The sequence below is a fragment of the Moschus berezovskii genome, chromosome 12, assembly GCF_049115385.1.
Source record: "Moschus berezovskii isolate FMDL1 chromosome 12, NW_MosBer_1.0, whole genome shotgun sequence".
In the NCBI taxonomy this organism is placed as follows: Eukaryota; Metazoa; Chordata; class Mammalia; order Artiodactyla; family Moschidae; genus Moschus; species Moschus berezovskii.
Genome location: NC_142471.1, coordinates 58,488,207 through 58,776,564, shown reverse-complemented (window position 1 = coordinate 58,776,564; position 288,358 = coordinate 58,488,207). Strand labels below are relative to the sequence as shown.

Sequence of the window (288,358 nt, the reverse complement as noted above, 5' to 3'; positions counted from 1 at the left end):
TCAAACTGTGGTGTTGGAGAAGACTCTTGAGAGTCCCTTGGACAGCAAGGAGATCCAACTAGTATATCCTAAAGGAAATCAGTCCTGAATATTCATTGGAAGGACTTATGCTGAAACTGAAACTCCAATACTTTGGCTACCTGATGCAAAGAACTGACTCATTTGAAAAGACCCTGATGCTGGGTAAGATTGAGGGCAGGAGGAGAAGGGGAAGACAGAGGATGAGATGGTTGAATGGCACCACCGACTCAATGGACATGAGTTTGAGTAAGCTCCAGGAGTTGGTGATGGACAGGGAGGCCTGGTGTGCTACAGTTTATGGGGTTGGAAAGAGTCGGACATGACTGAGGGACTGAACTGAACTTAACATTCTTTGGCGTTGCCCTTCTATGGAATTGGAATGAAAATTGACCTTTTCCAGTCCTGTGGCCACTGCTGAGTTTTCCAAATTTGCTGGCACATTGAGTGCAGCACTTTCACAGCATCATCTTTTAGAATTTGAAATAGCTCAGCCTGAATTCTATCACTTCCTCTAGATTTGTTTGTAGAAATGTTTCCTACAGCCTACTTGTCTTCACACTTCAGGATGTCTGGGTTATTAAGACTTTTTTTTGTATAGTTCTTCTGTGTATTCTTGCCACCTCTTTTTAATCTCTTCTGCTTCTTCTAGGTCCTTGCCATTTCTGTCCTTTATTGAGCCCATCTTTGCATGAAATGTTCCCTTGGTAGCTCTAATTTTCTTGAAGAGATCTCTAGTCTTTCCCATTCTGTTGTTTTCCTCTATTTCTTTGGATTGTTCACTTAAGAAAGCTTTCTTATCTCCCCTTTCTATTCTTTGGAACTCTGCATTCAGATGGGTATCTCTTTCCTTTTCTCCTTTGCCTTTCACTTCTCTTTTCTCAGTTTTGTAAGGCCTCCTCAGACAACCATTTTGCCTTTTTTCATTTCTTTTTCTTGGGTACTGTTTTGGTCACTGCCTCCTGTACAGTGTTACAAACCTCTATCCATTGTTCTTCAGGTACTCTATCAGATTTAATCCCTTGAATCTATTCATCACCTCCACTGTATAATCATAAGGGATTTGATTTAGGTCATACTTGAATGGCCTAGTGGTTTTCCCAGTTTTCTTCAATTTAAGCCAAAATTTTGCAATAAGGAGCTCATGATCTGAGCCACAGTCAGCTCCCGGTTTTGTTTTTGCTGATTGTATAGAGCTTCTCCATCTTCAACTTCAAAGAATAAAATCAATCTGACTGCAGTATTGACCATCTGGTGATGTCCATGTGTAGTCTCTTGTGTTGTTGGAAGAGGGTGTTTGCTATAACCAGTGTTTTCTATTGGCAAAACTCTGTTAGCCTTTGCCCTGCTTCATTTTGTAATCCAAGGCCAAACTCACCTGTTACTTCAGTTATCTCTTGACTTCCTACTTTTGATTTCCAATCCCCTATGATGAAAAGGACATCTTTTTTTTGGTGTTAGTTCTAGAAGTTCTTTAGGTCTTCGTAGTATGTGTGTGCGTGTGCTAAGTAGCTTCAGTCATGTCCGACTCTTTGTGACGCTATGGACTGTAGCCCGCCAGTCGCCTCTGTCCAAGGGGTTCTTCAGGCAAGAATACTGGAGTGGGTTGCCATGCCGTCTTCCAGGGGATCTCCCCAACCCAGGAATCGAACGCACATCTCTTATGTCTCCTGCATTGGCAGGCAGGTTCTTTACCACTAGCAATACCTGGGAAGCCCCCTTCATAGTGTTCAGTTCAGTCGCTCAGTCGTGTCTGACTCTCCGCGACCCCATGAATCACAGCACGCCAGGCCTCCCTATCCATCACCAACTCCCAGAGTACACTCAAACTCATGTCCACAGAGTCGGTGATGCCATCCAGTGTACTATGGTTCTATTTCCTTTCTTTTACAACTTCTGGTTATCTCTGGCATTAATTACCTGATTCTTAACTGCTTGTGCTGTGCTTAGTTGTTCCTTTGTGTCTGCCTCTTTGTGACCCCATGGACTGTAGCCCACCAGGCTCTTCTGTCCATGAGGATTCTCCAGGCAAGAACACTGGAGTGGGTTGCCATGCCCTCCATCAGGTCTTAATTGATTAATTTTCTCTATATCAATTGCTAGTGTTTCCCACTTGCTCTAACAGCTTCTTAGTACAGTTTCGCACATTATAAAGCGCATGAGATAGCCTCATGTTGGTTTTGTTGTTGTTTTAAAAGGAACCTCTCTTCTGGAGCATCTGTGATTTGCAGCTTTCACTCTTTAGAATGTTTCACTCACTGCTGCCATTTTGGGGTTTTCCTTTACCATCAACCAGAGTATTTCTCCAGAGAAGGCAATGGCAGCCCACTCCAGTGTTCTTGCCTGGAGGATCCCAGGGACGGCGGAGCCTGGTGGGCTGCTGTCTATGGGGTCACACAGAGTCGGACACGACTGAAGCGACTTGGCAGCAGCAGCAGCAGCAGCAGAGTATTTCTCTCACCTCTCCTGTGTATTGCTGCTCCTGCTAAGTCACTTTAGTCGTGTCCGACTCTTCGCAACCTCATGGACTGCAACCTACCAGGCTCCTCTGTCCCTGGGATTTTCTAGGCAAGAGTACTGGAGTGGGGTGCCATTTCCTTCTCCACTCCTGTGTGTTAGGTGCTAGGAAATTTCAAATCTTGTATAATCCTCTTCCTTAATTTATTTTGTTGTTTTGACTTTGTAGGAACTAGCAGCTTCCTGAGAAAGAATGTATCATAAATAAATTAATTTTGTTTAGATTGCACATATCTAAAGTTTTTATTTCATCTTCTTGCTTAGTTGCTTAGCAGGATATAGAATTTTAGGTTGGAAATAATTTTCATTTAAGACTTTTGGATGTATTTCTCTATTGTATTTCAGTCTCCAGGGTTGACGTTGAGAAGCCCCAAACCATTCTAATTCTATATTCTTTGGACACTTTCTTTAGCTCTGTATTGTGAGAATGTCTGTTTTTAAAAAACAATGTTATTGAAGTGTGATTGTGCAATGAGCTGCAAAACTGTGAAATTTGAGTTACTACTTCTTACATTCATGACACTATCACAATAAAGAATATAGCTATTTGGATATATCAGTTTGCAATATGCAGTTTCCTCATGCCCCTGAATAATTTCTTATTTCGGTCTCTCTTTGCAACCCCTCTCCCATGACCCATCCCCAGAAAACCACTTTTCTGCTTCCTATCAATCTATTTTGCATTTTTTAGAATTTTCTACAAATGTATTAAAATATGTATGTATTAATACTTTTTTTGCTTGTTTTCTTTCACTTAGCATAATTATTCAAAGCTCCTTATATTCTTACATGTGTCAATATTTCATTTTTTATTACTGGTAAGCAATTTATTGTGTACAGCTAATTTATACAGAAATGCAAATGAGCTAGAAATAGTTTTTTTCTCACAGGTCAATAAGAAGAAGCAACTCAGTAAAAATAAGCATAAGATTTGGCTACTTCACAGAAGAAGATATATGAATAAGCCAATAAGCACATGAAAACATGCTCAGTGTCTTCCATGGTGAGGGAAAAGGAAGTTATAATGATCATAAGATCCTCTTACAAATGCCCTAGGATAACTATTATTAATAAAACTGACAATAGCAAATGTTGGTGAGAATCAAGAGCAACTGGAATTTCATATATTACTGGTGGGAGTGTAAAATGACACAAACTTTTTGGGAAACACTTTGGCAGTCTTTTATTAAGTTATTCATACACTTACTAGCAATTTTTCTCGTAAGTATTTATCCAAGATAATTGAAAGCATATATCTACCCAGACTTGTATACGTTTGTTTGAGCAGCTTTATTCAAACTAGCCAAAAACAGGAAATAATCCAAATGTTTATAAAAAAGTGAATGGATAAACAAATTATGATATATTCATATCACAGAATTCTTTTCAGCAATAAAAAAGAACAAGCATTGATACATACAAAAACACAGATGAATCTCAAAAACTTAAGCTGATCTAAAGAAACCAGGAACAAGAGTCTATCCTGTATATTCCATTTATATGAAATTCTAGAGCAAACGTAATTAAGCTCTATTGATAGAAAACAGGTCCTTGGTTGCCTGGGGCAGGATAAAGAGTAGATGATTGCTAAAAGGCATAAAGGAAATGTTGGGAGACAGTGAAAATGTTTAGCATCTGTCTTGACTGGGATGGAAGTTATAAAAATATATGTTTATCAGATCATGTTGACTTGCATCATATAATATGGGTGCAGTTTATGTTACAGAAATATCTCAGTGACTTGATTTAAATGACTTATAATTGGCATGTCACCGTATTGTGGGTTGCTGCCACATGGCATTTCTACTCTTAGACCCACATCACCCAGAAATCCAGACAGAGGTAAAGGGATAACAATGTGGCAAAGGAAAAGAGAGAAAAAAAAAAGAAAAACTAAAGCTTATAGTTTCTAAGTGCTTGCTTGTTACCTTAAAAATATGTTTGATAATTTTTGAAAGTTAGAAAATAAATGCTGGATAGTGAAGGGGAAATTTATTCAGGTGAATATATGAAAACTCAGTCTGGAAATAGAACCTTAGCATTCTATTCTGGCATGTGCCATCATATACAAAGTAATAAATATGTGGATTTTCTAAGAATTAGAAGACATCTAAATGCATTCAACACTAAAACTCTGCTGAATAGAGTTGACTCTTTGATGACTCACCAAGCCTGTCATCCCCAGGCCCAACATTTATAAACATTGTGCTGGCAAACAGCTTAGAAATTGGTATCAGAGATTAATGTTTCATGTTTATAGAATATGAAATACATGGGAATTTAATGCAGTAGTGTTTAAAAGAAGACTTTTAGAAGTGTAAAGGAATGAGTCTAATGTAGGAGATCTCAGGAATGACAGGGGAGAGTGAGGTAAGCACAATTTTCATCATCCTTGGTACCATGTAACCCCTAGAAAGTTTTTTCCTTCCTAATTTCCTGCAGAAGTGGCCTAAAGCTATTCTCCTTGGCTGACAAGTTGAAATAAACAATTTATATTTTCTTGGAAAGACCCAGTTTTTTTCTTTCATGATTTTACTTTTTAAAATTTTTTATTGGAGTATAGTTGCTTAACAATGTTAATTTCTGCTGTACAGCAAAGTGAATCAGCTATATGTATACATAATATCCCCTCTTTTCTGGATTTCCTTCCAATTTAGGTCACCACAGAGCACTAAGTAGAGTCCCCTGTCCTACACAGCAGGTTCTCACTATTGTATACATAGTATACAATATCTATTGTATAGATATTATACTATTGTTATCTATTGTATACATAGTATACATAGTTATCTATTGTATACATAGTAGTATATATATATATATGCCAATCTCAATCTCCCAGTTCATCCCTCTCCCCCATTTCCCCCTTTGTGTCCAAATGTTTGTCCTCTCTGTGTCTCTATTTCTGCTTTGCAAACAAGTTCATCTATAGCATTTTTCTAGATTCTGTGTATATGCATTAATATACAATATTTGATTTTCTTTTCTTGACCTACTTCACTCTGTATGACAGTCTCTAGGACCATCCATATCTCTGCAAATGGCACAATTTCATTCCTTTTTATGACTGAGTAATATTCCATTGTATACATGTACTACATCTTCTTTATTCATTTCTTGGTTGTTGGACATTTAGGTTGCTTTCTTGTCCTGGCTATTGTAAATACTGCTACAATGAACATTGCGGTGCATGTATCTCTTGCAATTATTGTTTTTTCCCAGTATATGCCCAGGAGTGGGATCGCTGGGTCATATGATAGTTCTATTTTAACTTTTTAAGGACTCTCCATACTGTTCTCCATAGTGACTGTATCTATTTACATTCTCACCAACTGTGTGGGAGGGTTCTTTTTTCCCACACCCTCTCCAGCATTTACTGTTTCTAGATTTTTTAATGATGGGCATTTGGACCAGTATGAGGTCATATCTCATTGTAGTTTTGGTTTGCATTTCTCTAATAATTAGTGACGGTAAGCATCTTTTCATGTGTTTGTTGGCCATCTGTATGTCTTCTTTGAAGAAATGTCTATTTAACTCTTCAAAAACCCATTTTTTTCTTTGAGTTGCTTTTTTTTTTTTTGTATTGAACTTCGTGAGCTGTTTGTTTATTTTGACAAAGGAGATTAATCTTTTGTCAGTTTCTTTATTTGCAAATATTTTCTCCCATTCTGAGGGTTGTCTTTTCATCTCATTTATGGTTTCCTTTGCCCTGCAAAAGCTTTCAAGTTTAATTAGGTCCTATATGTTTATTTCTGTTTTTATTTTCATTACTCTAGGAAGTGGATCAAAACAGACCTTGCTGTGATTTAGGGTGTTCTGTCTATGTTTTCTTCTGAGAGTTTTACCTGACCTTACATTTAGGTCTTTAATCCATTTTGAGTTTATTTTTGTATGTGGTGTTAGGTAGTCTTCTAATTTGATTCTTTTACACATAGTTGTCCAGGTGTTCCAGCAGTCTTTTCTCCATTATATATTCTTGAATATTGAAGAGACTGTCTTCAATTGAAGACACTTATTGAAGAGACTGTCTTTTCTCCATTGTATATTCTTGCCTCCTTTGTCATAGATTATGTAATCAGAGGTGTATGGATTTATTTCCAGGTGGAAAGAACCAATTATTTAAAGAGGTCTTGGATTTTACTTGTTACCACTAAATAAAGGAGGAAATCTTACAAATGAAAAGAGTTGAGACAAATCAATCAATTAAAATGTATCATTTCAGTTCAGTTCAGTCATTCAGTCGTGTTAGACTCTTTGCAACCCCATGAATCACAGCACGTTAGGCCTCCCTGTTCATCACCAACTCCCGGAGTTCACTCAAACTCATGTCCATCGAGTCAGTGATGCCATCCAGCCATCTCATTCTCTGTCATCCCCTTCTCCGGCCCCCAATCCCTCCCAGTATCAGTCTTTTCCAGTGAGTCAACTCTTCACATGAGGTGGCCAAAGTATTGGAGTTTCAGCTTTAGCATCAGTCCTTCCAATGAACACCCAGGACTGTTTTCCTTTAGGATGGACTGGTTGGATCTCCTTGCAGTCCAAGAGACTCTCAAGAGTCTTCAACATCACGGTTCAAAAGCATCAATTCTTCTGCACTCAGCTTTCTTCACAGTCCAACTCTCACATCCATACATGACCACTGGAAAAACCATAGCCTTGACTAGACGGACCTTGATTGGCAAAGTAATGTCTCTGCTTTTTACTATGCTATCCAGGTTGGTCATAACCTTCCTTCCAAGGAGTAAGCGTATTTTAATTTCATGGCTGCAGTCAGCATCCGCAGTGATTTTGGAGCCCACAAAAATAAAGTCTGACACTGTTTCCACTGTTTTTCCACCTATTTCCCATGACATGATGGGCCCAGATGCCATGATCTTACTTTTCTGAATGTTGAGCTTCAAGCCAACTTTTTCACTCTCCTCTTTCACTCCTCTTTCACTTTCATCAAGACCAGGAGCTGACTGTGGCCCAGATCGTGAACTCCTTATTGCCAAATTCAGACTTAAATTGAAGAAAGTAGGGAAAACCACTAGACCATTTAGATATGACCTAAATCAAATCCCTTATGATTATACAGTGGAAGTGAAGAATAGATTTAAGGGACTAGATCTGATGAACTATGGATGGAGGGAGGTTCGTGACATTGTACAGGAGATAGGAATCAAGACCATCTCCAAGAAAGAGAAATGTAAAAAAGCAAAATGGCTGTCTGAGGAGGCCTTACAAATAGCTGTGAAAAGAAGAGAAGCAAAAAGCAAAGGAGAAAGGGAAAGATATACCCATTTGAATGCAGAGTTCCAAAGAATAGCAAGGAGAGATAAGAAAGCCTACCTCAGCAATCAATGCAAAGAAATAGAGGAAAACAATAGAATAGGAAAGACTAAAGATCTCTTCAAGAAAATTAGAGATACCAAGGGAACATTTCATGCAAAGATGGGCTCAATAAAGAATAGAAATGGTAGGGACCTAACAGAAGCAAAAGATATTAAGAAGAGGTGGCAAGAATACACAGAAGAACTGTACAAAAAAGATCTTCATGACCAAGATAATCACGATGGTGTGATCACTTATCTAGAGCCAGACATCCTGGAATGTGAAGTCAAGTGGGCCTTAGGAAGCATCACTATGAACAAAGCTAGTGGAGGTGATGGAATTCCAGTTGAGGTATTTCAAATCCTGAAAGATGATGCTGTGAAAGTGCTGCACTCAATATGCCAGCAAATTTGGAAAACTCAGCAGTGGCCACAGGACTGGAAAAGGTCAGTCTTCATCCCAATCCCAAAGAAAGGCAATGCCAAAGAATGCTCAAACTACCGCACAATTGCACTCATCTCACATGCTAGTAAAGTCATGCTCAAAATTCTCCAAGTCAGGCTTCAGCAATATGTTAACCCTGAAATTCCAGATGTTCAAGCAGGTTTTAGAAAAGGCAGAGGAACCAGAGATCAAATTGCCAACATCTGCTGGATCATGGAGAAAGCAGGTGAGTTCCAGGAAAACATCTATTTCTGCTTCATTGACTATGGCAAAGCCTTTGACAGTGTGGATCACAATAAACTATGGAAAATTTTGAAAGAGATGGGCATACCAGACCACCTGACCTGCCTCTTGAGAAACCTGTATGCAGGTCAGGAAGCAACAGTTTGAAGTGGACATGGAACAACAGACTGGTTCGAAATAGGAAAAGGAGTACGTCAAGGCTGTATATTGTCACCCTGCTTATTTAACTTATATGCAGAGTACATCATGAGAAATGCTGAGATGGATGAAGCAAAAGCTGGAATCAAGATTGCCGGAAGAAATATCAATAACCTCAGATATGCAGATGACATCACCCTTATGGCAGAAAGTGAAGAAGAACTAAAAAGCCTCTTAATGAAAGTGAAAGAGGAGAGTGAAAAAGTTGGCTTAAAGCTCAACATTCAGAAAACTAAGATCATGGCATCCGGTCCCATCACTTCATGCCAAATAAATGGAGAAACAGTGGAAACAGTGGCTGACTTTATTTTTCTGGGCTCCAAAATCACTGCAGATGGTGACTGCAGCCATGAAATTAAAAGACGCTTCCTCTTTGGAAGGATAGTTATGACCCACCTAGACATCATATTAAAAAGCAGAGACATTACTTTGCCAACCAAGGTCTGTCTAGTCAAGGCTATGGTTTTTCCAGTGGTCATGTATGGATGTGAGAGTTGGACTGTGAAGAAAGCTGATTGCCGAAGAATTGATGCTTTTGAACTGTGGTGTTGAAGAAGACTCTTGAGAGTCTCTTGGACTGCAAGGAGATCCAACCAGTCCATCCTAAAGGAAATCAGTCCTGGGTGCTCATTGGAAGGACTGATGTTGAAGTTGAAACTCCAATACTTTGGCCACCTGATGTGAAGAACTGACTCATTTGAAAAGACCCTAATGCTGGGAAGGATTGAGGGCAGTAGGATAAGGGAATGACAGAGGATGAGATGGTTGGATGGCATTACCAACTCAGTGGACATGAGTTTGAGTAAACTCTGGGAGTTGGTGATGGACACGGAGGCCTGGCATGCTGCAGTCCCTGGGTTCGCAAAGAGTTGGACATGACTGAGCGACTGAACTGAACGAAAAGCAAGCAAAAATTGTGAGACATTTGGGGAAATGTGGTTACTCACTGGGTATTGAATGGTATAAAGAAATCATTGTTAACATTTTTTAAGTGTGATGATTTAATTTTGGTTCTGTTTTTAGAAACAGCTTTTATATACAAACTGACTTACCTTGGATTAAATGATAAAATTTCTGGCATTTGCCACTAGATAATATAGGTGAAGAGAGCTAGACAACTTTGACTTAGTATCAGATTCTTAAAGGAAAATTGCTCATAGAGTTAATTAATATGAGTGAATCTGAAAGTTTACTTCCATGTGATTCTCTGGGTAACAGCTTTGGAGTTTCCTCTTCCAGCATTTGAAGCACACTCTTAAAGAAGTCCACAAGAACAGGATCAGGAGACCACATGGTTTTTTACATTTTAGTTTGGGAATTGTCCTATACCAGCTCCCTTGCTCTCTGTCCATGACTTTTACACCTTTCATCTTACTTGGCTTTCACTGGTTCCCTCCCTTTCTCTGATGCTGACTCTAGATGCAGGATCTGGTTAAGCCCCGGCACTTCCTTGGCATGCCATTTCCAGTGTGGACTCTTCATGTTTACATAAACCATGGCCTTAGACAAGTGGCACCATAACCCTCACCTTTGCCAGGCTTATGGGTGAAACACTTTGCAAGGAGCTCCCAAAGACCTGTCTGTTTGAGGATGTAGAAGAGTCTTATATAATTAAACAGTTTTCACAACTGATCATCAGACTTGGAAGAGAAAAGTGTTAAATTATGGGTACATTACACTTCCACCAAAGAACTGGATGAGCAATATTACTGATCTCACAGGAAAAAATATCTTGGAAAATGCTAATTAATTTCACTTTCCTCTTACACTTTGTATTTCATCAGAAGGCTCTAAATTGTTATTCTTTAAACCACAGTTTAAGCAATGTGATATTTTCCAAATTGTGGGTCATTTCCCTTTAATGGGGTATGAAGTTAATTTCATGGGCAGCAAAAAGCAGTTTGAATAGTCTAGACTAGTTTAGAATGAAGTGGAATAGAATAAATATGTTAAAGTGAATCACACATAGTATGTACATACTAAGTGACACATAGTAAGTTGCTTCAGTGGTGTCTGACTCTCTTGTGATCCCATGGAATGTAGCCTGCGAGGCTCCTTTGTCCACGGGATTCTCCAGGCAAGAATACTCTAGTGGTTGCCATGCCTTCCTCCAGGGGATCTTCCCAACCTAGGAAATGAACCGATATCTTCCATGTCTCCTGCATTGGCAGGCAGGTTCTTTACCACTAGCATCATATGGGAAGCCCACACAGTAAGAGTGAATATATTTCTTACAGAATTTTTAGTTTTGCATGTTTGTGTATATGTGTGTGCTGTGTCACAATGTTATAAACAATTTCTTAACTGTGGTCATTGTCCCAAAAGCTTGAAAACCCCTACATAATGCATTTGTGCATATAATACCTGAATAACAAAAAGACTCAAGGGGAGAAAATAAGAACTCAATGAAAATTTCTTTCCAACCAAATCCCCGTTACTAATCACTTGAATCAGAGAACTAAAACTTGACTATGCCAACCAGTCAGAAACTAGGAGTAACCTGGCAGAAGGAACATGCTAGAGGAGCCACACGATGAGTTGTTCTTCTCGGGTGGGTGGCTTAGCTTGCTGTTTATCTGTTGATCTTTTTTAAAGGCCCTGTGCATTTGTGTTACTTGGTAACTGCCATTTCTAGACTCAAATATGTCTGTCTCTGGCTGCAGTTATATTAGCTGACAGTAAGAGGATGAGCAAGGTGTGGAACTTGGCTTGATCTGCTGCAGCCCAAATGAACATCCCTGCGCCAACCTCCCCCATCCCCCTAATGCATGCATCACCGCTGCCATTTAGGTCATGGTAAGAACAAGGTAAAGTGACATTAGTCACCAAACTATAGATTCAACCTGTAACATCCAAGGCTCCAACAAGTTTGGCTATATGCCCAGGCCATATTCGGCCAAAGAATGCCCACCCTTTGAAATCCCAGCAGGCATACAAATACCAATTCTTGTCTATTCTTGCAGCCCTGGGGCAGAGAAAATAGTAACTCACTTGCCAATTTTTTTTGTATAAAACTTTCAATAAGAACTTCATAATGCCTACACACCTGAACATTTAAAGTTCAAATCCTCTACAAGTTTGTGGCACTAACAGCCTGTCATTGTTCTTTGAGAGCCATCATGGAATGAATGTGCATGTTTTTATCCCATGCTAGAATGCATCCTAATGAGGAACACAACTAATGAAGGGGTGATTCTCCAGACAAAAAGGCACTTGGAGAAGGGATTATTCAGCCAAAAAATCTCTCTCAGATGACATGATCCTTTGGAGAATGAAATGTTCAAATTCTGACTGAGGGGTTCAGGAAGAAATGATCCTCCGGTCTGAAAAGGGGAGTAGGAAGGGGAACACAGGTGCAGCAATGACAGGGATTGTGAAAATGTCTCTATTGGGTGGTTTCACAGTGTGATCTAGCCCATGGTGGGTCCCTGGGTGTGAATGAAGCCAGGCCTACCACACTGAAAGCACAAGGGCAGGGCCCTTGGCTTGGCTCCCTGAGCAGCCATCAGTGATTCATCTGGAGGAACAGCTGGGGCTCCCAGCAGAAGGGAGCGGGTGCAGTAACCGGGTTTGCAGGACCACAGAGATCCACAGCTCTAACTCAGCTCTGACGCAGACCAGGGCCAGGCCAAGTTGCCCTTTCCCAGAGAACAGAGTCTGCTCAGGTTCCTGTTCCTGCCTCGTTGTAGATTTCAAATAAGGTAACAAAAGTGGCATCTGGAACCTTTCCTGGCACGTCTCCTTCCCCTCTGCCAGACCTCGTTCTCCATTTATTCTCTCTTGGCTCCTTTCCCGCAGTTAGGAGTCTGGCACTGGTGTGAAACTGGCCTGCACTCAAATCCAGCCTCCCCAGTTGTTTGCTATGTGGCTTGAAGAAAATTATCAAACTTGCCTAAGACTCAGTATCCTCAGCAAGAAAATGCAGAGAGAACTCTTGCCTTACAGGGTTGCATGGAGATTGAGAAAATGTGAAACATGTGGCAAACATTAGTACTCAAAGTCAGGGTTTCTCAGCCTCAGCATTTCTGATATTTTGGCCAAATAATTCTTTGTTGTGGGGATTGTCCTGTGCATTTTAGGATGTTTATGAGTATCCTTGATCTCTGCAAACTAGATGCCAGTGGTACTCACTCTCTGCTTGACTGGGACTTGCAGTTTACCTGTCTCTATCTCTGTCTCCCTCAGGAAAATAAAACTGCCTCTTGCTGAGTAGCCCAGGTGGCAAAGAACTAAGGCCTCCAGTAAATAGCCAGCAAGCAACTGAGGCCAGCTTGCAGCCAGGTTAGTGAACTTGGAAGACACTTCCCCCCAGTTGAGTTGCCTGCAGCCCTGGACGATACCTTGATTGTAACCTTGTGAGTCACACTGAACTAGATGCACCCAGCTGAGCCACGCCCAGATTCCTGCCCTACAGAAATGGTACTAAGTACTGTTCTTCGAAGCTGCTAAGTTTTTTGACAATTTATCATTCTCACAAACTAAGACAAAGACCAATAATGTATTAAATAATGTATCAGGTGCTGAATTGGGCAGCAGATGAGTGAGATGGAGTCTTTGCTCACAAAGGGTGGCAGAGGTGGCCCACAGGGGCAGATCCTAAGGTTTCTGTGGCTTTCCTTTTCTTTCCCTCCATTTTTCTTTTCCTTTTCCTGTCCACATTTTCACCCATGACATTAGTCTATCCCACAGGTATCACATGGCTGACCTTAATGTTTAGTTCTTTGACTTATTCAAACATCTTAGAATTAATTCTCTCTTTACCTGTTTGGAGGGTTGGGGTTTACCCTTTAAAACTCATTAAAATCACAATGAGATATCAAATGGCAGTTATCAAAAAGACAGGAAGTAAAAAATATTGGCAAGGATGTAGAGGGAAGGGAAACGTTGTGCACTGTTGGTGAAAATGTAACTTGGTACAACCACTAGGAAAATGGTATGGAGGTTCCTAAAAAATAGAACTACGCTGTGATCCAGTATTTCACTTCCGAGTATTACATTGAAGAAAACACTAAATAAAAAAAATAATTCATATACCTCCACATTTTGGAACGAAAAGAGTAGAACTCACCTTAGCGATGGTTGAAACCAGGACTAGAGCATCATCAGTGATCATTCTTGTGGTCTCTCATCTCAGTCTCTGCAAGTGGGATTCATCCTTCCACACTGAGTCCTCTGTGCGTCAGGAGATGTGACCACCAGGAGCTCCCGACTCTGAACCTTACAGCTTTGTGACCAGAGAGGAAAGGGGCATCATTCTTCTGGCTTGAAAATTCCCAGAAAATGTTTCTGATTGGTTTAATCTGCTGATCAATCACTCTAGCCAGGGGCATGAGGTATTAGGATAAACTCAGCTGGAGTCACATGCTCAAACTGTTGCTAGAAAAAAGTGTTTGTTACTAGAAAAAGCAGAGAAAAGGATGATGGGCAGCCAAGAACAAAAGGCATCTATCAGTTTAAAAAAAATCCAGGAAGGATCATAAGATGCATCCGTCCATTCCGTTCTGTCGCTCAGTCGTGTCCGACTCTTTGCGACCACGTGGACTGTAGCCCAGGCTTCTCTGTCCATGGGATTCTCCAGGCAAGAATACTGGAATGGGTTACCATTTCCTTCATTCTCTAATTTGTTTTAATCAGTAAACTATGCAAAGAAAGAGAGGAAAACAACAGAATAGGAAAAACAAGAGATCTCTTCAACAAAATTAGAGATATCAAGGAAACATTTCATGCAAAGATGGGCTCGATAAAGGACAGAAATGGTATGGACCTAACAGAAGCAGAAGATATTAAGAAGAGGTGGCAAGAATACACAGAAGAACTGTACAAAAAAGATCTTCATGACCAAGATAATCAGGATGGCGTGATCACTCACCTGGAGCCAGACATCTTGGAATGTGAAGTCAAGTGTGCCTTAGAGAGCATCACTACGAACAAAGCTAGTGGAGGTGATGGAATTCCAATTGAGCTCTTTCAAATCCTGAAAGATGATGCTGTGAAAGTGCTGCACTCAATATGCCAGCAAATTTGGAAAACTCAGCAGTGGCCACAGGACTGGAAAAGGTCAGTCTTCATCCCGATCTCAAAGAAAGGCAATGCCAAAGAATGCTCAAACTACCGCACAATTGCATTCATCTCACATGCTAGTAAAGTCATGCTCAAAATTCTCCAAGTCAGGCTTCAGCAATATGTGAACTGTGGACTTCCAGATGTTCAAGCAGGTTTTAGAAAAGGCAGAGGAACCAGAGACCAAATTGCCAACATCTGCTGGATCATGGAGAAAGCAAGAGAGTTCCAGAAAAACATCTATTTCTGCTTCATTGACTATGGCAAAGCCTTTGACTGTGTGGATCACAATAAACTGTGGAAAATTCTGAAATAGTTGGGCATATCAGACCACCTGACCTGCCTCTTGAGAAACCTGTATGCAGGTCAGGAAGCAACAGTTAGAACTGGACATGGAACAACAGACTGGTTCCAAATAGGAAAAGGAGTACGTCAAGGCTGTATATTGTCACCCTGCTTATTTAACTTATATGCAGAGTACATCATGAGGAATGCTGGACTGGAAGAAGCACGAGCTGGAATCAAGATTGCCGGGAGAAATATCAATAACCTCAGATATGCAGATGACACCACCCTTATGGCAGAAAGTGAAGAACTAAAGAGCCTCTTAATGAAAGTGAAAGAGGAGAGTGAAAAAGTTGGCTTAAAGCTCAACATTCAGAAAACTAAGATCATGGCATCCGCTCCCATCACTTCATGCCAAATAATTGGGGAAACAGTGGAAACAGTGGCTGACTTTATTATTTTGGGCTCCAAAATCACTGCAGATGGTGATTGCAGCCATGAAATTAAAAGATGCTTACTCCTTGGAAGGAAAGTTATGACCAACCTAGATAGCATAGTAAAAAGCAGAGACATTACTTTGACAACCAAGGTCCATTTAGTCAAGGCTATGGTTTTTCCCGTGGTCATGTATGGATGTGAGAGTTGGACTATAAAGAAAGCTGATCGCCAAAGAATTGATGCTTTGAACTGTGGTGCTGGAGAAGACTCTTGAGAGTCCCTTGGACTGCAAGGAGATCCAACCAGTACACTCTAAAGGAGATCAATCCTGGGTGTTCATTGGAAGGACTGATGCTAAAGCTGAAACTGCAATACTTTGGCCACCTCATGTGAAGTGTTGACTCACTGGAAAAGAGTCTGATGCTGGGAGGGATTGGGGACAGGAGGAGATAGGGACGACAGAGAATGAGATGGCTGAATGGCATCACCGACTCGATGGACATGAGTTTGAGTGAACTCTGGGAGTTGGTGATGGACAGGGAGGCCTGGCGTGCTGTGATTTATGGGGTCGCAAAGAGTCGGACACGACTGAGCGACTGAACTGAACTGATATATTGTGGACTTCTTTCCATATCAATATATATTATGATCAGTTTACTAGACCATACATACTCAATTGGACAGAAATGCGAAACTGTTTTCATTTTCTCTCCGGTCATTTATTTTAGTCATACTCCACATAATCTCCCTTTCTGACCCTTCAGTTCAGTTCAGTTGCTCAGTTGTGTCCGACTCTTTGTGACCCCATGGACTGCAGCATGCCAGGCATCTCTGTCCATCACCAACTCCTGGAACCTGCTCAAACTCATGTTCATTGAGTTGGTGATTCCATCCAACCATCTCATCCTCAGTTGTCCCCTTCTCCCACCTTCAGTCTTTCCCAGCATCAGGGTCTTTTCCAATGAGTCTATTCTTCACATCACATGGCCGAAGTATTGGAGCTTCAGCTTTAGCATCAGTCCTTCCAATGAATATTCAGGGTTGATTTCCGTTAGGATTGACTGGTTGGATTTCCCTCAGTCCAAGGGACTCTCAAGAGTCTTCTCCAGCACCACAGTTTGAAAAAATCAGTTCCTCAGCATTCAGCCTTCCTTATGGTCCAACTCTCACATCCATACATGACCACTGGAAAAACCATAGCTTTGATTAGATGGACCTTTGTCAGCAAAGTAATGTCTCTGCTTTTTAATATGCTGTCTAGGTTGGTCATAGCTTTCCTTCTAAGGAGCAAAGCCTCTTTTAATTTCATGGCTGCAATCACTGTCTGCAGAGATTTTGGAGCCCACGAAAATAAAGTCTGTCACTGTTTCCATTGTTTCCTATCTATTTGCCACGAAGTGATGGGTCTGAATGCCATGAACCAAGTTTTTTGAATGCTGAGTTTAAGCCAGCTTTTTCACTCTCCTCTTTCACTTTCATCAAGAAGCTCTTTAGTTCGTCTTCACTTTCTGCCATAAGGGTGGTATCATCTACATATCTGAGGTTATTGATATTTCTCCCAGGTTGTGCTTCTTCCATCTCAGCATTCTGCACAATGGACGCTGCATATAAGTTAAATAAGCAGGGTGGCAACATACAGCCTTGTCTTACTCCTTCCCCAATTTGGAACCAGTCTGTTGTTCCATGTCCAGTTCTAATTATTGCTTCTTGACCTGCACACAGGCTTCTCAGGAGGCAGGTAAGGTGGTCTGGTATTACCATCTTCTTAAGAATTTCGCACAGTTTGTTATAATCCACACAGTCAAAGTCTTTGGCACAGTCAGTAAAGCAGAGGTAAATGTTTTTCTGGACCACTCTTGCTTTTTTTGTGATCCAACAGATGTTGGCAGTTTGGTCTCTGGCTGTGCCTTTTCTAAATCCAGCTTGAATTCTGGAAGTTCTTGGTTCATGTAATGTTGAAGCCTCACTTGGAGAATTTTGAGCATTGCTTTACTAGCGTGTGAGATGACTGCAATTGTGCAGTAGTTTGAACATTCTTTGGCATTGCCTCTCTTTGGAATTGAAATGAAAACTGACCTTTCCCAGTCCTGTGGTCACTGCTGAGTTTTCCAAGCTTGCTGGCATATTGAGTGCAGCACTTTAACAGCATCATCTTTTAGGATTTGAAATAGCTTAACTGGAATTCATCACCTCCACTAGCTTTGTTCGTAGTGATGCTTCTTAAGGCCCAGTTGACTTCACACCCTGGATATCTGGGTCTAGGTGAGTGATCACACCCTTCCAGTTATCTGGGTTAGTGGTTATTCTGACCCTTCAGTTTCAGTTCAGTTCAGTCTCTCAGTAGTGACCGACTCTTTGCAGCCCCATGAATCACAGCACGCCAGGCCTCCCTGTCCATCACCAACTCTCGGAGTTCACTCAAACTCATGTCCATTGAGTCAGTGATGCCATCCAGCCATCTCATTCTCTGTCGTCCCTGTCTCTTCCCACCCCCAATCCCTCCTAGCATCAGACTCTTTTCCAGTGAGTCAACTCGTCACATGAGGTGGCCAGAGTATTGGAGTTTCAGCTTTAGCATCAGTCCTTCCAATGAACACCCAGGATTGATCTCCTTTAGAATGGACTGGTTGGATTTCCTTGAAGTCCAAGGGACTCTCGAGAGTCTTCTCCAGCACCACAGTTCAAAAGCATCAATTCTGACCCTTAGTCTTGGCAAAACTCATAGCTTTCTGGTCAGTTTTTTTATTATTAAAATGGCTTGTCCTCTCAAGAGTTGTTTAAACCTAAATCTCATATCCAGTTTAATATTCATTCTGTCCCTCAAATCTGCCAGTGTGGGGCAGGCTTCCATCAAGCAATTTGGAGTGAAGAAGGGAGTGGGTTACTGTTTCACTTTTTCTGTTCTCTCTCTTCTATGGTTGGAGTGTGAAGTGTATTCTATTCATCTTAGTTTTTGATTGAATAACAGACAAGTGTGTCCTATTCATGTTAGTTTTTTGTTGAATTTGAATCCCCCCAAATTCATATGTTGAAGCCCTAACCCCTGATACATCAGAATGTGCCTGTATTTGGAGATAAGGCCTTACAAAAGAGGTGATTAAGTTGAATGAGGCCATTAGGGTGGCCCATATCCAATCTGACTGGTGTCCTTGTAAAAAGAGAAAATTTAAATATACTGACACCAAGAACTCCCATGCACAGAGGGACAACCATGTAAAATCAGGAAAACCAGCCCTGTGGTTGGGGTGTTGAGATGGTGGTTGCTGTACTCTAAAGGCTGCCTTTCGAGGGACACGTGTTCATGAACACACATGTGTGGCTTCTTCAGGGGGAATCACAGGAAGTTCTCAGGACACAGTTCTTTGGCGTGGTAAATATGCTTTTCCCAATTCCCTCTTGATGCCCACCCAGGACAGTTTACACTACAGTCTCTTGTTTGCAAGGGGTCTCCCTCCTGGTGACCGATTCACTCAGGGAGGGACCCAGCAGGGTGTCTGGAGCCTGGCTACATTCCAGGGTCATTTCAATCTCAGGAAGCTGGCATAGCCTTGTCACACCCAAACGTGGGCGGGCAGACTGCTCCCTACGTCCTCTTTGCCCAGATATCTGTTTCCTTTTATTCGCTGCTCAAGCAGACATCTCAGAGGACACCTGAACAGTTCCACTGAATAAGTACGTATCTGAGCAGGAGGACCTCCCTTCTTACCTGAACTTCTAATCTTTGCATGTTTCCTCTTATTAATTCTTTTGAGAGAGTCTCCCTCCTGAGGAAAGAAAGGGAAACCATAACCCTCCCCACTAAGCTGACATCTCAAGACTGAAAATTCTCTTTGAACTTTGTTTCCTAAATCTATACATGTGTTTGGAAGGAAAGTTATGACCAACCTAGATAGTATATTTAAAAGCAGAGACATTACTTTGCCAACAAAGGTCCATCTAGTCAAGGCTATGGTTTTTCCCATGCTCATGTATGGATGTGAGAGTTGGACTGTGAAGAAAGCTGATCGCCGAAGAATTGATGCTTTTGAACTGTGGTGCTGGAGAAGACTCTTGAGAGTCCCTTGGACTTCAAGGAGATCCAACCATTCCATTCTAAAAGAGATCGATCCTGGGTGTTCATTGGAAGGACTGATGCTAAAGCTGAAACTCCAATACTTTGGCCACCTCGTGGGACGAGTTGAGTCACTGGAAAAGACTCTGATGCTGGGAAGGATTGGGGGCGGGAGGAGAAGGGGACGACAGAGAATGAGATGGCTGGATAGCATCACTGACTCGATGGACATGAGTTTGAGTGAACTCCGGGAGTTGGTAATGGACAGGGAGGCCTGGCGTGCTGTGATTCATGGGGTTGCAAAGAGTCGGTCACAACTGAGCGACTGAACTGAACTGAACTGAATTGATACACTTAATAGCTGGGTAGCTGAGCCAATTCAACTGTTTCTTACCTGCCCTGGAGAGACACCTTGCCCCCAGCTGCTGTAGGCTCCCTTTAGAATGTGGGTTATTTTCTCAATCTCCAGTCAATTCTGAGACAGTCTTGGTAGAAGTCAGTTTACTTGAAACCTGTTTTAATGACTTACAGAATATGAAAACAATGTGATTTAACTAGTCTTCTCCAGGTAAACATTTGGATAAGGTCCAGGTTCTTGTTATTGCTTCAATAACGTACTATTTGGGAGAACGTCTGAATGTTTGTATGTGTGTGCTTATGCATAGATGTTTCACAGGCTAAATTCCCAACTTTAAAACTGCTGAGTCAAAATAGATGAAAATAACTTAAAAAGTTATTCTGTGCGTTATCATAAACTTTTTCAGTTCAGTTCAGTCACTCAGTCCTCTTTGTAACACCATGGACTGTAGCACACCAGGCCTCCCTGTCCATCACCAACTCCCGGAGCTTACTCAAACTCATGTCCATCGAGTCAGTGATGCCGTTCAACCATCTCATCCTCTGTCGTCCTCTTCTCCTCCTACCCTCAATCTTTCCCACCATCAGGATATTTTCCAATGAGTCAGTTCTTCACATCAGGTGGCCAAAGTATTGGAATTTCAGCTTCAGCATCAGTCCTTCCAATGAATATGAAATATCATAAACTTTTTACATTATCATAAAATAAAGATTTCTTAATTTTGGTGTAGAGTCCTATGACTTTTAATACATACCTAGGTTCTTTTAGTCTCCACTACAATCAAGATACAGATCGGTCCATCACCCCAAACACTTTGTCATGCTGTCTCTTTATTTTGCACTCTTCCTCCCACCCCCGACCCCTGATAACAACTCATTTGTTCCAGCATAATTTTAAATGGTAATAATCTTCTACTTGTTCAGTTTGATTGATTGACAAAGTAATGAGTGCTCTGTCATAAACAGGTTCAAGACATTAGTAGCTAGGTCTGCTAACTAAGATCATGTTTCCATGTAATTAATTCTAATGAGAAGATAAACTATTTAACTTTTTTCAAAAGCATTTAAATAGAATCATTTTTAAAATACTCTGGGCCTCAAGAAATGTAAGCCTTACTAGCACAAAATGTTCTGTCATTATATATAATTCCATGTGTTTTTAGAAATATTTATGAACTAAATAATAGATTGTAAGATAAGTACAATTTAAATAAGAATAATATATATATTTCCCAACTGAAGACCTAGAATATTACAGTACCTTTATATACAATGCCTTGTGTTTCCATCCATTAAGCCATTCTTCTTTCCTAGGGCTGAGGGTGGCCCTTCAAACCAAAATTCTTTGAATATTGTTTAAGTATTATTTTGGAAAGGGGATAGAATTTTTCTCTTTATATTGACAACTGAAATTTCACTGTGGTAAATAGGATGATGGCTCCCCAAAGATGTTTACAGCCTAACCCCTGAGACATGTGAAAAAAGGGTCTTTGCAGGTGTGATTAACTTAGGACCAGAGATGGGGAGATTATCCTGGTCTATTCAGGGAAGGGTCCAATGTAATCACAAAAGATCCTTGTAAGAAGTCAGGAGGGTCAATGTCAGGAAAGGAAATGTCAAGATAGAAACAGAGATTGGAGTGATACAAGGAGGGGATCATGAGCTAAGAAATGCAGGAGCCTATAGAAACTAGAAAAGTCATGAAGATAACAAGTTGTTGTTAAGTCAGTAAATTTGTGGTAATTTGTTATAGCAGTTATAGGAAAGTAACCGTGGTCATGTATGGATGTGAGAGTTGGACTGTGAAGAAAGCTGATCGCTGAAGAATTGATGCTTTTGAACTGTGGAGTTGGAGAAGACTCTTGAGAGTCCCTTGTACTGCAAGGAGATCCAACCAGTCCATTCTAAAGGAGATCAGTCCTGGGTGTTCATTGGAAGGACTGATGCTAAAGCTGAAACTGCAATACTTTGGCCACCTCATGCGATGAGCTGACTCACTGGAAAAGACTCTGATTCTGGGAAAGGTTGGGGGCGGGAGGAGAAGGGGACGACAGAGAATGAGATGGCTGGATGGCATCACCAACTCTGTGGATATGAGTTTGAGTGAACTCCGGGAGTTGGTGACGGACAGGGAGGCCTGGCGTGCTGTGATTCATGGGGTCGCAGAGAGTCGGACACGACTGAGCGACTGAACTGAACTGAACTGAACTGAATACACTTTATTTAAAAACTTTATCAAATACTCTAAATATAATATGATACCTAAATGTTTTTATTTAATACAGTTTCAAACTTTCCCAAAAGTCAAAAGAATAGTCTAAGAAACACCTGTATTCCCTTTATATGGATTCAGCAATTGTTAATATTTTGCTCCATTTGTTTTATTATTTGCTCTGACTTTCTATTTTTTAATTTGAAAGCACCTTTCAGATATTATGACCCCGTCCCCATACATTCTCTAGCATGTGTTTCCTAAAAGCAGGGACTTCTCTTACGTAATCATGTAACAATGATCAAAATCACAAGCTATAACTTTGATGTAATCAAAGTTGGGCTTCCCTGGTGGCTCAGATGGTAAAGCATCTGCCTGCAATGTGGGAGACCGGGGTTCGATCGCTGGGTCAGGAAGATCCCCTGGAGAAGGAAATGGCAACCCACTCCAGTACTCTTGCCTGGAAAATTCCATGGACGGAGGCGGCTGATTGGCTACAGCCCATTGGGTCACGAAGAGTCAGACATGACTGAGTGACTTCACTGTTGATGTAATACTTTAACCTAAAATTCATATTTAAATTTCCCCCATTGGTGCCAGTAATGCTTTTTATAGTCATTTATCTCCCCCTAGTCTAGAATCCAATCTAGGGGCACACATTGCATTTAGTTGTCTTGTCTCTTGAGTTTCTTGTAACTGGGAACAGTTTGTTCATCTTCCCTTGTGTTTCATGTTCTTGACAATTGTGGAGTCAGTCTTCCCAGGTGGCTCAGTAGAAAGAATCCAGCTGTCAGTGCAGGAGACACAGGTTCAATGCCTGGGTCAGGAAGATCCCCTGGAATAGGAAATGGCAACCCACTCCAGTATCCTTGCCTAAAAAATTCCATAGACAGAGGAGCCTGACGGGCTACAGTCCATGGGGTCACAAAGAGGTAGACACAACTGAGCAACTAAGCACAGATGCACAGGCTAGGTATCTTTTAGGATTTCTTTTTTCTTTAACTTTTTCTCACATTTCTTCATGATTTAATTCAGACTATGCATTTTCAGCAAGAATACCAGAGGTGTGATGTGGTTGTCCTTCTCCGTGTCTCACAACAGGCACACAAAAGTCAGCTTGTTCCGTGGTTGGCAGTGCTAATCATCTGGGCAGTTACTATGTCCCTGCTGTGTAATTAATAAGTAATTTGTGGGCAAGTACTTTGAGATTACCATCTCAACCAAAAAAACTGTAGCATTGACTCTAGCCTTCCCTGTTTCTATTTTTTAACTCCCTTCTCCAGACATTGAGAAACCTGGCTTCCATGTCTAATATGATATTTCCATGATCTAATATGATATTCAAATAGGCTCAGCTATTTAAAATGGTCTTTAGTGTCACTATTTTCCATTGCTTACAATTCATAGTCATTCACTATCTCTAAAAATAGAGAGAATTTATGTGCTTACAATTGCAAAATCTTATTCAAATTATCTTTAAAGTTTGTTGTTGTTTTTTTTGGACTTTCATGCTGCCAAAACATTTCCCACTTTTCTGTTATTTTCATTTTTATCTTGTGATTATTCCAGTGGAGGAAGAGATGTCTTATTGGAATATGTATAAAGAGTTTATAATTTAGATGATAAACCTTTCTTTAGTGTAAGACTTTCAGCTGACCTATGAAAGATCTTGGCATTGGTGGCATAGCTATGGTTATTCAAGTTCCAGAGAATACCATGAAGCAGCCAACATAGATGGGCCTCTTGGGTGGTAAATGTTTCTCTTTTTTCCACATGAGGGCACTTATGACTCTCGTGGGAAACCCGAGTTACTGATACAGACTTCAGGTGGGTTCTAGGCATGTCTAAATGACTCAGTAATGACTGCCTCAGGTAGCTAACCGACCTGTACTTTCTTCCAATACAAGGTCAGGTTGGGCCAGCCTTAGGAAGACTTTATTTCTGAAGGATTATCTAAACTTGTGGATAGTTTTCCATTTCTTGGAAATGAGAAATTTAAAATCAGAACCCATATTTGCTAAACTAGCTTGACTTACTCAAGGCCAAAAGAGTCAGGGAAGAGATGGTCATGATGAAAATCAGACGATGAAGAGTCCCTCTACTGTGGGAAGAATGGTACTGCTTCAAGCATACTATGGAGGAGAGGAGAGCCGAGGGGCACTATCAGTGCACCATGAACCCAAGGGTTGGCAATAGTTGGTAGAACTACCACATCTCCAATATGTCATGACATGGGGAAATGTTTAGGAAATAATGCTAAGAGAAGAAAAGCAGGCTGACTGGCTGAGTACCAAAAGCACCATCAGTAATTAGGAGGCACATAAGTTTGGGTCAGCAACCCTGTCTACCTCCCAGTACACTGTAGCCTGTGGGCATGGGCCTGTAGTCCTTGTGTGAGTCCAGAACTCAAGATCTGGGCACTGTTCTTGCTTTTGACCACGGTGGTCAAGTGTGCTCCCAGCTTGGTTTCTGCCATGTGCTCTCAACACTGACTTCCTTAGTAGCCACTGTAGGCCCCAGAAGCCTCACACTCCAGCTGCTGACTAGGATATCAGATGTGTTCTCAGGTCGTCTGGGGTTTGCCCTTCCTCCAGGAGACATCCAGGGACAGTAAGTTTTATTCTCCCTGTGGAAGGAAAACTTCTCAATCAACGAGATCACCTTGGGTCTCATCCAGCATGGGTCCCCATCACCAGTCCAAGGAATGGTCACACTCTAGAACTTTACTGGCATCTAGGACCCAGGAACTGATCTCAGCATGCCTCCATTGGCTTCGTGCTACCTGGATTTTGACTTCTCGGCCAAATCGGTTATATAAAGAGGATTCAGCTCTAGCCCACTTCTGAGTAACAGACATTATCATCTATGCTTGGCAAAAACGAAAGCGTGAAATGTGAGTCAGTTGTTTTATTCTACTTCCTAGTGGAGAGAGACAGTTTCTAATCCCGTGTGAATCGAGTCATTCAGGAAGAAACCCAATCCCAGAGAATTATTCAGATGTGATGGCGGTGGCTCTTAATTAGCCACAGGTTGACTCAGGGAGTGGGGGACCTGACACAGCACAATTGCTGCAGCACACCTGCTCATGGCCATCACCCCAGACTGGCCTCTTGCTCAGTCTCCAACACGTGTACTTCTCCCTTTAGCAAATGATCACAATTATCATCACCACCTATTTAAGTGTAGCACAACCAGGTTTTGACGTTACATCCGTCCCACCCCAACACACAGGCTGTCTTCTAAGGAAGTGGGTTCCAACCATCAGGAAGGCATGTTCTTTGCTGGATGCTGAGATGCAGCCAGTGAGCACGGCTGGAGGGAGACTCAGCAGAGCTAAGTTGCTCACCATGATGGGGTTTGGGGGTAGAGGAGGGGAAGATTAAAACAAAAGTTCCAGGGGAACAACCAGGAAGAACAGACACAAGACAGCCAGGTCTAGAACTGCTCCAGCAAAGGGTGAGGAAGAATCCAAGTTGGAGATCAGATACCTACGAAGAGAATTTGGAGTATTTCACTGAGGTGTGTGATAATGGAAACCAAACTCCTTCCTCTATCCCCCATGCAGAATGTTAGTCAGCACCTATGTTCATTGTTGCTTTTGGTGTAAGGCAGAGTGTCTACTTATTGGAGAGAAGAGAGATGCTATGTCTTGCATCAGGGTTAGCAGGAGATCAACAGAAAGGTAGCTCACAGGATCAGCCACATTGAAGTTACTAGTGTAATCACAGTATTTATTTAATACCTAAATCTATCCCCCATCTCCCCACCTAATCCACGAACTGCATGAGAATAGGAATTGTGCCTCTTGTTAGCATGTCCCCATTCCCTGCCACAATGTTGGCACATAATATTGGTTTTTTTTTTTTTTTTTTGAACAGAGGAAAATTTATGCGTCGAACCTGGACTGGTCACTTATGATAATATACATGCTACAATTCCATTCTCTCCAATCATTCCACCTTCACCCTCTCCCACAGAGTCCCAAAGACTGTTCTAAATGCCTATGTCTCTTTTGCAGTCTCTTATACAGGGTTATTCCATCATTCAGTTGTGTCCAACTCTTTGCAGTCCCATGAACTGCAGCACACCAGGCTTTTCTGTCCTTTATTGTCTCCCAGATTTTACTCAAATTCATGTCCGTTGATTCCGTGATGCTATCTAATCACTTCATCCTCTGCCCCACCCCCTTCTCCTCCTGCCTTCAAGCTTTCCCAGCATCAGGGTTTTTTCCCAAAAAGTTGACTGTTCCCATCTGGTGGCCAAAGTATTGGAGCTTTAGCAACAGTCCTTCCCATGAATATTCAGGGTTGATTTCCTTTAGGATTGACTGGCTTGATCTTGCTGTCCAAGGGATTGTCAAGAGTCTTCTGTTCAGTTCAGTTCAGTTCAGTCGCTCAGTCGTGTCCGACTCTCCACGACCCCATGAATCACAGCACGCCAGGCCTCCCTGTCCATCACCAACTCCCGGAGTTCACTCAAACTCATGTCCACAGAGTCGGTGATGCCATCCAGCCATCTCATTCTCGGTCGTCCCCTTCTCCTCCCACCCCCAACCTTTCCCAGCATCAGAGTCTTTTCCAGTGAGTCAACTCATCGCATGAGGTGGCCAAAGTATTGCAGTTTCAGCTTCAGCATCAGTCCTTCCAATGAACATCCAGGATCGATCTCCCTTAGAATGGACTGGTTGGATCTCCTTGAGGAACAAGGGACTCTCAAGAGTCTTCTCCAACATCACAGTTCAAAAGCATCAATTCTTCGGCGATCAGCTTTCTTCACAGTCCAACTCTCACATCCATACATGACCACGGGAAAAACCATAGCTAGACGGACCTTTGTTGGCAAAGTAACGTCTCTGCTTTTTAATATATTATCAAGGTTGGTCATAACTTTCCTTCCAAGGAGTAAGCGTCTTTTAATTTCATGGCTGCAATCAGCATCTGCAGTGATTTTGGAGCCCCAAAAAATAAAGTCTGACACTGTTTCCACTGTTTTTCCATCTATTTCCCATGAAGTGATGGGACCAGATGCCATGATCTTTGTTTTCTGAATGTTGAGCTTCAAGCCAACCTTTTCACTCTCCTCTTTCACTTTCATCAAGAGGCTTTTTAGTTCCTCTTCACTTTCTGCCATAAGGGTAGTGAAAGTGCTGCACTCAATATGCCAGCAAATTTGGAAAACTCAGCAGTGGCCACAGGACTGGAAAAAGTCAGTCTTCATTCCAATCCCAAAGAAAGGCAATGCCAAAGAATGCTCAAACTACCGCACAATTGCACTCATCTCACACGCTAGTAAAGTCATGCTCAAAATTCTCCAAGCCAGGCTTCAGCAATATGTGAACCGTGAACTCCCAGATGTTCAAGCAGGTTTTAGAAAAGGCAGAGGCACCAGAGATCAAATTGCCAACATTCACTGGATCATGGAGAAAGCAAGAGAGTTCCAGAAGAGCATCTATTTCTGCTTCATTGATTATGCCAAAGCCTTTGACTGTGTGGATCACAAGAAACTGTGGAACATTCTGAAAGAGACGGGAATACCAGACCACCTGACCTGCCTCTTGAGAAACCTGTATGCAGGTCAGGAAGCAACAGTCAGAACTGTACATGGAACAACAGACTGGTTCCAAATAGGAAAAGGAGTACGTCAAGGCTGTATATTGTCACCCTGCTTATTTAACTTATATGCAGAGTACATCATGAGGAACGCTGGGCCGGAAGAAGCACAAGCTGGAATCAAGATTGCTGGGAGAAATATCAAGAGTCTTCTCCAGCACCACAATTGGAAAGCATCAATTCTTTGGTGCTCAGTCTTCTTTGTGGTCCAGCTCTCACATCTGTACATGACTAGTGGATAAACCATAGCTTTGACTATATGGAACTTTGTTGGCAAAGTGATGTCTATGCTTTTTAATATGCTGTCTGGATTTGTCATAACTTTCCTTCCAAGGAGTAAACATTTTCTAATTTCATAGTTGCAGGCACCATCTGCAGTGATTTTGGAGCCCAAGAAAATAAAATTTGTGGATGTCCAAATATATGTTGGATGAATACAAAAATGAATGACTCTACTTGGTGGCTCCATACAACTTCTGGTTCCCAGATGAACAGTGATCTAGAAGACAGTATTTGTTTATCCCTTTGCCCAGAGTCTGAAGGACACAAGAGAAAGCTGATGATTTGGAGGGTGATGGGTCCAGCAGCAGTAGCAGCAGCTTTTAGGGCATTCTTTTTAAAAAGACACTCTTTGGCTCTAACGACATGGTACTATTGGCTGACAACAGAGCTGGAAATAATGACGCTCCATATGCATGAAATAATACAGGACATGAAGTTCCCCTGCTTTATTTGCAGTGGAGAAAGCCAGTCTGATTTCACTAGGTATTAAAGTCACAACAGTGCTATGGGATTTTACATGCTGATTTATAAGGAAAAAGAAAGAAAAGCTCTGTGTGAAGAATTACAAACGTTCTTTCCCTGTTTACCCTCTGAGTACTTTGATTGCGAGAAGGAATTGAACTCTCCATTGTACTCAAACGTGATACTTAGAAATATAAAGTATATGTAGTTGCAATAACCTTCAATGTTTTCCCTTAGGCTAAAATGAAACTTCGGAGAAGGCAATGGCAACCCACTCCAGTACTCTTACCTGGAAAATCCTATGGACGGAGGAGTCTGGTGGGCTGCAGTCCATGGGATCGCTAAGAGGTGGACACGACTGAGCGACTTCACTTTTACTTTTCACTTTTATGCATTGGAGAAGGAAATGGCAACCCACTCAGTGTTCTTGCCTGGAGAATCCCAGGGACGGGGGAGCCTGGTGGGTTGCCATCTATGCGGTCGCACAGAATCAGACACGACTGAAGCAACTTAGCTGCAGCAGCAGCAAAATGAAACTTATTAAATTGAGAAGGGAAGTGTCCCGGGCCTGCAATGTGTCACTAGAAGAGGGTGGTATTTTGAATCAGAAGATGTGGGTTGAAGGCCCAGCTCAACCACTCACCAGCTCTGTGAGCTTGGAGCAGTAAAATGAATGAAAGCTCAGGTTTCAGTTTACTCATCTGTAAAATAGGGATACTACTATGATGTGTGTACATGTATGTGACATTTTGGTGAAATCATTTTAATGTAGCTGCTTTGGCTTAGCCATTCTCATGTGACCTAAAAAATAACAAATCCTTTACCCTTTCAGTTCAGTTCAGTCACTCTGTCATGTCCGACTCTTTGCCACCCCATGGAATGCAGCATGCCAGGCCTCCCTGGCCATCACCAACTCTTGGAGTTTACTCAAACTCTTGTCCATTCAGTCGGTGATGCCATCCAACTGTCTCATCTTCTGTCGTCCTCTTCTCCTCCCACCTTGAATCTTTCCCAACATCAGGGTCTTTTCAAATGAGTCAGTTCTTTGCCTCAGGTGGCCAGAGTATTGTAGTTTCAGCTTTAGCATCAGTCCTTCCAATGAATATTCAGGACTGATTTCCTTTGGGATGGACTGGTTGGACCTTTACTCTTTAGACTTTTAAAAAAATTTGAAGCAACATGTATATGAGAATCCTTATTCCATTCCTGTATCCCATTCCAAGCCTGGCCCAGAGTGGAAAGTTAGGTGTCAAAGACGAATTAATAGCCAGTGACAGTTACTATATGTAGAACTTTATAATTAAGGGGGAAAAAAGATAACCATTTCTGGAAAAAAAGAATTGCTATTTATTACAAAAAACAACTGGAGTGGTGGCATAATTTGTGTCGGGATAGATATTTTGCTTAGGGAATTATATAGCAGGTCACTTTGGGAGTGGGCTTGGTCTGAAAGGTGGGAGAAACAGATACACAGAGTAAGAAGGCTGAATTTCTCTGCAAAATAAATTAAGGAAAGTGTGGGGTGTCTCGGGGCAAACTAGCAGAGGGAAGGCAAATGTCTCAGGTCAGTGAAAGAAGGCAAAAGTGAGGGGAGAGACCCAAGGTGATGGCAAGGTCAGTCCTGAGGAGGAGCCCCTGTGACAGAGAAGGACAGTGCGGTCTTGGGTTGTTCCAACTCTTCTTAGGTTTCTTACCTAAGTTCTCAGTTTCAGAGAGCAATTAATAAAAGGTAAATTTTAACTCAATAAAACCAGCAACATCTGAAATGTGGGAAGATGAAAAAAATGAGCTATAACAGCATTCCTAACTAACAATATTTCTTCCCATTTGCAGTTTTGCTACTGCGTGTCTAGGTATGACTTCATTTATCCTTATTTGGGACACTATACTTCATAATTCTGAGGACATATGTCTTTAATTCTGAAAAACCTTCTCAGATTTGATCTTTTTCAAATTCCCTCTCGTATCTTGGTTCTTTCTGCTTTGTCTTTCTAGAACTCCTCTTTGGCAGTGTTGAACTTTAGCTGAGATTGTGTAGTTCCAGAAAGCAGGAATAGTTAAGAAATCCCCTCAATTCTTCTGTGTTCTGGAAAAGCTGACGTCAAAGGACCAACCTGCCCTTGTATCTTCTGCTATAAAACCCATTTCTTTCCTTCCTTATGGGCTCCTGAAAGACTCTCCGTGATTCTCTTGTTTACTTGACTTGGCAGGATCCCAAGTCCCATTCTTTTTCACGGAGACAGGCCTCGTCAATGAACACTCATCTACTGTGATAGCCTATTTAACATCGTCTCCTTAATTTTCTGGTTCACTTTGTCTTTGATACATTAAAGACATATAGGATTAACCTTCTTATTCATTTCTCCATATTTCTCCTCCTGTTTCATACCTTCCCCCTCTTTATCCCTCTGTGATGCTTTGCATATAATTGGCTAACATCTATACACTAGTTCACTAATTCTCTGTTCAGTGCCTATCTTATAAACAGGTTTTCGTTTCTAAAAGTTCTAATTTCTCTCTCTCCCTCTCTGCCTGTTTTTTTCCACATCCTATCATGTTCTTTCATTATTATGTAATTATTTTCAACATACTTTTTTATTGGCCACATTGTGCTCCATGCGGGATCTTAGTTCCCTGACCAGAAATCAAACCCATGCCCTCTGCTTTGGAAGACAGAGTCTTAACCACTGGACCACTAGGGAAGTCCCAACATACTTCTGTTGTAGTCTTATGAATGGCTCTTCTTTCTTCAGTCCTTAAAAATGCTGCTTCTCCTGATGGTTGCATCTGCCCATTCTCCCTCACAGTCATCACTTCCTTGTATAGTGTGTAGTGTTCTCATTGTGACATCATCTCAGTGTCTTTTTCCCCCCAAAGTGGTGACTGCTGTGGGCTCTGAACTGTAGAAGTATTCTTACAAAACTAGTTGAGTTTGCTTCTGCTTCAGTCCTGGTGGAAGAAAGTGAAAGTAGTAGTCGTTAAGTCCTGCTGAACTCTTCGTGACTCCACGGACTGTAGCTTGCCAGGCTCCTATGTTCATTGAATTCTCCAGGCAAGAATGCTGGAGTGGGTTGCCATTCCAAGGGATCTTCTCTACCCAGGGATCAAACCCAGATCTCCTGCATTGCAGGCAGATTCTTTACTGTCTGAGCCACCAGGGAAGCCCTTAATTGCAGCAGTTTCACTAATGTTAGCATTAGTTTATCACGTTGGTTTCTTCTAATATAAGGATAGCTAAATGTTGAGCCTTATATCCTTACAGCTTTGATTCTTCATAAGTTATGTACATTTTTTTCCACCCAGACCTCTGATTACTTTCAGGATCTATTGGCAAGACTACTGGGTGGGGATTTTTCTACCCCATATTCATGGATGGGGTTCAGTTCAGTTCAGTCGCTCAGTCGTGTCCGACTCTCCGCGACCCCATGAATCACAGCGTGCCAGGCCTCCCTGTCCATCACCAACTCCCGGAGTACACTCAAACTCATGTCCACAGAGTCGGTGATACCATCCAGCCATCTCATTCTCCGTCGTCCCCTTCTCCTCCCGGCCCCAACCTTTCCCAGAATCAGAGTCTTTTCCAGTGAGTCAACTCGTCGCATGAGGTGGCCAAAGTATTGCAGTTTCAGCTTTAGCATCAGTCCCTCCAATGAACATCCAGGATTGATCTCCTTTAGAATGGACTGGTTGGATCTCCTTGCAGTATAACGGACTCTCAAGAGTCTTCTCCAACACCACAGTTCAAAAGCATCGATTCTTCGGCGATCAGCTTTTTTCACAGTCCAACTCTCACATCCATACATGACCACGGGAAAAACCATTGCCTTGACTAGATGGACCTTGGTTGGCAAAGTAATGTCTCTGCTTTTTAATATACTATCTAGGTTGGTCATAACTTTCCTTCCAAGGAGCAAGCGTCTTTTAATTTCATGTCTGCAATCAGCATCTGCAGTGATTTTGGAGCCCAAAAAAATAAAGTCTGACACTGTTTCCACTGTTTTTCCATCTATTTCCCATGAAGTGATGGGACCAGATGCCATGATCTTTGTTTTCTGAATGTTGACCTTCAAGCCAACCTTTTCACTCTCCTCTTTCACTTTCATCAAGAGGCTTTTGAGTTCCTCTTCACTTTCTGCCATAAGGGTAGTGTCATCTGCATATCTGAGGTTATTGATATTTCTCCCAGCAATCTTGATTCCAGCTTGTGCTTCTTCCAGCCCAGCGTTCCTCATGATGTACTCTGCATATAAGTTAAATAAGCAAGGTGACAATATACAACCTTGACGTACACCTTTTCCTATTTGGAACCAGTCTGTTGTTCCATGTCCAGTTCTAACTGTTGCTTCCTGACCTGCATACAGGTTTCTCAAGAGGCAGGTCAGGTGGTCTGGTATTCCCATCTCTTTCAGAATGTTCCACAGTTTCCTGTGATCCACACAGTCAAAGGCTTTGGCATAGTCAATGAAGCAGAAATAGATGTTTTTCTGGAACTCTCTTGCTTTCTCCATGATCCAGCGGATGTTGGCAATTTGATCTCTGGTGCCTTTGCCTTTTCTAAAACCTGCTTGAACATCTGGGAGTTCACGGTTTACATATTGCTGAAGCCTGGCTTGGAGAATTTTGAGCATGACTTTACTAGCGTGTGAGATGAGTGCAATTGTGCGGTAGTTTGAGCATTCTTTGGCATTGCCTTTCTTTGGGATTGGAATGAAGACTGACCTCTTCCAGTCCTGTGGCCAGCGCTGAGTTTTCCAAATCTGCTGGCATACTGAGTGCAGCACTTTCACAGCATCATCTTTCAAGACTTGAAATAGCTCAACTGGAATTCCATCACCTCCACTAGCTTTGTTAGTAGTGATGCTTTCTAAGGCCCACTTGACTTCACATTCCAAGATGTCTGGCTCTAGGTCAGTGATCACGTTATCGTGACTATCTTGGTCGTGAAGATCTTTTTTATACAGTTCTTCTGTGTATTCCTGCCACCTCTTCTTAATATTCTGCTTCTGTTAGGTCCATACCATTTCTGTCCTTTATCGAGCCCATCTTTGCATGAAATGTTCCCTTGGAATCTCTAATTTTCTTGAAGAGGTCTCTTGTTTTTCCTATTCTGTTGTTTTCCTCTATTTCTTTGCATTGATCACTGAGGAAGTCTTTCTTATCTCTCCTTGCTATTCTTTGGAACTCTGCATTCAGATGCTTATATCTTTCCTTTTCTCCTTTGCTTTTCGCCTCTCTTCTTTTCACAGCTATTTGTAAGGCCTCCTCAGACAGCCATTTCGCTCTTCTGCATTTCTTTTCCATGGGGATGGTCTTGGTCCCTGTCTCCTGTACAATGTCACGAACCTCCGTCCAGAGTTCATCAGGCACTCTATCAATCAGATCTAGTCCCTTAAATCTATTTCTCACTTCCACTGTATAATCATAAGGGATTTGATTAAGGTCATATCTGAATGGTCTAGTGGTTTTCCCTACTTTCTTCAATTTAAGTCTGAATTTCGCAATAAGGAGTTCATGATCTGAGCCACAGTCAGCTCCTGGTCTTGTTTTCGCTAACTGTATACAGCTTCTCCATCTTTGGTTGCAAAGAATATAATCAATCTGATTTCGGTGTTGACCATCTGGTGATGTCCATGTGTAGAGTCTTCTCTTGTGTTGTTGGAAGAGGGTGTTTGCTATGACCAGTGCATTCTCTTGACAAAACTCTATTAGCCTTTGCCCTGCTTCATTCCGTGCTCCAAGAACAAATTTGCCAGTTACTCCAGGTGTTTCCTGACTTCCTACTTTTGCATTCCAGTCCCCTATAATGAAAAGGACATCTTTTTTGGGTGTTAGTTCTAAAAGGTCTTGTAGGTCTTCATAGAACCGATTAACTTCAGCTTCTTCAGCATTACTGGTTGGGGCATAGGCCTGGATTACTGTAATATTGAATGGTTTGCCTTGGAAACGAACAGAAATCATTCTGTCGTTTTTAAGATTGCATCCAAGTACTGCATTTTGGACTCTTTTGTTGACCATGATGGCTACTCCATTTCTTATAAGGGTTTCCTGCCCACAGTAGTAGATATAATGGTCATCCGAGTTAAATTCACCCATTCCAGTCCATTTTAATTCACTGATTCCTAGAATGTCGACGTTCACTCTTGCCATCTCCCGTTTGACCACTTCCAATTTGCCTTGATTCATGGACCTAACATTCCAGGTTCCTATGCAATATTGCTCTTTACAGCACCGGACCTTGCTTCTATCACTGGTCACATCCACAGCTGGGTATTGGTTTTGCTTTTGCTCCTGTTCCATCCCTTTATTCCTTCTAGTTATTTCTCCACTGAGCTCCAGTAGCATACTGGGCACCTACCGACCTGGGGAATTCCTCATTCAGTATCCTATCATTTTGCCCTTTGTTACTGTTCATGGGGTTCTCAAGGCAAGTATACTGAAGTGGTTTGCCATTCCCTTCTCCAGTGGACCACATTTGGCTGTGGTCCATGTGATCAGATCGACTAGTTTCCTGTGATTATGATTTCAGTGTGTCTGCCCTCTGACGCCCCCTAGCAATACCTACCGTCTTATTTGGGTTTCTCTTACCTTGGTCGTGGAAAATCTCTTCACAGCCGCTCCAGCAAAGTGCAGCTGCTGTACTTTACCTTGGACGAGGGGTATCTCCTCAAGGCCGCCCCTCCTGACCTTGAACGCGGAGTAGCTCCTCTCGGCCCTCCTGCGCCCGTGCAGCCACCGCCTGTTGGAAGTGGGGTAGCTCCTCTAGGCCTCCGGCCCTTGCCTCAGGCGTGGGGCAGCTCCTCACGGCCCCACCTCTTTGTGTGGTTCGTTGCGCCGGGGCCGGCGTCTCTCGCGTCGCGTCTGCGCCGCCGGGGCCGGCGTCTCTCGCGTCGCGTCTGCGCCGCCGGGGCCGGCGTCTCTCGCGTCGCGTCTGCGCCGCCGGGGCCGGCGTCTCTCGCGTCGCGTCTGCGCCGCCGGGGCCGGCGTCTCTCGCGTCGCGTCTGCGCCGCCGGGGCCGGCGTCTCTCGCGTCGCGTCTGCGCCGCCGGGGCCGGCGTCTCTCGCGTCGCGTCTGCGCCGCCGGGGCCGGCGTCTCTCGCGTCGCGTCTGCGCCGCCGGGGCCGGCGTCTCTCGCGTCGCGTCTGCGCCGCCGGGGCCGGCGTCTCTCGCGTCGCGTCTGCGCCGCCGGGGCCGGCGTCTCTCGCGTCGCGTCTGCGCCGCCGGGGCCGGCGTCTCTCGCGTCGCGTCTGCGCCGCCGGGGCCGGCGTCTCTCGCGTCGCGTCTGCGCCGCCGGGGCCGGCGTCTCTCGCGTCGCGTCTGCGCCGCCGGGGCCGCTTTTCAAAACTCTCAGCCTTTTTGGCTAGAGGCCTCTTCATGTGATCTTCCTATATACGTAGGTTTTTTTAAATGATCTCTCAATAAAAACACACAAAACTCAGTCTGTTACTCTCAGGCTTAATTTGTCAATAGTCTTCTGTGGATCACTATAAAATTTCGACATTTCTCCTGTTATCATAATATGGGTATGTGTCATGAAGATACCTTAATTTCCAGTTCTGATTTCCAGTATAATCCTTCTCCTGTTAACTGAGTTTTGGGAGATGTTGCCCCCGTTGGAGACAGCGGTGCTGAGACCAAACTCAAATTTTCTAAGGGTAAACAGTGGAGGAAGAACCTCCATAGGGGGAGGAAACTTTGAACTTTATAATTAAAGTCTCCAAAAGCTCCCCTTCCCTTTGTTAATTTCTACTGCTACTACCATGTTGGCTGTGTGGACACACACCCTTCACTTAAGACAGGGAAGAAAAACAGTCAGGGACAAAATGAGACAAGGAATGAAGTTATTACAAGAATGCATGGGGCTTCCCTGGTGGTCCAATGGCTAAGACTCTTTGCTCCCAGTGCAGGGGGCCTGGGTTCAATCCCCGGTCAGGAAACTAGATCCCACTTTAAGTAAAGTACATCTCAAATATTGAATGATTATTACTCATTTATCTATAATTCAAATATAGCTGAGAATTCTGGGTTTTTGTTTTGCAAGATGTATGGATGTGAGAGTTGGACTGTGAAGAAAGCTGATCGCCGAAGAATTGATGCTTTTGAACTGTGGTGCTGGAGAAGACTCTTGAGAGTCCCTTGGACTGCAAGGAGATCCAACCAGTCCATTCTAAAGGAGATCAATCCTGGGTGTTCATTGGAAGGACTGATGCTAAAGCTGAAACTCCAATACTTTGTCCACTTCATGTGACGAGTTGACTCACTGGAAAAGAGTCTGATGCTGGGAAGGATTGGGGGTGGGAGGAGAAGGGGACGACAGAGAATGAGATGGCTGGATGGCATCACTGACTCGATGGACATGAGTTTGAGTGAACTCCGGGAGTTGGTGATGGACAGGGAGGCCTGGCGTGCTGCAGTTCATGGGGTCACAAAGAGTCAGACATGACTGACTGACTGAACTGAACTGAAATCTTGCAAAACTACCCAATAAACAATACAAATTCTGGCACTGCAAGAAACAGGAAAGCCTTCCCCGCTGATCCGGCTGGCCTTTGGTAAGGTTCTTAGAGCAGGTCTCAGTTATTAGTTGAAGTCATGATGAAGGTAAGAGAGTCACTGATTGCAAATTGGAGTGCAGGTGAGTTTCCGGTGATGGGGAAGAGGAGGAATAATGTGAACCAGAGAGAATTATCTGGGAAGTTTTCAGTTCTATTTTAAAATTTTCTGTGCTACTCAGTTATCTTACAAGTATGTATTCCTTTGAAAAAGAATTAAAATTAAAAAAAATTAAAGTTTGTATTAAAGTAATATATGCGAAAAGTACACCAGTTATTGGTTTATAGTTCAGTATATTCTCACAAGTGAATTTTTGAGTTTATGTGAAATAAAACTATGTTAATGTATTTAAAAGATTCAACATGGAGCAGCTAGACTTTGAAAGCCTATTTCTCCCACCTTTTCCAGGATCCTTACCTCCTCTTAGAGACCTAGATGCCTCCCCAGTTCGCAGGATTTTGCTCATCTAAATCACTGAAGTATTTATTTTTGGACCATTTTATATCAATTGTCAAATCCTCATTTGAATCATGATCTATTTTGATACAGAGGTGTGCTCCGTCTTCTCAGTGTTACCACAGGCTTCTTGTTGTAGGAGCCATTTGTGTTCATCTTTACACTCCCAGTCCCTAGCATTGTGCTCAATAGTTCAATGAGTTTTAAATGATAATGGTGATGACTGGCATTGATGGATAGTATATAGAATTAGCTCCTTAGGTAGCTCTTGGATAGTCCAAGTTTGATTCGAGTTGAGTCAAACAGAGAGAATTTTCCCTTAGTTTCTTTGAGCCCTAGGATTGTTTCTGTTCTAATAGGACATGAGGCAAAGCCATGGGTTTGGCTGTCCATATAATAATTCCTCCATTGTTTCCAATGCCAGTCTCCCATATTCCTGAGCCTATTGTGGGAAAATTGTTTCTGATGGAGTAATAATGCAATTTCAAAATACTTGAGGCTCATTTAGAAAGCATTGTATCCAGAGAACCAAAAGCTGTCGACCAGCTGAACCTTTGGATAATGATCGTTACAGACCTGTTGTTTGATTTTCAAAGATGTATTGTTGCCTTTAAGACTTAGCCAAAAAATCAATACAATTGGAAACAATTCTAGTTGGCTTTCTCACCACAGCATCCCCATTCCTTTGGAAGATAAACAGCCCTAAGAAAAATGCATTAAAATTTTTCACCTTCAAGTTTTCAAAAGGATTCTTCAGTTCTGTTTTCATACAAACTCACCCAAAGTTTTATTCTATATTTAAAATTTCAGATCCTATATTCGAATTGGCATAAAGACTATCAGGAATTGGGTTATCTCCATACTCCTCAGTTATTTTGGATTATTAATTGATATCAGGGGTTTACCCTAACCCTGATTATATATTAATAAGGTATCTTCAGAATAGAGCTCGGAAGAAACTCAAGGATAGGCTATTTTCATCACAGCAACACAGAGACTATTTTGCTGTTGTTCATAATCCATTATACGATTCCTGGAAAGGAGCAATTTTCTTTCACAGAGCTACTTGTCTTGACATACCTCTCTAATCAGATTTATTTTATAAATCTTAGAGACCTTTACTTCTAGTGATAAGAAAGAATGTTTTCTATAGAGTTCTACTGTTGGTTAAACTCCTCAACTCCTGTTGAAACCAAATAGGTTTTCTGAAAACCTTGAAAAATTGACAGAAGTTATATTTGTTTGAATCTTTTCAAGAGCAACAATTCTTTCTACATATTCTCACAACCTCAGGAGTCAGGCTGCTTGGATCCAAGTACACCTCTGAAACTTATCAGCTCCATGTCCTTTTGGTGAGCTACTTAATTTCTTTTGTTTCCTCTTCTATTAAACAGGGATTATAATAGAACCAACTTCATAGGATGTGATGAGGATTAAAGGAAATAATGAAAGTAACATACTTAGCACTTTGCATGGCACTTAACCCAGTAAAGGCTCAACAGATGAAACTGTTGCTTTCACCGTATTTGGCTTCTTGTTCAAATCCATGGAGTTTTTAAAATTTCAGAGAAATTCTACAGTTACAGAGAATTGTTATCAAATTCATTAAACCTCTGCCCTCAGAAACACTCATATTTCTGTTAAGGCCTTACTCTTTCACCAAATAATTTGCAGTTGTTTCTTCTCACTGGTATCCCACAAATCAGATCATCCCCTTCTCCATTTCTGACAACCAAATATGGCAAAACTCTTCAGACAGAAAACTGGAGAGAGGACGTAAAAGGGAATGATACCAAAATAAACTAAATAATCTTTGTCCTGTTTCCAAGTATTTCTGGCAACTCAAGGCTAGTGTTAATACCGTTGAACTGAGTGTGTTCAGAGGTACTGGGAAATGAAAACTCGATGTTTTCACAATGAGTTGAAATTTTCATCTTCATAGGCTATATACACGTTAAACACTATGACTTTAGGGTGAGCTGCTGGTACTCTCCCAAGATTAGCCTTCGTGTTAAAAGAGGCTAAGAAGTTATTGTAAAGGCTTTTTTATCTAGGTCGATTCCAGGCAAGATACAACCTGGGGGTGTATAAAAGTGTTCTGAGGCAGGGAGCAGAGAGCAAGTCTTTCTATGACCACAGAAGTTAAATGTGCCAACTAATAATCACTAATAATAACTAATAAGCACCCCTGGAAAATTATCCCAAACAAATACGTGACGGGGCTTATGTCATATGGCCCAGCAGGCATGTGAAGTCTGTCAAGTCCTAGGACAGTTATCCTAGATGAAGAAACCAATGGCACAACTGCAGCTCTGAATAGTCATATTTCTCAAGCAATGAGCAGTGTTGTCCATGTTGTCCTATCATATAAAATTTTGAGAATTCAGTGGATTTGTTGGCTGTGACCAATGAAAACTTCTGGATTTATTGTCAGGAGGCAAATCAAAATGTGCAAAAATGCTATCCACAAATGGGCAGTGAACCACATGTACCACTGTACTTGCTGGCCCTGGGTGATTTATCTATTAGTAAGTTTGAGAGAACTGAGTATCACCCAGGGCCAGCAAGTACTTTTTCTTGATTCCAGCTTGAGCTTCATCCAGTCTGGCATTTTGCATGATGTGCGCTGCATATAAATTAAATAAACAGGGTGACAATATACAGCCTTGACATACTCCTTTCCCAATTTTGAACCAGTTAGTCGTTCCATGTCCAGTACTAACCTCTGCTTCTTGACCTGCATACAGGTTTCCCAGGAAACAGGAAAAGTAGTCTGGCATTCCCATCTCTGTAAGAGTTTTCCATAGTTTGTTGTGATCCACACAGTCAAAGGCTTTAGCATAGGCAGTGAGGCAGAAGTAGATGTTTTTCTGGAATTCCCTGGCATTTTCTATGATCCAGTGGATGTTGGCAATTTGATCTCTGATTCCTCTGCCTTTTCTAAATCCAGCTTGAATGTCTAGTTCTCAGTTCATGTGCTGTTGAAGCCTGGCTTGGAGAACTTTGAGCATGACCTTGCTAGGGTGTGAGATGAGTGCAACAGACATTTAATGAGTGCCAGTAAGGGGTAGCAGAGCTGGATTTTAAGCCCACAGCCTTGTGATTCTGTTCTCATTCTCTTTCTACTCTAGAGTGGTTTCTAAAAAAATTTTTAGGGTCAAATATGAAGTGAGGTCAATATGTGAAACAGAAAAAAGAGGAGACGTTCTGGTTGTGATGTGTGTGTGTGTGTGAGGGGGACTGAGAGCTACACTCACCTCACCCCCTGCCCCACACAGCTCCATTCTCTGTGGTAGCCTCTTGGGGTGACTTTTCAGAGCACAGTTTGCACAGCATGGCCTCCCTGGATGACTCAGAGAGCTCTGTGACAAGGTTGCTCAAGTTGGGGTGCTGCCAAGAAGTGGGTTACCATTCTCGGTTGTCAGTCCCAGGGACAGACACTGGGAGCTGCCCCCGAGCAGGAGTAATTCCTGGGAGCTAGATCCCGGTCTCATGTGCTCTTTGCCTTGGGCTGCCCTGGTCCTGGCCTGCCAGACTGGCAGACGGATCTACGATGACAGCTCAGCTCTATTTGATCTGTCCCTCAGGCCAGGCTGGGCCAATCCTTCCCAAACAAGGGGAATGCTGAGGAGATGAACAGAAAAGGCCAGAAAGGAAGGGCACAGACTCAGGAAGCCTCCTCCTCAGCTGCACGTGGATGGGACATGTTTCTGTCAGGAAAGGAAACAAAGCAAGGAAAAACAAATTGTCACATGCACTTCTTTCCTTTTGTGCAACTGAAAGGTCTAATTTACAAATCCTGCAAGCCCTCCTGATTGGGGGAAATTTGGCTATATGGAAAGGTTTCCTACTGTTGCCTTGGCTGGAGAGAATATTTATAAGTTTGGACTAATTGTTGGAGATTAGTCATGGGGATGTTGTATGGGGTGAAGTCAGCATGGTGGCCCTATATGGGGGCATCACAAGATTTTCTGTGGATGTTTTTTCCCTTCATTTCCTTTTAGAGGAGAATGATTTCTGAGCCTTTCCAGTACTTTCTAGAAGCCTCTAGTCATTATCCTTCTGACTCTCCTTTTAGAGGAGTTTTGCATTTCTTACCTTAATTAATTAGAGACTGCTTCCTTTCCAGAAGTCGTTTGTGATTTTTAATTCACATTTTGTTGGATTCTCCATGCATAAACTCTGGATGTTTTTATTTATGGACTGAGACACTCACTGAGAAGTGATGGACTTATATGTCCTTGTGTTTGCTTGGTCTAAAAATGGGCAGAGGTCTCAACTGGCCCCTTCAGGAATATAGAAGAAAAATTCAAGGATTTTCTGTAGTATTAATCCACAGAGGCAATTGAACTAGTTCTTATTAACGTGTAATAAGTCGTACCCCAAAATTAGGAGTTTAAAATAGCTTTTTCATTTTGCTCATGAGTTTGTGAGTCATTTAGAAACAGTTCCAGTGATCCTCTCTGAGGACTTTCATGTGGTGTTGTCAAATGTCCGCTGGGGCTGAAATTGTCCAAAGCGCAACTGGGCTGGATGTCCAGGGTGACTCACACACACGGCTGGCAGCTGATGCTGGCTGTTGACTGAAAACCCAGCTGGGACCGACCAGAAGCCTTTATGTGTCCCAGGTAGTCAGACTTATGTGTAGGCTGGTGCAGACTTCCCACAGTGAGGCTCCTAAGAGAACCAGGTGGAGGCAGCATGGCATTCTCTGACTTAGCCTCTGAAGGTACACCATGTCATTTCTCCTGCATTCTTTTGGTTATAGGTGAGGCATTCAGATAGACCCAAGTTCAAGGGGAAGGAACACAGACCACATGCCTTAATGAGAAGAGTGTCAAGGAATTTTCATTTGCTATACACACTCTCCAGAATGACTGAGTCCAAAGAGAATTAGACTACTGTTGTCTTTCACTGATTTTCAAATCTGAAAAGATGATGCTGTTAAAGTGCTGCACTCAATATGTCAGCAAATTTGGAAAACTAAGTAGTGGCCACAGGACTGGGAAAGGTCAGTTTTCATCCCAATCCCAAAGAAAGGCAATGCCAAAGAATGTTCAAACTATCATACAATTGCACTCATTTCACATGCTAGCAAGATTATGCTCAAGATACTTCAAGCTAGACTTCAGCAGTACGTGAACCAAGAACTTTCAGATGTACAAAGAGATTTAGAAAAGGCGGAGGAACCAGAGATGAAATTGCCAACATAAGCTGGGTCATAGAAAAAGCAAGGTAATTCCAGAAAATAGCCTACTTCTGTTTCATTGACTACGATAAAGCCGTTGACTCTGTGGATCACAACAAACCGTGGAAAATTCTTGAAGAGACGGGAATACCAGACTACTTTACCTGTTTCCTGAGAAACATGTATGCAGGACAAGAAGCAACAGTTAGAACTAGACATGGAACACTGGACTGATTCAAAATTGGGAAAGTAGTATATCAAGGCTATATATTGTCATCCTGCTTATTTAAGTTATATGCAGAGTAAATCATACAAAGTACTGGACTGGATGACTCACAAGCTGGAATCAAGATTCCTGGGAGAAATATCAACAACCTCAGGCAGATGACACCACTTTAATGGCAGAAAATGAAGAGGAACTGAAGAGCCTTTTGATGAAGGTGAAAGGAGAGTGAAAAAGCTGGCTTAAAACTCAACATTCAAGACACTAATGTCATGGCATCCGGTCCCATCACTTCATGGCAAATAGATGGGGAAAAAATGGAAACAGTGTCAGATTTCATTTTCTTGGGCTCCAAAATCAATGGGGATTGTAGCCATGAAATTAAAAGATGCTTGCTCCTTGGAAGAAAATCTATGACAAACCTAGACAGTGTATTAAAAAGCAGACACATCACTTTGCTGACAAAGGTCCATATAGTCAAAGTTATGGTTTTTCTAGTAGTCATGTAAGGATGTGAGAGTTGTACCATAAAGAAGGCTGAGTGCTGAAGAATTAATGCTTTCAAATTGTGGTGCTATAAGGCTCTTGAGAGTTCCTTATACTGCATGGAGATCAAACCAGTGAATCCTAAAGGAAATCAACCCTCAATATTCACTGGCAGGTCTGATGCTGAAGTTGAAACTCCAATACTTTGACTACTTGATGTGAAGAGCCGACTCATTGGAAAAGACCCTAATGCTGGGAAATATTGAAGGCGGGAGGAGAAGGGGATGACAGAGGATGAGATGGTTGGATGGCGTCACTGACTTAACGGAAATGAATTTGAGCAAACTCCAGGAGATGGTGAAGGACAGGGAAGCCTGGCATGCTGTGTCCATGGGGTCACCAAGAGTCAGACACGACTTAGCAACTGAACAACAAATACTGAATTTTCTCTCTTTTCCTTTCTCTGTCTTATGCTAAGGAAAGAAATTTTATATAGTTTTTCCTTTTTACCTTTAAATTGTCACAGAGAAGAAGATCTCTGCTGTTTATTCATTTATTCTTCCTTAACTTGATACATGTTTCTTATGTGCTTGGTTCTACACTGGAAGCTAGGACTGCAAAAGGGGGCCCTGCCCTCATGGAACTCATGATATGGCAAAACTAGAAAGAGATTTTTAGTGATTCTGCAGCCATATGTATGCAACTTGCAATAGTAATGACTATACTAGTGGTAAGAATAGTGTTATGGGAATTAAGAGGCAGCTGTTATTTCTGAGGCCAGAGGAAGAACGAAGGAGAGGCAGAATTTAAGGAGCCTCATTGGGGCCAATCATTCCTGTAGTTTCAGGGTTGGACCATACAGGTATCTGGCTCAGAATCAGATATTTGGGGTGGAGGAAGAAAAGTGTAGATAAGAGATTCATTCTAGAATTTTTAACTTTCGACTCTGCCAGAGCTCTACCTGGGAGGGAGTAGATGTTGAGAGACACTATTTGACAAGAAAAGTAAGATTCAAAGTCTCGTCATAGAGACCCTATGGACTGTAGCCCTGAAGAGAAACAGGCTCCTCTGCTTATGGGATGCTCCAGGCAAGAATACTGGAGCCGGTTGCCATATCCCCCTTCAGGGGGTCTTCCCAAGCCAGGGATCAAACTTGTGTCTCTTCTGTCTCCTGCATTGGCAGGCAATTTCTTTACCACTGGCACCACCTTGGAAGCCCAAATGAAATGACAAATGATGTCATGTAAAGAAACACCTGGTTTCTCCATGTCTGTTTCCTCTCTGCTTTGTAGTTAACCTGCAAGCAACTCCATATGACCAGTGAAATGTCCAAAGTCAATGCTGTCCAAGCTACTGAGTGGGCCTGTCTCGTTTCATTCATTCATTTTCAGTGTTTTCTGAGTACCTACCATGTGCCAGAAACATGCTAACCACAGGGATGGATTGGTGAACATAACACACAGTGTCAACCTCATTTTTGGAACCATGGTTCTATTTTGGTCAAATGTGCCAAATTTGCATAAAGGGAGTTGATCAACATTCAACTCAAAACCAAATAGGAGTATTTACATTTAGAAAGGAAATCAATTTAGTTTAAGTAACATCAGAACATGTCACACCCAGGCATAGTGAGAATTAGACCACTAGAACCACATGGTGAGTCCTGGGATGCTTGTGTTGATGCTTCCCAGTCCCATGGGATCCAGTGTGTTTTGCCTGTTTGTGTGGCAGGTTGTCAGGTTGGAATGCTAGTTTTGAACAAAGAGTACAAAGTTCAGAAGGCTCAGTGGTGCAGCAGCACTAATCTTTCTTCCGGGGTCATGGAGGAAACTCAATTGGCATTAGTGGAACACTGATGTAGACAATTTTTTAAAACAAAAATTAGCTGGGACTGTTCCTAATGAACAGAACTTCCTGTCATGTTTTATAAATGTGGGAAATCTCAGTGAACAAAGAAACCCTCAATGTTACACTCCCCTCTGTACCTCAGCGGTGACCATGGGGGCCAGGAGGCAAGGGAGTTCCTCCCAGAAAGCAAACCCAGGGACCTAGATTGGCCGGGTTGTGGAAATGGCTCATGCAGTTCCTGTCCTGTGGGAAATACTGTGTACTGGGGGCCAGTGGTGACAGTCACTTTTCTGGGTGGGAGTTTTGTGGGATTCATCTTGCTTCTTCGTGATGAGACTTTGGGTTGTTTACACTCAATCCAAAAGTTGAGTTGTTTTCACTCGCAGATGGGCTATGTGTGCATTTTGTGTAAGTATGAGCATGTTTTGAACAATGAGTGGAACATGGGGCATGCTTGGATGTGGGAAAGCAAAAGAGGTGGCCTTGGATGATGACAGTTGGGCAGCTGTGAGCCCCACAATCCTACTTCTCTTCCTCTCCAGAAGAGTCATTGTTTTGTTTTAAGGTGACTCAGGCAAGGGGCTTCTATTTCTAATTTTAGGAGTAAACACTGTTGTTATGTGTGAAGTATGGTAATCCCATTCCTTTCACTCTTGGTTGGCTTCACCGATGGGTTTGAGTTTAATTCTGGCTGATGAAGAGTGTGAGGTTCTGAGGGAGGGAGAGGAGTTGAGAGAGAGCATGCAAGAGCTCCTTTTGCAGCTGTGACTGTGAACGTGTGAATGTGAAAGTCACTCAGTCTAGTCTGACTCTTTGCGACCCCAAGGGGCATAGACCACCAAGCTCCTCAGTCCATGGGATTTTTCCAGCAAGAACACCGGAGTGGATTGCCATTCCCTTCTCCAGGGGAACTTCCTGACCCAGGGATCCAACCTGGGCCTCCTGAATTGCAGGCAGATTCTTCACTGTCTATGCCACCAGGAAAGCCCTCTTTAGCAGCTGGAAGCTGTTATTTCTTCATTTGTCTCTTGGAATGACCTCAGCCACCTTGTATCTGTAGGGTGCCCTCCTGTGGACAGTCTGATACAGAAAGAACCTAGCTCCGTGTTGTTGTCATTGGACCAGTTTAACAGAGCTCCATACTTCTTGTGATGGAAAATAAGAAATTCTTCTTATTTGTTAAACCAATTGTTAACTGGGGTTAGTAATGATTTGCATTCTAATTCCCATGAAGCTTAAAGAAGGAAACCTACAGGTGTTGACAGAAATTATATTCAGAATCTGTATCTCAGGCTGGGGAGAAAAGGTCTGACAGAAGAGCCCTGTGGATAAATTACTGTTTGCCTGCTTGGTAAAAATTAAAAGGATGGTGTTGTCTTCCAGAAATTATGATAAAAATTGAAGTACAGGGTTATTTGTCTTTTGAGTCACTGAAGGCTATCTGCTGAAATAAACAATATGCTGTCTGATTAGGATTTTTGGAAGGGTCACTTTTGAGAAAAGCTGTCTCTGCTTACTGAACAAGGAACTGTTGTTTTTTGTCCTTTGTAAGAAGGAAGCAGCCTGGGTGTCCTCCTTCGAGCTGAACAGTATAATAATCTTGGTGAAACTCCCAGCATCCGAGGAGGAATTTCTCTCTTCTGCAAAGGTCCAGGCAGTTTGCCTGAATTATATCTTTCACTATCAGGATCGATAGATCATCAGGAAAACAGACAGCTCCTTCTGTTGGGTCCTTAGTACTGAGTTCCAGCCTAACTTTACTTCAGTGAAAGTAAGATTTAAAATACAAAGCTGTGGATACACCTCTGCAATGAGAATGAACCACAGCCATATGCAGTAGTGTGGACATGTCTCACGAAAGAGGAAAAAAGCCAAACACAAAAGAGAAGGTGCTGTATGATGTCTTCAAGTATAAAACCAAGCAAAACTAATCTCTGATGTCAGAAGTCAGAAGAGTGCCTGTCCTGAGGTGGGGGATGTGTCCCTGGCAGAGGGGACATGAAGCGGCTGTGGGAAATGTTCTCATTCTACTTTTTAAATTTAAAATTTTATTGAAATACAGTTGATTTACAATGTTGTATTAATTTTTCATAGTTATACGCATATATGTTCTTTTTCATATGATTTCCTATTATGGTTTATCATAGGATATTAAAAGATATCTCATTCTTGATCTGGGAGTTGGTTATATCCATGTATATATTTTCTGAAAAGTCATGATTTATTAGTGTTTGGATTTGTATGTGTGTTACAATTCAACCCAAGTTTTGTTAAAATAAAAAAAATTACAAAACTGACCCTTGGAGGATATCTACTGAAATTCACATGTTTAAGAAAGGCACAAGGCACCAGAAAATGAGAAGTTAGAGTAATTGTTTCATTTCTCTTGTGTATTCATTTTAATCACCCGAAAGCTGTTCAAACACCTGTTCTGGTCAGGGCTGTGGTTACAAGTGACAGACCAGAATTCCAAGTAGTTCATCTCAATTGAGAATGGGGTTGAGTGACAAAATGTAAGGAAATATTTTTAGAAAAACCAAGCCTGGGAAAGAGCAGGGAGGCACACGTGTCTCATATGTGGGTGAATGCTCAAGTCCCTTAGTCGTGTCTGACTTTTTGCAACACCATGGGATGTAGCCTGCCAGGCTCATCTGTCCATGGGATTTCCCAGGCAAGAATATTGGAGTGGGTTGCCATTGTCTTCTCCAGGGGATCTTCTCCACCCAGGGATCGAACCTGCATCTTCTACATTGGCAGGCAGTCTTTACCATGGAGTCACCTGGGAAGCCCCAAGTTGGTCTCAGGAATAACCTGGTTCTCAAAGAGCATGAGGACCCTCTGCCTCGCCTCTGCTGCCCTGTTGACATGTAGTCAACTCTCTTCTCTTTCCTTACAGAAAAAGAAGGCCAGAAACATGCCTACACTTTGTTCTGTGTACGTTCAGCTTTAGTCACCAGGGGGAGACTCTCAGTGTGAAATTTAAAAAATCCCAAGCAAGGAAGTACATAAGCCCCACTTGGGATAAGTTAACTGTGGTTAGGCTCGTGGGTCATGTAAGAAAAAGCCATTAAAAAGAATACATTTGAACCAGTTCTAATGAGGTGGATGAAACTAGAGCCTATTATACAGAGTGAAGTAAGCCAGAAAGAAAAACACCAATACAATATACTAACGCATATATATGGAATTTAGAAAGATGGAAATGATAACCCTGTATACGAGACAGCAAAAGAGACACAGATGTATAAAACACTCTTTGGGACTCTGTGGGAGAGGGTGAGGGTGGGATGGTTTGGGAGAATGGCATTGAAACATGTATGTTGTCATATGTGAAACGAATCGCCAGTTCAGGGTTGATGCATGTTACAGGATGCTCGGGGCTGGTATGCGGGGATGACCCAGAGGGAGGATAAGGGGAGGAGGGAGGTGGGAGGGGGGTTCGGGAGGGGGTACTCATGTACACCCGGGGCGGATTCATGTCAATGTATGGCAAAAAAAACCAATATAATATTATAAAATAATTAGCCTCCAATAAAAATTAAAAAAAAAAAGAAACAAACATATATGTATATATCTAATTCCATGAGAAGCACAAGTAAGATGGGTGACAATTTCTAGAAAAAGAAGTGTGGTTGAGTGTTGGGCAGACAATCCTATACGTCTTCAAAGTAACCACTAGGCTACTGTTTTCATAGTAAAATGGAGTTTCTATCGAGAAGAACTAAGAAATATAGAATTAGTTATTGAATATTCAAATAGCATTGTATGTTTGCAAATATTTTCCTTTCTTCCCAGCAACTTTGTTGGAGAGGCTAGCACAGGCTGGATGTGGTTGTGATTTTCTTGTTGGCATTGCTGGATTTTTAGGATTTCCAGGCATCAGAGTCTCTCCTATGTGTCAAAAGTGGAGACAGAGTGGACATGATGCATGATCCCTGAAGAATGGCTGCAAAGAGTGTCCTGGGAAATCATTCAGCCAACATTTCTGAGGCGTTGTTTGTGCAGGTGGTGAGGGTATGAATATTCAAGACCCAGATTTTTCCTCCGGTTTCTTCCTCATCTAACTAGAAGCTGTTTGAAGTCTGCCATCATTTCAACCTACTTATACAAACCCTAACATTTAAGAACAGTTGCTTGTCTCAGAATTAGCTAAGAAATGTTTCCCAAAGTCTCCAGTACACCCTTTGCATGTTAAAATATCTCATGCAGGCATGTGATTACAAAGATTGGGGGTCAGACAGACGTGGCTGTAAGTCCTGGCTCTGCACCTGCTGTCACTAGCAATGTATTCACTCCTGCTAAACCTGTTTCCTCAAGTTCAAAATGGGAATAATAGTAGAATATACATCATAAGTTGTTTTGAGGATTACGTATGAGAATCAAGTAAGATTAAGAGGATTGACACTGCCTGCACTTGGCCAGGCCCATAGAAAGTGCTCAACTGATATTCGCTGTCAAGTACTCTTAGTTTTGCTATAAACCTCTGTTTCTCTGAAGCCCCGGGATCCTGCCAACTTGTTTGTGTGTGTCCGTGTCTGTTAGATCACACACTCCTTAGGGCAGGGCTGAGGCTTATCTATCCTTCCAATGGGCTCAGCAATAGCCTGATGCCTCAGTAAACATGTGCAATAAATGTTTGTTGAACTGAATGTGTGTGTGTGTGTGTGTGACATTTAATGATCCTTGGCTCATTAGTTCCCTCAAGAACCCAGTAGATCTGTGGAAAGATTTGGTGGGCAAATGAAGGCAGAGTCACCCAAGCTCTTCCACCTCAAGCTACACAGGTATCTGCACCTTGAACCTACCACAGGAACCTGGCACTTCTTTTTATGGGCTTACCTGGTTGCTGGAGGTGATGGTAATGGTGGTAGTGGAACTTGTGGAGATGAGCCCATCAAGAGTACTGGGTGTCTTTAACTTGAGCCTCGATCATTCGAATCCCCTCGAGGGTCTGGTAAAACACAGATTCCTGGGCCCCAACTCAGTAGCCCTGGGCCTGGGAATGTGCACTTCTAGCAAGTTTCCAGGTGGCACTGTTGTTGCTGGACCAGGAGCACATTTTGAGCACTACGGGGTTACTAGAGCTCTGCTTCTCAGGCCTGGCTTCACATTGGAATCCCCTGGAAGCACTAGCTGCTGCTACTGCTACTGCTGCTAAGTCACTTCAGTCGTGTCCGACTCTGTGTGACTCCATAGACAGAAGCCCACCAGGCTTCCCCGTCCCTGGGATTCTCCAAGCAAGAACACTGGAGTGGGTTGCCATTTCCTTCTCCAATGTGTGAAAGTGAAAAGTGAAAGTGAAGGCGCTCAGTCGTGTCCGACCCTTAGCTACCCCACGGACTGCAGCCTACCAGGCTCCTCCATCCATGGGATTTTCTAGGCAAGAGTACTGGAGTGGCTTGCCATTGCCTTCTAGCAGAGGCAGTTAAATCAGAATCTCTGGGCAGTGGCTCCCAGGCTGCATTTCAGCCCTCTGGGTGATTCCAGTGTGTGTCCAATGCTCATCACCACTGTGGTACATCAATCAAAGCAAATGGAAAAGTCAGGGGTTGAAATAGGGACTTGGAGAAAGATTTAGACCTGTGGTGTATAAACCAAAATTCCACATAATCAGCTCGTGTGTTTGTGCATGCTCAGTTGTGTCCGACTCTTTGCTATTCCATGGACTGTAGTCCACCAGGCTCCTCTGTCCATGGATTTTCCAGGCAAGAATGCTAGAATGGGTTGCCATTTCCTCCTTCAGGGGATCCTCCCTGACCCATGACTCGAACCCGCATCTCCTGTGGCTCCTGCTTTGGCAGGTGGGTTCTTCACCACTGAGCCTCCTGGGAAGCCCCTTGTGATCAGTACTGACTCTCAAATAGCAAAAGAAGCCCCCACAGCTCTGTGGTGGCTTGGGTGTTAAAAGCCAGGGAACTGTTCAGTTAGGCAGCTTCCAAAATATGCTGGGCATGTACAGCTGTGGAGGAAGCTATGGATGAAGACCCTTTGGCATAATTGGGGAACTCCTGTGTTGGCTGCGGTTACCACTGACCAGCAGAGACGGAGCTCTGGCTGGGCCCAGGGTGTGTCTTCCAGACTCTTCTGAAGCAGGGACAGCCTGAGTGCACAGACCTAAAAGTATTGGCCTGGTGTTCTGTGAAATCCCTGTAGAAACCGGGTTTTCTAGACGCAGTCTGAAAATCTAGCAATGCTGTTGTTTGTTCAGTTTTTTTTCCTCTTTTCCTGTGGTTAATTTTCCAAACATACGTTTTTGATGAAAATGTGTCTCCTGTTGATTAATAGCCTGCATTTAGGGAGCACTTACATTTGTTGAGGTACTTTTCATGCATTAATTAGCTCTTGTAAAAGCCTGGGAATTAGGTACTCTTATTATTCCAGTTTTACAGGAAATCAAAGCACCAACCGGTTAAGGCATGTGCCCAAGATCACCTGTTTAGCAAGTAGCAAAACCCAGATTCCAATGCAGATTCTGGCTCCAGAGGCTTTTAGCATTCCAGTAGTTCTCACAGTGGTGTGGCCTGGGGATCGCTGGGGTCTTAGAGACCCCTACAGGGAGTCTATGAGACCAAAGCTATTTCATAATAAGACTAAGATGATAGTAGACTTCAGTCTCATTTTTTCACAGAGGAATTTTCTGGAGAATATACGATGGGTGATGAGATCATGGGTACTTGTATATTCTCGTGTTCTCAATTTTTCTGTATTTAAGTTTCTAATATGATAAATATTGATAGATACAACCCACATAAAAAAAAAGACCTTGGAGTTCTCAGTACTTTTAAGAGCTGTTGTGGGGTCCTGAGGGCAAAGCTTGAGAGCCGGTACTACCTCTGTGATGAATGACATTGTAGGCAGGAAGTGCCTACCTGGAGGGGCTTTGGATACCTTCCAGCCCAGCTCCATCATTTTCCAGATTTCACGTGGCTTGCCAAGAGGCCACACAAGAGGCAACACCAGAACTAGCACTGGGCCAGTCTCTATACTTTCTGAATCTGTTGAAACAGAAACAGGCATATTAAAAAATTAAGAGTTTATTTGAGCAAACGGTTTGAATCAGGCAACATCCAATCTAGCAGACAGAAAGCTCCAAGAAGCTGTTAAAATATGAAAGAATTTCATATGCAGAAGGGAGCAGGACCAAGGAAATTACAGTAGGCAAAAAAAGTGGGTTGTTATCTCAAGGTTCAGTTCATTTCAGTTCAGTCACTCAGTCGTGTCCGACTCTTTGCGACCCCATGAATCACAGCACGCCAGGCCTCCCTGTCCATCAACACTCTTTTAATGGGTGGCAGGGGTCTGTCAGACAGACAGATCTGGTGAAGTCCTGATTGACTGGTATAAGAATCCATTTCTGGCAGAGCCAGAACTATAGTGAAGTCTCAGTTTATGTGGGGCTTAGCACAAGTGACTCCATTTTGTGAACAGTGCCAAACGATGGGCTTGACACAAGGAGCCTATGCCAGTCCTTTCTCACAGGTGTTCCCACATTCCCAGAGCGTGCTTGGCACCCCGCTTCTGCTTTCTGAGCACACTCTCACATTGAAGCTGAACCCCTGGCAGTTTTGGAATCATCACCCTCATGTTCACTGTGCTCACACGGAGCACTTCTTCAGAGTAACTGTTCTTTTCTCAGAACATTTCAAATGGAATAATCACACATCAGTCAGCATGGAGTAGCGATCAGCAATCAGCTCCCTATTCATCCCAGCTGGTGACCCAGGGGCTCCTGGTGCCCTGAGAAGGCAGCCGTGGGACAGGGACCCTGAGTGGGAGGCCTGGCTGCATGATTACCTGCAGTAAACAGCCTGTCAGAGTTCTTCCTTCAGAGGATGCAGATCCCCGAGAGATCACTGGGATGAGGGTTCTCCTTTCCAAAGCAGAGAAGGCTGGCAGAGTTAAAGCAGGAAGGAGAGAGCCTCAGTGGTAGAAGGTGGAGGTGCTTACTTATCTTGGGTGCAGTTAATGAGAAGGATTTTGGAATGCTCCTGTAAGTTGTAAACACATCATTCTTGCACGCCCCACCTCTAAAGGTGGGGAGTTGCATCATCTTCACTCTAAAGGTCCATCCATCTACTTCCTCCCAACCTGCACCCCCCGCCCCCCTCCCCCAAAGGCAACAGAACTATTGCGGGATGATGGCACCCTCTGGAGGCCAGTATGGGGAACTGTGGTCTTGACAACCACCTCTGACCCTCATCTTCCGGGGACTAGTGCCCAGGTCAGATCCCTTGCCTGGTCTGTGTCTCCCTGAATATATCACACTTACACGTACACACGCTCGTCCATATATGGGTGCACATCAATCACTAAGCACCCGAGGCACGCATAACTCTTCTTAATCCCTTAAATCATCTCAACTCTCAACCGGTTATCTCAGGGGAAAATATCATTTCTTTTCCCTCTATCCATTCCATTCGTGATGCCCAAATTTAAGTCTAATCACATCTGACAAGACTCACGGGGATGTTAGTGAAGTGGCTCTACTAAGAAAAAGAAATGCCTCTGGCTTTGAAGTGAAACTGAGTAAAGACAAGAAGATCCTGCAGGGCTCGATCTGGGTGCCGGACTCCCAGGCAGACTGCATAGCCATCTAAGTAGAGAGACTGAGGATTTCCTTGGCCATGGGACCTGAAGGGCTGGAATGGGGACATTATGGGGAAAACCAGGACAATTGATTTCCCTACTCTCAGCACTGGGGGTGGTCCAGGGCCGTTGTTCTCCTGGGAGCTTTCTCCTTCATGTGATCAGGAGGATTAGAAAAACTCTGAGAGACAAAAGGGCAGAAAAGTAGCTCTTACTAGTTACTGGCATTTGGGAGGCACTGATGCTCTCACAGACATTTAGGAATGTGTAGACGATATGTTGTTCAGTCGCTCAATCATGTCTGACTCTTTGTGACCCCATGGACTGCAGCACACCAGGCTTTCCTGTCCTTCATCATCTCCCAAAGCTTGCTCAAACTTAAGTTCATTGAGTCGGTGATGTCATCCAACCATTTCATCTTCTGTCATCCCCTTCTCCTCCTGACTTCAATCTTTCCCAGCATCACGGTCTTTTCTAACGAGTCGGCTCTTTAACATCAGGTGGTCAAAGTATTGGAGCCAATATCCAAGGAATATTCAGGACTGATTTCCTTTAGGATTGACTGGTTTGATTTCCTTGCAGTCCAAGGGACTCTCAAGAGTCTTCTCCAGCATCAGAGTTTGAAAGAATCAATTCTTCGGCGCTCAGCTTTTTTATAGTTCAACTCTCACATCCATACATGACTACTGGAAAAACCATAGCTTTGACTAGACAGACCTTTGTCAGCAAAGTGATATCTCTGCTTTTTCATATGCTGTCTAGGTTTGTCATAGCTTTTCTTCCAAGAGCAAGCATCTTTTAGTTTCTGCAGTCACCATCCGAAGGGATTCTGGAGCCTAAGAAAATAAAGTCGCTTCCCCATCTATTTGCCATGAAGTGATGGGACTGAATGACAGCTTTTTCACTCTTCTCTTTCACCCTCATCAAGAGGTTCTTTAGTTCCTTTTTCTTTTCTTCCATAAGGGTGGTGTCAACTGCATATCTGAGGTTGTTGATATTTCTCTCGGCAATCTTGATTCCAGCTTGTGCTTCATCCAGCCTGGCATTTCACCTGATGTACTCTGCATATATGTTTAAGCAGGGTGACAATATACAGCCTTGAAGTACTTTTCCAATTTGCACCAGTCCATTGTTCCATGTCCAGTTCTAACTGTTGCTTCTTGACCTGCATACAGGCTTCTCAGGAGACAGGTAAAGTGGTCTGGCATTCCCATCTCTTTAAGAATTGTCCAGTTAGTTGAGATCCACACAAAGGATTCAGCAGAGTCAACGAAACAGTAGTAGATGTTTCTCTGGAATTCTCTTGCTTTTTCTATGATCCAATGGATGTTGGCAATTTGATCTCTGGTTCCTCTGATTTTCTAAATCCAGCTTGTACATCTGGATGTTCTCAGTTCACATACTGTTGAAGCCTAACTTGAAGGATTTTGAGAATTACCTTGCTAGTATGTGAAATGAGTGCAATTGTCTGGTAGTTTGAACCTTGTTTGGCACTGCCCTTCTTGGGATTGGAATGAAAACTGACCTTTGTGGCCACAGCTGAGTTTTCCAAATTTGTTGGCATATTGAGCACAGCACTTTCACAGCATCATCTTTTAGGATTTGAAACAGCTCAGCCAGAATTCCATCACCTCCACTAACTTTGTTCATAGTAACGCTTCCTAAGGCCCGGTTGACTTCACACTCCAGGATGTCTGGCTCTAGTTGAGTCCCCACACCATCGTGGTTATCAGGGTTATTAAGACCTTTTTTGTATAGTTCTGTGTATTTTTGCCACCTCTTCTCAGTGTCTTCTGCTTCTGTTAGGTCCTTGCCATTTCTGTCCTTTATCAAGCCCATCTTTGCATGAAATGTTCCCTTGGTATCTCTCATTTTCTTGAAGAGATCTCTGATCCTTCCCATTCTATTATTTTCCTCTGTTTCTTTGCATTGTTCACTTCACTTCGTATCTCTCCTTGCTATTCTTTGGAGCTCTGCATTCAGATGGGTATATTTTTTCCTTCCTCCTTTGCCTTTCGCTTCTCCTCTTTTCTCAGCTATTTGTAAGGCCTCCTCAGACAGCCACTTTGCCCTGTTGCATTTCTTCTTCTTGGGGATAGTTTTGGTCACTGCCAATGTACTGAGTTAGATTTCATGCTTGCCTCCACTGATTCCGCTTTTTAAAATTCCTTAAATAACATAACAGCAATCTAGGATTTTTGCCAAAGAAACGTCAATTTTCATTTATATATATTTTATGTAATTTCTTATTACCTGAAACAGCTTGTGCTTCTCATAAGAGCTAAAAAGTAATGAAAAGTAATGGCTATCTTTTTTAAAAGAGTGAGATATAGTTGACATAGAATATAACAGTTTCAAGTGTACAAGATAATGATTCCATATCTGTATGTAGTCTGAAATGGTCACTATAATAAATCTGATTAACACATATCACCACACGTTGTTATAAGTTTTTTTCATAACAAAACAATTGTTATGAAATTTGATGGGATGAGAAAAGTAATGAGAACTTTTACGGTCTACATTCTTAGCAATTTTCAAATTGCTAAGATTTGAAATTTTCAAATACAACAAATTTACAAATTTTCAAATACATCAGAGTATTACTTACTAGTCATCATGTACATTACTTCCCCAGGAATTTTAAATTTTATAACTGGAAGTTTGTACCTTTTGACCACTTTCACATATTTTTCCCATTCCCAACTCCCCATGTCTGGCAACAACCAATCTCTTCTCTGCATCTATGAGTTCCAGGTTTTATTGGTTTTGTTTGTTTTTATGGTTTCCACATATAAGTTAAAGCATACAGTATTTGTTTTCTCTGTCTGGTGTATTTCATTAGCATAATGTCCTCAAGGTCAATGTATGCTGTTGCAAATAGTAAGCTTTCCTTCATTTTATAAGCAAATAATATTTCATTGTGTGGGCTTCCAAGGTGGCGTTAGTGGTAAAGAGTCCACCTGCCAATGTAGGAGATGTAAGAGATGGGGGTTTGATCCGTGGGTTGGGAAGATCCCCTGGAGTAGTGGCACCCCACTCTGGTCTTCTTGCCTGGAAAATTCAAGGTTTTTTTGTGGTTCCATATAAATTTTAGGATTATTTGTTCTAGTTCTGTGGAAAAAATGGGGGTATTTTTATAGGAATTGTATAAAATCTATAGATTGCTTTGGGTACTATGGACATTTTGAAAGTAAGATTCTTCCGATCCAAGAACACAAAATATTTCCCCATTTCTTTATATGATTTACAGATTCCTTCATCAGTGTTTTATAGATTTTGGAGGATAAGTCTTTCACCTCCTTGATTAAGTTTATCCATAGGTATTTTACTCTTTTAGATGCAATTGTAAATGGGGTTGTTCTCATAATTTCTCTTTCTGATGGTTCATTGTCAGTATAAAGAAAGGCAACAGGTTTCTGTATATTAATCTTTTATCCTCGCAAATTTATAGTATTAATTTATTAACTCAAATAGGTTTGTTTTTTTTTTTTGATGGAGACTTTAGGATTTTCTATATATAGTATCATATTATCTGCAAATAGTGACAAATTTACTTCCCTTTCAATTCAGATGCCTTTTACTTCTTGTCTGATTGGCTAGGACTTCCAATACTATTTTAAAAAGAAGTGGCAAGAGTGGGCATTCTTGTCTTGTTCCTGATCTTACAGGAAAATCCTTCAACATTTCCCTCTATGTTAGCTCTGGGTTTGTCATAAATGGCCTTTGTTATGTTGAGATATGTTCCCTCTACACCCACTTTGATGACAGTTTTTATTATGAATGAGTGTTGAATTTTGTCTAATGCTTTTCTGGTATCTATTAAGACTATCTTTTCATTTTTTTTTTTTAATGGCTTCCCTGGTAGCTCTGATGGTTGAGAGTTTGCCCGCAATGCTAGAGACCCAGGTTCAATGCCTGGGTTGGGAATATACCCTGGAGAAGGACATGGCAACCCACTCCAATATTCTTGCCTGGAGAATCCCATGGACGGAAGAGCCTGGTGAGTTACAGCCCATGGGGCCGCAAAGATTCAGACACAGCTGAATGACTGATACTTTGATTTTTATCCTTCCTCTTGTTAATGTGGTGTATCACATTGATTTGTAAAAATCAAACCATCCTTGTGTCCCTGGAATAAATCCCACTTGATCATTGTGTATAATTCTTTTTATATATTATTGAATTTGGTTTGCTAATATTTTATTGAGAATTTTTACACCTATAGTCATCAGAGATATTATTGGCTTAGAATTTTCTCTTTTTTGTAGTATCTTTGTCTGGTTTTGGTATTAAGGTAATGGTGGCCTTGTAGAATGAATTTGGGAGCATTTCAACCTCTTCAATTTTGGAATAGTTTGAGAAGGATAGGTGTTAGCTCTTCTTTACATGTTTGGTAGAATTTCTCTGTAAAACTGTCTGGTTTTGGATTTTTGTTTGCTGAAAACTTTTTTTTTAAATTTTTTATTGGAGGCTAATTATTTTACAATATTATATTGGTTGGTTTTGGCATACATTGACATGAATCCACCCCGGGTGTACATGAAAACTTTTTTTAAACTACAAATTCAGTTTCACTGCTAGTGCTCAATAGTTTCAGATTGTCTGTTTACTCCTGATTCTGTTTGTAAGGTTGTATATTTTGAATCATGTGGTAGTTCTATTTTTAATCTTTTTAGAAGCCTTCATATTATTTTCCATAGTGACTGCATCAATTTGTATTCTCACCAACATTGTACAAGTGTTCCCTTTTTTCCACATCCTAGTCAACACTTGATATTTCTTGTCATTTTGATCATAAGTGAGTGAAGTCGCTCAGTCGTGTCTGACTCTTTGCAACCCCACGGACTGTAGCCTACCAGGCTTCTCCATCCATGGGATTCTCCAGGTAAGAATACTGGAGTGGGTTACCATTTCCTTCTCCAGGGGATCTTTCCAACCCAGGGATCAAAGCCAGGTCTCCTGCATTGGAGGCAGATGCTTTAACCTCTGAGCCACCAGTGTGAGGTGATATCTCATTGTGGTTTTGATTTGCATTTTTCTGATGATCAATACTGCTGCTGCTGCTGCTACTAAATCACTTCAGTCGTGTCCGACCCTGTGCAACCCCGTAGACAGCAGCCCACCAGGCTCCTCTGTCCCTGGGATTCTCCAGGCAAGAACACTGGAGTGGGTTGCCATTTCCTTCTCCAATGCATGAGAGTGAAAAGTGAAAGTGAAGTTGCTCAGTCATGTCTGACTCTTTGCGACCCCATGGACTGTAGGTTACCAGGCTCCTCCATCCATGGGATTTTTCAGGCAAAAGTACTGGAGTGGGTTGCCATTTCCTTCTCCAATCAATGATGCTAAGTACTTTTCATATACCCGTTTCCTGTTTGCCATCTATAAGTCTTCTTTGGAAAACAGACATTAACATCCTCTGCCTTTTTTTTTTTAAGTTTTTTAATTGGATTATTATTATTATTGCTATTTTTTTGCTCTTGAGTTATATGAGTTATTTTTGTATTTTAGATACTAACCCCTTATCAGATACTGCTTTGCAAGTGTTTTTTCCCATTTAGCAGTCTGCCTTTGCATTCTAGTCGTGATTTTCTTTGCTATGCAGAAGCTTTCAGTTTACTGTAGTCCTACTTGTTTATTTTTCCTTTTGTTGTCTTTGTTCTTGCTGTCAAATCCAAAAAATTATCACCAAGATTGATGTCAAGTTGCTTACTGTCTGTGTTTTCTTCTATGAGTTTTATGGTTTCAGGTCTTACATTCAAGTCTTTTATCCATTTCAAGTCTTTCATCCATTTCGAGCTAAGTTTTGTGTATGGTGTAAGATAGTGGTCCATTTTCATTCTTTTGCATGTAACTGTCTAATTTTCCCACCACCATTTATTGAAGAGACTGTCTCTTCACCATCCTTGGCTTATAATTGTCTATTCTTGAATACACAATCCACATTATATATTCATTGTATATTCTTTATCTTAAATTAATTGACATGTAAGCATGAGTTTATTTCTGTGCTTTCTATACTGTTCGATTGATCTATGCATCTGTTTTGATGACTATATCTTTGTAATATAGTTTGAAATCAGAAAGTGTGGTGCCTCCAACCTTTTTCTTAAAATTGTTTTGACTATTTGGGAACTTTCATTTTTCCACGAACATTTCAGGATTGTCTGTTCTATTTCTGTAAAAGAAAAAAAATGTCACTGGAATTTTGATAGAAATTGCATCAAATATGTAGATTGGGTTAATTACTACCTTTTACTGAGCACTTTTATGTACTCCTCTGAGTAACATTGTCTTTTCATTATATCCACCTGATTTAAAAAAAAAAGAAAGGAAAGTGAGACTTATAGAGAGGCAGGTGAGTTGCCCAAATGGCATGTGGCAGAGAAAGATTTGCACCCAGGTCTCTTAACCACAAATACTGGATTTGTTTTGCGTATGGTCTCCTACCTTATCAAAATACATCACTCAACATTTTTATAAACATCTCCCTCCATTTCAATAATTTTCCACAGTCTGTAATTTATCCCTCTCCAGTTTCTTTCCTGTGACTTTGAATTTTGTTCTCTGATAAAGTTCAAATGTTCCCTTTAAATTTCCCAGTCTGCCAGTAGAGATCAGATTCAATCTGCCATCATATCTTGAGCTGATTTTCATGGAGAACCATTGGAGAGAAGCCACAAATGCCCACCAACCCTCATGGGGAGGGAAATGACTTCCTAAGGAAGATCTCAAGAGACCTGTGGGGCAATGTTAGCCACAGCACTTGGAGAAAACTATTGATTGTATCTCTTCTGAATTCACTTTTTAGCCCTTTTTGTATTTCCTGATTCTTAAAAGAAATTCAAACAATACAGAACAGAATGAAGAAAAAAGTGAAAATTTCTCTCGCTGGACCTAAAATCATAGGCCTTATTTTATTATCCTGTAAATATTCCCCTTAATCACATCTTTTTGTACTTCTAAGATGTATTCTTATAAACTTATTTTTTTCTAAAGAATATTTTACTTTCACCTACATGGGTGAGATCACATCCAGCGAGATCTCAAGCTACTGCCGCAGAAAAAGACACTGGAAAGACAGCAGATTTCTACTTCCTGAGTAAGGATCACAGGTATCAGATAATCAGATATTAAGTTGGAAGTTCTTTAGGCAATTAGCACTTTATTTCCATTAGCTTCCAGTAATTAAATTAGCAAATTATTCCCTCCTCCTACCTTTCAGTAGGGATCAAGCGTGTCTACATTCTTCCATTAAGACTTCATTGAATATCTTTCTGGTTGACCATAGCCAGACTATGTACCTCTTCAATAGCCCATTTTATTTTTTTTAATTTTGTTTATTGATTTTTTACTTTTGGCCATGCTGGGTTCTTGCTGCTGCACATAGGCTTTGTCTAGTTGCAGTGCTTGGGCTTCTCACTGTGGTGGCTTCTCTGGTGGAGCATGGACTCTAGAGCATGCAGGCTTCAGAAATTGTGGCATATGGGCTTAGTGGCTTAGTTGCCCTGAGGCATGTGGAATCAATCTTTCTGGACCAAAGATCAAACCTATGTCTCCTGCATTGACAAATTCTTAATTGCTAGAGGAGTCCTAACCTGTTGCTATAAGAAGGAAAAAATCAAAACCTAAAACTTGTAGATTATATAAGGTTAATGTGCAAGAAATAAGCATTCCCAGAACCATTAAGTTTAGGTGATAATGGACAAACATACTCCCTTCTTCCCTTCCTCCATTGCCCAAAGGCAGAAAGCCCTAAGTTTGGGGTTCTTTGGCTTTGGCTTGACTTGTTTCTCTCTCTGCACCATGGCTTCTCAATTTTAGGAGTATTGACATGAAGAGGAGAAACCGCCTCCGTTTCCTTGAGATCATGGATCTCCTTTTCACTGGAATGTGTTGGTTCTGCAGTAAAGCAAGAGGGAAGTTAAAAAGAAAGAGGGACCATAAAATATATTTCAGTGTGTATTTTTGCAAATATTTTCCTAAGCTATAATCTGTTTTACTTTTGTGGTTTTAATTTCCTTAACCAGTTAAAACTATTTGGTGGTTAAACAGCTGTGACCTTTCCACTACTCAACATGTGATGTGATGACATATTCTTCCTTCTGCTATTCATTGTGTTCCTTTTTAGCTCTGATTTTTTGAGTGAATGAACTTTATTTCATTTTCAAGGTTTCTCTGAAAATCACCAAGTTTTTGTCATTTGAAGCTTTATCACTTGAACACAGGGATTCCTAGGTGGTGCTAGTGGTAAAGAACCCGCCTGCCAATGCGTGAGACCTAAGAAACTCTGGTTCACTCCCCCAGTTGGGAAGATCTCCTAGAGAAGGGCATGGCAACCCACTCCAGTATTCATGCCTGGAGAATCCGCATGGACAGAGGAGCCTGGCAGGCTACAGTCCATAGGGTGGTAAAGAGTCGGACATGACTGAAGTGACTTAGCACAGCACAGTACTTGAACACTGAGCCTTCCAGGCTTTTCTACCCTCATTAGTAGGGGGTTTTGTGGGTTTTCAATTTATTTGCCATGAGAACCAACGATGTGGTGTGTGCGTGTTCAGTCACTAAGTCGTGTCTGACTCTTTGCAACCCCATGGACTGTGTAGCCTGCCAGGCTCCTCTGTCCATGGAATTTTCAGGCAAGAATACTGGAGTGGGTGGCCATTTCTTCCTCCAGGGATCTTCCCAACCCAGGGATCAAACCTGTGTCTCCTGCATTGGCAGGTGTGTTCTTTAGCACTGTGCCACCTGGGAAGTCCCATGAGGAGAAGAGGCCAACTTTAATTCAGGGCCTGTGTGCTCAGTTGCTTCAGTCGTGTCCAACTCTTTGTGGCCCTTTGGACTGTGGTTCACCTGGCTCCTCTGTCCATGGGATTCTCCAGGCAAGAATGACGTGGATACAGAAAATTTCAGATTCCTAAGTACCCAACCTATTTCCAAGATAAGGACATACAGCAGCAGGAGATGTGGAATACTTCTTTTGTTAATTTTGTTAAAATGTCACTTTCTTTTAAAAAATAGATTCATTAAAATATTAAATATTTTTATTATTAAAATATTAAAAATATGCATTGAGTACTTACTGTATCAGGCACAGTTTTAGGCACAGGGGATCTGTCAACAAGAAAATATGGAATAAGTTCCTTACCATGTAAAATTCACATCCTAGTGAGGGGGACAGATAGTAACCAAACAAGTAAATATGTCACCTATGTTGTTAGAGTTTTAAAGTTAGAAATATAACATGCTTTTTTCACAAGTTTAGATAATGCAGAGGAGTATAAAGCAAGAAAAGAGATTGCCTTCTCAAGGTCCCTCCAACTCTTTGCTCACAAATTACCAGTATTACAATTTAATGTGTATTCTTTCAGGTTTTTTTGTTTTTTTTAATCATGGTTGTACAAACATATGGGCTTCCCAGGCGGTGCTAGTATGAAAGAACTCGCCTGCCAATACAGGAGACAGACTCAGGTTTGATCTCTGACTTAGGAAGATCCCCTGGAGGAGGGCATGGCAACCCACTGCAGTATTCTTGCCTGGAGAATCCCATGGACAGTGGAGCCTGGTGGGCTATAGTTCATAGGGTCGCAAAGAGGCAGACACGACTGAAGCGACTTAGCATGCATGCATGTGTACAAACATATATATTTGTTTTAGAAAAAGGATCATAATGTACATACTGTGTTTCAACTTTTCCCCTTTTAAATTAAGATATGCAAAGCTTATCCGAAGATGTAGCTCTATTACATTATTTTCAGTGTCATGCCTATGGGTTTATTAATCCATTTCTCTATTTGTGATCATTTATATTGTTTCTATTTTCTCACCATTATAAAAATGTTGCAGCAAATATTCTTTTGTATTATATCGCTTGCAGTGATAATATTTCTGTGTATCATAATTCCTTCAGCTGGGCTGTCTGAGCAAACCACTTACATATTATTAGATTGATTTTTCTGACAGTGAAGTCATTTGGAAGTCACATAGGAGTGAAAAAAGGAAGGATTGGTGAAGAGTCATAAAAACAAAATAGCAGAAAAGTAACTCTTGGTGAAGAGTGTGAACAGAACAAGATTGGAGTATAATTGACCACAGAATGTAACTAACTATCCAAACTCTTTGTCAGCCCTCTCATGAATTCCCCATAAATCCCACAATTGGCCAGGTTATCTGATCTGAGCACCATGAAGTAAGTATCAGATGGTTCTCATTTGGTGCTTTGTTCTCAGTCAGACTATGTTTTATGGACGCCCAATCAGTTCAGTTCAGTTAAGTCGCTCAGTCATGTCCTACTCTTTGCGACCCCATGAATCACAGCACGCCAGGCCTCACTGTCCATCACCAACTCCTGGAGTTCACTCAAACTCATGTCCATCAAGTCGGTGATGCCATCCAGCCATTTCATCCTCTGTCGTCCCCTTCTCCTCCCACCCCCAATCCCTCCCAGCATCAGAGTCTTTTCCAGTGAGTCAACTCGTCACATGAGGTGGCCAAAGTATTGGAGTTTCATAGGCACTGTCAAATTCAAACCACCAAATGTGTATTGAGTTCTTCCATACATTACATTACACGGGATTTGTTGAATTCAGTCATCCAATAAATGTTCCTGGAGTGCCTGCAATGTGTCAAGCACTGTGCTGGGCCTCTTCCATTACGTTCCGTCGCTCAGTCATGTCCGACTCTTTGCGACCCCGTGGACTGTAGCCTACCAGGCTTCTCCGTCCATGGGATTCTCCAGGCAAGAATACTGGAGTGGGTTACCTTTTCCTTCTCCAGGGGATCTTCCCGACCCAGGGATCGAACCCGGGTCTCCCGCATTGGGGGCAGATGCTTTAAGCTCTGAGCCACCAGGGAAGCTGGGCCTCTTTGGGGAGGGCTAACCTAGTCATGGAGGTCAGGAAAGATTTCCCTCAAAGGTCTCCTGAGTGGGCAGGGTTAGTCCATTAGGTAATTATGACTAAGTTGAGTGAAGGGTTTCTTGGAGTTACTTACCAGGAGGCATAAGCAAAGACTCAGTAATGGGGACAAACCAGCAAGGATAAGGGGCAGAAGAAAGCCAAGTGGGTCTGGATGGAATTTGCATATCATGACTGTGATATAGTGATTTATAATAAGAAACATGTATTTGGCCTTTATCCCCACAAAGCTCCTAAAACCCTTGGAATTTCCTAAGTGATAAATATGATAAAGGTGTTTTGTTGTTTATAACAACCCCCCTTGAATCACACTTGAGTTTATGTTGATGAGGTGACTTGGAAAGCATCTAAGGATGGGAATGGGTCACCAGGGGAACCAACCTTGTGATTAGGGGGTTGGAACTTTCAGTTCTTTCTGACCTCCAGGGAGAAGAGAAGGGCTAGAGGTTGAATTGATCACCAGTGGGCAGCAGTTTAATCAATAATGCCTCTATGATGAAACCTCCATAGAAACTGTGAAGTATGAGGTTCAGAGAGCTTCATGGTGGTGCCCTTCTCCTATACTCTGCCCTGTGCATCTCTTCTATCTGGTTGTTCCTGAGTTTTATCTTTTTATAATAAATTGGCAATCTAATAAGTAAAATATTTCTCTGAGTCTTGTGTGTTACTCTGGCAAGTTAATCAAACCCAGAAAGGGGGACTGTGGAACCTCCAATCTACAGCCAGTCAGTCAGAAGCACAGGTGATGACTATCCCCAGATAGATAGTATCAGAGTTTAGTTGAATGGTGGACATCCAGCTGGTGCCCCAGGGAATACCACCCACATTGCAGTTGGGTGCAGAATTATTAATGACCAAGCATCAGGCAAGGTGAGGCTGGAGAGCCCACAGAGCCCAGAACATGAAACTCCTCATAGATCATGTTAAGGATTTTGATTTATCCTAAGAACAACAGGAAGCCTTTAAAAGGCTCTGAGCAAGGGAGAGAAGCTGTGGAAGGCAAGAGGATGTGGTGACATAATCAGATTTGCAATTTGAAAATGCTGTTCTGAAAACAGCATGGAGTATAGACGTAGAGGTGGGAGTATGGTGAAAGCCTTTGCTGGGGACCAGATAAAAAGGTTTTGTAGGCTTCCTGTTAAGAGAACACAGAAATGTATGGATATTTTAAACTCACCACTAGGGTGGTGGTAGATTAAATGTAGGGTTCATGAAAAGATATTAGGAGGGAGGGAGACAGAGATTAGGAAGAGGATTGTGTCCAGCATGAACCTAGTTTTTAGATATGAACAACTGCATAGATGGTGAACCACTCATTGAGGCTGGGAACACTGGGAAAGAGTGTTTGGGGAGGGAGTATCTTAAATTCTGCTTTGAGAATGTTTAGTATGAGATGTCTTTGAAGCAGCCAAGGAGGGCTTCCAAGTGTGCAAGTGGCTATTTGGCTCAGGAGCTCAAAGGAGTGGTGTGGCTTGGAGAGATCAATCTGAATAGATGTCGTCTTTGAAGGTCTCAGAACAGGTGTGGTCTTTGAAGCCCAGGTGAGATCTCCCAGGAAAGAGAGTGTGGAGTAGGGAGGGGAGAGACCCCAGGGCCACATCTGGAGGGCTGTCCACGGTAAAAGATGCAACGGAAGAGGGAGGCACTTGCATGACCTTGACAGTAAATGCCTCCTTAAATTTGCACACTAAACATTTCACTTGCCTCCACCTAGTCCCTTCCCTGCTGGCCAGAGTGGAATAATGTGAATCTGGAGTCACATCATGAAAGCCAGGGAATTTTTTTTTTTTTTTAAAGAAGTGATGGTCATTGTTGTTGAATTCTGCTAAGGGGATAGACAAGTTGGGTATGGAATAAACTATTTGGATTGATCTGTGTCCTGTGGGAGAGAGAGTGATGGATACGCTGAAGTTCACCTCCTCTGGGTCCGTCACTGTTTTATAGATCTACGCCTCATGCTTTGTTCTTTCTTCACTCTTCCAGGCTGAACAGTCCTGATGGCTTACACCCCTCTCTCTAGAGCAGTCTCCAACCAGTCTCTCACCTTGGTATTCTATATTTCCTTTTGTGAGAAGGGCTCTTCACTTAATTTGTCACAAAAACACCGCTACTGCTGTTGAATTTGCTCAATATTTCTCAGTAGCTGACAAGTCTGCACTGTGTGTAGTGCTCTCCTTTTCAGAATAACAAATACCAGGAAGATCCCTTTGCATGAATGACCCAGAACAGTGATAAGCACATAGAAGATGCACAATTGTTGCTTATTAGAAGTTATGGTGGTTAAAGGCATAGGGTCTGGAATATCACAGACCTGGGTTCAAATCACAGCTCTGATTACTAGCTATGTGACTTCAAGCAAATCACTTAACCTCTCTGAGCCCCATCTATGAAATGAGGACTGTAGCCAGACCTCATAAGTTTATTATAAGGGAGATAATGCATTATGAGGATTAATGAAATAAATGAGGTCCAGGATCCCCGATCATCTGAACCCACTTGGAACACACCTGAGCCCAGAATGGAGACTGACTTGTCAGGATTCTTAGGGAGACAGGGCCTCCCCACATCATTGCACCCGAGCAGAAGCAAGGGAAAGGGTATAGCTGTCTGTTTGCCTGGACACTCACTTGGGGATGATCTGGGGTTTGTGACTTTAACCAGGTAGCACCCTCTTGTCTAGTTTTCCAGGACAGGGACCGTGACCCTCCATGGCCCCTCCCTCCAGCATCCTGTGGCCTAAGAGCCTCAGTTAGATGGTGTGTTCCTCTTTCCTAATTCTTGTTCACTCAATTGGGTATTGAATTTTTCAAAAAGTTTCTTAAAAAACCAAAAAAAGGGGAAACATGTCTTGTGTTTTGGAGCTCGCGTATGCAGGGTCTCTTAAGTCAGGTCTAGGGCAGGGGCCCCTCTTGCACACGTCTAGGGGTAGCGGCGGTCCTAAAGGCATTTCTCCACTAAGGTCTGTACCTGAGGTTTCATAGGACAAAATGGTCACTGCCTATGTTATTCACTGAGATTTCTCTTTTCTCCTCGAGCACCACCATGAGCCAGACCACAGAGAGCTGAGCCACACAGACTGGCTTGTGTGCTCAGGGAGCTCGCCACCTGGCTGGGAAGACAGATACTGCACACGCGATCACAGTGCAGAGAGGGCGGCAAGCAGGAGGAGGTCCAGGGTGGAGCAGCCACGCAGGACCAGAGAGAGGAAGCAACTGCCCGAGGTCACACAGCTGGGGAGTGAGGTGCTCCACGGTCGGACTTCTGGATCTCTGCTCTTTTTACCATCATCCTCCACATAACCAGGCTGCTTCAGATGGAAACCTCCGAGATGCTCTTCCATGAGCACATGTCTAACAACCAGACACACTGTCCTTGGGCCATTTCCCTCTCCCTTCTTGATCAGCCCCAATGGGAAAACTTCCCAGAACACTCCCCCCACCCACCTCCCCGCTCCAGCAGCTGGTCACCCAACTGCTTTCTGGCGGGGATTATGAGGAACCAAGGCAATAGGATGCTGGGAGGTTGAACTGACCAGCCCAGAACAACTGGGCACCAAGTGCATAGGTGGGCGGCTGAGCCCCATGCATTGTAGGAGCTACAGTGTCTGATGCTTGTTTCACTTACTCCTTCCCTGGCCCTGGCTGGGTCACACTGTCCTTACTCAGAGAATCAGTGGTTGAATTGGACTCTGGTGGTTCAGACAGGACTTCGCTTGCCCTCCCTTCAGCCTAGTTCCCAAGTCCAGTTGTCTTGGAAGCCTAGCCTGGGCTGGTGCCAGGGCCTCAGTCCCTCTGCCTGGGTTGGATGCTGCAAGGCAGGGTGCAGGCAGGTCTCCATTTCCTGGCATTGTCAGGAGCTGTGTTGTGGCTGAAGGCTGAGTGCCATCTTGCCTCTGGTGACCTGGGAGAGAGCCAATGGGACGAAAGGCAGAGAGAGGAGTCCACACAGACTCAGTGATAATAAACTGCCCAGGCTTCTGGTCACCTGGTGAGCTCTCCTTTTACATTTTCCAAGAAATACTACAGGAGTTAAGGAGGGAGCATTTATGGCATGAGCTGAGCTGCGCGCACCCTTCCTCAAGGCAGACAGGTGCAGGGTATTGACCCTTCCACCCAAGTCTCATGGGGATGGGACCCCAACAGCCTTCAGCAGGAAGGCTTGACATGAGAGACTGTGGCTATGATGACTCTTAACTGTAGTCGACACAACCAGAAGAATCTCGAGGGCCAAGGTTCTCAGCCTGGAGGCATCAGGGCAGGCAGAGGGAGAGAGGAGCTTCTGGGCTGACAAGAATCACAGATGTGTCTTTGACTGTGGATCACTGTTGCATGACCTGCAGGGACCCTGTGAAGGATCTGCAGTAGGAACATCCGTTGGGAGCGGAAGAGAAATCTCCTGCAGTAAGAGGCTGTGGGCAGTAGCACTGGTATAGAAGGTCAGGGGTACCAGGAATAGCCCACTGAAATAGGCATGGCTCCTGGTGAGGTGAGTGATGGTTGAAGGATTCAGAGGGGACCCTCTGAAGAACCCAGAAAGAGTTCTGGGAAAGGGGGATTTAGACATCAGTCAGGTCCAGATTGCTGGGAGCTGGTGTGCAAGCTGCTCTGCTGTTCTCAGATTTCTTCTTCCCTACCACGTATCAAAACCAGGGAGAACACATCAGGATAGGAGGACCATTATCCTCCATTTTTGGAAAGTATGTAACCCTCTACTGGGCCCTAGTTAGGAGCAGGGAAGAAGTATAACCTTGGAATAAGTAGTTATTGATCATTATACTGAACTGGACTTTCTGAGTTCTGAATTGAGACTGTGCTTTGTGATTTAGAGTGTGCTGAGAAAGTCCTGGGGTTGCTGATGTTCTCATCCAGGCATGTTAATTACATCTCGTGAGTTCTGTTGGTTTAATTAGGGTTAGGGTTAGATCCCTGATAGCTCAGTTGGTAAAGAATCCACCTGCAATGCAGGAGACCCTGGTTCGATTCCTGGGTCAGGAAGATCCACTGGAGAAGGGATAGGCTACCCACTACAGTATTCTTGGACTTCGCTTGTGGCTCAGCTGGTAAAGAATATGCCTGCAATGTGGCAGGCCTGGGTTCAATCCCTGGGTTGGGAAGATTCCCTGGAGAAGGGAAAGGCTACCCACTCCAGTATTCTGACCCGGAGAATTCCACAGACTGTAGTCCATGGGGTCGCAAAGAGTCAGACACGACTGAACGACTTTCACTTTCTGGCTTCCCAAGTGGCGCCGTGGTACAGAGTCCACCTGCCAATGCTGGAGACGCAAAAAACGCTGGTTTGATCCCTGGATTGGGACGATCCTCTGGGGTAGGAAATGGCAACCTGTTCCAGTATTCTTTCCTGGACAATCCCATGGACAGAGGAGCCTGGCTGACTAGTCTATGGGGCTGCAAAGAGTCAGACGTGACTGAGGGACGCACACTTTCAGTTAATCAGTGGGAGAGCCCTACCTGGAATCCAAGGTGGTATTGCTGGGCCCGTCCCAGGACAAGGGTGTGTGAAGGGTAACGGGGAAGAAGCAAGGACCACCTCTGGGTGGGGGGAGAAGAGCACTGCCAAAGGATAATATCCCACGTCCTGAGCAGGTGCTGGGGCTGGGCCTCTGGTGGGGAGCACGGGCCTGGCCAGGCAAGATGTGTGCTCAGCAGAGCAGCAGCCGGCTCCGTGGGAACCCTGCTTAAAGGTCTTCAGGATCCTTTCTCCCACCCAAACATCTCCTCCCTGCTCCTGCTCTCCTCCTGTCTTCAGTTTGGGTTTTCTAAGGTAGTGCTGGGAGTTCAGTGGCTGCTCCCCTCAGTTTCGTGGCGTCTTCCCACCCACTTGGTCTGAGTTCCCCACCCCCATCTAGAACTTCACCCATCCTAAAAACCTAGGTTTCATTAAAAGTAGGCTCACTGCAGCCGGGGTGGGGGTGATGTATGTGAAGAAACCCACTTCTCTCCATCTTGAGGTCTGCCTCTTTGGTCTGGGACCCTGCCACCTTTTTTTACCTGGGCTACTGTGATAGGATTTTAGCCTGTTCCCTTGTTTATTCTAGCACCTACCTCTTTACCAGCTATTCTCCACAGAACTTCCAGGGTGGTCATTTAAACATTTAAACAAGATGATGTCAAGTGCCTGTGTAAAACCCTCCCATCAAGCTCAGAATTAAAATAGAAGCTTTTAAATGGGACTTAAAAGTATCTAGGTGACCCAGCCCCTTACCGCCTTCTGCAGAATTCTCCCCCACTGCTTGCCACCTCGTCAGGTGGTTGCAGGTGGCCAGGCAGCAAGGGGTCTCTCTTTTTAGTGTTCTCAGGAGTACTCTTTCCTTGCCACCCCAGCTCCTCTCTCATCTCCACTTAATGCCAGTTTCTTAGAAAGGTCTGGACCTTCTGTTCTCTGTCACAGAAGTTATTTTCTTTGGCCCACTTACCACTCTCGTTATCATGTATTTCTCGTCTTTGTTTAATGTGTGTCTCTTTCCCATACTGGCCGCTCAGTTAGCTGCTCAGCTCACCACTTGGATCCCCAGAGGCTCGGGCAGCGCCTGGTATACAGTGGATCCTCAGAATGATGTGTTGACCACAATCATCTTAGGTTACACACTGGCTGCCGAGTATTTATCCTCTGTGTGATCTATCCTGGAGCGGCCAGGAGGGCCTGAGTGTAAGCTGCTCTATAGCTCTCAGCTCTCAGATGCGAAGAGTCAGGGGCCCTGAGAATAGACTCACCTTTGGAAATAGGTCCATGGTGAAGACCTAAATACATCTCTGGTGACTGTGAGTGATTTAGATCACTTTCGAATCATTAAAATTGGACTAATAATGCCTATCTCACAGGTCTGTTCTTTTTTTAGTTGATTGGAAAATTCCATGGACAGAGAAGCCTGGCGGGTGGCTACAATCCATGGGTTTGCAAAGAGCTGGACATGACTTTCACTTTTTTGATTTACAATGTTGTGTTCATTTCTGCATAGAGCAAAGTTATGCATATAAATACATATACATATAAACTGAGTTACATGTATATATTCATTTAAAAATTATTTATTGATAGTGAGGTATTAGTCAATATTGTTGTTGTTTAGTCACTTGTGTCCAACTCTTTGTGACCCCCATGGACTATAGCCTGCCAGGCTCATCTGTTCATGAGATTTCCCAGGCAAGAACCTACTGGAATAGGTTGCCATTTCCTTCTCCAGGGGATCGTCTCAACCCAAAGGTCAAACCCAGGTCTCCTGCTTTGCAGGTGGATTCTTTACTACTGAGCCACCTGGGAAGTCCCATATATTCATTTTTATATTATTTTCCATTATGGTTTATCACAGGATATTAAATATAGTTCCCTGGGCTATACAGCAGTGTTAGAGAAAGGGGGATCACTTCCAGGGCCCAAGAGTGGGCTCTTGTCTAACACTTGGAAATGAATTGTCTGAGGCGGCACATGTGCTGACAAAGCAAGAGACGTTATTGGGAAGGGGTGCCTGGGGAGAACATCAGGGTAAGGAACCCAGGAGAACTACTCTGCCATATGGCTTGAAGTCTTGGGTTTTATAGTGATGGGATTTCTGGGTTGTCTCTGGCTAATCATTCTGACTCAGGGTCCTTCCTGGTGGCACGTGCATTACTCAGTCAAGATAGATTCCAGTGAGAAGGATTCTGGGAGGTTGGTAGGACATATGAACTAGAGCCTCCTCTCCCCTTTTGACCTTTCCCAAATCCTTCCAGTTGGAGGTAGATTGTTGGTTGCAAGTTCTTTACTAGGCCCTCCATTGTAAGATACTCACGCAAGGAGCTACTGTCTTGCCCAGCCAGGATGGGCGGTTTTGGGCGGTTGTTCCCATAATAGTAGGACCTTGTTGTTTATCCATCTCATATATATTAATAGTAGTTTGCCTCTGCTAATCCCAAACTCCCAATCCTTCCCTCCAGACCCTCTTCCCCCTTGACAAACACAAGTCTGTTCTCTGAGTCTGTTTCTATTTTGTTCATTTGTCTCGTATTTTATTGGGGCTTCCTAGGTGGCGCTAGTGGTAAACAATTTGCCTGCCAATGCAAGAGACGATTAGAGATGCTGGTTTAATCCCTGGATTGGGAAGGTCTCCTGGTGGAGGAAAAAGTCACCTACCTCAGTGTTCTTGCTTGGAGAATCCCATGGACTGAGGAGTCTGGCAGGTTACAGCCCATGGAATTTCAAAGATTTGTGTCATATTACTAGATTCCACATATAAGTATTCTTAGTATGATGATCTCTAGGTCAATCCATGTTGCTGTAAATGCCTTATTTCATTCTTTTTTACGGCTGAGTAATATTTCATCGAGTGTGTGTGTCACATCTTCTTTATCCATTCATCTTTTGATGGACATTTAGGTTGTTAACATGTCTTCATTATTGTAAATATTGCTGCCATGAAGATAAGAGTGTATATATCTCTTTGAAGTCTAATTTTGTCTGGGTATCTGACCAGGAGTAGTATTGCTGGATCATAAGGCAACTCAATTTTTCATTTTTTGAGGAACCTCCATACTGTTTTCCATAGTGGCTGCACCAACTCACATTCCTACAAAAAGTCTAAGAGGGTTCCATTTTCTCCACACCCTCTCCAGCATTTAGTATTTGTAGACTTTAAGAATGGCCATTCTGGCTGGTGAGGTGGTATCTTACTGTTGTTTTGATTTACATTTTGCTAATAATTAGCAATGTTGAGCATCTTTGCATGTTCCTACTGGCCATCTATGTATCTTCTTTGGAGAAATGTCTGTTTAGGTCTTCTGCCCACTTTTCAACTGGGTTGGTATTTTGTTGTTGTTATTGTATGAACTGTTTGTGTATTTTGGAAATTAAGACCTCATCAGTGGCATCATTTGCAAATATTTTCTCCCCACCTGTAGGTTGTCTTTTCATTTGTTCTGGTTTCCTTTGCGGTGAAAAAGCTTGTAAGTTTGATGCGGTCCCATGTGTTTGTTTTTGCTTTTATCTCAGATTGTTCTGATGGTTAAATAGGTGAGAGTCAGAGAAGGGAGATCTTTAAAAAGTGTAAAGTACCTACCACGTGGCAAACCCTCTGCTGCATCCTTTATGTATTAGTACATTCAGTGGGAGTAAGTTTTATGAATGACCATGTGATTGGAATAGCTCTAGCTAAGCCAGATTTGAGTTACTTGTTGGCAGTTTAGCTCCCGGCAAGTCAGGGAGAACACTGGGTAAACTGCCTTGCAATCCGTGGATGATCAGAGGGAGATGGCAAATGGCTGTGCTTTGTTGTTTTTTGTTGTTTCCGTTGGCATTGCTCTGACACTTCCTGTGGTCTCCTGTTCCTCCACAAATCTGTGGGGTAGGGACCTTAGAAAGTGTTGTCTTCAAAGAGGTGATTAAAGTTGATGAGGTCGTAAGAGTGGCGTCCTAACCCAATATGACTGTTCTCTTTATAAGAAGAGAAATGATACCAGGAAATCTTTGGGGAGTGGTTGGAGACTTGTCAGCTTTGCTTCTGCCTTCTGAAACCTAAACTGTTTCACTTCATTGGTTTTACGGGTGGCAGTTACTATGCAAATGTCGTGAGGGTAAGGATATACCACAATGACTGTGGACATCCTTCTTGACACTCATAACGTAATGGGAGGACAATAAAACATCATTTCTGTGGTTGCAACCAAAGTGCTAAGTGGTACAGAAGTAGGAGAAAGTTCAGCTCAGCCTGCTGGAATTGAGATCTGAGTTGGGTTTGCTAAGAGCAGGGCTTTAGTGGTGGAAGGTGTGGGGTGATCATTTGCTATTTCTTCTTTTGGGGCATGCTTCTCCATTTGATGGTAATCCTGGCACCCAAATCGCACAGCAGGGGCTTGAGTGTCAAGCAGAATTATTCATGGCTTCCAGCAAAATATTGTCTGCAAATTCCTCAGTTTCCAGACAAACAGGTCTGGCTCCCTACCTTTTCAGGCCCAGCTGGGGTGCAGACTCCTCCATACCTCTTCAAACTGGTGAAAAGATCAGAGCTGAGCCTGTGTTGACAAAGCACTAAAGACCACCGGGTAAAGTGACCCTTTTCTCAAGTGGTGGCGTGGCAGACTGGTTAGCAGGTCACAGAATGGTTTTCCTCTTTTCTTTGGGCACGTCTTTTGGCCCTCCCTTCCCTGAGGCCTTCCCCTATTCCAGCCCCTGACCTGGGATAAAAGTATTAGGGGCTACATTTTGAGCACTTCCTACACACAGTCCTCACAAATTCTTTCCTATTCTGCACCAGCTCCGAGGAGGGTGATGCTCAACATAGTGAAAGGAGTTTTGCTCAGAAGGTGCTGCTTTCCTACCCCACTGAATGAATGCCTGGGGTCTCCTGACAGCTCCATGGTATCACTAATCTAAGACAAAGCTTCAGGCACTTTTGTCTTAGGGCAGACATATGGGGCAGAGGTATGAATCATTGCAACCTTCTAACTAATGTCTTACTTTAGCCCATCTAATTCCCCAGGCGAGGTATTTTAATAATAAAACAAGGCTTTATCTAATGAGCTGAAGAGAGCAGTCTGTTGTTCAAATCATTTGGACTTTTCTTTGGTACTCAATTACTTTTTAATCTGGAAGTTTTTGAAAAATACAAACTCCCAGGTACTGTTGTTTTCTCCAAAGCCCCAGATGTGTCTAGTTAGCAGCTTTGTTTAAAGACAACTGGACTGTGTGATGATCTTTTATCTGGTTTGTTTCACTTTTTTCTATTTCATATTTAGAGCTCTCATTTAATTTAGTTTGTTTTCCAATTTCTCCATCTTTTTGTTGTTCTTTCTCAGGCCTTTATCAAGTATAGTAGAAAAGTTTTTGTATCTATAAATACAAATAGGTGGCTCAGATGGTTCAGAATCTGCCTGCAGTGAGGTAGACCTGGGTTTGATCCCTGGGTCAGGAAATCCCCTGGAGAAGGAAATGGCTACCCACTCCAGGTTTCTTGTTTGCATAATTCCATGGACAGAGGAGCATGGTGGGCTACAAAGAATGGGACACAACGCAGAGAGTGGGACACAACTGAGTGACTAACATTTTTTAATATAAATAGTATGTATATTACATGTTTTGGAAAATGTATGAATTATTTGCCTAACTAAAAAATTTAGACATTTTGATTACACTCGATTATGCATAGAATGCTAGATTTCTAATTTATATTCACTCAAAACTTTAATATAGTTCCATTTATTTTAGTATTATTGCTAAACAGTAGTAATCTAATCTAGTATTACTAGTAATCTAGTATTACCCCTAAAAGTCTAGAAAGCTTATTATCTTTGTGATTAAAAAAATATTGAATGAGGCTTGAAACCTCTAATCCAATTCTGAATATATAAAGAAACACTATGTTGTAAAAAAAGAAAAAAAAAAGACAGGAAATCAACATGTGATGTTATTAACTGCAAATTTTGTTCAAATTTCACAAAACTTTATGCTAGCGTCCATTATTTGATAACTTATTCAAGATTCCACATTGTACTTAGTTCCATTGAGCAGCTTTAACTGCAACAACTTCTGATAAATTCTCTTTTCATTTTTATTGTTTACAAATATTTTCTAATTTACCTTGTATGGCTCCTATAGTGGACACTTAATTTCCAAATACACGGGGTTTTCTAAGTATCTTTGATATTAACTTCTCATTTAAATGTTTTCTTCTCTGTAGTCACCCTCTGTTTTTTTCAGTCTTTTAACTTTACTGAAGCTTTCAATGGCTAAGTCAAAGATCTCTTGGTAAATGTCACACTGCACTTGAATATGTGTGGGTTGTTTTCAAATATCTTTTGGTATTGATTTCTAACATAATTCCACAGTGATGAGAACAGACTCTATATGATTTCAATACCTTTAGACCACTTTAGACCATGAAAGTTTGGCACCTTATTTTATGTCCCTGGATATGTTCCAGTGTCTCCTGGTCTGTAGATTATGGGAACTTGAATGGAATTTGCATACTACTTACTGTTGTGTGAAAATAGTAGTATTATTCGAGGGCCAGTCTGCCATCTCTAAAGTAAACAAACATTTTCTAGAGATTTTTTATCTCAAATATTCAACAAATGTTCATAAAATTTGCTGCAATAATACTTAATGAAACTTTTAAATGAAGGTTATGATCTGCAACTACTGATATGAAGGCTGACAGACAACAAATTATGCAATCAAGTTTTTAATAACAAAGATACTATTTTTAACATGGTCAAATATACTTGGCTAAGTCCAGATTTTAAAAAACAAAAGTATCTAGCCCAACAGTACAACCATACAGTTTTGTACAGAACATTCCATAGATCAACAGAAAATACATTTGAGCACAAAAATAAAAAATATTTAAAGAGAATCTCTAAGCAGCATTTCTGCAAAACAGACATATAGTACTGATTAAATATCTACAAGTGCTTTCCCTTTACAAAAATACATATATTCTTAATAGACTAAGTCATTAACAATGACCTGGTAATCTTTCACTTCAATTTGAATGATTTATAAGCTAAATCTTACAACCACAAAAAGGTTTTTATTTGTATTAAGATGTTACCACTTTTGACAAAAAGAAAGCTTAAAATATTTCATATTTCAAAGGAAAATTAGCAACAGACCTGTACAATATAGTCTATGATGGTTTAATTTAATGTGAGGGCTACTCTGTTAAGAACTGGTGCTTGCTGTTGTGCTGCCAGAAACAGGAAACGCAGCAGAACACTGGTGCTCCCCCCACAAGCTCTTGTCGCCAACCACAGCTTCATAAGGACACTTGGGCCCCTATCCCCATTCAAAAAAAATATAGCAAAAGAAAACCGCCCCTAAACAATGTTAGGCTGATCCCATTCCATTTCTAATGTGCAGAACTCCTGCTATGCTGTACTGATGTGAAGTCCACGTACACATAATCTATTCACTATCTCTGCACTGCCCAGAAATATTTAATCTTCAGTTTATACTAGATTGGTTTCTTATTCCATGAAGCTCTGAAAAATGGAAGAAAACTGGACCCAGTATTTAATGTTTCACTTGATTCTAAAGATAATTAAAATGCATTTCTGAATAATGTCTCAAGTTTTGAATCCTAGAAAAAGGGGCATAGCAAGTATACACACATTTTAAATTATTTTTCATTTCATAACTTTTCTAAAAAGGAAGTGCTCAAGCATTTTAATTGTATTTGAAAATATAGTCAGGATAGCAAATAAACACACTACTTGTGAAAACTATATTACATTAGGAAGAGAATCACTTTTAAATTATTGGGAAAATGGTACTGCTTTAAGAAAAAACTATGAAAACCCTGTGATGTAATATTTAAGTATTTTTAATGAACTTTCAATCTGAACTTTTTTCAACAAAATACTACTGAACTAAGTGTATCAAGTAAATCCAGAGTTAGTTGGTTATTTTGTGCTTTCAGAGGGTTTCAGTTTTAGCATGTTTTTCAATTTTTATAAACCAGATCTGTCAGACAGGTTATATTCCTTATTGCAGGGAAAGGGGTGTATCTTAAAATGATAGCATTTCATATTTTTATGTTTCCAACCCATAAAATTAAAGCTATGGCAAACTCCTTTTTTGTAATGCCCACAACCAGTATCTACATCTCACTGGCATAAAGTATAGCCTGCTGGAAAATTCCTATGGTACACCAGAGTATGTAATGAGTACATCCATCTTTACCCTATCCCAGGAGGTTTACCAAGTGGCCTGTCAGGAAGACTTCATTAGTGTGGGCTTTACTTGAGGTGGCCCACAGCACGGGCTCCCCAAAATATCGGTGGCTTAACCTGATGTACATGCTCTTCATCTGGGGCCCGTCTTGCCGAATTTGGCAGTATGGTTAAATTCTAAAAACAAAGTAACTGCTGAGAAACAAGACAAAGAGTTACTTAAAAAAAAACACAAAAAAACCCCCACAGGCCTTTAGGAAAATTTTTGCTTTTGGATACAGAAAAAGCATTTACTTATGTGAATCCAAGTGAATATACTGTTTTCTACACAAGCAAGCATGTCAGCACTTTTACCAAAGTCTGTCTTTAATAAAATTTCTCATATTACTAAGAACCCAGGAACTAAATAAGCATAATTTTAGTCCATATCACCTCCATGGGATAAAAAGCTTCTCAAATTAGAATTTAAAAATCTCAATTTCAATTTTCTCTCCAAACCATGTATTTCTCCCATTTTTCATCCAGAGGGAGGCTACTGGTTGTGTTAATCTCTTTTTCACCTTTGAGAATTTCCTAAGATCTGTCATATGGTGCTGGAAAAACAACAAACATGGCTGAAAGGAAGTATGTTCTGATTATTGCAAGAAAAACCTGCATTTGATTGATCTTACCATGAAAATTAAGTTTAAAGTCTTTCTTTGGTGATATTTTAGCAACTACTCAAGGTTATTGCCTAATTATATAAAAGTAAATTGCAGTCTAAAAATTTCCAACCTCCAAACAGTTAAAACTGTCTCTCTAACATGGTTATTAACACTAAAATGTCTTTGGTGATATCTATTTTCTTATGAAAATCTTTCAAAAAGAGATTACTCTAACTTACAAGAGCCTATTTAGATATAAAACCATTGATAAGAGACAGGGACAGAAAACTCAAAACTTATGCAGTAAATCTAAAACAGAAATGCACTTTAGCAATGAGGCACTTTCTCTTAAATAGTTCAATAAAGCTAAACAGTTCACAATATTATATAACATACTTTTCCCCTTAAAGAATCATTTTAATTTAGGTTACATATAGTTGAGCAAACTCATTACATTTATAAAATGTAGCATATTAATATGGGACAGACTTTTAATGAATAAAGAAATAATATACTTTTCTAAAAGCATCACCCAAGGTACCTGGACCCCAGACTGAATGACCTAATATCACCTCATCAGTGAACCTTTTTTTTTTTTTTTAGAAATACTTAAAAGCATTTTGTTAACCTGGAGAAAAAGAAAGGGCCATATTTGGATTTTTCTATTAACTAAAGTGATTACTTCAGTTAAACAGATGTCTTATAATGCACAGGCCTTCTTTAGATCCAAGGTCCCTTGACCCTTTGACATCTATGATATCTAAAGCAGAGATAACTGATTACAAAATCTTTTATGGAAGTAAAGTTCTTTCAGTTTGTTGCTTAGGAAACAAAGAGATTAAAGAAAAGCTTAGTTTTATTCTCCAATTTTGCAGATTCAGATGATTATTCATATACGCTATTTGTATAAAGAGTTAATTTTATTAGCACCCCAAGTTTGTAAAACTGACCACCTATGTTATTTTTGCCTGTGTATTTTTTCTATATCTGGTTTCTTACAAATTTCACAACCTGACTCAGGGGATAATTAACTAGGGATTAGTGTATTACTAGACATGAAAGCAGTCCCATACTTAAAAACCATAGTTGAATATATGAAGAAGTCTGTGGTTCAAACAGTAAAACCACATTATTCAGGACCATCATAAAATGTGTACCTTTCCCCATATAACAGATGCCCTTCTTTATGCAAGGGTTTTCACATGTTTTGGCACATTCCACTGCATTTCAATAAAAACGTTAATACAGTAACATTAAATAAAGGAATTCTATATAAAACTATTCTCAATTCCATAATTACTTCCTATATATTTCCTTGGAAAATAGAGACATTACATAAGATGAGGCAACAGGCCAAATTCAAAGAGATCATGTATATAACACTCATTTAAGGCTGTAAGTTTTGGCTGGGGACCCAAAAACATCCAGGTCTCATTTGTGGTTTTTAAAATGCACTCTCAATTCATTTTGAGTTAATTAAAAATCAACTTCCATAAGTAATCACTGACCTAGATGTGACAAATTTATAAGAAATCTAAAAATGCCTTAGAGATGTCAGGGAACTGGATTTCACAGCACAGCAAAATAATTTCTGTTGCTGGAGAGTAATTCAGTTTTTGGTTTAGTGTAATGGTCTGTTCCAACCATTTTTAAAGAGTTAAAAAAAATCTGCCTTTTAAATTCTGTTTGTGAGCCCTTCCAAGCACAAACACAATTTAACAAAATGAAATTTAAAAAAATATTGCCATGACCTTTTCCACAAAAGTCAGGCCAAAAACAACAGAACACGTTAGACTTTTTGACTTGAAACAAAGATATACGGAAAAGATAATTATGACGTTTCAGCCTTTTATATTGTGAAATGCATCAAGATTTAGCTGTATTTTGTGTTTCTTAGAGTCATACACTTTTATTTCTAAGAAGGATTTTGAGATTTAGAAGGCATTAGCTTATGATACATTTTACTGGAAAATACAGTATAAAAGCTATGTGTGTAACACACAGATTGTGCTCATGTCAGATTTCTAAAACAAGTATTTTTCCTAACTTTTAAGATTATTTCCTAAGTTTCAGAGGTTTACTTTGTTTCAAAGCAATTAGTCAAACTTAATTTCCAAAGCTTATGAGAAACAGTGTAGATTTTAAGAGGTTTAAAATGAAGTTCTTATATAATTTAAGGTAACAAGACTTTTGTTGACTTGCAGACTCATCTCAAAAGGAATGGAAGACTTAACAAAACTGCAAAACCAAGGACATTATCATAGTTCTGACCTTAAAGAACTTATTTATAAAACAATAATCCCAGTTCCCCCTAATTACTACAGGATCTAAAATGAAACATTCTCAAACCATTAATTCTGGTTAGCATATTTATCTATGACACAGTATTTGTTCTATTTTATGCATAAGGTTGGAAATGTGACAGGTTACTTAACAGTTTTAATCTACAATTGCTTTGAGATTTTTGAAATCCATAAAATAGCTAATGTTACCTGCTCTAAAAACCCTAGTGTTTAAAATCATCATAACATTCTGCATGCCACACTGACACACACCTAAGGCCAACTGAAAAAGGGAAACAATGTACTTCTTAGATTAAGAACCACAACATCATGATGCACACAGCAACGGGGGCTACACAATGGCAATGGCGTCTCATGAAGCAGCACCCGCACGTTGTAAGGCATTATGAAAGACTAACCTCACTGAAACATGGGTTTTATTAGAAGTGAATGTGATCAGCTGCCAACATTTCAAATGGTTATGAATCTCACTTCACTCTCCAAGGAGTCATGTACATTTTCTGGAAGGCGAACAGGCCCTCCTTGTGCGACTGGTAGACTACACAGACAGATGACCCCAAATGCCTACAGTTATAATGTGCTCTAATGTACAGAACAATTGGAATTCTTCCCAAAAGGACTTGCACACTCAAGAGTGAACTATTTTGCACACAAAAACCTTACTGCAAACAGGACAGTGGCTCAAAGGCCATTTCTCTAAATATATTTCCCATACAAAATTATTTCAAGATATAATAATTATTAGTTCCTTGTACAGTACTCTATTTAAACAAGAATTAATCAAATAGTAAGTATGTGAAAACTGCAACACCACAAAGATTGAGCCATATTACTAGTGTAATCAAACATTAGAACAATCTTGGAACAGGCAAGCAAAATATTCAGAAGGCTAGGTCATGGCCGCACACCTACTGATTTCAACCATGACTTGTATTGTACACTGGGAGACGGCACAGATACCTTATGCAGATGATTCAGTAGCAGAATGGCACTTGGTTTGCTCTTAATAGAAACAACATAAATGCAACTGACAATTTAGAGACAGACAATGGCCTTATTCACATGCTGAAATCTGGCTGTGTCCCTCTAGTCCACACACCTTTCACTGTGCAATCTGTCGATGAGTAAACACATAGTGCAGGATTCATTCAGTGGGATCTAGGCCCCTTGGTCTAACCAAAATCAATTCTTGGTCGATACTGCAATACCATGGGGTATGACTATAAAATAAAAACAGATGATGAGTAAGACTGTGTTGATATAAAAACAATACAGATTATACATAAAAGACTTTTAAAAATGTGCAGTTATGGTTTACAATAGTTCTTGGGAATAGTGATTATGACAATTACGACTAATTATCATTATATTTTTAAACTATTATATTCTAGAGACAGTCAACTTTTCCATAATTTGCAACAAAGGTCAAGTTCAAAAGACTGTGGATGTCATAGTGGCTGCATATGTGAATAGTACTACTGTTAGTACTTAGGGCAACGCAGGAGTTGTGAGGACAGAACACTCTCGCTGCTGGGGGGCATGCACTCATTCACCTGTGGCTCTGTACAAGACCAGCCTGCAGGCTGGACTCCATCAGAGCTGTTCTGTGTGAGTCCACCGAATCACAAATTAACAGACCTTCTGCTATGACGGTAAAGAATCTGCCAGCAATGCGGGAAATCTGGGTTTGATCCCTGGGTCAGGAAGATCCCCTGTAGAAGGGAATGGCTACCCACTCCAGTATTCTTGCCTGGAGAATCCCACAGACAGAGGAGCCTGGTGGGCTATAGTCCATGGGGTCGCATGGAGTGGGACATGACTGAGCAACTGACACACGCACACGCTATGAATCTAGGAAGCTGGGTTACTGTTCACAAATCACACACTTTAAGTAAGTTTGACATTTTTTTATTTTTAGCATTTAAAATTTAATGGTCCTTTAAAAAATACTGAAAAACAAGTCACTAGTTGTTAGAGGAAACATTTAGGTTACCGCCTTTCAACAATTGATCCTACTGAATATTTGGACTTGACTATCATGAAATTGAGTGGTTCAGACTATCCTTCAGCTTGCTCCACACAGGGAAGCTATCAACATGTAGCCCCGGAGAGGGGACAGCTTTCTGCGGGAAAAGCCACACCACCACTTTTGTGTCCTTTTTGCCCTCTGTTTTGCCCTATCATGTAGAATTCAAACATCACAAAGTCACAAAGGGTCTGAAGAACCAATGGTTTTTCCTTTTCTGAAAGCTGCGGACTCCCCTTTTTAAAATGAAATTTCCAGGAGCTACTTTTATGGAACCAAGAAAGGCTGAGATGGCCACTGGCTTGTTTCCCCCTTGTCTCCTTGTAGGTGAATGCAAAAATCCTGTGAGAAAACTGTTTCCTTTCCTATAGATGAAAGGGGTGGACTGAGATTCTATGGTATAAATCTATTTTGGTTAAATTCTGGTTACTTGCTTTTATTTTACACTTTATTCTGGTCCCTCTGAATCAGAATATCTGTGAGTAGACACTGAAATCTATTTTAGAAAACTCCCTGGGTTTTCTGAAGTTCAGCCAGATGTAGAGACTGCTACCTAGAATCTTACTACCCTAACCTGACTTCTTCCCATTCTACCCAACTCATCCCACAGCTTGTCTCTCATTACAATAACCTTTCTAGCTTTGCTTTCCATTCCTGACTCTGTTAAATCTGTACACTTTCTGCAAAGTAAGTCACTCATTCAAAAATCCATTATCATGCATAGAAGAATTCATCACCAATTCTACTAGGATGAAGGAAAAGAGGGAAGTAAACTGGCTTGGTCATCAGTAGTTGGAATTTTTTTGGTTTTTGTTTGTATATATGAAAATATTCCTTATTTATGGTATTTTTGCATGTACTTTTTAAAATGTGTGGGACATTTGCCATGTATTTTTCAGTATTAGTAGTCAACTTGGTTTGTCTGTTTTTTTTTTTTCCCTTTTACATGTAAACACATTGAGAAAGTTCATCTTTACTCTGAGATTGGTTACTTGGCTACGTTTTCTTCTTGATCTTTGATGGTCTCATTTTTAATGTGCATCATTTTAGCCAGGAGAAACACATATAATGTGAGGTATGGACTGAATTCCCCACCCCCCCCCCCATCACTAGTAGTCTCAGAACAGTTAACTGAAAACAAACCCTACAAGATCACATCCCACCCCAACATCTACACCCCAGGTTTCCTAATTCCCCAGTTAACTTCTGTCTTTGCTCCAGGCCCCTTGGCCACCTTGCAGCCCTCCAACCGCCAGACATGACCTTGCCTCTAGATCTCTGTCCATCCTCAGCCTGAAAAGCTCTACCCCAGAGATACACACAGCTATTACTCCTACTTCTTTTTGGTCAAAAATCACCACCTCAACGTGGTCTTCTCTTAGTTATCGCATTTAAAATATTCTATTTATCTACTTCAATTTTTCTTCTAATACAATAAATTTTACTCATTTTTCATCTGTTACCATCATTAGAGTATAGGCTGCATGAAGGAAACAAATTTTTTTCACTTTTACTTCTGTGTTCCCAGGGCCTAAAAGATTGCCCAGTGCATAATTAAGTGCTCAGTAAATATTTGTTAATGAAACTTGGTACCTGCCATTAATTTGAAATACTCTTTATAGATTCATACATACTAGAGTGAGTTCCTGAGCTCTGCTTTTTATCCATGTGTCTATGTTTAAGTTAGTACCCGATTTTAATTATTTCAGCTTTAAAATACATTTCAGTATGTGGCCATGCATATGCCCTGTGATCACTCACTTAAAAATGTGACTGACCAGAAGTGCCAAATTATATTTCCTGGTGAACTTGAGAATGACTGACTTTGTCAAGTTAAACAAGAATCTGGTTAAAAAAAAAAAATGTGTTTGAAATTATATTAAACTTCATAATTATAAGAAGAACTGACCACTACATTTAAATTCATTGTGTATGCTGTACTGTGATTACATATGAGAATGTCTTTAATCTTAGGGAACATATATGCTGAAGTACTTTGTGGTCAACTGTCATGATATGTGCAATTTAATTTCAAATGGCTCCATAAAGAAATAAGAGATATATTTATAAAAAGATTAATAAGATCAGGAGAAGAAAAGAGAAAGAAAGGAAAAGAAGGGGCAAAAAATGTAGCAAAATGTTAACTGATAAATCTAAAAGTTAAGGATATTTCTTTATGTCAGCTTGTCTTGAAAAATTTTCAAAATAAGCTTGTAAGAAAAATGTGAATCTTACCAAATGCCCTTTTAATATCTACTGACATTTATTTTACTTAATATATATAATTCCTCCACCCAGCATTAAGCTATTCTTTGATTTCTGATAAAAATACTATTTGGCCTTGGTTTACTCTTGGGTTACTCTTCTTGTAGCATATTATTTTAGTATTTAGTATATTAATATCTTTGTTATGTTCAAAATGAGACTTGATACTTGTGTTCTAATTGGAGGTTCTCTATCAGTTTTTGCCTTCATGATTATGTTACATCTGTAAAATGAATTTGGTAAAATTCCATCTTTTTCAATTACTTAAAATTAACAATTTAGGATGGGAATGATCTATTCCCTGAAAATTTGAGAGAATCTGACCATTCAAAGTAGTTTTATATTTAGGTATCCTTTGAAGAAGTAATTCTTTAATATTGTTCTATGTCTTTCAAAACTTAGTGATTTACATTTTCTTTCTTCTTGGGTGAATACTGGTTCACTAGAGTTTTTCCTACAAAACAATTTCACCAAATTTTCACAAAATTAAAAGATTTAATCATGTAAAGCTACACATAAAAATTTTCTTATAATAAAAGTGATACTTTTTTCCTTGAAATTTTCTAGTTGATTTTTGGCTAAACATGTATCCTATTAATTACAAGTTCAACTTTCTGACCAAACTATACTCCATAATGAAGTGGTGCAGAAAAAAAAGTAAATGTGTGTGGATTTTTGAAAACTTGGCCTTACTCTAGTTTCCTAAAACTTTAGATCAGAGTTTAAGAATATCTTTATTTCTCAGGAAATAAACAGACATCAGGGCCGAGAATAAAAGCAAAAAGCCACATATGTACGAGTTATAACTGAAGGCCAGGAACACCACAATTCATCCCCAAATCAGCTGTGAAGTTAAAATCAGCTATAGCATCTACACACATTTCACCAGTTCAGTTAAATTACTCACTCACCCCCCCAACCCTCAATTACATAAGGATAAGGATGATTGCTTTTTTTTTCTCTAAATGATTTTCTCTTGGCCTTTATAATTGCTAAATTTGCTTACTCCATTACTAAACACCCAGGACTTAACCAGTGTGTATTAAGAAACACACATTTTAAGGAGTGTGGGAATTTGCACTATCACAGAACTGACAATGAGACTGCGGGAAATTCTAGATAAATTGCTAATTTAACACGTTCGATCTGAAATGGTTCTTTCAATACTTAACATATATTTATTTGTCCTAACCCTAAAATAGCAACAGCAGAGGTAAATTTGCTAGTTAAGGTTGTATGTAATTATAATTCTCCCTTCTTGGCACCAAGAATATAATGATGAAGACTAATTAAAGACTATATTTTTAATAAATACTATGACTAAAACATGGATTAAGGCTGATCCTAGATCATCTCTGTACTCAACAGTAATCCTTACTATATTAGACACTTCGTCTCTTCTGTTTTCCAAATTTTTAAGATGCAGTTTTATTAGATAAACTTTCCTCAGAGGCATGTTCACTTTCTCAGTGCATTACTAAATCCGCTCACTATCATTCGTGCTAAGAGGTAACTCAGTACAGTCCTTAGGACAGGTCCAGTAAGCAAGCTCACAACTGCATTTATCTATTGCTGTTATTTAGCCTTACCTAATCTGGCATTTTTTTCTTTCACTTGTGGGGAAATAAACAATGAAAAAAAAACAAAACCACACACAAATAAGTGTTAAGTACAGAGCAGAGATTCAATATGGAGCAGAGATTTCTTGCAGGCTGAAGCTGGTAGTTATTAAAACTGACGGATGCATAAATAATGGCTTTAACATTTATAATTTAATTTTTAGTTTGGTAAAATTAAATAGATAATTCAAGAGAACTAAAATAAGTGGAAACTTTGGGGACATAAGTTGAAAAGATGAAGTTTTGTAGCTTAAATAGGTCTGAGTTTCGCCAAGTGACGTGTCTTGGGACCTTGCGTTTGGGGTGAAAGCAGTCACCTTTGTGGCGTGCAGGCGTCATTAGGGTCATATGTACAGTCGTGAGTGCCTCTTACCTGATACAAAGGGCCATCCTGAGAGCAGACTTGCGAAGCTGAGCAGTTCAGACACCGAAACTGCGGAGGAGATGAACTCATCAGATAAGAGGCATCCACAACTGGATACATATTTAAAATATTTTAATGTCAAACATGAGGCAACAGGATTAATTTTAAGTAAACACTTTCCAAAATATGGCAGTTGTTTTTGGAAAAAGACTTTAATAACTTAAGTGACTGGTAAATTTTAGCGTGAAATAATTTTAGTCTCTAAATATGAATTTTGTTAACATTCTGCAAATATTTACCAAAATGGTGACCTATCTTATCCATCTCTTCTTCAAATACTAAATTCATGAGAAAACCCTTGCCTTCTCAATCCAGGAGAGGTGCCTTCTTTCTTCCATCTTTTCCTGTGATTAATCTCTCCTAGATCTCTTCTTCAACCACTGTTTAAGAGTCTCAGAGCTCTGCAAGTGGGCAGGGAACTTGTCCCTGCCTGTAGGGGATCCATTTTCTGCTTAAGATTAGGTTCTTTATGTTCCTCACATTAGACTCTTGGTCTCCATAACTATTTTAATAGCATTTGACTGTGTGCTCCCTGAGTCTGATCTTATTCATATTTGCAATCTTAATAGCTAAGGGGCAGAACTGGCACACAGCAGACACTCAAAAAAAGGTTTATGAGTAAACCAATGAATGAGTATGTTTTTAAACTAGTGAATAGAGTTAATTCTAAATCCACTGTCTTTTAACAGTTTGTGTATGTGTTAGTCGCTCAGTTGTGTCTGACTCTTTGCGACTCCATGGACTGTAGCCCATCAGGCTCCTCTGTGTCCATGGGATTTTCCAGGCAAGGATACTGGAGTATGGGTTGCCATTTCCTCCTCCAGGGGATCTTCCCGACCTAGGGATTGAACCTGGGTCTCCTAAAATATAGGCGGATGCTTTAACCGTCTGAGCAACTAGCCATTCATATTTAAAAAGTCATTGTCAAATCTTGATTTTTCAATATTATGTTGAACACTTATTAAGCATAAATATTTGAACTATAATGGGATTATGAAATATAAAAACATACACTTTATAAAATTTTACATATATGAATTAAACATTGCATGACTCTTCAAAATGAAAATATAGATAACAATATTTCCTTTAGAAGTTAGTCTCTGAATTTTTGGACAGGGCTCATCAACTCTGTTAAGACTCGCCCTGCACTGCTCTCTTTGACAACCTTCCTCCCCTCCTCTGGCCCATCGGGCTTTGCCTAACTATGCAAACAAGTCCCAGACAGCATTTAACAAGGAAGGAGTTGGGTGAGAAGAGCTAAGATTCACTAAGTGGTATTTTTTCTTATTAATCTATTTGGTATCAGTTAAGTTAGACGTTTGTTTTTCCTAAAATTGCTTGGTAATGCAAAGAAAGCACAGCAAGACAAACATGGTGGAATAACTTTAGGTAGGGGCTGGCAGGGGTTGCTGGAAGCCATAAAAGCAACCAGGATTATCTGGGAAAGGGGGAGTTCTGAGAGTAGGTACTCAACCTACCCAAGGAAAGGGAAGCAGGAAGAACATGAGTTCATGGGGAAAGCTGAGGCTGAAGAGACAGAGAGATTAAGAGTACGTGTGCAGGCAGAAGCCCAAGTGTAGGAGTATAGAATTAAAGTAATAATGAAAGCAAACATACCTAAGTTATCAATAATATGACATTTATTATGTCAGGCACCGTGCTAAGTACCTTATTAAATAATATTTCATTCGTTCTTACTAAAATTTTTTTAAGATCGGCATTATTACTCCAAGTTTAAGGATCAAAAAACCGAGGCAAACTATGCAGCACAGTACAACTGGGAGGAAACAGTTGCAACAAACAATGGAGATGAATATCCAGATACATAAGGAACTCCTAGAAGTCAGTAAGAAACACACAAACTTCATAATGGAAAAAAGGGGCAATGGATTTGGAAAGAAACTTCACACAAGAAACACAAAAGTGAAAATATGCAGTGCTGGTGAGGGTGTCAGAAAATGGGCACTCACACATTACTGGTATTATTATAAACTGTGAAAACGTTTTTAGAGAACAATTTATCAGTATCTATAAAAATTTAAAACATGCACATTCTGCTGTAAATCCACACCTGGAACTTAGCCAACGAATATGCTTCCACATGTGCAAAAAGATGTATGTACTGGAATACAGCATGTCTGTAATGTCAATTTGAAAAATGTCCACCAAATGAGTACTAATCAAATTATGCTATAGCTGCACAAATGGAATACTAACAATTTGTTACAAAGAATTACTTTAAAATTTACTGATTCTCCACAAGGCATAACAGCACATGAGAAAAAGAAGCTGCAAAACAATACATATGATCCCATTTATGTTTTTAAAAATGTGATGAAAACACTGCATGGACATTTTAAGCAGAATACAGGTATTAGTATAGATGTGGAAACCACAGAGTAAACCAATGGTCATACATCATGTCTCCTAAAATCTTATTACTCAAGTGTTAGTTGCTTTCAGTTGGGTCTGACTCTGTGTGACCCTATGGACTATAGCCCACCAGGCTCCTCTGTCCATTCCAGGCAAGAATACTGGAGTGGGTAGCCAGTCCCTTCTCCAGGGGATCTTCCCAACCCAGGGATCGAACCTGGATCTCCCACATTGCAGGTAGATTCTTTACTGTCTGAGCCACCAGGGAAGCCCAGAAGATGTGTCAGAAGTGGGACACACTTCTGAAAGGATGGTCCAAAGATGAGATGCACAGGCAACCCCTGGGAGCTTTTAGAAATGCAGAATTTTTGTCTTTACTCTAGAACTACTGAATCAGAATCTATATTTTACCAAGATCCCCAATTGTTTTGTGATTTGCATCCAAGTTTGAGAAGCAACAGTTTTAAAAAAGTCCATTTTCTCCCACTAATAAGCAAAAGAGGAACACTGATCTTGAGGCACAAATATTGTTATGAACTGAAAAATTTCTAGGACTTAGCTAAGTCTGACCAGATATGCAATTCCTAAAGACAAAAGTTTTTCAAAAACGCAACATGATGGAGACAAGGATCCAGAAAGAGCGGAGAGGACAGTAAACCGGCTGAGCCTGAAGTGGACCGGCCCCAGGACAAAGGTGGGGAGTGGCCCAGATGCTGTGTGGTACAGGCAGAGATGTCCTGCTCTTGAGGAGTGGAGGCAAATTGACTGCCAGAGGTTCTCCCAGGAGTCTTAGCAAGAGGACACGGGGAAGAGGTGATGTGAATATGGCATCAATACAGTATACTAACGCATATATATGGAATTTAGAAAGATGGTAACCTTAACCCTGTATACGAGACTGCAAAAGAGACATAGGTATATAGAACAGTCTTTGGGACTCTGTGGGAGAAGGTGAAGGTGGGATGATTGGGGAGAACGGCATTGTAGCATGTATGTTATCATATGTGAAATGAATCACCAGTCCAGGTTCAACGCATGATACAGGATACTTGGGGCTGGTGCACAGGGATGACCTGGAGGCAGGATATGGGGAAGAGGGAGGTGGGAGGGGGGTTCAGGAGGGGGAACACATGTACACCCGGGGTGGATTTGTGTCAATGTATGGCAAAACCAACCAATATGTTAATGTAAGGTAATTTGCCTCCAATAAAATAAATTAAAAAAAAAAAAAAGAATATGGGGTCACCTTGCCAAAGGCCCAGAAGGTCAGAGGTGGTGTCCAACGTGGAAAGGGAAGAAAACCACAGACTTTACTCCGACAGAAGAGGAGTGTAGAACTTTAGAGAGCACCCCACAGCACCAAACTGAATGAAAGACTGCAAATGCCAGCCCAGTCAACCTAGAAGTTTAATCCACTGCCAATCACAATCCCATTCTCAAGCTCACCTAAATAAATGGGGAAAACTAGCTAATACAATTAAGAAAATAATAATAAAGAGCTTTGAACCTAACAAATACTGACAGACATCATAAAATAACATAGAAGGCCCAACTAGTTTCCTTATAAGTTAATTTGAACTTTATTTAAATATATCCCAAACAGACAACTGAAGAGTTTTAGGTAGAGATGTCATGTGATCAGACTTTTATAAAAGCTATAATGTGAAATGCTGGTGTAGGATAAGTCCTGCTCAGAAGGACAAAACAGCATCCTGAAACATAAATGGATATCACATCTGCATGTGTACACGTATCTCTAGATACATATGCAGTGATAATGGTGACATCTCGAAACAATGAGGCGCAAATAGTGAATCATTTGATAAATTGTATTTCTGCCAAAAAAATTTCTTAGAATAAATCGAGAGTCTTAGCCTCATTGTAGGTGTTTACGTAAATGAACAAATCCTGAGTAGATGAAAATGTTTAACAGAAAAAAGTACAAGAAGTAAGTGAAAGAACCATAAATTGGTCATTAGTTTATGAAATAACACCAATGCCAGCCCAAGACAGAGCCAGTTAGCAATGCCAGTAGGTAGAGTAACATGAGCTTTTCAGACAATCTGGTGTCTTGCTGGCAGTGAAGGGCAGAGATGGGAAGCGATGTGACTGCAATAAATATGCTGGAAGGGGCTTAATCAAGAAAAAACTGTTTTATTGCTAATTTGTACATTCATCCCAACTGTCAGAATTTATCAATTATAATACCTCGTAATTAAGAACATGAGCAAAATTTAAAAATTAACAGAAAACGAATGCGAAACAGAACAAAATGACCTTTAGGCTGTATCTGCATAACTATTACCTTATAACAGACACAACTTTCATTCAATTTACTCTTCAAACAAAGACTGAGTATCTGTACAAGGCACTGCTTTAGGTGCTGGAGACTCAGTGAACAAATAATCACTCTGCCCTCAGATTACAGCTGACTTGGGAACAAACAATAAACACACTAAGAGGCATACTATGGAAAATGGTGAGGCAAGGAAGGGGATTAAGAGTGTCAGACTGGGACTACTGAAAAGGCGACGCAGAAGCACAGTTCTCTGAGTGAAGGGGTAAAGGGGACAAGGTAGGTAGATAATGGGGAAGCAAGGGCAAGCCTGGCACATTAGAGGAAACCAAACACAGAGGCCACTGAAGCCAAAGGGCAGGAGCAAAGGGAGAGATGAAAGGATGGAGGAAAACCTGGGTGGGATCCGCTCTGTACAGGTCCTTGGAAGGGCTTCAGCTTGTATCTAAATGCCATTAGATGTCACTGGAGAATTTAGAGCATGGAAACAACATGTTCTAATTTGCTTCTGTGCTGGGTGAAGATGGACGGAGGCACAGGTGGTAGCCACAGGAGAAGCCTGGAGCCCAGGTAAGAGACTTCACAGAAATTCTGGAGAAGAGTGATGGTGGCTTGGACCAGACTGAGGACCTGATAAGATGCAACTGAATTTTGATTATTGTATTTTGATGGCAGGGTTCAAAGAATTTGCTAAGGATGGAGAAACTAATCAGGACAGACTTCAGGGATTTTGGTCTGAGAAACCAGAAAAATGAAAATCTTGGAGCTGCTGAGACTGTGAAGCTGAGGGAGAAACAGGTTTAGAGGGGAACAAACAAAAACCAGAGTTGTCATGCTAAAAAAAATGAAACGGGCTACTTACTGCTGTACCAAATATCAAGTGGGGTATCTTTTTTTCTATTTGTTGATTTAGTTTCTACCTGAATAAAAATCTTAAGATACTAAAACCAATTTTTAATAAAATATGCTTTACACAATCAGGGGATTGAAACTATTCAGAAATGTGTAATCAGAAGCATACTTGTAGTAAAGACTGAATACACTTTATTAATGACAATTTCTATGAATCAGCTCTTTGGAGCTTGGCCATTAGAATAACTGGCAGTGTGGGTGACCTTTGGGAAGGGACCTCGAGAAGGACGAGTGCCAGGAGAGGTCCTGCCATAGATGACTAGTTACATCTCTCTAACCTGAAGGCAAACCTATTTATAATGATGATTTCAAGCACTGACACATACTGAAGTGCCCCATGATCAAAGAAAGCTAAAATTATACCAATATGGTATTACTATTATGTGTAATATCACCATATTTAGGCCCCAGGAGGGCTGGTCAAGAGAGAACTGACTACCCTTGCAATCTGCACTGGGTCCCTGGAACATTTTGGTTAGAAAGAATTAATGAGGGTGATATATGTACAACCATTCAAAAATATATAAAATGTCACAGAGAGGCAAGCATTAATTTACCAAAGACAGGAAAAAAATAAAAAGGAGCCCTAGAGAGGTTTCATGAGTTCCTTAAGGCACACAATCAGTTGGTGGCAGGACAAGAACATAATTTATTTCTCCTGGTCATGAGAACTGAGCCTCACAAGGAAGGAATCATCATCCCAGTGGGATGCAAATTGAAAAAAGTGCTACTTAAGAAGTTACATGCTTCATTATTGTGTCATATCAAGATAATTCTTCTGGAAAAAAGTTCCACAAATGTTTACATTCAATGTAAATATATTTTTGAACCACTGTAATTGTGTGAGGCTACAGTTCTTAATTTTGTGTTTTTATAATTACTACTGCTACAAATTAGCCTTGCAACCCTTAGCCCTTCAGATTTCCCTAGTATCGACGTTACATATAACTCAGGTAAAGATACACTGGAACATTCAAATTAACCCTAATCAAAGATATAGTTCAAAATACCAACTCCTTTGGGGTTTAAAAAAAAAACGTTCTTAGGTTTCTTCTTTTACTCATTTCTCTAATATTTCCTGGGGCCTCAGGCACAATAATCTAAATCTGGTATCAGAAACCACTGCAAACTCACTTACCCTTTGGTCCAATCTTATATTTTCAATATAAAGGAGGTACCTGAAAAAAAGAATATCTAGATTCTACCCTACCTGTTCTCTCTACCACAAACAAAAATATCTTAACCATTAAACATACTAGTCAGGGCAAAACTTAGAAGTTTCCATATTTTATTGGGGTTTAAAAAAAATTTAAGTGCCATCTCCTCCACTCTAAGTAGAGTTCTGAACATATTCAGATCAGTGTTTTAAACTCACCTTAAACATAACAAAACCACATTTAACACAGACCTTGGGTCTTATTCTTGGGATCAACTATTATGCAGTCACTGAGGAACCAGTTTCTTCTCTTTCCCTAGTTTTTGTTTTTTTTAAAGTGTCTCAGTAACTGTTAAATTTGATTAACATAATGATAAAAAACTAATTATACACATAGGTAAATATAAAAGCAATTTACGTTTTCGCCTCTTAGTCGCCATCTTGTCATGTAGATGAACTCCATAGTATGATCCTTCCCCATAATTTCACCATTGCACAGCACATCCAACTTTAAAAAGAATAGTTACAGATCCATTAACATAAGTAACTCTCAATTCATAAGAGAGTTTTTCACATTTTTTTCAAAGTTCAAATAAGATTCAAACAGTTGTATCAAAATAGAAGTAGTATCCATTATTTGAAAAGATGCAAATGATAACCCTGTATACGAGACAGCAAAAGAGACGCAGATGTATAAAACAGTCTTTGGGACTCTGTGGGAGAGGGTGAGGGTGGGATGGTTTGGGAGAATGGCATTGAAACATGTATGTTGTCATATGTGAAATGAATCGCCAGTTCAGGGTCGATGCATGTTACAGGATGCTCAGGGCTGGTATGTGGGGATGACCCAGAGGGAGGATGGGGGGAGGAGGGAGGTGGGAGGGGGGTCCGGGAGGGGGAACTCATGTACACCCGGGGGGGATTCATGTCAATGTATGGCAAAACCAACCAATATAATATTGTAAAATAATTAGCCTCCAATAAAAATTTAAAAACAAAAATAAATAAAAAAAAGAAAAGAATACTGGATCTTTCTATTAAAAGCAAAGGCTCACCTCGTAGGTATTAACAATTCATAATGAGTAACACGAACCACTGTCTGTCTTGTCCCACACACCTCTATCTCAAGTCCAGCCATACTTGTGAAATGCAACGTGAACTTTCTTAGTCTCTGTGCATCCTCTGCAGTTTTAGACATATTTCTGTGGCTGCCTCTTACTGAATGAGAAGAAACTGTGGAAACCTCACAGTTCCTCCTGTCCCATTTACCTTATGAATTCATCTCTCATTTGACGGAGCTGCTTTCATTAGTTTGCATCTGCAGAGGGTAAATGAATGGCTGGGGATACGTGATCTGGGGGGCCTTCGAGGCATTCAAGTTGACAGAACAGTAAGGACCAGACCACAAGTCTGAATCTCCCAGGGCTCTCCCTTTCTGCTTTGCTTGGTTGGTGACTTGCATAATATTGGGTTGGCTAAAAAGTTCACTCAGGTTTTTCTGTAACATCTTACAGAAAAACCCAAAGGAACTTTTTAAGGATTTTAAAGAATTATTTAAACAGAGACTAGAGTTTTGAACTTTATGTATAAAATGAGTGTAATTCCAATTGTACTAGATAGATGCTAAATTATATTTTTTGATGACTTATGGTGACATAAATGGACCCGCATAATGTTTTCCAGAAACCACTTTATTTTTAAAAGAACAAAACAGATAATTCTGTTTTCTTTATCTTGACTGTAAAATCCATAAGCAAAGAGGTTCAGGGGTTTACTTAGGATGCAATTACAATCAGGTACACTGTTTCTATTGCTGCTGCTGCTGCTGCGTCACTTCAGTAGTGTCCGACTCTGTGTGACCCCATAGACAGAAGCCCGCCAGGCTCCCCTGTCCCTGGGATTCTCCAGGCAAGAACACTGGAGTGGGTTGCCATTTCCCTCTCCAATGTGTGAAAGTGAAAAGTGAAAGTGAAGTCGCTCAGTCGTGTCCGACCCTTAGCGACCCCACGGACTGCAGCCTACCAGGCTGCTCCATCCATGGGATTTTCTAGGCAAGAGTACTGGAGTGGCTTGCCATTGCCTTCTCCGATATATTATTGTCATTTAAAAACCAAACAAACCATCCTGCCCGAAATACCAATGCTGTTATAGAAGCTTCAGCTGTTAGGTATTTCATTAAATTACTGGCCTACTTGTAGGGCAGCAAAATAAGGGGTGGGGGAAGAGTAAATACTACTAAAATCATACATAAAGTTCTTAGCATTGGGATAGAAAAAAAGCTGTCTGTGGAGTCAGTCTCTTCCCCTTCCATCCTTTTCCATAAAGAAATGTAGTAAGGGCCAGCACTAGGACTGCAGGAGAGTAACAATTCTCTCAGTTCTAATAACTTCCTGAAAGCTAGAAAATAACTCTGTGAGTCACACCTGAAAGTAAGGAAATAAAACTGCAAGTGGTATTTTACAAGAAGAGAATAAAGAGCAAAACCAAATTACAAAGTTTCATTTTCTATTTCACTGTGGTTATATCTATAAGTTGCTTTTATCTTTTACTTTTTATCAAGTACATGTGGCTTTGATTAATGTTCACCATTTTTTCCCCAATGTAAAAGTTGCTATCTCTGGAAATTTTTTTTGACATTTATAGGACCAGACATATAAGAATTAATCCTTAATCCATAAATTAATTAGTCATTTGTAAGACATTTTAAAATAAGTTCAGGTTCAGAGGCTTCCTCAAAATACAGACTTAATACCTGGCAATGCCTGTGTTTAAATCTTATTTTATTTCTGCTATGATTGTTCATATGAATATTATTGTATATAAGCCTGAAAGAACTATGTTGCCTTTGATGCCTTTGTTTATATAGGAATCTAGCCTTGGTCTTAAAGGTTTTTTAGGTGTTACTAGTGGAACTCAGAAGGGAGGAAGAGGAAATTAATACAAGTTGCAAGACTGCCATTTGTGCACGTGAGAAATGGAAGCCATGTTCCCTCGTTATGTTACAGCCTTAGCCCTAGGATGATAAACATTCTTGAAACACTGCACACATTACAAGCTGTGCTGTGTTCATCATCAGGGCAACTGACCTCTCCTGTAAAGAAACTAGTACTCTACATTTATGTAGACACAGTATGCTGGTGTTACCTAGGGCTAAACAATATCACTTTTGCATACTGCAGAACTAAATGAATATCAATTACAAAATCCCTTTTCGTAAAACAGCAATGTTTTACATTCTGAAAAAGAAGTCTACAAAGAATGTTAAAATGGACTGAAAAGGTCTCAGATTGAAAAAAAGAACATACCATAAAGCATGCAGGCATTAAAAAAAAACTATCCATTTTAGCTGGGGTATTTATTTCAAGAATACTTAACAGTAAATATCTCCTCTAATTATAAAATGTTAAATTTATAAGTATCATGTTCTAGTCAGGACATTAAATTCAAAAATACAGATTACACAAATAGAATATTACATCCAAAAATTAAAATTTTAACATGAAAATAAAGTTTCCACAAAATTAAATGTATTCTTAATTTTTACTTTCTTTTGTTAAGAATTCTCCTTCAGATTAGAATTATCAAAATAATCAAGATTAGATTATTGACTTACCTCATAAGAACTTGGAAGTTTTAGTTTTAAACTTAGAAATTTTTTAATAGTTCCCACAGTTACACGTGTAGAACACCGAATGAATTTCTTCATTAAACCCTAAAGGAAATAAACATTATTAATGAAAATATTTTACTATGCCTTGGTTTTCTCATTTCCTTAGCAGTACTAATCCACTCATTAAGCTTAAACATCAATAAAATGTAAGAATCAATCTAGAATGAACACCACATATGAGGTTGTAGACATGATAAACATGAACCAATCTGTGAAAGAAAATTATATCCCCAAATCTTAAAAGTTATCAATATCAAAACTAAAACAAAACCAAGCAATTGAATCTTTAAAAGATATAAAGTGTTACTTCTACTTAGGAAATTAGGTCAACAATTTGGAAACGTTCCTTAATTCATGAAGATAGAAAGTGGAGCTATCCAGTCAAAATATATTTCTAGCAAAATATATTTCCTAGCAAAGACTAACAGAAACTAATCTATTTAGAAATAACACCTGATCACCATTCAGATGGTAAAGTATCCATTAAGAAGAAAACAGAAGTTAAAAGGCACATCTAAAGCAAGAGGCACCTGACCCATTTTGAATGAGAAGACTGATGTTCTACACAGCGTGAAAACAGTGACAGACAACGCACGTGGACATTCTGTTGTCTGCTCACATCATCTTAGCCTCATCAAGGTTTCTAAACAGCTTATGCAGACTTGGTAGCATATTTCATAGGTCCCAGTTAAGTCAGAGACTAATGTGAGGGTATTAGAAGACACGTGTATTTTCATCTACAGGGAAGTCTAATGATAAAAGAACCTGTAGAAATGACCTGGTGTCATCACTCATAATCTTTTCAAAATTACTAGTAAGTATAGAGATGTCTGGAGAAGGCAATGGCAAGCCACTCCAGTACTCTTGCCTAGAAAATCCCATGGATGGAGGAGCCTGGTAGGCTGCAGTCCGTGAGGTCACTAAGGGTTGGACACGACTGAGTGACTTCACTTTCACTTTTCACTTTCACACATTCGAGAAGGAAATGGCAACCCACTCCAGTGTTCTTGCCTGGAGAATCCCAGGGATGGGGGAGCCTGGTGGGCTTCTGTCCATGGGGTCACACAGAGTCGGACACGACTGAAGTGACTTAGCAGTAGCAGCACAGAGATGTCAGAAGAGTAAAGGTTTTAAAACTAGGCAAAAGCTTGTTTTTGGAATTTTTAATCCAATAAGGTCTGACATCAGTTGCTAACAAAATTCCAGTTTGGATTATTTAATATTTGATGTGCAAGTACTTTGGAAATAAAAAAATAACAATTATGCATTCTCTCCACAGAAATGTTATATTTATACCACATTTGCTGCTTTTCCTATACACGGGCTATACTTTGTTTCCATTTTATCTCACAATTTTTTGTTGAAAACTGAACATTTTAATGTGGTAACACGAAATCAAATTCCTACCTGCTCCTCACGGATTCCTATTGTGGCTTTTCCTTGTTTCTCATTATTTAATGACATTTTAAAACTAATTCTGCAAAGTCTGTATTCTTTACAGCATGGATGGTCAGCTAACAACTGAACAGAGATTTCCTTGGAAGCAGTCAGTTTCCCAGTCTTTGCTGAAGGACTCTGTATGAGTTTTGGGGCATACCTCTAACACTTAACCAAGCTGTTGACAACTGTACCTTGGTCTTGACTTCTGGCTTATGCAGAACCTCGATGTCAGCCGAAGGTGAGAGTTTAGGGCCTGTTAATGTCTTTTCTGAGCATCTACACAATCCTGAGTATACACGTGTCCTTCTAGATTCCTATGAATATTTTTTAGCTTCTCAAAGTGCTATATATTTTGATAACTGTAGATATCTCATTCTCTAGTTTTTCCTTTTAAGCTTTTTGTTTAAGTCTACTTTTTGCCCCAAATGTTATTTATACTTCAAGCACTCATGCAGTTACAATAACACTTATTTGTATTTAGTTTCCTCCTCCTGCTCCTCCCTAGTTCATGGAGAAGGTTTTATCCACTAGGCAAGCTTCAAGTCAGGTCTAATATAGATAACCTTTTAAGTACAGTATTCTAGGATCCATCAGACAAATTATAATTATTTGGAAATTAGGCTTTGAAAGAGACCCACCTCCCTTCTGTCCTTTTGGTGCTTGAGAAGCTGCAGTAGGGCAGTGGGCTGTGATTTTTACAAGGCTGTTTCAGAGCTGAGAGTAGATGATGGGACTAAGGCAAGTTAAAATTATTCTTACCAAGAGTCAGACATTTGTTCTTGCTCCATGGGTTTCTGCAAGGGTTTTAGCCTTTGGTTAACTATCAGATTTCTGAAAAAGTTGATTATGAAAACTTTTGCCAGCTTTTTCACTGATTTTATGCAGGAGCAAATTTTTGGAGGTCCTTATTCTAATAGTTTCACTGTGTTCTTGCTCCTGACTTCGACGTTTGAACTGCAGTAGGTATACTATATAAACAATCCATTACTGAGAATCTCATCCTACCACAGACGAATGAGATGGTTGAGAAGGCTATAAAGGAACCTAGGAATCATATTTCTGCCTTTACGCAATATATAATCCAGTCTCAAGGATAAGACACATGTCAAAAAAGATAAAAGAAAGTATTAGTGCCTGGTGGCTCAGAGGTTTAAAGCGTCTGCCTCCAATGCGGGAGACCTGGGTTCGATCCCTGGGTCCGGAAGATCCCTGGAGAAGAAAATGGCATCCTACTCCAGTATTCTTGCCTGGAGAATCCCATGGACGGAGAAGCCTGTAGGCTACAGTCCACGGGGTTGCAAAGAGTCGGACACGACTGAACGACTGAACGGAACGGAACGGAACCTTTAGAACACAAATACTGATTTAATCAATAGCAAAGTAAACCCTAATTCAGTAATAAATACAAGTCAATTTCAAAAGGGATTCACCAAGGTTGGGGGGGCGGAAATCACAAAATATAGAAGTCTCTTGAATCTTGACAGAAGTCTTGGACAGTGGTGAGAAGAGAAGAACATGCCAAAATGGAAGGATTGTTCAAAGTCTTAGGGGTTTTAAATATTCTTAATATAAGCCTTTATATGGAGAGGGCAATGGCAACCCACTCTAGTACTCTTGCCTGGAAAATCCCATGGATGGAGGAGCCTGGTAGGCTGCAGTCCATGGGGTCTCCAAGAGTCGGACACGACTGAGTGACTTCACTTTCACTTTTCACTTTCATGCATTGGAGGAGGAAATGGCAACCCATTCCAGTGTTCTTGCCTGGAGAATCCCAGGGACAGAGGAGCCTGGTGGGCTGCCGTCTATGGAGTCCCATAGAGTCGGACACGACTAAAGTGACTTAGCAGTAGCAGCAAGCCTTTATATACTCTGGATGCAAATTCTTTGTCAGGTACACGGGTGCCAAAATTTATGTTGGTGCTCACAGATAAATGACAAAAATAATACTTTGATGATTCACCGCCAGGAATTATGGAAAATAAACTTACAAACACAGGGGTTTTAATGAAAGACCTTGAATGCTAACACAAGGAGTCAAGACTTGATTCTAGAAGGTGGCAAATTATGGCCATGGCCCTCAAGCCAAATTCGGCTGTCCATCTATTCTCATAAGTGAAGTTTAATTGGAACACAGCAAGGGCAGTTTGTTCACTATCATCTATGGCTGCTTTAGTGCTAAAATAAGTCAGTTGAGTAGTTGCAACAAAGCCCATATAGCCCACAGAACCTAAAATACTTACTACTTGACCCTGATAGTGGCTATAACTGCTTGCACACACTAAGGCTGCAGCCTCAGCCCTGGATAATAAAAGAAATCAAGAATACAGGAAACATTTCAGACTACTTTTAAAAACCTAGATATAATGTGAGCAGTGCTTATTAGACTGAGGGAAATTTTTCAGGACTCATGACTGGTTGAAGGGAAGGCAGAGAAGGTCAAAAATGTAAGAATTTGAATTTCTATGACTGGTTAAAAGATGGTAGTGATAAGGGAAACTGCATGTTTGAAGTAAAGTTAGGTGAAAGTACAGTGTAGTGAATTTGTCTTTTAATATATGAAGTTTTATGTATTGGTGAAACTCCTAGTTAGGATACTAAAAGTAGTTAGAGATATAATACTTCAACTTGGGAGTGATGACAGGTTTGGAAAGGGGGATTTAAAAATTTCTTTGCATAGTTCGAAGTCACAAGAAATAGAACTGACCTCCTAGGATGACTACAGAGAGAGAATAACTGAGTGGGGGGCTAGATATTAACCTATATTCACATATATCAAGCAGAAGACAGGAAGAAGTCAAGTCAGTAGAGACAGTCTAGGAGTGGCCAGGGAGAAAAGCTGAGAATCAGGAAAGCACAGTACAAGTCAGGTAAGCTGTAAAAGTTGTTTTAAGAATAAAGGCAAGAGAATGAAGAAAAGTCTATAAAGGAAAGAGTAAAAAGATAAAAGCTCAACTGGAATGGTGAGGTGTCAAAGATGCCAAACAGTATCAAGGCAGGGGGTAGTTAATTTTTCAGATGAATCTGAAATTCAATGATTTATAACTTTCATACTAGAAATCCTGCAGAGAAGTAGACTTCTCATTTATTTATGAAGAGATACTCCACCTTTTGATTGACTCAATTAACCTCCCCCAAAGAGGATTACGGAAATCACTGAGAATAAAAGAGAAATGTAAGATCATTAAAAATTCTTCTGCAAAGAAGGCTGACAAACAGGAAAGGGTGCTTCAGCAGAGCATGAGATGCCAACAGAGAGGCCTTGAAGGATGAACAGGAACGGAGGCCACTTCTCTAACTACTGCTGTACTCTTTTACATGTCTTGTCCAACCAATCTCTCTTAACTAAATCTATTATCTTATTTTATTATACCTGTTTGTATGAGTAAGACTTAACCAAAGATCCCTAAGTGAAAAAACTTACTATTTACATCTCTGCTCATGTCCATAGAGTTGATAATATTCACTGAATCACTATGCTAATACGTATTTCTTTTTGCAAGATGCTGGGAAAACTTAATCAGCATTGAGGAATTCAACTCACTGGCTTACAGATCACACAGAGGAAGTTAAGGAAAAGTTCACAGGTACTTTATGACATCCATCTAAACCAGCTATATTGTTCATAAAATGTATTAGCCATGACATGGATAGCTTTTTGAGTTGCAAATAAAAATAGAGAAACAAAAGAGAAAACTAAAAGAGGATGAATAAAAGGGTTGAAGATGCTGTGTGTCACGAAATGACCTGAGTCTGAGCTGGTGACCACAACTTAAAAAGGGAAAAACAGTGTACGTGTATGAACTCCCAACAAAGGTATAAAAGGAGATGGAAGGAGAAATAGAGGTGTGATTCTCCACATTGACCACTAGGTGGTGGCATTGACACAGGACGGTTCAGTTATGAGGGTTAGAAATCACGAAGGAGCCTGAAGCAATCAACTGCTTGGCAATTTGCAGGCAAGGGAGTATCAGAAAGTGACGTTCTATTTGTTTACGTTAATAAAAACTTTGAAAGCAAACATTCTGAGACACTAGGAAAATTTATCAACAAGTTATAGAAGATTTGCTATAAAATGATTATAAAAAAACAACTGTAGCTGTCCACTCACCTTTACTACATTGTCCCCTGATTGTCCATTATTTCGTAAACAATCTAGACATATAGCAATTTGTGGGTCACTTCTGTGATAGTCTTTATCATCTTGATTTTCATCACCTTCTTCATCTACTTTAGGTTTGTCAACTTTTGAAGTATCATCTGTATAATTTAAACAAACCCAAGTTAGATATAACTCAAAGTTGATTTATAATTAAGCAACAATACACTAACCATGAGAACAAAAATCAAATTTAAAAAACAATTTCTTAACAGTTCTTGATGAAGAATAATGAAAAATTTTATTACCTTTAAAATGTTCCAACCAACGCAATAATGGAAATATTTTTAAAAAGCCATTAAGTGACTTATTAGCATAGCTTACAAATTCAGGGTTCACTGGGACATCCAAATGAAAGATTTAGGACTAACTATATTTGGTCACAAAATGACTGCCATTAGTGATTAGACCACTTAGAAATTGACAGGATATAAAAATACTTCCACCCTGGAGAAGAAAATGGCAACCCACTCCAGTATTCCTGCCCGTAAATTCCATGGACAGAGGAGCCTGGTGGGCTACAGTCCAGGGGGGTCACAAAGAGTTGGACACTGCTTAGTGACTAAACAACAACACAACAATATATATTTGATAAATTAATAATTTTGAACATATGGTGTTTAAAGAAATGTATAAAATTTTTTTTTAAACTACATCATTTAAAAAGTTCAGTCAACATATGTAATTAAAATTTCAAGTTTGTATATACATAATAAAGTGTTTTTGATCAAAGAAAAAAACACTTTCAAATTCTACATTTATTCAAAGTTTAAAACCAAGTAAACTACATATTTAGTAAAACTAAAATATTTAAGTTCAATATTTCAAATTATTAATCTTTTTTTAAATTAGATATTCTTATATAAAATTAGCTAGTGAAATAAGTAGAATGAATTAGCTTTTTTAACATGCATGTAACTAACATATTAAAACACCTAAGAAATCTGAGAATATTTCATATTATAATCAAATGTATTTAACCTATGAAATGCCAGGAGGCTACATATAATGCACATATATTTAATGATTCATTTGTTTATTGAGTGCCTTTAATTCTGTCAGACTGAGCCTGAGGGAACGACACTGAAACTACGTGGTCATCCTCACTCTTATGGTGTCAGGGGATAAAAGGAGGTACAGCAAGTAAAGAAAACAGACGGAGAAGTTGACAGACTCTGATGTAAGAGGTAAGATAGGCCAAGTGGGCACATGTAACATAGGGGGTAATAAACCCAAATTCTGTGGTGAAGTAAAGATTCAGGGGAGATTTCCAGATAAAATGTAAGCTGAAACTTGAAAGAATGAGCCAGTCAAGCATTACAGTATAGAAAAGCCCAGGAAAAAAAACAGACCAGTTAGGTTTTAAAAAAAAAGATGAGTTAGCTCCTCTGTAATGACTGTAATAAAAGCATTACAGATGTGTTGTACAGGGGAGGTGGGTGTTCTCTTCTGCCTTTTTATATGGAAATTATCTAGAAAGGAACTGCCTTCCTCAGCTCCAGCTCCAAGAAAAGGTCCAAATCCTCCACCCAAACTAAAGACCAAATATGATAAAACTATTTTTAAAAGACAGAAATAAGGGGGAAAAGAAGAGAAACACAACTCAGCCTGCAGTCCTTCACTAGTCAGTCTGTAAGCCACACAGTCATGGACTAACCTGACCACACAGCTTCTGATGACAAGCCCAGGCTCTTATTGTCTTGAAAACGTAGTTAAAAACTGGAACATACAATCAATTTTACCTATATTTTTTACCATGGCACTACTGCATAAATTGCAGTTTACATATGGGAAAAATAAGCCTTTAATTAAGTCTTTTTTTGCCAGGCTTGGCTTCTTTGCCCATTCCAGTGTTTTAATTATAGATTAAAAATAATCCCTTGCTACCTTATTCCAATCATTCAAAATTATTCTCAAACTTTCCCTGCTTTAGGAAGCCAGTCCTGCACAGTTCAGCTGAACTAAAAAAAAAAAGCTCTGATCCCCATTTTTCATATGAAAAGAGAAAGCCATTTCAATGATATGCATGTAATCGACAATCCTATGAATCTTATGGCAAAACTAGAGGTGGAAGACTGAGCTCTATAGAAGAATGAGCCTATTAAAACACATACATCTTTGAAAAATTTCAGTGGTATTCAGGCCATCCTGAAACAAATCTCATATTAAATGACAAAACGAAAGGACACTTCTTCCTTATAATTTCAGATATGTTGTATTTTCTTTCCTTTTACGTGAATTATATACATACTAAAGGCCTTTTCTCTATCCAGTAATGTCTGCTAGTTTCCTTAATTATTAAAAATTAATCACTGCTGAATCTCTTGGGACCTAAAAGGCAAATCTGAACACTTAACATATCTGATGGGGAAAGTTCCCAGAAGTACCTAGAAATATTTTTCAAATCTCATAATATACAAATTTGTATTACTGGAACTCTACCTATGAAAAGTTCATTCCAGATTATCAGAGCATAGCAAGATCCTCTGATCTGGCTTTCAGTTACATTCAACTCCCTTCTCCTATTAAACATACAAAATAAAATAAATACAACCATAAACCCCTCACTGTTCAGTCGCAGGCTATGGCTATTTCTTCAGTTTCCTGTAGCTCTTTAGCTAATACTGCTATAATCAGTGTCACTTTTCTGTTTTATCTCCTTTTTCTCTTCCCAGTTTCCTCTATTTCCAATTACCTTCCATTGGGCTGATCCAGATTTTACATGCATTTACATAAAATCTCATGATTCTATATTAAAAGTTCATAATCACAGAAAAGTTCATAATATAAAGGGGTACACAATATTATTGTACAGGAGAAATTTGAGCTTGGAGAGAGAGATTAGCTCACTATAGCTACAAAAAGCTAAGAAATTCCAACAGATAGAAGTAAAAAAAAAAAAGTCACCTTGTCCATTTTCTTGAGGCTTATTTTTCTTCCAAAATTCAGACTCACGCTCAAGTTCTTCTAATTTAAAAGAAAGTATAAAAATAATAGAAACAATCATGAAATCTTTAACAGAAATGGTGATTTTACAAAACAAAAAATCTGCAAGAATTCAAAGAGTAACTTACGTTCTCGTAGTCCAGGAACCAACTTAAATATAATTTCCTCTAGCGTGTTATCCAACCTTCCAAAGAGGAAAAGAGAGAATATACTAACAATAAAGACATTAAAATCCAGTATGTAAATTGTTTAAGATTTGCATCTCACATATATTACAAAATATAGAACATATGGTTTTAGCACAAGCACCACACCCAACTACTCTGTAGGTGGAACACATTTATTTCCAGCCTGTCCCAGTAGCAGACAGATTATAAAAATGGTCCCGTCTCCAGTTCTCTATAATCTACCCACTCTGAACAGGACTGTGATTGAGGGAGGGAGTCTTTTCCTCCACCCTGAGAATATGGGCCAGCCTTGAAACATGCTTAGGTCAAAGAATGAGGCCCAAGTGACACTGCTGAGCTCTGAACCCAAGCCTGAGAGGCATAACATGTGCTTTGGTGCACTTTCTTGGAACCCTGCCAGCATAAGAACAAGTCTTGAGGATGAGACACCATGTCCTACAGAGCCAAGCTGCCCTGGTAAGGCCATCCCAGACCAGTTCATGGGCAGCCCAACCCAACAGGACAGAACCCAGCCAGGATCAGCAGAGCAGTGACCCACACCAGCCTCTGACTGCAGTCACCTAAGTGAGCCCAGCCGAGACCAGCAGGCCCACCTGGATCTGTGAACCACACAGGACGGTGAGGAAACAAAACTGCTTTTAGTGTTGTTTTCAGCATGAAATTTAGGTGTGGTCTGTTATACACCAATAGCTGATCCAGCCACTTTCAAAATTTCTATGACAACTCTGGTAGAGAAAGAAAATCTCCATTCCTATGAAAGAAAATCTCCATTCTGAGAAACTGAGACCATTTTTTCCTAGATAAAAAACCTAATATTGAGGACTTCCCTTGTGGTCCAGTGGTTAAGACTCCACCCTTCCACTGTAGGGGGTGCACGTTCAGTCCCTGGTTGGGGAAGTAAGATCCCGCATGCCAAACATCAGCATGGCCAAAAAACCCCCACTATCTTGACACTGTTTTTGTTTGCTTTCCCTCGTGGATCTGAGCATAACTCCTCCTTTCCACGGCTTTCATTTCCTCATCTTGCCCTCCTGCTCCTACAGCATCCTTTCCTCTCCTCTTCCTCCTGCTCAACTGCAGTACTCTTCTCTGACAATAAACATGGACACTTTTTCTCACGTCTAAAAAACCCCCCAATCCTGGCTTAACCTATCGTCTTCTCAAGCCATTAGCAGATTCTCAACCTCTTCTTCCAACTAGAAAATTCTGAAAGTATAACCAACATTATTTCTGTCATATATTTTTTGCTTCTCTTACCTGACAGTGGCTCAGCTGGTAAAGAAATCCCCTGCAATGCAGGAGACCTGAGTTCAATCCCTGAGTTGGGAAGATCCCCTGGAGAAGGGAAAGGCTAACCACTCCAGTATTCTGGCCTGGAGAATTCCATGGACTATATAATCCATGGGGTCACAAACAGTCAGACACGACTGAGTGACTTTCACTTTCTTGACAGACCTTCCCAAATCATCAATAACTTCCACTATTGAATAGATTTTAAAAGAAATTTTAGAGTTGAAAAAATTTTAATTACTTTTAAAGTCATTTTTCTCCTCATGCTCTGCAGCAGTTTGTCAATGCTGCCTGGCGATGCCTCTGAAAATTTCCATTCTCGATTTTTCTTTTTTCCTATCAACTTTCCTTGTTCCCTAGATATTTTTCTTTCTCCAGCTACTTCTACCTCTGAGTATTCTCCTTTGCTCTGCTCTCTGTACTCTCTGACCTTTTCTACATACTTCCTTTCCTGAGGATCTCATGCACTTTTGTGACTTCAAAACTAACATACAGGCAGATCACACACACCCCACACCCCCAACCACATCTCTCTATGAAGCTCAACTTCCATATTCCAACAGATGCCGAATATCTCAAGCCCCTCCTTTTTGTTCATCTATGTCAAGATTATCTCAAGCCCCTCCTTTTTGTTCATCTATGTCAAGATTGTGTCTTCTCCTTCAACAGAATATCTCTGAAAACCTGTCTTACTTTCTTAAATGCAGAAATGATACCATATCACTCCCAAATAGGCTCAAATGCAAGCATTATCTTAACCTACCTGTCTCTCTTGCTTCACATGTTTACTCATCAAGCCCCCTTCTCGGTATTTCTCCCACCCAGTCTTTTCACACTTCCAGACATTCTCTTTAACCTTGACATGTTCATAATGAATTTTCCTTAAGCACTAATCTGATTACTACTTGTCTGCTCAAGAACTAATTTCTTCCCAACACCTGGCTTAAAGTGTCCTTATAACTTGAGTCCAACCTACGAATTGTAACGGGTGCTGCTCTCTCGTCAGTCTTCTCAGCCAACTGGCTTAGTCAGTCATCCCTAAGGATGCCTTGCCTTTTCCAACCTGTTTTTCTCCCTCACGCTCTTCATCCTGGCTCAAATACTCTTTTCCCAGGCCTACTCTCCAGCCGAACCAATGTTACTTTATTCTTCAGGACACACATACTAACTCATTCACAAAGTTTCCCCAGTCTATTTAACAGCTGCAGTATTTAAAAGAAGTATTATTTCTCTTAATATTTGTTTTATCAACATAATACATACATTAACACATAATTTACAAATCAAACTTCCCCCAACCGTAAATGTTATATTAAAATATCATATTTTCTTGCCCCATCCTTCCTGTTCCTGATTCCTACAACCCCAGATACAACCACTTTCAAATCCAAGCTGTTTCTATTAGTACTTTCATATTTCTATATATATTAGAGAAAAAACAAAGCCATTCCTTTTTTGCTGTCTAGATTTTTCTCACCTCCTTCTGTGGGAGATAAGGTTTTAGCTCTCTTGATATCATCCTGCCGTGCCCCTGTCCTCCCAACATACATTCTCCTAACTCTCCTCTTCCTGATAATCTTACTGCCATTTTTATGTTTAACAATGAATGTTTACATGATTATGATTATATAAATATTCACAGTGTACTCTGATTAAAGATATCCCCTCATTCAACTTTTTTCTTTCCCTGGAGTATAGTAACTATTTACTTTTCTGCAACTTCTACATACCCATTTGCCAATTCTCTAACATAATTTCTTCTTACTATGTACAAACAGGGGCTTCCCTGATAGATCAGTTGGTAAAGAATCTGCCTGCAATGCAGGAGACCCTGGTTCGATTCCTGGGTTGGGAAGATCCTCTGGAGAAGGAATAGGCTCAGTTCAGTTCAATCGCTCAGTTGTATCCAACTCTTTGCAAATCCATGGACTGCAGCACACTAGGCCTCCCTGTCCATCACCAGAGTTTACTCAAACTCATGTCCATTGAGTCCATGATGCCATCCAACCATCTCATCCTCTGTTGTCCCCTTCTCCTCCTGCCTTCAATCTTTCCCAGCATCAGGGTCTTTTCAAATGAATCAGCTCTTCGCAGCAAGTGGCCAAAGTATTGGAGTTTCAGCTTCAACATCATTCCTTCCAATGAACATTCAGAACTGATTTCCTTTAGGATGGACTGGTTGGATCTTACCCACTTCAGTACTCCTGGGCTTCCCTTGTGGCTCAGCTGGTAAAGAATCAGCCTGCAATACGGGAGACCTGGGTTCGATCCCTGGGTTGGAAAGATTCTCTGGAGAAGGGAATGGCTACCCACTCCGATATTCTGGCCTGGAGAGTTCCATGGGCTGTATAGTCCATGGGGTTGCAAACAGTCAGACAGGACTGAGTGATTTTCACTCACTCATGCGTACAAACAGATCAGGAATCAACCAGTTTCACTTCTGTCCCTGTAATATGCGTCATCCCTCGCCAATTTCATGTGCTCTCTGCCCTCCTCATCCAGTTTAGCATTGACTTCTCAGTCAGTCAGCATTAAAGCTCTGCACGTACCTTTGATTCCCTTGGCCCCCCCGCACCTGCTCCCATTATTTGGTACAACCACACTAGTTAAACCCAACTCTCTGTTAACTTATGCTGGTAGCCATTGGGCTGGGGAAAAACACAACCACACCCCTTCAAATTCGTAACTACAACCCAGAGGACTCACACTACACTTCCCCAGTTCATGTATTCTCTTACTTTCCTGCACAACACATTTTCCCCTCTCCTCAAACCCCTCCACCCCGTTTCCGCCTTCCTCTTGGCTGATAAAACCTTCTCTGCTCAGTGAGACACAAACGTCTGCAGACCCTGAGCACCGTACCGACCTCTGGCATGTGCACACTGCTCTCCCACCTGCTGCTGCAGAAGGCCTGCCGACGCTTCCACATGAAGCCAATCTCTTCAACTGGTATACTCCACACCCTCCTACCTCCCAAGAACACTGCTTCAGCGATATCCCCTCTCCCCCACTCCCCTATTATTATCTCTTTGCTCTTTGTTGGATTATTCCTTTCAAACATGCCAGTGTTTCTCCCACATCACAACAGTGCTTCTTGACTGTACTTCTTTGAACAGTGACCACCCCATACCTTTGCCCCCATTAGTGGCAAAACTTGAAAAAGGTTGTCGACACTCGCTGTTTCTAATTCTTGTGCCTCCCCTTCTCTCTTGAAACAGTCCAGTTAGGTTTGCCTCACGGTTCCACTGAAAGTGCTTCTGTCAAGGCTGCTGACCTCCAATTGCTAAATCCAACTGCCAACGCTCGGTCTTCACCTTACACAACATCCCAGTCCAGCAAGCCCTCATCTTTGCTTGGCTTCTAGGCCACACACCCTGGAATCTTCCCTCTCCTGTACTGACTGTGCCTTTTCGGTTTCCTTTGCTGGTTACTCCCCCTCTTCCTGATCCGTCAACTTTAGAACGTTCCCGTCCATCCTCGGTCCTCCACACTTCTCTCTGCACCCATGCCCTTACGTGCTCCTGTCTTGTCCTACGGTTTTAAATACTGTCTACACACTGAAGACCACCAGATATTTAACCCCAGCTAGACCTCTCCCCGGAGAAGGCAATGGCAAGCCACTCCAGTACTCTTGCCTGGAAAATCCCATGGACAGAGGAGCCTGGTAGGCTGCAGTCCATGGGGTGGCTACGAGTCAGACATGACTGAGCGACTTCACTTCCACACATTGGAGAAGGAAATGGTAACCCACTCCAGTGTTCTTGCCTGGAGAATCCCAGGGACGGGGGAGCCTGGTGGGCTGCCGTCTATGGGGTCACACACAGTCGGACACGACTGAAGGTCAGCAGCAGCAGCAGACCTCTCCCAAGTCACAGACTTGTATATTCACCAGCTAACTTCTCTCTTCTCTGAGATGATTAATAGACTCAACATGTCGAAATCCAAACTCCCCCTCTGTAAAAGTGAAAGTTGCTCAGTTCTATACAGTCCATGGGATTCTCCAGGCCAGAATGCTGGAATGGGTAGCCATTCCCTTCTCCAGGGGATCTTTCCAACCCAGGGATTGAACCCAGGTCTCCCACATTGCAAGGGGATGTTTTACCAGCTGAGTCACCAGGGAAGCCTAAATTCCAGATCTACCAGCCCCAAACCTGCTCTCTCCTTAGTCTTCCTTATCTCATCCTTTAGTTGCTTAGGTCAGAGACAGGCCCCATCTCTGAGCTCCTGAGCCCTGCCCATGCTGCTCCTCAGACGAGCTGCAGGTGCCCTCCTGACCTGGAAAAGGCACACTTCCCTCAGATCTACGCGTGGCTGTTCCCTCAGAGAGGCAGCGATTCTGTGCTCAGATCCCACCTTCTCAATGAGGCCTATCCTCACCATTTTATTTAGAACTAGCATCTGTCTGCCCTTTACTGCCTCCCTTCCCCCTGCCATTTCCCTCACTTGCAGCACCTCTCAGAGTTGCTGATTCAGAGGGTCTGAGGTGGGGCCCCCAAACTGTCATTTCTATTAAGATCGTAATGGTGTGGGGACCAAACTTTGAAAACCAATGGAGCAGACATTTACTTATAGACAAATTACTCCAACTATAGACACTAAAATAGAAGAAAGTCTAAAATATAAGACCTGAAAATCCAGATTTACAGAATGATGGCAAACACTACACAGAGATGAACGTTCATGAGGGCTCTTTACTATGGTGGGAACTGTGGGGAGAAAAATGGGTTCAGTGGTCTGTGGCTGGAAGTGACATTTGAATTTGCTGGACCTCAGGCAATGGAGTGTCCTCCTATAAATTTCCATTTATAATCTTGAAAAAGGGTTTGGTTTGGATTAGGATTTTATACAGCACTTGTAACTTTAAAAATATATGACTACACTTCTTTATATTATTACTATTTATTTGGTATGATTATCCCATTAAGAAAACGGTAGTCATTTTAAAAATTCTTTTCGGTTTTACAAAAATGTTTGTACACTTTTAGAATATATGATAAATTTTTAAAAATTAAGAGTCCCAAGATTAGTATCCCTATTAGGTCTGCCCTCTTGCAACTGCCATGTAGCTCAACAAATACAGAGTAATGTGAAGAATAATAAAATACTGAAAGTAACCACAACTAAAGTAACCCTGAGATCCTGAGATAAAGTTGTAATTTTTAACTTGGAAATATATTTCTTAAATATTTAATATGGATAGCCTCATTTTTCATTTCTTCTTAATAAAATAAATTGAAATAAAATGCTTTAAAATGAAAATCAAAGCCTACATTAACTGAGTCAAGGCACCAACAAATATTATGATGCATAATAAAAAATATTAAGAGCTTACATAATTATTTAAGTTAGAGGAACTAAAAATATATTGACATACCTCAACATTTCTAATGGGTTTGTCTCATGAACCTGGTTGCCACACCTTGGACAATCATTGCTGTCTTCAAAGTGCTGGACAATACAAGTCTTGCAGACTGAGAAGAAACAAGATGTCAGATTAAAATGCATCACTTGAACTTAATATAACTAGATATAGTCCCTATAAATTATCTACTACACCTAAAATACTATTCTTTAATCAAACTTTATAAAACCTTAAAATGGTAACACTATTTAAAAAACACCTGAAATAAAGCCTACTGCCACAATATAAAAATTAACTATTTTGATTACTGTTATTCTGACCTGCCTCTTGAGAAACCTGTATGCAGGTCAGGAAGCAACAGTTAGAACTGGACATGGAACAACAGACTGGTTCCAAATAGGAAAAGGAGTACGTCAAGGTTGTATATTGTCACCTTGCTTATTTAACTTATATGCAGAATACATCATGAGGAACGCTGGGCTGGAAGAAGCACAAGCTGGAATCAAGATTGCCGGGAGAAATATCAATATCAATTGATATTCAATAACCTCAGATATGCAGATGACACTACCCTTATGGCAGAAAGTGAAGAGGAACTCAAAAGCCTCTTGATGAAAGTGAAAGAGGAGAGTGAAAAGGTTGGCTTGAAGCTCAACATTCAGAAAACAAAGATCATGGCATCTGGTCCCATCACTTCATGGGAAATAGATGGGAAAACAGTGGAAACAGTGTCAGACTTTATTTTTTTGGGCTCCAAAATCACTGCAGATGCTGATTGCAGCCATGAAATTAAAAGACGCTTGCTCCTTGGAAGGAAAGTTATGACCAACCTTGATAGTATATTAAAAAGCAGAGACATTACTTTGCCAACCAAGGTCCGTCTAGTCAAGGCTATGGTGTTTCCCATGGTCATGTATGGATGTGAGAGTTGGACTGTGAAGAAAGCTGATCACCGAAGAATCGATGCTTTTGAACTGTGGTGTTGGAGAAAACTCTTGAGAGTCCCTTATACTGCAAGGAGATCCAACCAGTCCATTCTAAAGGAGATCAGTCCTGGATGTTCACTGGAGGGACTGATGCTAAAGCTGAAACTGCAATACTTTGGCCACCTCATGCGACGAGTTGACTCACTGGAAAAGACTCTGATGCTGGGAAAGGTTGGGGGCGGGAGGAGAAGGGGACGACGGAGAATGAGATGGCTGGATGGCATCACCGACTCTGTGGACATGAGTTTGAGTGAACTCCGGGAGTTGGTGATGGACAGGGAGGCCTGGCGTTCTGTGATTCATGGGGTCGCGGAGAGTCGGACACGACTGAGCGACTGAACTGAACTGATTCTTAAATATATTCACAAACCAATTTATTCATAGTATGTAAAAAAGTTGATGCATTTACATAAAACAATAGATTTTCTCATTTAAAGAAGTAGAACAAGGAAAGGTAAAGGCTGGTAAATCTGAATTTATTTCTTTTGCTAAAAATTCACTTGAATGCAATATAAATAGTACTTAATAATTCTTGAGAGTTCTCAACATGCCTGGATTAGTTTTTATGGGCAGGGTGCTCCTGGGACAAACCAGGAGTTTCAACAGAACTTCTGGCCTATACAGAGGATGATGCATCTGTGCTCACAGGACCATAATTCCAAGGGCCATGAAGTATGGCCAGTGGCATCGAGCTGGTGCAAATAAATGCACAAGAGGTAAACCAAAAGAACCACTGATGATTAATTAATTAATTAAGATGTTAAATAAAGCTTATTATAAACAAAGACAATGGAAATATGATTTGTGGCTTTTTGGGCATAAGTCTATATAGCCAACCTCTCCTCCAAATAATACTAATCTTTCTGGTTATGACTCTCTCCCATCTTTTCCCTAAGCTTCTTATTTACCAACTTTCTTGCCCAAAAACCTCAGACACAAACATCAGCTGAAATGTAAAAAAATTTCAACCCAATTCCCTATCCCAATGCCCCCCCCCTTCCATTTTATTGCCCTGTGTAATCTGAAATTTTCACCTGTACAGATCAGCTCCCCCTTTTACGACTTCATCACAGAGTACTTTTCTCCCCTCTGCAAGCCCTGGACTATCTAAAAGCTGTGAAAGTTTATCTATACGATTGACCGAGAATAAACACTAGGATTCCTACCACTGAGATTAGGTCTGAAAATTAAAACTTATCACACACACTGGTCAGAGAAACAATGGTCAGGGTAGACGTCTCCTAGGAAACTAATTTTAAAATTATCAGTACATACAGTATTTCCTTTCACTTATTTATTCATTGATTCAACAGCCAGCTTCCCTGGTGGCTGAGAAGGTAGAGTCTGCCTGTAATGCAGGAGACCTGGGTTCGATCCCTGAGTCAGGAAGATCTCCTGGAGAAGGAAATGGCAACCTACTGCAGTATTCTTGCCGGAAAATGCCATGGACGGAGGAGCCTGGTGGGCTACAGTCCATGGGGTCGCAAAGAGTTGGACACGACTGAGACTAACATTTTCACTTTTCACTTGCAACAGCCAAGCATTATACTAGGAGTTGGGGGATGCAGGGATAAACAAAACAAAGTCCATACTCTTATGGAGCTAATATTCTATTTGGGAAGTCAAAGAATTTTAGTTAGTAATAAGTGATATCTACAAAACAGACAAAAATGGTAGCAACAGAGAGTGCTGCAGGCTGGGGGCTATTTTAGGTAAGAGTGATCAGAGTAGGACTTCCAAAGAAGGTGACATCTGAGCAGATTTTTTTTTGCTGGATGATTACACCTGGGTGCCCTATTCTCTACATCTTTTTACCATTACATACAGCTATTAAGGTAACACTCCTTTACTGCATTTCTCCCCAAATATGGATGAAAAACAGTAGTACAAAACCCTAAAATGAAAAAAAGCTTAGATGTGAATATTTCTGTTCTCCAGATTTCCTGGCCTCCAAAACATTCTGAATTTTTTTTTTTTTAAGTTAATGTTTGGGAAGGAAGGGCTACCTTGCTAAACAATACTGAGGCAGAGGCGGGAAAAGCTGAATTCTTTAGCAGACTGCTGGTATTGCTGTTTTCCCAGGGACACCAGATAAATCGCTAAAATGTGGGAAAGAAGGCAAATAGGACAGATAAGAGGCAAGAATGAAGGGTATTAGGAAGCCTGATCCTGTCCTGAACTTCAGCTCCTGCCCTGGAACTCGGATCGTTGTGGTTCAAAAGGTTTATCATTCTCAGGAATTCCTGGTTGTCTCTGGCCCTTGGCCAAACAGAGAGACATGTGACATGCCCAGAGCAAGTCCTTATTTGGGTCAGCTAGAAGGCTAAGGGCAGGAGCCTGTCCTCCCAGGGACAAAGATACTAATCCAGGTTGATGCAGAAAGAAATGTCAGGCTCATTTGTCCAGAGGTGCACACAGTTTCAAGAATAAAGCTGCTTGAAGCCAAAGCAGCCTCAAGGTGCTCAGGGATGGGACCAGTAATCTGTATTCCAGATCTGGACTGATAGCCACTAGCAGCATGTGGCTCCTGAGCACTTGAAATGTTGCTAGTTCAAGTTGAGATGTGCTGTAAACATAAATTACACACCAGATCGCAAAGACTGAGAATGAAAATAATAATCTTATTAATAATTTTCATATTAATTACATGTTGGAGTGATAGTATTTTAGACATACTAGATTAAATAAAATATATTAAAACTAATTTCATTTCTTTTATTTAATGTGGCTACTAGAAAATTTAAAATTACACAGGTGGCTCACATTTTATTTCTACTGTGCAGAACAGAGGGAGTAGAAAGCCCCATTAGGAGGCAACTTTATTTCTCACACAAACATGTGAGATACAGTATCTTATTCTACTTTTGCAGATAAAGGAGAAGAGGTTCTTACAAGCCAGGTAACCTGCCTTCCCTGATGAGTGGCAGCACAGAGACTTGAATCCAGGTTTTCTGATAGGGAATCACAAATTTTGTCAGATTAAAAATTTTTTTAACTTAACAAAGGAAAAGAATGTAATGTAGAAATACAACCCCCCACCCTGAAAAAACATCTTCAGCTTCTCTGCTAAATCCGACTACCAAGTAAACATGACAGATAAGCCATCTCATAGGACACAGGAATTAACCTTATGACATAAAATATTACATTAAAAGAATTAAATATTTTTTCATAGGCTAAGGCCCATAATTATTTTTAATTAAAATTTTTTCCCAAATAGTTTACGAGAAAAATTTAAGATGCTGAAATATTTTTATTCTAGTTTTCTTTTTTGTTCAGATGATTTGGGTGGATGTCATCCTTTTCATCAAAATCATCGCTTAAAAGGTTTATGCAACAGGCAACTTCTGATGCTTTTGAATTGTGCTGGAGAAGACTCTTGAGAATCCCCTGGACTGCACGAAGAAAACCAGTCAATCCTAAAGGAAATAGCCCTGAATATTCCTTGGAAGGACTGTTGCTGAAGCCCCAACACTTTGGCCACCTGATGCAAAGAGCTGACTCATTGGAAAAGGCTCTAATGCTGGGAAAGAGTGAAGGTGAAAGGAGAAGCGGGTGGCAGAGGATGAGATGGTCAGATAGCATCACTGATTCAATGGACATGAATTTAAGCAAACTCCAGGAGACAGAGGAGGACAGCGGAGCCTGGCATGCTACACAGTCCATGGGGTAGCAAATAGATAGACACGACTTAGGGACTGAACAGTAACAACAGGCAACACTCTCAAGTGCTTCAACATATAGTTGACATAATTTAATATTCATTACAACTCCATTAATTAGGTAATACTATCAGGCCTCTTACAGATGAAGAAATTGAATAGAGAACTTTAGAAATTTGCCAAAAATCATGGAGTCAATAAGTGGTGAAAGCCAGGACTTGGCTTTCAAGAGCCCATTTCTTACTCAATGCATGCCTATATGCTACATTTTCTTCTAATTTTATATCTACAGGTCTAAAGCATACAGAAAAAGAAAGCCTGATCCCTTAATTTGGGAGCCTTAAATATGTCCAAAAGGAGAATTTGAACTCCTTCAGTATCTTATATAGTTCTTAAAAGAAAATCCCAAGAAACTCTAGATATACATCTCCCATATGCTTTTAAAAGCTCTTAATAAAGCACAACCTTACACAAATTAGAACCTAAGAAAATCCAGGCCAGAAGTTCAGTGTAACTGAAAAAAGTAAAACGAGAATTTGTTTTCGCTCAGATGCTTTAAAAAAAATCAGTATAAAACTGACCTTTGATTCCTAGTTTATACTAGCTGAAAAACATTTTAAAAATATCTTAAAGATTTAATACTAAGCTAATTGTTCAACTGCTATACTGGTTAACTCAGGTGGTTCAAGAATAATGTTTATAAAGGTCCCAGTGTATTGTTAAGACTGTGTGTGGAGACCAGGGAGTCTTCACCCTCAGCAGCCACTCTACAGAGACATGCTGGTGCAAGTAGAAACACCTGGTCAGAAAGGGGGTTAGGCTCACCAAAGATATCCCCAGTTGAAAAAACATTTAAATGGCAACAAGAGCTAGCGTTCACTGAACACTAACCAAATAGAAGGTTCTGGGCTCAGGGCTTTGTATGGATTACAGTATGGAGCTACCATCCCCCTCCAGCAAAGGAGGAATGCAGTACTGGAGAGCCTGAGCAGGCTGCCCACATGTGCCCAGCTGTGCAACACACAGGGCATCCACCCCCAGCCTGGATGTCCAGCTCAAGGCCTAAAATCCAAACCACTCCGCTACACATCTTAAAGCCAATATCATTTGGTCCCAGGCACCAAGATTTCGTATTTTTAACTGATCTTTATATTTAGCTCATCACAACCATCATTAAACTTCCACCAAAGCTTATGAAGTGAAATTGTTCCTTCTGCCGCACCTTAGATTTGAACTAGATTGTTAAACAAATTTACAAAGAGTCATGTGTCATCTGAAGCAGCAGTTTTCAAATTTTGATGGGCACCACAATCACCAGTGAGATTTTTTTTTTTTTTTTAAAGAACAGATTCAGAGGTCTCATCCCAGACCAATTAAATCAAAATCTCTGTGGGACTGGCACTAGGACTCAATCTCTGCAAAGCTCTCTTACTGAGGCAGCCAGAAGACAACTGGGAAATCTGAGCAACCAAATACTTACTGGTGAATGCCCAGTCCAGGAGCCGGTCCTCTGCCAAGTCATAACCAGAAGGTACTTTGTTATTCACCATCAGGAAATCATATTGACAGAGGACAAAACATAACCACAAGAATATGGGATTAATGTGTTGTTTCCCTAGAGGGCAGGTTTACATGAGAAGCCAAGATAGTACAGCACGTGGTTCTAGCAGGTAAAAGACAATCTTGAGGCAGACAGCTCAATCTGAATCCCGGTTCTGCCTTTAGGCAAATTACTCTGTGTCTCTCTGTACAGGGGGATAACAAGGATATCTATCTCACATGGCTCTTATGAGGATTAAATGAGCTAATACACATAAAATGTGTAAACGAGTAACTGGTAACTTCTATTTAATAAATGTGAGCTATCACTATAAATCAACTTGTCGGATAAGCATAAAATCCTAACAAAAAGACATCAGCAATCAAATATTGAACGGCATCAGACCATGATTAGTTTGACATATCTATCTTAAGTAACAGATGATCTTGCTAATGCAACTTGAAATGTCGATCATGTACTGGTATTAACCCTCTGCAGCCATATTCACCCTAGAGATAGTCTCACAACTCAAGTATCAAATTGATGACACACTGCGTCACCTAAATGGGAACTGCCTATCTTTGCACATATGACACTTCTTTTTCTGGGGCTGAGGATACAAGACAGATCAACACTTCTGCATTCTACACTCCTTCCTTAACTTATATGTTTAATACAATTCCAGCATAGCCTCCTGGGTATAGGAGAAACCTTGTTGCGTTTCCTGATCGCTTTCCATATATCTGCTCAGAAGCACGATTTCTAAGTTGACTTCAATAGTTCAACTATTAAAGGCTATTCCACATTTTAATTTTCAAATTCTTGAGGGGGGGCAGGTTCGTCACAACAGGTACAAGGCCCATTAGTTGTTGCTATCTCACATGTATGGTCCACCCACATCTCTCACAGAAAACTAGCTTCCTAGCTTTGATGACAGAGTGAAAGTGGCTCAATTGTGTCCGACTCTTTGTGACCCCATGAATTATACAGTCCATGGAATTCTCCAGGCCAGAATACTGGAGTGGGTAGCCTTTCCCTTTTCCAGGGGATCTTCCCAACCCAGGGATCGAACCCAGGGATCGAACCCAGGTCTCTTACTTTGTGGGGAGATTCTTTACCAGCTGAGCCACAAGGGAAGCCCTGATGACACAGTGATCTACAGCAATTTCTCTTTATGAGCACCAATTCTACTATTATGGATAATAAAAGAGTAACAGTCCTTTCTCTCATGTCCTTGGTCATGTCATTCATTAGTAATCCTGTTTATTAAAAAGTGATCAAGTGCTGACTTTGTTAAAATCATCTGAATGTGTTGGTTTTCTCTCTCAACAAAGGAGCATATTTTTTCTTACTTCCTGAAGCACACCACTATCTTTATGCTTCTTGGCAACACTCATTTGACACAGTTTGCCTTTGAAAAATCTGTTATGTGCTAACAGTTTGTAAGTAAACTGTGGTCATCGGCAAAGAGAAGAGGCATCAGCCTGCTCCTTTTGACACATATTTACATGTGAAACTGACATTATTTTTAAAGATTTCCAGAACAGTTGTAATTTGCTTCCATGAGACAGGATCTCCTAGTTTTACTCATAAAAGGGACTAATGAACATCTTTATTTCTCTTAGATGGCACAGTTCTTTCAAAGGCCTACACGAGTTACAATTTCACAGAGAACACAAAGGACAGCATTACTTTCTATCAAGGAGACTGCTTTATTCTTGCTTTGCCAGGACAGAGGGACAGACAGCAAGGCAGAGCCTGCTGAGCAAGGTTAGGAGAATCTTGGGGATTCAGCATAGTAGGAGAATCTGAGACCAAGCAGGCCAGGAGACCACAAAGTCCAGGAAGGCCTTCTACAGATAGACTTAAGGAGTCAAGTGGGACTCCAGGTGAGGACCACCATGCCCTCATGCCCCTCCTGATTGGTAGGAATTCCATGGCCGACCAGAATAATCACTTTCACACACAGACTCTGGATAGCTCTGCTCTACTACAACTCTTCTTTTGTCGTACTTAATCAGGTAAACTGTCAACCTGGGCTATATCCAACTCTACACACTCCGCTCTACAAGATTACAGCTGAACACTGTGGGAGAAAAACATGCACCATGCTGACTGGTCTCTCACCTTAAATTCATGACCATGACCCTCAAAAGCAGGTCCCTCATCGGCCAGGTGGTCACACTCAAAACCCTAACTCCATATGCTCTTCACCAATATTTATAGCTCAGTTGGTAAAGAGTCCGTCTGCAATGCAGGAGACCCTGGTTTGATTCCTGGGTTGATAAGATCGCCTGGAGAAGGGATAGGCTACCCACTTCAGTATTCTCGGGTTTCCCTGGTGGCTCAGCTGGTAAAGAATCCTCCTGCAATGTGGGAGACCTGGGCTCTATCCCTCGGCTGGGAAGATTCCCTGGAGAAGGGAAAGGCTACCCACTCCAGTATTCTGGCCTGAAGAATTCCATGGACTATATAGTCCATGGGGTCGCAAAGAGTCAGACACGACTGAGTGACTTTCACTTTCACTTTTTTCCTCTCTCCTTGAACCCCCACTTTTACTCCCCCATCACCACTCTACACTGATGACCTTACTTTCTGTTCAACTGAAAACAAAAGGAAAGAAAAAAAAAGGAAGTAGAATTTACATCACCACACCTACTCACTCACTAACATCTACCTTTGTGGTTTTGCCTTTTTCCAGAACTTTAATGCGTCAACCTCTGCTCTGTTCACTAGACCCTATTCCAATGATCTGAGAATACTGCTCCACTGCTTCTCCCTCTCACCTGTGTCAGTCTTTTGCTATCCACTGAAGATTCCCACCAACACTCATACACATTATTTCCCCAACTAAAAAACAACAAAAAAATCAAACTTCTATTGACCCTACTTTCTGAGTCAACTAGCACTCCACTGCACAGCTACCTATACTCTAATTCCCCCTTTCCCATTCTTTCTCCACCTTTTCTTTACCTTCATTAAGGTGAAAGACTTATATAATCATTGTACAATTATCCAAACATTTCCATCCTCTCACACCCACCCAGACTTCTGCTCCTGAGGACTGAACTGAAACTGCTCAGAGAGACTACCCATGGTCTGCGCTGTTCAGCCCAGCCATCTCTCCTTGGTTCATTCTACTCTGCACGGCTAACTTGGCTGCTCTCTACTCCTGGATGCTGTGTGTGCTTTCCTCCCAGGATTCCACACTCTGTTTTCCTCCCACCTCGCTGTCTCCTCCTTTTGGTTCCAGGGCTTAGTCTTTGGTCATCTTCCCTTCTCTACACTCACTCTCTTGGCACTCTCACTGATGAAATATGAGCTAAATTCTGATCCCCTCCAGATTCATGTATCCAGCTCCCAGTGGGCTGGGATCAAGTATCTGATAGGCTAACTCCTTTACCTCCTTAAATCTGTTCAACTACCACCTTCTCAATGAGGCCTCCCCTCACACTCCCCTCACAGACTTAAGTGGTCATACTGTCTCACTGACTACCCGGTTAGTCACCTGTACCCAGCTTGAACTTCCCTGTTTCTGTACCATTTATCACCTGCTAATGTATGCCTACTATGCTACCTGATGTGCCTCACGTGCCCAGGCCAATACTGTACCTGGAGGAGGAGGTACTCAGGGAAAATCTGTGGAACAACTGAGGACACAAAGTTAGGAACAGCAAAAGGAGTCATGATTCAGTACCTACAAGCGTACTACAGAGTCAAGTCAGAAATAAGTCTACATTTTCAACTAGAGCAAGGGAAGAGATTCTGAGTTCACTAGTTAACTTTTTTGACAATTAAAATGAGTTAAAGTCTTACCTAGTGGCAAAGAATCTGCCTGCCAATGAAGGAGACACAGGTTTGATCCTTGGTCCGGAAAGATTCTACATACCATAGAGCAACTAAGCCAGTGTGCTACAACTACTGAGTCTGTGCTCTAGAGCCCACGAGCTGCAGCTACGGGGCCCACGAGCCACAACTACTGAAGCCCGAGTGCCTAGAGCCCATGCTCCACAACAAGAGAAGCCACTGCAATGAGAAGCTCACAAACCTCAACTAGCAAGTAGCTCTTGCTCACCACAATGAGAGAAAAGCCTGTGCAGCAACAAAGACCCAATACTGCCAAAAATAAATAAATTAAAAACATTAAAATAAATGTGCTAACTCAATATAAGCTAAATAGTTTTCAAAAATAAAATGATTTTCTATTAACTGAGTAAAGATATGCCAGCGGTTGAGCATTCTGAGAGAATATCACTTTGTTCACTGGTTCTTGAATTTCTGATATATAGTAATACACCAGTCTGGCAAAAACTAACATGCTATAAAACACCAGGAGTTATGATGCCTCTTCAGAGTATCCAAATGGAAATGTTCTTTGGTCTCTTCTACGCTGGCTGCACTCTACTGTTCATAACGTTTACATTCAACCTTTGTGCTACATGCTTAAACATACCTGCACACTGACCACAATTTCTAAGTCTGAATGCTTCTGGCTTTCAGGTTATGTATTTTTTTCCTCAATCCATCACTGGAATCAATTCCAACTCATCCTGACCTATATATAATTTATTCTTAAAAACCAATGCAGAAGACAATTTCATTTATTTGTTAACCCTTAGTTTAGTCTTTTAGTGTCCACTATGGATCCTGGGTGTTCATTGGAAGGACTGATGCTGAAGCTGAAACTGCAATACTTTGGCCACCTCATGCGACGAATTGACTCACTGGAAAAGACTCTGATGCTGAGAAAGGTTGGGGGTGGGAGGAGAAGGGGACGACAGAGAATGAGATGGCTGGATGGCATCACCGACTCTGTGGACATGAGTTTGAGTGAACCCCAGGAGTTGGTGATGGACAGGGAGGCCTGGTGTGCTGTGATTCATGGGGTCGCGGAAAGTCAGACACGACTGCGCGACTGAACTGAACTGACTGATGAATCTCTGCTCTACTGTTCATTCTTTACTATCTAACACACAGTTTCAACAGCAAAAAGAACCATACATCGATATGATTCTTAACATCATTACTAATGATAGATGACACCTAGACTGTTTAAGGCCTATAATTATTGTTTCCTATTTAAAAAGAACCATCAAAATGAACACTATAATCACCTTCATGAATGACTAGTTGCTGCCAAAATACTGTTTGAAACATGTTAACATCAATGTTACCGGTGACTTCATCTCTACTACAACCCTAGACCACTGTATTTGCGCTAACTGAAACTTTAAGTACAATTTCTATTTAGGCCTTTGATTATTACTCTAAAAACAAGTCTTGACTCAAAATCCAATTTTATAGAGAATACAGTATTGGAAAGTTCAATTTATGTCTCTTCATTTTAAAGACTATCATTCAGAATTATTAATAAATTCAGGTCCTGATTGGGTACATAATGACAGGTATACAGTCATGGAAATACAGTTAAAAGAGACTTCCTATATACAATTTCAAAATTCACATGCTGCTTAAAGAAATTATAGAAAATGTAAACTATCAGAAAGAAGAAAATCAGCAAATATCCTAATTTATTATGAAGATGTACCTGGAGTCAGATATTTGGGTCTCAGAACCTAGCTCCAGCACTTATTAGCTGTGTTACTTAACCTTTCTGAGTCTTGTCTCTGTGAAAACACTGGCATAAGAATCTGAAATACTCTTCATAGAGGGTATTTGAAACACCCTCAAACCTCTTCATAGCTCACTCCTTCCTATTATTTACAGTCTCTGCTCAAATGGTAACTTCCAAGCAAGCCTTTACTCTTACTTTTCTTCACAGCATGTGTCATACACGGAATCTAAAATTTTATCATTCACTTGCTTTTTGTCAGTCTCTTCTATTGAAACATAAATTCTAAGAGGACAGACTACATCTGTCCTGTTTACTGCTGTCTTCCCACTGTCCAGAATAATGAACAGCACAATGTAGGTGCTAATAAACATTTGCTGACTGACTTAATACCACCTAACTAGAAGGGTTCTTGGGAAGATTACATAAGGTAATGCAGGTAAAAGCCCATGACCCTCAATATGACATTCAGTAAATAACAGCCACTGTTTTAATTTTATTAGCATTCACTCCAATTAAAGTGCCTACTTCTAGAGATGCTTGTATTATTAACGTCTGGTCCAAAGTATGTTTTTCAGACTTTAGTGCCCCACAGAATCACCTGAAGGGCTTGTTATTACACAGTTTCCGGCCCTCTCCCCCAGAGACTCAGATCCAGCAGCTCTATGGGTGGGCCTGAGAACATGCACTCCTTACAAATTCCCCAGTGATGCTGCTGCTGGTTGGAGACCGTAGTTTGAACAGCAAGTATACGTGGCATAAGATTTTTAAACACTGAGTATTAACATATCAAGAGTTCTCTGTACTTTAATACTTGTATATTTATGATACTTGTTCAGAAAACAATTCATGATGGTAGCACTTCAAGTTTACCATCTTATGATTAAATTATTTCTTCATTCCTACACATTACGATATAAAATTACCAAGTCCCTTAACTGTCACGTCTATATTTAATTATCAATTAACCCTTCTTTACTTAAGTTAAAAACTACGTACAACAACGTTTTTCCAAAGAATTCATCTTGGTTAAGGGATTTTTGCTATAATCTCTGAAAGGGCAGAAAGAAGAAAGCTTTCTTTTCCTGTACTGCAGAATTCTATGTCTAAAACCTTCCCTTTTTTTGGAGGAAAGAATCATCAGATGCTTAAAGAGGCCTTGAACCACAAAGGAGTTAAGAACCAATGCACTGTGTTATGCACATTTTAGCTGCTGGAACAAAGCTCCTTTGTTCTTAGTTTAAGTGAAAAGTCTTTCATTTTAAGTCAACAACCTATACAACCAGCAGCAAATACACTGTCAGCAATCTCAAAAAATTTCTCAGGACCCTGGAGCAAGAGACAGAGCGTCTCTTAATTTAGAACCACCAGCCTTGACTTCCCAGTTCTGCCTCTCTCCCTCTCCCAGGCCCTAGCCCTACCCATGACCCACAAAGCTCCCACCTATATTTTAGAAGACAGCTTTTCAAGATCCGTAATTCCTAACCCACACTCTCTACATGCCTTTCAAGCTACCAACCACTGCATTTGAATCTTTGAAAGGAAAAGCAGACAGTAAGATAATCAACTGATTGACCATTTATTCATTTAAGCTTCTCTTGAGCACTCAAGTACCAGGTCCTAAGAACATACTTAATCTAAACCTACTTGTGGGAGAGAGAGATGGCATATCTTGGAGTAGATGAGCTTTAAAGGATGGGGAACTACCAGCCAGGCAGACAGGAGATGTTCCAAGCAGAGAAAGCAGTTGAACCACGTGTATGCATATGTGTGTGAGTTCTGGTGGGGGAGGGCAGAAATCAGTCACAGCTAAATAGATCAAATTTATCCTGAGGGCAGTAGGGTACCTTAAGGAAATTTTGAGTTGGCTGAAGAGTGAGTGAGGAAGATAGCAAAGCCCTTATAAATGATCACCACTAACACAGGTGTTCTTGCCTGGAGAATCCCAGGGACAGGGGAGCCTGCTGGGCTTCCGTCTATGGGGTCGCACAGAGTCAGACACGACTGAAGTGACTTAGCAGCAGCAGCAGCAACACAGGTTAGTGGAGTACATCATGAGAAACGCTGGGCTGGAAGAAGCACAAGCTGGAATCAAGATTGTCGGGAGAAATATCAATAACCTCAGATATGAAGATGATACCACCCCTATGGCAGAAAGTGAAGAGGAACTAAAAAGCCTCTTGATGAAAATGAAAGAGGAGAGTGAAAACGTTGGCTTGAAGCTCAACATTCAGAAAACAAAGATCATGGCATATGGTCCCATCACTTCATGGGAAATAGATGGGGAAGCAGTGGAAACAGTGTCAGACTTTATTTTTTTGGGCTCCAAAATCACTGCAGATGCTGATTGCAGCCATGAAATTAAAAGACGCTTACTCCTTGGAAGGAAAGTTATGACCAACCTAGATAGCATATTAAAAAGTAGAGACATTACTTTGCCAACAAAGGTCCATTTAGTCAAGGCTATGGTTTTTCCAGTGGTCATGTATGGATGTGAGAGTTGGACTGTGAAGAAAGCTGATCGCCGAAGAATTGATGCTTTTGAACTGTGGTGTTGGAGAAGACTCTTGAGAGTCCCTTGGACTGCAAGGAGATCCAACCAGTCCATTCTAAAGGAGATCAGTCCTGGGTGTTCATTGGAAGGACTGATGCTGAAACTGAAGCTCCAATACTTTGGCCACCTCATGTGGCAAGTTGACTCACTGGAAAAGAGTTTGATGCTGGGAGGGATTGGGGGTGGAAGGAGACGGGGACGACAGAGAATGAGATGGCTGGATGGCATCACCGACTCGATGGACATGAGTTTGAGTGAACTCCGGGAGTTGGTAATGGACAGGGAGGCCTGGCGTGCTGTGATTCATGGGGTCGCAAAGAGTCGGACACGACTGAGCAACTGAACTGAACTGAACACAGGTTAGGAGTAGGCTGCAGGGACTCCAGTGAGAAGGAATGATGGCCTGAGCAAAAAGGTTGTGGGGGATCAGATTGAAGGGACAGATCTTTGAGAGATTACAGAGTGAGCCCAGACAGAACTCTGCCCCTGTACTGTTGCGCTGTGCTTCGTTGTTCAGTGATGTCCGACTCTTTGCGACCCTATGGACTGCAGCCCACCAGGCTCCTTGGTCCACAGGGATACTTCAGGCAAGAATACTGGACTGGGTTACCATATCCTCCTCCAGGGAATCTTCCCAACCCAGGGATGGAACCCAGGACTCCTGTATTGCAGGCAGATTCTTTACCATCTGAGCCACCAGGGAAGCCCAAGAATACTGGAGTGGGTAGCCTATCCTTTCTCCAGTGGATGTTCCTGACCCAGGAATCAAACTGGGGTCTCCTGCATTGCAGGCGGATTGTTCACCAGCTGAGCTAGGTGAGGGTAAGAGAGTTAAGTAAGCATGGAGCATACTTCTTGCTTGGACAATTGAATGCTGGCATTCCATCCATTCATTCTCAGGTATGTAAGTTGTAGGCCACTTCAGGACATCCAAGTAGACATCCAGTGGGATTCTGAAGCTCAGGACTAAGCATGAAATAAAGATTTGGGAGACGTCAGCATAGGCAATTGAGTCTCAGAGGAGGTGAGTCTCCACAGAAAAGGAGTAGACAGATCCAAACACAACAGCAGAAATTTCTTTTCAGCTTATGAGCTTTGCTGAACAGAGTTTAAGCTCCAAATTTATTTTATTCATTACTCTACCAGTTAGCAAGTGCCTGACATCTGATTATTTAAAGAATTCAATAATTATTTGTGTGAACAAGTTTATTTCCTTAGGTTTGTCAGGTTGTTAAAATCACCTTATGTGTGCGTGCTCAGTCGCTTCAGTCGTGGCTGACTCTTGTGACCCCGTGGACTATAGCCTGCCAGGCTCCTCTGTCCATGGGATTCTCCTGGCAAGAATACTGGAGTGGGTTGCCATGCCCTCCTCCAGTGGATCTTCCTGACTCAGGGATAGAACGTGCACCCCCTGCACTGCAGGCACATTCTTTACCCACTGAACCACCTGGGAAGCCCCAAAATTACCCTATAGACATGTAACCATAGTTAATGTGGACTTAGTTCAGTAGCATTAGGTGATCACATTTAAGGGAAAACCCATCTGTATTTAAATTTTTTACCTCATTGTAAAATTTTATAGCGTTTTATCACATATCCTTGACCTGCTAAAGGGAGCTGGGTGTTAGTAGGTGAGATAGGAGCCCACTTAAAGATGAGGCTTTTATAAGCCTCTTTTTTTTTCCCCCTGCAACTCCTTGTCAGGAGCCTGGGACATCCTGTGCTGCCATCTATCCCTCCCTCGCCCGCTTCCTTCCAACTGGCTTACCCCTTTTCTCTGTCCTCCACAGAGCTGAGGGCTGAGGACGCCATGGGGTGCCTCAGTCTGCGGTCATCCTGATCCATGTTTCTACGTCCACAGGGAAGCCAGGCGCTGTTAGCTCTAGAACTGCTTACTGGGAGACTGGGGAGGGGGGAGGGGGGGACAGCAACCTGATTTGAGCAGGAGAGAGAGTCAAGATGCATGTGTAGAGTGATCTGAAAGAGTAAAGTAACTGCATTGATCTGTACCAAGGATTTTCAAAAAATACTCTTTTTAGTTCCCTCTCTGCTTTCCATTCTGCTGCAACATCCCGACACATACCTGCCATTACATCACCATTCTGTTTCCCTACTGTCACTGCACTTACCGGCGTCCACATTCATCTGATACATTCCTTAATTTGATTCTTGTTCCTTCACTGGACTAGAGTTCTGAAGGGACTGGGCCCAAAGTGTGACTTCGCTAACCAATAATAAAGCTTCATTTTCATATTTCAAACTTGAATAGTAAGAATAAAATCCTTCCATTTTATTATGAGTTTTCATAATAAGAATTATTGTTTACCCATTCTTAACTTACTATCATAAAACTGTACACTATGTACAAAGTTAACTTAATAAGATTTTTTTTTAAGCACCACAGTCAAGATGGAAACTGTTATGGGGTACTTCAATGTCACACTGGACTTCTCACTTTCCTCCTGTCCCACTGGCCACCTTATTTCTCTATTGTATACTGATTCCAAATCACAATACCACTACACCTGTTCCACCTCAGACCTAAGAAAACCAGGTAACATCAAGACCCAACCAATGATTAAGAAACACTGCTTTGTGATACTACTTATTTTATCAGAACAAACAGGGAGATATTTTGCAAGTGAGAAAGGTTTTGCCTAAAAGCCCCAGTATAAATACAAACTAAAAATTACACAGACATCCAAGGACCAGAAAGTGCATAAAGTTTAGCACTCTATTGAATCCTCAGGTCTCTAAGACACTGAGTTGAGTGCCTGACTCCTCCATCGCACTGTTCTGTGCTTCTGCAGATGAAAAAGGCCACACTTGAGTCTTTAATCACAATTCTGCCATGTTCATTCTCTCTCAGTAAAGGGATTTGCTGACTGCCAAGCAACTTCAGGCTAGAAGGACATAGGCAGTTAAATGGTCATCTATCCCTTTAAACCTTAAACTGCTACTGCAAACATAAACATAACCCTTGCTTATAAACTTACTGTTTACACTTCTACAATCTTTTCCTTTCCTTTCAAAAAAGGAACATTTAGACCTGGATTTCATTATGTCTCAAAGAAAATGTTCTTTCAGAAGAACAAATACAAAATCTGTAGGTAGAGACAGGAGAATCTGTGCTTTCTTCTCTACACACTAAACATTCCCAACATCCACTAAATCTCTTCCTAGAACTGGAGGGTTTTGCTGGAGACGCGCAAATATACAAACAATGCACTCATAATGTCTAATAGTGTCCGAAGAAGCCAAACAAATCAGACTGTGGCCCATGTCTAGATACCATACTTGGTATAGTGGGAAACTGTGAGACAAAATCCCCATTCCAGAGTAGCCACACCCAGTAGGTTCTTCCTCCAAAATATATCCACAGTCAGTCAATCTTCATTGCCTCCATCTCACATCTCATTACCCAAGTTGGGGCCTTATAATCTTTCAGTTGACCTGCAGTGATAGCCTCCTTACAGATTAGTTGGTTCCTTGAACCTGCCAAGGGCATTCCCATTCCAAGGCTGTATATTTGCTTTTCCCTCTGCCTGAAATGTTCTTCCCGTATATCCACAGAGCTCAATCCCTTCAGGTGTTCTGTTCAAATGTCATCATATCAAAGAGAGAAATCATGACAACACTAAATAAAACAACCCCAACGCTGCTATCTACAGTCCTTCTACAGGTCTTTGTTCTTGTTCATGGCATGTATTTATTACTGGTTTTCCCCTTTCTTGAGAGCAGAGGTTTTTGATTACCTTGTTCAATGCTGTATCCTCTGTGCTTAGAATGGTGCCTGGCACACAGTAAGTATTCAATAAGTATGTTTGATGATGTTTAACTGATAACTAACTGTTCAAGTGAAATAATGATAAGGGCAACAGTAAGCGAACATTTTGAGACAGTTTATAGTTAACTGGTAATTGAATAGCATGGGCCAGTAATACCGACCAAAAGTATACACACGCCCAGACCCTAGTGAAAGCGTACAGTGGGAAAAGCTAGCTTAAAACTCAACATTCAGAAAACTAAGACCATGGCATCTGATCCCATCACTTTATAGCAAATAGATGGTGAAACAGTGGAAACAGGGACAGACTATTTTCTTGGGCTCCAAAATCACTGCAGATGGTGACTGCAGCCTTGAAATTAAAAGATGCTTGCTCCTTGGAAGAAAAACTATGACAAACCTAGACAGCTTATTAAAAAGCAGAGACATTACTTTGCCAACAAAGGTTCGTCTCGTCAAGGCTATGTTTTCCAGTCGTCATGTATGGATGTGAGAGTTGGACCATCAAGAAAGCTGAGTGCTGAAGAATTGATGCTTTCGAACTGTGGTGTTGGAGAAGACTCCTGAGAATCCCATGGACTGCAAGTAGGTCAAACCAGTCCATCCTAAAGGAAATCAGTTCTGAATATTCACTGGAAGGACTGATGCTGAAGCTGAAACTCCAATACTTTGGCCACCTGATGCAAAGAACTGACTCACTGGAAAAGACCCTGATGCCGGGAAAGATCAAAGGGAGAAGGGGACGACAGAGGATGAGATGGTTGGATGGCATCACTGACCATCCAAATGGACATGAATTTGAGCAAGCTCCGGGAGTTGGTGATGGACAGGGAAGCCTGGCGTGCTGCAGTCCATGGGGTTGCAAAGAGTTGGACTGAGCGAATGGACTGAAGTGAACTGAGACCTTATCACAGAACCCACTAAATCTCTTCAGGTGGCATTCTGAAAAAGTCTATGTTTAAACAGCTTCCTAGGTGATTTTAAGTTTTTTTTACTGTGGTAAAATATTTAATACAAAAAAATTGCCATTTTAACAATTAACAGGTGATTCTATTCTGCAACTCTGTTGAAAACTACTGGCATAATAGTACAAAAGTTAAGCTGTACTTAACTTTTGTTAAGTTGAAGAGGGGGATTAAAGAAATGTCCCAGGTTATCTCAGTAAGAGGACAGCCCTTGGAGCTGAATACAGGTCTACTACTTACTAGCTGTGAGACTGGGCAGGTGACTTAGCTCTTAAGCTTCCACACCCACAAATGAAGATAATTTCTATACCCTCGCTCTCCCCATGTCCCCTGTAAACTGCTTCAAGGTTACTGTAAGGTGAACAATGAAATCATGCACACAAAGTATCTACTTCAGTGTACATAACAGGCACAAAAGAACTTACTGGAATTACTAGAACCAGAACTTGGAATTACTTTCATTGAAATAGGGAAATAAACTTGTATTGGCAAAAACACAAAAAGCAGGTGAAACCCGGACCTACGTGGGTATTAAAATGCCTCTTCTTCTACTGACAGGTATGGTGAAAAACTTGGTAGGAGTTCCAAAGATATGATCATGTTAGAACAGTGGGTCTCAAACTTGAGCATGGTTCAAAATTACCTGGAGGTTTGTTAAACACAGATAACTTTGTTTTGGTGATTCTGGGGTGAGGCCTGATAATCTGCATTTCTAACAAGTTCCCAGGTAATACTGAGGCTGTTGATTATTAGTCAAAGGGTATGAAGTTTAAGTCATATAAGATGAGAAAGTCCTAGAGATCTACTGGACAGGATCATGCCTGTAGTTAACAATACTATGTTGTACACCTAAAAATGTACTAGGAGTGCAGATTTTATGTTGTGTTGCTGCTGCTGCTGCTAAGTCACTTCAGTCGTGTCCGACTCTGTGTGACCCCATAGACGGCAGCCCACCAGGCTCCCCCGTCCCTGGGATTCTCCAGGCAAGAACACTGGAGTGGGCTGCCATTTCCTTCTCCAATGTGTGAAAGTGAAAAGTGAAAGTGAAGTCGCTCAGTCATGTCTGACTCATAGCGACCCCATGGACTGCAGCCTACCACCGTCCATGTTGTGTTATCATCACAATAATAGTAATAATAAACAAGAAGGTGAGAGAAAAATTCTGGAGGTAAAGGATAAGGTTTGTGGCAGTGATGTGGTAATGGTTTCATGGCTGCATACTTATGTCTAACCCCATCAAAGTTATACACTTTAAATATGTACAGCTTTTTTTAAGATTTCCCTGGTGGTCTTCCTGGGCTTCCCTGATAGCTCAGTTGGTAAAGAACCCACCTGCAATGCAGGAGACCCTGGTCCAATTCCTGGGTCAAGAAGATCCGCTGGAGAAGGGATAGGCTACCCCCCTCCAGTATTCTTGGGCTTCCCTTGTGGCTCAGCTGGTAAAGAATCCAACTGCAATGTAGGAGACCTGGGTTCGATCCCTGGGTTGAGAAGATACCCTGGAGAAGGGAAAGGCTACCCACTCCAGAATTCTGGCCTAGAGAATTCCATGGAATGTACAGTTCATGTGATTGCAAAGAGTCAGACACAACTGAGTGACTTTCACTTTACAACAATTTTATGTCAACCATACCTCAATAAAGTGATTAAAAGAAACCCACAATGAATTAGAGTATGCGTATCCTAAAAAAAAAAAACTTCAGAACATATTAATTCAGTAAAATTAAAAGAAAAAACCTAAAATAGTTCATTAAAAAAAAATCTATAACCCAGTAATTTCTTATGGTTTTCAGGACATTTTAAAATCAGAAAAAGTCAACTATTACAATTTTAAAAAGAAACAAGAAAAAATTCATACCATTGGTATCCCAATGAGAAGTTCAATTATGAAAATGAATTGAAAGTTACTTCTTAGAATATTCACTGTTTTAAAAGAAAAAAAATCTAGAGAAAACAAAAAACCCCAAAATGTGGTGGTTTTAAAAGAACAAATGTAACCGAAAATTTCCGATAGGTAGATAACAAAAATAGAATACTTACACGTATGAAGGCATTCCGTCACTGTAGTTGGCTTGATAAGATACCCTTTACAGATATAGCAGGTGATGTAAGGATTGAAATCTTTCACCAAATGTTTCCTTTGGGTAGCCATTCGTGGTTAGCTAGGACTGGCTCTAGTAGTTCAGGCAAAAAAGGGTATTAAGTGGATGAAAGTCTGATCCAAGGAGCTGGTGTGGAGTTCCCAACTGGGTGTCCCGAGGCATGAGAACTAACATCCAGACTTCTCATGAGATCGCTGGTCATCACTCCTTTTGATGGTTCTGCTTTCCCATATCTTCTTCCACAATAATTTTAAAAAGATGAGAGAAAGAGGTGTCAAATTCTTCATACTGGATTAATGCAAGTATATTAGCAGCAAGCATTACATGTTCCAAATTGGGTGAAGAGGTGAACAGAACATTTCCCTCACTGTAATATTAATTTGTAAACCTCCTATGATTAATTCAGAATAATGACGAATTCATCTGATATTGAGGCCTCAACTATCACCTCTAAACAAATGACACCTGAGGCTATTAACTCCGGTTTTGATATCTTTACCTCTCCAGTAATGCATTTTAACTGACTGCTTGACTGCTTTATTAGGAGTTCCTGCCAACACAAGCTGAAGATTCAAAATTGAAGTCATTATCCTCCCTATCAAAATGCTCCCTATTTCCATTTTGTACTCCACATCAAGCCGTGATCAAATCAAATGGATGCCCTTTCCCATTCCACCCGCAGCCATGCTACTCAAATATTATCTCTCCACCTGCAGTCCAACTTAGATTCTACCAAGTTTTATTCTATTACATTTGAAGCCCCTTATCAAAGAATGTCAGGGTCTCCTCTTTGCTCTGCAACAGAGAAATGTTCAAATTTCTCAGCTTGTCATAAAAGACCATCCACAGGTTGATCTTAACACACTGCTCAACAGTCAGGAAAACAAAGGATGAGTCTCTTCATAGTCCATTCTGCAAGTGCCATGCCCTCTACCCGATGAATCCTTCTGCTCCTGTTACTGTTGTTTAGTTGCTAAGTCACGTCTGACTCTTCTGTGATTTACACTTATCTTCATTTTGAATCTCCTCTATTAGACTGCAAAACCTTAAATAGATACCAGTCATATTTAGTAAATGTACAACCTGGGCAATGTTACTTACCTAAGCCTCAGGGTTTTTTAAACTGTAAAATGAAAACAAGAATGCCAGCCTCCTATGGGACTTCCCTAATTGTCCAGTGGCTAAGACTGTGCACTCCCAATGCAGGGGGGCCCAGGTTTACATCCTTGGTCCCAGAATAAGATCCCACAAGCCACAAGTAAGAGTTCACATCCTGCAACTGAAGATCACGCATGACGCAACTGAGACCGGCTGCAGTCAAATACATAAGTAAAGAAATGAAGAATGCCAGCCTCCCACAGTAGAGACGAAGAAATGAGACAATATACATACAGCTGCTATTGCTGCTGCTAAGTCACTTCAGTCGTGTCCGACTCTGTGTGACCCCATAGACGGCAGCCCATCAGGCTCCCCCGTCCCTGGGATTCTCCAGGCAAGAACACTGGAGTGGGTTGCCATTTCCTTCTCCAATGTGTGAAAGTGAAAAGGGAAAGTGAAGTCGCTCAGTCATGTCTGACTCGTAGCGACCCCATGGACTGCAGCCTACCAGGCTCCTCCGTCCATGGGATTTTCTAGGCAAGAGTACTGGAGTGGCTTGCCATTGCCTTCTCCTATACATATAGCTAGCACACTATAAAAACTGAACATCATTAGCCGTTTTAAAAACTTTTTTCCCCTCCAGAAATGTCCTAGCATAGCTCGTTCACATGGTTGCTTTAAAAAGTTTTAAATGTTTCTTACAAAAAACGTGTTCTCTTAGAGAACATGAAACATAACATGGGAAAAAGGTGGAGATGTCCTAAGTTAATTCTGTAAACAAAAACCTCCTACTTCAGCTGTTAACTCATAGGTTAAGTATAAAGCAACCGAAGAGGTAAAAGGTATCGCTTCATCCTTCCATTGACACTGTACCACTGAGCATGTGGGCAGAATACGTTCTGCAAGTAATCATCGTATCTGTTCAAGGGGTCTGGGTTCTGGTCCTGAGCCCTGTATGATCTTCAGCCTCGGCTTCCTCCTCTACACACCGGGATTGACGGCCCTGCCTTTCTCACAGGTCTGCCACGAAGCTCCAAAGTCTAAGAAAGTCCTCTCAAAGAGGACATGCACAGTCCGGACCGAGGGAGGCTTTTAGATTCGTAAGCCACAGAGCCCTGTCACCACGGCAGTTAAAGGAAGCCAACGCGGGCAGGGACCCGGCAGTAGGAGGGAACTTTTCCGCGTCCTCGGCAGAACCCGGTAGCCACTGCCCTGGGCGGTCCGAGCGCGAGTCGCCCCGCCCGCCTGGCAGGTGCGCGGGCCCGGGCTCGGCGGACGCGGCGCTCGGGCCGGGCCGGGGCTGCGCCGAGGAGGACGCGCCGCCGCTCCGGGTCTGGCGCTCGCCGCCCTCTCCGCCCCCCCGAGCGCACCGCGCGCCCGAGAAGCTCCCAGACTCGGGCTGGCCGCCCCCGCCCCCGCCCCCGAGGGGCTCCCCGGCTCCAGGCGGGGTCGGCCGCGGCAGGTGCCTGCGGGTGCCGCTCCAGCGCTCGGCGCAAACTTGGGCGTGCAGCGCGGGGGCGGCCGGAGTTCCGGCCCCTCAACTGCCCTCCAGCCCGCAGGGTACCTACCCCGCGGCCGCCGCCGCCGCTCCTTGCCTCCGGCGCGCCGTCCTCAGAGGGAAGGAAAGTGAAAGAGAAACAGCGCCCGCCGCGGCCTGGCTGGTCCCCGCGCCCCGTCCGCCCTCCCCCTGCAGGCGGGAGCGCGCCGGCTCTGCGGGGCCACTCCGCTCGGGCCCGATAGGGCGCGGCGGGCCTCCGGGCCCGGGGCCGGTGCCGCCTCCAAGGGCAACTCCACCCCCTTCCAACCGCCGGCGCCGCCGGCCGGCCACGCCCCCGCCACGCCCCCGCAGGCCACGCCCGCAGGCCCGCGCTCCTTGCAGGTGCCGGGCCGCCCCGCCCGCCCGCCCAGGTTCCCGGTAGCTTTGAGCAAATTCTATCTGTTCTTCTCCTCACCAACAGCCCCTCCCAGTTGTTTTCATCATAACAATGTCTGGCATATTTTCCCTGGCAGGTTTACAAGCAATGGTCAGTGCTGAGAATGAGTCACCCTGCCAGAAATTGTCTACTCAGCTGCGTCTTTCCCAAACCAGCCCCACGCAGGCCGCAGTGGGGACCAAGGCCTATTGATTTGCACCTTATTTAAGAACCACTAAGGAACTTATGCGACGAGTTGACTCACTGGAAAAGACTCTGATGCTAGGAGGGATTGCGGGTGGGAGGAGACGGGGACGACAGAGAATGAGATGGCTGGAGGGCATCACCGACTCTGTGGACATGAGTTTGGGTGAACTCCGGGAGTTGGTGATGGACAGGGAGGCCTGGTGTGCTGTGATTCATGGGGTCGCAAAGAGTTGGACATGACTGAGCGACTGAACTGAACTGAAGGAACTTGGTGGACTTCTCAGATGGCGCTAGCGGTAAAGAACCCGCCTGCCAATGCAGGAGACAGGAGAGATGTGGATTCGATCCCTGGGTCAGGGAAGATCCCCTGGTGGAGGGCAGGGCGAACCATTTCAGTATTTAGAGGAGCCGGGTGGGCTACAGTCCATGGGGTCATAAAGAGTGGGACACAGCTGAAGCATCTTAGCACTCAAGGAACTTGGTACTTGGGGTGGGGTGGGGTGGGTGTAGATCAGGATCACTGACAACTGTAAGCAAGCGGGAGAACCCTAGGGGTGGGGATGTAACTGGAAAGGTAAAGAGTTATGTTTGCAAGCTTCCAAACAAAAAGACCCAGTTCTCTTTCTAGTGGACTTGAGAACTACAAGAGGCCATTATTGCAAAAAAATTGATTCAAAAGCATACTCTAAAGGATTTCTCAAAGTCATTCAATCCTAATATTTTGCATTCCACAAACATAAGTTTCTACAAAACCAGTATTTTGCTGAACAGTAGACTTGGCTCTTCCCTGCTTGCTGCTGCTAAGTCACTTCAGTCGTATCTGACTCTGTGTGACCCCACAGACGGCAGCCCACCAGGCTCCCCCATCCCTGGGATTCTCCAGGCAAGAACACTGGAGTGGGTTGCCATTTCCTTCTCCAATGTGTGAAAGTGCTTGGAAGACTGCAATCCAGTAATCCTAAAATAGCAGGCAAATCAGTGTTGTCTCCACCAGTAAAACGGAAGTTCAAAAGAACATCCCAAAGGGTATCTGTCAAAGGCAACTTCCAATCTTGCGTGTTAGAAAGAGGAAAAGGTACTGTCATAACATACATCATCTTTGCTTCTGGAGAAGTGAAAACAGTGATGGCTAAGGAGTTGACAGTAGTGGGGGTGGGGAACTAATGCAGAGTATTTGATTTACCTCCAATCGAGTCACCTTACTTACTACCTACCAGAGTGGAGATGGCTCTAGTGACAAACCAATGAACCCAATGAACACCCGTCCAGCAGCATACAAATGTTCAAAGATACATTTCAAGTCAAAAATATACCAAGTGACAAGACAGCTGTTACAAAATATCCAATTTATAATTAAACTAAGGTAGCGTGAACATAACCTTTAAAAATTACCATTTTACTATCATAGCAAGAGCAACAGATTTTCTGAAACAGTTTTCAGTGACCACATTTTCATAGTCCTCAGAAGAACCACTTTGGACTGGGATCAACTTCAGTAAGTCCTGGAAATCACAATGAGCAACAAAAATATGTCCTGTAAGATGACTTTACAGCTGCTGGACTACTCTGCAGATAGTTCATCCTGCTGCTGCTGCTAAGTCGCTTCAGTCATGTCCGACTCTGTGCGACCCCATAGATGGCAGCCCACCAGGCTCCCCCGTCCCTGGGATGTTCCAGGCAAGAACACTGGAGTGGGTTGCCATTTCCTTCTCCAATGCATGAAAGTGAAAAGTGAAAGTGAAGTCGCTCAGTCGAGCCCGACTCTTAGCGATGCCATGGATTGCAGCCTACCAGGCTCCTCCGTCCCTGGGATTTTCCAGGCAAGAGTACTGGAGTGGCTTGCCATTGCCTTCTCCGAGTTCATCCTGAAAACTAATTAAACATATGGATATGTGAAAAGTCATCCTACTTCTAGTGTATTTTAAAAATAGAAGATACTGTTGTATATATGAATACTACAACATATACACTATGACTTGCTATCTTCCTAATTTGCACCTGAACCTATTTTAAATGTATTTTTAAAGAATAACACTTAATGGAGTCCTGGGAGTGTAAGTGTGATTGGTGATCAACAGCGTGCTGTTCAGTCATTAAGTCGTGTCCAACTCTTTGCAACCCCGTGGGCAGTACACCAGGTTCCTGTGACCTCCACTCTCTCCCAGAGTTTGTCAAATTCATATCCTTTGTGTCGGTGATGCTATCAACACTAAGTGGGGTTAACTGGCATTCCCTGAGGAAATGAATGTGTGGCTGGATATTAGGATTTACACTAGCAAGGGAGACAGGGGTCACAAATATGCTATAGAGCAGTACCTGAAGATAGACGTGCAGGTACTAAGCTGCAAATGGTGGTCTTGGAAGCAGGAAGAGAATGACAGCTTTGTGAGAAAATCTGTGCTTTGTGTCTTGAGGCAGTATGGTTTATAGTGAAGTGTTCAGTAGTTTCTCCTTTCCCCTTTTCAGCTACCACCCCACCTTGACCATTCAAAGGAAAAAAAAAAAAAGCACACACACACAAAAAGCAAAAACAAAAACTCAAACCTTTGCTGGGTCAAAAAAAGTAACAAAAGAAATGGCGAGAGCAAATGTTAAGAAGGGGCAAGTGTCCTGATTCATGTATAAGTTTTAAGGATTTAAACATAGACTTCTAGCTGCTGTGTTGCTTCTCCTCCCTTTGGACTGCTTTCCAGTAACTCATCTCAGTCCTTTGGTTCTGACTGGGGACTGCAACAAAGCGTAGAAGCCTCAGTGTATCTCTGATAACAAATATCAAAAACCAGAGGGACGTTCAAGTAGACAAGGCCTGGGAACAACTAAATATACAGGACCAAGAAAAAGAAAAGGTAGATAAAAGAATCATAGCTGAGGTCCCATTATCACTGATCCACTTGAGCTTTCTCACTTTAAAGATGCAAAAGCCAAGATCCTGAGAAGTGGCAAATTTATCATCACAGAGCTGATTTTGGTCAAGATCAAAATGAAGGCATATATTTACACATCCTAAGAGAACTTCTTAAACCCAAGAATTTAAGAGGGGTTAGGTTAAAAAAAAAAAAGATTAACTTTTTAAAAAAGAAATAAAGAAACTTTATAAATGAAAGGAGGAAGGAAAATAATGGATACAGTGTACTTAGGAGTGAACTGGTCACTGGTGATTTCCCATCAAAGCAGCAAAATCACACAGCGATAACTTGCTCCACTTGATCACTGATCCAGATTCTTCCAGGAAACCACAAATAACAACTTGGCCCCTGACAACCCTTGGAACTACTTGGGGCTATCTGTATACCTAAGAAACGTTTTCATTACTTTATATTTTTAAGTATAGATTTTTATTTCGGTTAAGAGTGGGCCATGGATGGGCAATTCTGTACTGAAAAGTTCACATTCCTTTCTTGCCTAATAAATATATCATCAGTGAACAGATGTTTAACAGCATCACATTTTAAAAATAGTTACATCTTTATTTCCCTGAAATATTAAATAAGATGACTTTTCCATTATTGTAAATTATTTTATATACCTAAGTATGCTATTTAAGCTTTGAACATAGAATATCTGACATAAAACTACCCTCTGTAATCTAAAAGTCATCCCACAGAGATTTTAAAATTTAAAGTGTCCTATTGGGCCTAAACGTATTTATTTTATGGCCATGGATATTACAGCTCAAAATCTATGACTGCCTAAAATCAATGATGGAGGAATGGAAGGGAACACAGAATTGAAGGACTTCTCATCCTTTTCTCTTAATGTACCCCTCCCTTGTAATCAATAACTCTCAAGGACTCTCTCTGCTAAATGTTTCTTGAATCCTTCCACTTAACCTACCCTGGTTCAGATCACCATCATGTCTACCCGTCATTACTTCAATGAACTCTTAAGCGGTCTTCCTACAGCTCTTCTCTGCAGCACAGCAGAGGACCCTTTCCAACTGAAAATTTGATCATGCTGCTCCCTGATTTAAAAAAAACCCTTGTTCCTAAGATAAAGCCCAAACACCTAATAAGCCCATCCAATAACCCTGTTACTTCTACAGCCTCTACATTGAACTCCAACCTGCAGCCATAATGAACCTTTTTACCCTCTAGCTAGTTCAGTTCAGTTCAGTCGCTCAGTTGTGTCCGACTCTCTGCGACCCCATGAATCACAGCACGCCAGGTCTCCCTGTCCATCACCAACTCCCAGAGTTCACTCAAACTCATGTCCATCCAGTCAGTGATGCCATCCAGCCATCTCATTCTCTGCTGTCCCCTTCTCCTCCCGCCCCCAACCTTTCCCAGCATCAGAGTCTTTTCCAGTGAGTCAACACGTCGCATGAGATGGCCAAAGTATTGGAGTTTCAGCTTTAGCATCAGTCCTTCCAGTGAACACCCAGGATTGATCTCCTTTAGAATGGACGGGTTGGATCTCCTTGCAGTACAAGGGACTCTCAAGATAGGGATGAGCTTTATTCTTTCAAATAAGAATCCTGTCCCAATCCCATCTCAGTCCCCTCCTGGCCCTTGCTAAATCTGCCCAACTCACGTGTGTATGTGTAGGTCTCCCACATTGCAGGCGGATTCTTTATCAGTTGAGCCACAAGGGAAGCATATATATATATATATATATGAGAGAGAGAGAGAGAAAACACAACTCATTCTTATTCTCTCAAGCCCCACACTACACTGAATCGTATTACCTGGTTAACTTGTCTGAACCTTCTGCTAGTATGCAGGCCCTGTGGATCTGTCACTTGACTGTGCATCCCTAGCACAGTGGATGACAAACAGTAATCATTCAGATAAATATTGACTGACAAACTGTGTAACTGCACACAGGCTAAGACATTCTGTATATTTGTGGGGAGGGAGATTTCTTCTTGAAGGTATCCTTACAAAAGATATGTTAATCACCGCCCTCCAGAACTACTAATTAAAGTCACACCAAGGAGTAGAGAGAGAGACTTATGCACAAGAAACAATTATAGAGTAATACACCTGATTTATGAATAAAGTGTTAAATGAAAGAGAATCAAATGAGAAAATCTCAGTTGAAAGAGGAAATACTATGGGTGGTCAAAAACTAGCCCTACATGCTTAAGATTCTGCCAGTTACAAAGACACTGATAGTAAGGCAAAATACCAAAAACTATGGATATTAAAAATAAGTGAGAAAGCCAGAGACGAAAAGAGAATTAAGTCAAAATACTAAAAGTGAGTACAGACAAATAGCATTAGGAATAGACATAAGATCAGTCTGCTAAAGACTGTGCAACTAGCTAAATAAATATTTTAAAGTGCTTTAGATACACTATGCTAAAGAGACAAACCAACCAAATTTGATTTTTTTCTCTGAGAGGCAGATAAAACTGGCTGTATTTTCTTTACTGTGATGTCAACAGTTGGCTGGAGCAAGTTTTACTTCAACTGGAAGAACAGAGGTTGGAACTAGAATAGGTACAGACTGTAAGTGAAAACTGGATTTACTCCAATCATCAGGGCTACCATATTTTAAAACATCAGTATAGAATCACAACTGTTACTTTGAAAGGTCAGATTAAATCCCCAAAGATCATAAATGGACAAAGGACCTAAATACAGAATCTTAGAATATGTCATCAAATCTGAATGTAGATGATTCTAAGTTAGGAGTGATTATGGAAAAGTTAGGGGAAAAATATTCTATCAAGAAAAAAAAAAGGATATGAAATTCAATTGGAGCAAATGCAGTATATAAACTTACTGACAGAACATTCATACCAGAGAAAAGTAGGCACATGAATTGAAAAAAGTCCTAACTTTATAGGTAGCTGTGGTTTAGAAGAAAGGATACTGTACCCAGAGAGCCTGGTTTTTTAACTTCCCTTGGCTTTATTTGGTTCCTATGAAAACTGGGACTAATATTATCTTAACCACTGGTGTATAGGGAAGATTTTCTTTATACTTATAATGAGCATATATAAGATTAAATAAGTGAGAAAATTTTTTATAAATTGTAACCTGTAAAGGACTACAAAAATGTAAAGTTTAAGTAGGAACTGTGTGGACCACCAACAGATGAACAGTACCTAGTAATTCTGTCCCACCCAACAAAGGTCCTGATAGTAAGTGTACCCAAGAATGTTTGTAGAATGAGAAACTCCTGGCGGGGCAATGGAACCAGAATACAGCATAAACTAAGGCATGCGGTGGCCAGAAAGCACTCCCTCCTCTGAACTCAATACTCAACACACTCAATTTTTCAAAACAAGATGGGGAAACTTAAATATTTCACCGAGCAATTCAAAGTAGCACAAAGAAAACTAGTTCCACAAAAATGCTTAGCAATTTGGGTTAGTTCAACATTGTAGAATGGGTATGTTAAATCTTTATTCACTCCTCTGGAATGAAGGTGTAGCAAAAAATGTTTTCCATTAAAGGACAAATATTCCAGGCCAGGGTCATAATTAAGCCCTTATGAACCATCTCCAGCTATCTGTTCTCAGCCAACGAGGATTAGTAGGACTCTCAGTCTGCAGGCAGGGAGAACACACAGGAAGGGCATGAATCTCTGGTTAAGAGCTAACACTTTAGCAGGGTAATTGTGGTGTTGAAGATTCTTGACAGTCTCCTGCACTGCAAGGAGATCAAACCATTCAATCCAAAAGGAAATCAACCCTGAATATTCATTGGGAGGACTGATGCTGAAGCTGAAGCTCGAATCCTTTGGCCACCTGATGTGAACTGATTCATTGAAAAAGACCCTGATGCTGGGAAAGATTGAAGGTAGAAGGCGACGACAGAGGATGAGATGGTTGGATGGCATCACCGACTCAATGGACATGAGTTTGAGCAACCTCTGTGAGATGGTGATGGACAGGGAAGTCTGGTGTGTTGCAGTCCATGGGGTTGCAAAGAGTTGGACACAACTGAGCAACTGAACTGAACTGAACTATAAAACTGTAACACTCTGCTGGCTGGGAGGCCGGGGAGGCAGCAGGAGTAGGAAAGTAGATCTGCAAGAGGAGGATGTCAAAATACCAAAGACAACCCTCTTAGGGGAGCTTCACAATTCCATCTTGGACCAAATACAAAAAAAACCCTTTGAAAAAAAAAGGCAAATTAGTCTTCATACTGTATTTGACTACTCAAAGACTTAATGGCTAAGATACTGATTAATTTTTGGACAGGTTTGTGGAAATGCTAAAAGAAAACTGGCCTAAATTAAAGTGGGGCAAGTAGGAGCGGATTAGCTATAGTATTAGATAGGCATTCTTAACTCATGAACTTCAGGGTGATAAACCCTATAACAGTCTCAGAGGCTGTGATAAGTTGTTCTTGTTAGTTCAACAAGAGAGAGACACTATTTGTCTTCAATGGTCCCTTAGTTTGTTGAAAGGAGTTCTTCCAGATGACTGGGAAAACTCCTGCCAGTTATCAGACCTTCCTTTGATACCTTCTAAATAAGAAGCTGAAAAAGGCACCAGTATTAAAGCATCTTTAATCAGATGATGAATGAGAAGACAAGATGGCTGCATAGAAACAGTTAACAGAGCATAACCCCACGAGGGCCAGGACTTTATCATTACTGCTGTATCCCTTGAATCAAATCTAAAACATAATATGGGACTTCCTTGGCAGTTCAGTGCTTAGACCAGGTTGGTTAAGATTCTTTGCTTCCACTGCCAGGGGCACGGTTCAATCCCTGGTCAAAGTTAAGATCCCACATGCCATGCTGTTCGGCCAAAAAAAAAAAGTCTAAAACATAACAGACTCTCATTAAATATTTGTTGAACATGTTGAATGGCGGTTAAGGATGAAGGAATATACAAACAGATAAATGAATTCTGACTTCACAACCAACTACGTGTGTTGAAATTCTGGCACAATCTCATACTAGCTCTAAGTTTTAAGGCAAAGAACTGTTTTCGGACTCAGTTTCCTCACCACTTAAATGGATATAATAGAAGTACGTATCTCTGAGGAGTTTTTATGAGGATTAATGAGCTGATATAAATAATGCACACTTATGCATTATATATGAGATGATATAAGTAAAGCTAACAAACACTTACTGAATTAACTTTAAGAATTTCCTATCTGGATGAAACAATGAACCATGGGACGTAAGATTAAGGCCTGATGACAAACAAATACTTCAAACAAATGCCTTCACGCAATTTACTTGCTTTTAGGATGCACATAGAGGTAACAGTCAGTCACCTAACTTTCCTGCCCATTGCCCTCCCTCCTCCCGTAAGAATTTTAAAGTAAGATTACTCTCTAAGTGGTAAATGTGTAAAATATGGAAATCATGGCTTAACTTACTCATCAAAATGAAATCAAAACAGTTTTATGTAAACCTTCAACAGTGACCTGGGTATACTCTCGGATATTAAGTTGATCAGGTCACCCTGGTCTAAGACAAACGGTAGTGAATCAGTCAGGAAAAAGGCTAGGATTTTCCAGTTTCTGTAAAGCATAGTTCTTTCAATTAAAAAGTTATGGATAAGCTAGTCACAAAGGACTTCACGGTGATAAACCCTTTAACAGTCTCAGAGGCTGTGATAAGTTGTTCTTGATAGTTCACGAAGAGAAGCAGTCAAATGTAAAGAGAAAGTAGAATAGGGGCTGCCTAGTACTCTTGCCTAGAAAATCCCATGGATGGAGGAGCCTGGTGGGCTGCAGTCCGTGGGGTCGCTAGGGGTCGGACACGACTGGGCGACTTCACTTTCACTTTTCTCTTTCATGCATTGGAGAAGGAAATGGCAACCCACTCCAGTGTTCTTGCCTGGAGAATCCCAGGGAAGGGGGAGCCTGGTGGGCTTCCGTCTATGGGGTCACACAGAGTCGGACACGACTGAAGTGACTTAGCAGCAGCAGCAAGGCTTGGGGCTGGGTGGATGGGCAGCAATGGGAACAAAAGGTTTTTTAATGGGTACAGAATTTCAGTTTGGGATCCCAAGATGGAAAAAGTTTCAGAGATGGACGGTGGTAATGGCAGTACAATAATATGAATGCTCTTAATGCCACGGAACTGTACACTTAAAAAAGACTGAATGGTAACAGTTTCATTATGTTTATTTTATCACAATGTTTCAAAAGTTCTGGGAAGAAAAATCTTCCTTTTTTAAAAAAGGAAAAAGAAGTCACCAGCAAACAGTAAGACCCTTGGCAACTCACTTCATGAGCCATCTATAAAACCACTTGAGACTTGGGATACATCATCTCTAATGGCCCTTGAAGATCTTCAATAATGGTTACAATTTGGGAGCATTACCTAGAGCGAACTGCATCTGTAATGGGTCAGGAGGGAACATTTTAGGCCTTGTGGGCCATGTGATTTCTGTCATAACCACATAACTCTGCTCATACAGGGCAAAGGCTGCCAAAGACAGTATGTAAACAAATGGATGTAGCTATCTTCCAATAAAACTTTATTTAAGAATCAGGCAGTTAGCCAGATGTAGCCCTTGGGCTACAGTTTGCCAGCTCCTGACCCAAAGAATATCTCTGTGAACATGCATTTTGCTGTTGTTGTTTAGTCACTAAGTTGTGTCCAACTCCTTTGCAACGCTATGGACTGTAGTCCGCAAGCCTCTACACATAGATAACAGCAATTAAAAAGTTCCCTATACCCCAAGACTGAAAACTTCTATAGTTTCAATAAGCTTTTGATGACAGTCTCAAACCAAAATGGTTTTAATGGAAAATTTTCAGCTATTTTCCAGGAATGAGTAGGATACAGTGGCTAAACTACTAGAAGGGAGTCATCCTCATCACTATTATCATCATCAAATAGCCAGAAGAGTTAGAAACAATCTTTTATTCTTCTTTGTAACGATTTGCATAATCTGATATTTCTCCTTAGTTATGATGGAGAAAGTTTACCAACAAAGAGGAGAAGAATATTAACCTAAAACATTCTCTCCTGTTTGCCAAAGAGCAGGGCTTAGTCCCTCACCTCTGACTTCAAAGCACCAGTCATGGTGGCATTTAAAGAGAAAGGATTTCCCCATTCTACCTGGGATTCTAGGGTGCTGATCTAAGAGAAAACACAGGGCTTCGAGGGGTAAGCTTTCTGCTTGCATACTGATGGACAGTGCTGCGAGCTGGCCCGACCTGGGGAAGCCATGCTGGAGTGTGTGTCCATGTCATCTCCAGCCTCAGTAGCCTGGACCCTGGTCTCAGAAGCCCTGAATGACAGGATGGTGAGCATTCACCTTCCCATCTCCATAGACCTTTGAAGGACAACAGCTGCAACGAGAGAGCACATTTGAAATCAGGATACTGTGTCTATGGGAACTAGATCTGGCCTCACAGCCTAAGGAGAGGAGAGATGCTTCCATTGATACAGATGCTAAACAGAGAAATTTACACAGCCTGAGTACTGATGATACTCGCCCCGCTGAAGCTTTTTGGATGACTGCTGCATGCAAATCAAGAAGGATCTGTGAATGGGGGAAAGAGTTGCAAAGTACTTTTCACATAAGTCATCAAGACTAAGCACCATTCACTACCTACATTGTAGAATTACAAAAGGGGAGGTTTTAACATTAGATCATGTGAATGCTGGCATTTTAATTTACCAAATTAAGAATACTGCAAAAAATCCAAGGAAGAGATGTAATTACATGTATTTGCTTACGCTTTTTAAAAGGTAAATTTTGTCAAGAATTGTTCTTGATTTGAACAACTTACAATGGTGTTTCACTTCTTAAAATTTCAGAGGATGATACTTATGACAAATACTGACAAGGAAGTTAATTGGAACATGATTATAAATTAGCAGATCATCATTTCCTTTACAGTGGAGTTCCTGAACAATTTGTTCTTTAACCCTCGTTACCAGTGAAGTCTGAAGTTTTAAGTGAAGTACTCACTTCTACTGGCAAAAGAGAGAATTTCTGTAATTAGAAATTGAATTTATTAGCACAGGCATGAATACTTGTATGAAGTCTTTATATAAGTCACTTCACTTCAGAAGTATCCAACAATAAACACTAGTCATTAATAAAACTGGATAAATACAATTTAACTTTTAAAAGCTGATATTTATAATATCCATACTCAACAATGTGAACATTTCTCACTTTCATACTTTACTCATTAACCTCATTATTTAAATATTCCACATTAAGGGTTAAATATCACATGTTATATATCTGCACAGATTTCTTCTAAATGCCTGCTAAGGGTTGAATTGTATGCCCCAAAAGATACACATAAAAAATACAAATATAAAACTCTCAACTTTTATATTTTTCTGTGAATGTGACTTAATTTGGAGAAAAGGTCTTGGAAAGTATCACCAAGTACAATGAGGTCATACTAGAGTAGTGGGGCTCTTAATATGACTCAGTTCAGTTCAATTGCTCAGTTGTGTCCAACTCTTTGTGACCCCACGGACTGCAGCACACCAGGCTTCCATGTACATCACCAACTCCCGGAGCTTGCTTAAACTCATGTCCACAGAGTCGGTGATGCCATTCAACCATCTCATCCTCTGTCGTCCCCTTCTCCTCCTGCCTTCAGTCTTTCCCAGCATCAGAGTCTCTTCAAATGAGTCAGTTCTTCGCATCAGGTGGCCAAAGTACTAGAGTCTCAGCTTCAGCATCAGTTCTTCCAATGAATATTCAGGACTGATTTCCTCTAGGATGAACTGGTTGCATCTCCTTGAAGTCCAAGGGACTCTCAAGAGTCTCCTCCAACACCACAGTTCAAAAGCATCAATTCTTCGGTGTTCAGCTTTCTTTATAGTTCAACTCTCACATCCATACATGACTACTGGAAAAACCATAGATTTGACTAGACGAACCTCTGTCAGCAAAGTAATGTCTCTGCTTTTTAATATGCTGTCTAGGTTGGTCATAACTTTTCTTCCAAGGAGCAAGCGTCTTTTAATTTCATGGCTACAGTCACCATCTGCAGTGATTTTGGAGCCAAAGAAAATACACTCTCTCACTGTTTCCATTGTTTCACCATCTATTTGCCATGAAGTGATGGGACCGGATGCTATGGTCTTAGTTTTCTGTATGATGAATTTTAAGCCAATGTTTTCACTCTCCTCTTTCATTTTCATCAAGAGGCTCTTCAGTTCTTCTTTGCTTTCTGCCATAAGGGTGGTGTTATCTGCGTATTTGAGGTTATTGATATTTCTCCCAGGAATCTTGATTCCAGCTTGTGCTTCATCCAACCCAGCATTTTGCATGATGTATTCTGAATATGTTAAATTAGCAGATTGACAATATACAACCCTGATGTACTCCTTTCCCAGTTTGGAACCAGTCTGTTGCTTCATGTCCAGTTCTAACTTGCTTCTTGACCTGCATACAGATTTCTCAGGAGGCAGGTCAGGTGGTCTGGTATTCTCATCTCTTGAATTTTCCACAGTTTGTTGTGATCCACACAGTCAAAGGCTATGGCATAGTCAATAAAACAGAAGTAGATATTTTTATGGAACTCTCTTGCTTTTTCTATGATCCAACGAATGTTGGCAATTTGATCTCTGGTTCCTCTGCTGTTCCTAAATCCAGCTTGAGCATCTGGAAGTTCAAGGTTCATGGAATACTTAAGCCTGGCTTGGAGAAATTTGAGCATTACTTTACTAGCGTGTGAGATGAGTGCAATTGTGCAGTAGTTTGAACATTCTTTGGCATTGCCTTTCTTTGGGATTGGAATGAAAACTGACCTTTTCCAGTCAGAAAAGGTCTTTGAAGGTATCACCAAGTACAATGAGGTCAAACTAGAGTAGTGGGGCTCTTAATTTAATAGGACTAGTGTGTCCTTATAAGAAAAGGAGACAGACAGACAGGGAGAACATCATGTAAAGACACAGATGCACAGAGAGAAGATGATCATGTGATGACAGATGCAGAGACTGGAGCAGTGGCACCTGAGTGGCACGTTTCAGGGGAGGGGAAATTCTCTCCAGGGATGTTTCCACCAGAGGGGACTACAACTCAGCTACCACTGGGTTAAAGAAGTTAAGGACACTGATCACATTTAAGATGATGGTTACAGGAAATGAGAGAGAATTTGTTCAGGCACAGACAGAAGGATTTTTAAAATGAAGAACCCAGCACTAAGAATCCAGTTGAACTGGATACTGTATTTCTAGTAGTACTGATTTGCAGACAGCCATGATGGACAAACAGATGAATGGACTCACCAAAAGGCTAACACGTGTAGAGAAACATGTGGTATATGAATGGAGCTGAGAGAAAGCTAAGGGAAGGGTAGTGAATCCCCATTCATATTATTATTAACTTAATTTCCCAAGTGTATAAGCCAAAATGGTTATTTTAAAACTGAGTTATATTGTACTTGAGATATTATTTTTGATCAGTTCAAAGGAATCTGACATAGATTAATACTTACAATATCTGGCATAGAACTAATTTGTACTACATATAGCCACATAGTTACAGAGGTTACTTGATACATACATACATTAACATACATGTATACATATATGTGGATTTCCCTGGTGGTTCAGACAGTAAAGAATTCGTCTGCAATGTAGGAGACCTGGGTTGGATCCATGGGTTGGGAAGATCCCTTGGAGGAGGGCATGGCAACCCACTCCAGTATTCTTCCTGGATAATCCCATGGACAGGGGAGCCTGGCAGGCTACAGTCCATAGGGTTGCAAAGAGTTGGACACGACTGAGCGACTAAGCACAAATCACATACGTATATGTATTCACGCATAAGCATGGTATATTTTAAGGACTGCATGGGCTAAGAACTAAGGAGATGTATTTCTCCAAACACTGGAGTCATATTCACTTTTAACTGATTATCTCATGTTTTATAAGACACATATCATCAAGACTGATTTGCAACTGGTGGTGTCAGTTAATGTCTTAAATTATATTTGGAGCACTATATCACAACTACTAGCATTTATAAACCCCGATCCTGGAAACCCTTTGAATTGCACATAAGAACACTCTCTAACACATATGCTAATATCTGTAATATTTAGAATCAAAAAAACAGACAAGCAGCACTTAGGAGGTAAAATATCAGACTTTATTTTTTTGGGCTCCAAAATCACTGCAGATGCTGATTGCAGCCAGGAAATTAAAAGACACTTACTCCTTGGATGGAAAGTTATGACCAACCTAGATAGCATATTAAAAAGCAGAGACATTACTTTGTCTAGTCAAGACTATGGTTTTTCCCGTGGTCATGTATGGATGTGAGAGTTGGACTGTGAAGAAAGCTGATCGCCAAAGAATTGATGCTTTTGAACTATGGTGCTGGAAAAGACTCTTGAGAGTCCCTTGGACTGCAAGGAGATCCAACCAGTCCATTCTAAAGGAGATCAGGGCGAGAGACGCCCGGCTCCCGGCGGCGCAGACGCGGGAGACGCCCGGCTCCCGGCGGCGCAGACGCGGGAGACGCCCGGCTCCCGGCGGCGCAGACGCGGGAGACGCCCGGCTCCCGGCGCAACCGACCACGTGCAGAATCGTGGCTGAGAGGAGCTGCCCCGCGCCCAGGGTTAGGGCGGTGGCCGAGAGGAGCTGTACCACGTCCAGGAGGCGGTGGCTGCCGGGAGGAGCTGATCCACATTCAAAGCAGGAGGGGCGGCCTTGAGGAGATACCCCTCGTCCAAGGTAAGGTGCAGCGGCTGCGCCTTGCTGGAGCAGCTGGGAAGAGATACTCCACGACCAAGTGGAATTTAAGAATCAAGTGTTCTGGGGAGGAAGGAACAAGACGGCGAGACCACTTTCTTCCCCACAAATTCATCAGAAGAACATTTGAACGTGGAGTAAAGTCCACAAAACAACTTCTGAATACTGGCAGAGGACATCAGGCTCCCAGAAAAGTAGCCCATTGTCTTCTAAAGGAAAGAGAAGAAATCCAGCTCCACCCACCAGAACACTGACACATGCTTCCCTAACCAGGGAACCCGGACAAGTCACCTGTCCAACCCCACACACAGCAAAGAAACTACATAATAAAGAGAACTCCACAAACTGCAAGAAGAGGGAAAGGACACCCCAAGCAAAGCAATATAAGCAAGATGAAGAGGCAGAGAAATACCCAGCAAGTAAAGGAACAAGATAATTGCCCACCAACACAAACAAAAGAAGAAGATATAGGGAATCTACCTGATAAAGAATTTCGAATTTTGATGGTGAAAATGATTCAAAATCTTGAAAGTAAAATGGAGTTACAGATAAATAACCTGGAGAAAAGGATTGAGAAGATGGAAGAAAGATTTAATAAGGACTTAGAGGAAATAAAAAAGAGTCAGTATACAATGAATAATGCAATAGATGAGATCAGAAACACTCTGGAGGGAACAAACAGTAGAATAACAGAGGCAGAAGACAGGATAAGCGAACTAGAAGATAGAATTGTAGAAATAAATGAAACAGAGAGGAAAAAAGAAAAACGAATTAAAAGAAATAAGGACAATATTAGAGACCTCTGGGACAATGTTAAACGCTCCAACATTCGAATCATAGGAGTCCCAGAAGAAGAAGACAAAAAGAAAGACCATGAGAGAATACTTGAGGAGATAATAGTTGAAAACTTCCCTAAAATAGGGAAAGAAATAATCACCCAAGTCCAAGAAATCCAGAGAGTCCCCAACAGGATAAACCCAAGGCGAAATACTCCAAGACACATATTAATCAAATTAACAAAGATCAAACACAAAGAACAAATATTAAAAGCAGCAAGGGAAAAGCAGCAAATAACACTCAAGGGGATTCCCATAAGGATAACAGCTGATCTTTCAACAGAAACTCTTCAGGCCAGAAGGGAGTGGCAAGATATACTTAAAGTGATGAAAGAAAATAACCTACAGCCCAGATTACTATACCCAGCAAGGATCTCATTCAAATATGAAGGAGAAATCAAAAGCTTTACAGACAAGCAAAAGCTGAGGGAATTCAGCATCACCAAACCAGCTCTCCAACAAATGCTAAAGGATCTTCTATAGACAGGAATCACAGAAAGAGTGTATAAACTTGAACCCAAAGCAATAAAGAAAATGGCTACGGGATCCTACTTTTCAATAATTACCTTAAACGTAAATGGGTTGAATGCCCCAACCAAAAGACAAAGGCTGGCTGAATGGATACAAAAACAAAACCCCCATATATGTTGTCTACAAGAGACCCACCTCAAAACGAGGGACACATACAGACTGAAAGTGAAGGGCTGGAAAAAGATAGTCCATGCAAATAGAGACCAAAAGAAAGCAGGAGTAGCAATACTCATATCAGATAAAATAGACTTTAAAACAAAGGCTGTGAAACGAGACAAAGAAGGAAACTACATAATGATCAAAGGATCAATCCAAGAAGAAGATATAACAATTATAAATATTTATGCACCTAACATAGGAGCACCGCAATATGTAAGACAATTACTAACAAGTATGAAAGGGGAAATTAACAATAACACAATAATAGTGGGAGATTTTAACACCCCACTTACATCTATGGATAGATCAACTAAACAGAAAATTAACAAGGAAACACAATCTTTAAATGATATAATAGAAGAGTTAGACCTAATAGATATCTATAGGACATTTCACCCCAAAACAATGAATTTCACCTTTTTCTCAAGCGCACACGGAACCTTTTCCAGGATAGATCACATCCTGGGACATAAATCTAGCCTTGGTAAATTCAAAAAAATTGAAATCATTCCAAGCATCTTTTCTGACCACAATGCAGTAAGATTAGATCTCAATTACAGGAGAATAACTGTTAAAAGTGCCAACATATGGAGACTGAACAACATGCTGCTGAATAATGAACTAATCATAGAAGAAATCAAAAGAGACATCAAAATATGCATAGAAATGAATGAAAATGAAAACACAACAACCCAAAACCTCTGGGACACTGTAAAAGCAGTGCTAAGGGGGAAGTTCATAACAATACAGGCATACCTCAAGAAACAAGAAAAAAGTCAACTAAATAACCTAACTCTACATCTAAAGAAACTAGAAAAGGAAGAATTGAAGAACCCCAGGGTCAGTAGAAGGAAAGAAATCATAAAAATTAGGGCAGAGATAAATGCAAAAGAAACAAAAGAGACCATAGCAAAAATCAACAAAGCCAAAAGCTGGTTCTTTGAGAAGGTGAATAAAATTGACAAACCACTAGCCAGACTCATCAAGAAACAAAGGGAGAAGAACCAAATCAATAAAATTAGAAATGAAAATGGAGAGATCACAACTGACAACACAGAAATACAAAAGATTATTAGAGAATACTATCAGCAATTATATGGCAATAAAATGAATAACCTGGAAGAAATGGACAAATTCCTAGAAAAGTACAACTTTCCAAAACTGAACCAGGAAGAAATAGAAAATCTGAACAAACCCATCACAAGCACGGAAATTGAAACTGTAATCAAAAATCTCCCAGCAAACAAAAGCCCAGGTCCAGACGGCTTCACAGCTGAATTCTACCAAAAATTTAGAGAAGAGCTAACACCTATTCTACTCAAACTCTTCCAGAAAATAGCTGAGGAAGGGAAACTTCCAAACTCATTCTATGAGGCCACCATCACCCTAATCCCAAAACCTGGTAAAGACCCCACAAAAAAAGAAAACTATAAGCCAATATCACTGATGAACATAGATGCAAAAATCCTTAACAAAATTCTAGCAATCAGAATCCAACAACACATTAAGAAGATCATACATCATGACCAAGTGGGCTTTATCCCAGGAATGCAAGGATTCTTCAATATACGCAAATCAATCAACGTAATACACCACATTAACAAACTGAAAAATAAAAATCATATGATTATCTCAATAGATGCAGAGAAAGCCTTCGACAAAATTCAACATCCATTTTTGATAAAAACTCTCCAGAAAGTGGGAATTGAAGGGACATACCTCAACATAATAAAAGCTATATATGACAAACCCACAGCAAACATTATCCTCAATGGTGAAAAACTGAAAGCATTTCCCCTAAAGTCAGGAACAAGACAAGGGTGCCCACTCTCACCACTACTATTCAACATAGTTCTGGAAGTTTTGGCCACAGCAATCAGAGCAGAAAAAGACATAAAAGGAATACAAATTGGAAAAGAAGAAGTAAAGCTTTCACTGTTCGCTGATGACATGATCCTCTACACAGAAAACCCTAAAGACTCTACCAGAAAACTACTAGAGCTAATCAATGATTACAGCAAAGTTGCAGGATATAAAATCAACACACAGAAATCCCTTGCATTCCTATACACTAATAATGAGAAAATAGAAAGAGAAATTAAGGAAACTATTCCATTCACTGTTGCAATGAAAACAATTAAATACTTAGGAATATATCTACCTAAGGAAACAAAAGACTTGTACATAGAAAACTATAAAACACTAGTGAAAGTAATCAAAGAGGACACGAATAGATGGAGAAATATACCGTGTTCGTGGATTGGAAGAATAAATATTGTAAAAATGAGTATACTACCCAAAGTAATTTATACATTCAATGCAATCCCTATCAAGCTACCAACAATATTTTTCACAGAACTAGAACAAATAATCTCACAATTTGTATGGAAATACAAAAAACCTCGAATAGCCAAAGCAATCTTGAGGAAGAAGAATGGAACTGGGGGAATTAACCTGCCAGACTTCAGGCTCTATTACAAAGCCACAGTCATCAAGACAGTATGGTACTGGCATAAAGACAGAAATATAGATCAATGGAACAAAATAGAAAGCCCAGAGATAAACCCACGCTCCTATGGACACCTTATCTTCGACAAAGGAGGGAAGAATATAAAATGGAGAAAAGACAGTCTCTTTAACAAGTGGTGCTGGGAAAACTGGTCAGCCACTTGTAAAAGAATGAAACTAGAACACTTCCTAACACCATACACCAAAATAAACTCAAAATGGATTAAAGATCTAAATGTAAGACCAGAAACTATAAAACTCCTAGAGGAGAACGTAGGCAAAACACTCTCCGACATAAATCACAGCAGGATCCTCCAAGACCCACCTCCCAGAATATTGGAAATAAAAGCAAAAATAAACAAATGGGACCTAATTAAAATCAAAAGCTTCTGCACAGCAAAGGAAACTCTAAGCAAGGTGAGAAGACAGCCTTCAGAATGGGAGAAAATAATAGCAAATGAAGCAACTGATAAAGGATTAATCTCCAAATTATACAAGCAGCTCCTGCAGCTTAATTCCAGAAAACTAAGTGACCCAATCAAAAAATGGGCCAAAGAACTAAACAGACATTTCTCCAAAGAAGATATAAAGATGGCTAATAAACACATGAAAAAATGCTCAACATCCCTCATCATCAGAGAAATGCAAATCAAAACCACAATGAGATACCATTTCACACCAGTCAGAATGGCTGCTATCCAAAAGTCTACATGCAATAAGTGCTGGAGAGGGTGTGGAGAGAAGGGAACCCTCTTACACTGTTGGTGGGAATGCAAACTAGTACAGCCACTATGGAGAACAGTGTGGAGATTCCTCAGAAAACTGGAAATAGAACTGCCATATGATCCAGCGATCGCACTCCTGGGCATACACACCGAGGAAACCAGAATTGAAAGAGACACATGTACTCCAATGTTCATTGCAGCACTGTTTATAATAGCCAGGACATGGAAGCAACCTAGATGTCCATCTGCAGATGAATGGATAAGAAAGCTTTGGTACATATACACAATGGAGTATTTCTCAGCCATCAAAAAGAATGCATTTGAATCAGTTTTAATGAGGTGGATGAAATTGGAGCCAATTATACAGAGTGAAGTAAGCCAGAAAGAAGAACATCAATACCGTATATTAACGCATATATATGGAATTTAGAAAAATGGTAACCTGAACCCTGAATAAGAGACTGCAAAAGAGACATAGGCATTTAGAACAGTCTTTGGGACTCTGTGGGAGAGGGTGAAGGTGGAATGATTGGAGAGAATGGAATTGTAGCATGTATATTATCATAAGTGACCAGTCCAGGTTCGACGCATAAATTTTCCTCTGTTCATTTCTTTGCATTTGTGCTTTTTTAATAAAATTCTTTTTTAGAAATAAAAAAAAATAAAAATAAAGGAGATCAGTCCTGGGTGTTCATTGGAAGGACTGATGCTAAAGCTGAAATTCCAATACTTTGGCCACCTCATGCGGCGAGTTGACTCACTGGAAAAGAGTCTGATGCTGGGAGGGATTGGGGGTGGGAGGAGAAGGGGACGACAGAGAATGAGATGGCTGGATGGCATCACTGACTCTGTGGACATGAGTTTGAGTGAACTCCGGGAGTTGGTGATGGACAGGGAGGCCTGGAGTGCTGTGGTTCATGGGGTTGCAAAGAGTTGGACACGACTGAGCGACTGGACTGCACTGAACTGAAACGAGGATGTGAGTGTTTTGTAGTGTTCTGCTCTGAAGATGCTGTTTCTTCATGAAGTGTAATGTTCATGCTGTAGGTTTTTTCATACAGTTTCTACCACAAAGACAGGACTGAAGTGCAACTTTTTTTTCATATTTTACAAAGACAGACCACATCAAGCTTAGTAAAAAAAAAAAAAAAAAAAGCAAACTTCCTACTACATCAATGAATTCAGCTTACTTTCAGCTAAAATTTTTATAGTTAAAAGAAAAACTTCAAGAAAAGGTATGAAACAGAATTGTTGTCATTATATAGGGAGCTGCCTTCCATGATCTTACCCTCCCAAAGCATAAAAGCAAACAGAGGTAGCATGCATGAGTTGCTGCAGTTAGACACTACAATTCCTGTAGGGATGCTCATAGTTACTTTCCATTTTGATTATTCAGTACTGTATCTCATCCCTGTCAGTACAGCAGCCTTTGGGTACACAGTACAAAATATTAACCAAGAAGGGGGAAAAAAAAGCAAAAAAACTTCCAGTTACTTCTGGTCCAATAATTCATTTCCTCTGACCAGCATAAGAGTGTTCTGTGCTGTTATGGGACACTACCACTTACTCTGACCCAGTCATTTCTGAGTGACTGCCAAGCATGATCTTTCCTAAAAATCTGTGGAATGGAGATGGAGGTGAAAACAGAATGGCCTCACTTAACACATCATCCTCCATACATTCATATCCCTTCTTGTAGGCAAAGGCTAGAATTCGGGTAACACCTTTAAAATCCTGTCTCAGATTCCATCTAGGCAAAAGGCAACTCCCTGAACCCTCCTCAAGTGTCACTCAACCCGAGTCAGCTTTCTAAAGCCACTACTTATCTCCTTGCTCAACAACGAATGATGTAATGAGCGCGCCCAAGTACTCAGCACTGTGCTAAGTGCTTTATGATTCTCTTATTTCTTAACAGCAACCCTGTGAGATAAATAAACTCATGGTCCTTGTTTAACAGATGAAGCCACGGTACACACAGCTTACATGACACTCAGGACCATACAGCACATGATGGATGGAAGCCGGTGTGGAACCCAGCAGGGCAGTTCTGGAACAGTCCCTGTGCTACTGGACAACCTTCCAGACCACGTGGCTCTGTACAAGCACAGGGCTTCTGGGGTCCAGACCAGACAAGCTTCATCACCCTAGTTCCACTCTCCAACACAGCACCTCTCCTTCACAGCTGCAGCAGACTTCTCACTGTCCCGCAAACACAATGTGAAAACCAGCCCCTAAGCCTGGCTTATTTATAGTACTACCCACCACATGGAATGCTCTGTTTCCTCCTTCTCACCCTCCAGGAAGTCCAACTGCAATTCTGCATCTTCTCCAACTATTCCTTTTTCCAGCCTTCCCAACTCTTTTGAGTGTCTCTGTTCTGAGAACTGCTGGAGCTCTGTGCACCTGAATACTTAAGAGTTCAGGATGAGTACTGATGTTTGGTGTTTATCCGGTCAGGCAACAAACACCCTGGAGGCAGGGACACACAGGACCCAGCACATGTCTGTGAGCTGAGCAGATGCTAAAGGCATGCTGGTGGAATGTAGGACAATCTCACAGAATACAGTAGGTAAAATGAACACAGCACACCATCATGAACACTTGGGATATCATCTCAAGACTTCTGGGGTAAAAGTAAAGGCGCACATAACATCCAGAGTATTCCTCAACTGGACAACCTATTTCCCCAGCTGATCACACCAACTAAGCAGGCATTTCTGCGTTTGGATATCACCAGTCTATGCATATGTGAGTGTAAACAGCCAGGGACTGACACTCGAGAAGTGTTCAAACACAGCACTGGAAACAGAATGAGGCATCCCGATTTGTTGGAACCAAAATGATGTTCTGAAAAGGCTGATAAGACGGCCACTGAAAATAAAACGCACTCAGCTGCCATTCTTTTCGGCTCTGGTTCATTTATGTAACAAACACTTCCTAGGACCTGCTCTTTAAACACTCTTCGGGGGCACTCTGAAGGATGCCGCCATGGTCCGGCAGAGGTTTTTGTGAAGCACCTCGTCTGTCTTAGAATTTTTCAGTGTCAGGATGAGCTATTTATTCTTGTACATTTGAATAAGCTGAAACCTGCTCTCTGACTACCATCGGAATTCAAATACAGTTTTAAGAAGTCAAAAAGATACACAGAGATCTCGGTCAGAATCTGAAGCATTTCTGACTTTCAGTGATTTTTTTTTACAAGAGCAACTCACAGGAGAGAGAAAGGGAGGGACCAAATAGCAGAGAGCAGGTGTGGTCTAATCAGTACCAGGTGTCTAGCACGAGGCAGTGTGGCAGCCTTTCTGCTTTCCACAGGGCCCTGGCATCCAGCCACAGTCATGTCCCTGAGCTCCCTCACAGTGGCCCGCACAGACCGCAGGTTCCGCTGGCCCTGTGCTTCTATGGCAACGAGGAACCTCTGTGGGACAATCATCTCTTACTGGGCTAAGCCAATTATACAGCTTGATAGCAGAAATCTTCAGGTGGCATCCTCTAAAAAAGAACACTCTTTAAAGGGTATCTACCTGCTGATGTGGCTCAGCAGTAAAGAATCCACCTGCCAATGCAAGAGACGCGGGCTCAATCCCTCGATCAGGAAGATCCCCTGGAGAAGGTAATGGCAACCCACTCCAGTATTCTTGCCTGGAAAATTCTATGGAAAGAGGAGTCTGGTGGGCTACAGTCCACCAGGTCGCAAAAGACTCAGACACAACTTAGTGACTAAACAACAACTTGCTGATGTATCTTTCTAGGAGACTGCCAGATTAGCTTTTAGATATAGTGTAGCTATATTAAACACCCTTCTGTAATACACGCATTACTCAGAGGGGGAGAACGAAATCCCTATGAACTTCATGCAGTTCAAGGAGCACACGAGTTAAGTGCTGTGACCATGGTTTGAATCATAAGAAAAAGGGCGCTTTCTGGCACTTACCTGCTGGAGCAGCAGATAGATACTGTACAATAAGGGGAAAAGGACCAAGCACCTCCCAATAGGGAGGTGAGGGCCAGCCTTCTGGGACAAGGAGGGAATCTAAGGGAGAGCCCTGGGACATAGGAAGTCATAAATCATTCACAGGTCAGAAAGTGCCCAAGCTTTTCTGAGGTCTACTACTATTATCATCTGTCTCCTTACTTGTGAGAAACAGCAAAAGGTAAAAATGGTAGAGATTCAAACAAAAACAAGCACTCATTTTGGAGATCTTCTGAACTCCCTTAAATGCTGGCACATGCACACCGATCCGACACTCACTCACTCCCCCGAGGCTGACTGGGACCTGGCTAAAAGAGGATGACTATAACTCGACAGCAGCAGGCATCTTAGTTCAGGCTGCTAGAACAAAAGAGTATAAAATGGATGGCTTATAAATGACAGAAACTTATTTCTCACAGCTGTGGAGACTGGAAGTCCAAGGTCAGGGTGGCACCACCCCTGCGTGCTGGTGAGAGCAGAGCCATCTCTAGTTTGTGGGTGGCCCACCACCACTGTAATCTCACATATGCCAAGAGCAGAACAGAGGCAACAAGCTCACATGATTCTTATAAAGGCATAATCATAAGGGATCCAGGCTTCCCTGGGGGCTCAGATGGTAAGTCTGCCTGCAACATGGGAGACCCGGGTTTGATCCCTGGGTTGGGAAGATGCCCTGGAGAAGGAAATGGCAACCCACTCCAGTACTCTTGCCTGGAAAATCCCATGGACGGGGGAGCCTGGTAGGCTATAGTCCATGGGGTAGCAAAGAGACGGACACGACTGAGCGACTTCACTTTCATAATGGATCCACCCTTAGCACTTTGTGTAACCTTGTGTGTGTGTGTGTGTCAGTCGCTCAGTCATGTTTGACTCTATGCGATCCCATGGACTGTAGCCTGCCAGGCTCCTCTGTTCATGGAATTCTCCAGGCAAGAACACTGGAGTGGGTAGCCATTCCCTTCTCCAGGGATCAAACCCAGGTCTCCTACATTACAGGCACAGTCTTTACTGTAGGAGCCACAAGGGAAGCCCCAAAGGGCCACCTTTTAACACCATCATATTGGTGAGTGGAGATATAACTTCACCACAAGAATGCTGGAGGACACAAACCTTCAGTAGATAAGATTATATGTCCTTTGATGTGTTACGTGTCCTCTAAGACCACCATACAGGGATTCCCATGCTCGTAAAGTTCACTTCTTCTGTAGGGAAGATCCCATCAATTCTTTTTTTTTTTGCACCCCCCCAATAGTTATTAATAGGATGAAAAAGGGGAAATACAAAAGCCAGAGGACAGATGGGTAAATGAAATTACATTAGGAAAAAAACTTGCTGATAAAAATGTAAATAGAGTAAACAGGATGATTAACAGTACAAAATACCACAAACATTTGGAAGTTTTATGAATGTAGTGGTTGCAAACTGCAGATGGCCAAGGTGCCGACAACCAAAGAAACAGCTTTTAATGGGGAAAAGGAAATTATTTGATTTAGAGCTACTAAAATCTACCAATGACAAGAAGCTCATAACTCCAACAGAGGGAAAAAGAAAAGATAAAAAAAAAAAAGGACATTTACTTTTGGATGAGGACAGTTTAAACTACCTATCTAAGTTCCATCTGACTAATAGAAAGCACCAGCAGGGACACCCTCCACTAAGGCTGTCACTACTGCCATGGCCCAAGAATCAGCTGAAGCCAGCACCCTAAAGTGGCGGGATTCCTAGGGAAACGCACAAATAAGATGAGTGGGTGGAACAGCGCTTTCCTTATCATCCTGACTTCTGGGAATCAAGTAACAGGCGTGGAGCTCTCCTCTCCCCCTGCCTCACGGAGCTCATGCACTCTTCAGAAGATCAATCTCTTTCATGTTAACGAGGGGAATTTTTCATGGAAATACAGGAAGAGCAAGACAGTTTTAAGTCTTCCAGATCTGCCTACAGATTCCTACGCTTTTGCTCCTTCGGCTTACAGTTCCAGAAACCGTCAGCATCAGTGCCATGAGGGAGCTTGTGAGGAATGCAGAGTCTGCGGCCTCAGGTGATTTGGACACAATTAAAATTTCAGAAGCACTGTGACTGGACGAAAAATATTTCTTACTCCTGGGATTAGGCATTTCTCCCCACATCAGCCAGGGATCAGTGTAGTTTGGCCAAGTCTAGGGCGATCTGATTCGTCAAAATGAATGATAGTGGGGATTATAACACACTGAATTTAAAGAAAAGAAGCCATGAGTCTAAATTTATAACAAACAGATGAATGGGTAAGAGGAAGTTCTTTAAAAAGAAGGCCATTTTGCTTTTATTTTTTAATATAGTTTTATTTATTTTTTTGGCTGTGCTGGGTCTTTGCTGCGTGGGCTTTTCTTTAGCTGCAGAGAGCAGGGACTCCTCTTCCTTGCAAAGTGTGGGCTTTCCATTGCGGTGGCTTCTCTAGGCGCAAAGCACAGGCTCTAAGGCTCCCGGGCTCTAGAGCACAGGCTCAACAGTGTGGCTCACAGGCTTTGTTACTCTGCAGCACATGGAATCTTCCTGGGGATCGAACCCTTGTCTCCTGCACTGGCAGGCAGATTTTTTTTTTTTTTTTTTTTACTATTGAGCCAGCAGGGAAGCCCAAAAAAAGGCCATTTTATAACTATCTAAAGAATGAAAGAGTTAGAAAGTTACCATTTTGCAACCACCAAAATTATAGTGGATTGAGGCAAGAATCTCCAGGAATCCTAAAGCCATGAAGTAAACGTTTGTTGGGGTGCTAAGATATTTACACACTGATGCAGTATCCCTCCACATATTACTTATGTATTACAAGAGGAAAAAGGTACCTTTACAGAGGAGAACTCTATTGGACACTACATTAATCAAGTAATCAAAGTTAACATCACCAGGAACAGGACCACCTGACATATGTATCTGCTGAGGTGATGCATGCAGAAGGATATACTAGCACTTACGTGATATTTCTGCCCCTTAAATGTATAACCTGACCCTAATTATACAGAAAAATAAGCCCACATTGAGGGACATTTTATAAATCAAATGGCCTGTACTTTTCAAAAATGTTAGTGTTATGAAAGACAAAGAACTGAGAAAGATGAAAGGGGCTTGATAACTCAATGGAATGTGTGATCCCAGACTTTTTCCTGGATTGAGACTTCCTTTTTGCTCTTTTATGGATAATACTGTTGAAAAGGACATTACTGAGACAAGTCTGCGTATTAGCTAATGATACTATATCAATGTTACTGTTCCTGAGTATGGTAACTGTATCTCCTTTTTAGGGAATACAAACTGAAATATTGAGAGGTGATGGGTCATATCTGCAACTTATTCTTAAATACTTCTTTAGTACTGTTTAAAAGAGGTCTCCAATACAGACCTCTTAAACAGTGAAGTCTGTAATTGTGTGTGTGTGTGTGTGTGTGTGTGTGTGTGTGTGTATAAAACAAACAAACAAAAAAAGATGTCCTTTTCTTCATAGGGGACTAGAATGCAAAAGTAGGAAGTCAAGAGATACCCAAAGTAAAAGGGAAGTTTGGCCTTGGAGTACAAAATGAAGCAGGGCATAGGCTGGCAGACTTCTGCCAAGAGAATGTGCTGGTCATAGCAAACATCCTCTTCCAACAACACTCTACACATGGACATCACCAGATGGTCAATATTGAAATCAGATTGATTCTATTCTTTGCAACCAAAGATGGAGAAGCTCTATACAGTCAACAAAAACAATACCAGGAGCTGACTGTGGCTCAGATCATGAACTCCTTATTACAAAATTCAGACTTAAATTGAAGAAAGTAGGGAAAACCACTAGACTACTCAAGTATGACCTAAATCAAATCCCTGAGATTATACAGTGGAAGTGACAAATAGATTCAAGGGATTAGATCTGACAGAGTGCCTGAAGAAATATGGACAGAGGTTCCTAACACTGTACAGGAGGCAGTGATCAAAACCATCCCCAAGAGAAAAACATGCAAAAAGGCAAAATGGGTGTTTAAGGAGGCCTTACAAAGAGCTGGGAAAAGAAGAGAAGCTAAAGGCAAAGGAAAAAAGGAAAGATATACCTATTTGAATGCAGAGTTCCAAACAACAGCAAAGGGAGATAAGAAAGCCTTCCTAAGTCATCAATGCAAAGAGATAGAGAAAAACAATAGAATGGGAAAGACTAGAGATCTCTTCAAGAAAATTAGAGATATCGAGGGAATATTTCATGCAAAGATGGGCACAATAAAGGAAAGGTATGGACCTAAGAAAAACAGAAGATACTAAGAAGAGGGGGCAAAAATATACAGAAGAACAATACAAAAGATATCTTAATGACCCAGATAATCACTATGGTGTGATCACTCACCTAGAGCCAGACATCCTGGAGTGTGAAGTCAAGTGGACCTTAGGAAACATCACTACAAACAAAGCTAGTGGAGGTGATGGAATTCCAGTTGAGCTATTTCAAATCCCTGGTGGCTCAGAGGTTAAAGCGTCTGCCTCCAATGCGGGAGACCCGGGTTCGATCCCTGGGTCGGGAAGATCCCCTGGAGAAGGAAACGGTAACCCACTCCAGTATTCTTGCCTGGAGAATCCCATGGACGGAGAAGCCTGGTAGGCTACAGTCCACGGGGTCGCAAAGAGTCGGACACGACTGAGCGACGGAACGGAACGGAACGGAACGGAAAATATAATGCTGTGAAAGTGCTACACTCAACATGTCAGCAAATTTGGAAAAATCAGCAGTGGCCACGGGACTGGAAAAGGTCAATTATCATTCCATCCCAAAGAAAGGCAATGCCAAAGAATGCTCAAACTACCGCACAATTGTACTCATCTCACATGCTAGCAAATGCTCAAAATTCTCCAAGCTAGGCAAAAGCAAGAGAATCCCAGAAAAACATCTACTTCTGCTTCACTGATTACACTAAAGCCTTTGACTGTGTGGATCACAATAAACTGTGAAAAATTTTTAGAGACGGGAATACCATATCACCTTACCTGCCTCCTGAGAAATTTGTATGCAGGTCAAGAAGCAACAGTTAGAATCAGACATGGAAGAACGGACAGGTTCAAAATTGAGAAAGGAGTACGTCAAGGCTGTATATTGTCACCCTGCTTATTTAAATTATATGCAGAGTACATTATGCGAAATGCCTGACTGGATAAATCACAAGTTGGAATGAAGACTGCCAGGAAAAATATCAATAACCTCAGATATGCAGATGACACCACCCTTATGGCAGAAAGTGAAGAACTAAAGAGCCTCTTGATGAAAGTGAAAGGGGAGAGTGAAAAAGCTGGCTTAAAACTCAACAAACTTCATAGCAAATAGATGGGCAAACAATGGAAAGTAACAGACTATTTTCTTGGCCTCCAAAATCACCGCAGATGGTGACTGCAGCCATGAAATTAAAAGATGCTTGTTCCTTTGGAGAAAAGCTATGACCAACCTAGACAGCATATTAAAAAGCAGAGACATTACTTTGCCGACAAAGGTCCGTACAGTCAAAGCTACACTGAACTGACTGATACATATACAGAGAGAGATGAAGCAAGTGTGGCCAAACGGTAGCAAGAGGCACATCTAAGTGAAAGTTATATGGGTGTTCACTGAACTATTCTGGAAACTTTTCTGCAGATTTTGAATTTGTAAAAATAAAAAGTTGGAAATAGAAAAACAGAGCAAATGATCTGAAAGTAATGCAATTAAAAATGACCCCCAACACACAACTTTCTAGAAAAATAATAATACCACTACCGACTGTACCCTTTCCTACCTAGAGTGGTCTTGAAAGTGAATACAAGCAAGTGACAGGCTGAAAATACTCCTCCTTAAGAGAGTTCTTGGAGAAGGAAATGGCAACCCACTCCAGTGTTCTTGCCTGGAGAATCCCAGGGACGGGGGAGCCTGGTGGGCTTCCGTCTATGGGGTCACACAGAGTCGGACACGACTGAAGTGACTTAGCAGCAGCAGCAAGAGAGTTCTAGGAAAAAGCATTTTCTAGGCTAAAAGCCTCTTCTTTGGAAGTGAACCTCCTAATTCCTTCTACTATGTGCAAGGGGTATTCTGGACACAGGAAATAGGGGCTCTGGAGCAAGCAAAGAGTTGCTCTCATGGAACATACATTCTCATAGAAGGAGACAGAGAACAAATGTTAGGTAAAAGATGGAGAAGCTGTATACAGTTAGCAAAAACAAGACCAGGAGCTGACTGTGGCTCAGATCATGAACTCCTTATTGCCAAATTCAGACTGAAACTGAATAAAGTAGGGAAAACCACTAGACCATTCAGATATGACCTAAATCAAATCCCTTATGATTATACAGTGGAAGTGAGAAATAGATTTAAGGGACTAGATCTGATAGAGTGCCTGATGAACTCTGGACGGAGGTTCGTGACATTGTACAGGAGACAGGGACCAAGACCATCCCCATGGAAAAGAAATGCAAAAAAGCAAAATGGCTGTCTGAGGAGGCCTTACAAATAGCTGTGAAAAGAAGAGAAGCAAAAAGCAAAGGAGAAAAGGAAAGATATAAGCATCTGAATGCAGAGTTCCAAAGAATAGCAAGGAGAGATAAGAAAGCCTTCCTCAGTGATCAATGCAAAGAAATAGAGGAAAACAACAGAATAGGAAAAACAAGAGACCTCTTCAAGAAAATTAGAGATTCCAAGGGAACACTTCATGCAAAGATGGGCTCGATAAAGGACAGAAATGGTAGGGACCTAACAGAAGCAGAAGATATTAAGAAGAGGTGGCAAGAATACACAGAAGAACTGTACAAAAAAGATCTTCATGAGCAAGATAGTCATGATAACGTGATCACTGACCTAGAGCCAGACATGAGGTCAAGTGGGCCTTAGAAAGCATCACTATGAACAAAGCTAGTGGTGGTGATGGAATTCCAGTTGAGCTATTTCAAATCTTGAAAGATGATGCTGTGAAAATGCTGCACTCGATATGCCAGCAAATTTGGAAAACTCAGCAGTGGCCAGAGGACTGGAAAAAGTCAGTCTTCATTCCAATCCCAAAGAAAGGCAATGCCAAAGAATGCTCAAACTACCGCACAATTGCACTCATCTCACATGCTAGTAAAGTCATGCTCAAAATTCTCCAAGCCAGGCTTCAGCAATATGTGAACCGTGAACTCCCAGATGTTCAAGCAGGTTTTAGGAAAGGCAGAGGCACCAGAGATCAAATTGCCAACATCCGCTGGATCATGGAGAAAGCAAGAGAGTTCCAGAAAAACATCTATTTCTGCTTCATTGACTATGCCAAAGCCTTTGACTGTGTGGATCACAATAAACTGTGGAACATTCTGAAAGACATGGGAATCCCAGACCACCTGACCTGCCTCTTGAGAAACCTGTATGCAGGTCAGGAAGCAACAGTCAGAACTGGACATGGAACAACAGACTGATCCAAATAGGAAAAGGAGTGCGTCAAGGCTGTATATTGTCACCTTGCTTATTTAACTTATACGCAGAGTACATCATGAGGAACGCTGGGCTGGAAGAAGCACAAGCTGGAATCAAGATTGCTGAGAGAAATATCAACAATCTCAGATATGCAGATGACACTACCCTTATGGCAGAAAGTGAAGAGGAACTCAAAAGCCTCTTCATGAAAGTGCAATAGGAGAGTGAAAAGGTTGGCTTGAAGCTCAACATTCAGAAAACAAAGATCATGGCATCTGGTCCCATCACTTCATGGGAAATAGATGGAAAAACAGTGGAAACAGTGTCAGACTTTATTTTTTGGGGCTCCAAAATCACTGCAGATGCTGATTGCAGCCAGGAAATTAAAAGACGCTTACTCCTTGGAAGGAAAGTTATGACCAACCTTGATAATATATTAAAAAGCAGAGACATTACTTTGCCAACCAAGGTCCGTCTAGTCAAGGCTATGGTTTTTCCCATGGTCATGTATGGATGTGAGAGTTGGACTGTGAAGAAAGCTGATCACCGAAGAATTGATGCTTTTGAACTGTGGTGTTGGAGAAGACTCTTGAGAGTCCCTTATACCGCAAGGAGATCCAACCAGTCCATTCTAAGGGAGATCGATCCTGGGTGTTCATTGGAAGGACTGATGCTAAAGCTGAAACTGCAATACTTTGGCCACCTCATGCGACGAGTTGACTCACTGGAAAAGACTCTGATGCTGGGAAAGGTTGGGGGCGGGAGGAGAAGGGGACGACTGAGAATGAGATGGCTGGATGGCATCACCGACTCTGTGAACATGAGTTTGAGTGAACTCTGGGAGTTGGTGATGGAAAGGGAGGCCTGGCGTGCTGTGATTCATGGGGTCGCGGAGAGTCGGACACGACTGAGCGACTGAACTGAACTGAATAGTTAAGTGAACTGCAGAAGTTGGTGATGGCCAGGGAGGCCTGGCGTGCTGTGATTCATGGCGTCGCAAAGAGTTGGACACAACTGAGCGACTGAACTGAACTGAACTGAATAGTTAAGTGCGAGAAGACTCTCTGAGAGTCCCTTGGACTGCAAGGAGATCCAACCAGTCCATTCTAGAGGAGATCAATCCTGGGTGTTCATTGGAAGGACTAATGCTGAAGCTGAAACTCCAATACTTTGGCCACCTCATGCGACGAGTTGACTCACTGGAAAAGACTGATGCTGGGAGGGATTGGGGGTGGGAGGAGAAGAGGACGACAGAGAATGAGATGGCTGGATGGCCTCACCGACTCAATGGACATGAGTTTAAGTGAATTCCGAGTGTTGGTGATGGACAGGGAGGCCTGGTGTGCTGTGATTCATGGGGTCTCAAAGAGTCGGACACGACTGAGCAACTGAACTGAACTGATACAGCTCAGAGGGACAGACAGGGAGTGCTATTTAAAACAGGTGGTTGTTATACTTCTGATATCTGTTTTATAAGTTCATTTCTTTGTTGTTAGGTGTCTAACAGTTTATGACGTCTGTCTTCTTTGTGAGTTGTACCTTTTATCTTTAAAAATATTCACCTTTGTTTAACATAAATTAATTTAAAAAAACAGGTGGTTGCATAAATGTCCACCTACAGAGGGATGGATAAAGAAGACATGGCACATATATACAATGAAATAGTACCCAGCCATTAAAAAGAACGAAATAATGCCATTTACAGCAACATGGATGGACATAGAGATTGTCATACTGAATGAAGTCAGATAAGAGAAGCAGAAACATTGTATATCATCCTTTAACTGCAGAATTTTAAAAGATACAAATAAACTTATTTACAAAACAGAAACAGACTCACAGACTTAAAAAACTAGGGTTGGGGGGGATGGGGAGAAGGATGGGGGAAAGGGATAGTTAAGGAGTTTGGGATGGGATATATATACACACTGCTATATTTAAAATGGATAATCAACCTACTGTAGAGCACAGGAAACTCTGCTCAATGTTATACGGCAGCATGGATGGGAGGGGAGTTTGGGGGAGAATGGATACATGTGTATGCATGGTGAGTCACTTTGCTGTCCAGTTGAAACTATCAGCTACACCCCAATATAAAATAAAAAGCTTAAGATCATCTAAAAACGGAGGGGGGGGGAGGGTTCCCTGGTGGTCCAGTGGTTAAGAATCTGCCTTGCAATGCAGGGGACACTGGTTTGATTTCTGGTCCAGGAAGATCCCACATGTTGTGGAGCAACAAAGTCTATTAACCACAACTACTAAGCCTGAACTACACAGCCGGAGAGCTACAACTACTGAGCCCACGTGCCAGAACTACAGAAGCCTGCATGCCCAGAGCCCACGCTCTGCAACAAGAAAAGCCACCGCACTAAGAAGCCTGTGCACTGCAACTGGAGAGAAGCCTCAGCTCCCCAAAGCTAGAGAAAGCCTGCACAAAGCAATGAAGATCCAGCACAGCAATAAACGGTTAAGATGATAAATTAAAAAATAACAATAATAAAGTAAAAAATAAAACAGGTGGTTGGAGGGACTTCCCTGATGGTCCCATGGTTAAGACTCTGTGCTTCCAGTGCAGGGGGCCTGGGTTCAATCCCTGGTTGGGAAACTGAGATCCTACATGTTGGAGGATATGATCAAAAAATAAAATAATTAAAAAATAAAACAGGTGGTTGGAGAAGGACTCTAGTGAGGTGACAGTGAACAGAGACCTGAATGAGGTGATGGAATAAACTGCACAAGTAACTGGGGGGAGCACATACCAGGCAGAGGGCACAGTATGTGCAAAAGTCCTGAGGCAGGATGGTGCCCAAGCTGGTGCATAGAGAGCAAAAGGGAGACTGGCGGTGGTAAGGTCATGGAGTCCCTCCTAGCCCATCATCCAGACTTTCCTATTTACTCTGGTAAGCCAACTGCAGCCTCCTACCTGTCCATCTTGCATTGGACAGCCGACTACCCAGCTCTGTAATGAAGGGGCTACCATGAGGAAGCAGCCAAGTGTGCTGGCTCAGTGCCAGGTGTGAGCATGCTTCCCCTTTCTGCCAGTTTTCCATCTAGGTCATTTCTTCCTCAGATGCCATACTTGGAAACTCACTCTGCCTAACTCCTTTCTCCTTCGACTCCCGTTTAAACCTCATGCAAAGGTCTCCAGAAAGTTTTCTTCGGGTTGAGAGGTTAAAAAAAAAAAAGAGCCACATCATAGCTGATAAGTTGAAGAGTCATATTTATAATATCTAGTGCTGGTTCTCCCAGAAGCCATCACTCCTTTCCAGAGGTTAAGTTCTGAAGGGGCTGAGTCACAATGAAGCATTAGCATAAAAAGTCTTCAAAAATGCCCAGAAAGTGCTTCTGAAAACATTGGCTCCTGCCTCTCCATTCTCCTTTAATCAAACTTGCTTTTCTTCAAGTTCTGCTATTAAGCAACTTAAAGGCAGGGGCCATCGTGGTCAGTCTTTTATTCCTAGTGACAAGCAAAGGACCTGGCATATAGTAGTTCATCAATAAATAGTTGTGGGAATGTTTTAAAGGAAAAAGGTTTAAAAGGGAATCTCTTATTAAGCTGATGGAGGTTGCCAAAACGTTAATATACCGTGCCTTTCATCTCTATTAATTGTAAACATATCATAACTGATTCAAATGCAGTCTGAAGCAGGGTGCGGTACTTGGTACATAGAAACTTACTAGGTATTTGATGGATGGAGAAATGGTTAGACTGATAACTGACCAAACACCAGACAGGAGCTATGTGGGCTGGCCTGTGAAAGCCATCATTTATAATATTAACAGTATTTATAATATCTATTAACATTAATAATATTGCTTCTAGAGGCAAAAATGTACCTTGAACTTGGTACACTTTTTATAAACTAATAACAATTACTAGAGAGTCCCTTGGACTGCAAGGAGATCAAACCAGTCAATCTTAAAGGAAATCAATCTTGAATACTCATTGGAAGGACTGATGTTGAAGCTTCAATACTTTGGCCACCAGATGCAAACAGGCAACATGTTGGAAAAGACCCTGACGCCGGGAAAGACTGAAGGCAGAAGGAGAAGGGGACGACAGAGGATGACATGGTTGGATGGCACCACCAATGCAATAAACATGAAATTGGGCATCAAGTGTCACTTGCAACATGGATCTCTGGGATAGCTGGTATGTCTCCACTCGCAGACTGTGTTACGCGGGATGCAGAGGACTATAACTGATCTGGGGAGGATGGCACATATCTCCTGTTATGTGAGATATGTGTTAGTTGAGCTGAGCCAAGTGGACAGAGGTTACATTTTTCTAGTAATTTTGGTAATCCGGGGGAAAAAAAAGGAAATTAATAATATCCTTTCAAAATATTTGGGAGCAACTGTGCTCAACCATGGATGACATGGAGAATCAAAGAAATCAAGAATTTGACCAACACAGAGACTCTAATGAGAGACAGAAATACACAGATGCTTTAAAAACAATTATATTTACAGATGTGATCTCACTGAACTGGAAGGATTAGGGTCCTAAACCTGTATTACACACGATTTGATTCACCCATGAAAATTTAAAAAGTTGTTTATATAGATAAAAATTACAAATTTATTAGATAATTTAGATAGATATATTCAATATAAATGCAGCTACATACTTTGAATTTTTAAAAATATCTTCATTTTTTGGCATTTTATGAAAAAGAAGCTAAAACTTGAACATCAAAGAAACCCTCACATTGTACCCAGATAAAGGCAGTTTATTACCTTTCTTGAACTTGGAGGCCTACATAGTACCAAACTGACACCAAAAGGACTCATTTTCGGAAAAAGAAACTGAGGCAGTTAAAAGGGAAAGAGATTTAAGGATGAGAGAGTAAAAGAAGGGAGCAACAATGAATTGGGGGTGGTGGAGCTTTTGCTGTGTACAAGCAGTTGGTTTTGTTCTCTGAGCTCTCTCAGCATTTTCTGGGTTCTCAAGCATGTCATCTTCCAAGACTCCTGAAAGCCAAAGGTTTGCCTCGATAGTAACTGCTCCACTGTTTCATACCAATTTATTCTCCATTTTGGTAATTTACAAACAGGCCGGTTTAAAACAAAAACAAATCCCTGAAGAAAATAAGAGTCTGACACAGATAACTGAAAAAAGAATGTCAAGGATTATGCCATGTCTCTATGGTTCTCCAAGTTTGGTAAGGCCCTGGATGAAATGCAATCAGCATTTACAGCATTTGAAATCATCTGTCTATTATCAAGGTCTAAACACAGTCCTCATTTTGTAATGGAGTGAAAGTGAGCATGTGGTCATTAAGTCACCCCATAAATACTTTGCTGCAAGCCTACCCTGTACCAGGCACAGGGTACCAAGTGCCAGGTACATGGAAAACACAGGTGAATTAGGCAGGCATGGCCTTGTCCTTATGGAGCTTACCTTCTAAAGGAACCGAATATTAATTATTCATTTTAATTCAAATTAAATTGAATATTAATTAAATATTAAGTACATATTGGTTAAGCACATCTAAAACAGCTGAAAGCAAGCTTCTAACAAAAAGGGGAGGGATAATCTGAAAAATCTTTCATGAAAACCTCACGATCACATAACTTTAATGACTCAGGTGACCTTAACGTCATGACTGACTCTTTCTGATCCCATGGACTGTAGCCTGCCAGGTTCCTCTGTCCGTGGAGATTTTCCAGGCAAGAATACTGGAGTGGGTTGCCATGCCCTGCCCCAGGGGATCTTCCCAACCAAGGGACTGAACTCAGCTCTACTGCATTACAGGCAGAGTCTTTACCATCTGGGCCACCAGGGAAGTCCTAAGTTCAATCTATTATCCAACTCTGGGATCCTGTCTAAGACATCCCATCACTAACAAATAGCTCACTTCTCTAACTCAAGATTTGTCAGAATATTTTATGAGGAGTAAAGAATGGAGAGAAATATACTTCTAAAAATTTCTGTATAAAACCCAATGACTATTAAAAAACATGTTCTCTAAATTTTATCACAACCTAACTTGTAGTTCTAGTTACACTAAATGGAACATTTCTAAGATTTTTTATGTCATGTTCAATAAACTCAGACAACTTCAAAAACAGCAACTAGTTGCACCATCACATTATGAAAACTGTTATGAAAGTGTTACATTAGCTTATACTGACATAACACATTTCAGAAATGTGGGTCTTACTGAAATCATTAGGTTCACAACTAAATAGCCTAAAAAAAAATTAGGTTTAAAGCTTTTGACTGCCTACACTTGGTTTTGCTCTTCACAGAATGTCAACATCAAAAGAATAAAAGAGCTGTAAAACATGTATCAATTTTGAAATTATAACAAACAAAACTGTTAGAGAAATCAGGAAAACAGTAACAAAGGAAATTCCTGTTAACAGCTAGTTTGTTAGGATATACTGTCAAGGAGTTAAAACATCACTCATAAAAATGTAAATTGAGCATGTGTCAAAAATTTATGTAAATCATTAATTTAAAATAGCAGGATGATACATCCAGTTTAGTGGAGTATAAGAAAGTCTGAAGTATATATAGTCAATGAAAGAGAATACTGAAAGAAGATTGTTTTTATATATGTGTGTGTGTGTAACTGGTTAATAAGCTATAGGTCAATAAAACTACAAAATTTCAGGTTTATCTTCATTATCAGACAAAAACTGTTTGCAAGTTATCAATCTACAATGAACATCTAACTTCACAGAATCTGGGTCCTGATCAATAGTAAATTAATAAGTTCAACAAAGATACAGTTCCCTAGAAAATCATGTGATCTGTGACTGGGTATGTCTGCCAATGCTTCAGCAGAACACTGAAAGGACATGCAATCATCACCCTTGTGCCTCATTCCCAAGTGTTGGGTATTTTTTCTTAACACTTTAATATGCAACAGAACCTTGGCTATACAAAATCCTCATGCATGGGTTAGTCCTGATAGTGGCATGGTTGCGAGATCTAAGTGTTAGTTGCTCATTCATGCCTGACTCTTTGTGACCCCGTGGACTAAGCCCACCGGGCTCCTCTGACCGTGGGATTATTCAGGCAAGAATACTGGAGTGGGAGGTCATTCCCTTCTCCAGGGGATCTTCCTGACCCAGGGATCAAACTTGGGTCTCCTGCACTACAAGCAGACTCGTTATTGTCTAAGCCACCAGGGAAGCCCAGAAACCTAAATTAGCCCTTAAAATGCTTAGTACCAAGGCGTATGCTGGTGCGTGCTAGGTGAGCATCCCACAATCTGCTGCAAAACCACTCTTTATTTGTTTGCCTGCTTTTCATATCACTTCGCCTCTCTACTTCTGTATCAGAAAATTTGATGCCTAATGTTGAGTTGCTTCTAGTCATTTCCACCAACACATTTCTTTACTGTTTACCTTCCTTTAAAAATATCCCCTTTTATGAGTACTAATCATGTCGACCTTTTAACTAAATCAAACACAAACTCTTTCATCATAAATACATCTAAAAGTAATGAGTCAGAGGCTTATTCATTAATAAGCATCACATTCTAGAGCATAAACAGTTAATTCTTCCACCCATCCACCCCTTGTTCCAAGATTAAGAAACACATTGAATGTTTATTACTTAAGATCATTGTTACTTAATGGAACAATTCTACTAACTGAAAAACAATTAGGTAACAAGAAGGAACTTTCTAAAGACTTCTTTCTAAGGGGTCAATACAGTAAAAACTTCTGGCTCTAGATTACGTTACAGTTACAATGTTCCTCATTTAGAGTCTTAATAATTCATAGTAATGACTATGCAACAATGTGCCATATACTGTGCTAAAGGCTTCCCCAATTCCATCCTGTTTAATCTTCACAAAAATTCTGTGAACTAGTTTGTATTATTAGCCCCATTTTTCAGAAGAATAAACTGAGTCACGAGAATTAAATTACTCCACTTCTGAGCCCTTAGGTTAAACCACTCTGCTACATCAATAGAGAAGACAGAAGAATTATAAAAACAGATGTATTAACAATAACAACATTTGTATGATAATTTTTATATGCAGGCGCTATTTTAAGCAATGAACATACAGAACTTGTGTATTTCTCACAATAACCCTCTGGAGTATGATTGTTATTCCCAATTTACAGAAGAAGAAATTGAGGCAGAGAGACGTTAAATACTTGTCCAAGGTCACAGGTTAAGAAGATGCAAGGCTGGAGTGCAAATTTGGACAGCCTAGCTTCCAAGTCCAGGACCTTCCCCTGATGCCATACTGCTTCTTTTAACAATTTGAAAAGCACAGCACAAGTAAACAATCCTAACTCTTTAGAACCTTTGAGGTTGGAAATCACCACATTAAAGCACAGACCCGTAACTAAATGTTCATTACTATAATCAGAAGTCATCAAGAACAGATTAAAAGGTTTTCATTCAGCCTTGTTAAGAAGGCAAAAAAGTAACACACTTAAGCAAAATTTCATCCAAGATGAATTTCTAAAAAAATGTTTTTCTGGAAAACAAACTCAATACAGAACAAATGAGGTGTTACAGTAGCTTTTAAAATTCTTTCTGTAGAAATTGTTTTTGTTCCTGCAGCTTTGGGGTTTCTCAGAACTCCCTCAGGGGCTGTGGGTAGAGGGAGAAGGGGAAGAGATAGGACCCCAGTTCCCCCACTCCACCTTCAAAACAAGCAGCTCTGTTTATATTTTTTACATATTGGGTTTCCCCTTAAACTTTTGCTTTGATGGGACCAAGGCTCCCATGAGAACTCGGTCTGAGTGGGCGGCCCTTCTCGACTTCAGAAAGCTTTCCCCATCACTTCCCCAGCATCCCAGAAGATTCACTTCACAGCATTTCTCCTCTTGCTTCTAGAATCTCATGCCCTAATCATATACCCTCACAACCTTGCCTTTCCACCCTCCTGTGTCAGCCATCACTGACACCACAGCTCATGCTCACCAAATTCTTTCTATATGGCCGGCTCTCGGTTAAATGTTTTCACATCAACTCCTTCACTGACTGAGCTCAACACCTGTGCGACTCAGATTCTACTATGGCCCTGCTGTATAGAGGAGCCCACTGTCCAATGGCCACCGAGTGATGGAAGCAGGATGAAGAACTAGATGGCCCACCTCAAGGGCCCCCCAACTCTTAACCAGTGTGCCATTCGGCCTCTCAGTTCATGTTAATTCCTGTTCTAACCCTCCCTGAGACACTGTTCCAGACTCAACCTCCCCCAAACAAAACAGAACACAAAGACCCCTTCCGAGTAGCACCTCGCTTGGCACTGACACATGCAGGGCACAGCTCTCCGTGCCCTGTCATCTTCCCATTCTGGGTAGCCTGGTGAGGCGGCTGAGGCTGTGAAAAGTACGAGGGAGATGGTCCCTCTTGCAGACACATATGTGTGTTTAGCCCTTCTCAAAAAGAGGAACAATCTCCCTTGCACTTTTCACAGACTCACCCTCCTCACCAGACTACCCAGAATGGATGTGGGCACAGTGTAGGAAGATGTTCACTACTCAGTGTCAAGGGACTGGCTGGTAGGTAGGACCCCTGAGTTCTGGTCACACCTGGGACGATGCCCTGTGGAAGGCAGCATCATTGTCCCCATCCTTCCTGGTCCGCAAGGCTCCCTTCTCCACTCTGCAGGCTGCCTCTGGGAGACTGTGCTTGGAACAAGGTTCCGGATGCAGGCTGGGCCAGCTCAGGGAGTGAGCTGTGTACGCAGGGCAGCTAATGCCTCCAGGAAACAGCCTTTAGTCAAGGGCAAATATCCCCGCTCCCTTGCTCTTTGGGGAGGACAATTCCCCAAGTTCCCTCAAGGGACTGAGCTCCAGGTACCCACAGCAGTTATTCTCTCAAAACTCACCTTTACTGAAGGCTTCTTCTCTGCCCTGTCCTACTTGCCCACTTCCCTGCTGACATTCCTGGGAGAACCTCTCAGATAAACTGCTTACTCTCAAGTCCTTGTCTTGGGGTCTGTTTCCAGGGAAGCCAAACTGGGATTTCCTCTCCTTTGTGACTCCATTTCTCTACCAGTTAAAACACCAGGACAGGAGAGAGGGTCTCGAGTGCCTCTTCAGGCTCTAGCATCCTTTGCTTTCAATGATGAAAGCATCCAACTGAAACTGATGATGAGGTTACCTCTTCACTGAGCCACTGTATCCTATCTTGAAGCCTAGCTCCGTAAATGAGGAGGAAGAAGGCAGCACTGCCAGGATGCCATGAGTAAGGTCCCTGTGCCCGCCATGGGGATGGCCTCAGCTACAGAGATCCTCCTACCCAAGGTGATGCACTTTCCCAAGGCTGTCATTATGCACTGACTGAGGGATGCTCGGGCAGAAAAGACCTGTTCATCTCAGCCCAAGTCAAGCCAACTCTGAAGGGCCACTTCAGCCCCAGCGCTCCTCGGGGGGCTGCTGAGGCTGCCGCTGGGCCTGCCGTCTTGTTTCTTTCCCATCCTTCAAAGGGCTGATAAACATCCTGAGTGTTCAACTCCACTTTGTGGTCGGCTTCCCAGAGGACCCCACCTGTGATGACTTCATTTTAAATTTTATTTATTATGTCATGAAAATCACAGACTCTGGAACTCTGCCTGTGGAAGCAGTCATGTTCCTTTTAATGCTATAAGGCCAGGAAGTGGTGGAGACAGCAGGAAATAAAGCAAAGTTTTTAATAAGATGGGAATGAGGCAGATACAGACCAGCTATGTATGATATGCAGTTTCGGTTTCTGAACAAAAGCAAGAAATACATGAAAGGTCAACACAGTCAGTGAAACTGAAAGTTGAGAGAACTCAGATGAGGTAGTCTCAGAGGGCAATGAAAGAGAGAAACCTCTCTGAGAGAAAGAAAACAAGAATGGCCTTGCCAAGGAGAAGCAGCAGACTAAACATACCATACATACCAAGTCAAAAATCATGGGGCAGAAATAATCCATCTGAAAGAGGGCCCTGGACCACATGCAACCCATAAGAGATACCATCGCCCGGGGTGACCAAGGCAAACACCGTCCTGGGAATTCCCACCAATGAAGCTCAGGTTAGATCATGCTCCTGAAGAGGCTAGGGAGATTCCCATGATGCTACCACAGGCAGGGCTTCTGCGGAGACTCTTCCAATGACACTGAAAGACTGAGACGGCTCTCCAATGAGAAAGCTGGTGATGCTGCTCTGCCAAAGGTTGTGCCCAACTGGTGGCAGCCGGTTACCTTCTCTGCTTGGCTATGACCTCCTGGAGAGGAAAGGAGGCTAGCGGTGGATAACGATTGGAATTTAAAATAAGATGGTAAGTTGCAAAGGCACCACTGAGAAGGTGACATCTGGGCAAAGAGATAAGGACTTAGTCTCATGGTCACCAGGAGGAAGGTGGTGACACAGAGAGAAATGAATGAGCAAGGACAAAGCCGATGCCCGAGGAAGAGCAAGGAGACGAGTGTGGCCGAGAACTGAGAGGGTCTGAGGTCAGGGAGATGAGGGGCAGGTCTGGCACAGCCTTCTGGGCCACTGTAAGGATGCTGGCATCTACTTGGAGAAGGTGGGAAGTCCTGGGAACACAGCTGTGTTGAGTGACATAATCTAACACTTCCATTTCCCTTCTCTGGATTGATTTTCTTCTGCAGCATTTCTTACCATCTGACAAATTATACATGTTCTGTATTTACTAACTGTCTCCACCCATTAGAAAGTAAGCTCCATGAGGACAGATGTTTTTGTCCGTTTTTTTCACTGCTGCAGGGTCCCCCAGTGTCTGGCACTTAGTAAATAATCAATATTTTTTGAATGGATGAATGGGTCATCTTGAGAAGAACCTGAAGAACTTTTCTAAATGGCAATATGAATTCAACAAACAGTATGTTTCTCCTCCCTCCAAAGTTATTTAGATTGGCGCTGTGAGGCCAAAACAACAAATTATCTTCTCTTTCTTTTAGGCACCTAGGTGCCCAAAGATAAAAATATGCTTTCTATAAAAAATAACTTGTAAAAACTGGATTCTTAGATGCAGAAGAAAACCACAGACTCATCGAATCAGCAGTTGGCAGGTTTTACACATATGGAATTCATTCATGAAACACACACTGAGAGACAGTGTCTATGAGATGCTCATTAATGAGGTTTCAAATGAATAGGATTCAGAGCCACTGCCTTTCTGTGACAGGCCTGCCATTCTCAGGGGCAGACGGGAGCAGGGGAAGGGAGGAGAGCATTTACAAAGGACACTAGTGCCCTTGCTAGCAGGACAGGGAATCCCCTTTGAAAATCACTGACCCTGGTGCAAAAAAAGCTTGAGATTCAACAGTATAAGGAAATGTGTCCTTTTTATACACAAAAGTTTCCAACATACCAAGAGTTTATGGTCTAGAAAGTTTTCTAAAATAAATTCAGGTGTCTTTTTGTAATACTTGTGTTTCCTAATCAATACACAGACTCAAGGCATAACTGAAATGATCTCTGTACACAATAGTGAACAATGGTACAGGACATCACTGAAATTTAATTGAATAAAATGGAAATATTCTGGAAATACACTGGAGGGAAGAAGAGGGAGGGAATAAGGGTGGGGAAACTGCCAGGAGCTGCTGAAGAAGGAGTCAGAAAGGGACCCGTGGTTCTGTTTCCCTCTGGAAGGAAGGCTCTCACCACCATCAGCCCTTTCATCACTGAATTCAGAACTCCTCTGTGAGCTTACACCAGTCATGTAACCTCACTGAGTCTCCCTGTTTCCTTGTAAAAAGGGGGCAAAGGGACTTCCCTAGTGGTCCAGTGGTTAAGACTCTGCCTGCCAATGTGGGGTACATGGGTTCGGGAAGAATCCAAATGCTGTGGAGCCACCAAGTCTGTGCACCACAAGTACTCAACCTGTGCTCTAGAGCCCACAAGCCGCAGCTACCAAAGCCTGCTCGTCTAGAGCCTGTGCTCTGAAACAAGAGAAGCCATTGCAAGGAGAAGTCCATGCACCACAACTAGACCACTATCCATAGTTAGAGAATGCCTGTGCATAGCAATGAAGACCAAAAATAAAATTATAAAAGGTGGGGGGGGGGTCACCTTACAAATTCCACCCGCTAGAAGGTAAATAATGTAACACATCCAGCACTTAACACAATGCCTGGAGCACAGTGAGCCCTCAATAAACATCAGCAGTCACCACAATGATAACACTGCCCGTGAGATTTTACTTTCCAAACATGGCCACACTGACATACACCTTCCACCCGACAGGGCTCCTTGCAGTGTGGTGCGGACATGCCTGCATCAAGCATTATGACTGTGAACCCTTCTCTTGAATCTGGGCAGGCCTGTGACCAGGTACAAGTGATTCTATGTGACATCCAAGACTGGTTATAAAAGGTGACACAGCTTTCCTCTGGACCCTCCTCTCTTGAGCCATGCTCCTTGGGAGCCCCAGGGGGCCACATAACAAGTCTGGGTCCTTTGATGTCTCCATGCTGGAGAATCCACATGGAGAGGTCACACAGAGAAAAGGATGCATCTGAGGAGCCCAGGTGTCTCAGACCAGGCACCGGTAAGCGAGTAAGCCTTAAGACGATGCCACCCCAGCCTCTAAGCCTTCTGTCCTGATCCTGAATGGATTGGAGACAGGCCACAGAGCCAACCAGAATCAAAATTCCTGACCCACAGAAGCCACGAGAGGCAACAGATGATTGTTTTATATCAAGTTTGGGGTGGGTCTGTCAGTCTATCAGATGACCAGAGCACTGCCAATAATGACTCCCCATTTGCTTCTAACAGAGAAACCACAGCATGTTACTCTTTCATTTAGGAAGGATTCCAGGGGACCACAACATCATGCCGAGAATAAGAAGAATCGGGGAAGCTCCTCGGGGAACTGGGAGACTTGAGGGAGGGGCTGAGTCTCCCCCATCAGTGAACCCCCAAGGCCTCAGCAGCTCCTCACTTAGTAAGTAGCTTAACTGCGTGAGATGAGCCACACGGCATGAAAAAAAGTGAACAAGAGATGAATCATGAAAACCATGTATTCAACAAGTGTAGACTCCTTCCACCTGGTGCTGGGTATCCTGTTGTCAAGCTACCCTCCTGTCACCTGCAGAAACCCACTGAGCTTTCTGACACACACAGAGTCCTGTGATGGACTTCAGACTCAATGAAGCAACCCATTATCAGCAGGGGATGGGAGCAAGTGAATGAAAAAATGAATTACCCCTGCCCCCAGTCTGTCCTCCATCAGACAATTCTAAGGCATGTTCCTGGAGGGTCGCCTGTGGGATCAAGTCCCAGCTACCCACAGTGGTCACCAAATTGCTCCAGTTTCCTTTCTTTCCTATTAACTCTTTCCAGGGGACAAGCCTTTTCTCTGGTATTACTATTCAATATAAACTAATTGTCCCATAAAGCCTTGTCCAGGTTTTGTTACTTACAGAAACCCAGTTTAAGACTCACTTAAATTTGATTTAGTAAAATATGATTTATGTTCAACAATTTAATAACCCTATAAGGCAAGTTATCTTCTAGAAAGTGATAGAAATGATAAAAAACAATATTGGGCTTTTCTTGCATAATTGTACTTTATGTTGTCCTTTAATTTTTGGCTTTTTTTTTTTTTTTTAAAGAGAGGAGGTATCTAGTATTAGGTGGCACTTCTCTCAAAGGTGTATGGAGTCATTTACTCCTTTCAATTCATGATCATAAAATTCTTATGTGCTTTTAATGCTTCCAAGTAATCCTACTACGTATCCCTAGCTTGTCAAATCCCCCAAACCACCTTCTCCATCCTCATTCTCATCTGCTTTCCTATTCCACTAAGAAGATGGGAGCATCAAAAGAGAAGGTCCACACACTCCCACTGCATTCACCCACCCTCCACTTGCAACTCATCAATCTCCTACCAAAGTAGATATCAACTCATGCCCTACAAACATACCATCCTTACTGCCCACCCAAGGACATTTCCTCAGCAATTCTTAGCTCCCAACAGCATACAAACATGCCCCTATTGCTACCTCTAAAAAAATAAAAGCAAAGAAAGTTCTCTTGATGCCACTTCTCCTGACAGCCGCCACCCCTTTTTTCTGCTCCCCTTTTCAGGAAATCTTCATTAGCATCGCCTCGCTCTTCATCTTAGGTAATCCATCAGCGGCATGTCTCACAAACAATCACTCCCTCTTCCTTGACATGTTTTCTTCACTTGCCCTCCAGGACACCACCATGTCTTTGTCTGCCCCCATCTCCTTGGCTGATCATTCTCGGTGTGCTCTGCTGTTTCCTTCTTCCTCGTTGATGGGGAATGCCAAGTGTTCAATGCTTTGAGCAGAGACAGAAGAGAAGAGGTGATCTCCTTCATCCCCAGGCCTTTAAATACCATCTGTACACTTCCAGGCCTCCCTCCCCTCCTCTCCAGATTCAGGTCCAACTGCATCATCTGTGTATTAGTTTTCTACGGCTGTTGTAACTATCTAGCCTTCAGTTCAGTTCAGTTGCTTAGTCATGACCGACTCTCTGCGACTCCATGAATCACAACATGCCAGGCCTCCCTGTCCATCATCAACTCCCAGAGTTCACTCAAACTCATGTCCATCAAGTTGGTGATGCCATCTAGCCTTAGGACAACACAAGTACTATCTGATGGGTCTGCTGGTCAGATATGAGTTTCACTGGGGTAAAATCAGATGTCGGTAGCGCTGTGTTCCTTTCTCAAGACTCTTAGGGAAGATTCGTTTCTAGAGGCCAGCTACATTCCCTGACCCACTGCCCCCTTCCTGTCTTCAAAGCCAGCCACACTGAATCTCTCTGATGATCTCATCCTTCCAGAGTCACATCTCCCTCTGGCCACCAAAGGAAAGGTTCTCCACTTTTAAGAACTCATGTGATTAGGCTGGGCCCATTGGATAATCCAGGGTAATCTCTCCACCTCTAGGTCCTTAATTTAATCACATCTGCAAAGTTCCTCTGGCTACCCAAGGTGGCATGTTCACAGGATCTGCAGATGAGGATTTGGGCATGTTTGGGCGCCACTGCTCTGCCTCTCCAAATGGCTATCTAACAGACACAGTCGCTATGTTCAAACTGAATTCTGATCCCCCCCATCACACACCTCCTCCACCCACAGCTTTCTACACCTTGGCTGACTACAACTGCATCTTTCCAGTTGTTCAGGTCCCAAATGAGAGAATCAGCCCTGACTCTTCTCTCTCTCATATCCCGCATCTAAATCACAAAAAAGTAGACTTTATCTTCAAAATACATCTAGAATCTGGCCACCTCTCATCACCTCCACTACCACCAGTTGAAGCTGCCACCACCTTGCATCAGAATTGTTGCTGTCACTTCCTAACTGGTCTCCAGCTTCTCCCCTACAGTTCATTTTCAGAGCAGTCAATATGATCCTTTTAAAAATTAAGTTGACACATTACTTTCTGATCAAAATGCTCCAAGGACTCCCTAGGTCACTGGGAATAAAAGCCAAAGCCCCTGATAGTCTCCACCCTCCACCCCAGTTGACTTTTTGACCTCCTCCTCGTCATCCCTCGCTTTCTCCACTCCAGCCACGCTGGCCACTTGCTGTCCCTCTAACCCTCCAGATGGATTTCACTCGGGGACTTGGCTCGCTCTCCTTGTTCTCTCTGCTGGAATACTCTTTCCCTGATACCTATTGCTATCTTTCTCAGTCCTTGTACTAGTTTTCTATTGCTGCTATGAGCAATTACTACAGAATCAGTGGCTTAAAACAAAATCCATTTATAATCTCCTAGTTCTGTAGGTCTGAAGTCTGGGTACAGCAAGACTCTGCTAGTGCCCTGCTCAGGGTCTCACAAGGCCAAAATCAAGGTATCAGCAGGGCTGTGTTCCTTTCTGAAGGCTCTAAGTATTAATATAAGCTTCCCTGATGGCTCAGTTTGTAAATAATCCACCCGCAATGCAGGAGACCCTGGTTCGATTCCTGGGTCAGGAAGATCTGCTGGAGAAGGGATAGGCCAGTATTAGTATTAGTATGCTTCCAGGCTCATTCAGGTGGCTGGCCAGACTCGGTTCTTGTGGCTGTAGGACTGAGGCCCCGTCTCCTCACTGGTCGCTGCTCCTCAAGGCTGCCCTCCCTTTTCTTCACCCTCCACATGGCCCCGCTCCAGCGCTGGCAGGCTGTATCTCCCTCACATCCGAATTGCTGCAAACTCAGCCACATCTCTGTCACTCAAACCACTCGCTCTACTTTTAAGGGCAGATTATTCAGGATGATCTCTGTATTTTAAGGCCTGTAACTTTAATTAAAGCTGCAAAGTCCCTTTGCCATGGAACGTAACCTATTTACAGGTTCCGGGGATTACAGCATGGACATCCTGGGAGGCTTTCTATCTGCCATGCCTCCTTTCCTGACCATGGCATTTATACTGCAACCCAGCTCCCCACTCCCCATCACAGTTCATCTCCTTTCCTTGCTCAATTTTCTCATTTTTCTATAGCTCTGACCATCTTATAACAAACCATATAACAAATATGTACTATGCTCACTGACTATCATATGTATCCCCTGCTATAAAATAAACTCCTTTGGGTCAAGGATCTTTCTTTCATTCAATGCCAATCTAAAGACTAGCTAGAAGGTATGGAGTAAGCACTTCTTGGATAAATAAACAAACTTGTCCTGTCGCTCAACATTCTCTAACCCCATTTCCACAGACTGCTTTTAGTTTCAACAGTTCGAAAACACTTATAAGAACAAAGATCCTGACTGGTGATGAGGAACATGAATAAATATCAAAGGACTGATCTCTTAACGTTGCCCCGCAGCTGAGGTGAATAGTGTCTAACTAACTCAGTTCTCACTAATAAAGACATCAATGTTTGCTGGATAAAAATGTTTGTTATTGCTACAAAAATAACAATGCTTTATTTTTTATGCTATTATCCACGTACACGGGCAAAACAAATTGAGTTGTTGAGTTCATCTGGTCTCAATATGCATCAAAAAATAAATGACTAAAATTGTCATAAATGATTTGTAAAAACCTCCATAAATGCCTGTGTAGTGGGAAAAGGAACATACCGGTTTGAGGAAGTACCATGAGAAAGCACTGACAGCTACTGATGTTTAAGACCGACTGCCGTCAGTCAGTTCAGGGTCAGAGAGATTACGACAAAGCGAGAAAGAAAAAATATTTCTTGTGAAGACCAAGTCATTTTATAGATCAAATCCAAACTTCATAGAGAAGGCAACTGAGGCTGAGAGAGGGTAAGTGATTTGTCTTATCTCACACAGCTAGTCAGTGATCTGCTACTTTGGACATACAGTCTTACAGAATAAGGAAAGCGAAAGCGAAATTTCTGCAGCCTCTCTAGGCATTTAAAATGTGCATTTAATGAGATGATTCTCTGCTTCAAAGGGCTGGATCCAGCACAGATGCTGACTCTCCCTACCAGCACTATACTCAGCCTGACCAGGTCAAAGTGCTACAGAGAGCGGGCAGGCCTAAGGGTATGGTGTGGCCACAGGCCTTGCAACCTCAGAGTGACTGGAGGAGGACCCCTTAGGACATCACTACACAGGGACAGGCTGATGGTGCAAAACATTTGAGAAATCAAGGGGCTGAGGAATAAAATGGAACGCTACCTCACTAGATTAACGATATGTTAATAGAGGAATATGGAGAAGGCAATGGCAAGCCACTCCAGTACTCTTGCCTAGAAAATCCCATGGATGGAGGAGCCTGGTAGGCTGCAGTCCATGGGGTTGCTAAGAGTTGGACACGACTGAGCGACTTCACTTTCACTTTTCACTTTCACACATTGGAGAAGGAAGTGGCAACCCACTCCAGTGTTCTTGCCTGGAGAATCCCAGGGACGGGGGAGCCTGGTGGGCTTCCGTCTATGGGGTCACACAGAGTCGGACACGACTGAAGTGACTTAGCAGCAGCAGCAATAGAGGAATATAATTGTTACCTAAGGATCTTGACAAAATCTGGAAGTATTTATAGATGTGGACTTGTTGCCAGCAGAAAGGAAAAAAATAAAGGAAAGTATTTTTTCAGAGAAGAAGAAATAAGACATGTTTTGAATGGGGTTCTCACACAAACACAAAAGACAGCAAGAACTGATGCAAAATAGCTTCCAAATTTACCAAATCACCACCTTCTGCTTTCTGAATACCTACAACAGAAATGCAAAAGAGCACAATAATTCAGTTCTATATTTAAAACAAGAGATAAGAGCTATTTGTTTGGTGTTTCTTAAGACAGTCTCTCACTCACTTTTGAGCTTCTGGCAATAAGAAAAAAAAAGTCGAGAAATTGGTTGATTAAGGCAATACACACAGAGTGATTTCCTCAATGAGAGCGCATCAATGTTATGAAGAAGGAGAAAATAAGTCTATTTTTGGAGTCACCAATCAACTTTCCTCTCCATGGATACAGGATGTGTTTTATAACTTTCCAGAATCACAGATGATTCAAAATGACCTTGGTAATAATTGAGACTAAATCTCATATTTTATACATGAGGAAACTAAAGCTTAGAGAGCTGGGGAGACTCTGACGCCACAGCCCTTTAATGACACATCACGAGAGAACTAAGTCCCCTCACTCCTGAGGAAAAATGTAAAACTGTAACCTCTGAAAGAAAGTATCCCTTAATTTCTCTCTGGGTTTTATTCATTTGTAAATGACATGAAATTGCTCTGGCAGTTAAGATCTTTATGTTTCTACATGATTGGGAAAAACCTTTTCAAAATTAGAGTCTTACAACTTCAACACAACCTGAAAACATCTATGTGTTTAATACCGGCCCTTAAGGTTTCAACTGATTTCCTAGGAGCCAAGGAGGCCCACCCGAAAGAGAACAGATACACCAGGTGCACTGTGCGCAGGAGTCTATGACATCCATTATCCTGGCTATTTAATATTTATACTCTTTGATTTTTCTTTAACTTCCCTCCATCTTCATGTGCATAAGTATATAACTATGTAGCGGTTTAGTCATTGTGTTCAACTCTTGTGACCCCACGGACTGTAGCCCACCAGGCTCCTCTATCCATGGGACTTTCCAGGCAAGAATACTGGAGTAGGTTGCCATTTCTTTCTCCAGGGGATCTTCCCGACCCAGGGATCAAACTTCGGTCTCCTGCACTGCAGGCAGATTCTTTACTGACTAAGTCACCAGGGAAGCCCAACACACATGTATACACACATGCACATATAGGTGTATACTTGGAAAGATCTGTTAACTTGGATATGTGATAGGGGCAGATCAGACTAAAAGCAACACAATCGTTCCTGTCATGTGCTGCTAAGTGGAATTTACTTTCAAACCTCCAATCCAGCAAGAACAGAGTCTCGGCACTTTACAGAGAGGTCTCATAAGGATTCATCTAGCATTTACTGTATGTGTCCACTATGTGTCAGGTCCTGGGTATGAACTGGACATTCAAAGATCGCCAACAGCGTGTGAACAGATGCTCTCTGTGGCATGCTGGTGCAGGATAGCGGCTGGATGATGGAATAGCGGCTGGATGATGAAATAGCGGTGACAGGATAGAGGAAGATGACCAAATATCACGGGGGTAAAGGGATAATGCCTGGAAAGGGGACAAAATTACCAGCAGGGCTTTTTAAGGGAAGAGACGTTTTTTCCCAGGCAAAGACAAAGAATTGTTTTAGATGGAGGACTTACCATGTGCAAGAGACAAGAAGTGGAATGGCCTAGTCACGATGCAAGATGCAAGATTCCACCTTCCCCACACCTGTACCCTCTGTAGCCAATGCCAGCCGGGCTCACTTTACATCTGTCATCACCTACCTCAGGGACCTTCATGCTGTCCAGAGATCACAGTTCCTGTCCTGGGGCCATCTACTTGTCCCCATCCTAGACCACTTTTCCATACCTATATCTTCCTTCAAATCTCTGATATCTTCTCCCCGGTCCTTGAGCTCAGCTAAGGAATGAGAAAAACTACTGTCCAGGGAAGTGACAGGTGATGAGGGTGGAGAAAAGGTAGGGCCAAGTCAGAGAGCTCTACAAGACACCCTGGAGATTCGGAGTCCAGCCTCAGACTCTGTCCTCAGCCATAGATTTACCTCCACAAATGAGAACTCTGGCAGAACAGCTGTGAGGAATAAGAGTGCGGGGAGTTCCAGTAAAGAAATTAACATGAATGAGAAGTAAGGAGGGTCTGACCCAAGTCAGAGTCTATGAAGCAGACAAGTTTATGTTAAGGAAATAAAATCAAAACCCTATTTTTGACTGAATGGTACGGAGGTGGAAGAGAGGATTGCAATTTCTTAGCCACACAATTATATTTAATTTTAATCCACTGGATTTAATGCTTATTGCTTTCCAAGAAATTGTAATTTACATAATTTTAATATACACAACATTGTGTCATCTGCTTCTAGGATCATCACTGTAAGAATAGCAAAACAAGTAACATCTGAACTGAACTAAGACCTATGATTTTCAAGCAAATCAAGTCATCCATTGCCATCAGCATTGGAAAATCCTGAGAATAACAACTGTTTCCTCACCAAGATGGTTAAGTCACTCAAGTTTTAGGACAAGTTAAGACAAAGTATAGGGGATACTCTAAATTTTCCTAAGTATTTGGCAAAGGATAAGGACTAGAATTCTGACTATGTGGAAACTTTGCAAATACACATATTTATAGGTAAACATATACATGGGCTTCCCAGGTGGTTTTGTAGTAAAGAATCCACCTGCTAACGCAAGAGATGTGGCTTCAATCCCTAGGTCGGGAAGATCGCCTGGAATCGGAAATGGCAACCCACTCCAGTATTCTTACCTGGAAAATCACATGGACAGAGAAGCTCGGCAGGCTACAGGCCATGCGGTTGCAAAGAGCTGGAATGATTTAATGACTAAATAACAACAAAACATGTACATAAGAAGTAAATGAATAGCCTTCCCTAGAGAAAACAAAGCATCAAAAAGTTTCTAATGTAATTTTCCCATGATCTCTTAGTGAAAGGATGTAGAAGACAGAAGGATCCCTTGGGAAGGAAAAAAAAAAAGACACTAACTTTGTATCTGTTCGTCACTTTAAATATTTTTCCTGTTAGGTGACATATGGGTTTTAATGTAAAGGCTATTTTTTTCTTCTTTGGCATGTCCCCTCTGATAGCCACCTTCAGTCACCTGTGTGTGTGTGTGTGTGTGCACGTGTGGTTAGTCATGTCTGACTCTTTGCAACCCATGGACTATAATATATATATATATATATAATAACTGGGCCACACCCGAGACCAGTGGTATCAGAAACACTATAGAGATAAGCCCTCAAAGCCCCTAGGTGATTCCACAAAGGAATCAGAATTGAGAACCGGTAACCAGAACCTTGTTTCTTTAAGTGCAGTCTGAGAACCAACAGCATCCTCTGGGAGCTTAATGGAAACGCAAAATCTCTGGTCCCACCTGAGAGCAACTGAAGTGGAATCTGCAATGAAATGCCATCCAGAGTAATATGCGCGTGCACGGTGAAGTGTGAGATGCACTGACCTAGAACAGACTTGCACTAAGTGGGCAAGCTCTGAATAAGACTGATTGATGGGCTGAATCAATCCCTCACCTTAAAGGTCACACTCTGACCCCAGTGTACAAATGTTTTAAATGTAAAGTACTTGCTCAGAAACCAGCCAGGACAGCTCCTTATACCCTGGACATGCTGCGAGAGGCAAGTCCTCCCCTGCATGGTGCAGAGCACTGGCCTGATGTGAAATGGTCACAAGCAGATCTCTGACGTCTGATTCACAAAAGCAGCTGAATCTACAGAGGCAGGGAACGGGCTGGGGAAAGGTACAAAGGAAAGTAACTATGTCTGTAATTACTGATAATACAAAAAATCGAAAGTTAGATTAAAAAGAAGTTCTTCCCTGAGGCCTAAACTTTCTCATCCACACAACAAACATTTCTCCTTTAAGGTATACAAAATCTCTTGTGATCAAAGTCTAGTTAACAAGACCTCTAACCTTGGGAAATAACATCGTTCTGAAATTCCTTCATCTCTTGCTTGCTAATCTCCTTCTAAGAATTCCCTCACAGAAAACTAGAGAGTTATAGGAACTGTTGTTGATCCCAGGTGCTAGTGGTGAACATATGGTCAACCACAGCTGGGACCATCAGGGGCCAAACCTAGGGGAGATAAAAGAACTTGAAGGCAACCTGAGGATGCAGTGAATTTAGCCACCGGAGGCAATACCAAATGTAAAGAAATAACAAAACGTCATTAAGTTCAAATTTACTTGAGCTCTAAAATTACTCCATCAGAAATGCAAGATAAGACCATCAATTTAATTAGTTTCTGCAAAACAAAAGGACACATACTGGCTTTCTGTACAGCCATTCTCACTATTCAGTCACCAAACAACCTCTCCCATGTCTCTTCTTTCTGTTCTCCTACTCTTCTGACCCCAAACAGACCACACTGGTTCAGAACTGAGAGACAGAGAAGATCAGACTCAAGCAGAAGCAGTGAGCGAGGACAGGAAGAAAAGAAGCATTTAAGTAGCAGAAGCAAGGGTATCTAAACTACTTGGCTGGCAGTCAGCCCTCCCTATATATCAGAAGCATCTGGGGTTCTTTGAAAAGTTACGGATCCCTTGGGGCCCACCCAAAGCCAAAGAAGCCAGAATCTCAGGAAGGCGGGAGTCCTCTCAACTTTTTTAAAGCTCCCTCAAATGACTGTGAGACAGTGATTCCAGAGGACTGGAGTTCAGTCCTGAGGGAGGAGTCTAACTTTGAAACAATGTTTCTTAACTTCTAATGTATATTTTTAAAAGCTCGGGATTCCACGTAAATAATTCTCTAATGTAATTCTCCTCCATGGAAATAATTCTCTAATAGCACTGGATTACTGTTTTTTCTTACTAGTTTTATTTTTGTCAACATAACTCATGTAAATTACTACCAGGCTTAAAATGAAAACACAGCAGTAACCTCTCTTACATCTCCACTCACCCCCAAACTAACTTGCCAAAGGCAATCTACGCTAAAAATATTTAACTAGTTCTCTTTTGATATTTAATTTTATATTCCTAAACAATATGCTTATACTGATATTTCTTGATTTACTTTTGACATTCATTTAGTAATTAATAGAATTACCAATGTCTTATTAGACACGAGCTTATCCTCTCCCAGACTCCTATGATAGAGTGAAGTCAATATTTTTCCCCAACCTCTCTGGTAGTATGTATCAGTTCAGTTGCTCAGTTGTGTCCGACTCTCTGCGACCCCATGAATCACAGCACGCCAGGCCTCCCTGTCTATCACCAACTCCCGGAGTTCACTCAAACTCATGTCCACAGAGTCGGTGATGCCATCCAGCCATCTCATTCTCTGTCGTCCCCATCTCCTCCTGCCCCCAACCTTTCCCAGCATCAGAGTCTTTTCCAGTGAGTCAGCTCATCGCATGAGGTGGCCAAAGTATTGCAGTTTCAGCTTTAGCATCAGTCCTTCCAATGAACACCCAGGACTGATCTCCTATAGAATGGACTGGTCGGATCTCCTTGCAGTCCAAGGGACTCTCAAGAGTCTTCTCCAGCACCACAGTTCAAAAGCATCAATTCTTCGGCAATCAGCTTTCTTCACAGTCCAACTCTCACATCCATACATGACCACGGGAAAAACCATAGCCTTGACTCTAGACAGACCTTGGTTGGCAAAGTAATGTCTCTGCTTTTTAATATACTATCTAGGTTGGTCATCACTTTCCTTCCAAGGAGTAAGCGTCTTTTAATTTCATGGCTGCAATCAGCATCTGCAGTGATTTTGGAGCCCAAAAAAAATAAGGTCTGACACTGTTTCCACTGTTTCCCCATCTATTTCCCATGAAGAGATGGGACCAGATGCCACGATGTTTGTTTTCTGAATGTTGAGCTTCAAGCCAACCTTTTCACTCTCTTTCACTTTCATCAAGAGGCTTTTGAGTTCCTCTTCACTTTCTGTCATAAGGGTAGTGTCATCTGTATATCTGAGGTTATTGATATTTCTCCCAGCAATCTTGATTCCAGCTTGTGCTTCTTCCAGCCCAGCGTTCCTCATGATGTACTCTGCATATAAGTTAAATAAGCAAGGTGACAATATACAGCCTTGACGTACTCCTTTTCCTATTTGGAACCAGTCTGTTGTTCCATGTACAGTTCTGACTGTTGCTTCCTGACCTGCATACAGGTTTCTCAAGAGGCAGGTTAGGTGGTCTGGGACTCCCATGTCTTTCAGAATGTTCCACAGTTTATTGTGATCGACACAGTCAAAGGCTTTGGCATAGTCAATGAAGCAGAAATAGATGTTTTTCTGGAACTCTCTTCCTTTCTCCATGATCCAGAGGATGTTGGCAATTTGATCTCTGGTGCCTCTGCCTTTTCTAAAACCTGCTTGAACATCTGGGAGTTCACGGTTCACATATTGCTGAAGCCTGGCTTGGAGAATTTTGAGCATGACTTTACTAGCATGTGAGATGAGTGCAATTGTGCGGTAGTTTGAGCATTCTTTGGCATTCCCTTTCTTTGGGATTGGAATGAAGACTGACCTTTTCCAGTATGTATGGTCAGGGTTAATAAGGTATGTGTCTTAGTATATTGCACCAGTCACTATTAAAATACTTCCACACCAGCTGGTAAATGACTGTTACCTGAGCTTCTCTTAGGCCTTCCAGGGACCCTCTCCTGTCCCCATTATCCAGCAAACAAAATGCTAACGTCTGATATAGGAGGGAGTTTTTAGAGCAGTTCTCACTCCATATTAGAACCTGTGTTCTGATAGGCTACTAGTTATGAAATATTTTGAATATTTTCCCTAGGTGTGGCCATGTGAGTAAATTTTTGCCACTGGAATATGAGGGAAAGTGATCTCTGCCACTTGCAGGCTTGAACTTTAAACCTTTGCCCGTCATTGCTCTTTCCCATTCCTGTGAGCTGGAGTGCACACAGGCTGCAATCAAGCGCTAACCGCTCACACAGGTGAGGACAATGCATTAGATTTGAAGGCTTAGAGGATGGCAGAGTCACACAGTGGAAGGAACCTGGACTCCTGAAGAGCTGCATGGAGCAGAGACATCAACCCACGTGAAATGCGCATCCATGAACTGTCACCCGAAGTAAATATAAATCTCACTCTATGTGTTTTCTCTAGTAAGACCATTTAATTTTTCTGGAGTTTATAACTGCCCTTTACTTTCCCCACTTAATAGGTCTTATGAATCAATAATTTATACCAAATACTTCATAGAAAATGGAAAGTCCCACTGAGGAATATCCCACACTTGGTCAGATGTACCAGAGCATTTGTTGGCTTTGTTTTTGTTTTCATTTGGACACTGGCTGCTGGTAGATCTTCCTCCTGTTCTCAGCTGGACTGGCTTCTCTCCAGGCCTGCTGCACTCGGCCACCTTGAAATTTCACTGTCATCCTAGAAGTCTCCTGTGTTTGACTCTGTTTCCAGAAGACTATATTATTCTTTCTTCACTGATACCCATATTTTTATATCGATCCATAACTTCCTATAAAAAGATGCATAGAAAATAAGCTTTTGAGACATCTCACATGCACAAAATGTCCATATTGTATCTCCAACTTGATAGTTTGTTTGAAATTCTAGATTGAAAATAATTTTCCTCAGAATTCTGAAAGAATGGATCCATTGTTTCTTAGCTGCCATTCCAATTCTCCTTTTTCTGTCTCTGCTTTTATTTCTACTTTTTCTTCTGGTCCTTCAAATGATTTTTGCCATCTTATTTTTATTTAAGACCTATCTCTTATTGTCTAATTATTACCTTATAGCCCTGTTCCTATTTCATTAGTTCCTATTTCTTGGTTTTGATTATTTCCATTTTCTTATTTTTGCATGTTTCCTCCATGATTTTTTCTTCTCATTTGTTCTGGTTCTTGCCTTTTCATTGCTGAATGGTTTCTTCAAACGTCTCATATTCACTGACTTTAAATGGCAACTCAATCCAGTATTCTTGCCTGGAAAATTCCATTGACAGAGGAGCCTGCGGGGCTACAGTCCATGTGGTCGCAAAGAGCCAGACACAATTGAATGTGCACACACACTAAAAAACTAGCTGTAAGTTCCGTGTTCATAGAAAGAAGGAGTAGGGTGGTTGACGAGTAGTGGGCTCACCATAGGCAGACTGGGTAGTAAGTCTTCTCACTGTGGGAGAAATTATCAGTATATGTAGGTCTTTTTTTTCTTTTTTCAGGTCGTTCATTTTGCCCAGACAAGAGTCCTTCAATATCCTGCCCAGGCTGATGATTAGCTGGTTACCCTAGGATTGGGAATGAGTTAAAAAAAACACCAGGTCTCACCATTTGGTATGCACAATTTCATTACTCTGTTTTCAGTTGAGCATTTCACCCTTACCCTCTTCTTTCCTCCCTGTTATCCTTAAATCCAGAGCTGCTAATTTACCTTGATTTCTCCAAAGACAAAATATTCAGGACTTTCTCCTGCTATATGGGGTGGGAGAAGCGAACTGTGAGTCTCGTTCCTTTTAGATTTTCAATCAAGCCCTTATTTCCAGTTCCATGCCCCGCTTCAGAGCCTCTAATTCCAGAACACTTCTGGAATTCTGGGGGATAAACTGGCCATTTCTTCCTAGTTTCTATTCCCAACCTCCTTTAAGGGCACTCAGTAGAACCTTTCTCCACTACACTAAGTCAGCTGCCACAGGTCTGTCATTTTCATCCTCCAAAAGCGTGCTGGTGTCTCCCATTCCAGTTCACCATCACTGCAACCGTGCTTCAAGAGGGACAGATTGACGTATGTTCAACCCACCAAACCACTGAATCCCAATAACTCAGTCCTACAACCACAGACACTGCCCCCCAAAGATGAGCCTTTCTTTATCAATTTTTGAAACATTCATGGCTTTTCTGTTTTTATAGACACATCTGATTAGCTAAGATACTTTCTCAATTATTGTCATGTTTATCATTATTTTCTGTCTTAATCATAAAAATATAAAAAACAAAACAGATAATCCTTTTCTGGATACCAAAAAAACTTCTGATTGATTGACTCATTAATTAAGCCTTAAGAGAAGGCACTATTTAGAACACTAGATTATAATGAAAGAAAATACAGGTTGTTTTCATGCAACAAAGCTGTTTTCACTGATTCTTGCCACTTCAGATCTAGCCTATGGTGGTGCCTGAACTGAAAGGTATTTGCGTTGATAATGTTCAAGTATTTCCAAGAAGGCCTTTGACTACTGTACAAGTCATCATCAGTATTGGAGTCTTAGTTATTTCATTTCTAAAAAGGAGGAATGATCAGAACATTTAAAAAATAATTGGGCAAGTTAAGTTTTCTCACATCCAAAGGATTACAACTTTTTGTGTTCCATTCAAAGGGCAAAAATATGACGGTTCTAAACCTGAGGATTATAATCCTTAAGGCTGAAAACTCAGGACTTATCCAAAACACTAAATTCATAATTATAAGAAATAACTACCAAGTAAAACACTAACATTACACTTTCGATCGAATTCCACTCAAAGAAGCACATTATTTTGGACCTGTCAATGTTTATAACTCCCCTGAAAAGAAAACCAAGCACCTAACAAAGAAAAAAGACTCCCGTGCAGGAGTGGGTGGGGAATGAAACTGTCCTATTTCTTGAGCTGGGAGGTAGTTCCATGAATGTTCACGTTTTAAATAATTCATTGAACGAGACATTTACATTTCAAAAGTTATATGTTATCTTTTACAGTAAAAAAAAATACGTTTTTAGCAGTTAAAAGAGAAATAGATAAAAAAGGAAATTTTTCGTTTGTCATAAATGCAGTGCTTTAATCACACTTGGCCAGAACTGTTATACACACTGATGTGGCTGAAGGTAGAAAAATCACCATGATTCACCTTCAGTGCCTAAACCAGGGTCCCACCAAAATTCAATAGTCATCTCAGTTGTTTTATTTGAAACACTTTACTTTTAAAAAATTCTTAAACTTCGGAATGTACCTTTTATCCCACACGGTAATGTTGATATCTTACATGTGTATGACACTATTTATTTGCAAAGCACTTTCACATCGAATACCTGGGAGACAGAACAGGCACTGTGTTCTCCCACGCTGCAGATGAGGAAGCTGAGGCATGTAACAGTTAATTAGGAAGGTCACTAACAGTGACAGAATCGGGACAAACTCCAAGTGCCATACGTCCAATCAGAGGCTCCTTCAACATTTTATGAGGACAAAGAACTTTCCACTTTGAATTCAAAAACAGGTTATCAAAGGTGGTCGCTGGATGGTACCAGTGAGTTTCTGGAGATTCCTGAGAGAGGCTGGAGACAACTTGGCATGGCTATGAAATCAACTAAGGACCACGCTCACACCTTCTGAGTCATTTCACTCACTTCTGGTTAACATAAAAATGCACCTGCTGCCTCAGAAGCCAGTTTAACTCCAACATAAACACGAAAGTTATGAGTGGTCTATAACCTGGGGTTTCAAGGGGGAACAAATGCCTGTCTGATACTCACAGGGTTTCCAAAGGGGGGAGGGGCGGGGATAATCCCCATCCACACCTGTCTTCTTCCCCTGCACCATGCTTTCTCCACGGAAGTGAAGCCACTTATTTGGTTGGTTTGTGACACCGTGGCTCTGTTTCTCAGTCTACAAATGGATGGAGTTTTCCTATCAGAGAGATCGGGCATGAGAGATTTGGTCTTGTCTCTTTGCCTGAACAGTGAAAGGCAGAAATGGGTGTTTCTGCTCTGCAGCCTCAAACTTTCCATCCAGTAGGCTGTTCCAAAGTCTAGCCTAGGGTATACACAGTTTATAAGACCATTTTGGGCTTCCCACTGAGCTGTGTCTTCCAGCCTAGTCTTCATCAATAATGAAGTAAAGTTTTTGATGATCTGCTGCTTCTCATCTATTTTTTAATTGGTAGGAAAGAAGGTGTGCTTTCCATGGGTCCTCCTCAGAGATGCCATCACCTGCCTTTCAGTTAGAAGTCAGAGACTACAGATGACTCCACAGCCCTCCTTAGTGGGTTTCTGTGCTCACAAACACAGGTGCTCTAGAAGCAATAAGCAAGCTTCCTTCCTTGGGAGGAAGCATCCTAAGACTTTGTTCAGTGGATACTTTTTGCTCCCTGTACTCTGGAGGGCAACACTAATCTGAAATTCAGGGATTCTGATTCTTTCCAGAGAAACTCTGCCCCCCACACACCTGTGATCTGGGGTGGGCCTTAGTTTTCCTACAAAGTCTTTAAAAGATTTTAGCTTCCTTATCTTTTAAATGAAGGAATAACTTCCCTCTTTTAAGATGCTTCCAACTTTATGAACTAAAAGCTCAGAAAGGCTTTAATAAATGTATTCCAGAATTTTAAAAACATACGTGTGTGTGTGTGTGTGTCATTTGACACCCTGGCCTCATAGTTCCTGAAGATCAGTGAAATTCTACCTCATGCTTGTGTCATTTCACCATCCTCAGGTTCAGCCACACTCTGAATTCACATCATCGCTCATTACTGATCTCTCCATCATGATGAGCTACTGCAAAAGCCCCCTAGGCCCTTCACCACCCAGCCCCGGACACCCTCCCTCTACACTCCAATCCTCCCTTTCCTTCGCTCTTGCTGAACCAGCCACTACACATTCTACTCTCACATCTCCAGCTCTTTCTCCCAGTCCATCAACACTAGTTTCACTCGCCTTCCTCCTCAACCCAGGACCCATATGGAGCTGGCAGTTTCAATGATACTCACACCATCTCCACTTCCAATTTTCTGAGTATTGCTGGAGAAAAATCATAAATACAGGGAAGACTCGTCATAGCACAAGGCTAAGGTGAAGGCTTCTTAGCAACTTGTCAGGTCCTCCTCACCACCATTGGCTCTTGTCATGCTCAGATCCATTCCAAATCTCTTCCCCCTTCCTCCACCTCCCAGCTTTACCTCTCACTCTCAATATACTCTCAGCCAAGAAACTGGCCGCCTCTGTTTTTTTTTTCTCTTTTTCAAAAAAGAGAAACCAACCCATTTCAGATGCAATCACACTCCCTCCAAGCTTCCAACTTTCTTCTTTCAATCGCAGTTTCTTCTTGCCTTCATTTAATCTTTCCCCCTCCATGTCACATGTTTTTCCATGAATAACCACCTTTGTCATGATCAAATGATTTATTATTCAAAAGGGACTTTGTTTTAGAATAAAAACAGGCATTACTTGTCCAACTAATTGTAATATTTGTCCAAATACTATCCTACAACTGAACTGGGATGAGAGATGTGAACTGAGACTGTCTTGGGTAATCCAATACGTGGTCACCTTCTCCAGTGCCTTTCCCTCCTGCTCCAGGAGCACTAACCACCTTCCTGCTCCCTCTGCTGAGCTTCAGTCTCTTCCTCTCTACTGACAGCCACTCAATGCATAGCACTCTTGGGCTTTTCTTACAGTTTTAAGAGTGTCCACTGGCCCCCTCATCACCTCAAGTCATTGTGCTATGATGTTCACAGTCCAATTCCAGTTTACACTCACTCTGCATCCTTTCCACTCAGGCACCTCTCAGGGCCCTGGCTGACTTCCGTTTCCACTGCCCAAATGACCCTGACCCTCAAAGGCCACTGACAATCCTAACGACCTTTCCCAAGTATTATCTCAGGGTCTCTACACTATTGGCCCGTCCAAATTCTCCTTCCTCACCTTTCTTTACCCTACCTTTTCCTTCTTCTCTTCCAGCTTTTCCTCTTGGCATCCTGTTAGCCTCTTTTATCTCCCTCCAAGCCCACAAACATGGTTTTTCTGAGCTCCTTCCTGGCCTTTTACCCTTCTCACTCACACTTGGAAACATTCTCCCTGCTTCAGCATCCCCTGTCGTAAGGATGCCTGCAATTCCATCTCTGTTTTTAACGGCTGCCATCCGTTTGGACAGTTCCACAGGCACATGGAAATCAGCATATCCAAATCCAAACTTCCATTGATCAGACACATCTTCACTGACTGCACGCACTCACAGCTGCTTCACTAGTGGTCCTCTTCATGCTTTCATCTTCTGCCATCACCATCCAAAGTCATTTAGCTTCAGTCTGACTCCTCCCTCAATCCCCTCATCCAATCAGACAACAAATCCCAATGCATTTGCTATTTCTACAGTTTCTCACCCACCCAACTCGCTGCTTCTCTTCTGGGAACTATTTTATTAGCTTTCAAACTGGGACTAACCATGACGCCTCCAGTACAAACTGACGTCACAAGAGCACAGCTTTCATCACATCATTCCCCCACTCAAACTACCGCTGATAGTCAGCGACAGCCTACTGACCAGACTCCTTAGCCCAGTGTTCAAGATGCTCACACACAGTCCTACCTCTGCCATGCAGCCTGCTGTCCCACTCTCCTGCCTCAAGGCTCCTCACCCACCAGCTTGACCACATTCCTCTCCATTCTTGGGTATGCTCATATATCCTTTCCTTCAAGTCTTAGTATAGGTTGAGCCCTACATCTCTGCCAGTTTGAAACTCTACCAATTCTTCAAAACCTTGCTCAAGACTCCTTAATTAAAATTTCCCCATTATTTCCCAGCTAGAAACGGTGTGTTCCTTCTCAAAAATCACAAAGCATTTACTTTACGCCTCTGTAACAGTTCCTCCATGTAATAAAGTCTGTGGTTAGCTATCTTATGGGCTTCTCAGGCGGCACTAGTGGTAAAGAACCTGCCTGCCAATGCAGGAGATGTAAGAGATAGGTTCAATCCTGGGTTGGGAAGACCCACTGGAGGAGGGCATGGCAACCTACCTCAGTATTTTTGCCTGGAGAATCTCATGGACAGAGAAGCCTGGAGGGCAACAGTCCATAGAGTCACAAAGAGCCAGACACAAATGAAGCGACTTAGCACGCATCTGTCTTAAACTCCCTACATGTTTCCTAAGCCTCTCAAAGGAAGGGTGTCTATGTCCGATTAACTCATGTACATCCTTATACTGCCTTGTACATAGTAAGATGAATGAGAGGCTAAAATATTCAAGTTAACTTTGTATCTAGCATATAGCACATAAAATAATGAAAATGTAGCTAAGATCATCAAAGCTAATTATACCAAATTCTTAGGAAGGCCTAGAAATTAACCAGTTTTGCAGTTGCTCTTATTAGATCAAGGATATATGAATAACTTCAACTAAAACTGTAGGGAGATTGTACATTCTTTTTTTCCTCTCTTTTTAAAATTATGACAGTATGATAACACATTTACAAGAGGCTTAGAAAACACATAATGAAGTTACAGATAGTCCCACTATATATTACATTTTTTAAGTAGATAAACTAAGATTTGTAATTGGAGTTTCATTATCAAACTCTCAAAAATAGAATGAATATGCAAAAAATCAGTAGGATACAGTAGATCTGAAAAGCACTGTGAACCAATTCAACATAATTAAGATTCATACAATTTTGACACAAGAGGAGGATACAAATTCTGTTCAAGTTCCCATAGACTATAAACTAGGAGACACTAGAACATATCCAGGAACTGTGTAATTTTTATCAGTTCCTTAAACTATACAGTTAGAGAAGACATGGCTGCTGCTGCTGCTGCGTCACTTCAGTCGTGTCCGACTCTGCGTGACCCCATAGACAGAAGCCCACGAGGGTCCCCCGTCCCTGGGATTCTCCAGGCAAGAACACTGGAGTGGGTTGCCATTTCCTTCTCCAGTGTGTGAAAGTGAAAAGTGAAAGTGAAGTCGCTCAGTCGTGTCCGACCCTTAGCGACCCCACGGACTGCAGCCTACCAGGCTCCTCCATCCGTGGGACTTTCTAGGCAAGAGTACTGGAGTGGCTTGCCATTAGGGATCATTTTGAACTGTGGTGTTGGAGAAGACTCTTGAGAGTCCCTTATACTGCAAGGAGATCCAACCAGTCCATTCTGGAGGAGATCAATCCTGGATGTTCATTGGAGAGACTGATACTAAAGCTGAAACTGCAATACTTTGGCCACCTCATGCGACGAGTTGACTCACTGGAAAAGACTCTGATGCTGGGAAAGGTTGGGGGCGGGAGGAGAAGGGGACGACGGAGAATGAGATGGCTGGATGGCATCACGGACTCTGTGGACATGAGTTTGAGTGAACTCCGGGAGTTGGTGATGGACAGGGAGGCCTGGCGTGCTGTGATTCATGGGGTCGCGGAGAGTCGGACACGACTGAGCGACTGAACTGAACTGAACTGAACTGAATTCCCCTCCTCCCAGGCCAATCACTAGTTCTGCAGTTGAGAAAACTGAAGCTTTAAGAAATTAATTTGTTCTCTTAGTCATATAACTCAGAAGTCAAAATATAACTTTCCATTTATTAAGGGCCTAGTGTACACAAGGTAATTTACATACATTATCCCAGTCTTACAACAGTCCTTCAAGGTAGGTGGTATTATCCCCATTCAGAAATGAGAACATTCAAAAAGGTTAAGCAACTTGCTACAGAGAGACCTATTTGTCAGGGACACAGCTGAGCTTCAGCCTTAACTCTGTCTGGCTGAGAAGTCTAGGCTTTTCCAATTTTTTTAAATTGGAGGATAATTGTTTTACAATACTGTGTTAGTTTCTTTCATACATCAACATGGACATATGAGGCATATGTCCCCTCCCTCTTGAACCTCCCTCACTGTGGCAAAGGCAAGACCTTTACCAAGTGTCCTGAAACAGCCTTCTACTGTTTCTTCAGTGAATAATTATGTCAACTAAGCAAGTGCATACACTTACAAGTTGTAAGCCATCTTACTTGAAATTTTGGAAGCATGAAAATTAAGCAACAGCTTCATTATCATAAAAGTTCTAAGGTTAATTACTGCCAACATCCTGACTTGCTTGTCAAAAACATCTTTAATCTGGAAAAGATACATGTTTTCCTGCTTTCTCAATTCTTAACTTAAAATACATTTGTCCAACCACATTCAACAAGTATGTGTTGATCCCTTGGATGTCCAAGGCACAGGGGAGGGTACAAAGTTGAATACGACATCATTCACCCTGAGAGTTCACCGGTAAGAGGCAGAGAATCCACTAACCACAGTATCCACTCATCCCCAACTATGGGAGCTCTGGCTGATTCAAGGACTTCCAGAAAGAAGTCAAGATGCTTGATTCTAATCCCAATCCTGCTCCCCAGGCAAATCATCCCATTATGCCTTAGTTTCCTCAGAAAAGGAACTGATAAAAAGGAATGAATTATGCCAACCAACTTTAAGGTCCCTTTTAGCTTTAAAATTCTATTACGTCTGAGCTCACTCTTGAGATTTCACTACTACGCAAAGGAACTGCTGGAAGCCCACTCTTCTCTGGCAGTGAAGTAGGAAGAACTGGGTTCTGAGACGATTCCTACAGTGTAAAGCTATGCCTCCAAAGTTTGTCATTTATAATCAAAAAGTTTGCTAAAGTTCTTCCTGAAGGGAGGTGGTATGAAGCATGACATTTGAATCCTTCTTCCATTATATCACTGACATAGTTTTAATTCTTTACAATCCATTTAAAGTATTCAAATTAAAATATACTTTAAAATAAGTCCTTCGATCTACTCTCCTATGGAGTTAAGCTATGGATACTAACAACAACAGAGCTGAGGCCCCTGCAGAGACAGAAATCTTGTATTCATTTAGTTAAATTAATACACCGTATTAAGTGCTACCTAGTAGGGACCATCCCAAACTACGCTAAATTTGAGGTTGGTGCGCAGGCAGTGGGGAGAGAGGAATATCAGTATTTCAAATACCATTGGAAACATATAGTACTGTGGGAGCTCACTTTGCCAATTTCCTTTCAATATTCTCTACTTCTCAACTAGCACAGGTAATATTTTTAATCATCCATTAACCTCTACAGTTACACTTTCTCTTGACAAGGCTCCACATGCCTTATCTTTCTTCATACTCCGCATCTTAGGATATACAGCTCAAATCCACCTTGTGCTGTAATTTAACACCACAGAGGAGGAAATTAATCAACCAAAAGAAAATTGGAAGAAAAAAGTTACAACTGTCCTATCTTAGTGCCTGGCCCACAAAAAGGTTACAGTGAAGTTCAAAGACAGATTCACTAAGAAATCAGGGAAAAGGAATTTATTCATTCACTAGTCAACAAATCCTGAGTGCCTACTATGCCAGGCACTGTTCCAGGTACTAGAGTTACAGCAGTAACAAACCAGGCGAAAACTCCTGCCATAGTACAGCTTAAGTTCTAGCGCAGAGGAACAGGACTTAAAGAACACCCAAAGAAAATCCTTTCATATAGTGATCAAGTTCTATGAAGAAAATAGGCCTGGGGGTGGTCCCTGGGGTGAGAGGCCACTTAAGTTAATCAAGAAGGCCTTGCTAAGTAAATGCCATTTGAGTTCTAAATGATGAGAAAACAACTCAATCTTAAAAGCATAGGGTGCGGTAGGAATGAGTCAAGTTAGTCTTTAAGGGTGGTCACAGTGGTCAAAAGTTCTGAATTAATGGTAAACTAGGTTCCCTGTAGGATTTGGCTTAAAAAAAAAGAAAAAAAGCCCTAAACCTAAGCCTTTAAGTAGAACCCCTCTATTTAGGAACTACTTATTTTTAAGATCCACTAACTTTTAAACTTTCTGCTAATTACCCTGGCGGTACTTAAGTAGAGGCAATTACTAGAAGGATGCCTTCTACTGAGTCCAAAACCTCACTTGACAGCATGCAGATTCTAATGAGGACCCACACCTGCAGCGAAACAGTGCTCTCCACCGACACATCAGCTCGGCCAGGTGGAATCTCGCAACTCTTCTGGAATCAAGCCTCGGGAAATCTGGGCAAACTGACACCCCTCCCCCCTACAGTTCCCCCAAACTGCGGGAGGAGGGGGGGAAATAAACCCCACCCTTTTGCACTCTCCCCCCCACCCCCCGGCCCTCCAGGCGTCACCGCCGCGGAAGGGCCGCGGTCCCTGGGGCAGAGGCACACGGCGAGTACGCGCGGGGTGTACCGCGCATGAATCATCGGAGCCCGGTCCGCGGGGCGATGATTCATTCACCGCCCCGGAGCCCACGGCCACACGTTTCGGGCGTACGGGTACGGCCGCACACGCAGCTTCCTTAATATTAAACAAATGTTTCAAAGTACAAACGCCCGGAGCCAGAAACGTGTCCACCCAGGCCAGGCGGCGAGGAGGAAATAGCACGTTTCGGCCGCTGCCCGAGTGTTCCCGGGGTCGGGAGGGGAGCGCCGAGCACGTCCGTCCACCGGGCCGCCGACCCCCTCCAGTCCCCGTGCCCCGCTGGCGCGCGGGCAGCACCCGCAGGGGGCGCGGCGGGCGCACAGGTGGGTCCCCGCCCGCCCGGCCTCCCGCCCCTCCCCGCCACTCGCGGAAGGCCGACGCGCCCTCGCCGACGCGCCGCCCGCTCGCCCCTTTCCTCTCCCTGACATCTTATATAATAACCCGAGCTAATCAAAACGGAAGCGACGCGCGCTGCCGGGGCCCGGCTCCCGGCTGCCACTGGATGCTCGCGCCCCGAGCCCCCGGCCCCCGAACTCGGCGCCAGAGCGCGCGGCTCCGGGGGAAGGGCCAGAGCGCCGCCTCGGCTCGTCCCTCCTCGGAGAAGGCGCTGCCGCTGCCGGTCCCCGTCAGGAAGCCGCGAGCGTCACAAACTGCGTCAGCTTCTTCAAACACGTTTCACGGGCTCCCTCCAGCCGGGGAGCCGGCCGCTGGGGCAGCGGGGCCGCGGCCCGGGCTGGCTGGAGCCCCTCCGGGGAGGAGAAAGTTCCTCGGGGCCCTCCCCTCGCCCGCGCTGCGCCCGGCCCCGCCGCGCCTCCAGCCCCTTTCCGCGCGACGCCCGCCCCGCCGCGCAGCCCGCCGGCCCGCCCCGATGGCAGGTTGGGCAACTTGTGACCCCCGGGCGCCCGGCGGCCCCCTCCCGCCCGGCCCGGCCCCCAGCCGCTCCGGGGCCTCCCCCCAGCCCAGCGGAACACAGCGACGCCAGAAACTTCCCCGGGCCGCGCCGGGCGGGGGAGCCGCCCGGGACCCGGCGCATCGCCCTTACCTTGCTCTCGGGAGGCCACGAGCCGGGCGGGCCGCGCGGGGCGCGTGGTGCGCGAGCGCGCGCGCGTGGGGAGGTAGAGGAGGGCGCCCGCGCCGGCGGGGGCGGGGCGGGGCCGCAGGGTGCGGGCGGGGCGGCGGGGGGGCGGCCGGGCGGCCGGGCGGGCGGGCGCGAGGAGAGCGGAGCCGGCGGCGGCGGCGACGGCGGGCGCGGGGCGAGCGCGCCGAGGGGGCGGAGGAGTTGCCGTGGGTTTGTTTACGCATTGCTGCCCGGCTCGGGGCACAGCCTGCACTCCCTGATTGGACACAAACTGGGGCACAGCCTCTCGCCGCCGCCCGCCAGGCCTCCTCGAGCAGCCGCCGCGCAGCTCCCGGAGCGCCCGGCCCGGCACGGCCCGCGGCGGCGTCCGGGCCTGGAGGGGACGAGCCGAGGCGGCGGCCGGGCATGGGGCCCACACGTGGGGCCGGGGCTCGCAGGCGCCCACCTGTAGGGGCCCGACCTTGGCAAGGAGAAATTCGAAACTTCTGAGGCTGGAGTCATCGTATCATCCAGCCATAGAAGCGTAGAAGGGGCACTCCTCCCCACCCCCCACCCCCCACCGTCCCCACCCTCATACACAGATGGAAGACGGAGGACGCTTGCCCTTGATGGAGAGAAGAGCAGCTCAAAGGTTGATATGCCCCTTTGGCGATGGTCAAGCTGAGACTTCCTGTCTGAGCTCTCCCTGGGATATCGCAGTTCCTTCTCCTGCCTTTAGCTTCTCTGTTGTAAATCTGTCCTCCAGGCAGCATTCAAGTAGCCATCCCAGAAGTGACCTTGCCAAAAGACGCTCAAGATCCTCAAATGGCTCTTGGAGCCTCAAGTCCCATTTCCTTAGTCTCCGAGTCCTCTACAGCCGGGCCTCCACCTTTCAGCCTCTTTTCCAGTGCCCAACCCTCAGCCCCCAAACCTTTGTTATGCCCCTGTCCTTTCACAATTGATTTTGATCCTGCTCTATGTTCTGCTAGAAAACCCATAGCCCCCTCGACATGTCCAGCTAGCAACCTGTCAGCTTGTCCACCGTCTATCCCTGTGCAGCCTCCTGACCTCTCTGCAGCCTCCTGACCCCTGTGCAGAATCCTCCTGTGTGGCTGCCATCAGCCTGACTTGAGGGTCAGTCATGTGCCCACTCTGTGCCCCCACTAGACTGTGGATTCTGAAAAACAGTAACCTGGTTTTATTAATAGCAGAACTCTAGGGATGGGAGAGATGATGCCTGAAGAAAAAAATTAAGCATCTGCAACTCTGCAGGACAACAGAAACTCAAAAGAGTCTCTGTCAGGAGGGTCTCTTGATAGACCATCCACAAATCTTACCTTGCACAAAGCGAACACTTCAAAAACCCAGAAGGTCCTCCCAATTTGTCTCTGTGTCTCCACCTCACCACACCTGGCTAGGTACCCTCTGTACTCATCAGGGTACATAATAACCCTTGGAGGAATAAAACTGAGGTGTTCCTTAAGCTGAGGCTCAAGGTGATCAAAGTGAGTACAGTAAATCATGGAGGAATAGATGTGAGTGGCCACAGACCCAGTCGTTTTACAGATAATTCCCTCAACTCTTGACAGCCGCTGTGGATTTGTCCTTCTCCAATCAAACACTGGAGAAGTGGCCCCTGACTCTTCCTAACTCTTGGAATGGCTGGATTTCTTTCTCTCACTAGATGTGCTGTTTTCCCTGAGAAAGCTCTCTTTGAGCTCCAAGGGCCAATCCAAGTGAAAGTAAAGTCTTTGCCAGGTACTTCAGTCATGTTGGACTCTTCGATCCTATGGGCTATAGCCCACCAGGCTCCTCTGTCCATGGGATTTTCCAGGCAAGAATACCAAAGTGGGTTGCCATTTCCTCCTCCAGAGGAATGTTCCCAACCCAGGGATCAAAGCTGTGTCTCTTACAGTCTCCTGCATTGGCAGGCAGGTTCTTTACCACTAACCCCACCTGGGAACCCCTGGTACTTCAATAGTGATCTTTTAAAGCAGTGCATTAGTTACAAAGGGACTTCCAAGGTGGCGCTAGTGATAAAGAACCCATCTGCCAGTGCAGGAGAAGTACAGGACATGGGTTTGATCCCTGGGTGGGGAAGATCCCCTGGAGGAGGGAATGGCAACCCACTCCAGTATTCTTGCCAGGAGAATCCCATGGACAGAGGAGCCTGGTGAGTTATAGGCCATTGGGTCGCAAAGAGTTGGACACAACTGAAGCGACTTTGCTAGCAAGCATGCATACACATTAGTTGCAAAGCTGTTGAAAGAACTAGAATTACAAGCAGGAGAAGGTGAGGCAACCCCAATATCAGCAACTGCTGAGTGCATCTCCTCCCCTGAGGCTGGAGAGACTAAGGGAGGAAGCTGCCAGGACCATGAAAGGCTTGTCCAGTGGGAGCTGGAGCCATGAAGGAAGTATAACTACTGCCGGAGGTGATTCCCAAGCAGACAGAGGGGAAGAAATCCCCTGAAGGCGGGACTAGACAGGGTCAGAACCCCTCCAATAACAGATCATAACAGTGAAGTGAGAATGGCTCAGAGTGCTCCGGACTTGGGTGCCTCCGTTGGTTACCTCTAGGACTCTTGCTGTGGGCACTGGGTTCTGACCCAGGCAGCACAGACTTTTTCTTTCCAAGCCCCAGAATTCTTTCTTTCTTTTTCTCTTTGCCCTTTGGCTTCCATGTCTCCTTCTGACCTCTTCTCTACCAGGACTCCCGTATGCTTCCTTTGTTTCGCTTATTTCTCTATCTCTGGCTCATATTTGTCTCCTTGTGTCCCCATAAACCTCCTCCTGACCTATTTCCCACTGAGTCTCTTCCCACCTCTGCCTGCCCTACTCCTTCCTGGGCAGGAGTGCAGCCTTCTTCAGCTTGAAGGAGAGGGGCAGGTTCCTCTGTAGGTTATGCAATTCAGAACTATCATATTGTTGCTTCTCTAGACACTATGCTAGATATTTCACCTATGTTATCTCATTTAATCCTTACCTCACACCTACCTGCTGGGCACCACTTAATAGAACTTTGGTGGCTTCATAATTGCCCATCTGAGGAAAGGGTTTTGTGGTGCAAGTCACCAGTGAAACTGCTAATGGTCCTTTTAACCTTCCTCATCTTCAAGTGTCTCCCTCCACCCTTTTTTTCTCCTTATCCTACATCTTTCCCTTTCAATAACACAGATATTTTTCCTAGATCTCAACCCTCAACAGTTTCATACATCTCCACTCTAAATCTGCAAAGAATTGAAAATGGATATTTGAAGGTTGCATTTCAGTTGGCTTTTGAAAGCTGGACAGGATTTCAATAGATGAAGATTGAGGAAGGACATTCTTGGTGGAACAGTGAACAATATGGTCCAACTTGACTTAAACACAAGGGATGGCTATGAAATAAGGTCAGATTTCAGAAATATTTCTTTAGAGCTCAGTACTCTAAGACCACTCAGATGTATAATTCATATCAGTAGAATCATAACATTCTAAAGACAGAAAGCAATCTAGACATTGTCTGACCCAACATGTCCATTTTTAAGCAAACAGACTTCAAAGACTTAGGTAACTGAAGTAGTTAAACATGGGCATTAGAGTCGACTACCTGTATTCAAATCCCTGCTTTGACAAATGTTAGGTAATATGATCTTGAACTTATCTGTGTTCCTTCTGTTATAAAATAGGAAACTTGACAGAACCTACCTCAGTGGGTTGTTGTAAGAATTAAATGTTTTTACAAGTAAAACACATGGTACAGTATGTCATATAGTCTGTCTTAAGTAAATATAGGTGAGTATTGGGGTCACAAAGAGTCGGACACGACAGCTACTGAACTGAACTGATTATAATGTTTTCCTGTAGTTATTCACTAGCAAATACCAGAGCCAGAACTGATCTGCCAAATCTTTTAAGCCGTGGTTGAGTATCCTCTCCATTGCTAGATATTATGTCTCAGGGTACTTGCTGAATGCCATCTGTGGGGCTGTGGTGTTGCCCTAGTCTGCTGTCTGTAGAAGTTCTCAGTTATCTTTCTAGCTCACATTCCTCTACATTTCTACCAGCCTCAGCAATCTCACTGCACAGTTAATCCTATATATGTGAAGTTCCTGGAGAGGAGAGGGACATGAAAATTAGCAAAGGACATGTATTTCATAGTCAACAATACAGTTGACAAGTTTTTATATCATCAGATTTTACTAATTTAAACTTCAAAGGGCCAAAATATCATTGAATTAAAAGAGTCGGAGTGATCTGTCATTCTTCAGCCTATAGAGTGTCAAACCTACCAGTTTAAATTTTGGTAGTTCCTTAGGAGAACTCATTGGGATCAAGAAAAAGCCTTCCTTGAATTTGAGTGTCCAATCCTTCAACAAAACTGTGATGGTAGAGAATCTCTTTTCTCTCCATCTTTGCTTTCTGAGTCCCTGGTCTGGCTTTTCAAAACTCCCCAGCTCTATGAACTGCATGCTGTCCACTCTCTGGACTCTAAGGATCTTGAAGTGATGAACCACAATTTACTCACCTTTTCATCTCTGGAATGTAGCTTGAGACAACAGGTGTCCACACATTGTTGAACTGACTGATGCGAGCAATGCCGTACACACCAAGAGGATCCCTTCCGCCTCCTCCTCCAAAACTTTGTCTCCTCAGCTGGTTTGTCCTTAGCTGGTTGTCAGCCTGCTACACTAATTCACCAGAGAAAGCATGACAACAGCTAATTGTGAAATAAATGTTCATTTTATAATACAAACTGCATTCAAAGCATTCTAATAGTAGAAACCCAGGCAGTATTTATGAGAGTCAGAACAATATTTGGGGGGCAGCTGGACTTCCCTAACACCTGCATATCACACCACACAAACCGAAGCTTATCTCTCCTGTAAATAAAGGCTACTTGACTTTGATTGTTACACATTTTAGTTTAGATTTATTAGGTAAATTTGGAGATAGCCTCCATTCTACATATTAATTATCCCACCTAAGTAATTTCTTAAAAGGCACAGCTTTCTTTAATCTTAAAGATGTCAATCATTATCTCATTTTCCTCTTTTATATCAAAGCCAGGCTGATGACCCAATACCTTGAGCACTCACTGACTCTTTAAGCCCTCATATCTTTCTCCACTTCCTATACTTCATTTACATGCTTCCTCTAGGAAGCTGGAAGGAATCCAAAGGGTTAATTCTAGATCAACTCCTCATTTTGTAGGAGAGGAAACTGAGGCACAGAGATGTCAGTGACAGAATCTTGAATTCTGTCATCATTCCATGCTCTGTCCATCTAAAAGTAAACTATGCATTACCAACTGCCTTCCTGACTTCTACCTGTCACCACCATCCTTTGAGCCCCTTTAGGATTAAAATGGGTGTTTTTTGACTCTTCTTTTTCTTCAGGCCTCCTCTTCCACATCAGGATATCTCTGACTTGTCTTTCTAGTCTGAGTTGTCCCATGACTCAGGGCTTTTTCTTTTTACAACTGTATTACTACAATAGGTTGTTAAATGGTTTCATTGTCTCTCTCCAATTTCCTCCTCTTATACAGAATCAACTTAGCAGAACCATCTTAATATAACTCAAGTTTTTAAAAAATTAATTTGAGGATAATTGGTTTACAATATGGGGCTTCCCAGGTGGCAGTAGTGGTGGAGATTCCACCTGCCAATGCCGGAGATATAAGAGAGGCAGATTCAATCCCTGGGTTGGGAAGATCCCCTGGAGAAGGGCACAGCAACTCACTCCGGTATTCTTGCCAGGAGAATCACGTGGAGAGAGGAGCCTGGTGGGCTATAGTCCATGGGGTCACACAGAGTCGGACATGACTGAAGTGATTTAGCATACATGCACTTTACAATATTGTGATGGTTTTGGCCATACATCAACATGAACTGGCCACAGGTATACATATGCCCCCCGCATCCTGAACCTCTCTCCCACTTTCCTCCCCACCCTATCCCTCTGGGTTCTCCCAGAGAACCAACTTTGGGTGCCCTGCTTCATGCATCGAACTTGCACTGGTCATCTCTTTTACACGTGGTAATGTACATATTTCAATGCTGTTCTCTCAAATCATCCCACCCTCGCCTTCTCCCACTGAATCCAAAAGTCTCCTCTTTACATCTGTGTCTCCTTTGCTGCCCTGCATGTATGATCATCAGGACTGTCTTTCTAAATTCCATATATATGTGTTTTTTAATAGCTATAATTAAATGGTGACATTTTGCCATGTAAAGTCAAATTCAACATGCATTTAGACTATCCATGAAACACAAGTTTATTATTGTCAAGGCTTTCCAGTTCTGAAACCTATACTAGTAATGCTACTGGAGACTCTGATGCTGGGAGGGATTGGGGGCAGGAGGAGAAGGGGACGACAGAGAATGAGATGGCTGGATAGCATCACCGACTCGATAGAGGTGAGTTTGAGTGAACTCCAGGAGTTGGTGGGAGGCCTAGCGTGCTGTGATTCATGGGGTCGCAAAGAGTCGGACACAACTGAGTGACTGAACTGAACTAAACTGAACTGAACTGATACTAGTAATTAGCTGTGCAACCTTAGGCAACTTCTATGAACTGTCATGTCCTCGGTGTGTTAAGTGGTGATATTATCAGTTCAGTTCAGTTCAGTTCAGTCGCTCAGTCGTGTCCAACTCTCCGCGACCCCATGAATCACAGCATGCCAGGCCTCCCTGTCCATCACCAACTCCCGGAGTACACTCAAACTCATGTCCACAGAGTCGGTGATGCCATCCAGCCATCTCATTCTCCGTCGTCCCCTTCTCCTCCCGCCCCCAACCTTTCCCAGCATCAGAGTCTTTTCCAGTGAGTCAACTCGTCGCATGAGGTGGCCAAAGTATTGCAGTTTCAGCTTCAGCATCAGTCCCTCCAATGAACATCCAGGATTGATCTCCTTTAGAATGGACTGGTTGGATCTCCTTGCAATATAAGGGACTCTCAAGAGTCTTCTCCAACACCACAGTTCAAAAGCATTGATTCTTCGGCGATCAGCCTTCTTCACAGTCCAACTCTCACATCCATACATGACCACGGGAAAAACCATTGCCTTGACTAGACGGACCTTGGTTGGCAAAGTAATGTCTCTGCTTTTTAATATACTATCTAGGTTGGTCATAACTTTCCTTCCAAGGAGTAAGCGTCTTTTAATTTCCTGGCTGCAATCAGCATCTGCAGTGATTTTGGAGCCCAAAAAAACAAAGTCTGACACTGTTTCCACTGTTTTTCCATCTATTTCCCATGAAGTGATGGGACCAGATGCCATGATCTTTGTTTTCTGAATGTTGAGCTTCAAACCAACCTTTTCACTCTCCTCTTTCACTTTCATCAAGAGGCTTTTGAGTTCCTCTTCACTTTCTGCCATAAGGGTGTTGTCATCTGCATATCTGAGGTTATTGATATTTCTCCCTGCAATCTTGATTCCAGCTTGTGCTTCTTCCAGCCCAGCGTTCTTCATGATGTACTCTGCATATAAGTTAAATAAGCAAGGTGACAATATACAGCCTTGACGTACACCTTTTCCTATTTGGAACCAGTCTGTTGTTCCATGTCCAGTTCTAACTGTTGCTTCCTGACCTATCAGTACATGCGCCTAACTCATAGGTTTGCTTGAGAATTAGGTGAAATAATAAATGCAAAATGATCAGTAACAATAGTTGTCATAGGCAATATTTGTTGAGTCCATAATGCCTATGGACCAGGCATTAGCCTAAGCTCTTTAAATGAATTGTATCATATTGACCCTTTAACATAGATCCATTATTATTTCTAGATGAGAAAACTAAGGTCCAAAGGAGTTCAGAAACTTTCCAAAGATTAACAAGCCAAGAAGTGACTGAACCAAGATTCAGAACTGGGCAGTCAAACCTGGACAAACCTGTATACCACAGACTGGTACATAGAAAGCACTTAGTAAATGGTAGTTATTTTATTGTTGTTTTTATTATGAGTACTATTAAAGAGAGGAGAAATCCACTTTTCTGCCTTCCTTCCCAATTTCTTTCAGAAGCTGAGCCTTAGCATCACAGTGGGAATCCAGTTTGCTGGGTACCACGTATTTCTGCTTCCTAAAGAGAGGATGGAAGGATGATTAGGGATTCTTGCACTGCTGGGGCCCTGTAATCACCCTGGTCCTCCCCATCCCTGCAATATTCTTGATAAAATGGGACTCACACAGGCCATCTCTAGCCCAGGAAGAGTTCACAGAGACAAGTTAAAGATTTGTTTTCTTATGGTGCTAGAGTTCCTTTAGGGCTTTCTCGTGGTTGGGACCAGAACATTCTCTCTGTCTAGCACTGTTTGCTTTTCCGCCTCAGAAGACAATTTAGGGAAGAGACTCTCCCCAGTGGCTTCCCAGCAAATAATTCTTTTGGTCTGTATTATAGTATTTCATTTCCTTCCCTTAGGGTACCTTTTGCATCAAATGGTCTGATTTAAGTCTTCTTCCCTTTGATGATGATAAAAACAAAACAAACCCCCTCATTACTGGTTTTGATGTTCCTTCCCAGGTGTTCCTTGCATTCTTCTTTGGCCCACTCACTTTCTGCATTGGGTTGACACACCAGGCCTTCCCTGCTCCCTTGCTTTCCTTAAGTATCACTGCCCCCTGAGCATCTGGCTGTTTATATTTGAACATCTGGTCTTTCTGATTCATAGCATTTGACCTTGGCCTTCCAATCATGGGATTTTCATAGATCCTGGAATCATACAATGTTAAAGCCAGAAGGACTTTTGTAGATAACAGAGGCCATGTGATTCCTTTTACAGTAAAGAATCAAGACCCAGGGAAACCAAGTGTCGGATGTACAACTACACAGCCTATGATGGGGGAAGCTAGAACCAGACCCGAGACTTGCACTTCATTTATTTTTTGTGAGTTAGATTATGATGCCTGGAAATAATAATATAAGGAATTTACAAGTGTCTTCTCCCAAAATGTTTAGTTTTTAATATCAGTGGTTTTCTTAATATATTTCCAGAAGGCTCAAAGGCTAGGAATTCCACGACTGAAAAAAAATGCAGCCATAAGAAGACATGAAGGACTCCCCTAGTGGTACAGCGGATAAGAATCCACCTGCCAACACAGGGTACACAGGTTCCATCCCTTGTCTGGGAAGATTCCACATACCGCAGAGCAACTAAAGCCCATGCACCGTGACTGCTGCATCCTGCACACTCTTTTAAGGGCGCACAAGCTATAAGTACTGAGACCGCACACCACAACTACTGAGCCCATGTGCTCCAACTACTGAAGCCTGTGTGCCTAGAGCCTGTGCTCCTGAACAAGAGAAGCCACGGCAGTGAGAAGCCTGTGCATCACAACAAAGAGTAGCCCCCATTCACTGCAACTAGAGAAAGCCCTCGTCCACCAACAAAGACCCAGCACAGCCAAAAATAAACAAATAAATAATTTAAGACATGAGTTACAGAGCTGAGAACCTGTCCCAAAATGATCATCTTTTTTTCTAGTGTACTTTGTACAGTGTACACAGCAAATCCTCAACAATGATGATGATGAATGATGACCAGGTCTCATGTTTCTCTGCTTCCAGTTCTTCTCTTTTTTACCATTTTGATCTCGATGCGTGTGTGTGCTCAATTGCTCAGTTGTGTCTGACTCTTTGTGACCCCTGGACTATAGCCCCCAAGGCTCTTCTGTCCATGGAATTGTCCAGGCAAGAATATTGGAGTGGGTTGCCATTTTTTACTTCAGGGGATCTTCCAGACCCAGGAATTGAACCTGGGTCTCCTGCATCGCAGGCAGATTCTTTACCATCTAGGGAATATAGCCCAGCTATTTCTGGGTTTCCGAACTTTTGGAAACCTGACTCATTCAGTTTAGAGTTCTTATGATGAGTGGGTATTTAGTAGCTGCCTTTCAATAGTGATGATGATAACTTCAAAGGGTTAGAGATCTACCCCCAAGCACACATAAGTATTTTGAAACTTTTCTAAATTTGAGGAAGTGTGTTCTTAAAATAATACCAACTATTGCATAAAAGAAGCATTCTCTGGTCAGGTAGTTTGGAAAATACTGGATGAAACAGAATTAAACTGTTGGGTTGATTTGTTTTGTTTTTACTGGATCTTTAAAGGACTCTGTGAATCCTAAAGGAGGACAGTAAAATATGTAGAATTTCCCAGACATATTTGACTGTCAAATCATTTATTCCTTGAACATGTTTCTCATGGGGGGTGATGTAACATGGAACAAACTTTGGGAAATGTTAAATATCCTTTGGGTTTCAATTAGAGTATACAGTGCTCCATTTGTTCTAAAACTGTTTCAGACGTTCGGATACCTTTCCTGAGGGTTTGTTATCTTAGATATAATGACTTAGCCTGTGCTGCTGCTTCTCATATCATTTCAGGACCTAGACACTGTTATTTTTCAGCCTGAATTTCTCCAGACAGAGAATCGTAGCTTATTTAACTCTAAATTCATATGTGAGCCGCTCAATTTCCAAGATCATTTCAACTGTCCTGTTGTAATCTACAGTTTTCAAGGTGAAGGGTCAAAAAGTCAATGATAACTATAGTAATGACAGTCAGCATTTTTGAGTATGTATGATAGGCCACTTATTGTGCTAAGAGCTTTACATGTAACAGCCTGCCCGTCACCAAAATTCTATGAGGCAGATTCTTACACTTGAGGAAACTGGAGTCAGCTTATGTAACTTTAGTTACTTTTCCCAAGAAGATCCCAGGTAAGGAGGGAACGCTGAGATTTGAACCTGATTGTGTTCAACTCTTAAGGATTACTGTGCACTGCCTTCCCATGTTACTTTTTTTTTTTAATCGAAGGATAAATGCTTTACAGAATTTTGTTGTTTTCTGTCAAACCTCAACATGAATCAGCCATCAGTTCAGTTCAGTTCAGTCACTCAGTCGTGTCCGACTCTTTACGACCCCATGAATCACAACACGCCAGGCCTCCCTGTCCATCGGTATACATATATCCCCTCCCTTTTGAACCTCCCTCCCATCTCCCTCCCCATTCCACCCCTCTAGGTTGAGACAGAGCCCCTGTTTGACTTTCCTATGTTACTTCTATTTTTAAGTATATATACTGCCTTTTCAACCAGAATCCTTTAAGAGCAGAGACCACATGGTCCAGACCTCAGTACAGTCTTCTGTCTGCCAGCTCCTGGCATGCTATAGCCATTCCTCCTTTGGATATAAAGCTTATGCAACTGGCCTAAGCCATTCAGCTAGTGAAGTGGGCCTGAGATTTGGAACCTTCCTCCCCTACCCCCAACCCCCTCCCCCGCTACCCCCACATTGCAGGCATTGCATCTCATGAATTTCTCACCAGACCACGCAGGGTGCATCAAGAGAGTTTTCTCCTTCCAGGGCACCCTTGCCAGGCTTCCCAGCATCCCATACAAGTTTTGCACCCCACAGCCTCCAACGCATTTATTCTGCTTTTTCCCAAACAGACGCCGGTCCTACACTTGGTGAACTATTTAATAAATCTACCCTTAAGTCTAATACCATGCAAAGCAAGTTATTGTGTGCTGATTTTGTTGGTGGTGTTTGACCCCGGTTGAATTCCTTGGTTGGGAAGATGCCCTGGAGAAGGGATAGGCTACCCACTCCAGTATTGGTGGACTTCCCCTGTGGCTCAGCTGGTAAAGAATCCACGTGCAATGAGGAAGACCTGGGTTCGATCCCTGGGTTGGGGACCTTGGAGAAGGGAAAGGCTACCCACTCTAGTATTCTGGCCTGGAGAATCCCATGGACTACAGTCCATGGTGTCGCAAAGAGTCGGACACGACAGAGCGACTTTCACTTTCTTTCTCAACCGTTTGGAATCCTTTTCAGACACTGAAATCTTTCAAGGTAAAATGTAAATGCCATGCTCCCGAGGGAGCGCTGGGCCTGGTTTGTGGTGAGCCTCCTCCAGGGCTCCCATCCCCCAGGACTCCCATCCCCCATCCCCATGGCTCCCATTCCCAATGGCTCTGTTCCGAGGGAGAGCCCCCACCCACCCACTCTACCCCCACTAGCAAGGATTCTGACGCCCCACCTGAGAGCAACCGGAATCCCCGCAGCCTGCCGGGCGGTGGATGGCTGAACCCTGCCTGGCAAAGGCTTTAGCCCCAGCGTTTCCCTCTGTGGCCTTGGCCTCTGTGGCAGTCAGGCCCAGCAGCTGCCCCATCTCAGCTGACTGGAGCCCATTTTCCTCACACAGGTTTCCTCTGAATTTCATCATGTCAGTTTCAAATGGCGCTGCTGAGAAGCCCCACAAGAAGGCCGGGATGTCACCATACCTGGGCTCTCAAGTGGAGCGAAGCCAGGTTCCCAACGAGAAGGTGAGCTGGCTGGTTGAGTGGCCAGAGTACAAGACTGTCGAGTACACTTCTGGCTTAGTCTTGGCCGGACCAAGGTGGGCAGACCCTCTTTTGGGTGAAAAAAACTTCTCTCCCAAATTTAACGAAAGGGATGGGCCTGTTGAGAGAAGTAGCCAGAACAGCTGGTATGAGGTTGAACATGGTAGACCTAGAAATCCTGCAGGTCGGACAGGGCTGGTTGGTCGAGGGCTTTGGGGGCGCTGGGGCCCCAATCATGCTGCAGATCCCATCTTAACCAGGTGGAAAAAGGACAGCAAGGGAAATAAAGTAACCCATCCTGCAGTTTGTAGCCACCAAAAGGAAGGACTGTGGGGAATGGGCCATCCCAGGGGGAATGGTGGATCCAGGAGAGTAGATTAGTGCTGCACTGAAGAGAGAATTTGGTGAGGAAGCCATGAACTCCTTACAGAAGTCCAGAGCAGACACACAGGAGCTGGAGAAACAATTGCACAAACTATTCAGCCAGGAACACTTTGTGGTCTATAAAGGCTACGTGGGTGATCCCTGGAACACAGATAACACATGGATGGAGACAGAGGCTGTGAACTATCATGATGAAACAGGGGAGGTCATGGGTCTTCTGCCCCTGGAAGCTGGCGATGATGCTGAGAAAGTGAGATGGGTGAATATCAATGATAAACTCAAGCTTTATGCCAGCCACTCCCAATTTATGCAACTTGTGGCTGAGAAATGTGCCCACTGGAGTGAACACTACCATGATTAGTGGCGTGGAGTCTCCTGTAAGCCAGAAGCCTTCGGATGAATACAGGGAGATAAGAAGCAAACAACCCAGAATGCACATTGAACAGGACAGGGAGGATCATTGATTTTGGCGATGATTTCCCAAACTGTTCACAGGCTGGAGGCTTTGTATCAGGTGATAATACTAGACTCAGATGGAGAAGTGGAATCACAAGTGTTGGCTTTCCAACTGGAAGAAGAACGTAGTCACCTGTTGTATATGTTACATACATGGCTTTAACCAAATTATAGAACTAATGTTCTTTGAAGAATTATAGGTAAAAGAAAGATACATTTTTATCCACCATATCCTCTACTTTCATCCTGCTTGCGTTTGTCAGTTCTTTCTCTTGATGTGTTAGACTGTGGTTTAACTTTAATGTATAATCTGAGTTTTAGAATAACATTTGTTTTTCAAATTTAGCTTTATGTGAGCTTATATTCACTGCTTTCAAGTACAGAGGTGCTCTGGTTATTCTTGTTTTTAGAACCTTCAGTTTTATGGGAAAATTCCATCCCTATTTTAGTCCATAAGGATCAAGTTCTTATGAACCAGAAAAAAAAAATGCAGTGACAAAATGAGTTTAATATCCAGCCTTCTCTCTGTTTATCACAGCTGTTTGTTCTGAACAGATTGGACTAAGCTAAAGACATTTGTTTCATCTCAGAAGACCCTACAAATGCCAATTCCTGTCAGGAAGGAGTCTATCAGGAGATGTATGTAATCACAGCCTAATAAAAAATACAATTCATATCTAACTTTCTCCATTAAAAAAAAAAAACCCAATATATAAATAGAGAAAGTGTCTATAGTTAGTTTGCAGAGATACCCCCTGATAATCACCAGTGAAGGGATCCCAGTAGCAACAAATAGGCCAGAAATACATTTCTTCCCTCTCTTGTCACCTAAAACAAGCCAGTTTTAACTTTATTTGTACATAATACAATATATGGAAAATTAACTCAAACTACTGTGATGAGACTTTTATAGCTAAAGGAGAAAACTATTTGTAGTTTTGTAGGCATTGATAATCTCATAAGAAAATGCTTCCATAATCATAGCTAACACTTATATTCCAATTAACATGTGCATTTACTCTTGTAAGTGCCTTATTATAGTTATTTATTTATTCCTAAGGATTCCCCTAACAGGAGGAAGGTACTCTTTTTTTTCTATAATATCTTTTATTATTTTTTAAAATTAAGTTATTTAATTGGAGGCTAATTACTTTACAATATTGTAGTGTAGTGATTTTTGCTCTACATTGACATGAATCAGCCATGGGTGCACATATGTTCCCCATCCTGAACACCCTCCCCACCCCATCCCTCAGGGTCATCCCGGTGCACCAGTCCTGAGTACCCTGTTTCATGTATCGAACCTGGACTGGTGATCTATTTCACATATGATAATATACATGTTTCAATGCTATTCTCTCAAATTATCCTCCCCTCGCCTTCTCTCACAGAGTCCAAATGTCTGTTCTTTACATCTGTGTCTCTTTTGCTGTCTTGCATATAGGCTCATCATTATCATCTTTCTAAATTCCATATATATGCATTAATATACTGTATTGGTGTTTTTCTTTCTGGCTTACTTCACTCTGTATAATAGGCTCCAGTTTCATTCACCTCATTAGAACTGATTCAAATGCATTCTTTTTAATAGTTGAGTAATACTCCATTGTGTATATGTACCACAGCTTTCTTATCCATTCATCTGCCGATGTACATCTAGGTTGTCCTGGCTATTGTAAACAATGCTGTGATGAACATTGCAGTACATGTGTCTCTTTCAATTCTGGTTGGAGGAAGGTACTCTTACCTCACAGGCTCGGCTCTCTAGGGAACTGACTCAGAGAGGGTGATTGACATTGTAAGAATGTTTCCCAGGGAGAGGTCTTGGGATCCGATCTTGGGGAAGGGAGGAGAAAGAAGCAGGGTTGGGTAGGGTGAGTTGTTGAGGTGGAAGCCTAGTGATGTCCTCAGTCCACCCCATAGGGAGCTCTGGAGCTGGGAAGGCACTACCAGATGCCCTGAATTAGGGCGAAGGTTCAGGCCTTGATACTCTTTGTAGATCAGTCACTGGATGTGGGCTGCCCAGGGAAGGGAGTGTGACCCAAGGAGAGACCATTTCCTCAGCCAAGATTATGCCCAGAGAGGGCTCCCAGATGAATAACATCTTCTGGTAACAGTCCCCAGCAACTGAGAAGGGGAATCTGCAGAAAGCAAGGGGTAGGCACCACAGAGTCCAATGCATATTGTCCCGCTGGTTTACAGATGATGTGACTGAGGCACAGAGAAGTCACAGGACTTGCCAGTTATACCACCAGTGAGGGATGGAGGTGGGATTGAAGCACAGACTTGGGGGCTCAGCAGCCCATCCCCTTGACCACAATACCACAGTCCCTCCAATCTGGAGGGTAGAAAATTCGCCTGCAATGCAGGAGACCCCAGTTTGGTCCCTGGGATGGTAAGATCCCATGGAGAAGGATATGGCAACCCACTCCAGTATTCTTGCCCAGAGAATCCCATGGACAGAGGAGCCTGGTGGGCTACAGTCCATGGGGTCGCAGAGTTGGACATGACTGTGTGACTAACACTTGGAGTCCCCAGGTGCCCTGTGTTCCTTTAAAACAGAAAAGAAAAAGAAATCACCACACATCTCTTTCTACAAGCGCATTTGGTCAGAAATCCTTTTTCTAAACCTGAAGGACATGTGCATGGCCTCATTTATTTTCCTCTTGAAGAATGGTGCATTTACACAGGTGATGACAACTGTAAAAACATTCACCCCCGGATGCCCACCATTGTTCATGCTCAGGAAAAAAGTTAATACATTGCTTTTCTTTGTAAATTCTATAATTGCCTGTTTTAAGGATGGAATCATCTGTCCTATATATTAGTCTCAACTCAGTAACTTTTCCAGGTGAGATACGCTCCCAGTCTTTATTTGAATAATTAGGGTACCTGGTTGGTCTAACATTATTTTGAACGTTCCTAAACCTGCTGCTGCTGCTGCTGCTAAGTCACTTCAGTCGTGTCCGACTCTGTGTGACCCCATAGACAGAAGCCCACCAAGCTCCCCTGTCCCTGGGATTCTCCAGGCAAGAACACTGGAGTGGGTTGCCATTTCCTTCTCCAATGTGTGAAAGTGAAAAGTGAAAGTGAAGTCGCTCAGTCGTGTCCGACTCATAGCGACCCCATGGACTACAGCCTACCAGGCTCCTCCGTCCATGGGATTTTCCAGGCAAGAGTACTGGAGTGGCTTGCCATTGCCTTCTCCGTCCTAAACCTACATTATTATTTTTTTTCAAAATGTAATAAGCTTCTAAAAAAATAAATATACTTACACACACGCACACCATAATCATTGCAAAGACCTGAAATGTGAAGGTCTAATGTCTTAAACTTTGAAACTCCAATACTTTGGCCACCTCATGCGACAAGTTGACTCACTGGAAAAGAGTCTGATGCTGGGAAGGATTGGGGGAGGGAGGAGAAGGGGACGACCGAGAATGAGATGGCTGGATGGCATTACCGACTCGATGGACATGAGTTTGAGTGAACTCTGGGAGTTGGTGATGGACAGGGAGGCCTGGTGTGCTGTGATTCATGGGGTCGCAAAGAGTCAGACACGACTGAGCGACTGAACTGAACTGAACTGAATGTCTTAATGTATCCAGGACAGAATTTTTTATTTTTTCCCCCCAAGAAAACTATTCTTCCATTACTCTTCCAAGGTAATTGGCACTAAAATCCACCCAAGTTGCACAAGAAAACAAGGAATTATCCTAGGTTTCTTGCTTTCTTTCACCTCCCATATTTAATCCATCTGCAAAATATAGCTCGACCTTCAACACAGTGTATCTGGAGTCATTCACTGCTTTCCACCTTCACCGACCACCCTACTCAAGCCACCACCCTCCTTCTCTAGACAATCCTATTTGCCTCCTAACAGGCTTTCCTCCTCCGATGCTTGTCCTCCTACAGTTCGTTCTTCACAAAAAATGAAATGACCTTTGTAAGAATATCAGTCACATGTCCCATATATCTTGAAATGATCCAGTTGTTTCCTTTTTTACATAAAACCCAAATGTTTACCCAGGCCTACCTCTTACGGATGATGCCTACACTCTAGTCTGACCGAGTCACATTCCACCCTGCCTAGTCAAGCCTTTCTCTTCTTGGCATTCTTCATATTTGCTCTGGTTTTCCCCTGCCTAGAATATCCCTTCCACATCTTCACAGAGCTGGTTCCTTGGGTCAGTCAGATCTCATTCAAATTACACTTCCCAGAAGAGTTTTTCCAGTCACATAGTCTGAAGTAGCTTGTCCAATCCATTTTACTCCTTTACCCTACTTTATTTTCCACATAGTATTTAGTATCAGCTGAAATTATCCTGATTATTTCTGTCAATTTATATGAGAGTCTAGAGATTTTTCTGTCTTGTTAACTAGTATACCACCAATGTCTAGGATAGTACCTGGCATGGCAACACGTTATTTGCTGGTATTAACAGTTTTTTAAAAAACGTGTATGTGTATGTCTATGTATATGTGTGTGTGTGTGTGTGTGTGTGTGTGTATACATGCACATATATTGGCTGCACTGGTCTTTGTTGCTGCACACAGGCTTTCTCTAGTTGCAGGGAGCGGGGACTATTCTTTGTTTCTGTGTGCAGGCTTCTCATTGCTGTGGCCTCTCTTGTTGCAGAGCATAGGCTCTAGTTGCCTGGGCCTCAGCAGTTGCAGCACACAGGCTCTGGAGTTCCAGAGCACCGGCTCAGCACATAGAATCCTCCAGGACCAGGGATCGAACTCGTGTCCGGTGTGTTGGCAGGCAGATTCTTATCCACTGCACCACCGGGGAAGTCCCAATAGTTTTTTATATACTCTTCTCTCTTTAAATAAAAATTACAAATGTGATCACAGTACCCTTGGCCTATCTTTATTTAAAAAGATTTTTATCTTGAAATAATTTTAGACTTAGAAAAACATTGCAAAAATATTACGTACAGTTCCCATATAACCCTTCACCCAACTTCTACAAATATTAAGAACTTATTTATATAGTACAATTATTGAAAGCTAAAATTAGCATTGATTTAATATTTTCACTACTAACTAATCTACGGATCTTATTCAAACTTTGCTAATTGTTCCACTAATGTACCTTTTCTGTTCTAGAATCCAAATTCCATTTAATTGTCATGTCTCTTTTATTTCTTCCAATTTTGTAAAGTGAAGTGAAGTCGCTCAGTCGTGTCTGACTCTTTGCGACCCTGTGGACTGTAGCTTATCAGCCTCCTCCATCCATGGGATTTTCCAGGCAAGAGGACTGGAGTGGGTTGCCATTTCCTTCTCCAGGGGATCTTCCTGACCCAGGGATCAAGCCCCAGTCTCCTGCATTCAGGCATATGATTTACCATCTAAGCCAATCTTGTAAAGTAGCTCAATTTTTTTTGTCTTTCATGACCTTGACACTTTTCTAGGTACTGGCTGGTTTTTTTGTTCTGTTTTCTTTTTTAACTAAAATGTTCCACAATTCCACAATTTGGATTACTCTGGCATTTTATTATGCATTGATCAAGGTAATGCATTTTTGTATGAATACCATATCTGTGATGTTGCTTGGCTAAAATTTTATTTTAAAAAAATTAAGGTAAAATTCTCGGTGTAATCACTACCAGATACTACTCAGTATATGCTCTATTTTAAAACGTCACTGTGGAATTTCCAACCACCTTGTGTTACTTTTGGCCTGTATTTTTATAATTTTATGTGTTTTTGTGCACATGCATGCACAATCAAATACATGTAGGCTAACCCTCCCACCCCTCCTCTGAAGAGAAGTAACTAGGAAGCCCTGAATTTCATTCTTTATCTTCTCTATCATTTTCCTTCAAGTTCCAGGGGTGACAATCGAATACTGTGTATCCCACTGTTACCTATTTCTACAAAAAAAAAAAAAACACAACCCTGCAAACCATCCCAAAACACAAAGGTTTAAAACAAAAATATCAAGTTTGTAAGTTTGAAGGTGGACCACAAGGGCAGGACTTGACTGTGTGGTTTTTCTGGTCATGACTGGGCTCATGGCTGAGAGTTGGCTGTCTTTTGGCTAATCTAAGATGAACTTGGGATGATGAAAGAGACTCTGCTCTGCACCACAGGTCTTTCACCTCTTATTAGGCTAGTCTAAGCATGTTCTCATTGCAATGGCCATGGAGCAAAAGTCAAATGGAAACATGCAAGGATTCTTGGGTCCCAGACTCAGGACTGGCACCAAAGCATTTCCCTGCATTCTATTCAAAACAGCAAGTCGTAAAGTGAACCCAGATTTGATGGGTAGGAAAATGACTCTATCTCTTCAGTGAGAGGAAGTGAAAGGCCACGTGGCAAAGGGCATGGACACAGGTGTGAAGTATTGAGGCCACGTGAGCAATCAGGAGTCCAACATCTACTGTGCCTTTTAGCAGTTTCATTGAAATAAAATTCACACACCATACAGCTCACTCATTTAAAATGTCCCATTCAGTGGTTTTAACTATATTCACAAGGTTGTGCAACCACCACAGTCACCTTTAGAACATTTTCATCATCCCGTCAAGAAGTTCCACGGTCACAGAACTCCATTACGATTTCTTCTTCTTCTTTTTTTTTTTTTTGAGCCAAAGACTGTATCTTAATCATTTTTACATCCCCAGTGTCTGGTACAGGGTTTCTTCCACAGTGCTAGTGCTAAGTCAATTCAGTCATGTCCGACTCTTTGTGACCCCATGGACTATAGCCTGCCAGGCTCCTCTGTCCATGGGATTCTCCAGGTAGGAACACTGGTGTGGGTTGCCATGCCCTTCTCCAGGGTGTTCCACAGTAGGTGCTCAATAAATGCTTGCCAACAAAGAATTGAAGAACTAGCAGGTTTTGCCTGCTCAACCCCGAAGTTTACCTACTATCATTTCTCAGGATTCTAGTGTCAATCCAGAAGTGTTTGTTTTGGTGCAACTTTCTGCCACTTCCTCCCCCTGGCAAGGGTTGGGCAATTGTTCCCTTTGATGAATCATTTCCAGTTACTCTCAGCATGCTGCTGAACGTTCTTTTTTCTTTTTATCAGGGTTTTTATCAAACAGGATGACAAACGGTGAAAGTAAAATTATAAGTAATTACAAAGTCATTGGGTGGTGAGGTTTGCTTCATCCCTTGCTTAAAGTTTGGTACATACTGTCTCTGGGCACCTCCCTTGTCCTTTCTCTATGGTAATAGCAGTAACAGGTACATTTACTCTGTGCCAGGCACTTTGCATGTATTATCATTGATGCTTTCTTATCAGAGCCAAATGAAACATTTTCAGACAGCCTTCTATTAAGCCAAGACAAATTTATCTGTGCCACTTCAAACTAGCAGCTTTTTGAGAGCAGAGGCTGTGCTTTCTTTCTTTTTTCAGCTTCTTCTATGGCTGCATGTATATTTAATAAGCTCCTGAATATAAGACGGTAGGTATTGTGAGGGGGCATCAGAGGGCAGACACACTGAAATCAAAATCACAGGAAACTCCTCGATCTGATCACATGGACCATAGCCGAATGTGGTCCACTGGAGAAGGGAATGGCAAACCACTTCAGTATACTTGCCTTGAGAACCCCATGAACAGTATCAAAGGGGAAAATGATAGGCTACTGAATGAGGAATTCCCAGGTCGGTAGGTGCCTAGTATGCTACTGGAGATCAGTGGAGAAGTAACTCTAGAAGGAATGAAAGGATGGAGCAAAAGCAAAACCAATACCCAGTTGTGGATATGACTGGTGATAGAAGCAAGGTCCAGTGCTGTAAAGAGCAATATTGCATAGGAACCTGGAATGTTAGGTCCATGAATCAAGGCAAATTGGAAGTGGTCAAACAGGAGATGGCAAGAGTGAACATAGACATTCTAGAAATCAGTGAATTAAAATGGACTGGAATGGGTGAATTTAACTCAGATGACCATTATATCTACTACTGTGGGCAGGAATCCCTTAGAAGAAATGGAGTAGCCATCATGGTCAACAAAAGAGTCCAAAATGCAGTACTTGGATTCAATCTTAAAAACGACAGAATGATTTCTGTTTGTTTCCAAGGCAAACCATTCAATATTACAGTAATCCAGGCCTATGCCCCAACCAGTAATGCTGAAGAAGCCGAAGTTGAACGGTTCTATGAAGACCTACAAGATCTTTTAGAACTAACACCCAAAAAAGATGTCCTTTTCATTATAGGGGACTGGAATGCAAAAGTAGGAAGTCAAGAAACACCTGGAGTAACAGGCAAATTTGGCCTTGGAGCACAGAGTGAAGCAAGGCAAAGGCTAATAGAGTTTTGTCAAGAGAACGCACTGGTCATAGCAAACACCCTCTTCCAACAACACAAGAGAAGACTCTACACATGGACATCACCAGATGGTCAACACCGAAATCATTCTTTGCAGCCAAAGATGGTGAAGCTGTATACAGTTAGCAAAAACAAGACCAGGAGCTGACTGTGGCTCAGATCATGAACTCCTTACTGCCAAATTCAGACTTATATGAAGAAAGTAGGGAAAACCACTAGACCATTCAGGTATGACCTAAATAAAATCCCTTATGATTATACAGTGGAAGTGAGAAATAGATTTAAGGGTCTAGATCTGATAGATAGAGTGCCTGATGAACTATGGACGGAGGTTCATGACACTGTACAGGAGAGAGGGACCAAGACCATCCCCATGGAAAAGAAATGCAAAAAAGCAAAATGGCTGTCTGAGGAGGCCTTACAAATAGCTGTGAAAAGAAGAGAAGTGAAAAGCAAAGGAGGAAAGGAAAGATATAAGCATCTGAATGCAGAGTTCCAAAGAATAGCAAGGAGAGATAAGAAAGCCTTCCTCAGTGATCAATGCAAAGAAATAGAGGAAAACAACAGAATGGAAAAAACAAGAGACATCTTCAAGAAAATTAGAGATTCCAAGGGAAGATTTCATGCAAGATGGGCTCGATAAAGGGCAGAAATGGTATGGACCTAACAGAAGCAGAAGATATTAAGAAGAAGTGGCAAGAATACACAGAAGAACTGTACAAGAAAGATCTTCACGACCAAGATAGTCACGATAACGTGATCACTGACCTAGAGCCAGACATCTTGGAATGTGAAGTCAAGTGGGCCTTAGAAAGCATCACTACGAACAAAGCTAGTGGAGGTGATGGAGTTCCAGTTGAGGTATTTCAAATCTTGAAAGATGATGCTGTGAAAGTGCTGCACTCAATATGCCAGCAAATTTGGAAAACTCAGCAGTGGCCACAGGACTGGAAAATGTCAGTCTTCATTCCAATCCCAAAGAAAGGGAATGCCAAAGAATGCTCAAACTACCACACAGTTGCACTCATCTCACACGCTAGTAAAGTCATGCTCAAAATTCTCCAAGCCAGGCTTCAGCAATATGTGAACCATGAACTCCCAGATGTTCAAGCAGGTTTTAGAAAAGGCAGAGGCACCAGAGATCAAATTGCCAACATCCGCTGGATCATGGAGAAAGCAAGAGAGTTCCAGAAAAACATTTATTTCTGCTTCTTTGACTATGCCAAAGCCTTTGACTGTGTGGATCACAATAAACTGTGGAACATTCTGAAAGAGATGGGCATCCCAGACCATCTGACCTGCCTCTTGAGAAACCTGTATGCAGGTCAGGAAGCAACAGTCAGAACTGTACATGGAACAACAGACTGGTTCCAAATAGGAAAAGGAGTACGTCAAGGCTGTATATTGTCACCTTGCTTATTTAACTTATATGCAGAGTACATCATGGGGAACGCTGGGCTGGAAGAAGCACAAGCTGGAATCAAGATTGCCGGGAGAAATATCAATAACCTCAGATATGCAGATGACACCACCCTTATGGCAGAAAGTGAAGAGGAACTCAAAAGCCTCTTGATGAAAGTGAAAGAGGAGAGTGAAAAGGTTGGCTTGAAGCTCAACATTCAGAAAACAAAGATCATGGCATCTGGTCCCATCACTTCATGGGAAATAGATGGAAAAACAGTGGAAACAGTGTCAGACTTTATTTTTTTGGGCTCCAAAATCACTGCAGATGCTGATTGCAGCCATGAAATTAAAAGACGCTTACTCCTTGGAAGGAAAGTTATGACCAACCTTGATAGTATATTAAAAAGCAGAGACATTACTTTGTCAACCAAGGTCCATCTAGTCAAGGCTATGGTTTTTCCCGTGGTCATGTATGGATGTGAGAGTTGGACTGTGAAGAAAGCTGATCGCCGAAGAATTGATGCTTTTGAACTGTGGTGCTGGAGAAGACTCTTGAGAGTCCCTTGGACTGCAAGGAGATCCAACCAGTCCATTCTAAAGGAGATCAATCCTGGGTGTTCATTGGAAGGACTGATGCTAAAGCTGAAACTCCAATACTTTGGCCACCTCATGAGATGAGTTGACTCACTGGAAAAGAGTCTGATGCTGGGAAAGGTTGGGGGCGGGAGGAGAAGGGGACGACAGAGAATGAGATGGCTGGATGGCATCACCGACTCTGTGGACATGAGTTTGAGTGAACTCCGGGAGTTGGTGATGGACAGGGAGGCCTGGCGTGCTGTGATTCACGGGGTCGCAGAGAGTCGGACATGACCGAGCGACTGAACTGAACTGAGTATAAGAGTTAAACACCATTTTCTACTTTCTTATTTAAAAAATTTAGAGTGAAGGAAGGAGTCATATACAATAAAAGCCATTTGATTCAGCTCTGATGAGTTTCATAATGCTAAAGTTTATATATGGCAGGTCACTTTCTAGGTGAGAATATTTTTCCCCTTTGGGAGTTCTTGAAAGGTTTTGATAGTATACACTTTAAAAGTGGAAGATCGTCAAGACTTTTCTATATGTTATGTGAGTGTGAAAATCACATTTCGGTGTGGGAAGTTTTGTTCTTGAATTTGTCACAAAATAGCTGTAGGAACTTGGACAAATCACATCACCTATCCAAGTTTCCTTGTAGCTTATAATTCTTTAAGTGTTAAATTGACAGATACTTGCAATACTTTTACATGTATGCTATTGGAAAGAGTATGTAGACTTACACATTTATAAATATTATATGTTTGTAAAAAGTAAAATTATCAGAGCAGGAATGGGAATTTATATTCGGGAGAAATCTGAATCCTGTTTTGACTATATTTTCTTTTAAGAAAATAGGTGTATTAGTTATCTATTTCTACTTAGCAATACTACTTAACTCAAGTATACTTAAAATGACATATCACAGTTTCTGTGGGTCAGGAGTCTGAGCTCAGCTTAACTGCCTTAGAATATCAAATGGCCACAGTCAGGTGTTGACGAGGGCTGCTGCCTTATTGGAGGCTTGACTGTGGAAGGATCTGCTTCCAAACTCATGTAGTCATTGGCACCATTTAATTCATTTCAGGTTGTTGCACTGAGGGCCTCTTTCTTGCTGGCTCTTTTTTTTTTTTCAATTCCCATTTTTATTGTTTTTAATTGAAGGATACTTGCTTTACAATATTGTATGAGTTTCTGCCATACATCAATATGAATCAGCTGTAAGTATATATATGTCTCCTCCCTCTTTAACTTCCCTCCTACCGCCCACCCCATCCCACCCCTTCAGGTTGTCACAGAGCCCTGGTTTGAGTTCCCTGAGTCATACATCAGAGACTGCCCTTAGTTGCTGCCACTCGGCCCTCTTCATGGGCTGCTGCTACTGCTGCTGCTAAGTCACTTCAGTCGTGTCCGACTCTGTTACCCCATAGACGGAAGCCCACCAGGCTCCCCCGTACCTGGGATTCTCCAGGCAAGAACACTGGAGTGGGTTGCCATTTCCTTCTCCAATGTGTGAAAGTGAAAAGTGAAAGTGAAGTCGCTCAGTCATGTCTGACCCTTAGCGACCCCACGGACTGCAGCCTACCAGGCTCCTCCATCCATGCGATTTTCTAGGCAAGAGTACTGGAGTGGCTTGCCATTGCCTTCTCCGCTTCATGGGCTAGTTCATAATAAATAACTTACTTCTCCAAAGCCAATGAGAGAGAGAGTTTCCTCAAAAAAAAAAAAAAAAAATAGGTTATAGTGTTACATAATAGAATCATGAATATGTATTCATGTACATTCTGTTGCATTTGCTACTTTCCACTGGTTAGAAGTACATCACAGATCACAGGTATCAATACACAGGGGGAAAGGATGACACAAAGCATGAGCACCAGGAAGTTGGAATCATGGGGACCACCCTAGAGTCTACTGGCCACAATTGGAAAATTACAAAATGTACGTAAGCAGTAGAGTAGGATTAAATTCTAGGAGTGACTCCCTCACCAAAACATGCACATATATAAATCCTATGACAAGGGAAGCATCCTGCTTCTCTCTTATTCTCCATTTCAGAAAATGCTGCAGCCATAGCTCAGTCCTCAGACCTAGGATCTGTCGTTGACACTTTGCTCTCTCTAGCCAGCCCAACCCTCAATTCAACCCACCATATGATACCAAACCTTCATTTCCTCTGCTTCGCCGCCATTCCCGGTTACCACTGACGGCACCTCTCAGCTGGCCCGGATCCCACTCCTGCTCTCCTTTCTGATTCACTCTTCAAATGTTAACCAGAGTGTTTTTCTTAAAACATAAATCAGATTGTGTTATTTTCCTGCTTAAAATCTTCCGTTGACTTCCTACTGAATGTGTCAAGTCCAAACTCCTTTATCTGATTTATAAGACCGACATAAACTGACCTCTACCTGTTCAACTCCATCTTTTCTATAACATCTCTTTTTGTGCATACCTGCATACTTAATTTGTGATAATAACAAACTTTTTATTTCATAACCTAAAAATAATTTGCAGTAAATAAAATTAGTACTTTTAAATAATTTAACAAAAAATATAATATCACTTGAATAAAGTAAGTTTTAATAAAGTTAATCATTTCAAGCTAACTTTTTTTTTGAATGACAAAAACATTATTTAGCAATGGTGGCTTTTTATGGGTGATCCAATGTATCATCCATTTGTGGGTGATCTATTGCATCATGTACCAGATAATGTGATTCAAAATGAGATATCCTAAAATAGATGAACTTCTGAAGCAACCTGAAATTCAAACTTAAACTACTAATATACACTGAGGCTAAAATAAGAGAGCAGGTTTATCCACAAAGTGATAAGGTTTATTATTTGGGGAGAGGGGCAAGCAAAATTTATTATATAGGCAGCTTATTATTTAAGCTTAATCAAAATATGAAGTTACAAAATCATGTCTATAATAAAATCTAAAAGTAGGATTACACATTTATACAAGGCAATTTTCTTACATCTCTTATCAGCTAAAACCAGGAAAATTCACTTCCTAATTATTTCTATTTCTAATTATTTCTGGGCCCAAATTATTTATTTATCATAGATTGCAAAGTCACCTGGGTATGTTCACTCAGATAAGATACAGTAGGAGAGCAGCCTTTAGAGATAGACTGACTGGAATTGAATCCTACAGCTCAGAAGCTAAATGACCTCATTCAGTATATTCAAACCTTCCTGAGCCTCAGTTTCCTCATAAGTAAACAGGGATAACAATGCCTACCTCTCAGAGTTATTTTAAGGATTGTGGTGGTGATTTCACTAAGTTGTGTCCGACTCTTGTGACCCCATGGATTGTAGTCTACCAGACTCCTTTGTCCATGGGATTTCCCAGGCAAGAATACTGCAGTGAGTTGCCATTTCCTTCTCCAGGGGATCTTCTTGACCCAGATATTGAACCTGTGTCTCCTGCATTGCAGGCGGATTCTTTACCCATTCAGTATATGGCTTTTTTTTTTTCTTTCTTTTTCTATCACTGTTTGGCTAACAAACCCAAAGTTACTGTAAACTGATCCACTTTCTATTTCTATTCCCATTATGTTAGACCTAGGATCAACTTGTGCAGAATAATTAGGAAAGTATCATAAAGACAGACTCTTCAAGACTTGTCTGACATAAAGGGAGAATGAGGCAGAAGCCACATGTGAGACTAAGATTCCAGCTGAAATGATAAGTTACATGGGAATGCTGAGGGAATTTGTGTTTGGTTTTGGCTGGGCAAATCATGGAAATCTTCAGGACACTTTTTGGTTAATGATACTATTTACTTACTGAATAAGCTATGCTGCTATTCCCCCCACCCACCCACATTTTGCATATAATGAATATTAGTATGAAACAGAAAACCTGTCTGGCTGTATTTTAGAAAAACTGTTGACTCAAACATAAATTCATTACTTATATTTCTCACCAGAAGTAGTTTTATTAGATGAATATTCTTTCACAATTATTTCATTTCCAGAGCAACAGGACTCTTGATTTTTTCAGATTACTTTTGGGAGAAAAGACATTGTGGTGACTTGCAATTTAATGAAGAAAATTCTTTTATGGCTTCTCACTTTGGGATGCTGTTAGATTGTGTTGGCATGGTGTAGGGAGAATCTTACATTTATAAGTTCTGCAAATTCTTGGTGGTATTAATGTTGTTATAGATTCTACAATATCACTGTATAAGTTGTGTCATGGAGAGGCACTGTTTCATTAAGTTAGCTTGATTTGGTTAACAACCTACCAAAGCAAACTCAATGAAAAAATTGACTTTCTTTTTAAATCCTGAATGTAGCAGCTTATTCCTTGGTTAACCATGGTGGGAGATAATAGAAAATATGTATCGATTTCTGCCCTCAGTTCCTGGCACAGTTCCTAAAACCTTTGTAATTCCCTTAGTAATTAGAGGACTCAGTTCAGTTCAGTTGCTCAGCCATGTCGACTCTTTGCGATCCAATGAATCGCAGCATGCCAGGCCTCCCTGTCCATCACCAACTCCCGGAGTTTACCCAAACCCATGTCCATCCAGTTGGTGATGCCATCCAGTCATCTCATCCTCTGTCATCCCCTTCTCCTTCTGCCCGTAATCCCTCTCAGCATCAGGGTCTTTTCCAATGAGTCAACTCTTCGCACGAGGTGGCCAAAGTATTGGAGTTTCAGCTTAAACATCAGTCCCTCCAATGAACACCCAGGACTGATATCCTTTACGATGGACTGGTTGGATCTTCTTGTGGTCCAAGGGACTCTCAAGAGTCTTCTCCAGCACCACAGTTCAAAAGAATCAATTCTTTGGCGCTCAGCTTTCGTCACTATCCAACTCTCACATCCATACATGACTACTGGAAAAACCATAGCCTTGACTAGACAGAACTTTGTTGCCAAAGTAATGTCTCTGCTTTTAAATATGCTGTCTAGATTGGTCATAACTTTCCTTCCAAGGAGTAAGCGTCTTTTAATTAGAGGACTAGAAGCACCTTTTTTTCTAATGGGGTGACTCTAGGTGGGCTCCTGGATGGCTCTTGGATGGAGACTGGGCTCCAGAAAGACCAAGCTATAATTTGGGATTTGCAGATATACTCCTTATTCTACAGAGAAGAAAGATAGGCTGCAAATAGAATTAATAATCAGTCATACCTGCTCAAGGGAGCCTCCATAAAATTCTAATAGTATGGGGTTTGGGAAGTTTCTGCATGGATGAACATATCCACATGATGTAACTTACCTCCATGCAGATGAAAGCTCCTGTGATCAGGACCCTCTCAGATCTCACCCTACGTATCTCTTCATCTGGCTGTTCATCTGTATCCTTTATCATATCCTATCATATGATATGATATCATATGATAATCATATCACATGAGTTCTCTGAGCCACTCTAGTAGCTTAATCAAACCCAGAGAGAGTCATTGGAACATCCAATCTATAGCTGGTTGGTCAGAAGTGCAGGTGATAGCCTGGCTTTCAACTGGCCTCTGAAGTGTGAGGGGGTTGGGGGTGGGGAGGAGGGGCAGGGACAGACTTGTGGGACTGAGCCCTTAACCTATGGGATCTGAGCTCTCTTCCAGTAGATACTGTTAGAATTGAGTTAAATCGCAGGACCTGGTGTTGAAGAGAATTGTTCCGTGTATGTGGGGGAAACCTCCACATATTTGGTGACCACAAGTGAAGTGTTTTGTGTCACAGACAAACAAAATCACAGGGAATAAGCACACAGTACAAAGGAAAGAGACTAAACTGAATTTTTCAATATACGGAAACACTCAAATTCTCTCTTCCACTTGGATTTATTGATAAGTAGGGTGACCAACTATCCCAGTTTGCTCGGGACTGTCCTGGTTTTTGCATTGAAAGTTCCATGTCCTCAGAAGCCTCTCAGGCCCAGGCAAACCAGGATAATTAGTCACTCTATCAGGTTTGCTAGGCAAAAATATTTATTGAGTACCTAATATGTACCAGGCATTAGTGTTACAACGGTGAGCAAAACATGCAACAGTCCCTGCCCTCACGGATCATAAAAACATACAACTAGTCCACCCACATCACATGGTCAAGATTCCTATTTGCATGGGAGACTTGATTCCTGGGATAAATGTTGAAGGGATATTGAAGCTAATAGTGAGATTCTAGGATTCCTTGGGTCATATAGCTCCACAGAGAGGAGATAGAGTTTCCCAACCTCTGGGGTCACTCTGCCTCCAGAAAGACAGAACATTTACTACATGGGGAAAAAAATACATTTATGAGTGCACAACGCATATGATGATGACTCTCAGGTCATCTTTCCCACCTCCATCCCCACTCTGCAGAACTTGATCCAAGTCCCTCTCCTGGGTTTTAAGCAAGACACAGGCCACTGTAAGTGCTGAAAAGAAATGTAATTGACTACTTTTTCAGACCTCGAAGACTAGACAAAAATATTGTCCCAGATTCAAGAACTTGATCAATGATCACAATTAGGGCAGTAAAGCCCAGCACCAAATGCACTGGAAAGCACGGTCATACTATTAGGGTGCAGTGGGGCTCTGGGTGTGTGTTAGAAGTAGCTGTACAGGATGACAATAACTGAAGAACCCATCAGAAGGGTGTACTTGGGGAAGTATAGGGTGTCAGATATGGCCTTTTTGATGTGGATGGACACAAATGCCCTTGCACTTACCACCGGAGCCTTCTAAATGCCAAGGCGGATATAATTCAAGGAAGCAAAGTCTATACAAAGAGGTTAATAGAGACCCTTGGGGTTTCCGTGGTGGTCCAGTGGCTAAGACTCTGTGCTTCTAATGCAGGGGGTCTGAGTTCCATTCCTGGTCAGGGAACTAGATCCCACGTATCACAACTATTAATGAGTTTAAATACTGCAACTATGAGTTTGTATGCTGCAACTAAAGATCCGGCATGCTGCAAGATAAAAAAATCTCATGTAACACAGCCAAGACCCGGCACAGCCAAATAAATATTTTATAAAAAAGACCCTGAAGCACAGTTACCTTCTGTAAGCCAGCAATGGTACCTTGGTTCCTGCCACGCTCCTTTGTGCTCCCAAAGCAGTATGCTAGTGCCCACGGGAGTCACTCATGTCAGCCCTATCAGAATGGACTCCTGGAAGATCAGATTCCATGGTATACCTAGGCTTTTAGATCATCTTCCATATTTGTGTCCCTGTAGTATTAATACTTACTCCAGTGTGTGTTCAACACATGTTTATTGGACTGAATGATGATTGTGAGCTATTATTTGGAGTAAGAAGGGAAGCTACAAAATTTGACCAGATGATAATAACCAGGGATCTACCATCAAAAAGGCGTTTACTCACATTGTAGCAATTCTTGCTGAATCAGAACCAGATATAGAAATAAAGTTTAGAATAATACAAATCCTTTCTTTAAGTTAGTCTTGAAATCCACAGGAAAGAAATATATTGTGTTTTGTCCTGCGTGGTGATCAGGAATAGCTACAGAAATTGTTACATAACAGTGACAACATGATTGAATTCAGGATCTAGAGGGAGAGGAACAGGAAGGGAAAAAAATCCATTAAGATGTTTAATTTTAAAAAGGAAATAAGACCAAATTGCTAGAACGAAATAAATACTTGTAGTTCATTTTTTAAATATTACAAAGAATTTAAAAATACCTTCTTAAGAAATGAATGTCACCGCTTTTACAAGTTGGATGCTGCAGGAAAAATTCTATGTTGCTCCCTAGAGCAGTAAACGAAATCTCTAGAGGTAATGGGTTTCATGGGAGAAGGGAAACATCCCACAGATGACAGAAACAGGAAAGCATTTTACTTCTGTCGGATCAAATTCACATCAAAAATTAGTCGGAAATTCAAGGACCACATAGAACAAGGAACACTGTTTTCACATGAACCATCTCTGAGTGACTAGGACTCTGAAATCACTCAAGCTGCAAGATCAAGGACTCCTGAATCAAGCATAAACTATTTGGGGAAATTGTTCTGTAAGGAGAAATCATGCCCTAGGTATTTTCTATACCCTAGGAATCCCCCTGGAGTCACGTGTATCTATTTGAGAATGGGGTCTCCATGGACGTGGTCAATATTGACAATGATCAGCTTTTCTCTAGATTGCATACCACAGACAATCCTGATGTTAAGATCTGATGAAACTGAGGGGAATGTTTAGTCAAGGGCAGATGTCTTTGAGACATTACCTTTCAAAGGTAATAAGTACAGAGGGATATTCTCCTCAATATTTTTATGAATGACCTGGAAGGGCAAAACCTCCAAATTTTCAAGAAACACTAAGCTCCTCTTAGAAGTGGATTGAAGATACTCTTCTGTCATGCCTGTGAGCCAGCATAATGCCACCATAAACACCACTGGAAGCCTTAGTGTAGGTAAGGGTCAGATCAGCCACACAGACTAAAAATAATCTGGTTTAGACTTTAAAGAAGTTGGGTTTATATGTTAAGGATGTTTTGCACTGCTGGTAAGTTATGGTCAAATAAGACGTGCAAGTTGAGTTATCCTAGACTCAAACCTTTGGGTCCTAGGACCAAAAAATTAAAATTTATTGAGGACTCTAAAGAGTTATTAGTTTATTTTTTAATTATAATACACCCATCACAAGTTAATATAAATAAAAACCTTTAACCATTTTTTTCCAAATTAAAAATTAATGAGAAGAAAGGTGTTTTTATATTTTTAGAAATCTTTTTAATATATGACTTAGGAGAACAGAATGGATGATCATATTTGCTTCTGTATTCAACTGTTGCAATGTGGTTTTGATTGAAGTAGATGAAGCAAATGTGACCTCCGAGAGAGGTCACATATATTTAGAAGGGGAGTATATTTGCATAGCCTTTTTAAGGTAATTGTGGATATTCTTTGATACTACACTAAAACTCACTAAGTGATGGCATTTTAGAGGTTAGTTGCAATGTGGAATCTGAAACCATATTAACTATCTTATGATGTTATGTTAAAATCCATTGTCTTACTTACACTTTGATTTTTTTTAAAAATCAAACCCATGCATAATTTGTGTAAATAGTGAATTATTTATGTGGAAATTATTGATAGACTGAGTTCTGTAGATCCTCCAAATGTTGATGGTTTATTCTACAATATAAACACCTACATTAGTCAATATCAGCATGGATATCATCAGAAAAGTCCTTAGGCGTTGAGAAGCTGTCCGGTTCTCACTGAAGGATACATGCTTTCTAAAACTCTATTTTCTGCTTGAAAATGCCAATTTTATCACTGGTAACAAATATTGTCAATTTTATTTCTTTGAAGTGACAGGCTTACTTCATCCATTTTGGAGAGAGAAAGAAAGTAAGAAAGTGAAGTCGCTCAGTGCACTATAGCCCACCAGGGGTGGGCCCCTCCCTCCATGGGATTTTCCAGGTAAGAATACTGGAGTGGGTTGCCATTTCCTTTTCCAGGGAATCTTCCAGACCCAGGGATTGAACCCAGGTCTCCCACATTGCAGGCAGATGCTTTAACCTCTGAGCCACCAGGGCAGACCCCATTTTGGAGAAAATATCTGCCAGATACTGTAGCTGTATTTGGTCAGGCATCCTTCAAGTAAAAGAGATGTCCCATGAAAAAGCACTAAGAGTAGCTCATAGTTTGATCACATGAGTGCTTTTCCTCAAGACAACTTTCACTTTTACAACGCAGCAGAAGTTACATAGTTTTCATTTTGTCATCAGTTCAGTTCAGTTCAGTTCAGTCACTCAGTCGTGTTCGACTCTCCGTGACCCCATGAATCACAGCACGCCAGGCCTCCCTGTCCATCACCAACTCCCGGAATTCACTCAAACTCACGTCCACAGAGTCGGTGATGCCATCCAGCCATCTCATTCTCTGTCGTCCCCTTCTCCTCCCGCCCCCAACCTTTCCCAGCATCAGAGTCTTTTCCAGTGAGTCAACTCGTCGCATGAGGTGGCCAAAGTATTGGAGTTTCAGCTTTAGCATCAGTCCTTCCAATGAACACCCAGGATTGATCTCCTTTAGAATGGACTGGTTGGATCTCCTTGCAGTCCAAGGGACTCTCAAGAGTCTTCTCCAGCACCACAGTTCAGAAGCATCAATTCTTCGTTCGGCGATCAGCTTTCTTCACAGTCCAACTCTCACATCCATACATGACCACGGGAAAAACCATAGCCTTGACTAGACGGACCTTGAGTTAGTAAAAAGTCGTGTTCTCAAAGGTTAAAACTGAATACAGTTGATAATTCTTACTGCATTATCAAGGACATTCTTAAGTGAAATTGGTTTTCTTTTTTAAAACCCCGAGTGCATGGTGACAAGGACCATGACCACAGAGTTGGGTGATGGCAGTGTTACCCACCACTGTTGCCACATAATCAGGGCTAATCCAGTACAGCAACAAAGGCAAATAATTTCTCAGTATTATTATGAAAATAGTTTTTGCTTGCTGACCCTCTGAGAGGGTCTCAGGGACACCCAGGGCTTGTAGATCACACTTTGAGAACCGTATTCTTAGGCCGATTCCTGAATACATTGTCTCACATTAGATAGCCAAGAAGATGCTGATCAGCCTAATTTTGGAAATTAAATACAAAGTATTTCATTAAAACAAATACCTGTGTCCCATGTGGAAGCAACCTAGATGTCTATCGACAGGAATGGATAAAGATGTTGTACATATACACAATGGAATATTAGTCAGCCATTAAGGAATGAAATAGTGCCATTTGTGGTGACGTGGATGGACCTAGAGGCTGTCGTACTGAATGGAGTTTAAGTCAAATGAAGAAAGACAAATGTATGATATCACTTACATGTGGAATCTAAAAAATTGGTACCAATGAACCTATTTCCAAAACAGATGTAGTCACAGATGTAGAAAACATACTTTTGGTTACCAAGGGGGAGAGTTGGGGAGGGAGGGACAGCTTGGAAGATTGGAATTGATATACATTCGCTGCTGCTGCTGCTGCTAAATCACTTCAGTCGTGTTCGACTCTGTGCGAACCCACAGATGGCAGCCCATCAGGCTCCCCCATCCCTGGGATTCTCCAGGCAAGAACACTGGAGTGGGTTGCCATTTCCTTCTCCAATGTGTGAAAGTAAAAAGTGAAAGTGAAGTCGCTGAGTCATGTCCGACTCAGCGACCCCACCGACTGACGCCTACCAGGCTCCTCCGACCATGGGATTTGCACTACTGTATACAAAATAGTTCACTAATAAGAACTCACTGTAGAGTACAGGGACCTCTACTCAATGCTCTGTAATGACCTATATGGGAAAAGACTCTAAAAAAGAGTGGATTTGTGGTATGGCAGGGAGACTTCTGGAGCTCTTAACCAATGTTTGTTCCTTGGTGTTTCTGGCATCTAGGGCGTTTTAGGACTGTACTTCAGAAGCTGCTTGAGGAGACACTCTTCCTTTCTTTTGTGAAAACCTGAACATTTAAACAGAGGATTATGCTGAGTGGCCTGGGTAGTGCTCTAGATCGAATGCTTGTATCTCCCTAAATTTTGTAAATGGAGCCCTAACCTGCAATGTGATGGCACTTGGAGGTGAGGCTTTGGGTGATTAGGTTATGAGGGTGGGGCCTGCATGAAGGGGATTAGTGCTCTTATAAAAGGTATCCCCGAAGAGCTCCCTTGGCAGAGCTCTGTTCTACAGTGTGAGGACACAGAGAAAAGATGACCATCTAGAAACCAGAACAGACTCTTGCCAGACACTGAATCTGTTGGTGCCTTTGTATGGACATCTTAGCCCGCAGAACTATCAGAAATACGTGTTTTTTAAGTCACCCAGCTTATGATATCCATTACAGCAGCACAAATGGACTAATGTGTGCAGGAAGCAAGAAGCCAAAGCAGGTGAAAGGAAGTGATTTCTGAAGATGGGGCTGAAGTTGGTGAGGAAGAGCCAGGGACATATTAATACATGGTGGGACCCCAGGGGGGTGGTTGTGGGGCACCTCAGGAGGTGTCTTTGGGCTTTTAGCTAACATTTATATAGCTGCCACAGCATGCCAGGTACTGGGTAGAGAGAACCTTAATAACAAGGGCGTCACTCGGGGGAGCCTGGTGGGCTTCCGTCTATGGGGTCACACAGAGTCGGACACAACTGAAGTGACTTAGCAGCAGCAGCAGCAACTCCAGTGAAGAACAGTTCACTTCATGAATGGGTCTGAGTTCTGTTGTTTAAGTTCCTCACCTCACTACACATGTATTTTCTTAAAACTTACAACTTGCTAGAGAGCACTTCGTTAGCAATCCACATCCTTCACAATGCTTATACCACATTCTTCACCTAGACGGCAATCCCCATGTTGCTTTCCAAAATAGCTTAGTTTTGGGACTTCCCCAGTGGTCCAGTGACTAAGACTGTGAGCTCTCAATGCAGTGGGCCCACACTGGTCTCTGGTCATGGAACTAGAGCCCATATTCTACAACTATGAGTTCACATACAGCAACTAAAGCTCCTGTATGCTACAATGAAGACTGAAAATCCCACGTGCTGCAGTTAAGACCAGGTGCAGCTAAATAAATAAATTTAAAAAATAAATATTTTTAAAAAATAAAATAAAGTTAACTTAAGTTCATAGAGTTGATGTGCATTTAGAGTTATAAGAAAAGAACCTAAGATTCCTCTGAGGTGACCCTGAGGTCAACCAGGAAGGTTTGCAGGAGATACAGTCTAATAGTCCTAGTGTTGAACACGAAGGAGAGAGGAAACGGAACGTGTTTGCACAGAGGTACTTTCCCAAGTGGAATGCTCTGATAAGGTCCAAGTCACAGCAGGTCTAGAGGCTGTGGAAGAGCAAGCGCGTGAAAGCTCGATTAAAAATTCCCATCACAGTTTCAGATGAATGCTTGGTTTGTTTATCAATGTGATCAGAAAATGTCTTAGGCCAGGTTGCCCTGGGTTTGCTGTGGTCTGTAAATAGTGCCACCCTGATGAGAAGAAAGGTCATGAGAACGAAGGAGAGAGGAGGAGAGGGAAAGAGGAAAGAAAACTGAAACCGAAAGGTCAAGGGGAGAGGTGGTTTTCTGGGGTGTGTGTGGAAATGAAACTGAACCCTACTTTTCACTCCATCCCCTCCAGCACCCTGCAGGTCCTGTGTCTGCTAATCAGCCCCACTGAGGAGCTGGAAGCTCACTCTGTCAGCTAACTCCATTCACTAACTCTGTTCCTGGCTCCTTTGGCCTCTGCATGGTGATGCAATTTGAGGAACTAAGGGCCTTGCCTAAGAAACTAGGATTCGTATCTTTCTGGGCATGTTTGGAAATGGTTGAGCCTACTGGGGGTCTATTTATCTGAGTGTCTCTAGGCTGATAGAAAGGAATTTTTCCCAAGAAAGAGGTGAGGTTTACAAACTTGGTTCAAGGATGAGGGGTAGAGGTCAAATTTATATTCATTTTGAATATAATGAAGGGTATACCAGGGTGATTTTAGGGAAACTTGAGGTGGCAAGTGTAAAAAAATGAGTCACTAACTAGAAGACATTTTTTCCCCCTTTGACTGCACTGCACGGCATGTGGGATCTTAGTTCCCTGACCAGGAATTAAACCAACATCCTCTCCATTGGAAATGCAGAGTTCTAACCACTGGACTTCCAGGACATTTGCAATACATTCAATAAATAAATGACAGTATTCTGAGTGAATAAATACTTCTCTCTTTTTCTTTTTAGTCTCACAAATAGCTGAATATCATATACAAAGCCTGTGTGTTCCCAGCAAGGGGGTAAAGTAAAGGCTGTATTCAAGGATTAAAAATAAAAGTGGATAATATACCATGAAATGAAAAGGAGAAAAGGGCAGTGGTGGACACCTGGGTGTTCCAGTCATCTGGGCAATGAGCCTCTTTTGGGGCAGCACTAAGGTACAGAGATTGTCCAGGGGGATTTCTTCCATGAACCTGTGAGGGGTCTCATCCTCTGACTTCCTGACCTCAGCAGAACAGAGCTGAGAGGGAAGTGACAGATGAGGCCAGAGGATGACTGTCAGGACCCAGCTGTGAATGTGGTGAGGACCTCAGCATGAGAGAACCCTGGAAAGGCAGGAGGATGGATATAAACAAAAGATGAGTATTACGGGGCCAGATGCATAGAGCAATGTGAGTATGTATCGGTTAGCAACCCAGCAGGAGACAGAGGGCACACCCAAGCCGGGTCATTAAGAAGAGGCTAAGAATACAAATAAGCAGGGTAATTGCTTATTTAACTTATATGCAGAGTACATCATGAGGAACGCTGGGCTGGAAGAAGCACAAGCTGGAATCAAGATTGCTGGGAGAAGTATCAATAACCTCAGATATGCAGATGACACCACCCTTATGGCAGAAAGTGAAGAGGAACTAAAATGCCTCTTGATGAAAGTGAAAGAGGAGAGTGAAAAAGTTGGCTTGAAGCTCAGCATTCAGAAAACTAAGATCATGGCATCTGGTCTCATCACTTCATGGGAAATAGATGGGGAAACAGTAGAAACAATGTCAGACTTTATTTTTTTGGGCTCCAAAATCACTGCGGATGCTGATTGCAGCCAGGAAATTAAAAGACACTTACTCCTTGGAAGGAAAGTTATGACCAACCTAGACAGCATATTAAAAAGCAGAGACATTACTTTGCCAACCAAGGTCTGTCTAGTCAAGGCTATGGTTTTTCCCGTGGTCATGTATGGATGTGAGAGTTGGACTGTGAAGAAAGCTGATCGCCGAAGAATCGATGCTTTTGAACTGTGGTGTTGGAGAAGACTCTTGAGAGTCCCTTGGACTGCAAGGAGATCCAACCAGTCCATTCTATAGGAGATCAGTCCTGGGTGTTCATTGGAAGGACTGATGCTGAAGCTGAAACTCCAATACTTTGGCCATCTCTTGCGAAGAGCTGACTCACTGGAAAAGACTCTGATGCTGGATGGGATTGGGGGCAGGAGGAGAAGGTGACGACCGAGAATGAGATGGCTGGATGGCATCACCAACTCAAGGGACATGAATTTGAGTGAACTCTGGGAGTTGGTGATGGACAGGGAGGTCTGGCGTGCTGTGATTCATGGAATCGCAAAGAGTCAGGCACGACTGAGCGACTGAACTGAACTGAACAGACTCACAAACAGAGAACAGACTTGTGGCTGCCAAGGGAGAGGGGCAGTTGGGGAGGGGTTGACTGGGAGTTTCGGTTTAGTAAATGCAAACTATTACCTTAGTTTAGTTGCTCAGTTGTGTCTGACTCTTCACAACCCCATGGACTGCAGCAGGCCAGGCTTCCATGTCCATCACCAACTCCCAGAGCTTGTTCAAACTAGTGTCCATCGAGTCAATGATGCCATCCAACCATCTATGGTGCCCTTCTCCTCTTGCCTTCAATATTTCCCAGCATCAGGGTCTTTTCCAAGAAGTCAGTTCTTTGCATCAGGTAGCCAAAGTATTGGAGTTTCAGCATCAGTCTTTCCAATGAATATTCAGTCCATCCTTTAGGATGGACTGGTTGGATCTCCTTGCTGTCCAAGGGAGTCTCAAGAGTCTTCTCCAACACCATAGTTCAAAAGCATCAGTTCTTCGGCGCTCATCTTTCTTTATAGTCCAACTCTCACATCCACGTGTGACTACTGGAAAAACCATAGCTTTGACTAGATGGACATTTGTTGGCAAAGTAATATCTCTGCTTTTTAATATGCTATCTAGGTTGGTCATAGGTTTTCTTCCAAGGAGCAAGCGTCTTTTCATTTCATGGCTGCAATCAGCATCTGCAGTGATTTTGGAGCCCAAGAAAATAAAGTCTGTCACTGTTTCCACTGTTTCCCTATCTATTTGCCATGAAGTGACCAGATGCCATGATCTTAGTTTTCTGAATGTTGAGTTTGAAGCCAGCCAACTTTTTACATACAGAATGGATAAACAAGGTCCTGCTGTATAGTTAAAGGAACTATATTCAATATTCTGTAATAAACTATAAAATAATTTTAAAAAAGAGAAAAGTCTAAGAAAAGGTTGATTTCAACCTTTCAAGAAATTTGACAAGGAATGGTGCAGAACTCAGGAGCAGTCATAGTGTGGAGCCTTTTTCACTCCCAGGCTCACAGGGACAAGGGAAGAAACCTATTACCAGGACGCTAGTGGTAAAGAATCCACATGCCAACGCAGGAGAGGTAAGAGACGTGTGGTCAATCCCTGGGTCAAGAAGATCCCCTGGAGTAGGAAACGGCAACTCACTCCAGTATTCTTGCCTGGAGAATCCCATGGACAGTGGAGCCTGGCAAGCTACAGTCCATAGGGTCGCAAAGAGTCAGACACGACTGAGCCATGGAGCATGCACTCACAGGACAAAAGGAGAGAAGTTCACAGAACTGCTCGGTGGAAGCAGCGGAGCTGTTGTTTTTGGCAGACCCTGCTGTACTCAATTTCCCTGACTTGGGGTTGGCCAAATCCAGCTGATGCCAGAGGGCAAAGGAGCCTGCTAAATGCAAATCTGTACAGATTAGTCTACAGAGCAGTGTAGAAAGAGAGTGGATCTGGAGAAATGAATGGGAGATCTCAGCACACAGCATATACCTAAGCTGCTCCATATGGCTGGCTTTGCATCTTCCTCCCACAATGAGGCTAAAAGACAGCATGAGGGGCTGGGGCTCAGAGATAGTGCCTGGTGTGGTCATTTTTTTTTTGTGAAAGAATGACACTGGGGAGAAAAAATAATTTTCCTTCTAACCTTTTGAGTTCTTAGCCAAGATCCTTGTCGTAAGACAGATTAACAAGAGAAAGACAAACAGAAATTTATTAACATGTACACCTCATTTATACACAGGTGACATTCAAAGAAAACTGAGTAACTCCCTGAGGTGGTTTAGAATTTAGGCTTAAATACCCATCTTCAAAGGGAAAGAGGAGTGTAGGCCTCTTGGTGGGGAATAAATGATTTCTAGGAAAGATGAATGGGTCTTTAGAGGGATAGATGGGAGGTGTGACAGTTTGTGACAAAGTTTGCTTCTAGACTCCTCTCCTGTGATAGCTTCCTGAGTGGCTCAGTGGTACAGAATCCACCTGCAATGCAGGAGATGAGAGTTCAATCCCTGGGTCGGGAAGATCCCCTGGAGAAGAAAATGGCAACCCACTCCAGTATTCTTGCCTTGGAAATCCCATGGATAGATGAGTCTGGCAGGCTACAGTCCATGGAGTTTCAAAAGAGTTGGATAAGACTTAGTGACTAAACAACAACTCCTGTGATGAGTCAACCTTCCCTGGTCTATGGATCTCTCAGGGGAAGGACTTAGTAACTGAGTTCTTTTTGCAGGATCTGTCTTTAGGCAGAAAAGGAGAGTTTAGAGAAAGCCTTTCTCTGCATTTGCTGTTTTTCAAGTACCTAAACTCAAAATAATCTACATACCAAAGCAGTTTATTTTGGAGTTGTGTATCCTGAACTCCTACAGTCATATTTTTGGGTTGAAGATTATGATCCCCACCAATGTTTTGTTTTTTTTTAAATCTTAGAGAAAAATGTTTACTGTTTATTATTAAAAGAGAAATACAAATGCATTGCAGAAAATCTATAAAATACTGAAGATATAAAGAAGGAAACAAACCATGCTAGTAAGTCTATCACCTAGAGATAATAACCATTTGCATTTTGGTGTATATATTTCTAGTTTTTTTTTCTGTGTGTCTGTAGGTGTGCGCATGCACAAAGTGTGTGTGTGTGTGTGTTATATATCTTGCAGGTTGATTAAAAAACAACTGAACGAATTACAACATTCAATACACCATGCAACTTCCACCTGTAGACATATATCAAAAAGTTTTATGTTTGTACTACTTCAATTCATAGCCTTAAGGAAATGAAGTAATAAATCTCAGTGGTCACTTTAACTGCGGTTGGTGATGCTAGGATGAGTTACACTGTAGAACTGATGGGTGCAGTGTGGCAAGAGGGGCACATACTAATCATTCGTGAGGGTAGAGAAATGAATTTTGATTATATGCTGATGTATGACTTAATTATTACATACTTCCTTTTTGTAAGTATTCATCTATTTTCAAATAATTTCATATTTTTAAAATTGCTGTTTAGTCACTCAGTCATGTCCGACTCTTATGACTCCACGGACTGTAGCCCAGTGGGTTCCTCTGTCCATGGGATTTACTAGGCAAGAATACTGGAGCAGGTTGCCATTTCCTTCTCCAGGGGATCTTCCCAACCCAGGGATTGAACCCGTGTCTCCTGCTTGGCAGGCACTTACCACTGAGGCACCTGGGAAGCTTAAGGTCTGTCATCTGTACAGTTTATAGCCTGCTCTTTTCACTTACCATGAGATCCTGACTGTCTTCCTGTTTCATGAAACAGTGTATGGAAAGTCTTGTTTCCCTCTCTACAACCCCTGGAAGGGACAGCTCTGATTACCACACAACCCTGCTCACCTTTCAACCTTTTTATTCATTGCTGATTGGACCAGAGGTAGGCATCTGACACAAGTAGGAAAATCATACATCCAGCTACAGAAATTAATCTCACTTAAAAATTTAGTCTGAGGGACATAGGCTGTGATGAACATCTTGTTCATAAACGTGTGTGTGTGTGTGTGTGTGTGTGTGTGAATGATGACTCCTTAGGGCTCATTCCTAGAAGGTCAATTACCTAGATAGAAAGATCTGCAACATTAAGCATCTCAATCGATATGACCAAGTCCCTCTCTAGGGAAGTTGTGTGTACACCTATATGCATTGTAAAATGCCTGCTGCCAGCTCCTTTCAATCTCCGTTAGGATAGAAATGATAATTTATTTGAAAGATCTTCCATTAACAGGTTTCTGATAAAAAGGTGAAAGTCCACAAAAGGAGCTTATTCAGGCCATGTGTTTCCCTATATTGATCTGCGTACATTAAAAAAAATATATTAATAGAGTCCAAGTTGCTTGAAAGGTTAGTTTCAAGTAGTTGCCATGAGATCTAGGATGGGGAAGGAAGAAAGAAATGACCTGTGAAGATGCCCTAGTGAGGAAGAGGAAAACACGTTTTAAGAAGTTAAAATTTCCATTCCTCATAAAAGGGTGAAAGCCAGGTATCTGAACAGAGAATCTGAAAGTTTGATTGTGGACTCTGAGGAGTGGTCAATGGACATTTCTCTACAATGTGCTTTAGGCTTTTGTGTCTTCTCTGGTCTCTGTATCATGCTGAACCTGCCACTGCTGTGGCACAGGAAAGAACATGGAAAATGCCTGGTACAACCCATCTTGAAGCAAGTATCCAGTAAATGCTAGCTAATGTGAAGATGGAAATCTAATTATTAATAATGAAGTGTCCAAATGACTTAATTTTGTCCCATACCTGACAAACTATAATTGGTTAATTTATCCTTAGGTCAGATTCTCATTGCCTGTTACACACACACACACACACACACACACACACACACACACACACACACTCTCAAACCAGAATGTATACATATATGTATGCCTATACCTTCAAGGGTGTGACCTTGGGTGCACAGCTTAACTTCTCTGTGCCATCTTCTCCATCTAGGAAACGGTAGCATCCTTGGAAGTTTAAGGAGGTGGCACATGTTGGTGGACGTCCCCCATTCTTGTCATCTAAGTCTGTTTTTGTGGGTCATAGGGTAGAGAGGTGGCGCTACTGGTAAAGAAACTGTCTGCCAGTGCAGGTAGACATAAATTCTTGTGTTTGATCCCTGGGTTGGGAAGATTTGCTGGAGGAGGGCATGGCAACCGACTCCAGTTTTCTTGCCTGGAGAATCCCATGGACAGAGGGGCCTGGTGGACTGCAGTCCATGGGGTCGCAAAGAGTCGGACACAACTGAAGTGACTTAGCACACATACCTTCAAGGGTTTTATCTTGTGATAAAGCCTTTTCCACCATTCCCCTGGCCACTCCCAAACTGCACAGTGGTACTGTTTTATTTTTCTCTCCTTTCAGGGTATCTGTTCCTTTTGATTTCTGTCATGGCTCTAATTTCTTCCAGCTGTTGCTGCCACGCCTCCTCTCCCTCCTTCCTCCACCACTTCCCTGATCCATCTCATTTCTAATCTCTCCATAAAACTCAGAATGCTTTCTGTCCCAGGAAAGAGAAAGGCTTTCTGCATCAGGAGGTTTGACAGGAAGGTGCTGCAGTAAGTGGGGCAATATAATGACACCATTACGTTTCTGACATTTAGATGCCTTTTATGAGCCATCTAGCTTTGTGAACTCTTGTTTTCTGTAATCAGAGATTCTTAAAGGTGGAAGAGAGTTGATAAAGCATTGATGTCAACCTCATGACTGTTGTTAGAATCTCTTCTAGTACATCCTTAACAGATGGGTACCCAGGCTAACTATCTCCTAGGGTAATCTCTTCCTCTGTGAGAGACTCAGTTTTGAGAAACATCTTCCCTTTGCTGAATCGAATCTGCTACTCTGTCACCTCTATCCAGTGGTATCAGGAATCAAGTAAAAGAAGTCTAGCCTTCTTTCATGGGATGGCCAATCACACCTTTGTAGAAAGTCATTATGTCTCCCTAAACCCTCTATTTCACCCTTCAGCACAAATGTCCCCACTGCAGTCCAGATGGCTGTCCTTGGAATGCATTCACTGTGTCGTCACGATCTTTGAAATCACCTAAAGCAGCACTGGACAGAAGACAATTGAAATGGTCTGCCCAGTACCAAATGTGGTTTTGGACCGTCTAGTGTGTCCTTGTAGGTTGGGATGAAAGGTAAGGAAAAACCTAGAGAGATATCTAGAATCTAACTATATATATTTGTGTGTGTGCATGCTCAGTCACGTCTGACTCTTTGCGACCCCATGGATTATAGCCTGCCAGGCTCCTCTGTTCATGAAATTACTGGGGCAAGAATACTGGAGTGGGTTGCTATTTCCTTCTTCAGGGGATCTTCCTGATCCAGGGATCAAACCTGTCTCCTGCATTGCAGATGGATTCTTTACTGTTCAGCCACTGGGGAAGTCCCCTGCTATATATATTATTACTAACTAATTGCAAGAGTTGTGTGATCCTATGGCAATCACAAATACATGAAAAACACTGGAATATTCCATTAAATATAAGAGCTTTTTGAGGTAGAAGAAAGACACACTTCTCTTAAGAAACAAACAAGGCAAAATTGGGCCAAACGGTCAGTTTGGGTAGGAATTGCAGACATCTGTGAGAAGAATGAAAACTAGGTAATATATAAAATGAGTTCAGGAAAATGGGTTACTTGTCCTCTCTTCTTCTCCCTCTTCTACCTTATAAACACTTCGACGTTATGGAGTCATTTCCATTAAAACTAGTTGGGTTCAAAGCATTCCATCAAGTTTTCCAAAGAAGAAAATGCAGACAGCTGCCGCAGCTGGAATCTCAGATCATTTTGTGATCTCATGCAGAAGCCCTCACCACAGTACATGAGAAGGTAGCCCTCCAAACTGTATAACATAGTTAACTTAAGGGTTAAACTCATTCCATCCTTGGAAAGGTTTAGAATTGTGCAACATGTTTTAAGAAAATCAAACCAAGGATATTAGTATTTTTACATCAAGGAATGGGCACATATTTAGTATTTGGTATATTTGCAGTAATTAGAAAAAGTTTTTGAGCTGCAACTTTACTACTCCAATTTAAAACATGTAACTTCACTCAACAATTTTAAGTGAAAATCTTACCAAGTTTATATACAGTATTGAAATATTTGAGAGAATTTGGGTCATCACATTTATAAATATAATTTATCCTTTAAATATACATATTTAAAAATATAACAGACTGCCTTACATTTATAAGCACAGTTTAAATATTGAAGGTCTTTAAGTTAATAATTACGGCCAAATATTCAAAGCCCCTTTAAAAATGATTGTTAAATTTACTAGAATTGAATGATAGATTTTATGAGTTTAATTTAAAAGCTTACGAGCTAGATTTTTAAAATAAGTATTGTAAAACATTGTATGTCAAAATTTAAAACCAAAATTAACCCCAAAATAGTCTTTTCAAAATATCACTTCAAGGGCAACAACAACAAAATCCTCTCGTTGAACAATGATCTTCCTGATCTTGTGATAGCCTCCTAGGCTGGGTTAGGAATTTCAGTAGAGACTGGAAAATTCTTACTCATACTGAATTTACAGTCCAGTCAATTGGCCCCTAATTTTCCTCTTCCTGGATTTTTCACATGGACTACCGTAAGTTTAGGGTTACCTACACTTGAATTTGTGCAGTGGACATACACACAGGACTTCTCACTTACCACTAACAGCTGCCATCTTGTTGGCTGGGGCCCTTTCCATTTCTCAATAAGATTCACTGTTGGCTGGCTGAGCTGCTGTCCTCTCTCTCATCAACCGAGTCTTCTATACTAACTCTTCTTCCTTTGATATTCTGGCTATGGGTGAAATGCTCAGTTCTTTTCATACTTATCCAAATCGAATCCTCCTGAGGTCATTGTTAATTTCTTAACCTCAGCTCTTAATGTTCCTCCCTTTTCTGATTTCCTGTAGCAAGTATGATCTACCAACCATTTTGCCCATTCATTACACGATGCATGCATTGACTTAACTTTCCAAGTTTTAATTCCTGAAGAGCAAGAGCTTTGCCTTATCTGTTCCTCAGCAGCTAGCACAGAACTAGTAGATGATCAACAGACATTTGTTGATTGAAATAATTTTCTTAGAAGCATCATTGCACCTAATTTTCATTACTACCTGAGTGCAGATACCTCCTCAACCATATAGATATGACTCACTTCTCAAACTCTTGCTAAGCCATCTCTCTCATTATAGTAGTAAGAGTAGTTAATATTTATTAAATTAACTTAATGTATGTGCTAGACACTGTTTTAAGTATTTTACGGGCACTAACTCATTTATTTATTTTTTGCTGCATCTCCATACAAGAGGTACTATTATTATTTTTGTTTAGTCAAGGAACAGATGAATAACGTGTACGAGGTGGTCAGTGATAAAACACACTGCATTCTGAATGTCAATCAACTGGCTTCAGGATGTGTGGTTTACAAGATGCCTAGATAGATGCTTAAATGCAGATTACGTATATGGAACCTCATCATGAGAAAGGACTTCTGGTATCCTTTAGTCCCAGTGATCTTTAATCAGGAGCATTTGTATTTCTAGGGCAATGAGAAGATTTTTCGTTAGATATTTGATGAGAATCTATTTTCACATCCTTAGCTTCTACATCACCATTGTTAAATTTGATCTTTTTATTAAATATGATCTTCCTGAGAAGTGACATTTTCCTACCTTACAAAAGACACGGTCCTTGTTTACCTAAAGTCTTCCTTTGATGTCTTGCTCCAAGGTGTAAACCCTGCTGCACACCAAGCCAAAGGGAAACCTTCATTAACCAGGGCACTGTGAAGCCCAGGACAGTCAGTCTTTGGGGGAACATTTTCTATGTAAGCATTTCTGGCTAATTGCCGAAAAAGATGAACACCCACAAGGCTTATCCGTGATCCTAAACTAGATAACAACAGAGCTGAGAGAAAAGTTAGGTCTCTAGTCATGGAAGTAAATTTCAAACTAAGGATTTACAGGGAAAGGATAGGTTTTGACAGAAAGGAGTAGAGTGGACATTTTGGTCAAAAGATCGGTGAAGGGAGAGTTTGGAGGTTGTAATGAGCAAGCCCTATATTAGAGATCTATAGATTTGCTAGTCTAGGTCTGACCTAGGGAAGAATAAGAAAATGGGTTAGTTGGAAGTGAAGGCATTTGGAACCTATCCTTGAAGAGACATAAAGCTGCAGTAAGTTCCCAAACAGAAGAACCCCAAATGTTTTAGCTGGAGAACTGGGTGGGATAGAGATCTGAAAGGACGATATGTAAGAGGCTGTCCAATAATTTAGGGGTGTCTTGACTTGATAGAGACTAAAGAACAGGGCAAGAAAGAGCAAGTCTGAATGAGGGTATAGGAAACTCAACAGGACTGGCTTCCCAGGTGGCACAGTGGTAAAGAAACATGCCTGGCAGTGCAAGAGATGTAAGAGATGTGGGTTCAGTCCCTGGGTCAGGAAGATCCTGTGGAGGAGGAAACAGCAACCCACTCCAATATTCTTGCCTGGAAAATCCCATGGACAGAGGAGCCTGGTGGGCTACAGTCCATAGAATCGCACAGAGTTGGATACGACTGAAGCGACTTAGCATAGCACAGCACAACAGAACTTTGGAATGAGCCCTAAAGGGGAAACAAACACAGCACCTGAGTTCTGAGGCTGGTGATTTAAGAGCATGGTGGGACTGTGCTGACTTTGATAAGGAACTGGTAGAGAGGCAAGAATATGCATCCATCCGTTCACTTTTCCATTCAGCAAGTATTTGTTGGGCAAACAGAATGTGCTAGTCACTGTAGTAGGTGGTGAATAAAGCAGCTTTTGTTTCCCATCCTCATGGAGCTTGGATCATAAGTTACACAAACAGACAAGTTGTAGCTGAGCACTATCAGGAAAAAAAATTGTGGGAAGTAACAGAGAATGACAAGAGGCAGAGTTTCTACTTTAAGCAATTGGTGAGGTGACACGTTTTATTTAGGTAATATATAACAAGAGACTGAAGGATGAACCGAATCCCAGATTTTTTTTGTCCTAAGAGGAACAAAGAAGGGGGTAACATTTGTTGGGCACTGAAGAATACCAGAAGGTTTATATCACATTACTGATTCCCATTTTACAGAAGTGGAAAACTGAGGTTCATGAGGCTAAAGAACCTGACAAAAGTCACACAGGATTCAACCCCATGAGCTTAAAGCATGTGCTTATGTCAATCAATACTTTGTAAATATTCCTAAGGAGAATGAACCATCAAAGAGAATAATCTTCTGCAAAGAACTTGAAATTGACATCGGAAGGATGATAGCAAACATTATAAAGAAAGGGCATGCAGCTATTTTCAGATGAGTTCAGGTGTTTGCATTGAACAAATCCTAGATACTGAAGGAGACTGGGGTTGTAAAGTGGAGCTGCTGTCAGAAACCTCTGAGGAAGCATGGGGAAGACATTAGAGATGAATAAATGAACCCCTTTTAAAAAACTGAAGTGGCAGCAGCAGTGCTTGGAATAATAGATCTATAGAATTGACATTGATCTCCCAGCAAAAATCTGAGCAAGTATGCCAGCAGAGAGGTTAAGAACCCAAGCTATAGCATCAGATAGACTTTGAAGGAGCAAATCTCAGTTCCTCCACTTTGTAGCTATGAACACACCACTTACCCTCTCGGAGCCTCGGGTTCTTCATCTGCAAACAGGAGATGATAGTGATCCCTTTGTAGAGCTGTGGCGATGAGATAATAAACTCATCTATGTAAAGCATTCAATACAGTACATGGTAGGTGGAAAGCATCCACTAAACCATAATAATTAGAGTCACAATTTCTCTAATACATTATTAATCAGATGGCTGGTGAGAGCTTGGAAAAGGAAAAGGAAATAGCCAATCTATTGCTCATTCTACACATATTTACAGATCTTTTCCAGGGAGAAAAGAGAAGACACAAAAAGGAATTGTGATTTATATTCTGTCTGAAAGAGAAAGATTTGGCTTATTCATTAACTATCCCAAGTCTCCATTACTGATTACACTGTGTACAGTTTTTTTCTGCTTGATCTGACCAGGAGGTTGTAATTCTGCATTTTTTGTGTGTGGTATTGCAATCTATCTGTTGCCATGGAGAGATAAAGTGAAAAGAAGGCAAACCCTGGTTTCAATACAAACAGTGTCAAGGAACAAATATAGAAAAAAAGTAATGAAAACAAATGGAAAAAGCAAAATGGCTTTCTGCTTGAATGTGTATTTGACAGCATGAAATCTCTTTTGTCATGAGGTAAAATAGGAAATAGAATCAATACCCCATATTTTAAATATTGGTTAATTTAAATTCATATTTTTAAATACATTAAACTAGCCGTGAAGATTTCATAAGCAGAATGGTGAATATATTAATTGTAAATTACTTCTGTACTTTATTTTCCTAGATGGTTAGAGCTAATTTTATAGCCATATTTTACTCTGGGAACTTGACACCTGGGTTGTTTGAATTGCAAAAATGATGTAAGGATGTGTGATTCTTTTTCCTTTAGACTTGCAAAAGCAGTTTAAGAAATTTTTGTTATGGCATTTAATTTCACATTCTCTTGCTCCAAACACACACTGTCATGTAAAAAGGCAGAATCCAAGGGATGGCATTAGAGACAATAAGGCAATCAAGGTCTATTTAGCACCTACTACCTTTTATACATTTTTATTACATTATTTCACTTACTGCACACAACACACTCAAAAGACTCATACTAGGTAAAGAAACTAGGTTCAGAGAAGCTGTGTGATTTGTCCATGATTTTACTGCTCGTGGATGTACATCAAGGATTTGTTACTCAAATCTTCAGACTGTAAGCTTGGACTCTGACCACTGAATGATGTTACCTGCTATCGAACAAAGTGGTTTAGAGGCTAGAATGCAAGCTGGGAATGAGATCCGGTTCTCATTCCTAATGTTAAAAGCAATAGGATCTAGAAAAATGGTACAGATGATCTCATTTGCAAAGCAGAAATAGAGATACAGTCATAAAGAACAAATGTATGAATACCAAGGAGGAAAGATGGGGTAGGAGAAATTGGGAGATTGGGATTGACACATGTACATTATTGATACTATGTATAAAATAGACAATGAGAACCTACTGTACCTACTGTGTAGCCTAGGGAATTCTACTTAATGCACTGTGGTGACCTGAATGGGAAGGAAATCCAAAAGGGATTTATATATAAATTTATATATAAATGTATGGCTGATTCATTTTGCTGTGTGGTGTAAACTAACACAACATTGTAAAGCAACTATACTCCAATAAAAATTAATTTTAAATAAATATTCTTTGACAAGAGTGAAAATAAAAGTGATGGGATAGTGGGGAAACTACTCCTCTGAGGTCATTTTCTTATGTAGAAAAGAAAAATAAAGTGCTCAAATACTTGGGATCATCCTACAGTCCCTTCCACAGGCCTGTGACTTATGGTCAGAGGTGGATTTACTGTGAAACTAATACACCTGGAGCTTCAGAGCCCCTCCCTTGTATGGCTCCTGTGAGTGCCATACAAGGTTATGGGGTGGAACAGGGAGGGGGGCACACTATAGAATATTCTAGGTAGAGAGGAAAAGCCAGGTTGCCTGGAAGCATGTCTTCATAGAATCTCTGGGAAATTTAAGAGGTTTCAGAGGACAACCCTGGATTTTTCTGATTCCAGAAATTTGAAGTCTAAACGAAGATTTGCTTTCTTACCTAATTTGTGCTCACATTTTTCACCTCTTTTGCTAAAGAAGGTTCACAAATTGTATAAGTGTCAGGATGTGCCTCCGTATGATTCTGTGTAGGAAGAAGGGACAGAAGCAGGGAAACTAAGGCAGATGCTTCAGAAGTCTCCCCAAGCCGCCAGGTGCCAACGAGGCTCGCTTTGTACACTTACAGTCCCGCCTGGAGGTGGCAGGCACCACGCACCCCACCACCCCCAGCAGACACAGGACAACATGGGACAGCTGCTGTTCCAACTTAGAAGTACCTGAGATGTCACCCACGCCCATGGAGCCTGAGCGCAGATCCTCTGTGAATGGATGTCCTTGATAAAAAACGCCTTGTGAAAAAGACTGGTGACCCCCACACATCAGCTCTGCATGCAGAAATCCCCTGGAGACAGCGGCAAAGGGGAGCTCTTGGGAAGGAAGTCCTGGAAAGGAAAGAGTGTCATGAGAAGCAGAGTTTCCGCAGCCTTTTAGACCTAATGTCCAAAGAAGTTGATAACCAATACCCTTTTCCGCACACTTTGCCACCTGCCTGATCCACGGCTTCCTACCCATTTTCGTGGCTGTCTTTACCATTCCCACTTCCTCTGGGTCTCACATCACAGTGAGGGAATGTCACAGGCAAGGATGGACAACACATTTTCAGACTGGGTCCACGTAAGAATCAAAGCCACAATCTGGAAAATTCAAGGCAGAAAATTTCCTTTTGCATCAACCTTGCTGATAGCTTAGATATCTTTCTCTTTGAAGTGTTCTGATAATTGCTCCCAATTTCCACTTCACTATCAAAGGCAAGAAATGCCCTAAGAGTTCCTTTCCCAAGCAGTTCAGTTGGGGGCTTGTTGCAGAAGTACCTGTGGGCTGAGGCTTTTTCAGAGCATGTTGCCTTGTTTCTTGGAAACCTATCTTGATCTTAAAGTAGACAGGAGCCTGAAAAATTTAGATTCAAGGTCCATGTCTGTCCCCCTTCTCCTTCCTACCATCATGACCACCGCCTCTGCCTATACCCTGACATCCACTTTTGATTGTCTTAAATCTCTGGGGGCTCAACTTCTTCTACAGCTGAGGCCTCAAGGCTCAGGAAGGGCTGGAAGGAGGGTACCAGAGTCATGGTAGACACCAGAACTGCCCAGCAGAATTCCCTGCTATGTCAGAAATGTTCCATGGCTATGCTGTCCAGTGTAGCGGCCACTTTTCCTATCTGACATTTGGGTATTTGAAATGTGGATAATGTGGCTGAGCAACTGAATTTTTAAATTTTATTTAATTTTAATTAATTTAAATTGAAATAGGCTTAAGTGGCTGGGCTTCCCGGGTGGCGTTAGTGGTAAAGAATGAGGCTGCCAATTCAGGAGACACAGGAGACTCCGGTTTGATCCCTAGGTTGGGAAGATTCTTGGAGGAGGGCACGGCAACCCACTCCAGTCTTCTTGGCTGGAGAATTCCATGGATAGAAGAGCCTGGTGGCCTGCAGTCCATAGGGTTGCAAAGAGTCGGACACAATTGAAGTGACTTAGCATACATGCATGCAAGCTTGTATGGCTAGTAGCGATCACGTTGGATAACACAACCTGAGACCCTCAGACTGCATATGCCCCAAGCCTGTGGATTCGTTTGGTTCTTAGTTTTCAGAATCAAATGTGATGAGATAAGTATCTTAACACACTGAGAATGACAAGAAATTGGTGGTACCAGACTTTCCATGAACATCTGAAATGGGTTGCTTTGCCCTATTGTTCTGTGATGGATATTACAGTGAGAGGAAATTACAAAGTGAGAAGCAAACTCGTATTTATTGAGTGCCCAGCTGGTGCCAAGCATCATAAGTACATTATGTGTGTGTGACAAAACGATCCTGCCACCTCCTGCCTCCCCAGGCCCTGAAAACACCTGGTAGGCTCATCAGAGTAAAGATAGGGGATACTAGGGAATCATCCAGGGGCCCAGTGTTTAGGACTCCACGCTTCCACTGTAAAAGCCTGGGTTTGATCCATGGTCAGAGAACTAAGATCGTAAAAGCTGCATGGCATGACCATAAAGAAACCACCATCCCACCCACCCTCCCCCCACCCCCCAAAAAGACAAAGGGGATGCTAGGTTAAAGAAACAAGAGAAGCAGAGGAAGGAGCACACCACATTGCCTATGAAAGAGCAGACAAGGAATGGATCAAAGATGACTGAGAGGCAAATAGAGGTATTAGTCAGGCAGACACGAGTGTTAAGGAGAAGAAGAGAGGAGAGACTGGGGAAGGTGCTACCCAGTGTGCGGCCTTAGGGACTGACTTACTTGGATCAAAGGTTTTAAGGCTGTTTGGCTCTGTGTCACAGGCTGCAATAATAGCTACTATGGCTTTTTATGCTATATACCTTCTAGCCTATTCCCAGGCACTGTTCTTTACATTTCAGCATCAGTATCAGTTCAGTTGCTCAGTCATGTCCAACTCTTTGCAACCCCATGGACTGTGGCGTGCCAGGCCACCCTGTTTTAATATATTTAATTCTAGACTGTAGGCCTTGGCTGGAGGAGAGGCTGAGCCCCTAGAGGTTCAAGACCATTGGCAATGGATGTCAGAGCACAGGTAGAGTCGGTGGTCAGGACGATAGGAGGAGAAAGGGGACAGACTCAGGGCCTGCATCTAAATGCTGCGAGCTTTGGCTAGCATACCTACAATCAAAATTGGTTTCCAAGAAACAAGACAGCAGGCCAGGAAAAGATTTCTTCTGCTAAGAACTCCGAAAACTTCTTGGAGTTTCTAGTCCTGTGAGGAAAATACTATTATCACCTTCATTTCACAGATGAAGAGACTTAGGCAGAGAAATGACCTGACAACTTTCCCAAGGACACACAACCAAGAAGTGAGGGAGCCACCATTTGAACTGAAGCAGTCTGGCCCTCAAGTCCATGGCTTAGTCATGCATGTCCTGCTATGTGGAAGTCCTGCTGTCATCTATAAACAGACCTCCGTACAGATAGACATTGCTTTTCAAGATATTTTGAAACTGATTTTTTTGTTTGTTTGTTTGAGTCTGAGGTTCTGCCCCGCCTAGGCAGGGTGGGAAGAAGAAAGAATTTTTTCAGATTCATTGAGGTCAATATATGACTCCCAAGAGCTCTGAGAGGTACCTGTAATTATCCCTATTTTATAGATTCTGAGAGAAAGGGAATGCCAAAGAATGCTCAGACTACCGCACAATTGCACTCATCTCCCACGCTAGTAAAGTCATGCTCAAAATTCTCCAAGCTAGGCTTCAGCAATTTGTGAATCGTGAACTTCCAGATGTTCAAGCAGGTTTTAGAAAAGGCAGAGGCACCAGAGATCAAATTGCCAACATCCGCTGGATCATGGAGAAAGCAAGAAAGTTCCAGAAAAAACATCTTTTTCTGCTTCATTGACTATGTCAAAGCCTTTGACTGTGTGGATCACAATAAACTGTGGAAAATTCTGAAAGAGATGGGAATCCCAGACCACCTGACCTGCCTCTTGAGAAACCTGTATGCAGGTCAGGAAGCAACAGTTAGAACTGGACATGGAACAACAGACTGGTTCCAAATAGGAAAAGGAGTACGTCAAGGTTGTATATTGTCACCCTGTTTATTTAACTTATATGCAGAGTACATCATGAGGAACGCTGGGCTGGAAGAAGCACAAGCTGGAATCAAGATTGCTGGGAGAAATATCAATAACCTCAGATATGCAGATGACACCACCCTTATGGCAGAAAGTGAAGAGGAACACAAAGGCCTTTTGATGAAAGTGAAAGAGGAGAGTGAAAAGGTTGGCTTGAAGCTCAACATTCAGAAAACGAAGATCATGGCATCTGGTCCCATCACTTCATGGGAAATAGATGGGGGAACAGTGGAAACAGTGTCAGACTTTATTTTTTTGGGCTCCAAAATCACTGCAGATGCTGATTGCAGCCATGAAATTAAAAGACGCTTACTCCTTGGAAGGAAAGTTATGACCAGCCTAGATAGCATATTAAAAAGCAGAGACATTACTTTGCCAACCAAGGTCCGTCTAGTCAAGGCTATGGTTTTTCCCATGGTCATGTATGGATGTGAGAGTTGGACTGTGAAGAAAGCTGATCGCCAAAGAATTGATGCTTTTGAACTGTGGTGTTGGAGAAGACTCTTGAGAGCCCCTTGGACTGCAAGGAGGTCCAACCAGTCCATTCTAAAGGAGATCAATCCTGGGTGTTCATTATGCTAAGGACTTATGCTAAAGCTGAAACTCCAATACTTTGGCCACCTCATGCAACGAGTTGACTCACTGGAAAAGAATCTGATGATAGGAGGGATTAGGGGTAGGAGGAGATGGGGACGACAGAGAATGAGATGGCTGGATGGCATCACCGACTCGATGGACATGAGTTTGAGTGAACTCCGGGAGTTGGTGATGGACAGGGAGGCCTGGCATGCTGTGGTTCATGGGGTCACAAAGAGTTGGACACGACTGAGCGACTGAACTGAACTGAACTGAGGGAGTAAATGACTTAGCCAAAGTCACATCACGAGGATTTGAAGAAAAGTCTGTTGACTTTTCATGTTCTTTCAGTTACACGGATATGGTTTGCCTCCACACCTATACCTGCAAACCTCTCTTAGCTTTTGAAAAAAGTCATTGAACTTTTTTTTTTCCACCTAAATGTTGGATGGGTGAGAAGATATTGAGAAAGTTTGACAGGAAGGAAAAAGGCCACAGGTTCTGTCATTCTGTCTCCTGGAGCTGGCGGGTTCTTACAGGGCAACTCCACTTTAATTATGACGGATGAGTCCCAAAGGGAGCCACGACAAAATGAAGATGGTTTGCAGAAAATGAGATTTGCGAGCAGAGGCCAGAGGAATTGGATTTGCATAATTGAAGCAGGTTTCACAATTCTTCCTCCCTGAAGATGACTTAGAAAGCTTTAAGAATGAAGATGCCCAGCGTCTAAGCCAAGGGTCCCCATCAGTAAGTCTGGGAAGTGGCCCCTGGGCCCTGGCTAGGTACAGATGTACCTGTAACAGGTGTGAGTTACCCTCCACGGCAGCTCCACGGTGCACACGGAAGCAGCTGTGGTTTGCTAGGCACTGCGGGCTCAAGATCTGGGTCCAAACTCTGATTCTGGCCCTTAGGATAGTGTGACTTGGAACATGTCAATTGATTTTCCCAAATTTTAGTTTTATCATCTGGAAAGTGGGGGTACTTTGTGACCTTTCTACTACCTGTTTCATGGAATTAGCTTTGAAGATTATTTAAAATAATAATTGCCAAATTAACCTGGCATACAGCAGGTGCTTGCTGGCTTTCAATAAATATGACTTAAGGATAAAGTAAGAAGAAGAATGGAAATAAAAATGTCTGTCAGACACGGGAATGCACCACCAGGAGAAGTAATAAATTTTACTCTGGACATTTTAAATATTTTATGATTTTCCTGGCACTGAGTACTGCCTTATCCTTTAAAGTTTCTTTATAATTAAAGAAATTGGCCAGGCCATTATTTTTTTACTAAGAAAAAAAAATCAATTATAAGACATACTTTTAATTTTTAAAGGAATTTTCATAAACAGTACCCTTTTATCAATGAGTAATTATATTTCTTAATTGCACAAATGTCTATCAAACATGATTCCTTTCAGATGCTACAAAGCATTGGGCATTTCCTGAAAAGTCTGTTATCTGTTAAATGGCTGCCGTGGAAGTTCTTTTAAAGGTTGAGTAAAAAAACCAGACCTGCATTAAAACGCTTTAGAAGTATCAACAGAAAAGCTAATTAATTCTCTTCAAAGACATTGAAACAGTTTAGAGTTATAACCATAACATTGAAGGAAACGAATGGCTGTTGTTCTAACAAATAATTACTCCTCATACAAGAAAGAGTAAAGTTATAGAGTGCTAATCCTTCCAACTTTATAGCAGAAATACCAAAATCTGCGAGTGGGCACATGCATTCTTTGGTTTCATCCCCTGAAGAAAAAAGATGTCCTAATATGGAGTAATTGTTTGTCCCGTTTGTTCAGAATGTGGTCAGGCAATGTCCAGGGGTGACCACCGGGAAATTCGCCCATTTTATCCTGAGTTTTTACAAGAAACAGAAAGGACCTTTTTCCCAAGTAGAAGTTGAATTTCATGGAGCCTGAGTGAGCTCACCCAGGATTCTCTGGAGCCTGTCTTAGGGCTGGTACAGTTGCCAGTCAGCTTCAGTCAGTCAAGTCCCAATTGATTTGAACATCTGCCTCCTTTTCTACATACCAAGAGGGCAAAGCTGCTTCTGCCTTTTCATAAACCAGATCAGCTGCCTCAGTTTGCCTGCTGTGCTTAAGAGAGCTTCCCTGGTAACTCAGATGGTAAAGAATCTGCCTGTAATGCAGGGGACCAGGGTTCGATCCCTGGGTTGGGAAGAACACCTGGAGAAGGGAATAGCAACCCACTACAGTATTGCTTGGAAAATCCAGAGGAGCCTGGTGGGCTATAGTCCATGAAGTCACAAAGAGTCAGACATGACTGAGCATCTAACACTTTCACTTTCACATCCCAGATGGAAGGACAGGTCTTTTAGTTCGAAGAACAGAGTATGAGCCAATTGGAGCATATCAAAAGTACAATGACACCATGCTCACAGCTCAACTCATTTGTTCTTTTTTTCAGAGGAAAATTTTGTTATATTTTATTCTTATTTTTTGTAATAATAAATGTACTTACTTTAATATATAAACTCTCAAGTAAAATATATTAGAATTCTCAAGTAAAATATATTAGTAAGATGTTTATCGCTAGGCTTATGGATCCAGGGCCATATACGTGACCCTTTAGGTTTTTTTTGGTATGCGTGTGTGTGAAAGTTGCTCAGTCATGTCCGACTCTTTGAGACCCCCACAGACTATACAGTCCATGGAATTCTCCAGGCCAGAATACTGGAGTGGGTAGCCTTTCCCTTCTCCAGGGGCTCTTCCCAACCCAGGGACCAAACCCAGGTCTCCCACATTGCAGGCGGATTCTTAACCAGCTGAGCCACAAGGGAAGCCCAAGAATACTCGAGTGGGTAGCCTATCCCTTTTCTAGTGTATCTTCCTGCCCCAGGAATCAAACCAGGATCTCTTGGTTTTGCAGGATTCTTTACCAACTGAGCTATCAGGGAAAAATTAATTTTTATTGGAGCATTGCTGCTTTACAATGTTGTGTTAGTTCCCACTGTACTTATTGACACATGGTTTTAGCAAAGTACTTACCATCATTGTGAATGGATTACGTATCAGAGAGCTTTAAACTCTTGAAAAAGAGAGAGAGAGAGGGAGAAGGCTCATCATTAGAGACTGAAGTTGACCTTCTGGGTGGGTCTTCATCAGAGACATTCACACCAAGTACTGGTACCGGGCCCCAAGGTAATGGTGGGTGCTTTCTTTTACAGTCTATGTAATATGATCCATACTGCCATCCATGCCTCCTGACCATGCCAAATCAAGGTCACTGACATCATTAATTTGGAAACAGCTTGATTTTGACGTCAGAGGGACAGGAGTGGATTTGCTGATTTCCAGCTGTGTGACCTTAGGAGGGTTAATGGACCTCTTTGACCCCATATTTTTTTTTCTATCTACCCAGCAAAGATGATAAATAAATTTAATGGAAGGATTAAATGAGATGATGCACACAGCCCACAGAATAGGCTGACCTTAAGTCAGAAACATAATTTTAAAAAATTAATTCTTTTTGTTTTCGGCTCATGGATAGTCACTTGTTTGGTAAATGACACATTAAATTACAAAAAGTTGGAGTGTAGTATAGGGAAACCTGTATCTCTGCAAAATGATTGAACTATATCAGAAGCATAATAATCAATGCCTTAGAAAAGCAGCTTATAATAAATACGGCTTGTACTTCTCATGATTGTTATAAAAACACATATCAAACGTACAGAACCATATTAATGGGAAAAGTCTTCGACAATGTGCAGTCACAGATTATCAGTGGTTCCTGTATGTGGTAAAATTTTATTTTTTGCATAAATAGATTTTCTAATTTTTCTTCAATGAATATGCATTCAGTTCAGTCCAGTTCAGTTCAGTCACTCAGTCGTGTCCGACTCTTTGCGACCCCATGAATCACAGCATGCCAGGCCTCCCTGTCCATCACCTCTACTCCTAAAACCATTTTGTAGTATTTAAAAGGCATTGATCATTTAAAATATACCTTTATTCTTTTTCCTTCTTTCCCGTTAGGACTTTGGGGCTCCTGGTGGCCTAGAGGTTGTTCTCCTTGCACAGCAGCATGGGGATGGCAGGTGCCCACGCCTGACTTAAGATCCTGGGTCTTGAGACAAGAGATAGGACCTACTGAAGGGCCAAGGAGGAATGCCTCTTTGTTATCCTGCTGCTGGGGAATGGCACTGCTGGACTGAGCACTGAGAATGCCTTCAGGAAGCAAAACAAAGGAATTGTTCCTGAATAGCATCAGGCAGGAAGAGGCGAGGCCAACCCTAGGAATGGTCTCACAGGCAGGAAATCTGTGTAGAAGAGATGTTTACAAAGTGTGCAGGGGCAGCCAGGCAGGTCTTTTACTCCTAGTTTTCACCCAGTATCTCTACCTTTTATTGCCTACACCCAGGGCAGCCCACCCACACCACTTCAAGAGCGCTTGCTCCTCCCCCCTCCACCCCACTGAAACTCCAAGGCCCTCCCAGAGCCACACACAATGAGACTATTAAATCAGACCCCGCTAACTCACATCTTATCTGATGGAATCCTTCCAGCAACCTAGGATGGTTGGTCTCATTGTGAGTGCGTGCTCAGTTGCTTCAGCTGTCTGACTCTGCAACCCTATGGACTGTGCAGCCCACCAGGCTACTCTGTCCCAGCCCCCACCCTTCCCTGCATGACACTCTGGCCTTGAGAATTAGCAGATAAAACTGCACCTCTCCCACCACAAGGCCACCCTGCAAGATCCAGGGTCAATTATCATCTCCCCCAACCCTCCCTCCATCTGCTACCTACTCCCCATCCCCACCCCCGCCCCAGTGATTTTTGAACAAGGAAGGGTAATTCAGAAGCAGACTCGATCTATTTCTTGTTACATTTAACAGTGAGGCAGGTCTAGACTGGGTGCTTGGGTGGGTAGTGTTAATCAGTTAGGGAAGGCAGAGAAGAAAAGGATACTTGAAATAATCTCCTTTTTGATCAGAGCCTCTCAGCCAAAGTTCTTCCTACAGTTCCCCTGGTATTTCTGCCTGTGGCTTCTTCCCAGAAGTTTGCAGCTCCCCAGGGGCCATCTCCCTGGAGGTCTCTCCAGCAGTGGTTCTGCTCTGCAGTGATGCTGGGCCACTGAGATGCAGGCGGACTCATCCTAGAAGGTGGGAGTGGATGCTGCAGGCAGAACAGAGGAACTGGACCAGGAGGTGGCGGGGTTGGGGTGGGCGGCAGCTGAGGCAGGCCTTGAAAACATTTAAATCAGGGGCCACAAACTCAGTCTTATGAATTCAATGAATGAAGCTGACTGGTGTCAGAGGAAAAACCCTGTGTAGCCGTTCCTGCTTTCTAGAAGTTCAGACTTTCTCACTGTACTGTTCATTTTCGCACACTGGGTGGGCACATGACTAAAAATAAATCTTTCTTTGACCTGCATTAGAAAGACAAAACACTTGGCTCTGTGATGAGGAGACAACCAGGAAGGCAAGGATAATGTAGATAGAGGCTGGCTTGTCCCTTGTGAAGGGGGTGTCTGCTGCACTCTAGTCATTGCAGCAATGAGGGTGAATTGAAACCAGGGCTCCTGATTTGACAAGAGAATCTGGCAGTCTGGACCATTCCATGAACTCTGCCAATATCTGAATGTTGATTTCATTGCAAACAACAACGAAGGCACTGGAGTACCACAGAAAGCACACCTGATGTGGCTCTCGGGCCACTTGTTTCTGATGTCCGCATCAAAGCTTGTTTTTTGTTCCCCAAGGGAGGTAAGATAACAATTTCCTGTGGAGGCCAGGCCTTCCTGGAGTGGTTGCTGATGCCTCTTCCTCCCTGAGACTGGTCAGATTTGCAGTCAGATCATGACCCCTTGCAGTCCTCTGGGGAGGATTCAAGGGTAGCAAATGGTGGTGTCCTTTTCTGTATCCCTTTATTCCTCCTTGGGTTGAAAACCCTTTTTGTCAGGAAGGCCACAGCTCCAGAATGTCTATTTAGAAGGGTTTTAGCATTACTCATTCCCTGATAGCTCAGTTGGTAAAGAATTCGCCTGCAATGCAGGAGACCCTGGTTTGATTCCTGGGTTGGGAAGATCCTCTGGAGAAGGGATAGGCTACCCACTTGAGTATTCTTGGGCTTCCCTGTGGCTCAGCTGGTAAAGAATCAGCCTGCAATGCAGGAGACCTAGGTTCAATTCCTGGGTTGGGAAGATCCCCTGGAGAAGAGAAAAGCTGCCTACTCAAGTATTCTGGCCTGGAGAATTCCTTGGACTGTATAGTCCATGAGGTCAAAAAGAGTCGGACACAACTGAGTGATATGACTTTCACTTCACTTTACTTCACCTGACTGGAAGGAAGCGGGGGCGGGGTCCTTGAAACTGCTTTTGCATAATGCTTCATGTTAAGATGGAGAAAAAGCTGTGAATTGTTCTGATCGACTTTTGAAATAAGGGCTGCCTGAGGCCATCATAATGTCACCATCTCCCTGGTGGAAACCATCTTAGGATAGGACTGGATACAGCTGGTTACATAAAGACATTGATACATGAGGAGGTTTTACTTTTACTGGTATCTTTCCCAGGGATAGCTGTATTCTGGCAGGAATTAAGCCAAAGGAATTAATCTTTATTAGCGAAATGCCGATCATGACACCCTCTGTTTAAAATCCTTTCAGGATTAAGTACAAAGACCCAAGATCACTTACAAAGCCCAGTGTGATCTGGCCTCTGCTTGCCTCACTGCCCTTATCTCCCACAACTCCTCCCCATACTGGATATTTTTTGCTTCCTTGAGTATGTGTCAGTCTCTCTGGCATGTCTTTATTTGGCTGATTCTACTCTCCCTTCAGGCCACTTGAGATGTCACTGCCTCTGGAAAGCCCTCCCTGCTCCCCTGCCCTCCCACTCCTCCAAGACTGGCCTACGTATCCTTCCCATGGACTCTGCCCACTCACAAGTGTGTGCATGCTGAGTCTCTTCAGTCATGTCTGACACTTTATGACCCTGTGGACTGTAGCCTGCCAGGCTCCTGTATCCATGGGATTCCCAGGCAAGAATACTGGAGTGGGTTGCCATGCCCTCCTCCAGGGGATCTTCCCAAACCAGGGATTGAACCTGCACAATTGAGTTGTATTCTATCCTGATGTTGCAGTTTGAGGTCTCCAGGAAGTAGATTCAGAATTGTAGTTAGGAGCAGAGAAGACGGGGAGTGTCTCTTGTGAAAAGGAAAGGGGGGCGTATTAGTCTTCTGTGGCTGTCAGGACAGATTACCACAGATGTGGCGGCCTGAAACGACAAGAATGTTTTCTCTCACAGTTCTTGAGGCCAGAAGTCCAAAATCAAGGAGTCAGCTGGGTTGCACTTTCTCTGACCAGCTCCAGGGGAGAATTTTCTCTGTTACTCTTCTAGCTTCTGGGGACTCTTGACATCCCTGGCTTGTGGCTGCCTAAGCCCAGCCTCTGCCTCTGTGTTCACACTGCCTCCTCTGTGTCTCTCTCTTCTATTGCCTCTTATCAGGATGCATGTGATTACATTTAGGGCCCATCCTGGTAACCCATGACAATCTCCTCATCTAAAGACCCTTGACTTCTTCATATGGGCAAAGACTCTTTTTTTCAAATAAAGTAATATTCACAGATTCCAGGAATTAGGAAGTGTATATATACCCACACACACACCACACACACACACACACACACACACACACACACACACATACACATTTATATATAGCCACTATTCAGCCCAGAAGAGGGAAGAGACATCCCCAATGCCATCAGTGAGCCAAGTTTTATGGTAGATCTTCTGTTGTCAGCCCTGACCCCAGAGAAGGGCCATCACTGACCTCCTTAGTGATGCTGGCATGCCCTTCTCTCCAGCACATTCTCAATGACCTTGATAGATAGTGTGTCCTCTGATGTGTCTTCTGGCCTCACTAATGCACCCATCCCTGCAAGCCCACTCCTTCCGCCTTTCATTCTTCCCCTGTGTCTGCCTGTCCACCATTCAGCAAGGGCCGCACTTTTTCCAGGCTTCTAGGAGCCACCCGAGCAGCAAGTTTGTGTTGTATCTTAAGAGTGGCTAAAAATACTCTCCTTTATCTAGATGTATGTTTCAGTCCCCTTGATTAACCACTTGATCCCATCTTGTAGTTCTTTGGGGCTGTGACCACTTTCTTTACCTTTTTAGACCCAGTATCTCTCTGGCTGGGTTATGCTGTGACTTAATCCTGATGACAGGACCGATGTTGAGGAGAGGAAGAAGGAATGTGCTGCCTTTTCATGGCAAGTCCTCTGCATTGTCTTCCTCACAGGAACATGCTAGTTCTTATCTGAGATGGGTGAGCCACGAGGCAGGCTCAGAAGGTTCAGACGACACTGGGGAACATCCACCCAAATGCTCAGTCCTGTGTGTCATTGGAGAAGGAAATGGCAACCCACTCCAGTATTCTTGCCTGGAAAATCTCATGGACAGAGGAGCCTGGCAGGCTACAGTCTATAGGGTCACAAAGAGTCAGACACGACTGAGCACACATTATTTGTCGTGGTCCCAGGTTTTGCAACTAGGCCCTGCCTTTGGCATAACAGCCCCACTTGGTTGAACAGTCAATGTTCTCTGACGTTCAGTAACACTATTAAACTTTGTGCTCCATCATCAGCTTTTCTCTTCACCCACAGAGCAAGGGCTTCTTTGCAGAGTCCTTTCACACCTGGTTTTAGTTGTTAACTGTTCTCAGATGTTCATTATCTTCCTGTAGGGCCTCAGGAAATTTAATGATAATTGTCCAATTTCTAGTTATATTTATACACTTAACAAATCCCAATGTTCATATCAAATCCTTGAAACAGTGCATCTCTCCCCACCTACATGCCTTCCCATCTTACCAGTGATGAAACTTTAGACAGCTGTACCGCCGTCTAATGCCAGGGGCTGTCTGTACACCACTCACCACCAGGATGCGGGTCTTCACATGAAGTGATGGTGGCTGGTGGGTGGTGAGTGATCTAGTCCCCAGACCTTTGTCTTATTACTTGCTTTCTCAGGTCATTCTTGATACCAACTGTTGAACTTGCGTTCTCTGAGAAGCAGATGCTGAAATGGAGTTAGAAAATTTATTGGAGAGTAATACCTGTGAAAGGAAAAGAGGACAAATCAGGACTGTGTAAAGAGCCATGAAAGTGAAAATGAAAGTGTTTGTCAAGCTCAGTTGTGTCTGACTCTTTGCGACCTAATGGACTGTAGCCCTCTTGGTTCATCTGTCATGAGATTCTTGGATAAAGACATGACAAAGTCTTGGCCAACCAGTAAGAGCTCTGGAGCAAAGATTGTGTATTAATATTGTCTGAGATTGAATGTACTACTGCCTTGCTCAGTCATAGCCTGGGGAGTAAGGCTGCTAGATAAAACAGAGGGTGATCAGTTAAATTTGCCTTGTAGATAAATAATTTGTTAAATATATACTTGTCCCATGCAATATTTGGGACATACACATACTAAACAGATTCATTGTTTATCTGAAAGGCAAATATGTTTTCTTCTGCTAAATCTGGCAACAATAGCTCGGAATCACCCTAAGAAGTACATGTACTCAGCTACCACTGCTGTGCTCAGCCATCATCTGAGAGCTGCTGTGGGAAAATTCTGACCTTGGCTTGCAAGCTGAGGTAGACCTGAAGGTGTTAAGTGCTGGAGGCTGTTAGCTAACCAGATTCTTGATAGATGAGAAGCAAGTCCTTTCCTGAAGGGAGAACTGAACTGAAGACTTTTGCATCCGCTACATTTCTTTTCCATTTACCTGTTGTCTTCCTAGCTAGATGGAAGACCTGAGAGGGTGAGAGCACAGTTCCTCTCGTTTATCATACTCCCAGCGCCTAACATGGCTTCCAAGGTGGCACTAGTCAAAGAACCTGCCTGTCAATGCAGGAGACATAAGAGACTCGGGTTCGATCCCTGGGTCGGGAAGATCCCCTGGAGGAGGGCATGGAAACTCACTCCAGTTTTCTTGCTTGGAGAATCCCATGGACAGAAGAGCCTGGCTACAGTCCATAGGGTCACATAGAGTCAGACACGACTGAAGCAACTTAGCACACACGCACACATGGTGCCTAAAACAGGACTTGAACCATGCCAGCTGTTCAACTCTTACTTGTTAAATTGAATTGAACTTAAGGCCTCAGGGACCCAGGAGGACAGAAGGAAGTCCTCTGTCTTGGCCCCAGAATCACACTCTCCACTGAGTAATCACAAGCCCCCTTGATGGCTCTCCACTCCACGTGTGCAGGAGGCAGAAGGAACATATAGAAGGTTGGCTTCCAGTGTGGAGTCTGATTTTACGGTCACTGAGTTCTACATCAGAGCTAATTATCAATGGAATTAAATGCTTTCTAAGTAAGTAAAGAAAGTTCTAATCAGGGAATTTCAAGAGAGGCCTTGTACATTAAGGCTGGTGTTTAGTGCTAACGTGCTGTTTATATCCATGTCTGTGTCCCACAGAGGCTCAAACTCAACAGACCCTGAACAGAACTTAGGATCTTTCCTTCCAGGATTGACCCTTCCACCCTATCTCTTCTATAGGCCAAAAATCCTTGCCCCACCCGACTCCAGTTGAGTTTCCCACCATGGAGGAAGCTCTGCAGAGTTCATCTCGTTTCCTCTTTGAAAACCAGCTCTTCCTCTCCACCCACTCTACGGCTTTTGTCGTTTAGATCTCCATCACCACTGATCAGGATAAGAATTTGTCTCTCTGCCTTTGGAATGAGCCTCTCTCCAATCCATCTTCCACACATTGTCAGGCACTGAGCTTTAATAATTGAAAATAAATCACATCACGTTGTTGTTCAATCGCTCAGTCGTGTCGGACTCTTTGTGACCCCTTGGACTATAGCACGCCAGGCTTCCCTGTCCTTCACTATCTCCCAAAGTTTGCTCAAACTCATGTCCATTGAGTCAATGATGCCATCCAATTATCTCATCCTCTGTCACCCTCTTCTCTTTCTGTCCTCAATCTTTCATAGCATCAGAGTCTTTACCAGTGAGTTGCGTCTTCGCATTGGGTGGCCAAAGTATTGGAGCTTCAGCTTCAGCATCAATCCTTCCAATGAATATTCAGGGTTGATTTCCTTTAAGATTGACTACTTTGATCTCCTTGCTGTCCAAGGGACTCTCAAGAATCTTTTTCAACACCACAGTTCAAAAGCATCAATTCTTTGGCACTCGGCCTTCTTTATGGTCCAGCTCTCACATCCATACATGACTACTGGAAAAACCATAGCTCTGAATGTATGGACCTTGGTTTGCAAAGTGATGTCTCTGCTTTTTAATATGCTGTCTAGGTTTGTCATAGATTTCCATCCAAGGAGCAAGCGTCTTTTAATTTCACGGCTGCAGTCACCATTCACAGTGATTTTGGAGTCCAAGAAAATGAAATCTGTCACTGTTTCCACTTTTTCCCCTTCAATTTGCCATGAAGTGATGGGACCAGATGCCATGATCTTAGTTTTTTGAATGTTAGTTTTAAGCCATTTTTTTTCACTCTTCTCTTTTACCTTCATCAAGGGGCTCTTTAGTTCAAGTCACATTCCTCTTTCTTTAAATCTCTCTGTTACTCCCCTCCTATTAGGATCATGTCCAAACTTCATCTATTGCTCGGCTTGTCAGAAAGATTTCTTACTCCGCTTTCAAGCATGCAATCTGATGTTATCACACTCTTACTTTACATACCTTATTGACTCTCAGTGGCCATAGGATAAATCTCATGGGTGGATGGATCTCTGCACGGATCACAAGGCCTTCTGGGGGTTGGACCTGGCTTCTTTCATGCCACATCCTCCCTTACACCCTCTGCTATGGCTTATAGTCTCACAAACAGATCACGTGCCATCATAACTGCCTATCTTTGTTCAAACTCTTCCCTCTGCCTGAAATTCTTCTTCCTCTGCTCCCCTTGTTGCCTAGATCAGTACTCCCCAAAGGTTCCCATGGCATCAACTTGGGATCACGTTAAAATTCAAATTCTGATTCATTAGGCCTCAAGAGGGGCTATGGATTCTGTATTTCTACTGATGCTACCAGTCCATGGACCACACTTCGAATAGCAAAGGCCTAGACCACACTTGGGCTTCCCAGGTGGCACTAGTGGTAAAGAACCTGCCCGACAATGCAGGTAGACTTCAGAGACAGGGGTTCAGTATCTGGGTTGGGAAGCTCCCCTGCTGGAGGGCACAGCAACCCAGGCCAGTATTTTTGCATGGAGAATCCCATGGACAGAAGAGCCTGGCAGGCTGTATTCCATAGGGTCACACAGAATTGGACATGACTGAAGTGACTTAGCACGCACACATACAGACCATACTTGGCTTTCAAATGTCAGCAAAGGATTATTATCTCTCTGAAGCCTTTCCTGAAACTTCCAGGAAGAATTGATTCCTTTTTTTCTTTCCACACCTATAGCTTCCCATGACCTTTATTAAAACACAGGGGACATTTGATTGCATTTTAACTCAGTGTCCATCTTCCTCTTCTAGACTGTAAGCTCCTTTCAGGCAGGGACCTTGACTTAGTCATCCTTGGATTGCCAGCCTCAGCACAGTGTCTGGCATGGAGTTGGCAGTTCAAGTATGTTGAGTGTAGAGTCACCCTCAGAAATGTGAAAAGTATATTTACATTTAGAATTTTCTTTCTACTCAACTTTCTGATAGAAGACTTAAGTATACTAAAATAGAATTCCTTTGGCTGCAAATACCCAACTCCTATTTGCTTTCTCAAACTGGCTCAAGTAGCTGGGAGGGAGAGACTCTGAGAAGCTCACAGAATTGAAGAAAGAGATGGACAACCGGGCCTTAGAAGGGCAGGGCCCAGCAACCTCTGATTCAGGGACTCAACAGCCTTTTCCCAAGGAGGCTGAGTTGGCGTCCATGCATGTTTTATTTCTGCTGGTCTCTGCTTCTTTTTGTGTTGGCCTTTGAATCCCCTACTGCAGACAGGCCTCTTCCAAGCAATTGGGCTCTGGGCCTTAAGAAGATTTAATTTAGCATCACTGCCAGAAAGTCTTGTGCCCACCTTTCTGGCCATGGCATGTGTGAGTGTAGAGTGATCAAACAGTGCAGATAAGGCATAAGCGTGCACGTGTGTGTGTGTATGTGGGTGTGTATGCCTGTTTACAAGTATGTGTGGTGGGGAGGTGGAATGGGGATGAGGATTGAGCAACAAGGTCTTTTAATAGAAGAAATGCAATGAAAATCTTGCTACTGTAAAAGTTTACTAGCTACTCTAGTCAATTAAACAGCCTAAAGTTCAGAAAAACTGTCATTAACATAGAGCAGGGAAAGAGGAGGGATTTGGAGGGGCAGAAAGGAGGCCAGATACAGGGTGGTTGTATTCATCTTCTCCCTAGGGGCAAACACTTTGTTTCTGTTTGGAGTATTTGAACCAAATTTCCATCCAGAAGGACAAATCATCACATCTCAGGCAGCATTCACTGATGGCATGCTAGAAAGCTCACAGCAGCAACGCAGGCCTCTTGAACTACTTACCAGCTTTGGTTTTCTCATCTATGAACCATGACTAATACTAGTACCCACCTCACAGAGGTATTGGGAGGCTTTAACAGAATTACGCATGCAAGGCACTGATATTTACTGAGCTGAAAGTAAGCATGCAAAGCAGGGACCACTGTTCTTATTTAGAGGTTCTCAGAGATTAAGTAACTTGCCTTAAGTCGCAAAGCTTGTGGATTATAGAGTGGAGTTTTAAACTCGGTCTGTCCGATTTCTGGGCTTTGACCTCTTTTCACTACAGCCGCAAAGAGAAGTCACCTCATATTGGGGTTCAAGGAGAAAGGAGAAATGTCTCCCTACTTGTCACGGCCTGTAACCACCCAGGAGCACAGTTGGACCACGGTTCCCCTGAGAGTCCCTGAGAGGGAAGAGAGAAGTGTCTGCCCAGGACCACCTAAGCAAGCCTGTCTTTACCATGGTATTTTCACCTTTAAAAGAAACTACAGATGAGGGAAATCTCCTGGGAGTGCATTTTTGTAATAGTGGAAATAGTTTACCGAAAAGAAATGCTTCTCTATGAAAAGAAAATGATCTAGCAATATTCCACATTTAAATACTGAATTATTTGCCCAGCAGTTGTTCTGTTGCCAGTTTTAAAACTCTGAACCAACTCCCTCCTCATATCACTATATTGTACCAAGTGTCTGGCTGGCTCAGGGAATACTAATAGCTAATATTAGCCTAAGCAAAAACATAGCCAAGACAATTAAATGGTTGCTAAAAAGAGATAACATTATACAGACTTAAGCCAATGGGGAAAACTTGGGGGATTGTCCATCAGTTTATATTAGTCCCTTCAGGACTTTCTTCAGATACATGGAATCTGTAGAGAAGTCATATGCTGTTTTTACCTATCTCAGTTATTACCTATGGCTTTCAAGGACCTTTGGAGAAGAGTGGTACCATAGCTAGACAACTCTAGCCATTACTCTATCACTTTTATTCTCTTAACTAACTTTGAGATAAAAACAAACAAAACAAAACAAAACCCACCCAGAAACAATAAGATAAAAGGGGGAAAAAAAAAATTTCACAAACGTTTCTTTTCTTTCTTCAACCTTGTTTTATTGTTATTTTTACATATTTTACATGCTGAGAGCTGGCTCATTGGAAAAGACTCTGATGCTGGGAAAGATTGAGGGCAGAAGGGCAGGAGGAAAAGGGGGCAACAGAGGATGAGGTGGTTGAATGGCATCACTGACTCAATGGACATAAGTCTGAGCAAACTCTGGGAGATAGTGAAGGACAGGGAAGTCTGGTGTGCTGCAGTCCATGAGGTTGCAAAGAGTCAGATAAGACCAGTAACTGAACAATAACAACATATTTTAGAACCATTTTATCCTTAGCATGAACTTAAATCTAAGTAGCCATCAAGAAAAAATAGTGACAGTAAACACGTATACTTCTCTTCTGACTTTCTTTAGTCACTCTGAAACTCTGGCAAAATCTAAGTTGAGTGGTTTGTCAGTATGACTGCCGACTGACAACTCAGATTCTCGAGTGCCTGAAGAGATACCCAGAGCAGCTGCCATATCCTGGGCACACATGGGTTCCAGGCAAAAGCCAGGACTTTTATACGTTTCAACTCATTTAATCCTAACAGCAATCCTATCGGAAAATCCCAGATAGGGTTTTCCTTATGCCTATTTTATAGATGAGCAAATCAAGGCTTACACCATCTTGCCTAAGTCATCCAGCTAGTAAGTGAGGAGCTGTGATTTCAATCCATAATAATGATAAAACAATAATTAAAATTTATTTAGCATTTATCATCTTCCAGGAACTCTTCTAAATGCTTTACCCACCTTAACTCACTTAAACAAAAACTCATTAGGATGCTGCTTTATTAAAATTGCCTTTGCTATAGGAGGCCATGCTCAGTTCATGGGGTCAGGCCAAGGGATCTTCAAGGCCTTTTCCAAGTGGAAAATCAATGTCTAGAAGGAGCGGGGGCCTAAGGGCCCAGAAAGCCTGGTCAGTTGTGGGGCAATACAGGAACTTTGGCTGCTACCAGATGTCATTTAGCCTCATCAGATGTTAAAGGCCAGTGCATACCAATGTTGGCTATATTTACACAGTGGGCTAAAATTAGCTGGCATGCTCTCCTGGCAACTGGGAAGATATAAGGCTCTCATTTATCTAGCAATGCTAATTTTGGCAAAACCAAAAATGGTCCTTCTGCTCTTCTCAGCAGATAGGCATTCAATAACAATAACATCCCTTTCCTTCCTCTTCCTCTTCTCTACATTTTAGGAAATTTCAAATATAAATCCCGGCTGACTTTGGTTGAGGACAGATACTTATAGACATGGAAACCTAATGGGGATCCTGTAGGTAGAAGAATTCAGGGAGTCCTCTGGGTTAGAAACAGAACAAAAATAAAATAAAAATGTTACTTGCTGTTTTCCATCAACACAGGAAGATCAATGAACTTAGAAGGGTACTAGTTGGAGCACCGGCATCATGAGTTCAACTGAAACATTTGGGGGAGGACTGCATGAAGGCCCTGAACTCCATGGTAAATGCCACCCAGGTGGAAGCTGACCTAGATCCATTATGGGCAGGGACTGTGAATGTCACCATCTCTTTGAAGTGTGAAGTCTGTCTTGAAAAGAGTGAAGTTTTATGGGTTCAACAGGAAAGAGTGATGTGATCAATTAGTGGTTTCTACCAAGGAGTAATAGCAGGAGATGTGGCAGGTATTTGACAGACCTATTGATTGGAAATGAGAAGAAGTCAGATTGAGGAGCTAAATAGATTTGTGTTCTTGAGTAGCCTGTGAAGGTAGAAGACAGTCAATTTGAATTTACTGCTCAACTCTAGACTTGTATTTAAAGGATGCTATGGTATGAATGCTTGTGCTCCCCTCAAATTCATATGTTGAAATGTTAATGCCTGATGTGGTGGTATTAGAAGGTGGTACCTGTGAGAGGTGCTTAGGGTGGGGGGTCCTGAGGGTGGAGCCCTCATGAATGGGATTAGTGCCTTTATAGAGGAGGCCTGAGACAGCTTACTCCTATGTCCTACCATGTGAGGACACAGGGACAGGGCGAGATATAGACCAAGAAGAAGGTCCTCACTAGAAGGCTAGCCATGGTGGAGGTACTTTGATCTTGGACTTCCCAGACTCCAGAAATGCCAGCAATTAATGCTTGTTTTTAAAAGCCATCCGTCTGTGGTATTTTGCTACAGCAACCCAAACAGCTTAAGACATAGGTTATCAGGGAAAGCCAGCAATGGTAACATTTGCATTGAGTACTTGGTATCTCAGAATGGCTAAATGAATAAACAGAGAAGATCCAAATGGAACATCTGGAAAATTAGTGAAGTTTCAATAAAGTGCTAGAATGATCATATTAGGGGTATTAGTAGGATAGAAGACTGGAAAAGGAAAGCAACTCATCTTGCATCAGGAGATATTAAAATATATCTGAAAAACAAAACTTTGCATATTTTTCCATCATTGGTCTTCTTTTGACTCGTACTTGCTATTATTATGTTAAGCTTGGTGGAAATAGATACTCCCTCCACTTTGCTATTTGTATTTTGGCTTTATAGTGGTGTCTCTTGACTTGGCCTTCCAGGTGGTGCCAGTGGTAAAGTATCTGCCAGTGCAAGAGACACAAGAGACTCAGCTTCCATCTCTGGATTGGGAAGATCGCCTGGAGTAGGAAATGGCAACTCGCTCCAGTATTCTTGCCTGGAAAATTCCATGAGTAGCAGAACTTGGCTATGGGGTCTCAAAGACTTGGACATGACTGAGCACGCACTCACACTGCACTGCACTTGGCATGTAAATTTGTATTATATATGCATGTGAATGTTTTTAAAGAGTTAAATTTATAAACCTAGACTTAATGGCTGAGCTTGTGACAAACTTGGAGATATCTCTTTTTCTAGTACTTGTATGGGTTACTTTCTTATTCAGATCTTTGGAATTCATTTTGGTGTATGATATAGTCCATGGATTCAGTTTTACTTTTCGCCAGCTGGCTTCCCATTTGTCTGAGCATTGAATGTCTGTTGCTCAGTCGTATCCGACTCTTTGCAACCCCATGGACCAGAGCCTACCAGGCCCCTCTGTTCATAAGATTCTCCAGGCAAGAATACTGGAGTGGGTTGCCATTTCCTACTCCAGGTCTGAGCATTATTTGTTGAATAATACTTTTTTCTTACTAACTTGAAGTGTCCCTTCAACAACTTATGAAATTTCTCAGTTTATTTGGATCTGTATCTGGTTTTCTATTCTGATCCACTATTTACTAATTCACTTACCACACTGCCTAAATTATTGTAGCTTCATAATATGCATTATTATACACTTCAATTTCTTTTCTTTTCTTTTTTTAGAATCCTTTTGACTAATTTTTTCCCATGTAAAATTTAGAACTAGTTGTCTGGTTTCAAATAATTTCTATTAGCAATTTCATTGGCTAGTTTTTCAAAAGTATAGGCCAACTTTGGGAGAATTGACATTTTTATGTCCTGATGTTTCCTATCCAAGAACAAGGCACATGTCCTGTTTGCCAAAGTCTTCTTTTGTGTCTTCCAGCTGATGTTCTCTATCATATTGTTTCTTATAAGCAATATAGTGTTTGGTTTATCTTTTATAAACAAATTTTTATTGTGGCAAAATACATATGATGTAATATTTACAATCTTAATGATTTTCAAGTATATGGTTCAGTGGTATTAAAGACATTCATAATGTTGTGAAATCATCACCACCATCCATCTTTGTAACTCTTTTAATCTTGCAAAACTGAATACAGTTTTATCTTAACAGAAGATTTTAACCCATTTACAATTGTCAACATGACAATGTTAGAAATTAGATCCTTCATGTTGTTTTATATGTGGTAAGAATTATAATGACCTTATGCTTTCTGTTTTTAGAGCTTAAATAAAGTCCTATACTGTATGATTTGTGTCTTCTTTGCTGTATTTATTTGTCTTTGTGTCCAAGGTCCATCTAGTCAAGGCTATGGTTTTTCCCGTGGTCATGTATGGATGTGAGAGTTGGACTGTGAAGAAAGCTGATCGCCGAAAAATTGATGCTTTTGAACTGTGGTGCTGGAGAAGACTCTTGAGAGTCCCTTGGACTGCAAGGAGATCCAACCAGTCCATTCGAAAGGAGATCAATCCTGCGTGTTCATTGGAAGGACTGATGCTAAAGCTGAAACTCCAATACTTTGGCCACCTCATGTGACGAGTTGACTCACTGGAAAAGAGTGTCTTTGTGTTAGTGGTGTTCTATTTTGGACCGGGGTCTCCTGCATTGTAAGTGGATTCTTTACCAGCTGAGCTACCAGGGAAGCCACTATTCTGATTACTTTTAGCTTATGAGTAAGTCTTGATGTCTGGTAATGGAAGTCCTCCAATTTCTGTATTCTTTTCATTTTTTATATCTAGTGAATGACATTTGAGTTCAAGTTATAGATACAAATTTATGTATCCGCACATACATAAATAAATGGTGTTCAAACCACTTCTTACAAGTTTGCTGTGATGGTTCCGTGAGTTCAGGTAGGTTAGGACATTTTGTAGGAACCTCATTCCACACCTCATTTTCTATCCCTGATTAGAGTAACCTACGTGTGTGCTTAGTCGCTCAGTAGTGTCTGACTCTTTGTGACCCAAGGACTGTAGCCTGCCAGGCTCCTCTATCCATGGGATTCTCCAGGCAAGATTACTGGAGTGAGTAGCCATTTCCTTCTCCAGGGCATACCCAGGGATCGAACTCAGGTCTCCTGTATTGCAGGCAGATTCTTTACCATCTGAGCTACCAGAGAAGCTCAAAATAACCTACAGTTAAAGACAAATCAGGAATTCCTCTTCCCAAAAGGCTAGACTTCTGAGAGTTGGAGGGATAGAAGAATAGCAAAGGATACAGGAGAGTTGTCATAATTCTTAAAGGGAATCAGTCTCTCAGGAATTTTCCAGATCAGTTACAATCTAAAGAGGGTCAGAATTTCAAAACTCACTTAAGACAATGGCCATTCCAGTTAGCCCAACTGCTTATGGGTAATTAAATTATTTGTAATCAGAACGCCTGGCTAAAATCCAGCACTTCCACTTCCTGTGTGACCTTGGATAAATCACTCAACCTCACTAAGTTTTTGTTATCCATAGATGGGGATGTTATTATTGTTTTTGTATATATAATAGGATCACTTTAATATAATCACATATGACAGGGGACAAGGACGAGGGACAGGGCTATGGGGAGAACGTTTATGATGTAGAGACGACATCACAGAGCTACCGTCAAAATTGCCAGTGTTAAGGGTCAGGAGTGGAGTTTATGGCAGGTAACCAGTGCTCAAGAGTTGCCACAAAATTGGGTCAGTGTAGCGGAAGCTGGGAGAAGGGTTTAGACCAGTGTGGTGGAAAGCCTGGTGCACAGGGAGAGTAGCACATGCTTGTATACCACAAAAAATGTCCTGGTAGTCAGGGAGAGACAATGAAGCAAAAGAAAAAGCTGAATCATAAGTAAGATGAGAAGGAGAGAAAGGAGGGTGCATAGTTTTTCATTTGAACCAGGAGGCAGGAAGCAGCAGTTAGGGGCAGATGTTTTAAGATGGCAAAATTGCTTATGGAAAGAGAGTTCCCACCCAATGTCTTCTATTTTTCAAATATCAATAATCTCAGATATGCAGATGACACTACCCTTATGGCAGAAAGTGAAGAGGAACTCAAAAGCCTCTTGATGAAAGTGAAAGAGGAGAGTGAAAAGGTTGGCTTGAAGCTCAACATTCAGAAAACAAAGATCATGGCATCTGGTCCCATCACTTCATGGGAAATAGATGGAAAAACAGTGGAAACAGTGTCAGACTTTATTTTTTGGGGCTCCAAAATCACTGCAGATGCTGATTGCAGCCATGAAATTAAAAGACGCTTACTCCTTGGAAGGAAAGTTATGACCAACCTTGATAATATATTAAAAAGCCGAGACATTACTTTGCCAACCAAGGTCCATCTAGTCAAGGTTATGGTTTTTCCAGTGGTCACGTATGGATGTGAGAGTTGGACTGTGAAGAAAGCTGATCACCGAAGAATCGATGCTTTTGAACTGTGGTGTTGGAGAAGACTCTTGAGAGTCCCTTGTACCGCAAGGAGATCCAACCAGTCCATTCTAAGGGAGATCGATCCTGGGTGTTCATTGGAAGGACTGATGCTAAAGCTGAAACTGCAATACTTTGGCCACCTCATGCGACGAGTTGACTCACTGGAAAAGACTCTGATGCTAGGAAAGGATGGGGGCGGGAGGAGAAGGGGACGACAGAGAATGAGATGGCTGGATGGCATCACCAACTCTGTGGACATGAGTTTGAGTGAACTCTGGGAGTTGGTGATGGACAGGGAGGCCTGGCATGCTGTGATTCATGGGGTCGCGGAGAGTCGGACACAACTGAGCGAATGAACTGAACTGACTGCAAAATCAAACAAAGTCATCAGTTGAATATAGGGATGGAATATTGAGAAATGGAGGAGGGCATGGCAACCCACTCCAGTATTCTTGCCTGAAGAGTGCCCACAGACAGAGGAGCCTGGTGGGCTACAGTCCATGGGGTTTCAAAGAATCAAACATGACTGAGCTACTGAGCACAGCACAGCACTGAGAAATGAGGAAAGATGTGGTGAATAACTCGCTTTTTGTATAATCCAAGGGTAGGGAAAGAGGTTCGGCTTTATTATTTTAAAATGTTGAAGTGTAAAAGTCTTAAATAACTCCCTCATGCTTGACTTTCTGTTGCTCCCATTTCCCTTGCTTTCTTCCTACACAGCTTCTTTACCCTCCCATCCTTTTCAGCATTCACTTCTCCTTCTCGGTTAATTCCTCTCTTTCTCACAGCCCTCTGCCCCCTTTCACTTATGTCTTGCAAATCACTGCCTCAAACTTCAGCAAGGTTTATTTTTAATATATTAATACAACATAGCTTGAGGAGTAATTGAATTTTTATAACTTCATCTTATTTTCCTTGTTGGTTTATTAATTTTAACTCTTTGCTTTATAGTACTGATTGCTTTAGGGTTTATAGAATTCATCATTAATTTATCAGAATCTATATTCAAGTGATATTATGCCACCACATGTATGATATTAGAATCTTACAACAATAAACTTTCATTTCTCCCTTCTCAGGTTTTATGATATAATTGTCATACATTACACACACATGCCTGGGTGTGTGCATTCACAAACACACACACACACTATAAATCCCATACTACAATGTTATGTTTTGTTTCAATGATTATCCTTTAGCATTAGTCGGACTTCCCTGGTGGCTCAGGTGGAAAGGAGTCCATCTGCATGCGGGAGACTGGGGTTCGATCTCTGGGTTGGGAAGATCCCCTAGAGAAGGGACTGGCTATCCACTCCAGTAATCTTGTCTGGAGAATTCCATGGACAAAGGTACCACTACAACATTAACTTTTTGTTTAAACAAGTGTCCTTTAGAAGATATTTAAATAATAAGGAAAAATATTTATTTATCCATGTCACTACTTCCAAAGCCCTGCTTTACACAATCCATATTTCTATAGCATAATTTCCACTGATTTTTCTTACAGTGTGGATGTGCTGGCGATGAATTCTTTCAGTTTCTTTATTTCTGAAAATGGTTTTATTTCATCTCTGTTTCTGAAAGGCATTTTCTCTGGGTATATTATTCTAGGTTGAAGGTTTTTTCCAGGTAATTTAAAGATGTTGCTCCACTGTCTTCTCACTCACATTAATTCTTATGAGAAATCTGTCCCTCTGATTTTTTCTGCATCATTGATATTGAACAATTTGATTATGTGATACTTGGTGTACTTTTTTTTTTAGATTTTACTATGTAAAATTTACTTTTTAAAATAAAAGTTGTATAACACCAGCACCTACTCTTCAATCCATTAATTTATGAAACCATTCTCTCTTGTAGAATATACATTGGCACTTAGCATACTTTTTAAAAATATTTCTTGTGTTTAGGATTTGATGACCTTCTTGGATTTGTGGGTATATAGTTCTCATCAAATTTGGAAATTTTAAGACATTATTTCTTCAAACATTTTTCTGATCCATCCCTCCTTTGGGGACTGCAGTTATATTGTTTGAAGTTACCCACAGCTCACTGATGCTATGCTCAATTAAAAATTCTTTTTTTGCTCTGAGTTTCATTTTGAATAGTTTCTACTCTTTTGTCTTCAAATTCACTAATTTTTTTCTTATTCAATGTCTAATCTGCCATTAATTCCATCCAAAGTATTTTTCATCTCACATATTGTAGTTTTCATCTCTAGAAGTTGGAGTTTTAAAAATACATATTTCCATACTACCCAAAGTAATTTATACATTCAATGCAATCCCTATCAAGCTACCAACGATATTTTTCACAGAACTAGAACAAATAATCTCACAATTTGTATGGAAATACAAAAAACCTCGAATAGCCAAAGCAATCTTGAGGAAGAAAAATGGAATTGGGGGAATTAACCTGCCGGACTTCAGGCTCTACTACAAAGCCACAGTCATCAAGACAGTATGGTACTGGCATAAAGACAGAAATATAGATCAATGGAACAAAATAGAAAGCCCAGAGATAAATCCACGCATCTATGGACACCTCATCTTTGACAAAGGAGGCAAGAATATAAAATGGATAAAAGACAGTCTCTTTAACAAGTGCTGCTGGGAAAACTGGTCAGCCACTTGTAAAAGAATGAAACTAGAACACTTCCTAACACCATACACCAAAATAAACTCAAAATGGATTAGCGAGCTAAATGTAAGACCAGAAACTATAAAACTCCTAGAGGAGAACGTAGGCAAAACACTCTCCGACGTAAATCACAGCAGGATCCTCCATGACCCATCTCCCAGAATATTGGAAATAAAAGCAAAAATAAACAAATGGGACCTAATTAAAATCAAAAGCTTCTGCACAGCAAAGGAAACTATAAGTAAGGTGAAAAGACAGCCTTCAGAATGGGAGAAAATAATAGCAAATGAAGCAACTGATAAAGGATTAATCTCCAAATTATACAAGCAGCTCCTGCAGCTCAATTCCAGAAAAATAAATGACCCAATCAAAAAATGGGCCAAAGAACTAAACAGACATTTCTCCAAAGAAGACATAAAGATGGCTAACAAACACATGAAAAAATGCTCAACATCCCTCATAATCTGAGAGATGCAAATCAAAACCACAATGAGATACCATTTCACACCAGTCAGAATGGCTGCTATCCAAAAGTCTACATGCAATAAATGCTGGAGAGGATGTAGAGAGAAAGGAACCCTCTTACACTGTTGGTGGGAATGCAAACTAGTACGCCACTATGGAGAACAGTGTGGAGATTCCTCAAAAAATTGGAAATAGAACTGCCATATGATCCAGCAATCACACTCCTGGGCATACACACCGAGGAAACCAGAATTGAAAGAGACACGTGTACTCCAATGTTCATTGCAGCACTGTTTATAATAGCCAGGACATGGAAGCAACCTAGATGTCCATCTGCAGACGAATGGATAAGAAAGCTTTGGTACATATACACAATGGAGTATTATTCAGCCATTAAAAAGAATACATTTGAATCAGTTCTAATGAGGTGGATGAAACTGGAGCCTATTATACAGAGTGAAGTAAGCCAGAAAGAAAAACACCAATACAGTATACTAACACATATATATGGAATTTAGAAAGATGCAAATGATAACCCTGTATACGAGACAGCAAAAGAGACACAGATGTATAGAACAGTCTTTGGGACTCTATGGGAGAGGGTGAGGGTGGGATGATTTGGGAGAATGGCATTGAAACACGTATGTTGTCATATGTGAAACGAATCACTAGTTCAGGGTCAATGCATGTTATAGGATGCTCGGGGCTGGCATGCGGGGATGATCCAGAGGGAGGATAAAGGGAGGAGGGAGGTGGGAGGGGGTTCAGGAGGGGGAACTTATGTAAACCCGGGGCAAATTCATATCAATGTATGGCAAAACCAACCAATATAATATTCTAAAATAATTTGCCTCCAATAAAAAATAATTACCTAAAAAAAAATACATATTTCCTATGCCTTTACTTAACTCTTTGAACATATGGAATGTAGTTACAATAGCGACTTTAATGTCCTTGTCTACTAATTCTAACATCTGTGTGAACTCTAGGTTGATTTTAATTAATTTATTTTTCTTCATTAAGAGTTGTATTTCCCTGCTTCTTTTCAGGAGTGGTAATATTTCATTGGATGCCAAACACTGTGAATTTTACTTCATTGGATTTCAGTATTTTTGCATTACTATAAATATTCTTGACCTTTTTTTCTTGGGACCCAGTTAGGTTATTTGGAAATATTTTGATCCGTTTGAGTCTTGCTTAAGATTTGGCAGGACTGGAGCAGTGACCAATTGAGGGCTAATTTTTGCCTCCTACAGAAATAAGTCCTTTCTGGGTACTTTACCCAATGCTCCATGAGTAATGAAGTTTTCCAGTCTGGCTTGTGAGAACAAGTACTATTCCTAGCTAGATGTGATTGTTGGGCAGTATTACCTCTAATCCTTTTGGGTCTTTCTTTCCCTAGCCTCATGCAGTTTTTTCTTCTTGCCTGCACTGATCGTTACTCAGCTGAATACTCAGAGGGGCCTCTCTGAAGATGTTCAGAGTGCTCTCTGCATGCTGCTTCTCCTCCCCAGTGTTCAGCCCTGCAAACTCTAGTTGCCTTGATCTCTCAGACTCTTGCCTGCATCCCTCAACTCAAAGAGTCCAGTGAACTTTACCTGTGTTTCCTCACCACTGCACTGCAATCTGTGAAACTGCTCAGCTCAGTAAGCCAAGGCAATCTTAGTGCTCATCTTGTTTGCTTCCCAGCTCTCACACATCCCTTACTGCCGGGTGTTCAGTGTCTTGAAAACTGTTATTTCACATGTTTTGTCCAGTTTTTATTTAATGTGGTAGAGCAAATCTGGTCCATGCTACTCCATCTTAGTTAGAATCAAAAGTCCCAACGTAGGGACTTCTCTGGTGGTCCAGTTAAGCATGGTTAAGACTCAGTGCTTCCAATGCGGGGGTTTCAGGTTTGATCTCTGGCTGGGGAACTAAGATCCCTCATGCTGCATGGCCAAAATAAATAAGAAAAAAAGAAGTGTCAAATTAATCTTAAAATATTTTCAAGACACAACTATCAGGGCATCTGCATGGCTATGAACTGTCCCAGGTAAAGTCTGAAGGATCCTTTGGCTGTCTTCTTTGGGGGAGACAACTAACGAAGATTCCAAACTAATGAAGATTCCTTCTCCTGGAGGACTCAATTTCCTCATATAAGTCATCATCCTGCTGTGCCCATTCTGAGCTGGGCTTGGATGACAGTGGCGCCCCAGCTGAGCTGCTGCTTTATTTAGAAATGGCAAAGTACTGTAGATTTACAGAGACACTCTCTACCTTGGGAATTTAAAGGGAATGATGAGATCCCAAACTATCAGGCGACTTCGATCAGCAAAGTTCCCAGTCATCCTGATGTATTGAACTAAAAGGGTTGGAAATTCACAGGCTTCTGTGCCAAAATGAGATTCGCATTTGATATAAATAAGAATCAGTCTGTAATTCCTGACCTGGTGCCTTCTGCAAAAATAGAAATGTCAGTGCCCGGCGGTGGTGGAGCATGCCAACTGATACTGTGACCCGAAGGACCAGGAAGGCGCTGACTGCACAGCCAGCTGGCAGGCTGCCGTTGCCAGTGGGAAAATCATTCCTCTGTGATAAGACAGCGACAAATGCTTTCCCTGTGGATGAGATTAAAGCGGGCTCTGCATTATGACAACAGCGCTTCGAGCTTCGCATAGCAGTCATTTTTGCTAAATATTCATGTGCTTATTTATACTCTCCCAGGCCTTGTCTGAAATCAGGGAGTTTAAAATTGCAGGAACAAACTATTTCCCTTTAGGGGGAGAAAAATTAGTGGACACAGGAATAGAAGAATACATTTAGGAGTTGAGGAGGGGATGGGGAAAGAATCATAAGTGATTCCATAACCAGTCCGTAGAAGAAGTGTGAATTTCCTCTGCATGTTTGGTAGAAGGTATTTGCTAATTGGAGAGGGCATGTAGAAGTGTAAGCTTCAGTTCCAAGGGGTCTGTATTTTTCCTAACCCAGCAACTCATAAACGTGTTTTGAATGAATGGATAAATGAGCAAACAATCTACAAAAATGGGGCAATGTCCTCTAGGGCAGTGACTAAAGGTTTTCTTTATAACCATAGTTTCTAAGCAGGGTTCCTGACTCATAGAAGGAACTCAAATACATTTGGATTAGCTAATGCATGATAAAATGAAGGGAGGAAGGGAAGGACGGAGGAGGGAGGGACGGACGGAGGGAGGAAGGAAGGAAGGGTTTGAGAACAGACAGCTGGCCTAGCCACCCCACTTCCCAGGACAAGTGCACCGGCTGCCAAG

The 288,358-nt window shown here is 41.9% G+C and overlaps 1 protein-coding gene and 2 pseudogenes across 9 annotated transcripts; 1 reads left to right on the top strand and 2 right to left on the bottom strand.

Moving 5' to 3' along the window:
- Positions 1 to 60,990: 60,990 nt before the first annotated feature.
- On the bottom strand, positions 60,991 to 206,648 carry PCGF5 (polycomb group ring finger 5). Of its 9 annotated transcripts, XM_088842136.1 has the most exons (11): positions 137,307 to 137,445; positions 134,579 to 134,873; positions 113,485 to 113,581; positions 106,761 to 106,816; positions 106,594 to 106,653; positions 103,639 to 103,787; positions 98,034 to 98,132; positions 94,839 to 94,928; positions 87,630 to 87,689; positions 62,909 to 62,939; positions 60,991 to 61,727 (listed from the first exon to the last, which is right to left on the bottom strand). In XM_088842136.1, exons 2-10 carry the CDS (start codon positions 134,688 to 134,690, stop codon positions 62,925 to 62,927), a joined length of 738 nt encoding a protein of 245 aa, XP_088698262.1. In that variant the 5' UTR covers positions 134,691 to 134,873; positions 137,307 to 137,445; the 3' UTR covers positions 60,991 to 61,727; positions 62,909 to 62,924. The 9 variants fall into 9 exon arrangements, with proteins under 9 accessions (XP_088698262.1, XP_055281078.1, XP_055281079.1 ...); XM_055425103.2 differs by lacking the exons at positions 60,991 to 61,727; positions 62,909 to 62,939 and adding an exon at positions 76,895 to 82,566; XM_055425104.2 differs by lacking the exons at positions 60,991 to 61,727; positions 62,909 to 62,939 and adding an exon at positions 76,895 to 82,566 and having other exon boundaries at positions 106,594 to 106,650.
- LOC148776002 (uncharacterized) lies at positions 169,061 to 206,417 on the bottom strand (annotated as a pseudogene).
- An 11,935-nt stretch (positions 206,649 to 218,583) lies between the features above and the next one.
- Positions 218,584 to 219,592, top strand: LOC129555158 (ADP-ribose pyrophosphatase pseudogene; annotated as a pseudogene).
- The last annotated feature ends 68,766 nt before the right edge of the window (positions 219,593 to 288,358 follow it).

Excerpts from the sequence above, each read along its gene's own strand:
- PCGF5 (XM_055425097.2), bottom strand. The coding sequence starts at position 134,690 with ATGGCTACCCAAAGGAAACATTTGGTGAAAGATTTCAATCCTTACATC. Across the intron at positions 98,133-103,638 it reads CAGGGGACAATGTAGTAAAG|GGTTTAATGAAGAAATTCAT; the intron begins GTGAGTGGACAG and ends TATTTCCTTTAG. Across the intron at positions 92,983-94,838 it reads GGCGACTAAGAGGCGAAAAC|GTCCTCAGTCTGGTCCAAGC; the intron begins GTAAATTGCTTT and ends GCATCTTATCAG.